The 288,358-nt window shown below is 44.3% G+C and overlaps 2 protein-coding genes across 2 annotated transcripts; both read right to left on the bottom strand.

The window, feature by feature from the left end:
- Nucleotides 1–81,703: 81,703 nt before the first annotated feature.
- Nucleotides 81,704–85,062, bottom strand: fgf19 (fibroblast growth factor 19). The gene is made up of 3 exons (XM_056279170.1): nucleotides 84,717–85,062; nucleotides 84,390–84,493; nucleotides 81,704–82,745 (listed from the first exon to the last, which is right to left on the bottom strand). Exons 1-3 carry the CDS (start codon nucleotides 84,928–84,930, stop codon nucleotides 82,419–82,421), a joined length of 645 nt encoding a protein of 214 aa, XP_056135145.1. The 5' UTR covers nucleotides 84,931–85,062; the 3' UTR covers nucleotides 81,704–82,418.
- Nucleotides 85,063–100,620: 15,558 nt separating this feature from the next.
- Nucleotides 100,621–279,325, bottom strand: fgf4 (fibroblast growth factor 4). Its single transcript, XM_056279120.1, has 3 exons — nucleotides 279,025–279,325; nucleotides 275,302–275,405; nucleotides 100,621–100,797 (listed from the first exon to the last, which is right to left on the bottom strand). Exons 1-3 carry the CDS (start codon nucleotides 279,323–279,325, stop codon nucleotides 100,621–100,623), a joined length of 582 nt encoding a protein of 193 aa, XP_056135095.1.
- Between the last annotated feature and the right edge of the window lie 9,033 nt (nucleotides 279,326–288,358).

The following is a 288,358-nucleotide window of genomic DNA, read 5'->3' as shown; positions in this document are numbered from 1 at the left end:
CACCAAATACTGGAACCCCCGTCCTTGGCACCGGACGTCCAGCAGCCGGCGGACCTTCCACTGGGGGTGCCCATCCACGATCTCAGGGGGAGGCGGAGCCGGGGCCGGAGGCATCAGAGGACTGTGGGAGACAGGCTTAACCCGAGACACATGAAACACGGGATGGGTCTTCGAGGAAGCCGGAAGCTTCAGACGCAACGCCGCGGGGCTGAGAACCTTCCTGATCTCAAACGGCCCGACAAACCGGGGGTTCAGCTTCTTCGCGGTGGACTGAAGCGGGATATCCTTCGAGGACAGCCACACCCTTTGGCCTGGTTGGTACGTAGGCGCTGGGGACCGGCGTCGGTTGGCTCCCCGACTGGCGCGCTCAGCTACCCGGAGCAGAGCAGCTCTGGTCACCTCCCAGACGCGAAGACACCGGTTCAGATGGGCCTGCACGGAGGGAACCGCCACGTCCGACTCCTGCGCAGCAAAGAGAGGCGGCTGGTAGCCCAGGGACACCTCAAAAGGTGAGAGGCCGGTGGCAGAGCTGACCAGGGAGTTGATGGCATACTCGACCCAGGGGAGGAACCGGCTCCAGGAGCTGGGCTTCTTGGCGGCAGCGCAGCGGAGGGCAGACTCCACGCTCTGGTTCTGTCACGTATCAGGAAAGAACCCAAAAGCAGACGGGACAACCAGGTAAGGGAAGAATCAAGTCTTTATTGAAGTGACCGATCTCGGGGGTAGAGCTGGAGTTGGCTCAGTGGCAGGTAGGCAGGCAGGCAGAAGTCCATGAATGGCGACGTTCCAGTGAAGACTGGTCCATAGTGGAGGCCTTTTAAGGGTGAGGGCGATTGCTTGATGGCCAGCTGGCGTGCCGGGGTGAAGGGGGGGCCAGCAGGTGTCAGCTGGTGTAGCAGGTGTCAGCTGGAGTGGCAGGTGTCAGCTGGTGTAGCAGGTGTCAGCTGGTGTAGCAGGTGTCAGCTGGAGTAGCAGGTGTCAGCTGGTGTAGCAGGTGTCAAGGGCGATCGCTTTGATGTCAAGGGCGAGAGGCTGTGACAGTACCCCCCCTCCGAGGGGCGCCACCGGGCGACCTACCAGGCCCGTCAGGGTGCGTCCTGTGGAAGTCCCGGATGAGGTTCGCGTCCAGGACAAGGCGACGAGGGACCCAACACCTCTCCTCCGGGCCATAGCCCTCCCAGTCCACGAGATACTGCAGGCCGCGACCGCGGCGACGAGAGTCCAGGAGACGACGAACGGTGTAAGGTGGGGGCGGGGGACCGGAGGAACTAGAGGGCTTGTAGAGACAGGTTTGAGGCAGGACACATGGAAGGAAGGGTGAACCCGGAGAGTGCGGGGCAGCTTCAGACGGACCACAGAGGGGTTAATGACTTTGACAATGGGAAAGGGACCAATATACCTGGGGGACAGTTTTTTAGCGTCCGATTTCAAGGGTAGATCCTTGGTAGAGAGCCATACCTGGTCACCGGGGGAGTAGTCCGGAGCAGGGGTGCGATGACGATCCGCCAAGCGCTGGTAACGGCCGGAGGCCCTGAGCAGCTCGCCGCCAGGTCCGACGGCACCGACGGACATGGGCCTGGACAGACGGAACCGGAATGTCTACCTCTTGAGAAGGAAAAAGGGGAGGCTGATAGCCGTGAAGGCATTGAAAAGGGGACAACCCAGTAGCAGACGATGGCAAGGTGTTATGGGCATATTCTACCCAGGGAAGTTGTGAGGACCAACAGGATGGGTTGGCAGACACCAGACAGCGGAGAACAGTCGCCAATGTCTGGTTGGCCCTCTTGGCCTGGCCGTTGGTCTGAGGAGGGAACCCCGATGACAGGCTGATGGTGGCACCGATGGCAGAGCAGAAAGCCTTCCAGACAGCAGAAGTGAACTGGGGGCCACAGTCAGACACTATATCAAGGGGAAGACCGTGGACCCGGAAAACCTCCCTGACCAGCAGATCCGCAGTCTCTCGATCCCAAGGCAGTTTAGACAAGGCCAAAAAATGAACAAATTTACTGAAGCGATCAACAACAGTCAGTACAACGGTGTTACCGTCGGAGGCGGGCAGACCAGAGACGAAATCCAAGGACAGATGCGACCAGGGATGGTGTGGAACAGGCAGGGGGCGCAGCAGACCGGCACTGGCCCGAGTGGAGGGCTTATTCTGGGCACAAACAGGACAGGCAGAAACAAAAGACCCAGTATTCTCCGTCATGGAAGGCCACCAGAACCGCTTACGGAGGAAGGCTAGGGTATGGATTACTCCAGGATGGCAGGTAAGTTTGGAAGAGTGAGCCCACTGCAACACACTAGATTTAACAGCTCTGGAACAAACAAGCGCCCAGGGGGACCGTTACCTGGGTCAGGCTGAGTCTGTTGTGCTGCCATGACCTCCCTTTCAATGTTCCAGGTGACAGCCGCAGCCGCAACCACATAGGTAGAGGGAACGATGGTGTCAGGTTGGCGCTTGGGCTCAGACTCCTCCCCATGCACACGAGACAGAGCATCGGGCTTGGCATTCCTGGAGCCAGGTCTGTACGTCAAAGAAAAATTAAAACGACCAAAAAAGAGCGCCCACCTGGCTTGGCGCGCGGTGAGCTGCTTTGCTGACTGGATGTATTCCAGGTTCTTATGGTCAGTCCACACTATAAAAGGAAGCTCAGACCGCTCCAGAAAATGTCGCCATTCCTCCAGTGCCAATTTCACCGCCAGGAGCTCACGATTCCCACATCATAGGTCCTTTCAGCTGGGGAGAGAATGCGAGACAGGAAGGCACATGGGTGTGTCTTGCCATCCTCACTGGAGCGCTGAGAAAGGACCACCCCCACCCCAATCTCAGAGGCGTCCACTTCTACAACGAACTGTTTGGTTGGGTCTGGCTGGATGAGGATAGGAGCTGCAGTGAAGCAGTGCTTGAGGGCTTGGAAAGCTGCCTCTGCTACAGGGGTCCACAGCAACTGTCTGGAGGTGGAGGTAAGAGCGGTTAGTGGGGCCGCAACGCGGCTGTAATTGCGGATGAACCGTCTGTAGAAGTTGGCAAAACCGAGGAACCTCTGAAGCTGCTTACAGCTGGTCGGGCTTGGCCACTCAAGAACCGCTCTGACCTTGGCGGGGTCCATTCGCACCTGCCCATCGGCCACGATGTAGCCCAGGAAGGTGATTGAAGGGGCATGGAATTCACACTTCTCTGCTTTTACGAAAAGGCGGTTCTCCAGTAGCCATTGAAGGACTTGGCGGACGTGCATGACATGCTGTGACAGGTCTCTGGAAAAAATCAGGATATCATCCAGGTAAACAAAAACGAAACGATCCAACATGTCACGTAGGACGTCATTGACCAGACTCTGGAAGACAGCTGGGGCATTAGTGAGACCAAACGGCATCACCAGATATTCAAAATGCCCCAGGGGGGTGTTGAAGGCAGTCTTCCATTCATCTCCGTCTCGAACCCGGACCAGGTGGTAAGCATTGCGGAGGTCTAGTTTAGTGAACACTGTGGCTCCCTGGAGAGAATCAAAAGCAGAAGTCATGAGGGGCAGAGGGTACTTATTCTTGACCGTGATGTTATTGAGGCCTCTATAGTCAATACACGGCCGGAGGGTTTTGTCCTTCTTGGCCACAAAGAAGAACCCTGCACCAGGGGGGGGGCGATGACGGGCGAATAAGACCAGCTGCCAAGGAGTCCTTGATGTACCTCTCCATGGACTCCCGCTCAGGCTTGGAGAGGCTATATAGACGACTGCTGGGTTGGGAGCGCCTGGCAGCAGGTCGATAGCGCAATCATAGGGGCGATGAGGAGGCAGGGAGAGAGCTTGCTGCTTGTTGAACACGGCTTGGAGGTCATGGTACTCTGGAGGCACCAGTGACAGGTCAGAGGTCTCCGAGCTTGACACCTGACTGGGGACAGACTGAGGCAGAGCAGACTGGAGGCATATGGCATGACAGACGGGACTCCAACTTGAAATTCTGGCCGATGACCAATCAATATGGGGACTATGCTTAACCAGCCAGGGATGACCAAGTATAATGGGAACAAATGGAGAATTAATAACGAAAAAACTTAGCTCCTCTTGATGGTTTCCCGACAATAGGAGGCGCACAGGCTTGGTCTTAGAGGTTATCCGGGCCAGGAGACGTCCATCCAGGGCATTAGCTTCAAGAGGCTGGTCCAGACTCACAGTGGCAAGACCTAACTGCTTCACAACACTTGCATCCAAAAAGCTTTCATCAGCTCCAGAGTCAATTAAGGCCAAAAGTTTAGTGGACTGACCTTTAAAACTGATGGTAGCTTGCAACTGGGTACGTGGACGAGGAGACAGAGGGCAGACAGTTGGGCTCACGAGGACCCTCCCCCTCCCTCGTGAGCCTGCTAGTTTTGACGGACGGTGAGGGCAGGAGGCGAGAAAGTGACCAGGCTGACCACAATACAAGCAGCTGTTCTCGGTGATGCGGCGTTGACGCTCCTCTGGGTTGAGCCGGAAGCGGCCGAGTTGCATCGGCTCCGAAGCTGGGGAGGAGTCACGCCTCGGGCTTTCTCGGAGGACGTCAGCCTCAGTCGAGCGAGCTCGGCCCCCAGCGTTTGGAGGTGTCGCCCGTGGAAAGTTGTTGTGACCAGGAAAGCGGCGCATCCTCTCTCTCCTCCGCTCCCGGAGACGGTTGTCCACACGAATGGCCAGGGTAACCAATTCCTCTAACCCTCCAGGCTTGGGGTAGGAAACCAATTCGTCCTTTATGGATTCGCTTAAACCGTTGGAAAACCCGACCTGGAGGGACTCGTTGTTCCATCCGCTCTCCGCTGATAGCGTACGGAACTCAACTGAGTAGTCAGCGACACTGCGGGAACCCTGGTGGAGAAAGATCAGTCCTTTTGAAGCGTCCTTTCCCCGTACGGGATGATCAAAAACCTGGCGAAAAGCAGTGGTGAACTCAGCGTAGGATGAGGAAGTGGAGGCCCGCATCTCCCACACTGCTGTAGCCCAATCCAGAGCGCTTCCCCGGAGAAGACCCATGATGTAAGCGACTTTGGCTCCATCCGTGGAATATGACTGGGGCTGCTGGTTAAACACAATCTCACACTGCATCAAAAAAGGGCGACAATGTCAAAAATCTCCATCATACTTATCGGGCGGGGCAACCCATGGTTCCTTATCCGAAGTTGATGGCGCTGAGGGTGGCGGAGCTGGAGGGGCGGGTCCCGGGCTAGTGGAGGCTCTAAGTTGTGTCTGGATTCCGGAGATCTTTGAGCCGAGCTCACGGAGGGCGTCAGCCATCTCCTGTAGCACCTGGCTGTGCTGGCCGAGGACCGATTCCTGGTTGGCTACAGCCTGGCAGACCGTGGCCAGGTCTGTGGTGGAATGGTCTGCTGGGTCCATAGTGGCTGGAACGTACTTTCACGTATCAGGAAAGAACCCAAAAGCAGACGGGACAACCAGGTAAGGGAAGAATCAAATCTTTATTGAAGTGACCGATCTCGAGGGTAGAGCAGGAGTTGGCTCAGTGGCAGGTGGGCAGGCAGGCAGAAGTCCATGAATGGCGACGTTCCAGCGAAGACTGGTCCATAGTGGAGGCCTTTTAAGGGTGAGAGCGATTGCTTGATGGCCAGCTGGCGTGCCGGGGTGAAGGGGGGGGCCAGCAGGTGTCAGCTGGTGTAGCAGGTGTCAGCTGGTGTGGCAGGTGTCAGCTGGTGTAGCAGGTATCAGCTGGTGTAGCAGGTGTCAGCTGGAGTAGCAGGTGTCAGCTGGTGTAGCAGGTGTCAAGGGCGATCGCTTTGATGTCAAGGGCGAGAGGCTGTGACAGGTTCATCCTCTCTGTCTGTCCATTAGTCTGTGGGTGATAGCCAGAGGAGAGACTAACAGAGGCACCCAACCCCTTACAAAAGGCCCGCCATACCTGGGAGACGAACTGGGGCCCTAGGTCCGAGACGACGTCCAGAGGAAGGCTGTGGAGATGGAACACGTGGCTCGTCAGGAGGTCCGCCGTCTCAGAAGCTGATGGGGGTCTGGGGAGGGCCACCAGGTGCACTCCCTTACTGAAGCGGTCCACCACCGTCAGGATCACAGTGTTACCCTGGGAGGGAGGCAGTCCGGAGACAAAATCCAACGCCACATGGGACCAGGGCCGGCTTGGAGTTGGGAGGGGCTGCAGCAGACCCGCGGGTGCCTGGTGAGAGGCCTTGCTGCGAGCACAGACGGAGCAGGCACTTACGAAGTCCCTGACGTCGTTCCTCATGGTGGGCCACCAGAAACGCTGAGCCAGAAAGGTGAAGGTGCGGTGGACACCCGGGTGGCAAGCAAACTGACTGGCATGGCCCCACTGGAGAACCCGGGGCCGGACTGCGTCCGGGATGAAAAGGCGGCATGGAAGGACGTGGCTCGGGGCGGGATGGGAGCGCAACGCCTGCCTGACCACGGTCTCGATGCCCCAGGTAACCACGCCAACCACCCTGGCCTCAGGAAGGATGGGAGACGACTCCTCTGTAGCTGGCTCCCTCCTCGGGTGTTGTCGGGACAGGGAGTCAGCTTGAAGTCAAACCGACTGAGGAAGCTGGCCCACCGTGCCTGCCGACCATTGAGGCGCTTGGTTGCCCGGATGAACGTCAAGTTCTTATGATCCGTCCAGATGGTGAACGGCTGTTCCGCCCCCTCCAGCCAATGGCGCCGCTCCTCCAGAGCAGCCACCACTGCCAGCAGCTCCCGGTTCCCGACATCGTAGTTCTCCTCGGCGGGGAGGAACCGGCGAGAGAAGAAGGTGCATGGGTGGACCTTCTGGTCAGACGCTGACCGCTGGGAGAGGACAGCCCCCAACCCGGTGTCCAAAGCGTCCACCTCTACGATGAACTGCCTCTTGGGGGTCGGGGGGGAGCAGGACCGGGGCGCTGGTGAACCTCTCCTTGAGGGACTGGAACGCAGAGCGGGCAGCCGGGGACCAGATGAACGGCTGGGAGGGGGATGTCAGCCTGGTGAGAGGTTCTGCCACGTGGCTGTAGTTCCGGATGAACCTCCGATAGAAGTTCGCAAACCCGAGGAAGCTCTGTAATTCCTTCCCTGATGTGGGATCGGGCCAGTCCACCACAGCCTGGATCTTGCGGGGGTCGACCCGGGTCTGTCCCCTCTCAACGACGAAGCCCAGGTAGTCAACGGAAGGGGAATGGAACCGGCACTTCTCTGCCTTGACGAAGAGCCGGTTCCGGAGGAGACGTTCGAGTACCCGGCGGACATGATGGACATGTTCCTCGAGGGTCTTGGAGAAGATGAGGATGTCATCGAGGTAGACCACCACAAACTCGTCGAGCATGTCACGGAGAATGTCATTCATGAGAGCCTGGAATACCGCCGGGGTGTTGGTGAGGCCGAACGGCATGACCAGGTACTCATAATGACCCCGGGGCGTCTTAAAGGCTGTCTTCCACTCGTCCCCCTTCCGGATCTGGACCAGATGATAGGCACACCTTAGGTCCAGCTTAGTGAAGACTGTAGCCTGGGTGAGGGGCTCAAGGGTGGAACTCATGAGAGGAAGGGGGTACTTGTTTTTGACGGTTATCTCATTGAGTTGGCGATAGTCAATGCAGGGTCGGAGGCCCCCGTCCTTCTTCTTCACGAAAAAGAATCCAGCTGCCACCTGGGAGGACGAGGGCCGAATGAGCCCCGCTGCCAAGGACTCAGAGATGTACACGTCCATCGCAGCCTTCTCGGGGATGGTCAGACTGTACAGACGACTGCTGGGAAGGGGTGCCCCAGAGTGGAGGTCGATAGCACAGTCATAAGGCCGATGAGGAGGAAGAGATTGGGCTCGGGTCTTGCTGAAAACCTCACCTAACTCATGGTACTCAGGGGGGATGGAGGACAGGTCGGGAGGCGAGGTACTAGGGGCACGTCGGGGGGATGGGGCGGGAGCAGCCTGGAAACATTGGGCATGACAGGAGGAGCTCCACTCCATGATGGTACCGGAGGCCCAGGCGATGTGTGGCTCATGCTGCATGAACCAGGGGCACCCTGGGATCACAGGGACTAACGGGGACTGGGTGATGTAGAACCAAAGTCTCTCCACATGGTTACCTGCTATGGTGAGAGAGACAGGGTGGGTGCGTTGGGTGAAGCTGGCCAGGCAGTGCTCGTCCAGCGCGAAGGCCTCCATGGGCTTCTCCAGCGTCTCTAGCGGGATGTTAGCCTGGGCAGCAAACTCTGAGTCCAGGAAACACTCATCAGTCCCCGAGTCGAGGAGTGCACCCACCGTGAGCCACTGGTCAGCCCAGGCCAGGGAAACGCTAACTAGATGGTTCTGTGGGGCAGGACGGCAGGAACAGGAAAGTCGGCTCACTAGGATCTCCCGGGGCCCCAGTGAGCCTAGTCTTTTGGCCGAGTGGGGCAGCCGCTGATCAGATGTCCCTTCTGGCCACAGTAGAGGCATTGACCCGCCTTGAACCGGGCCTCCCGTTCGGCCGGACTAAGGCGCGTGCGCCCCAGCTGCATAGGTTCCTCCCCCGTCGTGGTCTGGGGCGCGGGGGGAGAAACAGCCACAGGGAAAGTGGGGCGAACAGGAGTAGAGATCCTGTTAGGAGTGCTGGACGACTGGGGAATGGACGGGGATCCACGCAGGGCTCGCTCGCGCCTCCTCTCCCGGAGGCATCCGTCGATGCGGATGGCGAGCTTGATCAGGTCCTCGAGGGAGGTGGGCTCCTTCCGGGTGGTTAGCTGGTCCTTGACAGCCTCGCTGAGACCTCTCCGGAAGGTGACCCGAAGTGACCGGTCGTTCCAGCCGCTCTCAGCTGCGGCCAGCCTGAACTCCACCAAGTAGTCTGTGACACTGCCACTGCCCTGCTGGATACTGCTCAGCCGAGCACCAGGGTCCTGGCCACCGACTGAATGGTGGAAAACCTTCCATAGTTCCACCTCAAAGGCCTCGTAGGTGAGGCAGAAACTGGCCTTCATGGACCAGGAAGCAGTGGCCCACTGAGCTGCTCGGCCTATGAGCAGGTTGGTCACGTAAGCGACCCGGGCGGCATCAGAGGTGAACATGCTGGGTTTGTGCAGGAAGACCAGCTCACACTGCATGATGAACGTGGCACAGGTCTCAAAGTCGCCATCAAACGGTCGTGGGCTGGAGAGGCAGGGCTCCCGGGGAACTGGGTTGAGCCCCACAGGGTTAACCGGGGCCGCGGGCCGAGGGCTGGCTGTAGTCGAGTCCCGAGTCCCACCATCCAGCCCGGCGGCTGGATGGTGAGAAATGCCGTGATGGTTTGCAACTGCTGCAGGATCTCTGCTTGTTGGCTCGCCAACGCCGCCTGCTGCCTCGTTAGGTTACCCACACAGGCCTGGAGGGGCGGGACCCGAGTCTGAAGATCTCTCACCACGGCGGAGGCCGCCTCTAGCTGCTGGGTGTGGGAGTTAGTCAGTTGGATCTGTCCGATGAGAGCCGCTCGAAGCGGACTGGCCGGTACGCTCTCTGTGTCGGCTGGGGTCGTCAGGGTCAGTTCGTACTGTTGGGGTTTGTGGAAGACCCCAAGCGCAAGACACCAGACAGAGATGGGGTTAGCCCAAAACTGGCGTACTTTATTCCTTACGCGTACAAATAGTCAAACATCGGAAGGCAATGACCGACAAGGAAAAACGGAAAGTCCAAGGGGAAAAAACTCGCGGGTAATCCAAACGGGAACACGGCAGGATACTTCCACGGGGAAACTTTGCAAGGGAAAAACATGAACCAAGAGCTGGGGTGAGTTTGGAGAGAAAAGGACCGTGAGGGAAGAGTAGCCGCTACTGCGAGGAGGTTACAACACGAACTGACAACGGGCGCGTGGGAGGCCACCAAACTTAAGCCCAGCCCTGATGGCTAAGCCCGGCCCTGACGAGCCGATTGGCTGCCGGTGCGGGGTGGGCGGGCCACGGCGCGGGGTGGGCGAGCCGTAACAATTAGCTCACGGTTTGTTATCTATTGGCTCTGTTAGGAAACGTTATTAGAGTGTGCACTTGGAACCGTCAATCAGGGCACAGCACAGTTAACACGTACGTTACAGTCTAGCATCAACTAGCTTACGTACGTTAGCTACAGTGTAGCATCAACTGTAACGTTACAGTGTACACACTCCCATCTGCAATAAACTGACGTTACGTCAGCTCGGATAGAATAATTCTTGCTATAAAATCCGAGCCGTCGTTAGCTAGCTAGCTAACGTTAGCTTATTGCTAGCTAACGTTACCCTAGCAGTGCATTTTCCTATGGCTAGTGAACATTATGTCGTTGTTGTATAGCTAATGTTAGCTAGCTAATAATACACAACAAGGCTACTTACTGCGTTGTTGGCGACAAAAATTGAAGCCGAAGGGCCTGGAGGAGACTGGAGACCGGAAAGGGTTGGTTCGGCCGAACTAACCAGTGCCAGTGGCCTGTCTGAAAAACCAAACTGTCGCCTCTGCCAGTTTGAAAAAGTGCAAAGTGCAGTTGTAAAGTGCTTGCTGCACAGGCGGGTGGTACTGCTAGCAACGATGCCCTCTCCAACTCCATGGCCCCTAATAAATTTGCCCACTTGAGCCTTCTTTCTCCTTCCTTCAGGAGTTGGTATACGGTGTCAGACCCCGAAAGCTGGCATGATCCAAGGATGCCAGCTTTCTATGCGCAGGCATAGCATTCACAAGACTTTCAACTGGCTACTTTCAACTAAGCTTACGATACTTTCAACTATTACTTTCAACTGCCTCGGAGTGACAGCTACCGTTACGAGCTTTATATAGGGGACAGACGGGTGAGGTGAGATTAAGGTTACTATAGTAACCTTAGGTGGGATACGCAAAGGTGTTCTAAATCAACGCAAAGGAAGACGTCGACGTCACCAAGGAAGCCGGCCAAAAAATCAAGAAAGGAAAACGGGAAAAATACCCCAAAACGGTCTAACTCCGCAAACCAGTTCTATACATGGTTCAGCACATTTTAACTTGTCAACAGCAATACATCTCCCAGATTTATAAAGTATTTTGAAGCAAATCTGTTACCCTGTAGTGGTTATGGGGCTACATAATTCCCCTTATTGAGCTAGTAGGAACGTTAGTTTACAGCTGCTGTTTCCTCGGTTCGGGTTTACAGTGACACACTTCCGCTGCGCGGGTTTTTTGGTTGTTGTTGTAATGGTGGAAGGAATAAATGGTGCACGTTGTGTAGCCGAAAGAGAACGTTGTCACGACTCCTGCTTGAGCTCCTCTACACTGGTGACCCCGACGTTTGTCTCTTGGTAGTTATCAGAGACAATCTTTCGAACGAACATGGTTGACGAAATCAACGCGGTTTCTCTCAAATTGCCAGAGTTCTGGGAGTCATCGGCAACGACATGGTTCGCCCAGGCGGAAGCGCAGTTTGCTATCCGCAAAATAACGGATGATGCTACTAAATACTACTACGTGGTATCGGCGCTCGGATGTTCGACTGCAACTAGAGTGGTGAGTCTCCTTACAAATCCTCCGGCGGCAGACAAATACAAGGGGCTCAAAGACCACCTCTTGAAGAGTTTTGAACTTTCCGACGCTGAGAGGGCCCACCGTCTCTTTTCTCTGCAAGGCTTGGGTGACAGCAAGCCACCCGAGCTCATGGACAAAATGCTGAATCTGCTGGGACCGGCGCACACACCTGATTTCCTCTTTGTACAGCTATTTCTGCGACAACTGCCTGCTCAGGTGCGGGACGCTTTGGCTAACACCAGCATTACCGATTGCCGCAAGCTAGCTGAAGAAGCTGACAAGTTCTTCCTGGCCAGCCGACAGCAGCACTGCGCGTCCGCGCTGACCCCTGCCCACCCCCACACGCCACCACCTGGTGACTCCATGGTGGTCGCCGCGGCAACCCCCGGTCGGCGACAGGAGCCCGGCCTGTGCTTTTACCATGCAAAGTTCGGGGCCACGGCGAAAAAGTGCACCTCCCCGTGCAATTTCAGCTCGTCGGGAAACGCCAAGGCCAGCGCTCACTAGTGGCCATGGGCGTTGGCGTGGAGGACAACAGGCTACTTTTCCTGCGAGACTCCATCTCGGGGCGGCGTTTCCTATGCGACATTGGGGCGCAGAGGAGTGTCGTACCTGCATCGAGTGTGGACGCCCTGTTGGGCGCTCACGGCCCTCCCATGGAAGCTGCTAACGGCAGCTCTATCCGTACGTACGGCACGAGGCACATTGACATGTGTTTTAATGGACAGCGGTTCAGCTGGGATTTTGTCACTGCCGACGTGGCATTTCCCCTCCTCGGTGCAGATTTCCTTTGTGCTCATGGTCTGCTGGTGGACGTCAGGAATCGACGCCTGATTGACGCCGTCACCTTCGCTTCACACGCGTGTGCACTCAGCGATACAGGCTCCGTCAGGCTGTCCAGCATGTTCTCCAATGAGGACGTGTTTCTCCATCTTCTCTACGAGTTCCCTGACCTCACTCAGCCCACATTCTCGTTATCTACGACCAAACATGGGGTTGAGCACCACATCGTCACCACCGGCCCGCCGGTGCACGCCCGAGCTCGGCGCCTCGACCCGACCAAGCTCTCTGTCGCCAAGGCGGAGTTTGAGAACATGGAGCGCCTCGGCATCATCCGTCGCTCCAGCAGCCCGTGGGCTTCACCCCTCCACGTAGTGCCTAAGCCTGGCGGTGGGTGGCGTCCATGTGGTGACTACCGTCGGCTCAATGACGCAACAACACCGGACCGCTACCCGGTCCCTCACATCCATGATTTCTCCGCCCACCTGGCTGGGAAAGTGATCTTTTCCAAGGTGGACCTCGTCCGTGGATACCACCAGGTGCCCGTCCATCCCGCTGATGTCCCCAAAACGGCTGTGACAACTCCGTTCGGACTGTTTGAGTTCCTGCGTATGCCGTTTGGGCTTAAGAACGCCGCGCAGTCCTTCCAACGCCTCATGGACTCAGTGTTGCGGGACCTGCCTTTCCTCTCTGTGTACCTGGATGACATCCTGGTCGCTAGCACCTCCGTGTCCGAGCACTTGTCCCACCTCAGAGCCCTTTTCGAGAGACTCAGCCTGCACGGGTTGATAGTTAACCCGGCCAAATGCCAGTTTGGTCTGGGCACCATCGACTTCCTGGGCCACTGGGTCACCAAGGACGGGGCGGCCCCCCTTCCATCTAAGGTGGAGGCCGTCGCAGACTTTCCACGCCCACACACGGCCCAGTCCCTCTGGGAGTTCATTGGCATGGTGTCCTTCTATCACCGGTTTATCCCCCGGGCTGCCGATCTCCTCCGCCCCCTATATGAGGTTCTGAAGGGCACAGCCCCCAAACACGCTGTGGACTGGTCTGCAGAGAGGGACACGGCTTTTAAGGATGTGAAGGCCGCCCTGGCTGACGCGGCGATGCTGGCACACCCTGTGTCTGGAGCGCCCATTGCCATCACGACGGATGCTTCGGACTACGCTGTTGGCGCGGTTTACGAGCAGTGGGTGAGCGGCGCGTGGCAGCCGCTTGCCTTCTTCAGCCGGCAGTTGAACCTGAGAGAGCGCAAATACAGCACCTTTGATCGTGAGCTGCTTGGCCTTTTCCTCGCTGTTAGGCACTTTCGTTTCCTACTGGAGGGCCGTCAGTTCACGGCTTTCGTCGATCACAAACCGCTGGTGTTCGCGATGGCCAAGGTAGCAGAGCCGTGGTCAGCCCGCCAGCAGCGACAGTTGGCCTACATCTCAGAGTTTACCACCAACGTGAGGCATGTCACTGGGAAGTCCAACCCGGTCGCTGACTGTCTCTCCCGGACCATCGCTGGTGCCGCCCATTTGGGACTCGACTACAGCCAGATGGCGGCTGACCAGGCCGCCGACCCAGGAGTGCAGGCATGCAGGACCGCCGACACAGGGCTGCAGTTGGAGGATGTGGCTTTCGACGACGCCGGCGCCACGCTCCTGTGCGACGTCTCTACGGGTCAGCCCCGACCACTCGTTCCGACTGCTTGGAGGCGACGGGTCTTCGACGCAGTCCATGTAGTCCATGGGCCAGACGATATTTCGGTACACTCAAGGTGGCAAAACTTACTTATAATTTTTGAAAGGATCCATGTCTGTAGATGATATTTTGGTATGATAACCATTCCTGAGTGGCAGCTGTATCACAGTTATCAGCTCATGAAGTTAACCACCCGCTAAACTAAATTGCATTTTAGACGCTGGTGCATATCCTGGTTTAGCCTCATGGTCAGGACATTTTTCAATGTTCTATAATATTGTCTTTGGTATCATTTTAAAGGGGACCTTCTTAGCTTTCATTCAAGCCCTGTTGTGGATATTTCTCACAAATATAGAGGTCACTTGAGCTCTTCAACCCGTCAATAACACACATCTTTCTGCAATTTTCGCCTAAACTATATACTTTCTTTTAGCCCTGTGGCATCTAGGAATATCAGGGACACAAAACACAAAAACTGGAATACTCACAGGACTGTAAAGATTCAGGAAATGTATAATATATCCATACTATTTCATTGTGTGAGGTGATTGTGAGCCTTAAATGAGAACTAGACCAAAGCCAGTTAGGTCACAAACTGGTCTCTATACATTTGTTTAAATACACAATCAAAATACATGATAAAAAGGAATACCATAGTGAGGTAATGAACTATTCTAATATTTTAAACAACATTGACATTTACATATACTTAGTCAATGATACATGTAATCCCATATCATTAGTGGGTATATGTAATGGTAATGGGTAGGGTAATGGGTATATGTGAATATGGTTACATTATTGTTATCAAGCTCTGGGTAACCAAGTCCAGAATCAACATCCTGTGCATCAATAGACTACTACCACAGTAATACCATCAGAATCATCACACTGTCATTCATCAAACTGCTCGTTTCTCTCATCATCTGACTCCCCAAGTTCAAAGTCCAGTTCTGGACCATCCTGCTGTTTTTGGTTACTGCAGGTCTGTAACCTGCACATGTCTGTGCATGGAAGTCCATTTGACAGGCACATGCAGCTTGGCATTTTGCATGAATGCACACACTTGCATGTTAGCATTTCCAAGACCACATCTGGTGCAGGTGGGGAGCGCATCCAGTAAATGGCCAGCTTGCCTTCATCGTCTGTCCATCCATACTCAGTAGGGCTTGGCACCACAGGGTTAGCCTGCAGACAGCACTTCCATATTGCTGCCTGATAGTTGGCTCGTTGAACATGCATAAAGAGACAGTCTCTACATGGTGGCAGCTGGCTGGACTCAACCTCTCCCCTTTTGGTGCAGAAGAGCTGGTAACGCAGTTTGTTCACCTCAGCAGTGCTGCTATTAGCAACATACATCCGACAGGTGAACTGCTCAATTTTCTGGAACAGCTCATCACTCACATTCCATGTCTGTCCCAGTTGACTAAAAGTCTCTTGGCAGGAAGTGTGCTTTCTCACTATCTTCAGGGCATTCAGCTTCCCTCGACCAGCGAATGCACTGACAGTGTCGCAGCCTGTGAAGGCATGTAAGCCAATTAGGCTGTCACAGATGCTGTCTCCAAGTGAACTTGCCAGTTTGGTGATGTCGACAAACCGTGTGCGGTTCTGAGTCCCACACTTCTGGTAGATGGGACAGGTGATGTCCTTCTGGAAGCCAAGACAAAGCACCATGACATCAGTGTCCTCAGCTGTGATGATAACTGACTTTGAGCCCGCATTTGCTGCATGCAATGCATGCAGGAGCAGACGGGTGTCAGCTTCTTCATGTGTGGAGTGCAGTTCTGCTGCTTCCTCACACCCATCTTCTGTCAACTTGTAGCAGGTTTCCTCACAGGTCATGTACAACACCTTGCCATGCAGCATAGCTCTGTATCGTGGGAGTTTCCACTCTTCCACCAGAAACTTGATGAGACTGGTCTTGTTGGAGGAACTGCACAGAAATTTTCTCCACTGCTGGATATGGTGTCCCGCTGCAAGATTCTTGTACTGGAGAGTGATGTCTCCACCCCGGTTCAGTCGTTCAGCATCTTTGATCGAAGTCTGGTGATCGACATCAAAAACAACATCAATCCTCCCACTCTGTGCTCCCTCATGGAGGACCTGGGTCAAGGCTGACTCTGCCACCTGTGCAAAGGTTTTGTTGTTGCCATTCATTTTTTGGACCAGGCTCATCCCATCAATGATGGAAGTAGATGGGATTGGGATGTCTTCTGCAGGAGATACGTTCTTTTCAAGCTCTCTGGCAATGGTAGTGGGCCCAATGGGTAGGCAAGGACATCCTTCAGATTCACCTTCCTGCTTTCAGCCACCAGGATCATGTGACTGAAAAGGTTTCTATCTGCCTTCAGAACCACATCCTGTGCTTTCTTTCCATGAGCTTGTTTTGTGCTGACATTGGAGAATGTTTTCAGACTTTGCTTGGTCATCTTGTCGTGGAATTTCACAGGTGGTGGGTCTGCATCTAACCTTGTTTGCTGGAATGCTTGGTAGGCCTCTTCTCCTTTCTCAAGAGCTCTCAAGAGATCTATGGTCACATCAGGTGGAGCCATGTTGCCAGTGGAGAGGCTAACCAAATCAATCTCATCAGGGGACATAGGATTGAGCTAGTTATTCTCCATAAGGTCCATGAGAGACTGGACATCTGCTTCATCTCTCTTGATCCTTGGACTCTGTAGATCTGGATGAGACCATTTGCACCTGCCTTGACCTGTCAGGTCTCTCAGCTGTCTGAGGTTCATGCTTCTATACTCAGCTGTGAGATAATATTTGGTCACAGCTCCTGGCTTCAAGCTGAATCCCTTTGTCCCTCCAGCTGTTTGGGTGTCTTTGTTCACCGTTTCTTCTATAGCTTGGTCAACAGGGATTCGGCCAAAGGGATTGGTGGCGCCCAGTTGGACTGAGAAGCCTCCTTCCATGAATTCTGTGTACACATCTGGGTGTGTGATGGGCAGCTCAGACATCTGGGCGTAGTAGTAGGGGAGGTAGCGTGCATAATTCATCCTGTCATAAGCAAAGCACCATGGGATCATTGCTCGAATGCTAGCCAAGTGTAGCATCCAGTCTCCCTCTCTGGATGCTCGGATGAGCCCCAACAAGATTTCAACCATGTCCAAATAGGACATCCAGAAGTTCGAGAGGCTGCCGTTTCCACCTCTAAGGAACTCACGGTAGACTTCAAATAGATCCATGATGCGTGTACAAGAGCTGTTCTCGAGGACCTCCTTCAAAGCATGTTGTGAGACTTCTTTCCCAAGGCTGTCAATGGTCTTCAGTGTCTCATTCAGGTGAACCATGTCATTCCTGTGAGTTTCTTCCAACCAGGACAGGAAACCATTCAAGGTCAGTCGCATGAGAGCCTCATACAGGAGCTTGTGTAGTCGCACTGCCCTGTTGTACTTGCGGCCATCCATAACACCAGCAATTGAGCCTTCTGCAATCATGCCAGACTCAATGCAGAGGTCTTTGAGTCCAGCATCTTGGAAACGCTTTCCTATTATTGCCAGCAGTGTGCAGATGGTGTGGAATACCCCAAGCCTAACGATGATATCATGGAACTTGTCATGGTGTTTCCATGTGATCTCGACAGCCTTCGCATACAGGGCTTGGTCAAAGACACAGACAATCTTCCTCAGGCCTAAGCACTGCATGATGCTCAGTGACTGGTTAAGCACCTCGTTGACAGTAGACATTTGTGTCGCTGGAGCATTGATGGTAGGCAGATAGCCTATATTGTCGGGGATGACCGTCATCTCTCCTCAAGTCAGGATGTTGAAGCCTGTCCAGCTGCTGACTGACTGTTCTTCTTGTTGTGACATGCGTGCTAGGACCCAAAGAAGGTTTTTCTCTCTGGCAAGCTTAGTATTGGCTACAGTATCGGCATCTGACTTTTTGCTTTGTGGTGGCCCTACCCGTTGTCCAGCATTGTAAGTTGGTAACATTGGTGGGGGTCCATCAATGCTTCTCTTCTTTGTTTTGGGAACAGTGGGCATGGGTTGGACAGGAAGTGGGTTGACTGGCTTTGCTTGCACAGCAATCCCATTGACTCTGTGAGATGTTCCCTCACCACTGACAATTTCTTCAAGACGGTCGATATTGTCCCAGGCTAAAGTTGTGAATATGCCAGGATGGATGTTAGCTGGAAGGGCAATGCCACTCCCTGATGATGAGAGTTTCTGGAGACACAGGGCAGTGTTGATCTCTTCCATCTGTGAATAGGACACACTGTGACCAAGTCGGTTGAGGATGTTTAGCAACTCTACATTTCCTGTCAACGATTTGACACTGAATGGCAGAACAATGTGCTTGGAAGGCTTGGTATTTCCACATGTCACTGCATATACTATGTCATGGCCAAATGACTGCAGAAGGCACTGCACTCTCTGGGATGCATGATCAGGATCATTTGAGCCTGTGAGTAGAGAGTACAGGAAGATAATGAGCAACTCTGGAATGGTAGGACATTCTGCTTCTGGTTTGACTTCAGGCGGCCAGGTTTGAGGAACATCTTGACTTTTAATGTCTGCTCTCAATTTGATGGCTGCTTTGGCTATAACATCTTGTGCACTGACACTTTTCAGGGTCTGCAGCTCCCTTTTGAGAGACTGATTTTCTTTGGCAAGTTCCCTCATGGACAAGTTATCGGGATAGAGGAGGAATTTTCCTTTCTCATCAGGGAATATCAGCAAGGCTCCAGCAAACTCACTCTCCAGGTTTCGCCTTATGTGCTTCTTGGTTGATTCCTTGACTTGGGCAATGCCTTGGGAGTTCATTGAAGCTACCAGTCTAGAAGAGAGATCAGTCATTGTCATCACTTGAGGATTGCCAAAAAGCTCCATCCTGATGAAGAGGAACAGCTCATTGTATGCCTTATTCACAGCAGCTTCATACTGGGCTGCAGCATCATCATCTTCATTGCTGGCAACCTCTCCTTTGGAAACCTCTTCTTTGGTGTAAAGTCTATAGCATGACCTGTGGTAGTGCCCTTCAGCTGCTACAAGGTCTCTACTCACAATGGCAAGGATTCTGCTGTCCCTTTTCTTTGTGGCTGCACTCCTGATCTTTGCATCAGCTCGCAGTTCTCGACACTGCACCAGTACTTCTCTCGTATTCTGTCTCTTGGAATATTTGCTGTTTTTCTGACAAAATATGCACTCTGCATCATAAGTCCTAGATGTACTTGGAGCATGTCGAGCTACTCTCTTAGATTGTTTCTCTTCAGCAGAGACACAACTTTTCTTTTCTTTTGCAAGGAGGCCATCAAGAATTTGCTTCATAGTGAAGATACTGCGACACTTTCTGCGGTAGTAGATTGCTGGACTCTGTCCCTCAGGAATGTCTTTTGCCAGTTTCAAAACTGGTGCATGATTTCGTATCTGAGCTGCCCTGAGCAGAGTTCTCCATGAGTCGACACTTTGTAGTGAAACCAGCTTATCTGTATCATCAGAACAGTGGATAATGCACTCCACCCGTGGGCGCTTTGGTATTGGGTGAAAACTTGCTTGTTCACCAGTGGCCATATTCAGTCAGTTTTCACCTGCCACATACAAACAAATACATGTAACTTAGGTGTATGAACACTACTAAAACAAAGTTTACTTTGCTTCACCAGCGTCATATTACCATTATTTATCTTACATAGCCACAAATAGATACATTACCTAGTTGCTATGCAACAGCTGTATTTTGTCCACATGAGGCCGCTAAAATCAACACAAGATGAAAGTTCCTCGTAGCCACTTTAACTAATCATATTAACATATACATTAAAAGAACATGCTAACATTATGGGAAATTAGCTTACAATCTTCTCCAGAGTGAGACTAGAAGATAGCTACCAGTTTCCTCTATATGTGTTTAGTAGAAAGCTATCTGGCTGCACGTTAGCCTAGCTTCGCACAATGAATGGAAGTACACAGTACTGGTTATCCTTGGTTGTTGGCCAACTAAGAACTGTCCCAGAGTTTAAGCTAGGCTAATCAGTACCAGGGGTGTTGAGATGCTATATTTGTAAAAATCTGCGCAAATACACAATCGTGAGAGGCACAGAAACAGGTTTCCTGAAAGAAAAATGAAATAGCTGCTCATTTGGAAAGGTTATCATGTATTATTTTACTTCTGTTAGTGTACCAAATAAAATGGCACCAGTGAAGTTGTGTCACCTTGGGTGATATCGATATCTGGTCTGACCCATGGACTAACTGGCTTTGGTCTAGTTAGTTTCTTAGTAATAATGCCCTTCTAATTTAAGGTTCACAATCACCTCACACAATGAAATAGTATGGGTATATTATACATTTCCTGAATCTTTACAGTCCTGTGAGTATTCCAGTTTTTGTGTTTTGTGTCCCTGATATTCCTAGATGCCACAGGGCTAAAAGAAAGTATATAGTTTAGGCGAACATTGCAGAAAGATGTGTGTTATTGACGGGTTGAAGAGCTCAAGTGACCTCTATATTTGTGAGAAATATCCACAACAGGGCTTGAATGAAAGCTAAGAAGGTCCCCTTTAAAATGATACCAAAGACAATATTATAGAACATTGAAAAATGTCCTGACCATGAGGCTAAACCAGGATATGCACCAGCGTCTAAAATGCAATTTACTTTAGGGGGTGGTTAACTTCATGGGCTGATAACTGTGATACAGCTGCCACTCAGGAATGGTTATCATACCAAAATATCATCTACAGACATGGATCCTTTCAAAAATTATATGTAAGTTTTGCCACCTTGAGTGTACCGAAATAGGAAATTTTGGGCTCTGGCCCATGGACTAATGGGCTGTCTCACCCTGGCAGAAAGCCTTCACAGAGGTTGGTGGCAGCAAAGTTTGTCTGGCATGGACTCAAAATGGATGTGAGGGACTGGGCTGACACCTGTGTGGAGTGCCAACGCTCCAAAGTGCTCTGGCACGTCAAAGCGCCCCTGATACCTTTCACGGAACCTGAGAAGAGGTTCGACCACGTGAGTGTGGACCTGGTAGGCCCCCTACCCCCCTCCCGTGGTTTCACATACCTGCTCACCATGGTCGACAGGACAACGCGATGGCCAGAGGCCGTCCCGCTATCGTCCACGACAGCGCCTGAGGTTGCCCGAGCGTTCATCGGAACCTGGGTCGCCCGCTTTGGCACCCCATCTGACCTCTCCTCGGACAGAGGGCCGCAATTCACGTCAGCGCTCTGGGAGGAGATCGCCGCGGGTTTAGGGGTGAGGCTCCATCGCACCACAGCATATCACCCTCAGGCGAATGGATTGGTCGAGAGGTTCCATCGCTCGATGAAGGCCGCATTGCGGGCTACCCTCGAGGACGACCGCTGGGTCGACAAACTGCCTTGGGTCATGCTTGGGCTCAGGACGGCCCCCAAGGAGGACCTCCAGTCCTCATCCGCCGAACTGGTCTATGGACAGCCACTTCGGGTCCCGGGGGATTTCCTTCTCACCGCCACAGCTCCCTGGTCCGCCAGCTGCCAACGGACTGCGCTGCAGGAGGAAGCCAGGGCTTTTGCACCGGTCCCCACTTCTCAACATGGCGGCTCTCAGTCCTATGTCCCCACAGAGCTGCGGTCGGCGGAGTATGTTTTCATCTGTCACGACGGTCCCCTGCAGCCACCCTACGACGGCCCATTTCGGGTACGGAACACTGGAGATAAGTACTTTGTGGTGGAGGTTTGCAGCAGGCTGGAGCGGGTTTCTGTGGACCGCCTCAAGCCTGCTCACCTGGACTTAGACCGCTCTGTTGGTCTTGCAGGGCCGCCCCCTGCTTCCCCAGCCCCTCCCTTTCCCCGGTCCAGCTGTGAGGACTCTGCTGCTTTGCCTGCGGTTAACCAGCCCCCAGCTCCTGTTCAGCGGAGCCGTTGGGGCAGAGAGATCCGCCCCCCTCGCCACACTGACTTTTCGTATTAAGGCGAATCCTGGGGGGACGTGTGTAGTGGTTATGGGGGTACATAATTCCCCTTATTGAGCTAGTAGGAACGTTAGTTTACAGCTGCTGTTTCCTCGGTTCGGGTTTGCAGTGACACACTTCCGCTGCGCGGGTTTTTTGGTTGTTGTTGTAATGGTGGAAGGAATAAATCGTGCACGTTGTGTAGCCGAAAGAGAAAGTTGTCACGACTCCTGCTTGAGCTCCTCTACAACCCTGCTTTTTAAGTGTACATAATGCAAGAGTGCCATGGCAGAAAGGGGACAGCGCAGAATAAAGCGAGGCCTGTGCATTTTCGGATATAGCCATGGGGGCGGCAGAGGTGTGTGTGTGTGTGTGTGTGTGTGTGTGTATGTGTGTGTGTACATACATACAGGGTGTTGTGATGCGTCTAGTGCAGCAGTGTGTAGTTGGAGGGAAGGTGCATGTGTTCTTCCAACCCGCTTGTGTCCCTCCTGCCCTTAGCTTGCTGCCGCTGGCTAGCCTCTGTGGCGAATAGGGAAGCATGCTAGCGTGTAAGCCTTCCCTTGCCAGTACATAGCCTCTCCTTCACCAAGACTCCTGCCAGGCCTCCCCGTGGCCACACGTGGTAACTGGGGTCTTGCGGCCCCCGGCTAACTTGGCAGGGGATCTCGGAGCAGCAGTGGGCCCCAGAGATATGGTGTGCAGGCCCACCCTGGTGGACACGCCCTGGCACCTATCAACCACTGCCCCGCTGCCTTGTGGGTGAGTCTGGAAGACATAAGGCTAAGGGAGCTTACCCCAACAGAAAAGCAAGCTGTGGCGGTACGCTTCGAGGCGGTTTCCGAAAAACTGGATTTCCGGCAACCCCCTGCAGTTGTGTGGAGGTGCCGGTCGTCTAGGGATCCCCCTTGCCATCGGAACCATCTCCTCTACAATCAAGTCATGTGGCGTTGGGAGAAGCGCACCCCCCATGCCACTTTAAAAACCATCTCTGCGGCGCAGGTATCTTCTGCTATCTGAGTCCTCAAAGGACCCACAAATAGAAGAAGATGGTCATCATCGGGCACCATGGACAACCAGCAAGCAAGCAAGTGTGTGTGTGTGGGTGTGTGTGTGTGTGTGTGTGTGTGTGTGTGCGTGTGTTCAGATGTCCAGAGTCTATGTGTCCAACAGTCTTATGGCTAGTGGGATCAAGCCTGTTTGTTTCGGTCCGGATGCTCCGGTACCGTCGGCCAGACTGTACCAGGGTGAAGAGTTTGTGGCTGTGGTCCCAAACTATCCACTGGGCTTTCTTCCTGCACCTCTGGGTTTAGAGGTTGTTGGCAGCTGCTGTTGAAATTGGGGAATATTCGTACAAATGCTGATTGATACTGCAAAAGTAGTTTTGTTGTGTTTTCAATATATTATATTACAGATTATATCACCATAAAATTAGCATTTACTAAAGTTTAAAAAGTTTTGGGTGTCGTTGCTGTCTGAGTGGCATACAAGCATGCTCTCCATTTAAGTCAGGTCTCCAAAAAAAGCGGACCTGGAGAAGTGCAAAGGAATGGCCATTTAAGTCGGAATCTCAGGTAAGACCGCTCGGGTTCGAGTTTTCTGTGACGACACACCTGACGTCACGGCAACATGGCTGTGCACACAGTTAAGGGCAAATAAAGTTCCATCTGAATATGTTTTTATTTGAGAAAAAACCCCATCTCGCTTGGGTTGAAACTACTCTGTAGTTTTTATGTTATGGCTTTGTAGCAGCTATTCCTATCCGTTTATAGTGTGACGTGTTTGATGACTTAACGCTTACACTGTTATGGTGCAGTAGGTAGTGTAGCTCCTGTGCAGATGCTTGTAGAGTTTACGAGCTTGCCAACTAACACGCGTTTTCTCCAGGCGTCAGTTTCCGCGCACAAAGGCAGCAGAGTGCGTGTAGAAGTGAGAACTTCCAACTGGAACTTCCGACTTCACATGGAAGGCAGCATTTGTTTGGGAGCAGAGCAACACCGCCTTTGGCGTCGCGTTCGGTGTGAATAGCCGAGATGGCCTGCCAGGTATTATTTAGGAAACAAAAGACCTTGGGTCCCCAGACCAGCGCCCACGCGCCGCACTGACCCATCCAGGAACCAGGATTCAGTTGTACGTACTGTGACGTATTCTCCGTCATCCCGTCATGTCTGCGAGGGCGCAAGACTAGAAAAGCCGGCTCCCGGGTAGCGTAGCGGTGTATTCACAGATCGAATCCATACCCCGGGCTTTCTCGGGCGACCCTGGCCGTGTCTGCGGGTGAGAAACCGGGTGTGGTTAAGAGTGGGGTAATTGGCCAAGAACAATTGGGGAGGGAAAAAAAAGGGGGGTTAAAAAAAAGACTACAAAAGCCGCTGATAGACAGACATGGTCTGTTTCACTCGTCGCTGTGGAAACGTTCTCTTAGTGTCTGCTCATCTGTCCCTGCACATAAGAAGATATATATATATAGATCCCATATATAGACTTTTGTGAGTGAACAAAATGGTATCCATACATGTATTTACAACATATAGGCTACACACATTCAAATACAGAAATGTTTGTAAAAAGGACCGGAGTATTTGGGTCATACACACACTTAGGAACCTTTGTTATGTCTGGACTGTACGGGGGACAACTAATAAAAGTGGGAATTGACCGGAAGTGGATGCAGCACGCCTCGTGATTGGTTGACGCTAGACCCAAAGGGGTGTAGGCACGGAAGTAGCCGTTATATAACGACTACATATGACGTCACAGTTATGTTGGTAGCTAGCGTTGTGTTAGCTTTATAGTGATTTAGCTGTGTGTTTTTTTACAATCCACGTTGACGGAGTTGGTTAGTAAAGGTGCGTCTGAGGAGCGAGGCCGCAGGCTCAGGACCCCCCCCCCCCTGAAGGGGGGTCCTGGACGAGCGAACGCGCGCGAGGGCCGAAAGGCCCAAGCTGCGTCTAACGTCAATCTACTGTTTCCCGCTGTTCCCAAACTAAACTAGCGAACTAACGTTAATTTAATTCGCCCCAACTATTGCTCCGTCTTGTCGGTCTGGCAGTCAGTGCGCCTCGAGGTTCGAGGTTCCACTTCACAGCTAATCACGTCTACTTCCGTGCACACACCCCGTTGGATCTAGCGTCAACCCCACTGATATAAAAAAAAGCGAATGGATCGAGCAACTCGCGATATGAAGTGAAGTCGGCATGGGCGACTTGGCGGCCAGCTTAGGTAGACCAAGAAGCCATCAAGTTGCATTAGAACTGCCTGCTAAAATGTTGAGTTGCGGCGCCTCCCAGCGCTCTAACCGCACAGCTGGGCCTGGTGAAAAGTGGGCAGGCCTGGGACCGTCAAGCCCACCAATAACGCCGTGCCTGGCACAGGGTCGAAAAAAAGTGGCAATTCAGATAATATAACATTTCACAAGTGAGTACCCTTTTTTACTGGACTCTTGCATTTAAGATGTCATAGCAACTGCTGTTTTAAGATGCCTTGATTTATCCAAATGTTTTTCCCGAGCTGGCTCCTCAGACGAGTGCGTGACAGAAGGACACAGAGCGTGCCGCTCGCGAGGGAGAGAGCGGTGCGTGCTGGCCTCATCCGGCCGCTGCCCGCCATCGCTGCAACACGCTAGCTCGCTACCTAAGACAATGACAGTATGCTAGGCTACTTTACCATCACCTATATGTGCAAGCAAGACTATTAAACTTCCCAAATGAGTCTGTTGTTTGTAAACACCAGTCTCATATTCTCATGTTCTGCATCAGGATCTCACGCTTACATCTAGAAGTTGTGTCAGCTGCTTCCGCAGCTTCTTGCCAGCTAGCTCTGCAGTGCATCCTTTGCCAAGATGATGCAGTCGTATCTTGCAATAATTACAAGATTACTGTTATAAGATTAAAAACATGATTATCCCTGACAGCAGTGCCGAACATGTGAGGAGCCAGCTCGGGAGTTTTTTTTGACAAATCAAGGCATCTTAAATCAGCAGTTGCTATGGCATCTTGAATGCAAGAGTCAAATAAGAAGGGGTACTTACTTGTGAAATGTTATATTATCTGAATTGCCACTTTTTTTTCGACCCTGTGCGGTTAGAGCGCTGGTATGCGCCGTAACTCGGCATCTTAGCTGGCAACTCTAACGCAGTTTGATCGTTTTTTGCTCTACCTAAGATGGCGCCGATCAAGTTCAATTGGCCTTCATAAATTGGTGGCACGGAATTATGGGTTGCGCGATCCAGTCTTTTTTTTCGAGATCAGTGGTCAACCCTCGTGATTATTAGGCGACATACAGGTCACAGTTTTACCTATATAAACAACGAGGTATGGCGTCAGAAGTGAACAGAAGTGTAACTTAATACTCACCTTATGCGAGTGTGCAGTTTACTCCGAGTCAGCTGAAAGAGCAAATCACTCCGAGTGTTTTTTAACAAACTTTATTTACACAATTTAATTTACAAATGTTCACAATTTCAACAAGGTAATGCATGCTCGAGGTATTGATCAATCATAATATATAACACAATAATACATAAAAGGATAAATAAAATAAACGTAGACATAAACAAAATTAAATTAAAATGAATTACAAATGAAATCAAATTCATTACATAGGGCTCTATTTTTCACAGCTTTAGAGTTTGTGCGGCTTTTTACTGTGTTCGGGTAGGATTTTGAGTAAGATGTGAAACAGTAAGGTTGAGTTTCTGTTTTGAAAATTTGCTCATAGAGAAACAAGATTAATGACATATATTTTCTTGACAGGCATTTCATCAGCAAATACACCAAATAAAATGAATTCAATTTTGAGTTTGAGCTGAATATCTAATGTTCTGTTTATTAAGGTCATACCAAAAAAATCGTCCAAACTACTACTTTCGGCTGCTCCCGTTAGGGGGCGCCACAGCGGATCATCCGTTCCCATCTCTTCCTGTCCTCTGCATCTTCCTCTGTCACACCAGCCACCTGCATGTCCTCCCTCACCACATCCATAAACCTCCTCTTTGGCCTTCCTCTTCTCCTCTTCCCTGGCAGCTCCATATTCAGCATCCTTCTCTCAATATACCCAGCATCTCTCCTCCACACGTCCACACCATCTCAACCTTGTCTCTCTTGATTTGTCTCTAAACCGTCCAACCTGAGCTGTCCCTCTAATATACTCGTTCCTAATCCTGTCCTTCTTCACCACTACCAGTGAAAATCTTATCTTCATCTCTGCCACCTCCAGCTCCACCTCCTGTCTTTTCATCAGTGCCACTGTCTCCACACCATACAACATAGCTGGTCTCACTACCATCTTGTAAACCTTCCCTGTAACTCTTGCTGGCACCCTTCTGTCACAAATCACTCCTGACACTCTTCTCCACCCACTCCACCCTGCCTGCACTCTCTTCTTCACCTCTCTACTGCACTCCCCGTTACTTTGGACAGTTAACCCCAAGTATTTAAACTCATATGCCTTCATCACCTCCACTCCTTGCATCCTCATCATTCCACTGTCCTCCCTCTCTCAAGGGAGAAAAGGATGAGTTATCGTTTCATCTGTGTGGTGACAGAATGAACAACGAGCAACAACATTTAGTCTACATTTTACAATAACAGAAAGACACCTCTCGCACCTTATTTGAAACAAAAAAGTTATTGGGCAATAACCATGTTTTCCCCCCAGTCTATATCACTATATAAATGATTCCAAACAAAAACAGAAGCAGGTTTACTAATTATGCCCCTGTGGATTATTTCCCTTGTATATGTATTATTAGTTTATCCACTCAAAAAAGGATCTGAATTCCTTTTGTATTGTCATGGATGTATGATCTTGGTCATCAGGGCTCCCCATCTCCCATCCCCTGATTGTTGTTTCAGTTCACCTGCGCCCATGTGCCTGAGTGAACCTGATTGCCCGGCTTCACACACCTGTTCCCTTCTCCCATTGGCTGTGCGGTTCCTGCGCACCTGTGCCCAATCTTCTTCCCCTTTCTCCAATTGGCTGTCTGGTTCTTGCCCAATCCTTGCGCACCTGTGCCCAATTTCCCTTCCCTTTTTCCGACTAGCAGTATAGTTTCTGCCCTGTCCTGCGCACCTGCGCCCAATGTCCCGGACCCCCCCCCCCGCGTGGTATATATGTATATGCCCCATGGTTTCTCGGGCCCCTTGCCCAATCATCTCACACACTCTCAGAGACACTCACAGAGACTCTTTGGTCGCCGGACGCACCACGTCATGTTGTGAGCTTTCCCCTCTGTCTGTACCTGCCGTGAGTTCCTGTAATGTAAGTTAATTTGCCTTATTAAAGCTTTGTTCAAGCACAGCCTGTCCTAGCTGTCTGCATTTGGGTCCTCTCCCTGCTCTCACCGTGACAGTACGATCCGAATGTACAATCCCACTGTGGACCCAGTGGAATGTTCGATGTACCGGATACAACATAGGTCAAGGCTGGTGTTTGGGGTGAATAGCCTCCGCCTGGGGGTTATCCGGCTTGCTAGCCAGCAACCTGTCTCCCAGCCTGCTGGCTCTGGCCCCGCTAGCCGCCAGCCGGTCTACCACCCAGTACACCGCCAGTCAATGGGTGGTGCCGAGCCGGCTCCAGCCCTAAACCCATTCTGGGGAACCCGCCTGGCCAGGGGATGTCCCTGTAGTCACCACCGGCCCCATGTCCCCCCTGTCCGTTTACCAGCCGCCAGCCATACCGGCCAACGCCTTCAACCTGTTCCTGTTCGGCCAGCCACCTCAGCCAACCTGTCAGCCTAAGTTGCCCAGTGCCTCTGAGTCTCGGCTGCCCAGCGCCCCCGAGTCTCAGCTGCCCAGAGCCCCCGAGTCTCAGCCACCCAGCACCTTCCTGTTCAAGAATGGTCAGTCTGTTTTCAGCCACCCAGGCCGACATGCGGTCTGTTCCTGAGCCGTCGGCCACCCCGGCCGGCGTGCGGTGTGTTACTGAGCTGTCAGCCACCCTGGCCAACATACGATCTGTTAGCGAGCCATCGGCCATCTTTGCCGACGTGCGGTCTGTTCCTGAGCAATCAGCCACCCCGGTTGACGTGCGGTCTGTTCCCCGAGTGGTCCGGCCGCCTCCAAAGCCTGCTCTCCAAGTGGCTGCCGCCTCTGAAGTCTGGTCTCCGAGCGGTCGTGCCACCACCTCTGAAGTCTTGTCCTCGACCGGCCGTGCCGCCGCCTCTGAAGTTTGGTCCCCGATTGGCCGTGCCGCCGCCTCCGAAGTCTGGTCCCGAAGCGGCTGTCACGCCGCCTCCGAAGTCTGGTCCCCGAGCGGCCGTCACAGCGCCTCCGAAGGCTGTTCCCTGAGTGGCCGTCAACGCCGCCTCTGAAGTGTGTTGCCTGAGCGGCCGTCACGCCACCTCTAATGTGTGTTCCCCACATGACCGTCATGCCGCCTCTGAAGTGTGTTCCCCACGCGGCCGTCATGCCGCTTTCGAAGTGTGTTCCCTGCACGGCTGTCACGCCGCCTCCGAAGTGTGTTCCCCGCGCAGCCATCACGCCGCCTCCGAAGTGTTTTCCCTGAGTGGCCGTCACGCCACTTCTAAAGTGTTTTCCGAGCGGCCGTGACACTGCCTTTGAAGTCTGTTCCCCGAGCAGCCGTCACACCACCTCTGAAGTCTGTTCCCTGAGCTGCCGTCACGCCGCCTCTGAAGAATGTTCCCCCTTGGCCGTTACACCACCTTGGTCCTGCCTGCGTCGCTGGCCTCCAGAGCAGTGGTCCTGCCTGCATTGCCGGCCTCCAGAGCAGTGGTCCTGTCTGTGTAACCGGCATCCAGAGCAGCGGCCCTGTCTGCGTTGCCAGCCTCCGGCTCACCCATCTGCCCGTCCGCCGAAGCTGCTCTGCCATTTGGTCCTGCATCCTGGTCGTTCTCCAGAGCTGCCCTGCCCTTTGGTCCTGCACCCTGGTCGTCCTCCAGAGATACTCTGCCCTTCGGTCTGCATCCTGGTCGTCCTCCAGATTGGTTCCATCCACTAGTCCAGCCCTCAAGCCATCTGCCAGAGATTCCTGGCCCCCTTCATCCGTCTGTCCTGCTTGTGGTCCATTTGTTTGGGATGTGTGGAATCTGTCCCTGGGGGGGGGGGGGGGTCCTGTCATGGGTGTATGATCTGGGTCATCGGGGCTTGCCCATACCCAGATTGGTGTTTCAGTTCACCTGCGCCCTTGTGCCTGAGTGACCCTGATTGCCCGGCTTCAAGCACCTGTTCCCTTCTCCCATTGGCTGTGTGATTCCTGCGCACCTGCGCCCAATCTCCCTCCCCTTTCTCCGATTGGCTGTTCGGTTCCTGCCCTGTTCTGTGCACCTGTGCCCAATATCCCTCCTGTTGAGGTGTTTTTCTTCAGCGGATTATACTTTGCGTACTTACAAATAAACAGACTTGTTTTCAACAACGATGGTGAATTTATATTCTTTTTTCACAATGCATTTGCACTCACATTAGATGTGACCACCGCGCTTTTTTTGTTTTGTTGACGTCATGCACACACTGTACAAGTGCACACGCCAGACTGCGTGATTACATCACCGCTGAACCTACGGTGGCTCATAAGGTACAAACAGTACAATATACAAAACACCTGTAAGGGAAATTCGCACCACAGATAACACAGTTTTTATACATGTTAACACCCCCACTCGAATTTGGCTTACTGGGGTTCACCTGGAAATAAACAACAAAAATAAGGTCCCTTCTTTACCTTAATAATGTAAACAAAAACACCGTGCTCTGTGCACTAACCGCACTCTAAGTGCCAAATATGTCCTGACTAAACTTTCTCAGTTTCAGCTTGGTTGTACTTTAAGATATCCGAAAACAAGTCTTACAGTTTTCCAATGTTCTTCAGTAGGTTCTGCGATATGTCTAGATAGGCTACTGACAACATAGCTCAGGTCAGACCTGGTGCAAGTGGATAAGTAAAGCAAACTACCCACTGCTTCTCTGTATTCTTTTGGATTTTGCATCTTTTCAGAATTTTCTGAAAATTCAGGTTTTGGTTCGCGAGGAGTTTCTCTGACTCTACACTCCTGCATTCCAAACCTCTGCAAAATTTTGTTGGCATACCTCGTTAGAGACATTTGGACTTGCCCTTCTGTCTGGGTGAACTCTATGCCTAAGAAACGCTTTAATTTCCCCAGATCCTTCATTTCAAACCTCTCTGCGAGCATTTTCTTTACATTTTGCAATATGGCCTCATTGCTTGCTGCTATAATGAGGTCATCAACCCAGATCAATAAGATCACTTTTTCATTTTCGCACACTTTTGAATACACACAGTGATCTGCGGGATTTTGTTTGAAACGATTGTCACGTAGACAAGCATGTAATAGCGCATTCCAGTTTCTACCAGATTGCTTAAGACCATAACGTGACTTGTTAAGTTTGCATACAAGTGTTTCACCTGAGGTCGACTTTTTCACAAACCCTTCCGGCTGCTCTATATACAATTCACAATCAATCGGTGCGTGTAAATACACTACCCAGTTGCACGGACTTTCAATCGTGATACCATCACGATTATGACCTGATTTACGTGATGTGGTCATGAAGGTTAGGGTTAGGGTTAGGGTTCTATCAGATCGTGACCACATCACGTAAATCAGGTCATAATCGTGATGGTATCACGATAGATTAATTAATGTGATGCCATCACGAAAGTCCGTGCGACTGCGTTGAAATACACTGTTTTTACATCCATTTGGTGCAAAATTAAACTTTCTTGTGCAGCCTTCTGCATAATGACCCTTACACTGGCCATATCAGCATTTGGTAAGAATGTTTCATCATAATCAGTCCCTTGTTTTTGACTGTAGCCTTTAGCTACGTACCTCGCTTTGTATTTTTCAGAACCATCAATGTCCCATTTCAAAGCATAAACCCATTTTCCCCCCACTGCCCTTTTACCTGGGGGCAATGCTGTGAGGCTGTACGTTTCATTTGCCTCAAGTGATTTAATGTCCTCCCTCATTGCGTTTTTCCATTGTTTGGATTTTGTGGACGCAATGGCATCCTGGTAGGACTGAGGGGTATCGCATACCGCTCTGTAACAAGAGTCAATGCAAATGTTCAAACTTTCCTCAGAGTCCTCCATTTCGAATTCCTGGAAATGAGCAGGTTTCCTCCTGTCTCTAGGTGGGTACCTTTTGTTAACAGTTTCATCAACAGTCTTTTCAGGTAACGATTCAGTACCACCACAATTCATATCAGTTACATTTTCATTTACAACATTTTCATCATTGACATCGCGGTCACCAGTTGTAACCTTTGGTACCCCTACTGGTACCATCACACTGTAGTCAACTCCTGTGTGTGACTCTGATGTCTGAGTTCCCTTCTCTCTATCTGCTTTGTTTGAGAACTTAACTAGCCTGTGTCTTTGGACCTTTTCCGTTTCAGGGTAATAGACCAGGTAGGCTGGACTATTTTTGTTGTAGCCGATGAAGATTCCCTGTTCACATCGGGACTCAAATTTTCCCTTTTCCTGTTTATATGGAAAACACACAGATCCAAACTTTTGTAACTTTGATACATTTGGTACTTTTCCTGTGAACATTTCATATGGCGTTTTCTTAGTTCTCCTATTGGAACACCTGTTTCCCATGTATGCTGTCGTCTGCATAGCATAATTCCATAAGCAATTCGGCAAACCACTTACAATAAGTAGGTATCTGCTCATATCACCTAGGGTTCTCCACCCTCGCTCCGCTGTGCCATTCTGGTGAGGGGAGTACAGTGCAGATGTTTTGTGCCTGATCTTATTTTTGGTCATTAACCCTCTGAATCCCTTACTGGTAAATTCAGTACCATTGTCTGACCGAATACATCTAATTTCACTGTAAGGTGCTATATCAGCCAGAAACCGTTCTGTAGCTTGTACAGTGTCACATTTTGACTTCAGAAAGTACACCATCATTGTACCAGAATAATCATCAGTAAAAGATTGGGCATATTTAAATCCTGCAATGCTTGGTGTTTGCATTGGGCCTGTTAGGTCAGTATGAACCAATTCTAATAGCTTTTTAGCTCTAGTTGTCAGGTTCCCAATTTCTTGTCTGCACAAATTTTCCTTTTATGCACACTTCACACAACTGTTTTGGCCCTGCAGTACCACCCTTTATCTCCATACCTTTTACCACACTTTGCCATTTTTGCACATCGTCATGATTACAATGACCCAATATCTCATGCCATGTTTGTACATCATAACGTGCTTTACAATGGTCTGCATTTTCATCAAAGGTAGGTAAGTAGTACAGGTTGCCATTTTCATATATGTTGAAAGTGTTACCGTTTTTGGTGACCATGTAGCTGTCCCCCTTTCTGAATGTGATCGTCGCTCCTCCATTTGTAGCCCTGGCGACAGAAAAGATGTCTGAGGGGTAAGACGGCATGTACAGAGGGGTAAGACGGCATGTACAGAGCGTCTCACAGCTGCGCTCTGTGTTGTTTCCCCTCGCTGCCTCGTAGGTAGATCAACGCCGTTCCTCTGCGTTGGGCCATCCCGCTGCATGTTGTTCTATCAGCTAACTCGACCGAATGGCTGCCCGGCTTGAATAAGCTGTCGAAGCTGATGAACTTCTTTATGTCGTTAATAATGTGCGACGTTGCGCCGCCGTCCACCATGATGCCTTTCATCTTCACCTTGCTCGGGGGCTTCCGTTGTGGGAGGTCGTTTCTCTCCTCTTTGCGATGCTTTGCTTTAAAGACGTGGTCCTGGTCGTCGACCTCCTCATCCTCGTCGAAGACTTTTCTGGCATCGTTTCGTCCTTTTCTTCTGCACATGGACTCGGCGTGGTTGTCCCTCTTGCAGTAATTGCACCACATTTTTGCTTTGCAGCCCTTCGCTTTGTGTCCTTTTCTTCCGCACCTGTAACATGTGACGCTCTTTGTTTCTTCCCTTCTGTTATTCCCTGGACTTTTGGTAGAAGGCCGCGGCCTTGTCGTGTCGCCGTCTTCATCACGTTGTCCGTGCTGTCAGCTGCGCTCCTTCTTTCAGCCTCTTCGTAGTTTCTCAGCCTTCTCTTGAAATCTGTGAAGGTTACGCCGTCTTCATTCTGCGTGACATGAACTACAAGCGGCTTGAGAAAGTCAGGGAGCCCCTCTAGGATCATGGCTATGCACAGTCCCTCACTCATGGCTTCTCCCGCGTCCCTTAAAGCTGAAATAGCGCCCTCTGCCCTTATAAGGTCATCGGTGACCGTTTCGTTGTCACCCGTGCGGAGTCTCGACAGCGCAGCATACAAGCTAATTATCCGAGGCTTGCTTCTACCCGAATAATGTTCTTTTAATATTTTTAAGGCTGTTCTGCCATCATCTGGCGCGTCGTGACGGATCAGGGAAAGGCTTTTATCATCGATGCATCTCACTAGTTCAGCACAGCAGTCCTCCTTCCTTTTTAAGTCTTCAGCTAACTTAACTGCGTCTCCCTCTGCGCCAGACTCATGCAAGATAGTGTCTTTTAATTTTAACGAATGCAAATGACTAAGGAATCTTAGTTCCCAAATGTCATACTTATCTTCCTTTCCATCGAAGATGAGTTGCGATGACATGCTTTGAGATGCTCTGTTAGCCATCTTGCTAGCGTGTCGTCTCCACCGTTATTCACCGCCGGTAGCCCGCTTGCTGCATGCTCTTATTGGCTGAAAATTTCCCTGCTAAACTAGGTGCCGTACTGTATGGCTGTTAGCTGAACTTTCCCCGCTAATATAGCCACCGTGCTATTTTGCTAACCCGTTTACTTTTTCGGAAATAACGTTAGTCTTTTAGCACCGTCCATTCATTTAAGCTACGCGGTAAACTTCTTCCGAATTTTGTCTGCTTACTTGAAATCCCTGGGCCCGTAACCTGTTGAGGTGTTTTTCTTCAGCGGATTATACTTTGCGTACTTACAAATAAACAGACTTGTTTTCAACAACGATGGTGAATTTATATTCTTTCTTCACAAGGCATTTGCATTCACTTTTATACAGAGCTCACATTAGATGTGACCACCGCGCTTTTCTTTTTTTGATGTCATGCACACACTGTACAAGTGCACACGCCAGACTGCGTGATTACATCACCGCTGAACCTACGGTGGCTCATAAGATACAAACAGTACAATATACAAAACACCCGTAGGGGAAATTCGCACCACAGATAACACAGTTTTTATACATGTTAACACCTTCCTTTTCTCAGATTGGCGGTACTGTTCCTTCCCTGTCCTGCGCACCTGCGCCCAATTTCCCGAACCCCCCGCCAGGTATATATACGCCCCGTGGTTTCTTGGTCTTCTTGTCGGATCATCTCACACACTCGGAGACACACAGAGACTGTTGGTCGCCAGACGCGTCACGTCATGTTTTGAGCTTTCCCTTCTGTCTGTACCTGCCGTGTGTTTCTGTAATGTAAGTTCGTTTGCCTTATTAAAGTTTTGTTTAGGCCCAGCCTGTCCTAGCTGTCTGCATTTGGGTCCTCTCCCTCCTCTATATAATTCTGGTGGAATAATTTGAACGATAATATCTCTAGTTGAAGAGGACAACAGAGATTTAATATCTGATGGAATAGCATCAAAGACAATAGCAAATTTTCTAGGAAGTACAGGAATGTTATATTCTGATAAGAATTAATTTTAAGTAAGCATGGCCTTCCTTGTTAAAAAATTGACTGACAATTAGTATGCCATTATCAACCCATTTCTTAAAAAAAAGTGCTTGAAGCATACATCCTGGTTACTCCAAATGTTATGTTTCAGTCCCAGAACCCAAAATTCACAACTCAGGCAGGCAGGGAGCAAGTTAAAGCCCAGTGGGCGATTTAACGAATGATACTTGTCCTCGTCCCTGAGCCCCAGAAAGGTCACAGAGGAGGCGTGAAAACAACACTTCTCTGCCTTAACAAAAAGCTTGTTCTTAAGTAGGCGTTGGAGAACAAGGCGGACGTGTTCAATGTGCTCTTTTAGAGTGCGTGAAAAAAAAATCAGGATGTCGTCCAGGTAAATGACCACAAAGACGCCAAGCATATCACGAAGGACGTCGTTCATTAGAGCCTGGAATACAGATGAAGCGTTACTGAGACCAAAAAGCATTACTAGGTACTCATAATGTCCCCAGGGAGTCTTGAACGCCGTCGTCCACTCATCTCTCTCCCGGATCCGGAAAAGGTGGTAGGCGCTCCAGAGGTCCAATTTACTGAAGACAGTAGCATCAGCAAGGGGCTCAAAAGTAGAACTCTTGAGAGGAAAGGGTATTTGTTCTTGATAGTGATATCGTTAAGCTGGCGGTAGTCAATGCAGGACCTGATATCACCCTCCTTCTTCACGAAGAAGAACCCCGCTGCCACCAAGGAAGAGGGTCGAATAAGCCCTGCTGCCAGAGTCGCTGATGTAAGCCTCCATGGCTGCCTTCTCCGGGAGAGAGAGAGATTGTAGAAGCGGCTGGCCGGGAGAGGAGCCCCAGGAAGAAGTTCAATAACAGTCATAAGGGCGGTAAGGAGGCAGAGACTGGGTGCATTCCTTACTGAACACCTCTCCGAGGTCGTGATACATGGAGGGTACTGAGGAGAGGTCGGGTGGCGAAGGACTGGGGATACTCCTCTGTAAAGGGTTCTTAGCCGCCCGGAGACAGCGGGCGTGACATGAGGTACTCCATCACAAGATGCTTCCCAAAGCCTAGGAGACGTGGGGGTCGTAACACTCCAGCCAGGGCCGACCCAGGACGAGGGGGAGGATGGAGAGTGGATCACCAGGAGTTTGATCTGCTCCACGTGGTTTCCTGAGAGATTTAGTGTAAAGGGAACTGTCTCATGGGTGATGTGGGCTAGTCGGTGCCCATCCAAAGTGAGAGCTTTAAACTGCGGAGTCCAGAGACATGATGGGAAGGGCAGCTTGAAAGGCAAAGTCCTGCTTGATAAAAATCTCGTCAGCGCCCGAATCAATGACAGCGTTGACCAAGAGAGTCAGGCAATCCCAGGCGAGGGAGGAGCTGGGATGGGAGGTGTTTGGGGAATGGTCAGATGGCTCACCAGGACTCCCCTGTTGCCTGGCGTGCCTACTTTTTTTGGGAGTTGGGGAAAGGTGTGTTTACGATGACCCTCCTCGCCGCAGTAGAGGCACAGTCTCCTCTGTAACCAGTGTTCTCGTACTGCAGGAGAGAATCGTGTCCGTCCCACCTGCATGGGCTCCTCCGCCGTGACAGTCTAAGAAGCAGGGGACTGAAAGACTCGACGGGAGGCTTGAGAGCTCTGCTCGGATGAAGTGTACGAACTCTGGGGAAGAGAACAAGAAGGGGAACTCAACGAACCCCGGGAGGGGCGAGCGGTGGAACTGGAGGTGTGTTGACTCCTCTCACGCCTCCGCTCCTGAATACGTTCGTTGATCCTAATAGCCTGTGTGATTAGTTCGTCAAGTGAGGTGGGTTCATCCCTGGTGGCCGACTCATCCTTAAGGGACTCATTCAGCCCCCTATGGAGTGAGCTGCGCAACGCCTTGTCGTTCCATCTGCTCTCAGTAGCTACTGCCTCGCTGGATGGTATTCAGTCATGTATCAGGGTCCATGCCATGAGCTGGATGATTGAAGATCTTCCTCAACTCCGAGACAAAGGCGTCAGTTGGAACAGTGGGTCGCCTGCATGGCCCAGGAAGCCGTTGCCCATTCTGCTGCTCTGCCAGTGAGGAGATTGGAAATGTAGGGTGCGTTAGCTGCGTCTATGGTGAATTGGCTGGGTTGGTGGGTGAAGATGAAGGAGCACTGCATCCGGAAGGAACGGCATTCCTCAAAATCTCAATTGAATGGTTTAGGACTGACCAGTGTCGGTTCCCGGGGAACTAGGACTGCGGGAGTTGGGACAACCCTTTGTGCAGCTGGAGCTGGAACCGCCGGAGCAGAGACGGAGAGGCTGCGCCCAGTGAGAAGACAAAGTTGATCAAGGATTATCTTCTGCTGATTGGCCAGGGCTTGCTGACGGTCGACCAGTGCCTGCACTAATCCTGGGAGGGATTGGACGGTTTGGATCTGGTCATGGGAGGCCTGCATGGCAACCGAGATATCCTGGAGCTGGCGGGTGTGTCCGGCAGTGATCTGGGCTTGTTGGACCACGGATGCGCACAGTGGGTTAGGTGGTGGAGAGCCAGAAGACCCAGTTGAAGATAGTTCTCCTGAGTTGGCTGGGTTCGACATGTCGAGTTCGTACTGTTATGTTTCAGTCCCAAAACCCAAATGCACAACTCAGGAGGCAGGGAGCAAGTTGAAGCCCAGTGGGCGATTTAATGAATGAGAGTGAGTAGCGGAGATGAATGGACATGAGCAGCGAGTAGTGGCTTGCTTGAGCTGACTTCCGGAATCCCAACACAGTCCGGAGGGAGGGAACGCGCAGAGCGCGCCCTAGGAGAGGGCTGAGGTAGAGGCGGGGAAACGGGGTGGGCAGTAGAGACCGCCACAACAAATGTAATATTTGTGAGGGAAAATTTATGTTTGTATACCAAGGACAATTGGAGAGTTTTGCAGAGTTTTAACTGCAATATCAACTTAAGATTTATCCTGTAGAAATAGAGCTGTATCATCTGCTAGCTGACTCAGAGAGATTATCCTTCTTGCTATCGAGATTCCTTTTAAAATACTCTTTTTAATGTAACAGGCTAAAATTTGCATGGGAAGTAAAGATAAATGTGCAGCAATCGGACAGCCCCGAAGGATCCCCCGTTCTAGTCTAAATCTTTTTGTAGTTCCATGAGGTAACTAAATAGAACTATTCCCAAAAGCATATAGAGTGCGTACAGATTTTTTAAAATGTTCTCCAAATCCAAATAAAGAACTTCGAACATAAATTGATGCTCTATAGAGTCAAAGGCGTTGTGGAAATCCAGAAAGAGGATGAAACTATTGTCTAGTACTAAATCTGAATAGTGTAAGATATCAAGGACGAGTCTTCTATTATCAATTATATATCTACCAGGCATAGCCATTTTGTGATTCATCAATAATGTAATTTAGGACTTTCTTTAACTTATGGCTAGACACAATGCAATAATTTTATAATCATTGTTTAGCAATGAGATGAGATGCCAATTACCCAATATTAAGACATCTTTCTGGCGCTTTGGTATTAGAGTAATAAACATTGGCCTAGTGAAGGAGGAAGTTCTTCATTGTGTATACTCTTGATAGAAACATTAAATAGAAAGGCGCAACACTGCAGAAAACATTTTATAAAATTCAAAAGTCAGCCCATCTACTCCAGGGGAATTGTTCAATTTAAGTTTCTTGGTAGCGTCCTTAATTCCCTCAAAAGTGATTGGGACATCACATGTTGTTTTGTTAACATCTCCAATTGACTTAACCTCACCTTAAAAATTGAAGAAATCTTCCCTTTCAGCTGGTGATAAGTTATTTTTATATTGGCTTCTATAATAATTTTGGCGGCACGGTGGTGCAGGGGTTAGCGCAATCGCCTCAAAGCAAGAAGGTCCTGGATTCAAGCCCCGGGGTAGTCCAACCTTGGGGGTCATCCCTGGTCGTCCTCTGTGTGGAATTTGCATGTTCTCCCCTGTCTGCGTGGGTTTCCTCCGGGGGCTCCCGTTTCCTCCCACAGTCCAAAGACCAGCCCAGGCGTTATGGGCGGGCTTCAGGGGGCCGGGCCCGCCCCGCCCCCGCCCTCAGTCAGTAGTGCCCGCCCTGGATGGACGAGCCTGTCCCCAATCCCACTTTCCACCAACCACTAGTCTTATGTTGTTTGTACAACTATTTTTTTATCCATAGGCTACTATAATTGAAAGTCATCGTTTTGAATATACATAACTCATGAATAAAAATAAAAATGTGTTTGGTCTGAATTTTATAAAAATAATTTTAAATGGATTTGATTAGTTTGTCAGAAATGATCCGGTTTAAACCGAAATTATCTGGTTGTGCTAAAAGTCAGACATCAAATGGGCGATAAGACTTTGGTCGACAAATCTTAGCTGTTAAGGTCATTTGTAAACATCTAGTGCGAATAAAATGGATATACGGCGTTTCTCTAATCAACAACCACCAAGGTTAGTAGAAGAGGGTGGCAACGTAGGCGAAAGCCCAGGGTGTATTTCGGAAGAGGTTGACCACACTGCCGAGGCTAACATTAGCCCCCTCAGCAATGCTAGCCAATACCATAATGCCAGGCAAGGGGCTTCACAGGTGGTCGAACCAGGGGATCTCGGCGTTGAGAAACCCAATCAAGTGGTCTTGAAGAACTTTCCTGCACGTCTTTTCTCGGGCAAAAAAAGATCGTTCAACGACGCGTGGTATGGAAGCAGAGACTGGCTGGAATACTGTGTTCAGGCAGACGATGCATTCTGCTACCCATGCAGAACATTTCGAGCACCCTCCTCTACTGTCCATGTTCAAAATGCGTGGATTTTGCGACTGGAAGCATGCAGTGGACACTGGGAAAGGACTCAATAAATATTCAGCGTTAAAATAACACCAGCTTTGTGACGCTATGTGGAGGGACAAGGAGAGATGGATTCGGACCGGTACAGAAATGACAACTTTAGTTAATGCAGAACAGTTGCAACGCAACTACTTGTCATCTATAGTCGATGTCGTCGAGTTCCTTGCCGTAAATCAGCTACCTTTTAGAGGTGACCGTGACGCTTCTGACAGTATGTCTGAAGATGGCTATGGCTTATTCTTGTCTTTATTTGAATATACCCTAAGGAAAGATCCTGTGTTGGCCAGGCATGGTATTGTATTGGAATTCAAGCAATTCAAAGTCTGTAAATTTGGTTTAGAAGTAGCAAGCTGATTTTGTTTTATTTTAACTGTTTCGAAATTCGTATGGCAATTAGCCTACAGTCTCACAGGAGAGCACCCTGGGCTTGGTAAGATTACATCACACTATTCCAAAGTCTGCAATGCATGTTTATCATTGTTTTTTAAGCAATATTATGACTAGACCCCTATGGCCATATCTTCAGTAAGAACTGCATTGAGGAGGCTGGACCACATGTGCGCTGTCCCCTGAGCAAGCCAACCCCTGCAGGAGGTGAGGACCTGGGCTCTGCTCCCACTAAGATCACCGGCCAAACCCCAAACCAGTCCCCTGGCCTCCAGCACACCAGTACACACATCAGTGCACTCCCATCAGTACATACATATCATTATAGAGTCTTATATACCCTATAATGATAACGTGATGAGCGCGGACTCGAACATCAGCCCGAGGTCTGGAGTGGTTGTACTTAAGAAATTTGACCTGTACGTCTTAGAAACATGCTAGGGACTCTATAAATACGGCTTGCAGGGTAGAGGGGAGTAGGAGGGGCCATAGATTAAAAACAACGACCGTTGGGTCTTTTTAACTGTTTCTGAATTAAGAGGTCACGTGACAATAACAACCATGGAGAAGGGGCACCCCCGACCCCTAAGCCCCAGAGCCCCGTTCCCCTAGAGCACATCCAGCTTAAAACTAAATACAGTCAATAACAGCTTGACGTTCTGGAAAAAGAGTACATAATGGCATTGAATCAGTTCATTACCTCAGCATTTGCAAAACAAACATTGGTGAAAATGCACTTGGATGGTTGTTTTTGTTGGGTCTAGTTCTTTCAGAAACCTTTTTTTTTAAAATGAGACAGACGGTCATCGTTTGTGTTCTCTATGGCCAAATGTATAGACAAAAAATATTACCGTGTACTCCTTGATCAGCACATCTGGGTCTTCACCGATGTAAATGATGAGAGACTTGAGGATCACCTCTCGTCTCGTGTGAATGTCCACATCCTGCGTGAATGGAGGACAGACGACAAAGTAGATATTGTTAAGATTCTCCCCTCTATGCACTGAAGCTCTTTTAGAGTCACCACTGTAGCCTTCCTTACTGATGTTGTAGCAGAATAGGGCTACCCCAAGAGAAATATAGCAAGAATAAAAACTGTAGCTGGGGTGGGTGCGGGTAGGAAGGGGTGGGGGATTCACTAATCAGGTCAGTGCAGGAAAAATCAACAATGCTGTACCTGGTCCAAGAGCTTCATTGTTTCGATCATCTTTCTTCCTGTGGCACCTCCCTTCTCTTTGAAGCTGGTGAGCAGGTTTTCGGAGTGCCTGTCCAGCTGTGACAGGAAGCGTGACTGCAGGGGAACTGTTGTGATCCTGAGGAACTCGGCATTGATCTGAGGGAAGACCAGACAAGACAGGACAGTGCAAAGACAGGACAGTCTAATTAGGCATGTGCTTGACAAAACAAAAATGCAGGGAATATAGCCAATATATTTGTCTAAATTTGTCCCGTGTCACCCTCCTTGTCCCCTCTTACCCCCCGTCTCCTGGCTTTTGGAATTGAGCAGTGTAAGATCATGTGATTCATGTGAATTATTATTAATAATCAACTTTCCACAGGGCATAAGGCAAGTAGGCTACTAAAATGTGTGTGGACTCCTCTACAGGCAAGTATGATATGCATGTATGAAGGGAATTGGGGTTATGCATTTTTCAAACCTCATCAAGATGGAACATGGCAGGCCACCTTTCCAGGTACTCTTCAGCCCGTGGCTTTTTGTCCACTACTTCCTGCCTCCTGTATGCGAACGTCCGGTCCATTTTCTGCCTTATAATCAGGTCGTTGTTTCGCTTCTTCACCTCCGTCTGGAGAAGCTGTCATTCCTTCTCGAGGCTTTCTGGTGTCTCACCAGCTGGAATCGATGGGTAGAAGTTGGCTTCAGCCTTCCTCAGCTTTTTAACCTTCTTGGCTGGGTAGGCATCATCCTTTGATTTGGCCTTCAGTGAATTAACAGACAATTCTGGGCACTCATGGGTCTTCAGCATGGTGCGGTAGTTGCCCATCTTGACTTTTAAGCTGCCTTCCACCCTGCACAGTCACTGTAGGACCCAGGTTCTTTCAGACAGGGATGTGCTTTCACCAATGCCTCTGCCACTGCACTAAATTGAAGATCATCTGCGTAAGCTTTAAACTTGTAGATTTCTTCTGATAGTTTAGCCAGTGTGTCTGATTTCATCCTTGAACTGACAGGCAACATCTTTTGGTTCGCAATGTACTCCATATTCCCCTTCTCCAGCTGAACTTCTGTGTCATAAGAGAAACATGGAATGGTGAATTCTTTAGGCCAGAGTTGAGTTCTCGCAGACACAGGCTGTGATGCTGCTGGCCTTGAGGATGAAGATCCAGACCCTGAGGTTATCAGGGATTCTTGAGCATCATCACTGACGTCTGACGTAAAGATGCAGTCCTCCACAAGTACAGGAAGGTGAGAGGCAGGCGGTGCGAGGATGGGGGTCACTGTATATCTGGTCTCCAATGAAATCATATTGATTATGCTAAGATCTGCAATGTCTGAGGTTGAGGTCAAATTCACGAACTCATTAAATGCAACGTCTTTGTACTGTAAACGGAACCTTCCTTGTATTTGACAAGCAGCCTTCACCTCCTCAATGAGCTCGTCGACGGACTCCGGTATACAGCGTAATCTTCAATTTGTTGTCATTAGAGATGGCGACGAGGAGTCTCACAGAGCTTCCCACAGCCATAGTTGGTCATCTGAAAATGAACACAGGAAGAATCGGAATCAAAATACGATCTCCAATGTAGTTTGAAAAAAAAGTAATACTAGGAATCTGTTCACACAATGGTAAATAGACTGCACTTATAGCGCTTTTCTGCACCCAATGATACCCAAAGTGCTTTACAATAGTCTCATTCACACACCAATGGCGGCAACTGCCATGTAAAGCGCTAGCCACGGCCCACTGGGAGCAATGTGGGGTTAAGAGTCTTGCTCAAGGACACTTTTGACATGGATAGTCGCGATTCGAACCACTGACCCTTCGGTCTATGTTCGACCCGCAAGACCAACTGAGCTACAGCTGTCCCTGTGTGTTATGTGCAGAGACAAGACAGAAAAGTGCAAAGACAGGACAGTAAGCATAATAAGTGCAAATATTGCAGGAGGACAAAGCCAGAGGGTGGAGAGTCTGAAGGGGACACAGTCATGCAGCGTGCAATGTCAGAAGAAAATATTAGTGGTTTACACAGGTGTCACAAAGCATGCCAATAATCTGACCACCCCAAAAATTAAAGTCTGACCTTATGAGTGGATGAATCTTTTCAGTGTGACTACGCGCATCCCCCTGAAGAGGTAGTCATGAAGAGGATATGGGTCGGACAAGTCATGTGGCACCAGAAGTTTCACTTCTTTGACGGGAGACTGTTTCAGCTCAAATCCTCTGTAGTGTTCCAAGTACCATGCACTCAACCTCTTGACAACAAAAGTCAAATTGTCCATCACCACAAACATTTGGATTACTTCCCAAAACTCAGGAAGTCCGGCGAGGAAGTGTAACAACCATTCCCTTTCTATAGTGGAAACCATTGTATGCAACACTTTTGGCCACACAGACATATTCAATGTCTGATTGCTTTTCCTTCAAAATTCTGGCAACATCATCATTCAGAAGATCAATGGGAAGCTTGGTAACATCAGTTACTTCCAAAAGAGGTTTTGAAGCATTGCATGTCGTGTGCAGGTCGTGTGCCTCATGAAATTGGTGCCGCACAGCCAAGGAAAGCAAAGCATTTTTAAAGCAACCAGTACGCCGTATAACCCTCTTGAAAAAACTATGATTTGCTTCGCAGCGCATCGTCCATAATGCAACCAGTGGCCCGAATTCACGGATCAGTGCCGGATAATGCTCCAGGAAGTGGTGCTTGGGCAAAAGCTTGACATCTGGAAAAACCTCTTTGAATCATGTTCTGTGCTCTGAAATTTTGAAGTCGAGGTAAGCAATAGAATCTTCAGTGTGAACTGGTGCGACAACAAGGTCCACAATATCCTTCAAGTCAGTCAGGATGTGCCAGGCCGGTTCATCAGTTGGAATTAGTGTGTCTAATAAGGAATGGTAAAAATCTTAAAAGACTCCAATTTTCATGTGCATTTCCCCCAACAGTCTTCTTAGATGCATAAGTGAGAGGTACAGAATGGGGGCGGTTTCCAATGTCATTCGACTTGAACGGGAAGTTGACTATGGCCTTGTTTAAATACGCCAAAGAAAAGTACTTTTTCTGTGAGATGAGCACAGTGAGGCAGTATGCAATCTCTACCGGAACAATCCCCTCAAACAAATCATGCACTACATCAAGTGGGAAGCAAGTGGTTACATGGAAAAAAGACAGTTTTTTCTGATAGGACACACCCCCTTTTTACACCATAGTAGTTTGGCAATGCACCCTCTTTCAGAACATCTAGATGCCCTCCATGTATCTCCTCAGTCCTCTGACAGAACACTCCTGATCTTACTACAGCTGTCTGAAATCCTTCACTATCAGCTGTACAAGATCTGCACACATAGGCCCCAGAGAAATTTTCCACAAAACCTGCAACACTGTGAGCCCCAAGATTGTCAGCAACAATACATTGCACAGTGCCTTTCAATGTCTTTCCCAACTTGTTTAAATAAACACCCTCACGTTCCAATGTCTGTAAATCACTAATCAAAGGCTCTAAAACAGTCTCAAAACCATAACACTTAACATCATCACTTTTGATTAAAGCAGCTAAATGTATGGATGACAAAGAAGAATGACAACCAGGAGGCAGATTACAATATCCAATATACTCCACAGACTTTGTGTGTTTTCCTTGAAGTACATAGGGGATTACAGATTTCAAAGTCATCCAAGTACAATATCAAAGAAACTGCACATTCCTTAGACAAAAGGGCATTTTTTTTAAGCTTGAGCCCATCCCAAAAGGATCTGTACTGATTTGTGTCATTTTCACTCCTTTGATATAACGATTTCGAGTTGACTGTCTTATGTAGTGGTTGTCTGATTGTTTAAAACTTGTTGCAAAGACTTCAGTATAGGAATGTATTGAAATGATTTACCATTCCTTGAGTCAAGCACATATTCTACAGGTTCTACAACACCAAAATGGGTTTTAAACTATGTCTGTCGCTTCCAAGCAGTGCTTAAGCAGCCATTGTGTCCAATTGAATCTTGAATGGGATTGGAAGTACAGAGCAAATTGGCTATCTCTTGCACAATGTCTTGGTCTACTTGGCAATTAGCATTCTGTAGCAACTGAGTAATAGTCCTCTGAGTATAAAGTACAGAAATACCTCCAAGTAAATGCTCATTAGCTCATTAATAGCTGAACTTGACACTAGAAAAACGTGTTCCAACCGAAGTAAGACCAAAGCTAGTTTAAGTTCAATTTCTTTGGACAAGTCTATTGGTGGCACAGATGAGCATGTAAAACTGGGTTACTGATCAAACGTTCAATCCTCATTCAGTCCATCAGAAGGAGAGCTTTCAATCAAATCAGACTGGCTGGAAGATGGTCTTGCAACTATTTCCGGTTTGTAGTCATCCATATTACAGGAGTTGTGATTTCTTGACCTGTGAGATCTGAATGTTCCATAAATGTTTGTTTGGAAAGAGCAGCCTTGAAAAAAACATGTGACAGTCTCGTTATTTCTAAGATGTTGCCCAATGTGTTGAAAAAAATTCCTTTTCAGTTGAACGTTGATTGTGAGGGCATATATGGCACTTAAAAGTATTCAAGTCATCATTTTGTGATGACTGAAGAGAAGTGTGGTATCGTGATAAATGGCTTATTAGAGCGTTCCAGGTCTTGCATGAACAAGGACAGTTCAAATATGTGCATGGGTAAGGGTGCTTCTGGTAATAATGTCTATGTGCAAGTTTATAATGTTGCAGAAGTTCAGATCTTCGAGTACATGTGGTGTTACAGTCTTTGCACTTCCACATTCATCTGTGGGAAACAAATAAAGCTGTAGTCTGAACATGTATGTATATTGTTGATATAACATACCGTGTGTGGGACACAAAGATGCTTACCTTTAATTTGAGGAACACCAATACCAAGATAGGCGACCACCTTACACACCTGCGAAGAAACTATAGAATTAAGCATCTTTTTACAAAAAGCAATGTGATTGGTCAAGTAGAAATTTAAAATGTAATCAAATCAGCATAACGGCACACTGTGTTGCCTCATCACTGCAAAAGTATAGTGGTTGGGGGTAGGAGGGGTGGTTGTGGAGATGGTTGGGGGATAGGAGGGGTGGAGGTGGTGGTTGGGGTGGTAGTAGTGGTGGTTTGGGGTAGGAGGGACGGGTGGGGGGGTAGAGGGGTGGGTGGGGGTGTGTCTACTGGTGTGTGTGCTGGAGGTGTATCTGTGTGTATACTGGTGTGTGTGCACTGGTTTACTGGAGGCCAGGGGACTGGTTTGGGGTTTGGCCGGTGATCTTAGTGGGAGCAGAGCCCAGGTCCTCACCTCCTGCAGGGGCTGGCTTGCACAGCGGACAGCGCATGTTGTGGTCCAGGCTCCTCAGTGTGGTTCTCACTGAAGATATGGCCACACGTAGTGACTGCTCATAGAACAACCTAGAACAGCACAACGGTCAGAGCATAGCGAAACAACAACAGGGTGGTCGGGGGGTAGTAGGGGACATTTTAGGGTGGTTGCGGGGGGTAAAGGAGTGGGTGAGGGTAGTTGAGGGGGTAGTAGGGGTGGGTCTACTGGTGTGCTGGAGGTGCATCTGTGTGTATACTGATGTGTATGTACTAATGTGAGTGCACTGGTGTGTGTACTGGTGTGCTGGAGGCCAGGGGACTGGTTTGGGGTTTGGACGGTGATCTTAGTGGGAGCAGAGCCCAGATCCTCACCTCCTGCAGGGGCTGGCTTGCACAGGGGACAGCACATGTTGTGGTCCAGGCTCCTCAATGTGGTTCTCACTGAAGATATGGCCACACGTAGTGACTGCTCATAGAACAACCTAGAACAGCACAACGGTCAGAGCATAGCACAACAACGGGGTGGTTGGGGGGTAGTAGGGGGTAGTTTAGGGGGGGTTAGGGGGGTAAAGCGGTGGGTTGGGGTAGTTGAGGGTAGGAGGGGTGGTTGGGGGGTGTGGTAGGGGTGGGTGGGTGGGAGTAAGAGGGGGTTGTTGGAGTAGAGGCCATGGTGGAGTCACAATACTTACAATAACCATAATAAAAACATTCACATATTTACAAAACAGCATTTAAATTACAGCATTAAATTACATTGATAGTTGTTGAAGGAAGTGTTGAAAGTGACAGGCATCAACACCATTGGACTACATTTTGTTATGGCTCGCCCACCCCGCGCCGTGGCCCGCCCACCCCGCGCCGGCAGCCAATCAGCTCGTCAGGGCCGGGCTTAGCCGTCAGGGCTGGGCTTAAGTTTGGTGGTCCTCCAGCGCCCGTTGTCAGTTCGTGCCATAATCTCCTCGTAGTCCATGGGCCAGACGATATTTCGGTACACTCAAGGTGGCAAAACTTACTTATAATTTTTGAAAGGATCCATGTCTGTAGATGATATTTTGGTATGATAACCATTCCTGAGTGGCAGCTGTATCACAGTTATCAGCTCATGAAGTTAACCACCCGCTAAACTAAATTGCATTTTAGACGCTGGTGCATATCCTGGTTTAGCCTCATGGTCAGGACATTTTTCAATGTTCTATAATATTGTCTTTGGTATCATTTTAAAGGGGACCTTCTTAGCTTTCATTCAAGCCCTGTTGTGGATATTTTTCACAAATATAGAGGTCACTTGAGCTCTTCAACCCGTCAATAACACACATCTTTCTGCAATGTTCGCCTAAACTATATACTTTCTTTTAGCCCTGTGGCATCTAGGAATATCAGGGACACAAAACACAAAAACTGGAATACTCACAGGACTGTAAAGATTCAGGAAATGTATAATATACCCATACTATTTCATTGTGTGAGGTGATTGTGAGCCTTAAATGAGAACTAGACCAAAGCCAGTTAGGTCACAAACTGGTCTCTATACATTTGTTTAAATACACAATCAAAATACATGATAAAAAGGAATACCATAGTGAGGTAATGAACTATTTTAATATTTTAAACAACATTGACATTTACACATACTTAGTCAATGATACATGTAATCCCATATCATTAGTGGGTATATGTAATGGTAATGGGTAGGGTAATTGGTATATGTGAATATGGTTACATTATTGTTATCAAGCTCTGGGTAACCAAGTCCAGAATCAACATCCTGTGCATCAATAGACTACTACCACAGTAATACCATCAGAATCATCACACTGTCATTCATCAAACTGCTCGTTTCTCTCATCATCTGACTCCCCAAGTTCAAAGTCCAGTTCTGGACCATCCTGCTGTTTTTGGTTACTGCAGGTCTGTAACCTGCACATGTCTGTGCATGGAAGTCCATTTGACAGGCACATGCAGCTTGGCATTTTGCATGAATGCACACACTTGCATGTTAGCATTTCCAAGACCACATCTGGTGCAGGTGGGGAGCGCATCCAGTAAATGGCCAGCTTGCCTTCATCGTCTGTCCATCCATACTCAGTAGGGCTTGGCACCACAGGGTTAGCCTGCAGACAGCACTTCCATATTGCTGCCTGATAATTGGCTCGTTGAACATGCATAAAGAGACAGTCTCTACATGGTGGCAGCTGGCTGGACTCAACCTCTCCCCTTTTGGTGCAGAAGAGCTGGTAACGCAGTTTGTTCACCTCAGCAGTGCTGCTATTAGCAACATACATCCGACAGGTGAACTGCTCAATTTTCTGGAACAGCTCATCACTCACATTCCATGTCTGTCCCAGTTGACTAAAAGTCTCTTGGCAGGAAGTGTGCTTTCTCACTATCTTCAGGGCATTCAGCTTCCCTCGACCAGCGAATGCACTGACAGTGTCGCAGCCTGTGAAGGCATGTAAGCCAATTAGGCTGTCACAGATGCTGTCTCCAAGTGAACTTGCCAGTTTGGTGATGTCGACAAACCGTGTGCGGTTCTGAGTCCCACACTTCTGGTAGATGGGACAGGTGATGTCCTTCTGGAAGCCAAGACAAAGCACCATGACATCAGTGTCCTCAGCTGTGATGATAATTGACTTTGAGCCCGCATTTGCTGCATGCAATGCATGCAGGAGCAGACGGGTGTCAGCTTCTTCATGTGTGGAGTGCAGTTCTGCTGCTTCCTCACACCCATCTTCTGTCAACTTGTAGCAGGTTTCCTCACAGGTCATGTACAACACCTTGCCATGCAGCATAGCTCTGTATCGTGGGAGTTTCCACTCTTCCACCAGAAACTTGATGAGACTGGTCTTGTTGGAGGAACTGCACAGAAATTTTCTCCACTGCTGGACGTGGTGTCCCCCTGCAAGATTCTTGTACTGGAGAGTGATGTCTCCACCCCGGTTCAGTCGTTCAGCATCTTTGATCGAAGTCTGGTGATAGACATCAAAAACAACATCAATCCTCCCACTCTGTGCTCCCTCATGGAGGACCTGGGTCAAGGCTGACTCTGCCACCTGTGCAAAGGTTTTGTTGTTGCCATTCATTTTTTGGACCAGGCTCATCCCATCAATGATGGAAGTAGATGGGATTGGGATGTCTTCTGCAGGAGATACATTCTTTTCAAGCTCTCTGGCAAGTGCAGCCTTGTTTGTTTTTCGTAAGGACCCATCAGCATTTGCCAGTGCCCATGGTAGTGGGCCCAATGGGTAGGCAAGGACATCCTTCAGATTCACCTTCCTGCTTTCAGCCACCAGGATCATGTGACTGAAAAGGTTTCTATCTGCCTTCAGAACCACATCCTGTGCTTTCTTTCCATGAGCTTGTTTTGTGCTGACATTGGAGAATGTTTTCAGACTTTGCTTGGTCATCTTGTCGTGGAATTTCACAGGTGGTGGGTCTGCATCTAACCTTGTTTGCTGGAATGCTTGGTAGGCCTCTTCTCCTTTCTCAAGAGCTCTCAAGAGATCTATGGTCACATCAGGTGGAGCCATGTTGCCAGTGGAGAGGCTAACCAAATCAATCTCATCAGGGGACATAGGATTGAGCTAGTTATTCTCCATAAGGTCCATGAGAGACTGGACATCTGCTTCATCTCTCTTGATCCTTGGACTCTGTAGATCTGGATGAGACCATTTGCACCTGCCTTGACCTGTCAGGTCTCTCAGCTGTCTGAGGTTCATGCTTCTATACTCAGCTGTGAGATAATATTTGGTCACAGCTCCTGGCTTCAAGCTGAATCCCTTTGTCCCTCCAGCTGTTTGGGTGTCTTTGTTCACCGTTTCTTCTATAGCTTGGTCAACAGGGATTCGGCCAAAGGGTTTGGTGGCGCCCAGTTGGACTGAGAAGCCTCCTTCCATGAATTCTGTGTACACATCTGGGTGTGTGATGGGCAGCTCAGACATCTGGGCGTAGTAGTAGGGGAGGTAGCGTGCATAATTCATCCTGTCATAAGCAAAGCACCATGGGATCATTGCTCGAATGCTAGCCAAGTGTAGCATCCAGTCTCCCTCTCTGGATGCTCGGATGAGCCCCAACAAGATTTCAACCATGTCCAAATAGGACATCCAGAAGTTCGAGAGGCTGCCGTTTCCACCTCTAAGGAACTCACGGTAGACTTCAAATAGATCCATGATGCGTGTACAAGAGCTGTTCTCGAGGACCTCCTTCAAAGCATGTTGTGAGACTTCTTTCCCAAGGCTGTCAATGGTCTTCAGTGTCTCATTCAGGTGAACCATGTCATTCCTGTGAGTTTCTTCCAACCAGGACAGGAAACCATTCAAGGTCAGTCGCATGAGAGCCTCATACAGGAGCTTGTGTAGTCGCACTGCCCTGTTGTACTTGCGGCCATCCATAACACCAGCAATTGAGCCTTCTGCAATCATGCCAGACTCAATGCAGAGGTCTTTGAGTCTAGCATCTTGGAAACGCTTTCCTATTATTGCCAGCAGTGTGCAGATGGTGTGGAATACCCCAAGCCTAACGATGATATCATGGAACTTGTCATGGTGTTTCCATGTGATCTCGACAGCCTTCGCATACAGGGCTTGGTCAAAGACACAGACAATCTTCCTCAGGCCTAAGCACTGCATGATGCTCAGTGACTGGTTAAGCACCTCGTTGACAGTAGACATTTGTGTCGCTGGAGCATTGATGGTAGGCAGATAGCCTATATTGTCGGGGATGACCGTCATCTCTCCTCGAGTCAGGATGTTGAAGCCTGTCCAGCTGCTGACTGACTGTTCTTCTTGTTGTGACATGCGTGCTAGGACCCAAAGAAGGTTTTTCTCTCTGGCAAGCTTAGTATTGGCTGCAGTATCGGCATCTGACTTTTTGCTTTGTGGTGGCCCTACCCGTTGTCCAGCATTGTAAGTTGGTAACATTGGTGGGGGTCCATCAATGCTTCTCTTCTTTGTTTTGGGAACAGTGGGCATGGGTTGGACAGGAAGTGGGTTGACTGGCTTTGCTTGCACAGCAATCCCATTGACTCTGTGAGATGTTCCCTCACCACTGACAATTTCTTCAAGACGGTCGATATTGTCCCAGGCTAAAGTTGTGAATATGCCAGGATGGATGTTAGCTAGAAGGGCAATGCCACTCCCTGATGATGAGAGTTTCTGGAGACACAGGGCAGTGTTGATCTCTTCCATCTGTGAATAGGACACACTGTGACCAAGTCGGTTGAGGATGTTTAGCAACTCTACATTTCCTGTCAACGATTTGACACTGAATGGCAGAACAATGTGCTTGGAAGGCTTGGTATTTCCACATGTCACTGCATATTCTATGTCATGGCCAAATGACTGCAGAAGGCACTGCACTCTCTGGGATGCATGATCAGGATCATTTGAGCCTGTGAGTAGAGAGTACAGGAAGATAATGAGCGACTCTGGAATGGTAGGACATTCTGCTTCTGGTTTGACTTCAGGCGGCCAGGTTTGAGGAACATCTTGACTTTTAATGTCTGCTCTCAATTTGATGGCTGCTTTGGCTATAACATCTTGTGCACTGACACTTTTCAGGGTCTGCAGCTCCCTTTTGAGAGACTGATTTTCTTTGGCAAGTTCCCTCATGGACAAGTTATCGGGATAGAGGAGGAATTTTCCTTTCTCATCAGGGAATATCTGCAAGGCTCCAGCAAACTCACAATACAAACTCACATAAGGTTTCGCCTTATGTGCTTCTTGGTTGATTCCTTGACTTGGGCAATGCCTTGGGAGTTCATTGAAGCTACCAGTCTAGAAGAGAGATCAGTCATTGTCATCACTTGAGGATTGCCAAAAAGCTCCATCCTGATGAAGAGGAACAGCTCATTGTATGCCTTATTCACAGCAGCTTCATACTGGGCTGCAGCATCATCATCTTCATTGCTGGCAACCTCTCCTTTGGAAACCTCTTCTTTGGTGTAAAGTCTATAGCATGACCTGTGGTAGTGCCCTTCAGCTGCTACAAGGTCTCTACTCACAATGGCAAGGATTCTGCTGTCCCTTTTCTTTGTGGCTGCACTCCTGATCTTTGCATCAGCTCGCAGTTCTCGACACTGCACCAGTACTTCTCTCGTATTCTGTCTCTTGGAATATTTGCTGTTTTTCTGACAAAATATGCACTCTGCATCATAAGTCCTAGATGTACTTGGAGCATGTCGAGCTACTCTCTTAGATTGTTTCTCTTCAGCAGAGACACAACTTTTCTTTTCTTTTGCAAGGAGGCCATCAAGAATTTGCTTCATAGTGAAGATACTGCGACACTTTCTGTGGTAGTAGATTGCTGGAATCTGTCCCTCAGGAATGTCTTTTGCCAGTTTCAAAACTGGTGCATGATTTCGTATCTGAGCTGCCCTGAGCAGAGTTCTCCATGAGTCGACACTTTGTAGTGAAACCAGCTTATCTGTATCATCAGAACAGTGGATAATGCACTCCACCCGTGGGCGCTTTGGTATTGGGTGAAAACTTGCTTGTTCACCAGTGGCCATATTCAGTCAGTTTTCACCTGCCACATACAAACAAATACATGTAACTTAGGTGTATGAACACTACTAAAACAAAGTTTACTTTGCTTCACCAGCGTCATATTACCATTATTTATCTTACATAGCCACAAATAGATACATTACCTAGTTGCTATGCAACAGCTGTATTTTGTCCACATGAGGCCGCTAAAATCAACACAAGATGAAAGTTCCTCGTAGCCACTTTAACTAATCATATTAACATATACATTAAAAGAACATGCTAACATTATGGGAAATTAGCTTACCATCTTCTCCAGAGTGAGACAAGAAGATAGATACCAGTTTCCTCTATATGTGTTTAGTAGAAAGCTATCTGGCTGCACGTTAGCCTAGCTTAGCACAATGAATGGAAGTACACAGTACTGGTTATCCTTGGTTGTTGGCCAACTAAGAACTGTTCCAGAGTTTAAGCTAGGCTAATCAGTACCAGGGGTGTTGAAATGCTATATTTGTAAAAATCTGGGCAAATACACAATCGTGAGAGGCACAGAAACAGGTTTCCTGAAAGAAAAATGAAATAGCTGCTCATTTGGAAAGGTTATCATGTATTATTTTACTTCTGTTAGTGTACCAAATAAAATGACACCAGTGAAGTTGTGTCACCTTGGGTGATATCGATAACTGGTCTGACCCATGGACTAACTGGCTTTGGTCTAGTTAGTTTCTTAGTAATAATGCCCTTCTAATTTAAGGTTCACAATCACCTCACACAATGAAATAGTATGGGTATATTATACATTTCCTGAATCTTTACAGTCCTGTGAGTATTCCAGTTTTTGTGTTTTGTGTCCCTGATATTCCTAGATGCCACAGGGCTAAAAGAAAGTATATAGTTTAGGCGAACATTGCAGAAAGATGTGTGTTATTGACGGGTTGAAGAGCTCAAGTGACCTCTATATTTGTGAGAAATATCCACAACAGGGCTTGAATGAAAGCTAAGAAGGTCCCCTTTAAAATGATACCAAAGACAATATTATAGAACATTGAAAAATGTCCTGACCATGAGGCTAACCCAGGATATGCACCAGCGTCTAAAATGCAATTTACTTTAGGGGGTGGTTAACTTCATGAGCTGATAACTGTGATACAGCTGCCACTCAGGAATGGTTATCATACCAAAATATCATCTACAGACATGGATCCTTTCAAAAATTATAAGTAATTTTTGCCACCTTGAGTGTACCGAAATAGGAAATTTTGGGCTCTGGCCCATGGACTATCGCAGTAGTGGCTACTCTTCCCTTACGGTGTTTTTCTCTCCGAGCTCACCCCAGCCCTTGGTTTATGGTTTCCCTTGCAAAGTTTCCCCGTGGAAGTATCCTGCCGTGTTCCCGTTTGGATTACCCGCGAGTTTTTTCCCCGTGGACTTCCCATTTTCTTGTCCCTTATTGCCTTCCTGTGTTTGACTGTTGTATGCGCAACGAATAAAGTACGCCAGTTTCGACTAACCCCATCTCTGTCTGGTGTCGTGTGCTTGGGGTCTTCCACAAACCCTAACAGATTTCGCACCCATGAATATAAGTGGGAGTGTGTAATGCATTTAAGACACAATCTGATGAAGCATTGAGCATCGAAAACGTTTGTTCAATAAAGAGTCTTCAAGTTTACAATGTTAGTCTGTCTGGCCCATGGGTGTACTAAGACCTAGATAAGACCACTACATTCACTGATGGTAAATGTAAAATGTAAATGTCCTGTTTATTTAGACGGGACAGCGTGTATTAATGAACAGAGCACACATGATGAACTGTAAATTCATCTAGACATTTAGAATGTATTCAAATCAGCATAACAGCACACCTACTATGTTGCCTCATCACTAACATTTTATACTCCACCGTTGATGTTACTTATTAAAAGTGAGGGGCTTACCAGCTCTACATCCCAAGTGGCGTCTGAAATTACAGTGTGGGGGACAGAAAAATGTGCTTACCGGTCGGTTGAGCAAATCCTCTGGTTTTGGGTGAGGAGGAATGAATCACGTTCAAACACTGGGAGAAAGGGAGGACAAAGGAGGTCATTTGTAAAAAACGCGTTTCCCATTGGAAGTAACAACCCCCTTCAGCCCGCCATTTAGCAAACACCGTTCACACGTGTCGCAGCGGGCATTCATGCAGCATAAGCCTCGGTTTTTAGCTAAGAGCCGTTCACAATGTGCTGCACCGGGCCTACCTACACATGTAGCCTGAGCCTCCAATGTTGCTAGTGCTAGCTAACGTTAGCTAGTACAAGAAATGAATCTCTTGTGCAGCTTAGCTACGGTGCTTAATAGTGACGAGCATAATCGTTCAATAAACATTAGGCTCACATGCATCGAAACTGACGATATCATATGATTCCAAGCAGACAATTCAACAAGCCAGCTAGCTAGATAGCATTCGCCTTGGCGCGGGACTGACAAGCTAGCATAAGCTAACGTGAGCTAGTGAAAATTCGCACACATTAAAATGACATCTGGATGTAACGTTACATGTATATAGACATCTCCGATATCGTTATGCAAGCAGGTGAGCGGCTAACGTTACACCGGACTTAAGCAAGCGAGACTGTGTTGCTAGCTAGAATTAGCAGGCCCCGTGTATAGCAGCTAGCAGCAGGTCTGTCTTCTAACGTCAGGCGTAGCCAATCACTCGGTTGGTTGTCGGAGTGATAACGTGGCAATGTTCGCTAACTAACGTTAGCTAGCTTATGCTAGCTAATCGTTTCCTAGCCAGGCTAGCAAGCTAAGAACGTATAAACTGTCATGCGATAACGTTAAAATTAGTGTAAACTACTAATAAGACACGTTAATCCCTAGCTAACGAGTCTGACCCTTTAGCCGAGCGGTTAGTGATGTCGCCTTGTGCTGCAGTACATCCCGTATCGAATCCCGCACCGGGCAAGACAATAACCGGTTACATTAGCTTTAATCAGCCCCTTAAAAATCACACCCGAGTGTGCCAAATGTTACAAAAACATGTAGATATTCAATGTTTACTGGGTTTTTTCGCGCTTCAGCTCACTTCTTAGCGGGGAAGGAGTGTGACAGCCTCTCTCAGTCGCACAGTACCCACAACATCTGGCACCTCCGGGCCCGACCACCGGGTAATACAGCTCAGCAGCTGGAGAAACTGCTGACAATCAGGGTCAGTGTTGCTTGAGGAGATAAGCTTCCAGTGCATGTCATCCCCCTTCATTTTCTGAATGATAGGTCTGAGAACATTGCTCCCTACATTAAACTCATCCTTTTGGTTCGGAACAACGAATGATGGAACAGTGAATTAAAACAATCAACAGCAATCTCCAACTCATAAATGCACTTTGGTCTAGTCATACCACCACCACAACCAACAAGGACAACAATGGGTGGTGCTGGCTGGGGACAGGGTAGAGCCCCAGAATCTCTAAGCTCACTCTCTGCAGCTTCACTGAGGGTACATGACATACTGCCCGAATCTAACATACCTTTCAACACAACTTTGTCATCAATCTTAACAGGAGCATAAAATCAACTCACTACTCTGCTCTACTCTCTGCGAGCCTGTCAGTATGACTTTCTCATCTCCAGATAATGCACTACAAGTCTGTACATAAAGTGAATGCAAGGCTTCTTCTTTACTGAGAGTTAAATCACTATTGCCCCTGCTACCCCTCTCATCACACGGGCGCTCTAGTTTAAATCTGCAGCGGGAGACTGTGCTGGTGTAACTGGGGGCTGGGGGCCCGTGGGGCATACATTCATAAAGTGCCCAGGCTGATGACAGTGGAGACAAAGTCTGTGAAACCTGCAGTGTGAATAGGTTGTGTGACTACTGTCACCACACACTGAGTATGGGGAACTGGACTGAGCATGAGTGCGTTCTGGCATGTTGGAATAGCCTCCTGACCGGTGGGGTTGGATCTGGGACTGGTGAGAGTAGTTCTGGGACTGGGTGGGAGCCTGGCCCGAGGTAGCTAGCGTTGCCGTACACAGAGACAGGCCCTTGTCAAACAGGGCGGTAACCTGCTGAACGTTCACATCAGTAACAGGCACAGTGGGCATAGGAGGAGACTGAGCGGCAGACGAAACCGGTGGAGGGGTTACCACGACAGGCTGGTGCTGTGTGCCACAGTGAGGGGCGGGCACCATCCATTCATGTGTGCAGACTGAGATGTTTGTGTGTTGGGGATGGGCAGCTGTGCTCTTCAGACTCCTCACATGACCATCCAACCTCTCCTGGACTTCAGCTGCTGTCCACTGCTCCACAGGCTTGAACTGGAAATACACTGCCAGTCTGGGGTCAGGGCAATGAGCGATAAACATCATGACTACCTCAGCACTCGGATCCTCAACACTCTTGTCTCGCCTGCAGAGGCTCTCATCAGCAACATCGATGGCTTTGTTCAGTCGGATCCAATAATCCTTTGCACTCTCTGACACGCGCGGCACAGTCCCATAAAAGTCCTTCATAGGCATGCTGGAGTATGTGAGCTCGCTGAAATTGCGTTTGAGGATGTCAAATATTGTGGTAGGAAGCTCAGCTGGACTGACTCCAGGACGACTACGGAGTGACACTTTCACCACATCTCTAGCTTTACCACTCAGCCTGCTCATTATCAGGTCAGACCTCTCAGCATCTGAGCCACAGGCCATCCTGCTCATGTAGCTCCTCATCATATCTTCCCACTCATGAATGGAAAATGTCTCAGACTTGTCACCTTTAAAAAGGAGAGGGGGCTTGGACTCTGACTGGAATGAGACTTTAAGCTGTGTGGGATCGATAGTTACATTCTGGTTGTGTAGAGGCTGGGACTGAGACTAGGGGCTGCTGGCCAGTGCATGGCATGGAAGCTAGCAGCGATATTGTCACTAATCTGCTTAGCTAAATCAGTAATAACACTGCCCAGTGTTTCAGTAGTAACAACAACCTGGGGGGAAGTCTGCTGAGACAGGTGGGGGGCGTGTACGACAGGTGTTGAACTGGCAGAGGGACCCGACACACTAAACAGTGACTCATCATTCCCCTGATCAAGGCTGCCCACAACAGGACACACCGACCTAGACCTAGCTCTCCCATACCCAACCGGCAATACTAACTGCCCTCTACCCGCACTAGTGGACTGTCCCCTTCCCATACCATGAATGAACTGTCCCCTTCCCACACCATCAGTAACATCACGCCCATCAGAGAAAGAGCTAACGGGTGTATTGAAAATATCTCTGCTAGCATGTCTCAATTAGGCTATAACAGTGCATAACCAAACACAATGAAACAAAAGCAAACAAATTCACAGCATCAAAACATCTAGCCTATGGCTTCAAATACCCTAACAAGATCACAGGAAATAGTTTACCTAAAACAAAACCAATTCTCTTTCACCCATAAATAAACATACACAGCTCTAGCCAGCACCATTTGCGGGGGAAAAAAATCCTCCAAACACGACCCCCCCTCCCCCGCACACAGTCGTCACCATTCAACATGGAGCTTAGCTAGCTAGCTGGCTAACATCTGTAGCACTGTTAGCATAGCAGGCTAACCCTGATACCATGAATGGGGCGGGGCGGGCTGAGAGAAGACGGCGGCTGCAGCAGGTGGCGACGCTTTCTCATCGGCGACGACGGGTCGGACGGGTCATACGGCACCAAGTGTGACCGGTGTACTGTTTCATTGCGTTGTGTAGGAAAGACAGGACAACTTCTCTCATGCATGGGATCCGTATTCTGTCGCATATAAACAAAACAGGACAGGTTTCAGAAAACGTCAGATCAGCTCCTGCTGTCACCTACGCAAGAATCGGGACCCACATTAGACATAAGACACATTAGGAATGGATGATATACAGACAAAAATGAACACACACTTCTTTCTACATGTCCAAAGCGGGAAAGAGGCAGAAGTCAGGGGGAACATACGCTTTATAGCTACTAACAGGAAATGGTGTCACAACGGGGAGGGGCTACTATAAGCGTTTCCTGATGATATAATAAAATAAAATAACAATGTCGGCAATGATAATAATAATAATAATAATAATAATCATGTGGTGATACTTTGTGTAATTATATAACATTTTTTGGTTATGACGTTTTTAACCATGTTACACTAGGGACTCTATAAATATGGCTTTATGTGTTATTCGGTGAACCTATCCTTTAAGGTTGGGGGTTGGGTTAGGGGTGGGGTTAAGGTCAGGGGTGGGGTTAGGAGCTGCCCCTGCTTATAATGCCGCTGATCCAAATCGAATGCACCTTAAACCCCAACTTAATACGGGCCATGTCTGAAGCCCAGCTTTAGGTTCATCGCTGAGATGGTGCACAAAATCCTGTCATATCTCGACCCCCCTATGATGCTACAGGCAGGGGATATGGATCTGTTAACAGGAATGCGACTTGTAAATTCAGCATGAAAACCTGCGCTCTGAGACAGAATTTGTGCCACTCTTCCAGCGATGCAGGGATGCAACAGAGCCCGTAAGAGACGACGCACACTAAACACATCCTTTGCTATCCTTGAGGAAGGAATTATACACGAAGATCCCAACAACGAAACTGCTGCGCAGGATATATTTCAGTTGTATTGATGCAGTTTGTGGGGAAATGAAGGAGCATTGTGGGGAACGCAACTGTATGCTGATTGATGCGCTCAAATCTTTGGACCCGGAGGATTGGATGTGTCCAAAGCTTTACTGGACCTTGCTAATACACCCATTGTTGATTCAGAATATGCAGTGGCTCGCCAATTCCTAAGTGTGCAAATGAGGACTCATCTCCACCTGACGGGGGTAAATAGACAATGAAAAAAGTTCTAAAACACTTCCAGAAACCTCTCGAAGCAATGCCAAGCGTGATGGCGGCGCTAAAAGACGCCTTGACTTTTGGTACAAGCACGGCGCTCTGTGAGAACTCTTTTTCCACACTGAAGAACATTCTTACAGACCATCGTCTCAGCATGCTTCATCGACCAAAGGCCAATTTAATAAGTTGGCATTTGAAAAGGACCTAATCAAAAAATTCAGGGAGGAGTGGAAGGAAAGCTTTTTGAGAAGACTTCATTCTGCAGCACAGCGTCGCCTACCGCTCTACTAATGGTGAGTAGGCTTGTATTTTATGCAGGCTAGGCCTTGTGTAGGCATTGTGAAAAAATGTAAGAGACACTTAGAATAAAACGTGCCAAAAACTTCCAAAATGCAATAACAAGGTAAACTTATAGGCTGTAATGACGATTAAATGGTTTAAATATATGAGGCCTATAAAACTCGTGCTTAAGGCTGCTTCTAGGATGCTTTCATGTGGCTCAAGGGGCAAACCTGCGTTAACGCAATTTTTCCTAATTTTTTTATGCTGTGGTTCTGCGCAGTGGTTGTTGTCCATAGGCTCCATTTAGGATTTATCTGATTCAAGAACAAATCAAATCTTAATATGTGGTCATTTGAAAGATAATTAATGTTATGTAATGATTGATTTCATTTGTGCCCCCCTGTAAAAATGTAATGCCCGTCCATGAATTTGTGTCTGGCGCCGGGTCTGTCAAAGACATGTAAGTCGGATGAATCGTTCGTTCATTCATTCATTCGTTCATTCACTCATTCATTCACTCATTCATCTTCAGCCGCTTCTCCGGGGTGGGGTCGCGGTGGCAGCAAGCTAAGTAGGGCACACTGTCACAGCCCTTCGCCCTTGACATCAAAGCGATCGCCCTTGAGACCTGCTACACCAGCTGACACTTGCTACACCAGCAGACACCTGCTACGCCAGCTGACACCTGCTAGACCAGCTGACACCTGCTGACCCCCCCTTCACCCATGCAATCGCCCTCACCCTTAAAAGGCCTCCACTATGGACCAGTCTTCGCTGGAACGTCGCCATTCACTGCACTGCTCAGGGCCTCCGGCCGTTACCAGCGCTTGGCGGATCGTCATCTCACCCCTGCTGCGGACTACTCCCCCGGTGACCAGGTATGGCTCTCTACCAAGGATCTACCCTTGAAATCGGACGCTAAAAAACTGTCCCCCAGGTATATTGGTCCCTTTCCCATTGTCAAAGTCATTAACCCCTCTGTGGTCCGTCTGAAGCTGCTCCGCACTCTCCGGGTTCACCCTTCCTTCAATGTGTCCTGCCTCAAACCTGTCTCTACCAGCCCTCTAGTTCCTCCGGACCCCCCGCCCCCACCTCCTCGTATGATCAACGATCATCCGGCTTACACCGTTCGTCGTCTCCTGGACTCTCGTCGCCGCGGTCGCGGCCTGCAGTATCTCGTGGACTGGGAGGGATGTGGCCCGGAGGAGAGGTGTTGGGTCCCTCGTCGCCTTGTCCTGGACGCGAACCTCATCCGGGACTTCCACAGGACGCACCCTGACGGGCCTGGTAGGTCGCCCAGTGGCGCCCCTCGGAGGGGGGGGTACTGTCACAGCCTCTCGCCCTTGACAACAAAGCGATCACCCTTGACACCTGCTACACCAGCTGACACCTGCTACGCCAGCTGACACCTGCTACACCAGCTGACACTTGCTACACCAGCTTACACCTGCTACGCCAGCTGACACCTGCTACGCCAGCTGACACCTGCTACACCAGCTGACACCTGCTGACCCCCCCTTCACCCCGGCAATCGCCCTCACCCTTAAAAGGCCTCCACTATGGACCAGTCTTCGCTGGAACCTCGCCATTCATGGACTTCTGCCTGCCTGCCTACCTGCCACAGAGCCACCTCCTGCTCTACCCCCGAGATCGGTCACTTCAATAAAGACTGGATTCTTCCCTTACCTGGTTGTCCCGTCTGCTTTTGGGTTCCTTCCCGATATGTGACACACTCCAGACGTCCCTCTCCCCAGCAACGCCCTCCAGCTCCTCCTGGGGGATCCCAAGGGGTTCCCAGGCCAGATTGGACATGTAGTCCCTCCAGCGAGTTCTGGGTCTTCCCCGGGGTCTCTTCCCAGTTGGACGTGCCCGGTAAACCTCCAAAGGAAGGCGCCCAGGAGGCATCTGGTTCTGGCATCCTGATCAGATGCCAGAACCGCCTCAACTGGCTCGCTTCGACGTGAAGGAGCAGCGGCTCTCCGAGCTCCCTCCAGATGTCCGAGCTCCTCACCCTATCTCTAAGGCTGAGCCCAGCCCAGACCGGAACGGCCGATTTCCTCAGGTGAATCGGCCGTATTAAATTGTCCCTAGGTGTGTGTGTGTGTGTGTGTGTGTGTGTGTGTGTGTGTGTGTGTGTGTGTGTGTGTGTGTGTGTGTGTGTGTGTGTGTGTGTGTGTGTGTGTGTGTGCCCTGTGATGGCCTGACGGCCTGTCCATGGTGTCTCCCTGCCTGCTGCCCAATGACTGCTGGGGTAGGCTCCAGCATCCCCTCACTTAGTTCTTAAAGTTTCAAACAACTCCTTGTTTTCCGTAGCACTGTTACAGCCATAAACATCACCCATAAAAATGGTTATTGTAGGGAAAAAACATAAGAACGTAGTGTCCATATGGCTCAGCTAGGGTGAGGGTGATCTTACCACTGAATTTGTGCTTAAGAATTCGTGTTCCTCCCGAGTGCTGATTTCCAAGTGACATCCACAAGTCCTCCTTCATTGCGATTTTCAAAAGTCATAATCTTCAACGACAGAATGAGTTTCCTGGGTCACACAAAGGTCAGCATCATTTTTTTTTGCATAAAGAAATAATGCATTTCCTTTAGTAATGTCTCTCAAACCTCGAGCATTAACTGAAAATAACTTTATAACGGAAATTATTAAACGAAACAAATGTCGCTGTAACCTGGAAGCTGGTTATGTGCAGAAAGCAGAAGTTATCGTCCTAAACCTTATGCGAGCATCTGATCAGTCAGTGTATCTCCTTGTTATCCACAAAGCCTCTGCCTCCGACAAAGAAGGCATATTCTTCTCCTGACGGGCTTGCTGGATTACTGGCCACAATCGCTTCCTTTTTTCGCGATCCTCCGGAGTGAGATCCTCCTTGAAGCGAGGATGCCTTTGCTTCAGGTACTCAGAGTGTTTGGGCATCTTCCAGACCATTTGGCGAAAACGCATCATAGAAAATATCGCGGGTTCGTGCTTTGGCTGGGTGTTTTCTGCCCTGCCTGTGACTCGAATCAATTACTTCCGGAAACTTCTCTTTATAGTCTGGAGCTACGTTTTGGCATATGTCGATCACCTTCATTCTCACCCTTCTTCTTCAGGGAGACCGCGTAGGCGCAGGTCCCACTTCCTTTTATAGCGGGCTAATTCCAAAACTTTGTTTTCCAAGGACTGGACTTGATTCTTCAGCCTTGCTGGCTCTATCCACCGTGTGTTGTATTGCACCTCTTATATCTTGCATGTCGGCAGAGAGAAAGTGGATTGGCGATTTGAGTTCCTCAATAGCTTTTCAAATCGAAGAGTCTTGCTCCGATAGCTAGCTTGAGCACAGCCACGACGTTGTCTGCTGTTTTTTGTTCAATTCTCCTTTTTTTTTTTTGAGAGAGAGAGGCGATTTTTTTTAGGAGTAGCGGATGAGCGACCTTCATTTTTGCGTTTAGCTGAAGAAGTGTGAGACAGTACCTCAAATCAGCAGAATAAGTCTCTGATGCTATTTTTCTGTAGAAGTTGGAAGAAAGTTCCAAAAAAGCGTATACCACTCTTCCGCCATCTTGGCGGGGAAGAGTGGTAGTCCGAGTGTAGCTCATAGCATAGCTAGCCAGCCAACATCATCACTGTAGAAAAACGAGTCAGTTTCAAGTTCTCCCGCCCGAGAAATTCTCGTTCAAGTCAGAAGACTGGCCGAAATGAATTAAACGATTTGAAAGGTTTCGGAATGCGTCAAACGAAAGCAGACGAGGACCAAGTAAACACATTGATTTATACAATGGCAGAAGTGGAAGACATACTGGTTTCACCGTATCAATCAATCATCAATGCACTCAAGAAGCGAGCGAGTACCAAACTGTGATAGACAAACTGGAGGCTCACATCATAGCATGCATAAATGTGATCTATGAGAGGGCAAACTTCAGTCAGTGGCAGCAGGAAATGGGCGGGTCTGTGGATTACTTCATAACTGTCTGCACTGCGGTTGAAATGGTGAGAGACAGACCCGTGGTGGGTCTTAAATAAGAAATTATCTGAAACGGACCCTGAAATGCTAGGGAGAGTGACCAGAGCTCAACAGATCAAGCACGTCTAAAGGAAGAAGAAAGCCACTTTATTCTGTCATTGTTACAACAAATTGTATTCTTACAATGAAATTTGTTCTCTGCATTTAACCCATCCAATAGTAACGGAGTAGTGGGCAGCTGCAGCGTCCGGGGACCAATTATTAGAGCGTGAGTGTCTGTAATAGAACCCAATTTCCCCTCGAGGATGAATAAAGCATTCTGATTCTGATTCAACTCCAGTTCTTCTTTCCATTGCCTTGGTCAGGGGCACAGGAATACACTGCCTTGCAAAAGTATTCAACCCACTTGACAGTCATCACTAATTTCCGGATTATAAAAGATTTGTGATCCCATAAGCTCTAACAGCATGTTCCCAAAGCCAAAATAAATTATGGTTCCCCGACTTTTTATCATTAAAAAGTAAAATATAGTGCTTGCATAAGTATTCAATCCCTTGTGCTCTGAAAGCTCGAAGTTTACACAAATGACAAATTATTCCTAAAACAAAGTCAGGTAAACAAATTTGGACATAATTAGTGTGCACCTATAAGACATTAAATTAATGGTCTCGTTTATGGGTATAAAAAGCGCTCTGTAAAGTTCATTAACCAGGCGTGAACTCCATCAGGAAATGAAGACAAATGAGCATAATAAGTAAGAGACGACGTGATTAAAATGTAGAAGGCGGGAAAGGGACACAAAACAACATCCGAGTGTTTGGGTGTCCCATGGAAAACTGTTGGATCCATTGTCAGAAAGTGGAAGCTGTATCACACCACGCAGACACTTTGTAGGACAGGCCGTCCCTCAAAGTTAAGTGTCTGAGCAAGACGTGGGCTGGTAAGGAAAGCCACACATGAGCCTGCAATCACTTTGAAGGAGCGTAAAACTGGAATAAATGTGCTGGAGTCAACCATATCACGGGCTCGCCATAAATCTGGCCTTGTATGGGAGGGTGGCAAGAAAGAAGCTGTTGCTCAAAACTATGCAGATAAAAGAACACTTGGAGTTTGCTACTAAGCACGAGAGAGACCCAGTTAGGATGTGGGTAAAGGTTTTGTGGTCAGATGCAATGAAATGTGAGCATTTTGGCCAAAACTGAAAGCGTTATGTGTGGTGCAAACCCAGGCCCGTAGCCAGAAACATATTTTTTGGGGGGGTCGGGCAACACTGCCGAAAGCTACCGGTAAATAAAATTCCCACACTGTATACTATAGCCTAATACCCAACCGTACGGTAAATGTCAACGTATTAATGGCCCATAGATAATCATCAATGCATTAATAAATAAAAGTGGGTCTTACCTTATAAAAGCAGGTCCAATCGTCTTTTTTGTCTGCAAAAGATGTCCAGTACCTCTTCCGGCGTCACCACAATGTCTCTGTGCTCCGAGAGCAATGTCAGTCCATTAAGCCCTCTTTCCGTCATTGTACTGCGCATTTTGTCCTTGATCCTTCCCAGACGGGAAAAACTTCTCTCGACATGGGCACTGGTGACAGGAAGCGTGGTCAAAACGCGGAGAAGCTTGAAGATGCTTGGAAACAACTCACTGTTACAGGCATTTAATGCCTCAATGGCATTTTGTGGAACATAAGTTGCATCTTTCCATTTATCCCGCCAGGTGTCAATTTCTGACTTTACAGCTTCCAGATGCGGTGACACTTCATCAGGATACAGGTTGGAGAGCGCTTGAGCTGAGCTGTCGTTCAGCATGCTGACCTTAGATGGCAGTAAGGAGCAGAGGTTGGAGATCACATTTCTGTGTTTGCTGAAGCGTTCCTTCATCTGTGATGAATAAAAGTCAAGCATGACTATGAAAAGCTTTTGCCGGTAGTGATTTTCACAGGCCTTCGCTGGATCCTCATTGCAGTCCGCGCCTCTTCGTGGTCGAAATTCAACCCCATACTTGGCTGCTTGGGAAGAGGTCTTTTGGAAAATCTGCCTGAACTCCATCTCGGAGTTAGCCCTCATCTCATCTACCTGCTTAATAACAGCATCAGCAGCTGAAACGCAACTCACCAAGTCACAATTTTCCTTCTGAAGGAAGGTGGACAGGTGGTAGGTTTTTGCAAGCATCTTCTCACTCACATTCATGGACAGCATGAATTCTGCATTGTCAATTGAATTAAAGAGCTGAGTGGCTTTGACAGATGTGTCTCCTGTGAAGGTTTCACTGATTTTCTGCAGGCTGGATCGCACAGGGTCTAAAAGCTCGTTGAATGTAAATATTGCGTCGTGGCGTTCGACCCATCTCGTTTCACACAACTTCGTCAGTCGCGTTTTCTTGCAGTCGGGTAAAAGACGCTCCGTCTCGTGCCGCAGACTGCATGCAGACCGCAAAGCCGAATCATGGAAAAAAGTGCAGATTTCCGAGACAATTCTAAAGCAATTTCGCACCATTTGTACAGTGCAGCACTTGTTTAGGACCAAATTCAAACTGTGGCTGGCACAGTGCACATAAACTGCTTGCTTATGCTTGTCTTTGATTTTAGCTTGGGCACCATTTAAACGGCCACTCGTGGCAGATGCGCCGTCGTATCCCTGGCCACGTAAAAACTGTAAATCAACTCCTGCATTTGTCAACTGACTTTCGATTGAATTGGCGATTGCCTCCCCGGTTAACTTCTCGATATCAACAAAGGACAAAAACTCCTCTCTGATGCTATTGTAGCGAATTAGGGGGACAACGCAACCACGGGAACTGCCGCGGCCGGGAAACGAACCTATATCGCCCGCACCGCAAGAGACAGCGCTAACCGCTAGACTAAAGAGTCAGACTCGCCAACCAGCGGCCAGCGTGTGTTCTTATCCATGCACGTTACACTATATTGGCTGTCATGCTGGTTCACGTATCTGACACAGACAGAAAGCTGCTCCCGCCCTGAAACATCTTTCGTTTCATCTGCCAACACAGCGAAACACTGCACGGAGTTTACTTTCTGCACCAGTTTGTTTGTTATCACATCTCCAATTATGCTGATTATTTCATTTTGTACGTCAGGACTGCAGTAGCTAGCGTTTGCTGCACAATTACTCCAGTGTTGTAACAGTACTGTGTCGCCAGATGTAGCCCTAAACCTGAGTAAAGCCCTGAAATTTCCGTCATTGTGAGTTGGCTCATTCAATGTCACTGGTCCTGAATCAATATCACCTCTCAGGGCGAGTTCTTGGCGGCCGCAAAAAATCAACGTTGCAATGATGCGTTTGAGTTCTTCTCTGTTTTCTTGGACTCGCTTTTTTCTCTCAGAATCGAGCCTCAGTGAAATTGCATCCATTTTATTGTTGAGAACCATTTGGAAATTGTCCGCTTTCAAACTTGCATCCTTGCGATATGCCTTTTGTGCGTGGTCTTTGAACGTCTCTAAAGCATGTTTCCAGTCTGAGAAGTGGACATTAATTAGCTTGCCAGCTTTTCTGTGCCCTCCCTTGCCCACATGCTCGACTGCAAACGCAACACAGTGCTTACAAAAACAACCGTCGGACCTTGTTGAGTATACTAGCTAGCCAGCTAAACTGGTCAATCCCATGACGCTGGAAAGGTAGTTTACCTCCTAGTTTTGTAGGGAATGTTTGTCCGATATTGGCCGTCCAGTCCAGTGAGTGTATTTCTCTTCTCTGTTCGTCTGATATTTTCCCACCAATATAATCCACAAAGTCGTGTGAAAACGTTTCCGAGGTAGAGGACGGCGGGCGGGTCTTCTGCTAACTCTGGCTCCGTTTCCGAGGAGGAGGGCAGTGGGTCTGCTAACACTTGCTCCGGGAAATCGGTAACGTTAGTGACCAGATCATCTGTAATGTTCTTGTTTTTCTTTTTTGAGTCGGGACACGTTGAAACAAAAAAATCACTGATTTTACGAATATTAACTTGACTGCTCTTGCCTGATTTACAGGTAGCTTTCGGCAACTCCGTTGCTTTTGAAAAGCAAACTATAGATCGACCATTTAGCTAGCATAACCAGTGGCAGGTTGCTTAGCTGACTCGTCAGACCCCTGAGCCAATCAAAAGCCTGTGATTTTATTTGTTTTACGAAACAGACCAATAAGATACATCATGTTTGGAAACGAATTAACTGACAGGTTTAACGCCTGTCAGTCACGATAGATGCAGTGTATGAGTAGGCTACTGTGGCGGTGACAAATAATCAAAACGATAACTAAATAATTATTGGTGCCATTTCAGACGGGCCGTGGGGTTTCGGGGGGGGGGTTCAGACACGAAAACCACCTACCTGGCTACGTGCCTGTGCAAACCTAACACTGCTCATGCCCTAAAAAACACCCTACCTACAGTGGAGCATGGTGGTGGCAGCATAATGCTATGGGGCTGCTTTTCATCTGCAGGCACTGGGAACCTTGTTCACATTGAGGGAAGAATGGATGGAGCTAAATACAAGGAAATATTGTAAGAAAACCTGTTGCAGTCTGCCATAAAACTGAAGCTTGGGAGAAGTGTGGAATTTGCATGTGTGGTGAGTTTTCTCCGGGTGCTCCCGTTTCCTCCACCATCGAAAAAAACATGCAGGTTGGGATTAATACTCCTGTCTGTGCCCCTGACCGAGGCATGGCAAGACGAACTGGAGTTGGTCCCCGGGCGCTGCACAGTGGCTGCCCACTGCTCCTAGCTACACAGCTAGGATGGGTTAAATGCAGAGAAATAATTTTCCCACGGGAATTAAGAAAGTATATCAAATCAAATCAAAATCAATATCAAGGTTCACCTTTCAGCGGGACAATTATCCTAAGCGAAGCGAAACATAACTTATTTTTGCTTTGGGAACATGCTTTTAGAGCTTATGGGTTCACAAAAACTATTGTACAGGAACAGATGTGTGAGTCTATTTTATAATCCTGAAATTAGTAATGACTGCCAAGGGGGTGCCGAGAATGCGCACAAAGCTCTCACTTTGGATATACAAGGACCGAATGGCTGTAGCAACTGCCCCGGTATCCCATACTCCCGCAGTACCCCCCACACAGAGTGCCCTGGGGTACACGGTCGTAAGCCTTCTCCAAGTCCACAAAACACATGTAGACTGGCTGGTCAAACTCCCACGCCCCCCTCAGCACTTCCACAAGGGTAAAGAGTTGGTCCGTTGTTCCACGGTCAGGACGGAATCCGCGTTGTTCCTCCTGGATCTGAGGTTCGACAATCGGTCAGAGCCTCCTTTCGAGCACCCTAGAGTAGACTTTCCCATGGAGGCTGAGCAATGTGATGCCCCGATAATTGGATCACACCCTCCGGTCCCCCTTTTTTGATTATGGGAACCACCACCCCAGTCTGCCATTCCACAGATATTGTCCCTGACCTCTACGTGACACTGCAGAGGCATGTCAACCAAGACAGCCCAACAATGTCCAGAGCCTTCAGCATATCAGGGCGAATCTCATCCACACTCGGCGCCTTGCCACCGAGGAGCTTTTTAACTACCTCAGAGACCTCTTCCAGGGAAATGGGTGGGTCTTCCCCTGAGTCTTCAGACTGTACCTCCTCCACTGAGGACGTGTAAGCCGTGTTCAGGAGCTCCTCAAAGTGTTCTTTCCACCGCTAGACAACATCCCCAGTAGGGTCAAAAGTTTCCCTCTCTGGCTGAACAAAGCCTGAGTCAAGCCCTGGTTCCCCTTCCTGAGTCGCCGGATGGTTTGCCAGAATTTCCTTGAGGCCAACAGAAAGTCCCCCTCTATAGCCTCACTGAACTCCTTCCACACCCGAGTTTTTTGGCTCCTGCCTGCCGCAGGCTTTGAACATGGCCCACTCAGACTCTATGTCCCCAGTCTCCCTTGGGATACATGAGAACTTCTTTCGGAAATGGGAGTTGAGGACCTGACGGACAGGGGCCTCCGCCAGACGTTTGCTGTTCACCCTCACTACACGTTTGGGTTTTGCCAGGTCTGTCCGGCAGCCTTCCCCGCCATCTGATCCAACTCACCACTAGGCGGTGATCAGTTGACAGCTCTGCTCCTCTTTTCACCCGAGTGTCCAACACATATGGCCGCAGATCTGATGATATGACCACAAAGTCTATCATCGTTCGCTTAAGGTGTTTTAGTACCAAGTACACTTATGAACTACCTTATGTTCATACATGGTGTTTGTTATTGCCAATCCATGACTCGCACAGAAGTCCAATAACAAGACATCGATCGGGGAGGCCGTTCCTCCCAATCACGCCCCCCAGGTTTCTCCATCGTTGCCCACGTGAGCGTTGAAGTCGCCCAGCAAAACTATAGAGTCCTGAGGCAGAGCCCTATCCAGGACACCACCCAGAGACTCCAATAAAGCCGGATACTCCAAACTGCTATTCGGTCCATAAGCACACACAACAGTCATAGCCTTCCCCCTACCGACCCTTTAGAGGTGACCCTCTCATTCCCCGGGGAGAATTCCAACACGACGGCGCTCAGCCAGGGACTTGTGAGTATCCCCACACCCGCGATGCGCCTGTCAACTTGTCCAACTCCGGGAAAGTAATGAGGCCAGCCCCTCTCCATGAGTTTGGTACCAGAGCCCGTGCTGTGCGTGGAGGTGAGCCCAACTATATCTAGTTGGTACCGCTCCACCTCCTGCACCAGCTCAGGCTCCTTCCCTGCCAGAGAGGTGACATTACACGTCCCAAGGACCAATCTGCGATGCCAGAAGCCAGCACGCCCCGGTCCTCGCCTTTGCCTGCCGCCCGGCCGGCATTGCACCCTACCCCAATGCTCATCCCCGCGTGTGGTGGGTCCACGGGGTGGTGGCTCCATGTTGTTTTTTTCGGGCTGGGCCCGACCGGGCCTCATGGGCCAAGGCCCGGCCAACAGACACTCGCCGGCTAGCTCCCCTCCCAGGTCTGGCTCCAGGAGGAGGCCCCGGTTTCCCTTTTCCAGGCGGGTTCCTTAAACCTCAGAATTTCATCTCTGCTCTTCGCAGATGATGTGGTTTTGTTGGCTTCATCAGAACGCGACCTACGGCACGCACCGGGGCGGTTTGCAGCTGAGTGTGAAATGGCTGGGATGAGAGTCAGCACCTCCAAGTCTGAGGCCATGGTTCTCTACCGGAAAATGGTGGATTGCTCCCTCCTGGTTGGGGATGAGTTGTTGCCTCACGTGAAGGAGTTCAAGTATCTCGGGGTCTTGTTCACGAGTGAGGGTAGGATGGAGCGGGAGATTGACAGGCGGATTGCTGCAGCATCAGCAGTAATGCGGACGTTGTACCGTTGTGGTTAAGAAGGTCAATCTTCATTCCAACCCTCACCTATGGTCATGAGCTTTGGGTAGTGACCGAAAGGGTAAGATCGCAGATAAAAGCGGCTGAAATGAGTTTCCTCCGTAGGGTGTCTGAGCGGAGCCTTAGAGATAGGGTGAGGCGCTTGCACATCCGGAGAGAGCTTGGAGTAGAGCCGCTGCTCCTTCGCGTCGAAACGAGCCAGTTGAGGTGGTTCGGGCATCTGGTTAGGATGACTCCTGGGCGCCTTCCTTTGGAGGTTTACCGGGCATGGCCAATTGGGAGGAGACCCCGGGGTAGACCCAGAACTTGCTGGAGGGACTACATGTCCAATCTGGCCTGGGAACGCCTTGGGATCCCCCAGCAGGAGCTGAAGGGCGTTGCTGGGAAGAGGGACGTCTGGAGTGCCCTACCTAGCTTGCTGCCACCGCGACCCCACCCCGGAGAAGCGGCTAATGATGAATGAATGAATGAATGAATGAATGAATGAATGAATGTCAAGGGGATTGAATACTTTTGTTTTGCAAGGCACTGTATTAACCCTAACGTATTCAAAATAAAAACAACAAGAAATGCTTAAAAACAGTTTCCCCCTTTTTCTCCCCAATTGTATCTGTCCAATTATCCCACTCTTTCGAGCCGTCCTGGTCATTGCTCCACCCCCTCTGCTGATCCGGTGAGGGTTGAAGACCACCACATGTCTCCTTCGATACATATGGCCAGCCGCTTCTTTTCACCTGACAGTGCGGAGTTTCGCCAAAGGGGTGTAGCATTAGGGAGGAACATGCTATTTTCCCCATTTCCCCCTTCCCCCTCAACAGGCGCCCCGACCGACCAGAGGAGGCGCTAGTGCTGCGACCCCACATCTGGCTTCCCACCCGCAGACACGGTCAATTGTGTCTGTAGGGATGCCCGACCAAGCCTGAGGTAACGCGGGGATACGAACCGCTGATCCCCGTGTTGGTAAGCAACGGAATAGACCGCCACGCCACCCGGACGCCCTTAAATATAATTTTAAAGAGGACATTACAAACACACAACTTGACAGAGTGCATGCCCAGCAGTGAGGCAGTGCTAGACTCAAACAAACCAAGCCACTATTTTCAAAATCACAGACATCTAAGAAAACAGCCCAGACAAAGCCTTTCAAGCAGATACAGTGTAATAGGTGTGGTGACATTAGGGGTCCCAGCCTACAGCAGTGCCCCACTAGGGAAGCAGTGTGTAACCACTGTAACCACTATATCAAAGAGTGCAGAGCTAAAACTGTTAATGAGGTGAACATAGCCACACTATCAGAAGATACTAAGGATGAGGCTGCATTCCTTTGCTCACTGAATGTCAGTGCAGAGGAAAGTCCATGGATGACAGAAATAAAAATGGACAACTACAGCATAGTTTTCCATAGACGGGAAGGTGTGCTCCAGTCATTGGGGCATCACATTGCTCAGCCTCCCTGAGAAACTCTAGGTTCAGACTGATTGTCGAACCTCGGATGCAGGAGGAACAATGCGGATTCTGTCCTGGCCGTGGAACAACGGACCAACTCTTTTTCCTTGCGGAAGAGCTGAGAGAGGCATGAGGGTTTGACCAGCCAATCTACATGTGTTTTGTGGACTTGGAAAAGGCTTACGACCGTGTACCCCGGGGCACTCTGTGGGGGGTACCGCGGGAGTATGGGGTATAGCGGCAGTTGCTACAAGTTATCAGGTCCTTGTATAACCAAAGTGAGGGCTGTGCCCGCATTCTCAGCACAAAGTCAAGTACGTTTTCGGTGGATGTCGGACTCCGCCAAGGTGGACCCTTGTCTCCGATTCTGTTTGTGATGTTCATGGACAGGATCTCAAGGCGCAGCCAATGTGAGGAGTGTGTCCGTTTGGGGAACCTCAGAATTGCATCTCTGCTCTTCACAGTTGATGTGGTTTTGTTGTCTTCATCAGAACGCGACCTCCAGCGCACTGGGGTGGTTTGTAGCTGAGTGTGAAATGGCCGGGATGAGAGTCAGCACCTCCAAGTCTGAGGCCATGGTTCTCTACCGGAAAATGTTGAATTGCTCCCTCTGGGTTGAGATGAGTTGTTGCCTCAACTGAAGGAGTTCAAGTTTCTCGGGTTCTTGTTTGCAAGTGAGAGTAGGATGGAGATTACTGGAAACTAAAATAAAAAAATAACTGACAAATATTGGAGACAGGCAATTTTAACTAACACTTTTGGAAAATGTTGGAAATTGATGAATTGGGACAATAAAAACTTAGCTTTATCAGTTGGGAAAAGGATTGCCAAAGCAAATCCCAAATAATTAGTAAAATAGTTAGACTTATCAGAGAAAGTAAGCTTATTTGGAGAAGAACTGAGAATTGTCATCTTTACAACTCGATTTGGACAACATTTATGAGGATAAGGACAGATGTTTCTGTGTCAGGTCTAGGAGGAAATGACTAAAACAAGGTGAGAAATGCACCAAATACTTCTTTAATTTAGAAAAAAAGGAACCATGATGGCATCATATGAGGCCGCATGGTCTCAGGAGTTATGCTAGCATATGGTGCGACTCCAAGGTTTGATATTTGTCGTGCGATAACACAAGGATGTCTAATTAGCCCGTTTTTATTCATTCTTGTCACACAAATTATGGCCGTACATATCAAAAGGGGTCAGTTCCAAGGTATTATGACCTTAAATAGAGAATTTAAATTATCCCAACTGGCTGATGACACGACAATATTTCTATCTAATAGACATGAGGTGACCAAAGCAGTTAGATGTACTGAGGCATTTTCTGCTGTGTCAGGTTTGAAAATGAACTTGAGCAAATCTGTTCTATTACCACTCAAGCAATATGACCTATCAGAAGTGACTGGTATCCCTATGAAGAATACGGTTACTTACCTGAGTGTTGTCTGCCATAAGAATGCAACACTTCGCAGTGACTAAACTTCAGCCCTATAGTTGTACAAATAACGAAAACATTTAATATGTGGTTGATGAGAGATCCGTCACTGAATTGTGGGGTTTTGTTGTCTAAAGCTGAGGGAATATCCAGATCCGTTTATGTGTCCTTATCACTAGAAGTGCCTACTGGAATATACAAAAAAAGAAAAAAGGATAACTTTTTATTTAATTTTATTTGGAGGAACAAATGTCATTACATAAGAAAATATATCTTGTGCAACACAAAAAGAAATAGTGGTCTGGAGCTACTAAATTTTGAGACGTTAAAAATACTTTTAAAGTGAAATGGTTGACGAATTTGATGAAAGAAAAGGACAACATTTGCAACACCTTCCCTAAATATGGCCTTACTTTAATGGATTGACTTACATTTCTTCTTAAATGTGATTATAAAATTGACAAGTAACCAGTTAAGTTATCAAATGTTCATAAAGAATCTCTGCTGGCCTGGGAACTAATTCACAAACACAGTTTGTCACCAACTAATTACTACATCTGGAATAACAATAATATTCAATATCAAAATAGATCACTCTACTGTAACAAATGTGTTGACAATGGTCTTGCATCGGTTAAACGACTTGTTAATGCGGGTAGACAGTTAGGAACGTGCCGTGAGTTCTCTGTAGATTCAGCCTACCAGGTCCACCAAGAGAGCATGCAGCAGTCTTTGGTGCTGTGCCAAGGGGTGTGCTGCAGCTTCTTCGAGTTCAGTCAGCCAGAGCTCAATGATTGGTCCATTCAGTAGCGGTGTATTTCTTGGAGAGGTTGATATTACTAAGAATGGAGGCTCGAATAAATACACCAGGAGTCACATGCAAGCTGGAGCTCTACCCCAGGAAGATTCTGTCGGACCTCCCTTTATGGAAAATTTAATTGACAGTTGGGGACAAATTTTGTCTTAATAATAACGTTAAGGAGGTCCCCTTTAAAATTATGCATCGTCAGCAAAGAAGAGATTAGATAAATTTAAAATTAACATTGAATATTCTTGTATTTTTGTGAACTAGAAGAAGAAACAGTCCGTCCTTTATTTCTTTCTCGCTGCATGCGAGGCAGAATGTGCTGAGTGGAAGTTCAGCTTTGTATGAGAAGGAAAACTGGACAACAGTCCACTTTTAGGATAAAGACATGTTTATTGGTCTTGAAGATAATGAGATGGGAAAATATATTGTTTTCTTTCCACAGTTAATGTTGTCACCGGGAAAACTCCGCATTGACCAGAAGAGACGGACCGACTCCAAACCACATTCTGGACATGTTCATCAAGACCTGCACCAGCAAGGCACGACGCTAAGAGGACTTAAACACAAGAAGGCGATGACAACTAACTCTGTTTTGGATACATGTCTTATCGACTGACAACACTTTATTTTGAAGAAGAGAGTATTATTTTTTTCTTTTTCTTTTTGAATTCTTCTGCTTTCGTTTTGTGTATGCACCCCTGGCGTGTCTGTTTATAATGTAATGTGCACGTGTTTTGTACAGTAAAAAGACACATAAAACACCAAGCGGACTCATCGGAAGTCTGCACAAAGTCCGCCTGAGGCTCCTTGTGGTCCGGATGAATTTCTGGATTTGGACAGCCCTCAGCACTCGCAGACTTCCTGGGAACGCGCACGCAAAGGTTGCGAGCCTGCAAGTGCGGTGCAGTCTGGGCGGTTGGACTGAGCCTGATGTTTCCCGGTCCAGCAGTGTGTTGTGCTGTTCCGGTCGGAGCAGCGGTTGGGCTGAGCCCGATGTTTCCCGGTCCAGCACTGTGTTGTGCTGTTCCGGTCGGAGCAGCGGTTGGGCTGAGCCTGATGTTTTCCGGTCCAGCACTGTGTTGTGCTGTTCCGGTCGGAGCAGCGGTTGGGCTGAGCCCGATGTTTCCCGGTCCAGCACTGTGTTGTGCTGTTCCGGTCGGAGCAGCGGTTGGGCTGAGCCTGATGTTTTCCGGTCCAGCACTGTGTTGTGCTGTTCCGGTCGGAGCAGCGGTTGGGCTGAGCCTGATGTTTTCTGGTCCAGCACTGTGTTGTGCTGTTCCGGTCGGAGCAGCGGTTGGGCTGAGCCCGATGTTTCCCGGTCCAGCAGTGTGTTGTGCTGTTCCGGTCGGAGCAGCGCTGTCTCTGACGGACGGATTTGTGGATTTGGACCACACGGTACGATTTTGAATTCACTTTCCCTCCATATGGACAGTTTTCTGATAGTATATGTTTGTTTGTCTGTCTTTAGAGTATTTGGCATAGAATTTGCTAAATCAAATGAAATTATTGTGTGTGTCACCGGAATAAAAAGTATATTTGATGCACCGTATATTCGCTTCTCTTTCAATGAAAGTAATTACCATTATATTATTATTATTATCATTATATTATTATTATCATTATAATTATAATAATAATAATAATTATTATCATTGTTATCATTATATTATTATATTATTATTAATGAACATTATATTATTATTATATCATTATTATCATTATATGTTATTATTAACTATCATTCCGTTATTATTAATATCATTATATTATTATATTATTATATTATTATCATTATTATATAATTATTATCATTATATTATTATATTTTAAATATTATTATTATACGTTATTATTAATTATCATTCATTATTATTATATCATTATTATCATTATATTATTATGTTTTTGTAATTATTATTATTATATGTTATTATTAATGATCATTCTATTATTATAATATCATTATTATCATTATATTGTTAATTATCATTCCATTACTATTATATCATTATTGTCATTATATTATTATGTTATTATCATTATTATCATTATATTATTATATTATTATCATTATATTATTATGTTATTATTATTATATGTTATTATTAATGATCATTCCATTATTATTATATCATTATATCATTATATTATTATGTTATTATCATTATTATTATTATTATATGTTATTACTAATGATCATTCCATTATTATCATTGTATTATTATATTATATGTTATCATTAATGATCATTATATTATTTTTTGTGAGGGGGCGAGATTTCATTGTTTTATTGTGTGACGCACTTTCTTTTACCTTTGTTTGTATGAAACAGCTATACAAATAAAGTCTGATTGATTGCTTAATTATCCTTCACCTGAAAGTCATCTATGTCAACAGCAGGGGGAGCCATTTGTCAACTAGACGATTTTTAGGCCCTGTTTGTGTTCAACTTTCGGTTTTGAGAGTTCAAGTTCATTAAAGTTTGCACAATAACGTTCTGAATAATGGTCGTCAAAAGCAAAGACGGATGTGGAACTGTCGAACTTGTGCTGACCTATAAAATATTTGGAGATGTTCTGTGGCAGAGAGCTGGTCTGTACGCGCCAGGAGGAACAGCGCACTGTCCCGAGGCTATATGATGACGCTGCTGCTTGCATGGTGCTTGTTCGGGGTCTTATTTAACAGTAGCTGCAGGGATGTTTAGGGTTATTGAAATAGTATTAATGTAATCAATAACACGGTCCCAGTGATATTCTCTCTATCTACACAATTCACGTTTTTGTAAGTTATTGCATAAGAGTATTTGCAAAGCTGAGTTTGAATATTTGTGATAAATATTGCGTGGAGTTTAAACCAGTCAGAGGAATAACACTGTAGAAATAATGTGTGCAAATACAAAAGGGAAAGCATGGCTTAGCCACGGACACACGATGCTTTTGCACGGGTATTGTCTTGGTACCGTTGTCACAGAGGGGGGCCGGGCCAGTGCTTCTGCCATCAAGGAGCAGTTAATCTGTTCTCTCTACCTTACATTCTCTATACAACTCGGAATGGGATTGTAGTGTGTGGTGAGCCATACCTGAGTGGCTCAGTAGGTGGCACTGTAAACACATCAGACTCACTATCTAAATGTTAACTGCCACACCAGGAGTGACTGCTTTAAACACATTGCTTCTTAGTTTTTCTGACAAGCACACTTCAGCCCAATGCCTGCTCGAACCTCTCTCTCTCTCTCTCTCTCTCTCTCTCTCTCTCTCTCTCTCTCTCTCTCTCTCTCTCTCTCTCTCTCTCTCTCTCTCTCTCTCTGTCTCTCTCTCTGTCTCTCTCTATCTGTCTCTATCTATCTATCTATCTATCTATCTATCTATCTATCTATCTATCTATCTATCTATCTATCTATCTATCTATCTATCTATCTATCTATCTATCTATCTCTGTCTCTGTCTCTGTCTCTGTCTCTCTCTCTCTCTCTCTCTCTCTCTCTCTCTCTCTCTCTCTCTCTCTCTCTCTCTCTCTCTCTCTCTATCTATCTATCTCTATCTCTGTCTGTCTCTCTCTCTCTCTCTCTCTCTCTCTCTCTCTCTCTCTCTCTCTCTCTCTCTCTCTCTCTCTCTCTCTCTCTCTCTCTCTATCTATCTATTTCTCTCTCTCTCTCTCTCTCTCTCTCTCTCTCTCTCTCTCTCTCTCTCTCTCTCTCTCTCTCTCTCTCTCTCTCTCTCTCTCTCTCGCTCTCTCTCTATCTATTTCTCTCTCTCTCTCTCTTTCGCTCTGTCTCTCTCTGTCTCTCTATTCAATTCAATTCAATTCAATATGTGCTTTATTGGCATGACATACATTTGTGTACATATTGCCAAAGCATGTAAAACAACAACAACACAATACAACAATGATTATAATAATGACTGCAAAAACAACAACGATTATAAAAATAACAGCAACAACAACAATGATTATGATATTAAACAACAGTAGCAATAGGTGCCGTCACCCACTGTCTCTCAGGTTGTGGCAAGATAATATGAATCTTGCTGCAATGCTCGCCGCTGGCCCCCCTCCCAGGACCACCCGCAGCTTACCTGCGCCCTCCATTTCCTGGTACTCTGGAGTCACATGTTCCAGTTCCTGGACAAAAGCCCGGCGCTGTTTTTCAAATCTGTCACATTTAAGGAGGAAGTGCACCTCTGTCTCCACCTCATCTGTCATGCACTGACCACATGGTCGTTGCTCTTTTGGCAACCACGTCTTTTTGTGTCTCTCCTTTTCAATGGCGAGACTGTGGTCACTGAGCCTGTATTTGGTGAGGATCTGTCGCTGCTTCCTGTCTCTGACAGTTAAGAGGTGTTCTTCCAGATCATAGTTTATATTTAGGGCCCGATAGACTTCTAGTTTGTTTTGAGTTTTGATTTCAGCGTTCCAATGTTTCAGATAATTGTTCTTGCTTTGTTTTATAGTCTGAGTTATCATAATCTTTGTTTGGGATGCAGTGCTGGCCTGAGGTTGGTTGGTCTTAGTATTTGTTGCAGGGTTAGTGAGTCTCAGAGCCAGCTGCTTCAGGGGACTCTTTTCGGGGATCAGTTCTTGGTTTTCAGAGCTTTAGAGTGCAATGTATTTGTTGGGCTTGTATTTAAGTGCATCCAGAAATTTAGAGATCTTTTTTGTACATTTATTAATAATGGAAACCGGCCTAATTCTGCCCTACATGCGTTGTTTGGTGTTTTCCTTTGTGTTTTCAGAATCATTCTACAGAATTCAGCATGTAGGGTTTCTGCTGGATGCTTGTCCCATCTAGTGTAGCTGGAAAGACTGAGTGGACCCCATACCTCACTTCCATATAGTGCAATGGGCAGAATTACACTATCAAACAGTTTGCACCAGATGGAGATTGGTATATCAATGTTAAAGAATGTATTTTTATTGCATATAGAGCTCTGCGAGCTTTTTGTTTTAGGTTATTCACTGCCCTACTGAAACTCCCCGATGCTGTAATGATTAGACCAAGGTAAGTATACTGCATCGTATGCTCTAAGGTGATGCTGCCTAGAGTCAACTGGTATCTATTTTCCTGACATCTGGGCTTCTTCTGGAAGATCATTACTTTTGTCTTTTTTGGATTTATTGCCAGGGCCCAGTGCTGGCAATAGTCCTTAAGCAGGTCTAGTAGTTGTTGCAGCCCAGCTGCGGTTGGTGACAATAAAACTACATCATCTGCATAAAGCAAAAATTTCACTTCCATGTCATACAGGGGGAGACCTGGGGTTGCACACTGTTCCAGCTGCACCGCCAGTTCATTAATATATATATTAAACAGTGTCGGGCTAAGTCCACAGCCCTGTCTCACCCCTCTATTCTGAGTGAAGAACTCAGTGTGTTTGTCTCCAATCTTAACTGCACATTTGTTGTCCGAATACATTGACTTTATTATGTCATACACTTTACCCCCTACACCACTTTGTAAAAGTTTATAGTATAGTCCTTCATGCCAAATAGAGTCGAAAGCTTTTTGATGTCAATAAAACAAGCAAATATTTTTCCATTTTTGGTTTGATTCACATTTTCATTTATGAGGGTGTGTAGGGTGTAAATATGGTCCGTAGTCCGGTGATTTGGGAGGAAGCCAATTTGACCTTTGCTCAGGACATTGTGTTCGTTAAGGAGGGTTAGAATTCGATTGTTCAAAATGGTATTAAACACCTTCCCCAGACTACTGCTCACACAAATGCCTCTGAAATTATTAGGATCCAATTTGTCTCCATTTTTATGAATAGGAGTTATAAGCCCTTTGCTCCAGATGTCAGGAAAAAATCCCGAACTTAGAACAATGTTGAACAATTTGAGTACTGCCCTCTCTCTCTCTTTCTATCTCTCTCTCTCTCTCTCTCTCTCTCTCTCTCTCTCTCTCTCTCTCTCTCTCTCTCTCTCACTCTCTCTCTCTCTCTCTCTCTCTCTCTCTCTCTCTATCTATCTATCTATCTATCTATCTATCTATCTATCTATCTATCTATCTATCTATCTCACTCTCTCTCTCTCTCTCTCTCTCTCTCTCTCTCTCTCTCTCTCTATCTATCAATCTATCTATCTATATATCTATCTATCTATCTATCTATCACATACAGGGCTTTGCCTTGATGTTTTTCGTCATTGCTGCCTCACAGACATCATTCCAGTGTGGAGGTTACTGGAAGAACAGGTAAAACAACACAGCTCATTTCTTGACAACTTCAACAGCCGCCATTTAAGTAAAAGATGAAGACGTGATGCAGTGATTACAGCACACATGATCCTACTGCCCATTTTAATCACATCTTTGAAACGTTAGCTGAGCTCACCAAAAGACACTCAAGCCTCAAGTTCAGTTTCAGTCCATATGTTGAATGTTACAAAAAAGTTGAAGAGGCATTTAAATAGCTAAATAAATACTGACACTATAAGCGTATGTTGGGTTTCCCCCTGCAGCCTGCATGTCGGGAGTGGTGTAGCATGGTCCTTCTGCCTCATCTGCTGGGAGACGTTTGGAATTTGTGGCCAACACGCTCCTTTACAAGTCTTGCGCTTCCTTCATTCTCGGGGGAATGGTAGCAGGCTCCCGTGTGCCAGGGTTCCCCGTCCCCTCTTCGGCACTCTGCTCTTATTCTGTTGAACCACATTTGGTTGGACAACGATGACTTTGTGCACATTTCCCAGGTCATCGTCAGGCTGGCAGTACAACCTTTGGTTTCTTAATCCCAAAGTGCAAGTCTGATCCTGCTGCTGCTGCAGAACACGGAGCAGCAGGCTATAAACTGTGTCTCTAATCATGAGCACCTCGTCTCCCTGTGAGGGAACCGCAGCTGGGCTCATCTCTTGTTGAAGCTGGGGCTGTGGATGACCTGAGCAGCTCTTCCGAAAGAGTCCATAGAGTCCACAGAGTCTCGCGCCCGTGTCTGCTTCATGCTCTGCTCTGGATACTCCATGACCTGTAGAGAGTCTGCCAGTTGTAGATCCAGGGTACTGGTCCTGGGGAGGAACTGCGAGAGCGCTGGGAGTCCCCGGCCTCGGTTTTGGAGCTTCTGCCTGTGGTGTCCTAGGCTCAGCAGCGTGCCGTATTTTTCAGAGACATAAATGTTGTAACCATCAGCCAGGATCTTCTCTCGGAAGGTGCAGTTCTCTCGGGTGTAGGTGTTCTACATAGGCACAGGACGTTTCATTTAAACATTTGGTGTTTGGTGCATAAGCAGGAGTTAATCAGGGGTTAAGCAGGAGTTAAGCATGAGTTAAGCAGGGGTTAATCAGGGGTTAAGCAGGAGTTAAGCATGAGTTAAGCAGGAGTTAAGCAGGGGTTAATCAGGGGTTAAGCAAGAGTTTATCAGGAGTTAAGTAGGAGTTAAGCAGGAGTTAAGCAGGGGTTAAGCAGGGGTTAAGCAGGAGTTAAGCAGGAGTTAAGCAGGAGTTAAGCAGGGGTTAAGCAGGAGTTAAGCAGGAGTTAAGCAGGGGTTAAGCAGGAGTTAAGTAGGAGTTAAGCAGGGGTTAAGCAGGAGTTAAGCAGGAGTTAAGCAGGAGTGCAGCAGTAAAATAAGATAGAACCACCTCTCGCACACAACAGGAGTGACATAGCAACCGAAAACAGGAAAAGGGAATAATTACTGTATAAGAAGGTTAAAAACAAAGATGGCAGCTGCTGAGGTCACAATAAGGGTAAAAGAGGGTTGGCGCAAGCTTAGTGTTAGTAGGGTATGTTTGGGTGGGGGTGGGGGGTACAAACAGGCCCCCTTTTATCAAAAAGTGTGTGTAACAGTGTTGTAAGTTCTCGGCGAGATGTTTACCTTGGCTGCAGAGCCAGCCAGAGGCCAAGGTTGTTATTGCTGCTGCAGCGGCTGCTAATGCTGCTGCGGCTGCGGCTGCGGCGGCTGCTGCTGCTGCTGCTGCTGTATCTTTTCATTTAGTTTTTTTTCCTTCTTTGCAAACACATCCTAGCCTGCACCGCACTGGACAAAGGTTGGTGAAGCAACTGACTGAGCGGATGAGGGAATGACCGGCATGCAGCGTGGTGTGGATGTGGAGGGTGATTCAGTAAACATGAAAACACGGCACGTTAGGACAGCGACCTGTGAGTGGGTCTGAGCGGATGAGCCGTTCCCCCTCTCATTCTGACAGGCCGTTTACACGCGGCGCACTGGAACCTGGTCTTCATTCTTAGCTTTATTCCAAAGCACAATTAAAAGTGTACCATGTGGATTGCTGGTTTTTCCAGCCTCCTGCAGCCTCCTGTGATCTGCAGCCCCTGCTGCTTTATTCCAGCTGCCGCTTTTCGGAACTGGCGGGGTAGTACCTGGACTGCCAAACCGCCATGTGGAATACAAGTCGTCGTTTGCAGTCCTCATTAATTAAGTCGAAGTAGATTAACGTCACGGCCCGGGGAATGGTCTTACGATCTTTAGATGAGTAAACATGCTCCGTCAGATTACTCATTAATTCTGGCGGAAACTGAGATGTCAGCCACTGTACCTTTTGTGAAAAATGCGGGGTTTCCTTTGCATGGTGGACTTTAAACGATTCTGAGTCAGAATACCTCATCGCTCGCGCCACGTGGGTGTTTAAATGGATAAAACGTGTATTAATATCTGGCCTCCAGTGCCAGTAAAGCCCAGTAGGGCGCTGAGCTGTCAGTACGGGCCACATGGCAGCTGTGAATACTTCAGCCATCTAGGATGTTTTAGTGTTTAAACCGCCCCACTAATTCAACTAACTGCACGGCGTTTTGCTTGTTTGCTGTACAGATGTGAAGTGTTTACAGATGTGTTGTCCTCACAGATGTGACGCGTGCTTACCGATGAGTACAGCCTCCCACTGCGCTGTATGCAGAGGAACTGTGAAGCTGCGACACCTCTGATGACGACGCAGCCTGGATCTACTGGCCGGATCTCCAGCAGACCTGCAGAAGCATGGAGCAGTGTAAATGCGCTTCTCCTGCTGGACATCCCTCACTAAGCAACCTGTTTACAGACCTGTACGGTACAGTCTCACAAAGGCTCTTGTGCCTTACGACATGGAGGGTCTCACTGACCTGCTGCTGCACGGTGTCTTTTCACCGGACCAACTATGGCCCTTCATGAGAAACTAATCTGGATCTAGTGAACGTCTCCGGCGGTACTTACTGTAGAGGGTCTGCTCAGCTGAGCCGTGCACCTTGCCATCCCCGCTGATCACCAGGTGCAGGCCATGCCCCGCAGCGTACAGATGCCTGAAGCGGACCACCTGGCCCCAGCCGTTCGTCAGATACGGTCCTTCGTCCGGTAGCGGCAGGCACGCCGTTTCGAGAGCAAACACGAAGTAGATAACGGACATGGCGAGAGACACTACGCATGCCATGGTGTGACAGATGATTTGCGTGCGCTGGCGTTATTCTGAGCAGCCTGTCCCGCTCCTGCGCTGGCCACTCTGTGCAGCAGGAGCCTTCACAGCCCTTTTAAACGCCTCTCTTATCAGCTGGAGCGATAGTCGTCTTCCTAAAGCTGGTTCTGAGAACCGCGCCACAACACACCCCTGTTTGATACCCAACAAAATCACAGCTTTTCATTGGTCCTTCTGCCGTGCGGACTCCAGTACGCTTCAAAAAACAGGCGGTGGTTCAGTTTGCGCTGCGCAGCTCAAAACGCGGGGCGCAGCTCGGACAGCACAGAGCACATAGATCCTTCCCTGAGTCAGCTTACTTTAAGGACGTCGTATTATATATAGTAGACTATATTTTGTATAGTAGACTATATTTTGTATATTAGACTATATTTTGCATATTAGACTATATGCTGAATTACAGCAGCAACGTATTGTTGTTGTCGTTCTCGTTGATGATGACATTACATAATTGGCTACTGGTTTTGGCAGTAACCCGTCTTGGTTAAGACACACGTCTGTGTATGAACGTCCATGTCTTATTCGTAATGTTGGCTTGCTTTGTATGTGGAAGTGTTGACTTGGTCCGCATCAGATCGCACGTTGTGTTTGAGGAGAGGGTAAAGTCTACACATCGTGAGATCCGGTCAGACACCTGGCTGAGCAGGCTGCAGGTTGCAGCCTGACACCGGGCTGCAGGGCATGCATCACAAATAACACGCCGTCTTCCGCTCTTATCAGATGAGGGCCAAGCGTTTCCGGTGCTCCGTGGGCGTTTTGTCAATTGCTTAACTTCCGCGCACTGTTCCATTTACATACTCGTTAATCAGTTATGGAGAACAAACATCACCATTCATGACAACGCAACCCAAGGCTCACACTGTGGGACGCGGTTGTCCTGCCGGGGCCTGCATGGGACCGGTTCATCTCTCGGTACATTTTGGGTTCTGCCGTTCATCACTTAGATGGACGGTTTGAAAAGATGTACTGATTCAAATTTAACTTCCGATTCTGACGCAGGACGGCGCTCCAAACGCTACAGACAGACAGCAGGGAACGTCTATATACATATGGTGACCGTGTTGGAGCGCTTCCCTCGCTCTTTCACAAGATTGTCGCTAGATGGCGCTCTTAAAGAGCTTGTTCAGCGAACGTGAACCCGTTTTAGCATTTTGCAAAAGGAAAAAAAAGGAAAAGGGAAAGCTCAGGATGCGACACATCGCGGGTTAAGGCGTGAGAGACATGTTTATGTCGTCTGTCCCAGTACAGGGCTTTGGATGCGGACTTGCGGCCATAGAAAGGCATGGAAGCAGGACGCTTTTCCTGGCTCTTCTACTGATTTTGTTTACCGCACATACCCATACTATATGAAATCATGACATTAACCTTCAGAGGAACATTTATGTCGTGTGCCACTAATTAATAACCCCTGACTTTTAGTCCCACAGTAAGTAAACCAAGTTGCCAGGTAATAGAAACAAACCTAATTTGAACATCAGCAACCCCAGACCAGCAGCCAGTATCGAACTGTTTCCAGTGCTTCATCACGTCGACTCTTTCCGTCCCGCTGCGTCATGAGTCATGGATTGGGCAAAACATCCGATAAATAGCATGAGCGGCTTTTGCTGGCATCACTTTCCAGGGGAAGAGAAACCACACATCTTCCGGGGAGCTGTTGTGGCTCGGTCACACAGGCGTGGACCATGTAGGCTTAGGCCTGATCGCAGTTTCTGGGGTTCGAGTTCAGCTACAGGACCACTGCGTCACGTTTCACCCGATCTCGTCTGCGTTTGTTGTCTCTCTCTCTACTTTCCTAAGCTAAAGGCTAAGCTTGCATCTATAACACCCTATAAGCGTCTATAACGCCCTATAAGTGTAGCTATAAGTCATTGTAAGATTCATTATAACCATGTACACGCCCTCACAACACCTCATAACCACCTTTACGATACATTATGTCAATTTAAAACGGATGTATGCATTATAAATACGTCATCATTAGCCTGTTTATCTGTCAAATGTCATAATGCATCATAGCCAACTTGTTTTGCCGAAGTTTTACAGAGATGCACAATGAGACTTCAGTGCTATTTCACAGTCTTCAGCCATAGCCGTTAGTCATTGTAATACACATTATAGGAAAATATGAGCGTTATAGATGCAATAGATGCTTATAGGGCGTTATAGATGCTTATAGGGCGTTATAGACGCTTATAGGGCGTTATAGATGCAAGCTTCATAGAAAGTGTTATCAAGCCATCTTACACCAGAGAAAACGCTGCTGCAGGGACCCTTCATTGGGCTGGATCTTAATGTTGGTTGCTTTAAATAAGGACTAACAGCTGCTGTTAAGTTTTGTCTGTCTGAACCAGATGAAGAAAAAAATCTCCTTCTTTTAATTACAATTGCCAACCCGCCTCTCGCCCACCGATAATGTCTCGGGGGCGGGGAGAGGAGGACAGAATCAGTCGGAGGAGCAACTTGCTCCACCGGTTCTAGATCTGTATTGTCTAAGTGGTTTTTTGGATGAAACATTTGGTAAGTCTAGATCAGCTAGGACAGTGTGTTTGATGTGGCAGGTTACCAAGGTAACAGCCGCGACGGTGCTGGATTTGAGGCATGCGGGGACTGTGCGTAAAGATAGACAGAGGTTGAAAATGTGTGCGAATACCTCTGCAAGGTGGTCAGCACAGGCCTGGCGTACACACTCTTGTACACCATCAGGCCCCGATGCTTTCGTGTGTTGATGCTGCGGAGGGTCTGCCGCACGTCTGGAGTGTGTAGAACAAGGGTCTGTGGGTCTTCCAACAGTTTGAAACCAACGTGGAGGTTGGTCATTTTCTTTGTCAAACCGAGCAAAGAAGTTGTTAAGTTCCACCGCTAGGTTGGCAGTGTTGTTGGCTAGTGTGTGCTGTGTGTTATTTACCCTTTTGTAAGCTGTGATGGCCTGGATGCCTTGCCACATCCTCCGTGGGCTGCAGTTACTGTGGAAGCCCTCCTCTATCGCAGTTTGTAGTTGTGTTTTCAGATCTGATATCTCTCTTCTCTTAAGGTTCCCTCTGGTGACAGCATAGGCTGAGGTGTCTCTGGATTTAAAAGCCATGTCTCTTGCCCTGAGCAGCCATTTGACTTTGCTGTTCATTCAAGGTTTCTCACTGGGGTACACTCGGATCCTTTTGCTAACAGTGGCATTGTCCACGCAGCAGTTAATATATGACAGTACAGATGAAGTGTACACCTCCAGGTCTGTCTGATGGGCAAATATACTCTATTCTCTGTGGTCAGAACAGTCCTAGAGTTGAGAGATGGCTCCCTCAGGCCAAACTTTAACTGCCCTGCTAGTTGGCTTAGCGCTGATAGCAATGACTTTGTGTGCTGGTATAAGAAACAAAGAGAGGTGGTCTGAATGTCCAAGGGGGGGGGGGGTATCAGTCAATCAAGTTGCATTTTATACAGCGCTTCTCTAGCTGCAACAGCCACTCAAAGCGCTTTATTAATTCACAAATGCTACCATGTGCACTCTCTCACCTCTACGAGGCTCTTCAGACCGTACTGCTTTTGTACAACTCCAGACTCATCCGTCTGCTCTGGCTCTGCCGCTTGTTCTATATCCAGAAGCGGCGCTGGGGGGGGGGGGGGCATAGCAACCCGTAGCACCTCCAAGACATTCTGTAACTTCTTCACTCATTTCATTTTATTCAGTGAAAGTGTGAAGAAGTTACAAAATACATTAATAACTTCATTCTCCAAACCCCTTATCCTGATGAGGGTCGCGGGGTACTGGAGCCTATCCCAGTGCTCATTGCGCGGAAGGCGGGGAAACACCCTGACAGGTCGCCAGTCCATCGTAGACATTAATAAATTGATTTATAACATAAATTAATTGTAAATGGAATTAATTGTTCTCTGGTCATTAGCAGTCGTCTATTAATAGGACCAGTCTGATCCTATTGTAGCCAATTCGGGGGGGGGGGGCAGTCTGGGAGACCGTCGCCACAACCGGGACGCGAACCCGTGTTTCCCACCCCGCAAGAAACAACGTTAACCAGTCGACTAAAGGGGCCGACGCGTTAGTCAAGGACTAACGTGTCTACTTATCCATGCACGTTACACTACCCCCCCTCCTTCGCCTCAGCATATCAGCTCCTTCACGCCTCTGGGCGCACACGCTTCCGATGGCCTTACGGTCTCACCATCCCACTTCTGACACGACTGTGACGTGTTCATATAACGGACTCCTCCGCCAACCTGTCAGAGTCAAGCAGCAAGGTTTTAATGGCCGTAAGACAAGCCAGTGATAACAGACACAGGTTAGTATTGGTCTCAGCTTATCTTCTTTGCTTGGCCACCGAAGCGACCCTATCTATTTGCCTACTCTTTACCCTCATGGTGTGAAGCAGCATGTTGTCTAATACTACTTCTCTCATAATGTCCCCATTACCTTCCACCACATCCCCGCTATCTGGAACACATATGACCGTTTTTAACATGTTCCATATCCCACAACATAACCAAAACATTAACACTCTTCAGTTGCATCGTGGGTAATATGCAAATGAACCTCCTGACTTCCAGCGGGAACACTCCAGTAGAATTCGCCACACTATTAATAGATGACCGATACATTACACTGGTCTACAAAAATATATTTTTTTTCTTCCATCGACTTTGGAAACTGTTTTCGGCTAATTTTGGGCTGCTGAATCCAAATTTGAGCTCAGATTTGCTCTATCACATCACGTTTTTGTGCTATCTGTATGCTCCTTGTTCAAGATTTCACAAAAGTTGACCATCTAGTCTGGCAATCTTGGTGGGAATAAAAATGACCCCTATTCATTTCCTAAGTAATTCCATGCTAGGCTGAGGGTTTATTTGTCATATCTTTGAAATAAATGTATTTTATCATGTAATATCACACGTATTCTATAAATATATTGCTGATCTGATCCGAGATTTGAATTTGCCAAAACAATCTGCTGAGTTGTTGGCTTCCAGGCTGCAAGAGAAAAACCTTCTCAAACCTGGCACAAGCGTCTCATTTTATCGCAACAGAGAGGCACAACTGAGGAAGTATTTCCACTCTGATGGTCAACTTGTATACTGCAATGATGTTGAAGGGCTTCTTCTCACTATGGGATTGCCTGCATACCGTTCAAGTGAGTGGAGACTCTTTATTGACAGTTCGAAAAGAAGTTTGAATTGTGTTTTACTTCACAATGGGAACATCCATGGATCCATCCCTATAGGACACTCAGTGACCTCGAAGGAGGAGTATGCAAACATCAAGGTTGTACTTGAACAATTGAAGTACCACGATCATGAATGGTTGATTTGTGTGGATTTGAAAATGGTGAACTTCCTTTTGGCGCAACAAGGAGGTTACACCAAATACCCTTGTTTCCTATGCTACTGGGACAGTAGGGCTAAGGAGGAGCACTGGGTGAGAAAGGAATGGCCATCAAGGAATAGTTGGATACCTGTTGACAAGAACATCATTAATGAACCACTGGTTGATCGGAAAAATATCATCCTTCCACCACTGCACATCAAACTCGGTCTGATGAAGCAGTTTGTTAAAGCTCTTGATGAGACTGGAGACTGCTTTGGCTACATATGTTCAACCTTTCCGAGTCTTAGCGACGAGAAGAAAAAAGCAAGGATATTCGACGGACCTCAGATCAGAACATTACTCAAGGACCCACACTTCGTTATGACGATGACCGCTGTCGAAGCTCGAGCATGGAGTGCATTCACTAATGTGGTGCAGACTTTTCTTGGGAACAAGAAAGATGACAACTACCGAGAGATTGTGGAGGAGCTGCTCCTTAGTCTGCGAGCGCTGGGGTGCAGAATGAGCATCAAGGTGCACTACTTGCACAGTCACCTGAGCAAGTTTCCAGATAACCATGGAGATGTAAGCGAGGAACAGGGTGAACGTTTCCATCAAGACATTAAAGTGACGGAAGAATGTTATGAAGGTCGTTGGGACTCAAATATGATGGCAGATTACTGCTGGAGTTTGATGAGGGATGTCCCAGATGCTGTATATAAGAGATTGTCCACAAAGAGGAAGTGTACCATGTTGTAATATGATTACACCTGTGCCTTTGGATACTTACGCTTTCAAGTACCGGTGCTTATATTCGCAATTTTTTTTTGCATTTCTTACCGCATTTTGAATGTCGTGAAAAGTCACAAAACTGCTTTGAGCTTGAGTAATGCCTTGTATTTAAGTGATGTACACCATGTTAAAGGGAACTTTTTCCGTCTATATATTAGCTTCGTGAAATTTGTAAACTTTTCATACATTCAAAATATTGAGAAAATTTGTAAAAATATGTGCAAGCCAAAATGGATTAAATGTTAATGTGTGATTTAATATTGTAATTGAAGTAGGTACCTGTCATTGTAATCATTTTTGCATCTATCGATCTTCTAATGCAACAGTGTTTTTTAACTTCGAGTGTAAAATTGCTGTTTTCTCAAAAATAATGATTTTTCATAGTTCAAAAACCTGATGTGATAGGCAAAAACGAATGCCAGATTTGGATTCAGCACCAAAAAGTTAGCTAGAATCCGTTGAAAACCCCATGCAAGAAAAATTGTGTTGACCAGTGTTATGTACCGTTCGCGAGCACCCCACACATTTTAGTGATCGCGCTTAAAATAGCAGTTTGTGGTTGGCTAATGGCTGGTTGGTCTTGCTTAATGATCGAAGGCGCATTCTCAATGTAGAAGTCGAGAACTGCTGTGACCAATATCGTCCGAAATGGATCGTTTCTTGGTCAAAGCAGACTATCCTAGCGTACAATAACAGGTACTTACACCCGCATATCTGGTGTACTGCTGGATACTTGCAATACTCTAGTCGTTGAAGTGGAAAAAGCTATGATTATTTTCATTTTCAACTAGCAATGAATTATGTCTATAACGTGTTGGTAAAATAACAAGCCCGAGACCGTCCAGACCCGTGGCGCACCTGATGAGAGTTGCAGGCGCGTCCCACTGGTCATTCATGCGTGAGTGGGTGACCACAGTCTGTGACGCATAGCCCATGGCGGCTGCACACGGCATCGTGGGAAAAAGAGGTCATGATAGATACAGGTTTGAGATCCTCTGTCTACTAGCCACAGCTGCACGCAAACGCCCTTTGCATTCTGAGATGCATGACTGTGATCCTCTTAAACAATAACTGGTAAAGGTAAAGGTAATACTGGTAAAAGGTAAAGGTAATAACTGGTATAAGGTAATACTGGTAAAGGTAAAGGTAATAACTGGTAAAGGTAAAGGTAATACTGGTAACTGTAAAGGTAAACTGACCTCATGGTAAATGAATGTTAATCTGTGTGAAGAATGAACGGAATTATTGTACTGCACCGTCTCAGTTTGAGGACACCAGTGATATGTACAGGCCTCACAGGACAGTTGATCGTAATGTTGAGTTAAATGCTCAGAGTCAAATAAAGCTAACTGAGTAGTATTTTTAGCAACTTGAGGACTTTCTTATTTGTGTCAGTCTAGCTGTTGGGTTAAGCTAATTTTGTTTTATAAAAATCCTAGGACATGTAGCTTTTCTCTAAAGGGTACCGATGGGAACTATAGATTCGGCTGTGGCAACCCCTGGGAAACAGGGAACAAGCTGGTAGAAGAAGATCTTGTTTTTATTATCTCTCATTTCAGGTCTTTTTAAACCTTCATGTAAAGCACTCTTAATCCTCTTTGTGTATGAAATGGGACACTTCACAAAAAGGGATCCAACATCAAGTTTTCTCGTGTTTGAGAGCACGTCGACGCAACATTTCTGACAATAAAATGTTAGTTAATAATGTAAAATAATGACATGTTGCAGCAAGGAATTCAAGTTAGCAAGCAATCTATTAAATGCTTGGTAAGCTAAACAGGACCCAAAATACACGGTGTTATATTACATATTATACTGTAGATTTTCTGTTACTCTTTTATTTTGCTATTAATATCCACTCCTTTTCCCCATCTGAATGATAACATAGACATGGGAGGACCATACAGGAAAGTCTTTTCTTGTGTAACGGACACAGACTTTTACATTCTCTTTTTTGGGTGCTGCAGTGGGGGCCCTCAGCCCACATGTAGGAGAGCCCTCCTGCCCCCACAGCTAGACGTTTCCTCTAGCTCAGCCCAGGGTCATCTACCAGAGACCCCGCCTTGGAATCACATCTTCCTTACCTTCTCTTTTATTTATTTATTTATTTTTGATTTCGTTTCATTGTTCTTGCTTAGGCAGTAGATTTTTGTTCTTGCTCAGGCAGTAGGTCTTGGTTCTTGCTCAGGCAGTAGATCTTGGTTCTTGCTCAGGCAGTAGATCTTTGGTTCTTGCTCAGGCAGTACATCTTGGTTCTTCTTCAGGCAGTAGATCTTTGTTCTTGTTGAGGCAGCAGATCTTTGTTCTTGCTCAGGCAGTAGATCTTTGTTCTTGTTCAGGCAGTAGAACTTTGTTTTTGCTCAGGCAGTAGATCTTTGTTCTTGCTCCAGCAGTAGATCTTGGTTCTTGTTCAGGCAGCAGATCTTTGTTCTTGTTGAGGCAGTAGATCTTTGTTCTTGTTCAGGCAGTAGAACTTTGTTTTTGCTCAGGCAGTAGATCTTTGTTTTTGCTCAGGCAGTAGATCTTTGTTCTTGTTCAGGCAGTAGAACTTTGTTCTTGTTCAGGCAGTAGAACTTTGTTTTTGCTCAGGCAGTAGATCTTTGTTCTTGTTCAGGCAGTAGAACTTTGTTCTTGTTCAGGCAGTAGATCTTTGTTCTTGTTCAGGCAGTAGATCTTTGTTCTTGTTCAGGCAGTAGAACACTGTTTTTGCTCAGGCAGTAGATCTTGGTTCTTGCTCAGGCAGTAGATCTTTGTTTTTGCTCAGGCAGTAGATCTTGGTTCTTGCTCAGGCGGTAGATTAAGTTCTATTTTTCTAACTTCAGTGATACACTGACAGATAAATATACATGGCCAGTGACAAAGTAAAATTCATCTCTTTTAATGTCAATGGGCTGCTGAATCCAATCAAACACATTAAGTGAAGAAAGAACAAGTCCATGTAGTATATTTACCGGAAACTCATTTAAATGATATCCAAATGGTATCCAGCATGGAAAACTAAAGAGAATGGGCCTCACTAACTTGTTTTTTTTCTCCTTCACATAAATCAGCAAATAGGAGAGGAGTTCTATTCTCATTTCAAGCAAGCTCAATTTTGAAAAGTATTCCAAATGAGAGATAAGGAGGGCAGGTTTATTCTAGTAAGGGGGACTACAGAGGGGAATCCAGTTACTCTATTGAATATATATGCACCCCCAGGAAGTGATATTAGTTTCTTCCAGAAAATCACTAATATTATGATAACGGAAACAGAAGGTCTTCTGATGTGTGGAGAAATTTAAATTTACAATTACAACCAAAGTTAGACTCTTCCAGTAGAAACACAGATGAAACACAGTCCCACATAAGAAAGTTAACACAGGACGTGGGTTTAACTGATATATGGAGAGACTTGTTCCTTAACAGAAGGATTATACCCACTATTCTGCCCCCCACTCTGTCTATATTTACTACCCCCCCCATCCCACTCTGTATATACAAGAATAGACTATTTCATAACATCTGGAAGACATAAAGACAAAATGAACACCTGTGGAATCGGGACAATAGATTTCAGTGACCATGCAGCTATACATTTATCTGTTGAGTTTCACCTGTGACCAAAGAGTACTACAGAGTACTACATGCAAACTAAATTCAAGTCTGCTCAATGATCCCCATTTGAAAGACCAAATTAAAAAGAAAGTAGTCTTTATTCAGAATTCAATGATAATGGAGAGGTCTCACCTCCCATCTCATGGGATACTCTGAAGAGGGAACATCACAGCGATATTTTCTAATAAGAAAAAAACAAGAAACAAAACGTTACAGGAATTGTCTGTGAATGTTCTCATTCATCCAGGTCATGGTTATCCAAAGGAGTTGAACCAATTCCAACTGGACTTGGTACATATCCGTGAAGACGTTTCGCCTCTCATCCAAGAGGCTTCCTCAGTTCGTGCCTTTCTGACTAGACCAAGCTAGTCTGACTGGCTGGTGATGAGACTCAGAATTCATCCTCTTGGAGTCGTTATCAGAGCTATAGATGTCCATGGCTCTTTGTGTCCCGATGTTTACCAAGGCCCGTCGCTAACAGAGCCATAGATATGAGCGGCTCTTTTGTGTACCGATGTTTGGCCGCGCCCGTCGCCATCTGAGCTATTGATTTGTATTTGTTTAGCAGCGACGGTCGTTGGGGGTGTTCGTTTCCACTTCATTATTCAGTGGTCATGAGAGTCGTTGGAGCCGTTAGTGACCGACTGTTGTTCTTGGAGGCACGGGCGGGCGCGGCTGGACATCGGAGAACAGGAGAGCCACTCGTATCAATAGCTCCGATAACGACGGACGTTGGTAAACATCGGGACACAAAGAGCCACGGACATCTACAGCTCTGACAACGACTCCAAGAGGATAAATTCTGAGTCTCAACAGCAGCCAGTCAGACTGGCTTCGCTTAGTCAGAAAGGCACGAACTGAGGAAGCCTCTTGGATGAGAGGCGAAACGTCTTCACGGATATATACCAAGTCCAGTTGCACTTGATTTAACTCCTTTGGATAGGTTACAGGAATTACAAAACAAGCTGAAGGAACTAGAAAAAAAACAGAATTTGAGTTTGGCGCAGGTGGACTTTTAATGGTCTCTCGGGGAGCTAAAATGTTTCTGCGGTGACTGACATCATCTGTGAAAAAGTATGCTTTTGAGGAATGGAGGAAAGCATCCTTATATTTTATTGATTAGATTTGTTTCTATTGTGTCATAAGTGGGTTTATCACTGACCCAAAACACCCAGAAGTCCCGAGTCTGACTCAAAACACCCAGAAGTCCAGAGTCTGACTCAAAACACCCAGAAGTCCTGAGTCTGACTCAAAACACCCAGAAGTTCTGAGTCTGACCCAAAACACCCAGAAGTTCTGAGTCTGACTCAAAGCACCCAGAAGTTCTGAGTCTGACTCAAAGCACCCAGAAGTCCTGAGTATGACCCAAAACACCCAGAAGTTCTGAGTCTGACTCAAAGCACCCAGAAGTCCTGAGTCTGACTCAAAACACCCAGAAGTTCTGAGTCTGACCCAAAACACCCAGAAGTTCTGAGTCTGACTCAAAGCACCCAGAAGTCCTGAGTCTGACTCAAAGCACCCAGAAGTCCCGAGTCTGACTCAAGACACCCAGAAGTCCCGAGTCTGGCTCAAAACACCCAGAAGTCCTGAGTCTGACCCAAAACACCCAGAAGTCCCGAGTCTGACTCAAAGCACCCAGAAGTCCCGAGTCTGACTCAAAACACCCAGAAGTCCTGAGTCTGACTCAAAACACCCAGAAGTTCTGAGTCTGACTCAAAGCACCCAGAAGTCCTGAGTCTGACTCAAAACACCCAGAAGTCCTGAGTCTGACTTAACACATGAACAAATACGTTTAGACGACATGCTGACAAAACGGATAACACACACATGGGCATTATGTTTTATTATTAGTTCTCTCAGGTTCGACTTGGCGTCATGTGCACAGCACATATAGTGTGGTATTTAGCAGGCTCTGTGTAAAACTACAGGACAAATGCCAAATATAGAAATACAAAATGCACATATCAAGACCACAGGACTGATCATCATCGTGTATCATAACATCTTCATAAAAAAAAAACAAAAAAAACTTTCCTGGATGTTTAATAACCAGCAGAGCAGTTTTCTAAAAAAATGAATAATAATAATTTTACATACAATTAGTAACAAACTTGTATTAAGAAACATCTACCAATAAATCTGAGCTAGAGACAGGCAGATCAATCCCTTAAGACATAGAAGATGACAGTGACTGTGCCATACTGATGTTTTTCTATGCAGAACTTTATTTGAACTCTACCACAGAACAAGCAGACAGGTCAGCGGTGCAGAGGCCTGCTGGGCCTGGACAAGGGCCTGCTGGGCCTGGAACTGGGCCTGGGACTGGACTTGGACCTGGACCTGGACCTGGACCTGGACCTGGACCTGGACCTGGGCCTGGACCTGTGCCTGGGCCTGGGCCTGGGCCTGGGCCTAGGCCCGGGCCTGGCTCAGGGAACCAGGTCACATCTCTGAGGCTTCTCCTTACGTCTGTAAACATCATGCTTGCCATGCCAGGCAGTGACACTGCAGCATGTGTAGCCCAGCTGTGATGGAGCAGAACTATTAGGCCAAATCATCTGATGAGACTGAGACCTGCAGCTCCACTGGACCACATCAGTGGTGCATGAACCACTTAACAAACATGGCAACTGCAACGTCACGATTCCTTTTTTTTTTTGCCAAATGTAGAGACATGCTGTCACAGTCATGTTGATAAGTTAGGTGAAAGTTACCACAACACACAGGCTGGGATATTGGACCTGCATTGCTGTTAGTCTGGACTTTTACACCAGTCTGAAGGAGTTTGCTCCACGTTACTATGTTGAGAGTTTCGGTTATATTTGTTTAGGTCATCTGTAACTTAATAGTCAATATGTCAACGGCTAAACCAGTAGAACTAAAACTTTCTTTCAGCTGCTTTCACAAGAAAGGGTGGTGATGCAACTGCATATAACTGTATAAGGAATTCTGAGAGTAAAATTAAATTAAAACCATTTTGGCCACCTAGAAATGATTGAACTAGAAAAAAAAGCATTTCAGGGAAATCATTAAAAAAAAAGATACATATGTGTATGAGCTTTATGCATTGAATGGTTGGCTGACATGGTGGGGTAGGTGAGACCCTCTCCACTGATCCCACTGCAAGTTCAGGAAAAACAGCTCCTGCTCTTAAGACAAGTATTTCCCCTAAGCTCTGCTGTCTGTCCTCCACCCAACAGGAATACCAGCACCTTCAGTTACTAGGAGGTTATATTTACAAAATATATAGAGAAAAATATAGGGTTACTCGCTCTAGCATATAGCACAGTTCAACAGCTGTCTGTAAATATTTCTCCTATGATTACCCTTTCTAAAAGTAAATCGCAGGGTAAATATAGCCGGAACGTGACAAGGCGCAACTAGGACAACATCGACGCGGGGCTGCAGTCGACTGCAAGGAAAGACAGAGGGGGACGATGCAGACAAATAGAGAGACTTGCGGGGGGGGGGGGTACAGTTAAAAACTGAAGTACATACGGAGAAAGGGGGGATTAATAGCTTAATTACTGCATGCAGCAATTGTGATTAGTTGCCTTTAGAAAACTGTTGAGAGAAGCCACCCGAGCATGCGCACAGAGGGTTTGGTGTGCAGACAGTGAAGGACACGATACTGAGTCAGGCCGCGTTCACATGGGCAGTAATCACCGAGCTGTTAAGTGTATTCAGTCCCTATAGGGTTTTTTTAACTTTCAGTTCTGCGCTGGTTGTCCTGTATAGAACATTAACACTAAACCTGTTGTTACTGACTAAGATCAGGACACATTTACTTGAGTTCAGTTCCAGCTAGACAACCTGAAATAGCTCATGAAGTCTCAACAAAAGCCCTCTCCAACAAAGAAGAGTTGTGTCCCGGACTCACGGCTACGTTTCCTCCACTCCATATGAGCAGGCTGACCTTGCTCTAACATCACACTCTGCTTATATAATGTCGAGAAGAGACTGCTCTATTGGCACTCTTATGGATCTGAATGAGATTGATGGCAGAAAAGTTCAGAGTTCAGCCCTCTAGCAGGGCTAAAAACAGTTCAGAGGAGGTTGCCCCTCAAAAGACCTGTGTGTGTGTGTGTGTGTGTGTGTGTGTGTGTGTGTGTGTGTGTGTGTGTGTGTGTGTGTGTGTGTGTGTGAGTGAGTGTGTGTATACATACATTAACATATTCTGTCTCTTGGACCCTGCTCAGTATGACCAGTAGTAAATACTCAGTATGACCAGTAGTAATTATTCAGTATGACCAGTAGTAATTACTCAGTATGACCAGTAGTAATTGCTCAGTATGACCAGTAGTAATTACTCAGTATGACCAGTAGTAATTACTCAGTATGACCAGTAGTAATTACTCAGTATGACCAGTAGTAATTACTCAGTGTGACCAGTAGTAATTACTCAGTATGACCAGTGGTAATTGCTCAGTATGACCAGTAGTAATTACTCAGTATGACCAGTGGTAATTAGTCAGTATGACCAGTGGTAATTACTCAGTATGACCAGTAGTAATTACTCAGTATGACCAGTGGTAATTGCTCAGTATGACCAGTGGTAATTAGTCAGTATGACCAGTGGTAATTACTCAGTATGACCAGTGGTAATTACTCAGTATGACCAGTGGTAATTACTCAGTATTACCAGTAGTAATTACTCAGTATGACCAGTGGTAATTACTCAGTATGGCCAGTAGTAATTACTCAGTATGACCAGTGGTAATTTCTCAGTATGACCAGTGGTAATTACTCAGTATGACCAGTGGTAATTACTCAGTATGACCAGTGGTAATTAGTCAGTATGACCAGTAGTAATTACTCAGTGTGACCAGTAGTAATTACTCAGTGTGACCAGTAGTAATTACTCAGTATGACCAGTGGTAATTACTCAGTGTGACCAGTAGTAATTACTCAGTGTGACCAGTAGTAATTACTCAGTATGACCAGTGGTAATTACTCAGTGTGACCAGTAGTAATTACTCAGTATGACCAGTGGTAATTACTCAGTATGACCAGTAGTAATTGCTCAGTATGACCAGTGGTAATTACTCAGTATGACCAGTGGTAATTACTCAGTATGACCAGTGGTAATTACTCAGTATGACCAGTAGTAATTACTCAGTATGACCAGTGGTAATTACTCAGTGTGACCAGTAGTAATTACTCAGTATGGCCAGTAGTAATTGCTCAGTATGACCAGTAGTAAGTGCTCAGTATGACAAGTGGTAATTACTCAGTGTGACCAGTGGTAATTACTCAGTATGACCAGTGGTAATTACTCAGTATGACCAGTAGTAATTACTCAGTATGGCCAGTAGTAATTGCTCAGTATGACCAGTAGTAAGTGCTCAGTATGACAAGTGGTAATTACTCAGTGTGACCAGTAGTAATTGCTCAGTAGTAATTGGAAAGCACTTCAGTGAGGCTCCAGCCTCACACTGAGCTGAGTATGGGCCATCAGTGCCTCGTCTGATGACAATGTCCTGGTGGCTGATTTGATTTTTAACTTCAGACTCCAAATGTCTTTTCTGTCAAAAATGTAACAAAACCAAAACAAAACAAAACAAACTAAATGGTGAACATATCCAGTGCACGCTCGCTTCAGTGGTTTTTATCATTGTAAAGAAACTTTCATCCAAAACCGAGATTTCAGTCGTCTTGACTCTCAGGAGCAGGAGGCACCTGCTAAATTAGGTGAAAACATAAATAAATTTGCTCGTCTCTGAAGACCCCAAACCTGGATGACAACCTTTTCTGTCCCTCACAGAAAACAAGAAGTGGGGTAAACCATAACTAAAAAGTAGTATATACACAACTATGTAGCATAAAGTACGGCACACTTGGGATGTCTTACATAAAGCTCCGGGTGAAAGTGCATCATAGCTGGGAGTCCATCTCTCCTTCCTCTCACCCCTGCCTGCTGCTCCTTATGGAGGTGAAGTCTATTATGAGGCTGCTCAGATTCTTGGCAAGAAATGCGTCACAGTCATGGCGGGTGACACTCGGTTTCCTCTTTTTGTTTTGCCGTTCTTACTCAGGCCGATGAACATCCTTGGGTAGGCCACGGACTCGTAGGCATTGTAGTTATTGGCAAGGAGCTTCTCCTGGAACTTACAGTCGCTGTTGTAGTGTAACTGAAAGAGAGGGATATTGGAGGAAAATGGGTATTATTTGAAATGTTGATTGTTTGGTGTGTATGAGACAAAACACAGTTGCTAGGCTTTTTTTAAGCTGAATTCGGTATTGTATGCCTTGATGATTATCAAACAATTGCTCTATTTTCAGTAGCCTAATGACTGCAGGCTCATTGTTGCTGCTCTGCTTGGTAGAACAAGTCAGGAGAACAAGTCAGTAGAACTGGACAGTAGAACAAGTCAGTAGAACTGGACAGTAGAACTGGACAGTAGTCTTCAAACGTCTGCTATGTTCTGACAGGTGGCAGCTGGACTGACTCATAATGGACTGACACAAATAACAATGGGAATTACACACATGATACGTTGTGGTACACATCTAATACTTCTGTTCAGCAAAACGTTGATTTGTAGTCTGTCTGTCTGTCTGTCTGTCTGTCTGTCTGTCTGTCTGTCTGTCTGTCTGTCTGTCTGTCTGTCTGTCTGTGGGTCCGTCTGTCTGTCTGTCTGTCTGTGGGTCCGTCTGTCTGTCTGTCTGTCTGTGGGTCTGTCTGTCTGTCTGTCTGTCTGTCTGTCTGTCTGTCTGTCTGTCTGTCTGTGGGTCTGTGGGTCTGTGTGCCTGTCTGTCTGTGTGTATCTCTGTTTGTCTGTGGTTCTGTCATTGTGCTTGTCAGTCTGTGGGTCTGTGGGTCTGTGTGTCTGTCAGTCTGTGTGTATCTCTGTTTGTCTGTGGTTCTGTCATTGTGCTTGTCTGTCTGTGGGTCTGTGGGTCTGTGTGTGTCTGTCAGTCTGTGTGTATCTCTGTTTGTCTGTGGTTCTGTCATTGTGCTTGTCAGTTTGTGGGTCTGTGGGTCTGTCTGTCTGTCTGTTTGTGTGTATCTCTGTTTGTCTGTGGTTCTGTCATTGTGCTTGTCAGTCTGTGGGTCTGTGTGTCTGTGTGTCTGTCTGTTTGTGTGTAACTCTGTTTGTCTGTGGTTCTGTCATTGTGCTTGTCTGTCTGTGGGTCTGTGGGTCTGTGGGTCTGTGGGTCTGTCTGTTTGTGTGTAACTCTGTTTGTCTGTGGTTCTGTCATTGTGCCTGTCAGTCTGCGGGTCTGTGGGTCTGTGTGTCTGTCAGTCTGTGTGTATCTCTGTTTGTCTGTGGTTCTGTCATTGTGCTTGTCAGTCTGTGGGTCTGTGGGTCTGTGGGTCTGTGGGTCTGTCTGTCTGTCTGTTTGTGTGTATCTCTGTTTGTCTGTGGTTCTGTCATTGTGCTTGTCTGTCTGTGGGTCTGTGGGTCTGTGTGTGTCTGTCTGTTTGTGTGTATCTCTGTTTGTCTGTGGTTCTGTCATTGTGCTTGTCTGTCTGTGGGTCTGTGGGTCTGTGGGTCTGTCTGTTTGTGTGTATCTCTGTTTGTCTGTGGTTCTGTCATTGTGCTTGTCTGTCTGTGGGTCTGTGGGTCTGTCTGTCTGTCTGTTTGTGTGTATCTCTGTTTGTCTGTGGTTCTGTCATTGTGCTTGTCAGTCTGTGGGTCTGTGGGTCTGTGTGTGTCTGTCTGTTTGTGTGTATCTCTGTTTGTCTGTGGTTCTGTCATTGTGCTTGTCAGTCTGTGGGTCTGTGGGTCTGTCTGTCTGTCTGTTTGTGTGTATCTCTGTTTGTCTGTGGTTCTGTCATTGTGCTTGTCAGTCTGTGGGTCTGTGGGTCTGTGTGTCTGTCAGTCTGTGTGTATCTCTGTTTGTCTGTGGTTCTGTCATTGTGCTTGTCTGTCTGTGGGTCTGTGGGTCTGTGTGTGTCTGTCAGTCTGTGTGTATCTCTGTTTGTCTGTGGTTCTGTCATTGTGCTTGTCAGTTTGTGGGTCTGTGGGTCTGTCTGTCTGTCTGTTTGTGTGTATCTCTGTTTGTCTGTGGTTCTGTCATTGTGCTTGTCAGTCTGTGGGTCTGTGTGTCTGTGTGTCTGTCTGTTTGTGTGTAACTCTGTTTGTCTGTGGTTCTGTCATTGTGCTTGTCTGTCTGTGGGTCTGTGGGTCTGTGGGTCTGTGGGTCTGTGGGTCTGTGTGTCTGTCTGTTTGTGTGTAACTCTATTTGTCTGTGGTTCTGTCATTGTGCCTGTCAGTCTGTGGGTCTGTGGGTCTGTGTGTCTGTCTGTTTGTGTGTATCTCTGTTTGTCTGTGGTTCTGTCATTGTGCTTGTCTGTCTGTGGGTCTGTGGGTCTGTGTGTGTCTGTCAGTCTGTGTGTATCTCTGTTTGTCTGTGGTTCTGTCATTGTGCTTGTCTGTCTGTGGGTCTGTGGGTCTGTGGGTCTGTGTGTGTCTGTCAGTCTGTGTGTATCTCTGTTTGTCTGTGGTTCTGTCATTGTGCTTGTCTGTCTGTGGGTCTGTGGGTCTGTGGGTCTGTGTGTCTGTCTGTTTGTGTGTATCTCTGTTTGTCTGTGGTTCTGTCATTGTGCTTGTCTGTCTGTGGGTCTGTGGGTCTGTGTGTCTGTCTGTTTGTGTGTATCTCTGTTTGTCTGTGGTTCTGTCATTGTGCTTGTCTGTCTGTGGGTCTGTGGGTCTGTGTGTGTCTGTCAGTCTGTGTGTATCTCTGTTTGTCTGTGGTTCTGTCATTGTGCTTGTCAGTCTGCGGGTCTGTGGGTCTGTGTGTGTCTGTCTGTTTGTGTGTATCTCTGTTTGTCTGTGGTTCTGTCATTGTGCTTGTCAGTCTGTGGGTCTGTGGGTCTGTCTGTCTGTCTGTTTGTGTGTATCTTTGTTTGTCTGTGGGTCTGTCATTGTGCTTGTCTGTCTGTGGGTCTGTGGGTCTGTGTGTGTCTGTCAGTCTGTGTGTATCTCTGTTTGTCTGTGGGTCTGTCATTGTGCTTGTCTGTCTGTGGGTCTGTGGGTCTGTGTGTGTCTGTCAGTCTGTGTGTATCTCTGTTTGTCTGTGGTTCTGTCATTGTGCTTGTCAGTCTGTGGGTCTGTGGGTCTGTGTGTGTCTGTCAGTCTGTGTGTATCTCTGTTTGTCTGTGGTTCTGTCATTGTGCTTGTCTGTCTGTGGGTCTGTGGGTCTGTGGGTCTGTGTGTCTGTCTGTTTGTGTGTATCTCTGTTTGTCTGTGGTTCTGTCATTGTGCTTGTCTGTCTGTGGGTCTGTGGGTCTGTGTGTGTCTGTCAGTCTGTGTGTATCTCTGTTTGTCTGTGGTTCTGTCATTGTGCTTGTCTGTCTGTGGGTCTGTGGGTCTGTGTGTGTCTGTCAGTCTGTGTGTATCTCTGTTTGTCTGTGGTTCTGTCATTGTGCTTGTCAGTCTGCGGGTCTGTGGGTCTGTGTGTGTCTGTCTGTTTGTGTGTATCTCTGTTTGTCTGTGGTTCTGTCATTGTGCTTGTCTGTCTGTGGGTCTGTGTGTGTCTGTCAGTCTGTCTGTTTGTGTGTATCTCTGTTTGTCTGTGGTTCTGTCATTGTGCTTGTCTGTCTGTGGGTCTGTGTGTGTCTGTCTGTTTGTCTGTTTGTGTCTGTCTGTTTGTGTGTATCTCTGTTTGTCTGTGGTTCTGTCATTGTGCTTGTCTGTCTGTGGGTCTGTGGGTCTGTCTGTCTGTCTGTTTGTGTGTATCTCTGTTTGTCTGTGGTTCTGTCATTGTGCTTGTCTGTCTGTGGGTCTGTGGGTCTGTGTGTGTCTGTCAGTCTGTGTGTATCTCTGTGTGTCTGTGGTTCTGTCATTGTACCTGTCAGTCTGTGGGTCTGTGGGTCTGTGTGTGTCTGTCAGTCTGTGTGTATCTCTATTTGTCTGTGGTTCTGTCATTGTGCTTGTCTGTCTGTGGGTCTGTGGGTCTGTGTGTGTCTGTGTGTGTCTGTCAGTCTGTGTGTCTGTCTGTGGGTCTGTGGGTCTGTGGGTCTGTGGGTCTGTGTGTCTGTCTGTTTGTGTGTATCTCTGTTTGTCTGTGGTTCTGTGGGTCTGTGTGTCTGTCAGTCTGTGTGTATCTCTGTTTGTCTGTGGTTCTGTCATTGTGCTTGTCAGTCTGCGGGTCTGTGGGTCTGTGTGTGTCTGTCTGTTTGTGTGTATCTCTGTTTGTCTGTGGTTCTGTCATTGTGCTTGTCAGTCTGCGGGTCTGTGGGTCTGTGTGTGTCTGTCTGTTTGTGTGTATCTCTGTTTGTCTGTGGTTCTGTCATTGTGCTTGTCTGTCTGTGGGTCTGTGGGTCTGTCTGTCTGTCTGTTTGTGTGTATCTCTGTTTGTCTGTGGGTCTGTCATTGTGCTTGTCTGTCTGTGGGTCTGTGGGTCTGTGTGTGTCTGTCAGTCTGTGTGTATCTCTGTGTGTCTGTGGTTCTGTCATTGTACCTGTCAGTCTGCGGGTCTGTGGGTCTGTGGGTCTGTGGGTCTGTGTGTCTGTCTGTTTGTGTGTATCTCTGTTTGTCTGTGGTTCTGTGGGTCTGTGTGTCTGTCAGTCTGTGTGTATCTCTGTTTGTCTGTGGTTCTGTCATTGTGCTTGTCAGTCTGCGGGTCTGTGGGTCTGTGTGTGTCTGTCTGTTTGTGTGTATCTCTGTTTGTCTGTGGTTCTGTCATTGTGCTTGTCTGTCTGTGGGTCTGTGGGTCTGTCTGTCTGTCTGTTTGTGTGTATCTCTGTTTGTCTGTGGGTCTGTCATTGTGCTTGTCTGTCTGTGGGTCTGTGGGTCTGTGTGTGTCTGTCAGTCTGTGTGTATCTCTGTGTGTCTGTGGTTCTGTCATTGTACCTGTCAGTCTGTGGGTCTGTGGGTCTGTGTGTCTGTCAGTCTGTGTGTATCTCTGTTTGTCTGTGGTTCTGTCATTGTGCTTGTCAGTTTGTGGGTCTGTGGGTCTGTCTGTCTGTCTGTTTGTGTGTATCTCTGTTTGTCTGTGGTTCTGTCATTGTGCTTGTCAGTCTGTGGGTCTGTGTGTCTGTGTGTCTGTCTGTTTGTGTGTAACTCTGTTTGTCTGTGGTTCTGTCATTGTGCTTGTCTGTCTGTGGGTCTGTGGGTCTGTGGGTCTGTGGGTCTGTCTGTCTGTCTGTTTGTGTGTATCTCTGTTTGTCTGTGGTTCTGTCATTGTGCTTGTCTGTCTGTGGGTCTGTGGGTCTGTGTGTGTCTGTCTGTTTGTGTGTATCTCTGTTTGTCTGTGGTTCTGTCATTGTGCTTGTCTGTCTGTGGGTCTGTGGGTCTGTGTGTGTCTGTCTGTTTGTGTGTATCTCTGTTTGTCTGTGGTTCTGTCATTGTGCTTGTCTGTCTGTGGGTCTGTGGGTCTGTGTGTGTCTGTCTGTTTGTGTGTAACTCTGTTTGTCTGTGGTTCTGTCATTGTGCTTGTCAGTCTGTGGGTCTGTGGGTCTGTGGGTCTGTGGGTCTGTCTGTCTGTCTGTTTGTGTGTATCTCTGTTTGTCTGTGGTTCTGTCATTGTGCTTGTCTGTCTGTGGGTCTGTGGGTCTGTGTGTGTCTGTCTGTTTGTGTGTATCTCTGTTTGTCTGTGGTTCTGTCATTGTGCTTGTCTGTCTGTGGGTCTGTGGGTCTGTCTGTCTGTCTGTTTGTGTGTATCTCTGTTTGTCTGTGGTTCTGTCATTGTGCTTGTCAGTCTGTGGGTCTGTGGGTCTGTGTGTGTCTGTCTGTTTGTGTGTATCTCTGTTTGTCTGTGGTTCTGTCATTGTGCTTGTCAGTCTGTGGGTCTGTGGGTCTGTCTGTCTGTCTGTTTGTGTGTATCTCTGTTTGTCTGTGGTTCTGTCATTGTGCTTGTCTGTCTGTGGGTCTGTGGGTCTGTGTGTCTGTCTGTTTGTGTGTATCTCTGTTTGTCTGTGGTTCTGTCATTGTGCTTGTCAGTCTGTGGGTCTGTGGGTCTGTGTGTCTGTCAGTCTGTGTGTATCTCTGTTTGTCTGTGGTTCTGTCATTGTGCTTGTCAGTCTGTGGGTCTGTGGGTCTGTGTGTCTGTCAGTCTGTGTGTATCTCTGTTTGTCTGTGGTTCTGTCATTGTGCTTGTCTGTCTGTGGGTCTGTGGGTCTGTGTGTGTCTGTCAGTCTGTGTGTATCTCTGTTTGTCTGTGGTTCTGTCATTGTGCTTGTCAGTCTGTGGGTCTGTGGGTCTGTGTGTCTGTCAGTCTGTGTGTATCTCTGTTTGTCTGTGGTTCTGTCATTGTGCTTGTCTGTCTGTGGGTCTGTGGGTCTGTGTGTGTCTGTCAGTTTGTGTGTATCTCTGTTTGTCTGTGGTTCTGTCATTGTGCTTGTCAGTCTGTGGGTCTGTGGGTCTGTGTGTCTGTCAGTCTGTGTGTATCTCTGTTTGTCTGTGGTTCTGTCATTGTGCTTGTCTGTCTGTGGGTCTGTGGGTCTGTGTGTGTCTGTCAGTCTGTGTGTATCTCTGTTTGTCTGTGGTTCTGTCATTGTGCTTGTCAGTTTGTGGGTCTGTGGGTCTGTCTGTCTGTCTGTTTGTGTGTATCTCTGTTTGTCTGTGGTTCTGTCATTGTGCTTGTCAGTCTGTGGGTCTGTGTGTCTGTGTGTCTGTCTGTTTGTGTGTAACTCTGTTTGTCTGTGGTTCTGTCATTGTGCTTGTCTGTCTGTGGGTCTGTGGGTCTGTGGGTCTGTGGGTCTGTGGGTCTGTGTGTCTGTCTGTTTGTGTGTAACTCTATTTGTCTGTGGTTCTGTCATTGTGCCTGTCAGTCTGTGGGTCTGTGGGTCTGTGTGTCTGTCTGTTTGTGTGTATCTCTGTTTGTCTGTGGTTCTGTCATTGTGCTTGTCAGTCTGTGGGTCTGTGGGTCTGTGGGTCTGTGTGTCTGTCTGTTTGTGTGTATCTCTGTTTGTCTGTGGTTCTGTGGGTCTGTGTGTCTGTCAGTCTGTGTGTATCTCTGTTTGTCTGTGGTTCTGTCATTGTGCTTGTCAGTCTGCGGGTCTGTGGGTCTGTGTGTGTCTGTCTGTTTGTGTGTATCTCTGTTTGTCTGTGGTTCTGTCATTGTGCTTGTCTGTCTGTGGGTCTGTGGGTCTGTCTGTCTGTCTGTTTGTGTGTATCTCTGTTTGTCTGTGGGTCTGTCATTGTGCTTGTCTGTCTGTGGGTCTGTGGGTCTGTGTGTGTCTGTCAGTCTGTGTGTATCTCTGTGTGTCTGTGGTTCTGTCATTGTACCTGTCAGTCTGTGGGTCTGTGGGTCTGTGTGTGTCTGTCAGTCTGTGTGTATCTCTGTTTGTCTGTGGTTCTGTCATTGTGCTTGTCTGTCTGTGGGTCTGTGGGTCTGTCTGTCTGTCTGTTTGTGTGTATCTCTGTTTGTCTGTGGTTCTGTCATTGTGCTTGTCTGTCTGTGGGTCTGTGGGTCTGTGTGTGTCTGTCAGTCTGTGTGTATCTCTGTTTGTCTGTGGTTCTGTCATTGTGCTTGTCTGTCTGTGGGTCTGTGGGTCTGTGTGTGTCTGTCTGTTTGTGTGTATCTCTGTTTGTCTGTGGTTCTGTCATTGTGCTTGTCAGTCTGCGGGTCTGTGGGTCTGTGTGTGTCTGTCTGTTTGTGTGTATCTCTGTTTGTCTGTGGTTCTGTCATTGTGCTTGTCAGTCTGTGGGTCTGTGGGTCTGTCTGTCTGTCTGTTTGTGTGTATCTCTGTTTGTCTGTGGGTCTGTCATTGTGCTTGTCTGTCTGTGGGTCTGTGGGTCTGTGTGTGTCTGTCAGTCTGTGTGTATCTCTGTGTGTCTGTGGTTCTGTCATTGTGCCTGTCAGTCTGTGGGTCTGTGGGTCTGTGTGTGTCTGTCAGTCTGTGTGTATCTCTGTTTGTCTGTGGTTCTGTCATTGTGCTTGTCAGTCTGTGGGTCTGTGGGTCTGTGTGTCTGTCTGTTTGTGTGTATCTCTGTTTGTCTGTGGTTCTGTCATTGTGCTTGTCAGTCTGTGGGTCTGTGGGTCTGTGTGTCTGTCTGTTTGTGTGTATCTCTGTTTGTCTGTGGTTCTGTCATTGTGCTTGTCTGTCTGTGGGTCTGTGGGTCTGTGTGTGTCTGTCAGTCTGTGTGTATCTCTGTTTGTCTGTGGTTCTGTCATTGTGCTTGTCTGTCTGTGGGTCTGTGGGTCTGTGGGTCTGTGTGTGTCTGTCAGTCTGTGTGTATCTCTGTTTGTCTGTGGTTCTGTCATTGTGCTTGTCTTTCTGTGGGTCTGTGGGTCTGTGGGTCTGTGTGTCTGTCTGTTTGTGTGTATCTCTGTTTGTCTGTGGTTCTGTGGGTCTGTGTGTCTGTCAGTCTGTGTGTATCTCTGTTTGTCTGTGGTTCTGTCATTGTGCTTGTCTGTCTGTGGGTCTGTGGGTCTGTGTGTGTCTGTCAGTCTGTGTGTATCTCTGTTTGTCTGTGGTTCTGTCATTGTGCTTGTCTGTCTGTGGGTCTGTGGGTCTGTGTGTGTCTGTCAGTCTGTGTGTATCTCTGTTTGTCTGTGGTTCTGTCATTGTGCTTGTCAGTCTGCGGGTCTGTGGGTCTGTGTGTGTCTGTCTGTTTGTGTGTATCTCTGTTTGTCTGTGGTTCTGTCATTGTGCTTGTCTGTCTGTGGGTCTGTGGGTCTGTCTGTCTGTCTGTTTGTGTGTATCTCTGTTTGTCTGTGGTTCTGTCATTGTGCTTGTCTGTCTGTGGGTCTGTGGGTCTGTCTGTCTGTCAGTCTGTGTGTATCTCTGTTTGTCTGTGGTTCTGTCATTGTGCTTGTCTGTCTGTGGGTCTGTGGGTCTGTGTGTGTCTGTCAGTCTGTGTGTATCTCTGTTTGTCTGTGGTTCTGTCATTGTGCTTGTCTGTCTGTGGGTCTGTGGGTCTGTCTGTCTGTCTGTTTGTGTGTATCTCTGTTTGTCTGTGGTTCTGTCATTGTGCTTGTCTGTCTGTGGGTCTGTGGGTCTGTCTGTCTGTCTGTTTGTGTGTATCTCTGTTTGTCTGTGGTTCTGTCATTGTGCTTGTCTGTCTGTGGGTCTGTGGGTCTGTGTGTGTCTGTCTGTTTGTTTTTATCTCTGTTTGTCTGTGGGTCTGTCATTGTGCTTGTCTGTCTGTGGGTCTGTGGGTCTGTCTGTCTGTCTGTTTGTGTGTATCTCTGTTTGTCTGTGGTTCTGTCATTGTGCTTGTCTGTCTGTGGGTCTGTGGGTCTGTGTGTGTCTGTCAGTCTGTGTGTATCTCTGTTTGTCTGTGGTTCTGTCATTGTGCTTGTCTGTCTGCGGGTCTGTGGGTCTGTGGTGTCTGTCTGTTTGTTTTTATCTCTGTTTGTCTGTGGGTCTGTCATTGTGCTTGTCTGTCTGTGGGTCTGTGGGTCTGTCTGTCTGTCTGTTTGTGTGTATCTCTGTTTGTCTGTGGTTCTGTCATTGTGCTTGTCTGTCTGTGGGTCTGTGGGTCTGTCTGTTTGTTTTTATCTCTGTTTGTCTGTGGTTCTGTCATTGTGCTTGTCTGTCTGTGGGTCTGTGGGTCTGTCTGTCTGTCTGTTTGTGTGTATCTCTGTTTGTCTGTGGTTCTGTCATTGTGCTTGTCTGTCTGTGGGTCTGTGGGTCTGTGTGTGTCTGTCAGTCTGTGTGTATCTCTGTTTGTCTGTGGTTCTGTCATTGTGCTTGTCTGTCTGTGGGTCTGTGGGTCTGTCTGTTTGTTTTTATCTCTGTTTGTCTGTGGTTCTGTGTGTGTCTGTCAGTCTGTGTGTATCTCTGTTTGTCTGTGGTTCTGTCATTGTGCTTGTCAGTCTGTGGGTCTGTGGGTCTGTGTGTGTCTGTCTGTTTGTTTTTATCTCTGTTTGTCTGTGGTTCTGTCATTGTGCTTGTCTGTCTGTGGGTCTGTGGGTCTGTGTGTCTGTCTGTTTGTGTGTATCTCTGTTTGTCTGTGGGTCTGTGGGTCTGTGTGTGTCTGTCTGTTTGTGTGTATCTCTGTGTGTCTGTGGTTCTGTCATTGTGCTTGTCAGTCTGTGGGTCTGTGGGTCTGTGTGTCTGTCTGTCTGTGTGTATCTCTGTTTGTCTGTGGTTCTGTCATTGTGCTTGTCTGTCTGTGGGTCTGTGGGTCTGTGTGTCTGTCTGTTTGTGTGTATCTCTGTTTGTCTGTGGTTCTGTCATTGTGCTTGTCTGTCTGTGGGTCTGTGGGTCTGTGTGTGTCTGTCAGTCTGTGTGTATCTCTGTTTGTCTGTGGTTCTGTCATTGTGCTTGTCAGTCTGCGGGTCTGTGGGTCTGTGTGTGTCTGTCTGTTTGTGTGTATCTGTGTTTGTCTGTGGTTCTGTCATTGTGCTTGTCAGTCTGTGGGTCTGTGGGTCTGTCTGTCTGTCTGTTTGTGTGTATCTCTGTTTGTCTGTGGGTCTGTCATTGTGCTTGTCTGTCTGTGGGTCTGTGGGTCTGTGTGTGTCTGTCAGTCTGTGTGTATCTCTGTGTGTCTGTGGTTCTGTCATTGTGCTTGTCAGTCTGTGGGTCTGTGGGTCTGTGTGTCTGTCTGTTTGTGTGTATCTCTGTTTGTCTGTGGTTCTGTCATTGTGCTTGTCAGTCTGTGGGTCTGTGGGTCTGTGTGTGTGTGTGTGTGTGTGTGTGTGTGTGTGTGTGTGTGTTTTTCTGTCTGTCTGTCTGTCTGTCTGCCTGTCTGTGTCTGTGTGTTTGTCTGTTTGTCTGTGTGTCTCTCTTTGTGTGTGTTTGAGTGTGTGTGTCTGTGGGTCTGTGGTTCTGTCATTGTGTGTGTATTTCTGTTTGTCTGTGGTTCTGTCTTTGTGCCTGTCTGTCTGTGGGTCCGTCTGTGTGTGTGTGTGTGTGTGTGTGTGTGTGTGTGTGTGTGTGTGTGTGTGTGTGTGTGTGTGTGTGTGTGCGTCTGTCTGTAGCTATGTCTGCCTGTCTGTCTGTGGGTCTGTGTGTGGGCCTATGTGTCTGTCTGCCTGTGGGTCTGTTTGTTTGTCTGTGTGTGTGTGTGTGTGTGTGTGTGTGTGTGTGTGTGTGTGTGTGTGTGTGTGTGTGTGTGCCTGTTTGTCTGTGGGTCTGTGTGTTTTTCTGTGGGTCTGTGTGTCTCTCTGTCTGTGGGTCTGTGTGTTTGTCTGTGGGTCTATGTGTCTTCCTGTCTGTGGGTCTGTGTGTTTGTCTGTGTTTGTGTGTCTGTCTGTTGGTCTGTGTGTCTTTCTGTCTGTGGGTCTGTGTGTTTGTCTGTGGGTCTGTGTGTCTTTCTGTCTGTATGTGTGTGTGTGTGTCTTTCTGTCTGTGGGTCTGTGTGTCTGTGTGTGTTTGTCTGTGTGTGTGTGGGTCTGTGTGTCTGTGTGTGTGTGGGTCTGTGTGTCTTTCTGTCTGTGTGTCTGTGGGTCTGTGTGTCTGTGTGTGTGGGTCTGTGTGTGTGTGTGTGTTTGTCTGTGGGTCTGTGTGTCTGTCTGTCTGTGGGTCTGTGTGTTTCTGTCTGTCGGTCTGTGTGTTTGTCTGTGGGTTTGTGTGTCTTTCTGTCTGTGTGTGTGTGTGTCTTTCTGTCTTTTGGTCTGTGTGTCTTTCTGTCTGTGTGTGTGTGTGTCTTTCTGTCTTTTGGTCTGTGTGTCTTTCTGTCTGTGGGTCTGTGTGTCTTTCTGTCTGTGGGTCTGTGTGTCTTTCTGTCTTTTGGTCTGTGTGTCTTTCTGTCTTTTGGTCTGTGTGTCTTTCTGTCTGTCGGTCTGTGTGTCTGTGTGCCTGTCAGTCTGTGTGTATCTCTGTTTGTCTGTGGTTCTGTCATTGTGCTTGTCTGTCTGTGGGTCTGTGGGTCTGTGTGTCTGTCTGTTTGTGTGTATCTCTGTTTGTCTGTGGTTCTGTCATTGTGCTTGTCTGTCTGTGGGTCTGTGGGTCTGTGTGTCTGTCTGTTTGTGTGTATCTCTGTTTGTCTGTGGTTCTGTCATTGTGCTTGTCTGTCTGTGGGTCTGTGGGTCTGTGGGTCTGTCTGTTTGTGTGTATCTCTGTTTGTCTGTGGTTCTGTCATTGTGCTTGTCAGTCTGTGGGTCTGTGGGTCTGTCTGTCTGTCTGTTTGTGTGTATCTCTGTGTGTCTGTGGTTCTGTCATTGTGCCTGTCAGTCTGCGGGTCTGTGGGTCTGTGTGTCTGTCTGTTTGTGTGTATCTCTGTTTGTCTGTGGTTCTGTCATTGTGCTTGTCAGTCTGTGGGTCTGTGGGTCTGTGTGTGTCTGTCAGTCTGTGTGTATCTCTGTTTGTCTGTGGTTCTGTCATTGTGCTTGTCTGTCTGTGGGTCTGTGGGTCTGTGTGTCTGTCTGTTTGTGTGTATCTCTGTTTGTCTGTGGTTCTGTCATTGTGCTTGTCTGTCTGTGGGTCTGTGGGTCTGTGTGTCTGTCTGTTTGTGTGTATCTCTGTTTGTCTGTGGTTCTGTCATTGTGCTTGTCTGTCTGTGGGTCTGTGGGTCTGTGGGTCTGTCTGTTTGTGTGTATCTCTGTTTGTCTGTGGTTCTGTCATTGTGCTTGTCAGTCTGTGGGTCTGTGGGTCTGTGTGTCTGTCTGTTTGTGTGTATCTCTGTTTGTCTGTGGTTCTGTCATTGTGCTTGTCTGTCTGTGGGTCTGTGGGTCTGTGGGTCTGTCTGTTTGTGTGTATCTCTGTGTGTCTGTGGTTCTGTCATTGTGCCTGTCAGTCTGCGGGTCTGTGGGTCTGTGTGTCTGTCTGTTTGTGTGTATCTCTGTTTGTCTGTGGTTCTGTCATTGTGCTTGTCAGTCTGTGGGTCTGTGGGTCTGTGTGTGTCTGTCTGTTTGTGTGTATCTCTGTTTGTCTGTGGTTCTGTCATTGTGCTTGTCTGTCTGTGGGTCTGTGGGTCTGTGTGTGTCTGTCAGTCTGTGTGTATCTCTGTTTGTCTGTGGTTCTGTCATTGTGCTTGTCTGTCTGTGGGTCTGTGGGTCTGTGGGTCTGTGGGTCTGTCTGTCTGTCTGTTTGTGTGTATCTCTGTGTGTCTGTGGTTCTGTCATTGTGCCTGTCAGTCTGCGGGTCTGTGGGTCTGTGTGTCTGTCTGTTTGTGTGTATCTCTGTTTGTCTGTGGTTCTGTCATTGTGCTTGTCAGTCTGTGGGTCTGTGGGTCTGTGTGTGTCTGTCTGTTTGTGTGTATCTCTGTTTGTCTGTGGTTCTGTCATTGTGCTTGTCTGTCTGTGGGTCTGTGGGTCTGTGTGTGTCTGTCAGTCTGTGTGTATCTCTGTTTGTCTGTGGTTCTGTCATTGTGCTTGTCTGTCTGTGGGTCTGTGGGTCTGTCTGTCTGTCTGTTTGTGTGTATCTCTGTTTGTCTGTGGTTCTGTCATTGTGCTTGTCAGTCTGTGGGTCTGTGGGTCTGTGTGTCTGTCTGTTTGTGTGTATCTCTGTTTGTCTGTGGGTCTGTCATTGTGCTTGTCTGTCTGTGGGTCTGCGGGTCTGTGTGTCTGTCTGTTTGTGTGTATCTCTGTTTGTCTGTGGGTCTGTCAGTCTGTGTCTCTCTGTGTGTCTGTCTGTGTCTCTCTGTGTGTCTGTCTGTTTGTCTGTCTGTGTGTCTTTCTGTCTGTGGGTCTGTGTGTGTGTGTGTGTGTGTGTGTGTGTGTGTGTGTGTGTGTGTGTGTGTGTGTGTGTGTGTCTGTGTGTGTGTGTGTGTGTGTGTGTGTGTGTGTGTGTGTGTGTGTGTGTGTTTTTCTGTCTGTCTGTCTGTCTGTCTGCCTGTCTGTGTCTGTGTGTTTGTCTGTTTGTCTGTGTGTCTCTCTTTGTGTGTGTTTGAGTGTGTGTGTCTGTGGGTCTGTGGTTCTGTCATTGTGTGTGTATTTCTGTTTGTCTGTGGTTCTGTCTTTGTGCCTGTCTGTCTGTGGGTCCGTCTGTGTGTGTGTGTGTGTGTGTGTGTGTGTGTGTGTGTGTGTGTGTGTGTGTGTGTGTGTGTGTGTGTGTGTGTGTGTGTGTGTGCGTCTGTCTGTAGCTATGTCTGCCTGTCTGTCTGTGGGTCTCTGTGTGGGCCTATGTGTCTGTCTGCCTGTGGGTCTGTTTGTTTGTCTGTGTGTGTGTGTGTGTGTGTGTGTGTGTGTGTGTGTGTGTGTGTGTGCCTGTTTGTCTGTGGGTCTGTGTGTTTTTCTGTGGGTCTGTGTGTCTCTCTGTCTGTGGGTCTGTGTGTTTGTCTGTGGGTCTATGTGTCTTCCTGTCTGTGGGTCTGTGTGTTTGTCTGTGTTTGTGTGTCTGTCTGTTGGTCTGTGTGTCTTTCTGTCTGTGGGTCTGTGTGTTTGTCTGTGGGTCTGTGTGTCTTTCTGTCTGTATGTGTGTGTGTGTGTGTCTTTCTGTCTGTGGGTCTGTGTGTCTGTGGGTCTGTTTGTCTGTGTGTGTGTGGGTCTGTGTGTCTGTGTGTGTGTGGGTCTGTGTGTCTTTCTGTCTGTGTGTCTGTGGGTCTGTGTGTCTGTGTGTGTGGGTCTGTGTGTGTGTGTGTGTTTGTCTGTGGGTCTGTGTGTCTGTCTGTCTGTGGGTCTGTGTGTTTCTGTCTGTGGGTCTGTGTGTTTGTCTGTGGGTTTGTGTGTCTTTCTGTCTGTGTGTGTGTGTGTCTTTCTGTCTTTTGGTCTGTGTTTCTTTCTGTCTGTGGGTGTGTGTGTCTTTCTGTCTGTGGGTCTGTGTGTCTTTCTGTCTGTGGGTATGTGTGTGTCTTTCTGTCTGTGGGTCTGTGTGTCTTTCTGTCTGTGGGTCTGTGTGTCTTTCTGTCTGTGGGTGTGTGTGTCTTTCTGTCTGTGGGTGTGTGTGTCTTTCTGTCTGTGGGTCTGTGTGTCTTTCTGTCTGTGGGTCTGTGTGTCTTTCTGTCTTTTGGTCTGTGTGTCTTTCTGTCTGTGGGTCTGTGTGTCTGTCTGTGGGTCTGTGTGTTTTTCTGTCTGTGGGTCTGTGTGTCTTTCTGTCTGTGGGTCTGTGTGTCTTTCTGTCTGTGGGTCTGTGTGTCTTTCTGTCTTTTGTTCTGTGTGTCTTTCTGTCTGTGGGTCTGTGTGTCTTTCTGTCTGTGGGTCTGTGTGTCTTTCTGTCTTTTGGTCTGTGTGTCTTTCTGTCTGTGGGTCTGTGTGTCTTTCTGTCTTTTGGTCTGTGTGTCTTTCTGTCTTTTGGTCTGTGTGTCTTTCTGTCTGTGGGTCTGTGTGTCTTTCTGTCTGTGGGTCTGTGTGTCTTTCTGTCTTTTGGTCTGTGGGTCTGTGTGTCTTTCTGTCTGTGGGTCTGTGTGTCTTTCTGTCTTTTGGTCTGTGGGTCTGTGTGTCTTTCTGTCTGTGGGTCTGTGTGTCTTTCTGTCTTTTGGTCTGTGTGTCTTTCTGTCTTTTGGTCTGTGTGTCTTTCTGTCTGTGGGTCTGTGTGTCTTTCTGTCTGTGGGTCTGTGTGTCTTTCTGTCTTTTGGTCTGTGGGTCTGTGTGTCTTTCTGTCTGTGGGTCTGTGTGTCTTTCTGTCTGTGGGTCTGTGTGTCTTTCTGTCTTTTGGTCTGTGGGTCTGTGTGTCTTTCTGTCTGTGGGTCTGTGTGTCTTTCTGTCTTTTGGTCTGTGTGTCTGTGTGTCTTTCTGTCTGTGGGTCTGTGTGTCTTTCTGTCTTTTGGTCTGTGTGTCTTTCTGTCTGTGGGTCTGTGTGTCTTTCTGTCTGTGGGTCTGTGTGTCTCTCTGTCTTTTGGTCTGTGTGTCTTTCTGTCTGTGGGTCTGTGTGTCTTTCTGTCTGTGGGTCTGTGTGTCTTTCTGTCTGTGGGTCTGTGTGTCTTTCTGTCTGTGGGTCTGTGTGTCTTTCTGTCTGTTGGTCCGTGTGTCTTTCTGTCTGTGTGTGTGTGTGTGTGTGTGTGTGTGTGTGTGTGTGTGTGTGTGTGTGTGTGTGTGTGTGTGTGTGTGTGTGTGTGTGTGTGTGTGTGTGTGTGTCTGTCTGTCTGTCTGTCTGTCTGTGGGTCTGTGTGTCTTTCTGTCTTTTAGTCTGTGTGTCTTTCTGTCTGTGGGTCTGTGTGTCTTTCTGTGTGTGTGTGTGTGTGTGTGTGTCTTTCTGTCTGTGGGTCTGTGTGTTTTTCTGTCTTTGGGTCTGTGTGTTTGTCTGTGGGTCTGTGTGTCTTTCTGTCTGTGCGTCTGTGTGTCTGTGTGTGGGTCTGTGTGATTGTCTGTGGGTCTGTGTGTTTGCCTGTGGGTCTGTGTGTCTGTCTGTCTGTGGGTCTGTGTGTCTTTCTGTCTGTGGGTCTGTGTGTCTGTGTGTGGGTCTGTGTGATTGTCTCTGGGTCTGTGTGTTTGTCTGTGGGTCTGTGTGTGTCGTTCTGTCTGTGGGTCTGTGTGTCTGTGTGTGTGTGGGTCTGTGTGGTTGTGTGTGTGTGTGCGTGTCTTTCTGTCTGTGGGTCTGTGTGTTTGTCTGTGGGTCTGTGTGTCTGTCTGTCTGTGGGTCTGTGTGTCTTTCTGTCTGTGGGTCTGTGTGTTTGTCTGTGTTTGTGTGTCTGTCTGTGGGTCTGTGTGTCTTTCTGTCTGTGTGTGTGTGCGTCTTTCTGTCTTTTGGTCTGTGTGTTTGTCTGTGGGTCTGTGTGTTTGTCTGTGGGTCTGTTTGTCTTTCTGTCTGTGTGTGTGTGTGTGTGTGTGTGTGTCTTTCTGTCTGTGGGTCTGTGTGTCTGTCTGTGTGTCTGTGTGTTTGTCTGTGTGTCTGTGTGTCTTTCTGTCTGTGTGTGTTTATGTCTTTCTGTCTTTTGGTCTGTGTGTCTTTCTGTCTGTGGGTCTGTGTGTTTGTCTGTGGGTCTGTGTGTCTTTCTGTCTGTGTGTGTATGTGTGTGTGTGTCTTTCTGTCTGTGGGTCTGTGTGTCTGTCTGTGTGTGGGTCTGTGTGTCTGTCTGTCTGTGGGTCTGTGTGTCTTTCTGTCTTTTGGTCTGTGTGTCTTTCTGTCTGTGGGTCTGTGTGTCTTTCTGTCTGTGGGTCTGTGTGTGTGTCTGTCTGTGGGTCTGTGTGTCTTTCTCTCTGTGGGTCTGTGTGTCTTTCTGTCTGTGGGTCTGTGTGTCTTTCTGTCTGTGGGTCTGTGTGTCTTTCTGTCTGTGGGTCTGTGTGACTTTCTGTCTGTGGGTCTGTGTGACTTTCTGTCTGTGGGTCTGTGTGACTTTCTGTCTGTGGGTCTGTGTGACTTTCTGTCTTTTCGTCTGTGTGTCTTTCTGTCTGTGGGTCTGTGTGTCTTTCTGTGGGTCTGTGTGTCTTTCTGTCTGTGGGTCTGTGTGTCTTTCTGTCTTTTGGTCTGTGGGTCTGTGTGTCTTTCTGTCTGTGGGTCTGTGTGTCTTTCTGTCTGTGGGTCTGTGTGACTTTCTGTCTTTTCGTCTGTGTGTCTTTCTGTCTGTGGGTCTGTGTGTCTTTCTGTGGGTCTGTGTGTCTTTCTGTCTGTGGGTCTGTGTGTCTTTCTGTCTTTTGGTCTGTGGGTCTGTGTGTCTTTCTGTCTGTGGGTCTGTGTGTCTTTCTGTCTTTTGGTCTGTGTGTCTTTCTGTCTTTTGGTCTGTGTGTCTTTCTGTCTGTGGGTCTGTGTGTCTTTCTGTCTGTGGGTCTGTGTGTCTTTCTGTCTTTTGGTCTGTGGGTCTGTGTGTCTTTCTGTCTGTGGGTCTGTGTGTCTTTCTGTCTGTGGGTCTGTGTGTCTTTCTGTCTTTTGGTCTGTGGGTCTGTGTGTCTTTCTGTCTGTGGGTCTGTGTGTCTTTCTGTCTTTTGGTCTGTGTGTCTGTGTGTCTTTCTGTCTGTGGGTCTGTGTGTCTTTCTGTCTTTTGGTCTGTGTGTCTTTCTGTCTGTGGGTCTGTGTGTCTTTCTGTCTGTGGGTCTGTGTGTCTCTCTGTCTTTTGGTCTGTGTGTCTTTCTGTCTGTGGGTCTGTGTGTCTTTCTGTCTGTGGGTCTGTGTGTCTTTCTGTCTGTGGGTCTGTGTGTCTTTCTGTCTGTGGGTCTGTGTGTCTTTCTGTCTGTTGGTCCGTGTGTCTTTCTGTCTGTGTGTGTGTGTGTGTGTGTGTGTGTGTGTGTGTGTGTGTGTGTGTGTGTGTGTGTGTGTGTGTGTGTGTGTCTGTCTGTCTGTCTGTCTGTCTGTCTGTGGGTCTGTGTGTCTTTCTGTCTTTTAGTCTGTGTGTCTTTCTGTCTGTGGGTCTGTGTGTCTTTCTGTGTGTGTGTGTGTGTGTGTGTGTCTTTCTGTCTGTGGGTCTGTGTGTTTTTCTGTCTTTGGGTCTGTGTGTTTGTCTGTGGGTCTGTGTGTCTTTCTGTCTGTGCGTCTGTGTGTCTGTGTGTGGGTCTGTGTGATTGTCTGTGGGTCTGTGTGTTTGCCTGTGGGTCTGTGTGTCTGTCTGTCTGTGGGTCTGTGTGTCTTTCTGTCTGTGGGTCTGTGTGTCTGTGTGTGGGTCTGTGTGATTGTCTCTGGGTCTGTGTGTTTGTCTGTGGGTCTGTGTGTGTCGTTCTGTCTGTGGGTCTGTGTGTCTGTGTGTGTGTGGGTCTGTGTGGTTGTGTGTGTGTGTGCGTGTCTTTCTGTCTGTGGGTCTGTGTGTTTGTCTGTGGGTCTGTGTGTCTGTCTGTCTGTGGGTCTGTGTGTCTTTCTGTCTGTGGGTCTGTGTGTTTGTCTGTGTTTGTGTGTCTGTCTGTGGGTCTGTGTGTCTTTCTGTCTGTGTGTGTGTGCGTCTTTCTGTCTTTTGGTCTGTGTGTTTGTCTGTGGGTCTGTGTGTTTGTCTGTGGGTCTGTTTGTCTTTCTGTCTGTGTGTGTGTGTGTGTGTGTGTGTGTCTTTCTGTCTGTGGGTCTGTGTGTCTGTCTGTGTGTCTGTGTGTTTGTCTGTGTGTCTGTGTGTCTTTCTGTCTGTGTGTGTTTATGTCTTTCTGTCTTTTGGTCTGTGTGTCTTTCTGTCTGTGGGTCTGTGTGTTTGTCTGTGGGTCTGTGTGTCTTTCTGTCTGTGTGTGTATGTGTGTGTGTGTCTTTCTGTCTGTGGGTCTGTGTGTCTGTCTGTGTGTGGGTCTGTGTGTCTGTCTGTCTGTGGGTCTGTGTGTCTTTCTGTCTTTTGGTCTGTGTGTCTTTCTGTCTGTGGGTCTGTGTGTCTTTCTGTCTGTGGGTCTGTGTGTGTGTCTGTCTGTGGGTCTGTGTGTCTTTCTCTCTGTGGGTCTGTGTGTCTTTCTGTCTGTGGGTCTGTGTGTCTTTCTGTCTGTGGGTCTGTGTGTCTTTCTGTCTGTGGGTCTGTGTGACTTTCTGTCTGTGGGTCTGTGTGACTTTCTGTCTGTGGGTCTGTGTGACTTTCTGTCTGTGGGTCTGTGTGACTTTCTGTCTTTTCGTCTGTGTGTCTTTCTGTCTGTGGGTCTGTGTGTCTTTCTGTGGGTCTGTGTGTCTTTCTGTCTTTTCGTCTGTGTGTTTGTCTGTGGGTCTGTGTGTCTGTCTGTCTGTTGCTCTGTGAGTCTGTGTGTCTGTGTATGTGTGAGTCTGTGTGTGTGTGTGTGTGTGTATGTGTCTTTTTGTCTGTGTGTCTGTCTGTCTGTGGGTCTGTGTGTTTTTCTGTGGGTCTGTGTGTCTTTCTGTCTATGGGTCTATGTGTTTGTCTGTGTTTGTGTGTCTGTCTGCGGGTCTGTGTGTCTTTCTGTCTGTGGGTCTGTGTGTCTTTCTGTCTGTGTGTGTGTGTGTCTTTCTGTCTTTTGGTCTGTGTGTCTTTTTGTCTTGTGGGTCTGTGTGTGTGTGTGTGTGTGTGTGTGTGTGTGTGTGTGTGTGTGTGTGTGTGTGTGTGTGTGTGTGTGTGTGTGTGTCTTTCTGTCTGTGGGTCTGTGTGTGTGTGTGTGTCTTTCTGTCTGTGGGTCTTTGTGTGTGTGTCTTTCTGTCTGTGGGTCTGTGTGTTTGTCTGTGGGTCTGTGTGTCTGTGTGTCTGTGTGTCTGTGTGTCTTTCTGTCTGTGGGTCTGTGTGTCTGTGTGTGTGTGGGTCTGTGTGTTTGTCTGTGTGTCTGTGTGTCTTTCTGTCGATGTGTGTGTGTGTCTTTCTGTCTTTTGGTCTGTGTGTTTGTCTGTGGGTCTGTGTATCTTTCTGTGTGTGTGTGTGTCTGTGTGTATGTGTCTTTCTGTCTGTGGGTCTTTGTGTGTGTGTCTTTCTGTCTGTGGGTCTGTGTGTTTGCCTGTGGGTCTGTGTGTCTTTCTGTCTGTGTGTGTGTGTGTCTTTCTGTCTTTTGGTCTGTGTGTTTGCCTGTGGGTCTGTGTGTTTGCCTGTGGGTCTGTGTGTCTGTGGGTCTGTGTGTCTTTCTGTCTGTGGGTCTGTGTGTCTTTCTGTCTGTGGGTCTGTGTGTCTTTCTGTCTGTGGGTCTGTGTGTCTTTCTGTCTGTGGGTCTGTGTGTCTTTCTGTCTGTGTGTCTGTGTGTCTTTCTGTCTGTGGGTCTGTGTGTCTTTCCGTCTGTGGGTCTTTGTGTGTGGGTCTGTCTGTGGGTCTGTGTGTCTTTCTCTCTGTGGGTCTGTGTGTCTTTCTGTCTGTGGGTCTGTGTGTGTGTCTGTCTGTGGGTCTGTGTGTGTGTCTGTCTGTGGGTCTGTGTGTCTTTCTGTCTGTGGGTATGTGTGTCTTTCTGTCTTTTGGTCTGTGTGTCTGTGTGTCTGTCTGTGGGTCTGTGTGTCTTTCTGTCTTTTGTTCTGTGTGTCTTTCTGTCTTTTGTTCTGTGTGTCTTTCTGTCTTTTGTTCTGTGTGTCTTTCTGTCTTTTGTTCTGTGTGTCTTTCTGTCTGTGGGTCTGTGTGTCTGTCTGTCTGTGGGTCTGTGTGTCTGTCTGTCTGTGGGTCTGTGTGTCTTTCTGTCTGTGGGTCTGTGTGTCTGTCTGTCTGTGGGTCTGTGTGTCTTTCTGTCTGTGGGTCTGTGTGCCTGTCAGTCTGTGTGTATCTCTGTTTGTCTGTGGTTCTGTCATTGTGCTTGTCTGTCTGTGGGTCTGTGGGTCTGTGTGTCTTTCTGTCTGTGGGTCTGTGTGTCTTTCTGTCTGTGGGTCTGTGTGTCTGTGTGTCTTTCTGTCTGTGGGTCTGTGTGTCTGTCTGTGGGTCTGTGTGTCTTTCTGTCTGTGGGTCTGTGTGTCTTTCTGTCTGTGGGTCTGTGTGTCTTTCTGTCTGTGGGTCTGTGTGTCTTTCTGTCTGTGGGTCTGTGTGTCTTTCTGTCTGTGGGTCTGTGTGTCTGTGTGTCTTTCTGTCTGTGGGTCTGTGTGTCTGTCTGTGGGTCTGTGTGTCTTTCTGTCTGTGGGTCTGTGTGTCTTTCTGTCTGTGGGTCTGTGTGTCTTTCTGTCTGTGGGTCTGTGTGTCTGTGTGTCTTTCTGTCTGTGGGTCTGTGTGTCTGTCTGTGGGTCTGTGTGTCTTTCTGTCTGTGGGTCTGTGTGTCTTTCTGTCTGTGGGTCTGTGTGTCTTTCTGTCTGTGGGTCTGTGTGTCTTTCTGTCTGTGGGTCTGTGTGTCTTTCTGTCTGTGGGTCTGTGGGTCTGTGTGCCTGTCAGTCTGTGTGTATCTCTGTTTGTCTGTGGTTCTGTCATTGTGCTTGTCTTTCTGTGGGTCTGTGGGTCTGTGTGTCTGTCTGTTTGTGTGTATCTCTGTTTGTCTGTGGTTCTGTCATTGTGCTTGTCAGTCTGTGGGTCTGTGGGTCTGTGTGTCTGTCAGTCTGTGTGTATCTCTGTTTGTCTGTGGTTCTGTCATTGTGCTTGTCTTTCTGTGGGTCTGTGGGTCTGTGGGTCTGTGTGTCTGTCTGTTTGTGTGTATCTCTGTTTGTCTGTGGTTCTGTCATTGTGCTTGTCTGTCTGTGGGTCTGTGGGTCTGTGTGTCTGTCTGTTTGTGTGTATCTCTGTTTGTCTGTGGTTCTGTCATTGTGCTTGTCTGTCTGTGGGTCTGTGGGTCTGTGGGTCTGTCTGTTTGTGTGTATCTCTGTTTGTCTGTGGTTCTGTCATTGTGCTTGTCAGTCTGTGGGTCTGTGGGTCTGTCTGTCTGTCTGTTTGTGTGTATCTCTGTGTGTCTGTGGTTCTGTCATTGTGCCTGTCAGTCTGCGGGTCTGTGGGTCTGTCTGTCTGTCTGTTTGTGTGTATCTCTGTTTGTCTGTGGTTCTGTCATTGTGCTTGTCAGTCTGTGGGTCTGTGGGTCTGTGTGTGTCTGTCTGTTTGTGTGTATCTCTGTTTGTCTGTGGTTCTGTCATTGTGCTTGTCTGTCTGTGGGTCTGTGGGTCTGTGTGTGTCTGTCAGTCTGTGTGTATCTCTGTTTGTCTGTGGTTCTGTCATTGTGCTTGTCTGTCTGTGGGTCTGTGGGTCTGTGGGTCTGTGGGTCTGTCTGTCTGTCTGTTTGTGTGTATCTCTGTTTGTCTGTGGTTCTGTCATTGTGCTTGTCAGTCTGTGGGTCTGTGGGTCTGTGTGTGTCTGTCTGTTTGTGTGTATCTCTGTTTGTCTGTGGTTCTGTCATTGTGCTTGTCAGTCTGTGGGTCTGTGGGTCTGTGTGTGTCTGTCTGTTTGTGTGTATCTCTGTTTGTCTGTGGTTCTGTCATTGTGCTTGTCTGTCTGCGGGTCTGTGGGTCTGTGTGTGTCTGTCAGTCTGTGTGTATCTCTGTTTGTCTGTGGTTCTGTCATTGTGCTTGTCTGTCTGTGGGTCTGTGGGTCTGTGGGTCTGTGTGTGCCTGTCAGTCTGTGTGTATCTCTGTTTGTCTGTGGTTCTGTCATTGTGCTTGTCAGTCTGTGGGTCTGTGGGTCTGTCTGTCTGTCTGTTTGTGTGTATCTCTGTGTGTCTGTGGTTCTGTCATTGTGCCTGTCAGTCTGCGGGTCTGTGGGTCTGTGTGTCTGTCTGTTTGTGTGTATCTCTGTTTGTCTGTGGTTCTGTCATTGTGCTTGTCAGTCTGTGGGTCTGTGGGTCTGTGTGTCTGTCTGTTTGTGTGTATCTCTGTTTGTCTGTGGGTCTGTCATTGTGCTTGTCTGTCTGTGGGTCTGCGGGTCTGTGTGTCTGTCTGTTTGTGTGTATCTCTGTTTGTCTGTGGGTCTGTCAGTCTGTGTCTCTCTGTGTGTCTGTCTGTGTCTCTCTGTGTGTCCGTCTGTTTGTCTGTCTGTGTGTCTTTCTGTCTGTGGGTCTGTGTGTGTGTGTGTGTGTGTGTGTGTGTGTGTGTGTCTGTGTCTGTGTGTGTGTGTGTGTGTGTGTGTGTGTGTGTGTGTTTTTCTGTCTGTCTGTCTGTCTGTCTGCCTGTCTGTGTCTGTGTGTTTGTCTGTTTGTCTGTGTGTCTCTCTTTGTGTGTGTTTGAGTGTGTGTGTCTGTGGGTCTGTGGTTCTGTCATTGTGTGTGTATTTCTGTTTGTCTGTGGTTCTGTCTTTGTGCCTGTCTGTCTGTGGGTCCGTCTGTGTGTGTGTGTGTGTGTGTGTGTGTGTGTGTGTGTGTGTGTGTGTGTGTGTGTGTGTGTGTGTGTGTGTGCGTCTGTCTGTAGCTATGTCTGCCTGTCTGTCTGTGGGTCTCTGTGTGGGCCTATGTGTCTGTCTGCCTGTGGGTCTGTTTGTTTGTCTGTGTGTGTGTGTGTGTGTGTGTGTGTGTGTGTGTGTGTGTGTGTGTGTGTGTGTGTGTGTGCCTGTTTGTCTGTGGGTCTGTGTGTTTTTCTGTGGGTCTGTGTGTCTCTCTGTCTGTGGGTCTGTGTGTTTGTCTGTGGGTCTATGTGTCTTCCTGTCTGTGGGTCTGTGTGTTTGTCTGTGTTTGTGTGTCTGTCTGTTGGTCTGTGTGTCTTTCTGTCTGTGGGTCTGTGTGTTTGTCTGTGGGTCTGTGTGTCTTTCTGTCTGTATGTGTGTGTGTGTGTGTCTTTCTGTCTGTGGGTCTGTGTGTCTGTGTGTGTTTGTCTGTGTGTGTGTGGGTCTGTGTGTCTGTGTGTGTGTGGGTCTGTGTGTCTTTCTGTCTGTGTGTCTGTGGGTCTGTGTGTCTGTGTGTGTGGGTCTGTGTGTGTGTGTGTGTTTGTCTGTGGGTCTGTGTGTCTGTCTGTCTGTGGGTCTGTGTGTTTCTGTCTGTGGGTCTGTGTGTTTGTCTGTGGGTTTGTGTGTCTTTCTGTCTGTGTGTGTGTGTGTGTCTTTCTGTCTTTTGGTCTGTGTTTCTTTCTGTCTGTGGGTGTGTGTGTCTTTCTGTCTGTGGGTCTGTGTGTCTTTCTGTCTGTGTGTGTGTGTGTCTTTCTGTCTTTTGGTCTGTGTTTCTTTCTGTCTGTGGGTGTGTGTGTCTTTCTGTCTGTGGGTGTGTGTGTCTTTCTGTCTGTGGGTGTGTGTGTCTTTCTGTCTGTGGGTCTGTGTGTCTTTCTGTCTGTGGGTCTGTGTGTCTTTCTGTCTTTTGGTCTGTGTGTCTTTCTGTCTGTGGGTCTGTGTGTCTTTCTGTCTGTGGGTCTGTGTGTTTTTCTGTCTGTGGGTCTGTGTGTCTTTCTGTCTGTGGGTCTGTGTGTCTTTCTGTCTGTGGGTCTGTGTGTCTTTCTGTCTGTGGGTCTGTGTGTCTTTCTGTCTGTGGGTCTGTGTGTCTTTCTGTCTGTGGGTCTGTGTGTCTTTCTGTCTGTGGGTCTGTGTGTCTTTCTGTCTGTGGGTCTGTGTGTCTTTCTGTCTGTGGGTCTGTGTGTCTTTCTGTCTGTGGGTCTGTGTGTCTTTCTGTCTGTGGGTCTGTGTGTCTTTCTGTCTGTGGGTCTGTGTGTCTTTCTGTCTGTGGGTCTGTGTGTCTTTCTGTCTTTTGGTCTGTGTGTCTTTCTGTCTGTGGGTCTGTGTGTCTTTCTGTCTTTTGGTCTGTGTGTCTTTCTGTCTTTTGGTCTGTGTGTCTTTCTGTCTGTGGGTCTGTGTGTCTTTCTGTCTGTTGGTCTGTGTGTCTTTCTGTCTGTGGGTCTGTGTGTCTTTCTGTCTGTGGGTCTGTGTGTCTTTCTGTCTGTGGGTCTGTGTGTCTTTCTGTCTGTTGGTCCGTGTGTCTTTCTGTCTTTTGGTCTGTGGGTCTGTGTGTCTTTCTGTCTGTGGGTCTGTGTGTCTTTCTGTCTTTTGGTCTGTGGGTCTTTCTGTTTTTTGGTCTGTGGGTCTGTGTGTCTTTCTGTCTGTGGGTCTGTGTGTCTTTCTGTCTTTTGGTCTGTGTGTCTTTCTGTCTGTGGGTCTGTGTGTCTTTCTGTCTGTGGGTCTGTGTGTCTTTCTGTCTGTTGGTCCGTGTGTCTTTCTGTCTGTTGGTCCGTGTGTCTTTCTGTCTTTTGGTCTGTGGGTCTGTGTGTCTTTCTGTCTGTTGGTCCGTGTGTCTTTCTGTCTTTTGGTCTGTGGGTCTGTGTGTCTTTCTGTCTGTTGGTCCGTGTGTCTTTCTGTCTTTTGGTCTGTGGGTCTGTGTGTCTTTCTGTCTGTGGGTCTGTGTGTCTTTCTGTCTTTTGGTCTGTGTGTCTTTCTGTCTGTGGGTCTGTGTGTCTTTCTGTCTGTGGGTCTGTGTGTCTTTCTGTCTGTTGGTCCGTGTGTCTTTCTGTCTGTGTGTGTGTGTGTGTGTGTGTGTGTGTGTGTGTGTGTGTGTGTGTGTGTGTCTGTGTGTATGTGTCTTTCTGTCTTTTGGTCTGTGTGTCTCTCTGTCTTTTGGTCTGTGTGTCTTTCTGTCTGTGGGTCTGTGTGTCTTTCTGTCTGTGGGTCTGTGTGTCTTTCTGTCTGTGGGTCTGTGTGTCTTTCTGTCTGTGGGTCTGTGTGTCTTTCTGTCTGTGGGTCTGTGTGTCTTTCTGTCTGTGGGTCTGTGTGTCTTTCTGTCTGTGGGTCTGTGTGTCTTTCTGTCTGTTGGTCTGTGTGTCTTTCTGTCTGTGGGTCTGTGTGTCTTTCTGTCTGTGGGTCTGTGTGTCTTTCTGTCTGTGGGTCTGTGTGTCTTTCTGTCTGTTGGTCCGTGTGTCTTTCTGTCTGTGTGTGTGTGTGTGTGTGTGTGTGTGTGTGTGTGTGTGTGTGTGTGTGTGTGTGTGTGTGTCTGTCTGTCTGTCTGTCTGTCTGTCTGTCTGTCTGTCTGTGGGTCTGTGTGTGTGTGTGTGTGTGTGTGTGTGTGTGTGTGTGTGTGTGTGTGTGTGTCTTTCTGTCTGTGGGTCTGTGTGTTTTTCTGTCTTTGGGTCTGTGTGTTTGTCTGTGGGTCTGTGTGTCTTTCTGTCTGTGCGTCTGTGTGTCTGTGTGTGGGTCTGTGTGATTGTCTGTGGGTCTGTGTGTTTGCCTGTGGGTCTGTGTGTGTCGTTCTGTCTGTGGGTCTGTGTGTCTTTCTGTCTGTGGGTCTGTGTGTCTGTGTGTGGGTCTGTGTGATTGTCTGTGGGTCTGTGTGTTTGTCTGTGGGTCTGTGTGTGTCGTTCTGTCTGTGGGTCTGTGTGTCTGTGTGTGTGTGGGTCTGTGTGGTTGTGTGTGTGTGTGCGTGTCTTTCTGTCTGTGGGTCTGTGTGTTTGTCTGTGGGTCTGTGTGTCTGTCTGTCTGTGGGTCTGTGTGTCTTTCTGTCTGTGGGTCTGTGTGTTTGTCTGTGTTTGTGTGTCTGTCTGTGGGTCTGTGTGTCTTTCTGTCTGTGTGTGTGTGCGTCTTTCTGTCTTTTGGTCTGTGTGTTTGTCTGTGGGTCTGTGTGTTTGTCTGTGGGTCTGTTTGTCTTTCTGTCTGTGTGTGTGTGTGTGTGTGTGTGTCTTTCTGTCTGTGGGTCTGTGTGTCTGTCTGTGTGTTTGTCTGTGTGTCTGTGTGTCTTTCTGTCTGTGTGTGTTTATGTCTTTCTGTCTTTTGGTCTGTGTGTCTTTCTGTCTGTGGGTCTGTGTGTTTGTCTGTGGGTCTGTGTGTCTTTCTGTCTGTGTGTGTATGTGTGTGTGTGTCTTTCTGTCTGTGGGTCTGTGTGTCTGTCTGTGTGTGGGTCTGTGTGTCTGTCTGTCTGTGGGTCTGTGTGTCTTTCTGTCTTTTGGTCTGTGTGTCTTTCTGTCTGTGGGTCTGTGTGTCTTTCTGTCTGTGGGTCTGTGTGTGTGTCTGTCTGTGGGTCTGTGTGTCTTTCTCTCTGTGGGTCTGTGTGTCTTTCTGTCTGTGGGTCTGTGTGTCTTTCTGTCTGTGGGTCTGTGTGTCTTTCTGTCTGTGGGTCTGTGTGACTTTCTGTCTTTTCGTCTGTGTGTCTTTCTGTCTGTGGGTCTGTGTGTCTTTCTGTCTGTGGGTCTGTGTGTCTTTCTGTCTGTGGGTCTGTGTGTCTTTCTGTCTGTGGGTCTGTGTGTCTTTCTGTCTGTGGGTCTGTGTGTCTTTCTGTCTGTGGGTCTGTGTGTCTTTCTGTCTGTGGGTCTGTGTGTCTTTCTGTCTGTGGGTCTGTGTGTCTTTCTGTCTGTGGGTCTGTGTGTCTTTCTGTCTGTGGGTCTGTGTGTCTTTCTGTCTGTGGGTCTGTGTGTCTTTCTGTCTGTGGGTCTGTGTGACTTTCTGTCTGTGGGTCTGTGTGACTTTCTGTTTTTTCGTCTGTGTGTCTTTCTGTCTGTGGGTCTGTGTGTCTTTCTGTGGGTCTGTGTGTCTTTCTGTCTTTTCGTCTGTGTGTTTGTCTGTGGGTCTGTGTGTCTGTCTGTCTGTTGCTCTGTGAGTCTGTGTGTCTGTGTATGTGTGAGTCTGTGTGTGTGTGTGTGTGTGTATGTGTCTTTTTGTCTGTGTGTCTGTCTGTCTGTGGGTCTGTGTGTTTTTCTGTGGGTCTGTGTGTCTTTCTGTCTATGGGTCTATGTGTTTGTCTGTGTTTGTGTGTCTGTCTGCGGGTCTGTGTGTCTTTCTGTCTGTGGGTCTGTGTGTCTTTCTGTCTGTGTGTGTGTGTGTCTTTCTATCTTTTGGTCTGTGTGTCTTTTTGTCTTGTGGGTCTGTGTGTTTGTCTGTGGGTCTGTGTGTGTGTGTGTGTGTGTGTGTGTGTGTGTGTGTGTGTGTGTGTGTCTTTCTGTCTGTGGGTCTGTGTGTGTGTGTGTGTCTTTCTGTCTGTGGGTCTTTGTGTGTGTGTCTTTCTGTCTGTGGGTCTGTGTGTTTGTCTATGGGTCTGTGTGTCTGTGTGTCTGTGTGTCTGTGTGTCTTTCTGTCTGTGGGTCTGTGTGTCTGTGTGTGTGTGGGTCTGTGTGTTTGTCTGTGTGTCTGTGTGTCTTTCTGTCGATGTGTGTGTGTGTCTTTCTGTCTTTTGGTCTGTGTGTTTGTCTGTGGGTCTGTGTATCTTTCTGTGTGTGTGTGTGTCTGTGTGTATGTGTCTTTCTGTCTGTGGGTCTTTGTGTGTGTGTCTTTCTGTCTGTGGGTCTGTGTGTTTGCCTGTGGGTCTGTGTGTCTTTCTGTCTGTGTGTGTCTTTCTGTCTTTTGGTCTGTGTGTCTTTCTCTCTGTGGGTCTGTGTGTCTGTCTGTCTGTGGGTCTGTGTGTGTGTCTGTCTGTGGGTCTGTGTGTCTTTCTGTCTGTGGGTCTGTGTGTCTTTCTGTCTGTGGGTCTGTGTGTCTTTCTGTCTGTGGGTCTGTGTGTCTTTCCGTCTGTGGGTCTTTGTGTGTGGGTCTGTCTGTGGGTCTGTGTGTCTTTCTCTCTGTGGGTCTGTGTGTCTTTCTGTCTGTGGGTCTGTGTGTGTGTCTGTCTGTGGGTCTGTGTGAGTGTCTGTCTGTGGGTCTGTGTGTCTTTCTGTCTGTGGGTCTGTGTGTCTTTCTGTCTGTGGGTATGTGTGTCTTTCTGTCTTTTGGTCTGTGTGTTTGTCTGTGGGTCTGTGTGTCTTTCTGTCTGTGGGTCTGTGGGTCTGTGTGTCTGTGTATGTGTGAGTCTGTGTGTGTGTGTGTGTGTGTGTGTATGTGTCTTTTTGTCTGTGTGTCTGTGTGTCTGTCTGTCTGTGGGTCTGTGTGTTTTTCTGTGGGTCTGTGTGTCTTTCTGTCTGTGGGTCTGTGTGTCTTTCTGTCTGTGTGTGTGTGTGTCTTTCTGTCTTTTGGTCTGTGTGTCTTTTTGTCTTGTGGGTCTGTTTGTTTGTCTGTGGGTCTGTGTGTGTGTGTGTGTGTGTGTGTGTGTGTGTGTGTGTGTGTGTGTGTGTGTGTGTGTGTGTGTGTGTGTGTGTGTGTGTGTGTATGTGTCTTTCTGTCTGTGGGTCTGTGTGTCTGTGTGTGTGTGTGTGTCTTTCTGTCTGTGGGTCTGTGTGTTTGTCTGTGGGTCTGTGTGTCTGTGTGTCTGTGTGTGTGTGGGTCTGTGTGTTTGTCTGTGTGTCTGTGTGTCTTTCTGTCGATGTGTGTGTGTGTCTTTCTGTCTTTTGGTCTGTGTGTTTGTCTGTGGGTCTGTGTATCTTTCTGTGTGTGTGTGTGTCTGTGTGTATGTGTCTTTCTGTCTGTGGGTCTTTGTGTCTTTCTGTCTTTTGGTCTGTGTGTCTTTCTGTCTGTGGGTCTGTGTGTTTGCCTGTGGGTCTGTGTGTCTTTCTGTCTGTGTGTGTGTTTGTCTTTATGTCTGTGTGTGTGTGTGTCTTTCTGTCTTTTGGTCTGTGTGTCTTTCTCTCTGTGGGTCTGTGTGTCTTTCTGTCTTTTGGTCTGTGTGTCTTTCTCTCTGTGGGTCTGTGTGTCTTTCTGTCTTTTGGTCTGTGTGTCTGTCTGTCTGTGGGTCTGTGTGTCTTTCTGTCTTTTGGTCTGTGTGTCTGTCTGTCTGTGGGTCTGTGTGTCTTTCTGTCTTTTGGTCTGTGTGTCTTTCTGTCTGTGTGTGTGTGTGTGTGTGTGTGTGTGTGTGTGTGTGTGTGTGTGTGTGTGTGTGTGTGTGTCTGTCTGTGGGTCTGTGTGTCTTTCTGTGTTTTAGTCTGTGTGTTTTTCTGTCTGTGGGTCTGTGTGTCTTTCTGTCTGTGTGTGTGTGTGTCTGTCTGTCTGTGGGTCTGTGTGTCTTTCTGTCTGTGCGTCTGTGTGTCTGTGTGTGGGTCTGTGTGTTTGTCTGTGGGTCTGTGTGTGTCGTTCTGTCTGTGGGTCTGTGTGTCTTTCTGTCTGTGGGTCTGTGTGTCTGTGTGTGTGTGGGTCTGTGTGGTTGTGTGTGTGTGTGTGTGTCTTTCTGTCTGTGGGTCTGTGTGTTTGTCTGTGGGTCTGTGTGTCTGTCTGTCTGTGGGTCTGTGTGTCTTTCTGTCTGTGGGTCTGTGTGTTTGTCTGTGTTTGTGTGTCTGTCTGTGGGTCTGTGTGTCTTTCTGTCTGTGTGTGTCTTTCTGTCTGTGGGTCTGTGTGTCTTTCTGTCTTTTGGTCTGTGTGTCTTTCTGTCTGTGGGTCTGTGTGTCTTTCTGTCTGTGGGTCTGTGTGTCTTTCTGTCTGTGGGTCTGTGTGTCTTTCTGTCTGTGGGTCTGTGTGTCTTTCTGTCTGTGGGTCCGTGTGTCTTTCTGTGTGTGTGTGTGTGTGTGTGTGTGTGTGTGTGTGTGTGTGTGTGTGTGTGTGTGTGTGTGTGTGTGTGTGTGTCTGTCTGTGGGTCTGTGTGTCTTTCTGTCTTTTGGTCTGTGTGTCTTTCTGTCTGTGGGTCTGTGTGTCTTTCTGTCTTTTGGTCTGTGGGTCTGTGTGTCTTTCTGTCTGTGGGTCTGTGTGTCTTTCTGTCTGTGGGTCTGTGTGTCTCTCTGTCTTTTGGTCTGTGTGTCTTTCTGTCTTTTGGTCTGTGTGTCTTTCTGTCTGTGGGTCTGTGTGTCTTTCTGTCTGTGGGTCTGTGTGTCTCTCTGTCTTTTGGTCTGTGTGTCTTTCTGTCTGTGGGTCTGTGTGTCTTTCTGTCTGTGGGTCTGTGTGTCTTTCTGTCTGTGGGTCTGTGTGTCTTTCTGTCTGTGGGTCTGTGTGTCTTTCTGTCTGTGGGTCTGTGTGTCTTTCTGTCTGTGGGTCTGTGTGTGTGTCTGTCTGTGGGTCTGTGTGTGTGTCTGTCTGTGGGTCTGTGTGTCTTTCTGTCTGTGGGTATGTGTGTCTTTCTGTCTTTTGGTCTGTGTGTCTGTGTGTCTGTCTGTGGGTCTGTGTGTCTTTCTGTCTTTTGTTCTGTGTGTCTTTCTGTCTTTTGTTCTGTGTGTCTTTCTGTCTTTTGTTCTGTGTGTCTTTCTGTCTTTTGTTCTGTGTGTCTTTCTGTCTGTGGGTCTGTGTGTCTGTCTGTCTGTGGGTCTGTGTGTCTGTCTGTCTGTGGGTCTGTGTGTCTTTCTGTCTGTGGGTCTGTGTGTCTGTCTGTCTGTGGGTCTGTGTGTCTTTCTGTCTGTGGGTCTGTGTGCCTGTCAGTCTGTGTGTATCTCTGTTTGTCTGTGGTTCTGTCATTGTGCTTGTCTGTCTGTGGGTCTGTGGGTCTGTGTGTCTTTCTGTCTGTGGGTCTGTGTGTCTTTCTGTCTGTGGGTCTGTGTGTCTGTGTGTCTTTCTGTCTGTGGGTCTGTGTGTCTGTCTGTGGGTCTGTGTGTCTTTCTGTCTGTGGGTCTGTGTGTCTTTCTGTCTGTGGGTCTGTGTGTCTTTCTGTCTGTGGGTCTGTGTGTCTTTCTGTCTGTGGGTCTGTGTGTCTTTCTGTCTGTGGGTCTGTGTGTCTGTGTGTCTTTCTGTCTGTGGGTCTGTGTGTCTGTCTGTGGGTCTGTGTGTCTTTCTGTCTGTGGGTCTGTGTGTCTTTCTGTCTGTGGGTCTGTGTGTCTTTCTGTCTGTGGGTCTGTGTGTCTGTGTGTCTTTCTGTCTGTGGGTCTGTGTGTCTGTCTGTGGGTCTGTGTGTCTTTCTGTCTGTGGGTCTGTGTGTCTTTCTGTCTGTGGGTCTGTGTGTCTTTCTGTCTGTGGGTCTGTGTGTCTTTCTGTCTGTGGGTCTGTGTGTCTTTCTGTCTGTGGGTCTGTGTGTCTGTGTGCCTGTCAGTCTGTGTGTATCTCTGTTTGTCTGTGGTTCTGTCATTGTGCTTGTCTTTCTGTGGGTCTGTGGGTCTGTGTGTCTGTCTGTTTGTGTGTATCTCTGTTTGTCTGTGGTTCTGTCATTGTGCTTGTCAGTCTGTGGGTCTGTGGGTCTGTGTGTCTGTCAGTCTGTGTGTATCTCTGTTTGTCTGTGGTTCTGTCATTGTGCTTGTCTTTCTGTGGGTCTGTGGGTCTGTGGGTCTGTGTGTCTGTCTGTTTGTGTGTATCTCTGTTTGTCTGTGGTTCTGTCATTGTGCTTGTCTGTCTGTGGGTCTGTGGGTCTGTGTGTCTGTCTGTTTGTGTGTATCTCTGTTTGTCTGTGGTTCTGTCATTGTGCTTGTCTGTCTGTGGGTCTGTGGGTCTGTGGGTCTGTCTGTTTGTGTGTATCTCTGTTTGTCTGTGGTTCTGTCATTGTGCTTGTCAGTCTGTGGGTCTGTGGGTCTGTCTGTCTGTCTGTTTGTGTGTATCTCTGTGTGTCTGTGGTTCTGTCATTGTGCCTGTCAGTCTGCGGGTCTGTGGGTCTGTCTGTCTGTCTGTTTGTGTGTATCTCTGTTTGTCTGTGGTTCTGTCATTGTGCTTGTCAGTCTGTGGGTCTGTGGGTCTGTGTGTGTCTGTCTGTTTGTGTGTATCTCTGTTTGTCTGTGGTTCTGTCATTGTGCTTGTCTGTCTGTGGGTCTGTGGGTCTGTGTGTGTCTGTCAGTCTGTGTGTATCTCTGTTTGTCTGTGGTTCTGTCATTGTGCTTGTCTGTCTGTGGGTCTGTGGGTCTGTGGGTCTGTGGGTCTGTCTGTCTGTCTGTTTGTGTGTATCTCTGTTTGTCTGTGGTTCTGTCATTGTGCTTGTCAGTCTGTGGGTCTGTGGGTCTGTGTGTGTCTGTCTGTTTGTGTGTATCTCTGTTTGTCTGTGGTTCTGTCATTGTGCTTGTCAGTCTGTGGGTCTGTGGGTCTGTGTGTGTCTGTCTGTTTGTGTGTATCTCTGTTTGTCTGTGGTTCTGTCATTGTGCTTGTCTGTCTGCGGGTCTGTGGGTCTGTGTGTGTCTGTCAGTCTGTGTGTATCTCTGTTTGTCTGTGGTTCTGTCATTGTGCTTGTCTGTCTGTGGGTCTGTGGGTCTGTGGGTCTGTGTGTGCCTGTCAGTCTGTGTGTATCTCTGTTTGTCTGTGGTTCTGTCATTGTGCTTGTCAGTCTGTGGGTCTGTGGGTCTGTCTGTCTGTCTGTTTGTGTGTATCTCTGTGTGTCTGTGGTTCTGTCATTGTGCCTGTCAGTCTGCGGGTCTGTGGGTCTGTGTGTCTGTCTGTTTGTGTGTATCTCTGTTTGTCTGTGGTTCTGTCATTGTGCTTGTCAGTCTGTGGGTCTGTGGGTCTGTGTGTCTGTCTGTTTGTGTGTATCTCTGTTTGTCTGTGGGTCTGTCATTGTGCTTGTCTGTCTGTGGGTCTGCGGGTCTGTGTGTCTGTCTGTTTGTGTGTATCTCTGTTTGTCTGTGGGTCTGTCAGTCTGTGTCTCTCTGTGTGTCTGTCTGTGTCTCTCTGTGTGTCTGTCTGTTTGTCTGTCTGTGTGTCTTTCTGTCTGTGGGTCTGTGTGTGTGTGTGTGTGTGTGTGTGTGTGTGTGTCTGTGTCTGTGTGTGTGTGTGTGTGTGTGTGTGTGTGTGTGTTTTTCTGTCTGTCTGTCTGTCTGTCTGCCTGTCTGTGTCTGTGTGTTTGTCTGTTTGTCTGTGTGTCTCTCTTTGTGTGTGTTTGAGTGTGTGTGTCTGTGGGTCTGTGGTTCTGTCATTGTGTGTGTATTTCTGTTTGTCTGTGGTTCTGTCTTTGTGCCTGTCTGTCTGTGGGTCCGTCTGTGTGTGTGTGTGTGTGTGTGTGTGTGTGTGTGTGTGTGTGTGTGTGTGTGTGTGTGTGCGTCTGTCTGTAGCTATGTCTGCCTGTCTGTCTGTGGGTCTCTGTGTGGGCCTATGTGTCTGTCTGCCTGTGGGTCTGTTTGTTTGTCTGTGTGTGTGTGTGTGTGTGTGTGTGTGTGTGTGTGTGTGTGTGTGTGTGTGTGTGTGTGTGCCTGTTTGTCTGTGGGTCTGTGTGTTTTTCTGTGGGTCTGTGTGTCTCTCTGTCTGTGGGTCTGTGTGTTTGTCTGTGGGTCTATGTGTCTTCCTGTCTGTGGGTCTGTGTGTTTGTCTGTGTTTGTGTGTCTGTCTGTTGGTCTGTGTGTCTTTCTGTCTGTGGGTCTGTGTGTTTGTCTGTGGGTCTGTGTGTCTTTCTGTCTGTATGTGTGTGTGTGTGTGTCTTTCTGTCTGTGGGTCTGTGTGTCTGTGTGTGTTTGTCTGTGTGTGTGTGGGTCTGTGTGTCTGTGTGTGTGTGGGTCTGTGTGTCTTTCTGTCTGTGTGTCTGTGGGTCTGTGTGTCTGTGTGTGTGGGTCTGTGTGTGTGTGTGTGTTTGTCTGTGGGTCTGTGTGTCTGTCTGTCTGTGGGTCTGTGTGTTTCTGTCTGTGGGTCTGTGTGTTTGTCTGTGGGTTTGTGTGTCTTTCTGTCTGTGTGTGTGTGTGTGTCTTTCTGTCTTTTGGTCTGTGTTTCTTTCTGTCTGTGGGTGTGTGTGTCTTTCTGTCTGTGGGTCTGTGTGTCTTTCTGTCTGTGTGTGTGTGTGTCTTTCTGTCTTTTGGTCTGTGTTTCTTTCTGTCTGTGGGTGTGTGTGTCTTTCTGTCTGTGGGTGTGTGTGTCTTTCTGTCTGTGGGTGTGTGTGTCTTTCTGTCTGTGGGTCTGTGTGTCTTTCTGTCTGTGGGTCTGTGTGTCTTTCTGTCTTTTGGTCTGTGTGTCTTTCTGTCTGTGGGTCTGTGTGTCTTTCTGTCTGTGGGTCTGTGTGTTTTTCTGTCTGTGGGTCTGTGTGTCTTTCTGTCTGTGGGTCTGTGTGTCTTTCTGTCTGTGGGTCTGTGTGTCTTTCTGTCTGTGGGTCTGTGTGTCTTTCTGTCTGTGGGTCTGTGTGTCTTTCTGTCTGTGGGTCTGTGTGTCTTTCTGTCTGTGGGTCTGTGTGTCTTTCTGTCTGTGGGTCTGTGTGTCTTTCTGTCTGTGGGTCTGTGTGTCTTTCTGTCTGTGGGTCTGTGTGTCTTTCTGTCTGTGGGTCTGTGTGTCTTTCTGTCTGTGGGTCTGTGTGTCTTTCTGTCTGTGGGTCTGTGTGTCTTTCTGTCTTTTGGTCTGTGTGTCTTTCTGTCTGTGGGTCTGTGTGTCTTTCTGTCTTTTGGTCTGTGTGTCTTTCTGTCTTTTGGTCTGTGTGTCTTTCTGTCTGTGGGTCTGTGTGTCTTTCTGTCTGTTGGTCTGTGTGTCTTTCTGTCTGTGGGTCTGTGTGTCTTTCTGTCTGTGGGTCTGTGTGTCTTTCTGTCTGTGGGTCTGTGTGTCTTTCTGTCTGTTGGTCCGTGTGTCTTTCTGTCTTTTGGTCTGTGGGTCTGTGTGTCTTTCTGTCTGTGGGTCTGTGTGTCTTTCTGTCTTTTGGTCTGTGGGTCTTTCTGTTTTTTGGTCTGTGGGTCTGTGTGTCTTTCTGTCTGTGGGTCTGTGTGTCTTTCTGTCTTTTGGTCTGTGTGTCTTTCTGTCTGTGGGTCTGTGTGTCTTTCTGTCTGTGGGTCTGTGTGTCTTTCTGTCTGTTGGTCCGTGTGTCTTTCTGTCTGTTGGTCCGTGTGTCTTTCTGTCTTTTGGTCTGTGGGTCTGTGTGTCTTTCTGTCTGTTGGTCCGTGTGTCTTTCTGTCTTTTGGTCTGTGGGTCTGTGTGTCTTTCTGTCTGTTGGTCCGTGTGTCTTTCTGTCTTTTGGTCTGTGGGTCTGTGTGTCTTTCTGTCTGTGGGTCTGTGTGTCTTTCTGTCTTTTGGTCTGTGTGTCTTTCTGTCTGTGGGTCTGTGTGTCTTTCTGTCTGTGGGTCTGTGTGTCTTTCTGTCTGTTGGTCCGTGTGTCTTTCTGTCTGTGTGTGTGTGTGTGTGTGTGTGTGTGTGTGTGTGTGTGTGTGTCTGTGTGTATGTGTCTTTCTGTCTTTTGGTCTGTGTGTCTCTCTGTCTTTTGGTCTGTGTGTCTTTCTGTCTGTGGGTCTGTGTGTCTTTCTGTCTGTGGGTCTGTGTGTCTTTCTGTCTGTGGGTCTGTGTGTCTTTCTGTCTGTGGGTCTGTGTGTCTTTCTGTCTGTGGGTCTGTGTGTCTTTCTGTCTGTGGGTCTGTGTGTCTTTCTGTCTGTTGGTCTGTGTGTCTTTCTGTCTGTGGGTCTGTGTGTCTTTCTGTCTGTTGGTCCGTGTGTCTTTCTGTCTGTGTGTGTGTGTGTGTGTGTGTGTGTGTGTGTGTGTGTGTGTGTGTGTGTGTGTGTGTGTGTGTGTGTGTCTGTCTGTCTGTCTGTCTGTCTGTCTGTCTGTCTGTCTGTGGGTCTGTGTGTGTGTGTGTGTGTGTGTGTGTGTGTGTGTGTGTGTGTGTGTGTGTCTTTCTGTCTGTGGGTCTGTGTGTTTTTCTGTCTTTGGGTCTGTGTGTTTGTCTGTGGGTCTGTGTGTCTTTCTGTCTGTGCGTCTGTGTGTCTGTGTGTGGGTCTGTGTGATTGTCTGTGGGTCTGTGTGTTTGCCTGTGGGTCTGTGTGTGTCGTTCTGTCTGTGGGTCTGTGTGTCTTTCTGTCTGTGGGTCTGTGTGTCTGTGTGTGGGTCTGTGTGATTGTCTGTGGGTCTGTGTGTTTGTCTGTGGGTCTGTGTGTGTCGTTCTGTCTGTGGGTCTGTGTGTCTGTGTGTGTGTGGGTCTGTGTGGTTGTGTGTGTGTGTGCGTGTCTTTCTGTCTGTGGGTCTGTGTGTTTGTCTGTGGGTCTGTGTGTCTGTCTGTCTGTGGGTCTGTGTGTCTTTCTGTCTGTGGGTCTGTGTGTTTGTCTGTGTTTGTGTGTCTGTCTGTGGGTCTGTGTGTCTTTCTGTCTGTGTGTGTGTGCGTCTTTCTGTCTTTTGGTCTGTGTGTTTGTCTGTGGGTCTGTGTGTTTGTCTGTGGGTCTGTTTGTCTTTCTGTCTGTGTGTGTGTGTGTGTGTGTGTGTCTTTCTGTCTGTGGGTCTGTGTGTCTGTCTGTGTGTTTGTCTGTGTGTCTGTGTGTCTTTCTGTCTGTGTGTGTTTATGTCTTTCTGTCTTTTGGTCTGTGTGTCTTTCTGTCTGTGGGTCTGTGTGTTTGTCTGTGGGTCTGTGTGTCTTTCTGTCTGTGTGTGTATGTGTGTGTGTGTCTTTCTGTCTGTGGGTCTGTGTGTCTGTCTGTGTGTGGGTCTGTGTGTCTGTCTGTCTGTGGGTCTGTGTGTCTTTCTGTCTTTTGGTCTGTGTGTCTTTCTGTCTGTGGGTCTGTGTGTCTTTCTGTCTGTGGGTCTGTGTGTGTGTCTGTCTGTGGGTCTGTGTGTCTTTCTCTCTGTGGGTCTGTGTGTCTTTCTGTCTGTGGGTCTGTGTGTCTTTCTGTCTGTGGGTCTGTGTGTCTTTCTGTCTGTGGGTCTGTGTGACTTTCTGTCTTTTCGTCTGTGTGTCTTTCTGTCTGTGGGTCTGTGTGTCTTTCTGTCTGTGGGTCTGTGTGTCTTTCTGTCTGTGGGTCTGTGTGTCTTTCTGTCTGTGGGTCTGTGTGTCTTTCTGTCTGTGGGTCTGTGTGTCTTTCTGTCTGTGGGTCTGTGTGTCTTTCTGTCTGTGGGTCTGTGTGTCTTTCTGTCTGTGGGTCTGTGTGTCTTTCTGTCTGTGGGTCTGTGTGTCTTTCTGTCTGTGGGTCTGTGTGTCTTTCTGTCTGTGGGTCTGTGTGTCTTTCTGTCTGTGGGTCTGTGTGACTTTCTGTCTGTGGGTCTGTGTGACTTTCTGTTTTTTCGTCTGTGTGTCTTTCTGTCTGTGGGTCTGTGTGTCTTTCTGTGGGTCTGTGTGTCTTTCTGTCTTTTCGTCTGTGTGTTTGTCTGTGGGTCTGTGTGTCTGTCTGTCTGTTGCTCTGTGAGTCTGTGTGTCTGTGTATGTGTGAGTCTGTGTGTGTGTGTGTGTGTGTATGTGTCTTTTTGTCTGTGTGTCTGTCTGTCTGTGGGTCTGTGTGTTTTTCTGTGGGTCTGTGTGTCTTTCTGTCTATGGGTCTATGTGTTTGTCTGTGTTTGTGTGTCTGTCTGCGGGTCTGTGTGTCTTTCTGTCTGTGGGTCTGTGTGTCTTTCTGTCTGTGTGTGTGTGTGTCTTTCTGTCTTTTGGTCTGTGTGTCTTTTTGTCTTGTGGGTCTGTGTGTTTGTCTGTGGGTCTGTGTGTGTGTGTGTGTGTGTGTGTGTGTGTGTGTGTGTGTGTGTGTGTGTGTGTGTCTTTCTGTCTGTGGGTCTGTGTGTGTGTGTGTGTCTTTCTGTCTGTGGGTCTTTGTGTGTGTGTCTTTCTGTCTGTGGGTCTGTGTGTTTGTCTATGGGTCTGTGTGTCTGTGTGTCTGTGTGTCTGTGTGTCTTTCTGTCTGTGGGTCTGTGTGTCTGTGTGTGTGTGGGTCTGTGTGTTTGTCTGTGTGTCTGTGTGTCTTTCTGTCGATGTGTGTGTGTGTCTTTCTGTCTTTTGGTCTGTGTGTTTGTCTGTGGGTCTGTGTATCTTTCTGTGTGTGTGTGTGTCTGTGTGTATGTGTCTTTCTGTCTGTGGGTCTTTGTGTGTGTGTCTTTCTGTCTGTGGGTCTGTGTGTTTGCCTGTGGGTCTGTGTGTCTTTCTGTCTGTGTGTGTCTTTCTGTCTTTTGGTCTGTGTGTCTTTCTCTCTGTGGGTCTGTGTGTCTGTCTGTCTGTGGGTCTGTGTGTGTGTCTGTCTGTGGGTCTGTGTGTCTTTCTGTCTGTGGGTCTGTGTGTCTTTCTGTCTGTGGGTCTGTGTGTCTTTCTGTCTGTGGGTCTGTGTGTCTTTCCGTCTGTGGGTCTTTGTGTGTGGGTCTGTCTGTGGGTCTGTGTGTCTTTCTCTCTGTGGGTCTGTGTGTCTTTCTGTCTGTGGGTCTGTGTGTGTGTCTGTCTGTGGGTCTGTGTGAGTGTCTGTCTGTGGGTCTGTGTGTCTTTCTGTCTGTGGGTCTGTGTGTCTTTCTGTCTGTGGGTATGTGTGTCTTTCTGTCTTTTGGTCTGTGTGTTTGTCTGTGGGTCTGTGTGTCTTTCTGTCTGTGGGTCTGTGGGTCTGTGTGTCTGTGTATGTGTGAGTCTGTGTGTGTGTGTGTGTGTGTGTGTATGTGTCTTTTTGTCTGTGTGTCTGTGTGTCTGTCTGTCTGTGGGTCTGTGTGTTTTTCTGTGGGTCTGTGTGTCTTTCTGTCTGTGGGTCTGTGTGTCTTTCTGTCTGTGTGTGTGTGTGTCTTTCTGTCTTTTGGTCTGTGTGTCTTTTTGTCTTGTGGGTCTGTTTGTTTGTCTGTGGGTCTGTGTGTGTGTGTGTGTGTGTGTGTGTGTGTGTGTGTGTGTGTGTGTGTGTGTGTGTGTGTGTGTGTGTGTGTATGTGTCTTTCTGTCTGTGGGTCTGTGTGTCTGTGTGTGTGTGTGTGTCTTTCTGTCTGTGGGTCTGTGTGTTTGTCTGTGGGTCTGTGTGTCTGTGTGTCTGTGTGTGTGTGGGTCTGTGTGTTTGTCTGTGTGTCTGTGTGTCTTTCTGTCGATGTGTGTGTGTGTCTTTCTGTCTTTTGGTCTGTGTGTTTGTCTGTGGGTCTGTGTATCTTTCTGTGTGTGTGTGTGTCTGTGTGTATGTGTCTTTCTGTCTGTGGGTCTTTGTGTCTTTCTGTCTTTTGGTCTGTGTGTCTTTCTGTCTGTGGGTCTGTGTGTTTGCCTGTGGGTCTGTGTGTCTTTCTGTCTGTGTGTGTGTTTGTCTTTATGTCTGTGTGTGTGTGTGTCTTTCTGTCTTTTGGTCTGTGTGTCTTTCTCTCTGTGGGTCTGTGTGTCTTTCTGTCTTTTGGTCTGTGTGTCTTTCTCTCTGTGGGTCTGTGTGTCTTTCTCTCTGTGGTTCTGTGTGTCTTTCTGTCTGTGGGTCTGTGTGTCTTTCTGTCTTTTGGTCTGTGTGTCTGTCTGTCTGTGGGTCTGTGTGTCTTTCTGTCTTTTGGTCTGTGTGTCTGTCTGTCTGTGGGTCTGTGTGTCTTTCTGTCTTTTGGTCTGTGTGTCTTTCTGTCTGTGTGTGTGTGTGTGTGTGTGTGTGTGTGTGTGTGTGTGTGTGTGTGTGTGTGTGTGTGTGTGTGTGTGTGTGTGTCTGTCTGTGGGTCTGTGTGTCTTTCTGTGTTTTAGTCTGTGTGTTTTTCTGTCTGTGGGTCTGTGTGTCTTTCTGTCTGTGTGTGTGTGTGTCTGTCTGTCTGTGGGTCTGTGTGTCTTTCTGTCTGTGCGTCTGTGTGTCTGTGTGTGGGTCTGTGTGTTTGTCTGTGGGTCTGTGTGTGTCGTTCTGTCTGTGGGTCTGTGTGTCTTTCTGTCTGTGGGTCTGTGTGTCTGTGTGTGTGTGGGTCTGTGTGGTTGTGTGTGTGTGTGTGTGTCTTTCTGTCTGTGGGTCTGTGTGTTTGTCTGTGGGTCTGTGTGTCTGTCTGTCTGTGGGTCTGTGTGTCTTTCTGTCTGTGGGTCTGTGTGTTTGTCTGTGTTTGTGTGTCTGTCTGTGGGTCTGTGTGTCTTTCTGTCTGTGTGTGTCTTTCTGTCTGTGGGTCTGTGTGTCTTTCTGTCTTTTGGTCTGTGTGTCTTTCTGTCTGTGGGTCTGTGTGTCTTTCTGTCTGTGGGTCTGTGTGTCTTTCTGTCTGTGGGTCTGTGTGTCTTTCTGTCTGTGGGTCTGTGTGTCTTTCTGTCTGTGGGTCCGTGTGTCTTTCTGTGTGTGTGTGTGTGTGTGTGTGTGTGTGTGTGTGTGTGTGTGTGTGTGTGTGTGTGTGTGTGTGTGTGTGTGTGTGTCTGTCTGTGGGTCTGTGTGTCTTTCTGTCTTTTGGTCTGTGTGTCTTTCTGTCTGTGGGTCTGTGTGTCTTTCTGTCTTTTGGTCTGTGGGTCTGTGTGTCTTTCTGTCTGTGGGTCTGTGTGTCTTTCTGTCTGTGGGTCTGTGTGTCTCTCTGTCTTTTGGTCTGTGTGTCTTTCTGTCTTTTGGTCTGTGTGTCTTTCTGTCTGTGGGTCTGTGTGTCTTTCTGTCTGTGGGTCTGTGTGTCTCTCTGTCTTTTGGTCTGTGTGTCTTTCTGTCTGTGGGTCTGTGTGTCTTTCTGTCTGTGGGTCTGTGTGTCTTTCTGTCTGTGGGTCTGTGTGTCTTTCTGTCTGTGGGTCTGTGTGTCTTTCTGTCTGTGGGTCTGTGTGTCTTTCTGTCTGTGGGTCTGTGTGTCTTTCTGTCTGTGTGTGTGTGTGTGTGTGTGTGTGTGTGTGTGTGTGTGTGTGTGTGTGTGTGTCTGTCTGTCTGTCTGTCTGTCTGTCTGTCTGTGGGTCTGTGTGTCTTTCTGTCTTTTAGTCTGTGTGTCTTTCTGTCTGTGGGTCTGTGTGTCTTTCTGTGTGTGTGTGTGTGTGTGTGTGTGTCTTTCTGTCTGTGGGTCTGTGTGTTTTTCTGTCTTTGGGTCTGTGTGTCTTTCTGTCTGTGCGTCTGTGTGTCTGTGTGTGGGTCTTTGTGATTGTCTGTGGGTCTGTGTGTTTGTCTGTGGGTCTGTGTGTCTGTCTGTCTGTGGGTCTGTGTGTCTGTGTGTGGGTCTGTGTGTTTGTCTGTGGGTCTGTGTGTTTGTCTGTGGGTCTGTGTGTTTTTCTGTCTTTGGGTCTGTGTGTCTTTCTGTCTGTGCGTCTGTGTGTCTGTGTGTGGGTCTTTGTGATTGTCTGTGGGTCTGTGTGTTTGCCTGTGGGTCTGTGTGTCTGTCTGTCTGTGGGTCTGTGTGTCTTTCTGTCTGTGGGTCTGTGTGTCTGTGTGTGGGTCTGTGTGATTGTCTGTGGGTCTGTGTGTTTGTCTGTGGGTCTGTGTGTGTCGTTCTGTCTGTGGGTCTGTGTGTCTGTGTGTGTGTGGGTCTGTGTGGTTGTGTGTGTGTGTGCGTGTCTTTCTGTCTGTGGGTCTGTGTGTTTGTCTGTGGGTCTGTGTGTCTGTCTGTCTGTGGGTCTGTGTGTCTTTCTGTCTGTGGGTCTGTGTGTTTGTCTGTGTTTGTGTGTCTGTCTGTGGGTCTGTGTGTCTTTCTGTCTGTGTGTGTGTGCGTCTTTCTGTCTTTTGGTCTGTGTGTTTGTCTGTGGGTCTGTGTGTTTGTCTGTGGGTCTGTGTGTTTGTCTGTGGGTCTGTGTGCCTGTCTGTCTGTGGGTCTGTGTGTCTTTCTGTCTGTGCGTCTGTGTGTCTGTGTGTGGGTCTTTGTGATTGTCTGTGGGTCTGTGTGTTTGCCTGTGGGTCTGTGTGTCTGTCTGTCTGTGGGTCTGTGTGTCTTTCTGTCTGTGGGTCTGTGTGTCTGTGTGTGGGTCTGTGTGATTGTCTGTGGGTCTGTGTGTTTGTCTGTGGGTCTGTGTGTGTCGTTCTGTCTGTGGGTCTGTGTGTCTGTGTGTGTGTGGGTCTGTGTGGTTGTGTGTGTGTGTGCGTGTCTTTCTGTCTGTGGGTCTGTGTGTTTGTCTGTGGGTCTGTGTGTCTGTCTGTCTGTGGGTCTGTGTGTCTTTCTGTCTGTGGGTCTGTGTGTTTGTCTGTGTTTGTGTGTCTGTCTGTGGGTCTGTGTGTCTTTCTGTCTGTGTGTGTGTGCGTCTTTCTGTCTTTTGGTCTGTGTGTTTGTCTGTGGGTCTGTGTGTTTGTCTGTGGGTCTGTTTGTCTTTCTGTCTGTGTGTGTGTGTGTGTGTGTGTGTCTTTCTGTCTGTGGGTCTGTTTGTCTTTCTGTCTGTGTGTGTGTGTGTGTGTGTGTGTCTTTCTGTCTGTGGGTCTGTGTGTCTCTCTGTGTGTCTGTGTGTTTGTCTGTGTGTCTGTGTGTCTTTCTGTCTGTGTGTGTTTATGTCTTTCTGTCTTTTGGTCTGTGTGTCTTTCTGTCTGTGGGTCTGTGTGTTTGTCTGTGGGTCTGTGTGTCTTTCTGTCTGTGTGTGTTGTGTGTGTGTGTGTGTGTGTCTTTCTGTCTGTGGGTCTGTGTGTCTGTCTGTGTGTGGGTCTGTGTGTCTGTCTGTCTGTGGGTCTGTGTGTCTTTCTGTCTTTTGGTCTGTGTGTCTTTCTGTCTGTGGGTCTGTGTGTCTTTCTGTCTTTGGGTCTGTGTGTGTGTCTGTCTGTGGGTCTGTGTGTCTTTCTCTCTGTGGGTCTGTGTGTCTTTCTGTCTGTGGGTCTGTGTGTCTTTCTGTCTGTGGGTCTGTGTGTCTTTCTGTCTGTGGGTCTGTGTGTCTTTCTGTCTGTGGGTCTGTGTGACTTTCTGTCTGTGGGTCTGTGTGTCTTTCTGTCTGTGGGTCTGTGTGACTTTCTGTCTGTGGGTCTGTGTGTCTTTCTGTCTGTGGGTCTGTGTGTCTTTCTGTCTGTGGGTCTGTGTGTCTTTCTGTCTGTGGGTCTGTGTGTCTTTCTGTCTGTGGGTCTGTGTGTCTTTCTGTCTGTGGGTCTGTGTGTCTTTCTGTCTGTGGGTCTGTGTGTCTTTCTGTCTGTGGGTCTGTGTGTCTTTCTGTCTGTGGGTCTGTGTGACTTTCTGTCTGTGGGTCTGTGTGTCTTTCTGTCTGTGGGTCTGTGTGACTTTCTGTCTGTGGGTCTGTGTGTCTTTCTGTCTGTGGGTCTGTGTGTCTTTCTGTCTGTGGGTCTGTGTGTCTTTCTGTCTGTGGGTCTGTGTGTCTTTCTGTCTGTGGGTCTGTGTGTCTTTCTGTCTGTGGGTCTGTGTGACTTTCTGTCTGTGGGTCTGTGTGTCTGTCTGTGGGTCTGTGTGACTTTCTGTCTTTTCGTCTGTGTGTTTGTCTGTGGGTCTGTGTGTCTGTCTGTGGGTCTGTGTGACTTTCTGTCTTTTCGTCTGTGTGTCTGTCTGTCTGTGGCTCTGTGAGTCTGTGTGTCTGTGTATGTGTGAGTCTGTGTGTGTGTGTGTGTGTGTATGTGTCTTTTTGTCTGTGTGTCTGTGTGTCTGTCTGTCTGTGGGTCTGTGTGTTTTTCTGTGGGTCTGTGTGTCTTTCTGTCTATGGGTCTATGTGTTTGTCTGTGTTTGTGTGTCTGTCTGCGGGTCTGTGTGTCTTTCTGTCTGTGGGTCTGTGTGTCTTTCTGTCTGTGTGTGTGTGTGTCTTTCTGTCTTTTGGTCTGTGTGTCTTTTTGTCTTGTGGGTCTGTGTGTTTGTCTGTGGGTCTGTGTGTGTGTGTGTGTGTGTGTGTGTGTGTGTGTGTGTGTGTGTGTGTGTGTGTGTGTGTGTGTGTGTGTCTTTCTGTCTGTGGGTCTGTGTGTGTGTGTGTGTCTTTCTGTCTGTGGGTCTTTGTGTGTGTATCTTTCTGTCTGTGGGTCTGTGTGTTTGTCTGTGGGTCTGTGTGTCTGTGTGTCTGTGTGTCTGTGTGTCTTTCTGTCTGTGGGTCTGTGTGTCTGTGTGTGTGTGGGTCTGTGTGTTTGTCTGTGTGTCTGTGTGTCTTTCTGTCTGTGGGTCTGTGTGTTTGTCTGTGTGTCTGTGTGTCTGTGTGTCTGTGTGTCTGTGTGTGTGTGGGTCTGTGTGTCTTTCTGTCTGTGTGTCTGTGTGTCTTTCTGTCTGTGGGTCTGTGTGTCTGTGTGTGTGTGGGTCTGTGTGTTTGTCTGTGTGTCTGTGTGTCTTTCTGTCGATGTGTGTGTGTGTCTTTCTGTCTTTTGGTCTGTGTGTTTGTCTGTGGGTCTGTGTATCTTTCTGTGTGTGTGTGTGTCTGTGTGTGTGTGTCTTTCTGTCTTTTGGTCTTTGTGTCTTTCTGTCTGTGGGTCTGTGTGTCTTTCTGTCTGTGGGTCTGTGTGTCTTTCTGTGTGTGTGTGTGTCTGTGTGTGTGTGTCTTTCTGTCTTTTGGTCTGTGTGTTTGTCTGTGGGTCTGTGTATCTTTCTGTGTGTGTGTGTGTCTGTGTGTGTGTGTCTTTCTGTCTTTTGGTCTGTGTGTCTTTCTGTCTGTGGGTCTGTGTGTTTGTCTGTGGGTCTGTGTGTCTTTCTGTCTTTTGGTCTGTGTGTCTTTCTGTTTGTGTGTCTGTGTGTCTTTCTGTCTTTTGGTCTGTGTGTCTTTCTGTTTGTGTGTCTGTGTGTCTTTCTGTCTTTTGGTCTGTGTGTCTTTCTGTTTGTGGGTCTGTGTGTCTTTCTGTCTTTTGGTCTGTGTGTCTTTCTGTCTGTGGGTCTGTGTGTCTTTCTGTCTTTTGGTCTGTGTGTCTTTCTGTTTGTGGGTCTGTGTGTCTTTCTGTCTTTTGGTCTGTGTGTCTTTCTGTCTTTTGGTCTGTGTGTCTTTCTGTCTGTGGGTCTGTGTTTCTTTCTGTCTTTTGATCTGTGTGTCTTTCTGTCTGTGTGTGTGTCTGTGTGTGTGTGTCTTTCTGTCTTTTGGTCTGTGTGTCTTTCTGTCTGTGGGTCTGTGTGTCTTTCTGTCTTTTGGTCTGTGTGTTTGTCTGTGGGTCTGTGTGTCTTTCTGTCTTTTGGTCTGTGTGTCTTTCTGTCTTTTGGTCTGTGTGTCTTTCTGTCTTTTGGTCTGTGTGTCTTTCTGTTTGTGGGTCTGTGTGTCTTTCTGTCTTTTGGTCTGTGTGTCTTTCTGTCTGTGGGTCTGTGTGTCTTTCTGTCTGTGGGTCTGTGTTTCTTTCTGTCTTTTGATCTGTGTGTCTTTCTGTCTGTGTGTGTGTCTGTGTTTTGGTCTGTGTGTCTGTCTGTGGGTCTGTGTGTCTGTCTGTCTGTGGGTCTGTGTGTCTTTCTGTCTGTGGGTCTGTGTGTCTTTCTGTCTGTGGGTCTGTGTGTTTTTCTGTCTGTGGGTCTGTGTTTCTTTCTGTCTTTTGATCTGTGTGTCTTTCTGTCTGTGTGTGTGTCTGTGTTTTGGTCTGTGTGTCTGTCTGTGGGTCTGTGTGTCTGTCTGTCTGTGGGTCTGTGTGTCTGTCTGTCTGTGGGTCTGTGTGTCTTTCTGTCTGTGGGTCTGTGTGTCTTTCTGTCTGTGGGTCTGTGTGTCTGTCTGTCTGTGGGTCTGTGTGTCTGTCTGTCTGTGGGTCTGTGTGTCTGTCTGTCTGTGGGTCTGTGTGTCTTTCTGTCTGTGGGTCTGTGTGTCTGTCTGTCTGTGGGTCTGTGTGTCTTTCTGTCTGTGGGTCTGTGTGTCTGTCTGTCTGTGGGTCTGTGTGTCTTTCTGTCTGTGGGTCTGTGTGTCTGTCTGTCTGTGGGTCTGTGTGTCTTTCTGTCTGTGGGTCTGTGTGTCTGTCTGTCTTTTGGTCTGTGTGTCTTTCTGTCTGTGGGTCTGTGTGTCTTTCTGTCTGTGGGTCTGTGTGTCTTTCTGTCTGTGGGTCTGTGTGTCTGTCTGTCTTTTGGTCTGTGTGTCTTTCTGTCTGTGGGTCTGTGTGTCTTTCTGTCTGTGGGTCTGTGTGTCTTTCTGTCTGTGGGTCTGTGTGTTTGTCTGTCTGTCGGTCTGTGTGTCTGTCTGTCTGTGTGTGTGTGTGTCTTTCTGTCTGTGGGTCTGTGTGTCTGTCTGTCTGTGGGTCTGTGTGTTTGTCTGTCTGTCGGTCTGTGTGTGTTTCTGTCTTTTGGTCTGTGTGTGTTTCTGTCTTTTGGTCTGTGTGTCTTTCTGTCTGTGGGTCTGTGTGTCTTTCTGTCTGTGGGTCTGTGTGTCTGTCTGTCTGTGGGTCTGTGTGTCTGTCTGTCTGTGGGTCTGTGTGTCTTTCTGTCTGTGGGTCTGTGTGTCTGTCTGTCTGTGGGTCTGTGTGTCTTTCTGTCTGTGGGTCTGTGTGTCTGTCTGTCTGTGGGTCTGTGTGTCTTTCTGTCTGTGGGTCTGTGTGTCTGTCTGTCTGTGGGTCTGTGTGTCTTTCTGTCTGTGGGTCTGTGTGTCTGTCTGTCTGTGGGTCTGTGTGTCTGTCTGTCTTTTGGTCTGTGTGTCTTTCTGTCTGTGGGTCTGTGTGTCTTTCTGTCTGTGGGTCTGTGTGTCTTTCTGTCTGTGGGTCTGTGTGTTTGTCTGTCTGTCGGTCTGTGTGTCTGTCTGTCTGTGTGTGTGTGTGTCTTTCTGTCTGTGGGTCTGTGTGTCTGTCTGTCTGTGGGTCTGTGTGTTTGTCTGTCTGTCGGTCTGTGTGTGTTTCTGTCTTTTGGTCTGTGTGTGTTTCTGTCTTTTGGTCTGTGTGTCTTTCTGTCTGTGGGTCTGTGTGTCTTTCTGTCTGTGTGTGTGTGTGTGTGTGTGTGTGTGTGTGTGTGTGTGTCTGTCTGTCTGTGGGTCTGTGTGTCTTTCTGTCTGTGGGTCTGTGTGTCTTTCTGTCTGTGGGTCTGTGTGTCTTTCTGTCTGTGGGTCTGTGTGTCTTTCTGTCTGTGGGTCTGTGTGTCTGTGGGTCTGTGTGTTTGTCTGTGGGTCTGTGTGTGTCGTTCTGTCTGTGGGTCTGTGTGTCTTTCTGTCTGTGCGTCTGTGTGTCTGTGTGTGGGTCTGTGTGATTGTCTGTGGGTCTGTGTGTTTGTCTGTGGGTCTGTGTGTGTCGTTCTGTCTGTGGGTCTGTGTGTCTTTCTGTCTGTGGGTCTGTGTGTCTGTGTGTGTGTTGGTCTGTGTGGTTGTGTGTGTGTGTGTGTGTCTTTCTGTCTGTGGGTCTGTGTGTTTGTCTGTGGGTCTCTGTGTCTGTGGGTCTGTGTGTCTTTCTGTCTGTGGATCTGTGTGTTTGTCTGTGTTTGTGTGTCTGTCTGTGGGTCTGTGTGTCTTTCTGTCTGTGTGTGTGTGTCTTTCTGTCTTTTGGTCTGTGTGTTTGTCTGTGGGTCTGTGTGTTTGTCTGTGGGTCTGTTTGTCTTTCTGTCTGTGTGTGTGTGTGTGTGTGTCTGTGGGTCTATGTGTCTGTCTGTGTGTCTGTGTGTTTGTCTGTGTGTCTGTGTGTCTTTCTGTCTGTGTGTGTTTATGTCTTTCTGTCTTTTGGTCTGTGTGTCTTTCTGTCTGTGGGTCTGTGTGTTTGTCTGTGGGTCTGTGTGTCTTTCTGTCTGTGTGTGTATGTGTGTGTGTGTCTTTCTGTCTGTGGGTCTGTGTGTCTGTCTGTCTGTGGGTCTGTGTGTCTTTCTGTCTGTGGGTCTGTGTGTGTGTCTGTCTGTGGGTCTGTGTGTCTTTCTGTCTTTTGGTCTGTGTGTCTTTCTGTCTGTGGGTCTGTGTGTCTTTCTGTCAGTGGGTCTGTGTGTGTGTCTGTCTGTGGGTCTGTGTGTGTGTCTGTCTGTGGGTCTGTGTGTCTTTCTGTCTGTGGGTCTGTGTGTCTTTCTGTCTGTGGGTCTGTGTGTTTTTCTGTGGGTCTGTGTGTCTTTCTGTCTGTGGGTCTGTGTGTCTTTCTGTCTGTGTGTGTGTGTGTCTTTCTGTCTTTTGGTCTGTGTGTCTTTTTGTCTTGTGGGTCTGTTTGTTTGTCTGTGGGTCTGTGTGTGTGTGTGTGTGTGTGTGTGTGTGTGTGTGTCTTTCTGTCTGTGGGTCTGTGTGTCTGTGTGTGTGTGTGTGTCTTTCTGTCTGTGGGTCTGTGTGTTTGTCTGTGGGTCTGTGTGTCTGTGTGTCTGTGTGTCTGTGTGTCTTTCTGTCTGTGGGTCTGTGTGTCTGTGTGTGTGTGGGTCTGTGTGTTTGTCTGTGTGTCTGTGTGTCTTTCTGTCGATGTGTGTGTGTGTCTTTCTGTCTTTTGGTCTGTGTGTTTGTCTGTGGGTCTGTGTGTTTGTCTGTGGGTCTGTGTATCTTTCTGTGTGTGTGTGTGTGTCTGTGTGTATGTGTCTTTCTGTCTGTGGGTCTTTGTGTCTTTGTGTCTTTTGGTCTGTGTGTCTTTCTGTCTGTGGGTCTGTGTGTTTGCCTGTGGGTCTGTGTGTCTTTCTGTCTGTGTGTGTGTTTGTCTTTATGTCTGTGTGTGTGTGTGTCTTTCTCTCTGTGGGTCTGTGTGTCTTTCTGTCTTTTGGTCTGTGTGTCTTTCTGTCTGTGGGTCTGTGTGTCTTTCTGTCTGTGGGTCTGTGTGTCTGTCTGTCTGTGGGTCTGTGTGTCTTTCTGTCTGTGGGTCTGTGTGTCTGTCTGTCTGTGGGTCTGTGTGTCTTTCTGTCTGTGGGTCTGTGTGTCTTTCTGTCTGTGGGTCTGTGTGTCTTTCTGTCTGTGGGTCTGTGTGTCTGTCTGTCTTTTGGTCTGTGTGTCTTTCTGTCTGTGGGTCTGTGTGTCTTTCTGTCTGTGGGTCTGTGTGTCTTTCTGTCTGTGGGTCTGTGTGTTTGTCTGTCTGTCGGTCTGTGTGTCTGTCTGTCTGTGTGTGTGTGTGTCTTTCTGTCTGTGGGTCTGTGTGTCTGTCTGTCTGTGGGTCTGTGTGTTTGTCTGTCTGTCGGTCTGTGTGTGTTTCTGTCTTTTGGTCTGTGTGTGTTTCTGTCTTTTGGTCTGTGTGTCTTTCTGTCTGTGGGTCTGTGTGTCTTTCTGTCTGTGTGTGTGTGTGTGTGTGTGTGTGTGTGTGTGTGTGTCTGTCTGTCTGTGGGTCTGTGTGTCTTTCTGTCTGTGGGTCTGTGTGTCTTTCTGTCTGTGGGTCTGTGTGTCTTTCTGTCTGTGCGTCTGTGTGTCTGTGTGTGGGTCTGTGTGATTGTCTGTGGGTCTGTGTGTGTCGTTCTGTCTGTGGGTCTGTGTGTCTTTCTGTCTGTGCGTCTGTGTGTCTGTGTGTGGGTCTGTGTGATTGTCTGTGGGTCTGTGTGTTTGTCTGTGGGTCTGTGTGTGTCGTTCTGTCTGTGGGTCTGTGTGTCTTTCTGTCTGTGGGTCTGTGTGTCTGTGTGTCTGTGTGTGTGTTGGTCTGTGTGGTTGTGTGTGTGTGTGTGTGTCTTTCTGTCTGTGGGTCTGTGTGTTTGTCTGTGGGTCTCTGTGTCTGTGGGTCTGTGTGTCTTTCTGTCTGTGGATCTGTGTGTTTGTCTGTGTTTGTGTGTCTGTCTGTGGGTCTGTGTGTCTTTCTGTCTGTGTGTGTGTGTCTTTCTGTCTTTTGGTCTGTGTGTTTGTCTGTGGGTCTGTGTGTTTGTCTGTGGGTCTGTTTGTCTTTCTGTCTGTGTGTGTGTGTGTGTGTGTGTGTGTGTCTGTGGGTCTATGTGTCTGTCTGTGTGTCTGTGTGTTTGTCTGTGTGTCTGTGTGTCTTTCTGTCTGTGTGTGTTTATGTCTTTCTGTCTTTTGGTCTGTGTGTCTTTCTGTCTGTGGGTCTGTGTGTTTGTCTGTGGGTCTGTGTGTCTTTCTGTCTGTGTGTGTATGTGTGTGTGTGTCTTTCTGTCTGTGGGTCTGTGTGTCTGTCTGTCTGTGGGTCTGTGTGTCTTTCTGTCTGTGGGTCTGTGTGTGTGTCTGTCTGTGGGTCTGTGTGTCTTTCTGTCTTTTGGTCTGTGTGTCTTTCTGTCTGTGGGTCTGTGTGTCTTTCTGTCAGTGGGTCTGTGTGTGTGTCTGTCTGTGGGTCTGTGTGTGTGTCTGTCTGTGGGTCTGTGTGTCTTTCTGTCTGTGGGTCTGTGTGTCTTTCTGTCTGTGGGTCTGTGTGTTTTTCTGTGGGTCTGTGTGTCTTTCTGTCTGTGGGTCTGTGTGTCTTTCTGTCTGTGTGTGTGTGTGTCTTTCTGTCTTTTGGTCTGTGTGTCTTTTTGTCTTGTGGGTCTGTTTGTTTGTCTGTGGGTCTGTGTGTGTGTGTGTGTGTGTGTGTGTGTGTGTGTGTGTGTGTGTGTCTTTCTGTCTGTGGGTCTGTGTGTCTGTGTGTGTGTGTGTGTCTTTCTGTCTGTGGGTCTGTGTGTTTGTCTGTGGGTCTGTGTGTCTGTGTGTCTGTGTGTCTGTGTGTCTTTCTGTCTGTGGGTCTGTGTGTCTGTGTGTGTGTGGGTCTGTGTGTTTGTCTGTGTGTCTGTGTGTCTTTCTGTCGATGTGTGTGTGTGTCTTTCTGTCTTTTGGTCTGTGTGTTTGTCTGTGGGTCTGTGTGTTTGTCTGTGGGTCTGTGTATCTTTCTGTGTGTGTGTGTGTGTCTGTGTGTATGTGTCTTTCTGTCTGTGGGTCTTTGTGTCTTTGTGTCTTTTGGTCTGTGTGTCTTTCTGTCTGTGGGTCTGTGTGTTTGCCTGTGGGTCTGTGTGTCTTTCTGTCTGTGTGTGTGTTTGTCTTTATGTCTGTGTGTGTGTGTGTCTTTCTCTCTGTGGGTCTGTGTGTCTTTCTGTCTTTTGGTCTGTGTGTCTTTCTGTCTGTGGGTCTGTGTCTCTTTCCGTCTGTGGGTCTTTGTGTTTGTCTGTGGGTCTGTGTCTCTTTCCGTCTGTGGGTCTTTGTGTTTGTCTGTGGGTCTGTGTGTCTTTCTGTGTGTGTGTGTGTGTGTGTCTCTGTCTGTGGGTCTGTGTGTCTTTCTGTCTTTTGGTCTGTGTGTCTTTCTGTCTGTGGGTCTGTGTGTTTGTCTGTGGGTCTGTGTGTCTTTCTGTCTGTGGGTCTGTGTTTCTTTCTGTCTTTTGATCTGTGTGTCTTTCTGTCTGTGTGTGTGTCTGTGTTTTGGTCTGTGTGTCTGTCTGTGGGTCTGTGTGTCTGTCTGTCTGTGGGTCTGTGTGTCTGTCTGTCTGTGGGTCTGTGTGTCTTTCTGTCTGTGGGTCTGTGTGTCTTTCTGTCTGTGGGTCTGTGTGTCTTTCTGTCTGTGGGTCTGTGTGTCTTTCTGTCTGTGGGTCTGTGTGTCTTTCTGTCTGTGGGTCTGTGTGTCTGTCTGTCTGTGGGTCTGTGTGTCTGTCTGTCTTTTGGTCTGTGTGTCTTTCTGTCTGTGGGTCTGTGTGTCTTTCTGTCTGTGGGTCTGTGTGTCTTTCTGTCTGTGGGTCTGTGTGTCTGTCTGTCTTTTGGTCTGTGTGTCTTTCTGTCTGTGTGTGTGTGTGTCTTTCTGTCTGTGGGTCTGTGTGTCTTTCTGTCTGTGGGTCTGTGTGTCTGTGTGTGTGTGGGTCTGTGTGGTTGTGTGTGTGTGTGTGTGTCTTTCTGTCTGTGGGTCTGTGTGTTTGTCTGTGGGTCTCTGTGTCTGTGGGTCTGTGTGTCTTTCTGTCTGTGGATCTGTGTGTTTGTCTGTGTTTGTGTGTCTGTCTGTGGGTCTGTGTGTCTTTCTGTCTGTGTGTGTGTGTCTTTCTGTCTTTTGGTCTGTGTGTTTGTCTGTGGGTCTGTGTGTTTGTCTGTGGGTCTGTTTGTCTTTCTGTCTGTGTGTGTGTGTGTGTGTGTGTGTCTGTGGGTCTATGTGTCTGTCTGTGTGTCTGTGTGTTTGTCTGTGTGTCTGTGTGTCTTTCTGTCTGTGTGTGTTTATGTCTTTCTGTCTTTTGGTCTGTGTGTCTTTCTGTCTGTGGGTCTGTGTGTTTGTCTGTGGGTCTGTGTGTCTTTCTGTCTGTGTGTGTATGTGTGTGTGTGTCTTTCTGTCTGTGGGTCTGTGTGTCTGTCTGTCTGTGGGTCTGTGTGTCTTTCTGTCTTTTAGTCTGTGTGTCTTTCTGTCTGTGGGTCTGTGTGTCTTTCTGTCTGTGGGTCTGTGTGTGTGTCTGTCTGTGGGTCTGTGTGTCTTTCTCTCTGTGGGTCTGTGTGTCTTTCTGTCTGTGGGTCTGTGTGTGTGTCTGTCTGTGGGTCTGTGTGTGTGTCTGTCTGTGGGTCTGTGTGTCTTTCTGTCTGTGGGTCTGTGTGTCTTTCTGTCTGTGGGTCTGTGTGTCTTTCTGTCTGTGTGTGTGTGTGTCTTTCTGTCTTTTGGTCTGTGTGTCTTTTTGTCTTGTGGGTCTGTTTGTTTGTCTGTGGGTCTGTGTGTGTGTGTGTGTGTGTGTGTGTGTGTGTGTGTGTGTGTGTGTGTGTGTGTGTGTCTTTCTGTCTGTGGGTCTGTGTGTCTGTGTGTGTGTGTGTGTGTCTTTCTGTCTGTGGGTCTGTGTGTTTGTCTGTGGGTCTGTGTGTCTGTGTGTCTGTGTGTCTGTGTGTCTTTCTGTCTGTGGGTCTGTGTGTCTGTGTGTATGTGGGTCTGTGTGTTTGTCTGTGTGTCTGTGTGTCTTTCTGTCGATGTGTGTGTGTGTCTTTCTGTCTTTTGGTCTGTGTGTTTGTCTGTGGGTCTGTGTGTTTGTCTGTGGGTCTGTGTATCTTTCTGTGTGTGTGTGTGTCTGTGTGTATGTGTCTTTCTGTCTGTGGGTCTTTGTGTCTTTCTGTCTTTTGGTCTGTGTGTCTTTCTGTCTGTGGGTCTGTGTGTTTGCCTGTGGGTCTGTGTGTCTTTCTGTCTGTGTGTGTGTTTGTCTTTATGTCTGTGTGTGTGTGTGTCTTTCTCTCTGTGGGTCTGTGTGTCTTTCTGTCTTTTGGTCTGTGTGTCTTTCTGTCTGTGGGTCTGTGTCTCTTTCCGTCTGTGGGTCTTTGTGTTTGTCTGTGGGTCTGTGTCTCTTTCCGTCTGTGGGTCTTTGTGTTTGTCTGTGGGTCTGTGTGTCTTTCTGTGTGTGTGTGTGTGTGTGTCTCTGTCTGTGGGTCTGTGTGTCTTTCTGTCTTTTGGTCTGTGTGTCTTTCTGTCTGTGGGTCTGTGTGTTTGTCTGTGGGTCTGTGTGTTTGTCTGTCTGTTGGTCTGTGTGTCTTTCTGTCTGTGGGTCTGTGTGTTTGTCTGTGGGTCTGTGTGTCTTTCTGTCTGTGTGTGTGTTTGTCTTTATGTCTGTGTGTGTGTGTGTCTTTCTCTCTGTGGGTCTGTGTGTCTTTCTGTCTTTTGGTCTGTGTGTCTTTCTGTCTGTGGGTCTGTGTGTTTGTCTGTGGGTCTGTGTGTCTGTGGGTCTGTGTGTCTTTCTGTCTGTGGGTATGTGTGTCTTTCTGTCTGTGGGTCTGTGTGTTTGTCTGTGGGTCTGTGTGTTTGTCTGTGGGTCTGTGTGTTTGTCTGTGGGTCTGTGTGTTTGTCTGTGGGTCTGTTTGTCTTTCTGTCTGTGTGTGTGTGTGTGTGTGTGTGTCTTTCTGTCTGTGGGTCTGTGTGTCTGTCTGTGTGTCTGTGTGTTTGTCTGTGTGTCTGTGTGTCTTTCTGTCTGTGTGTGTTTATGTCTTTCTGTCTTTTGGTCTGTGTGTCTTTCTGTCTGTGGGTCTGTGTGTTTGTCTGTGGGTCTGTGTGTCTTTCTGTCTGTGTGTGTGTGTGTGTGTGTGTGTGTGTGTCTTTCTGTCTGTGGGTCTGTGTGTCTGTCTGTCTGTGGGTCTGTGTGTCTTTCTGTCTTTTGGTCTGTGTGTCTTTCTGTCTGTGGGTCTGTGTGTCTTTCTGTCTGTGTGTCTGTGTGTCTTTCTGTCTGTGGGTCTGTGTGTCTTTCTGTCTGTGGGTCTGTGTGTCTTTCTGTCTGTGGGTCTGTGTGTCTTTCTGTCTGTGGGTCTGTGTGTCTTTCCGTCTGTGGGTCTTTGTGTGTGGGTCTGTCTGTGGGTCTGTGTGTCTTTCTCTCTGTGGGTCTGTGTGTCTTTCTGTCTGTGGGTCTGTGTGTGTGTCTGTCTGTGGGTCTGTGTGTGTGTCTGTCTGTGGGTCTGTGTGTCTTTCTGTCTTTTGGTCTGTGTGTCTTTCTGTCTTTTGTTCTGTGTGTCTTTCTGTCTGTGGGTCTGTGTGTTTGTCTGTGGGTCTGTGTGTCTTTCTGTCTGTGGGTCTGTGTGTTTGTCTGTGGGTCTGTGTGTGTGTCTGTCTGTGGGTCTGTGTGTCTTTCTGTCTGTGGGTCTGTGTGTCTTTCTGTCTGTGGGTCTGTGTGTCTTTCTGTCTGTGGGTCTGTGTGTCTTTCTGTTTGTGGGTCTGAGTGTCTTTCTGTCTGTGTGTGTGTGTGTCTTTCTGTCGTTTGGTCTGTGTGTCTTTTTGTCTTGTGGGTCTGTTTGTTTGTCTGTGGGTCTGTGTGTGTGTGTGTGTGTATGTGTGTGTGTGTGTGTGTGTGTGTGTGTGTGTGTGTGTGTGTGTGTGTGTGTGTGTATGTGTCTTTCTGTCTGTGGGTCTGTGTGTCTGTGTGTGTGTGTGTGTCTTTCTGTCTGTGGGTCTGTGTGTTTGTCTGTGGGTCTGTGTGTCTGTGTGTCTGTGTGTCTGTGTGTCTTTCTGTCTGTGGGTCTGTGTGTCTGTGTGTGTGTGGGTCTGTGTGTTTGTCTGTGTGTCTGTGTGTCTTTCTGTCGATGTGTGTGTGTGTCTTTCTGTCTTTTGGTCTGTGTGTTTGTCTGTGGGTCTGTGTATCTTTCTGTGTGTGTGTGTGTCTGTGTGTATGTGTCTTTCTGTCTGTGGGTCTTTGTGTCTTTCTGTCTTTTGGTCTGTGTGTCTTTCTGTCTGTGGGTCTGTGTGTTTGCCTGTGGGTCTGTGTGTCTTTCTGTCTGTGTGTGTGTTTGTCTTTATGTCTGTGTGTGTGTGTGTCTTTCTGTCTTTTGGTCTGTGTGTCTTTCTCTCTGTGGGTCTGTGTGTCTTTCTGTCTTTTGGTCTGTGTGTCTTTCTCTCTGTGGGTCTGTGTGTCTTTCTCTCTGTGGGTCTGTGTGTCTTTCTGTCTTTTGGTCTGTGTGTCTGTCTGTCTGTGGGTCTGTGTGTCTTTCTCTCTGTGGTTCTGTGTGTCTTTCTGTCTTTTGGTCTGTGTGTCTTTCTGTCTTTTGGTCTGTGTGTCTGTCTGTCTGTGGGTCTGTGTGTCTTTCTCTCTGTGGTTCTGTGTGTCTTTCTGTCTTTTGGTCTGTGTGTCTTTCTGTCTTTTGGTCTGTGTGTCTGTCTGTCTGTGGGTCTGTGTGTCTTTCTGTCTTTTGGTCTGTGTGTCTTTCTGTCTGTGGGTCTGTGTGTCTTTCTGTCTTTTGGTCTGTGTGTCTGTCTGTCTGTGGGTCTGTGTGTTTGCCTGTGGGTCTGTGTGTCTTTCTGTCTGTGTGTGTGTTTGTCTTTATGTCTGTGTGTGTGTGTGTCTTTCTCTCTGTGGGTCTTTGTGTCTTTCTGTCTTTTGGTCTGTGTGTCTTTCTGTCTGTGGGTCTGTGTGTTTGCCTGTGGGTCTGTGTGTCTTTCTGTCTGTGTGTGTGTTTGTCTTTATGTCTGTGTGTGTGTGTGTCTTTCTCTCTGTGGGTCTGTGTGTCTTTCTGTCTTTTGGTCTGTGTGTCTTTCTGTCTGTGGGTCTGTGTGTCTTTCTGTCTTTTGGTCTGTGTGTCTGTCTGTCTGTGGGTCTGTGTGTCTTTCTGTCTTTGGGTCTGTGTGTCTGTCTGTCTTTGGGTCTGTGTGTCTGTCTGTCTTTGGGTCTGTGTGTCTGTCTGTCTTTGGGTCTGTGTGTCTTTCTGTCTGTGGGTCTGTGTGTCTTTCTGTCTGTGGGTCTGTGTGTCTTTCTGTCTTTTGGTCTGTGTGTCTGTCTGTCTGTGGGTCTGTGTGTCTTTCTGTCTTTTGGTCTGTGTGTCTGTCTGTCTGTGGGTCTGTGTGTCTTTCTGTCTTTGGGTCTGTGTGTCTGTCTGTCTTTGGGTCTGTGTGTCTTTCTGTCTTTTGGTCTGTGTGTCTTTCTGTCTTTTGGTCTGTGTGTCTTTCTGTCTTTGGGTCTGTGTGTCTTTCTGTCTGTGGGTCTGTGTGTCTTTCTGTCTTTTGGTCTGTGTGTCTTTCTCTCTGTGGGTCTGTGTGTCTTTCTGTCTTTTGGTCTGTGTGTCTTTCTCTCTGTGGGTCTGTGTGTCTTTCTCTCTGTGGTTCTGTGTGTCTTTCTGTCTTTTGGTCTGTGTGTCTGTCTGTCTGTGGGTCTGTGTGTCTTTCTCTCTGTGGTTCTGTGTGTCTTTCTGTCTTTTGGTCTGTGTGTCTTTCTGTCTTTTGGTCTGTGTGTCTGTCTGTCTGTGGGTCTGTGTGTCTTTCTCTCTGTGGTTCTGTGTGTCTTTCTGTCTTTTGGTCTGTGTGTCTTTCTGTCTTTTGGTCTGTGTGTCTGTCTGTCTGTGGGTCTGTGTGTCTTTCTGTCTTTTGGTCTGTGTGTCTTTCTGTCTGTGGGTCTGTGTGTCTTTCTGTCTTTTGGTCTGTGTGTCTGTCTGTCTGTGGGTCTGTGTGTTTGCCTGTGGGTCTGTGTGTCTTTCTGTCTGTGTGTGTGTTTGTCTTTATGTCTGTGTGTGTGTGTGTCTTTCTCTCTGTGGGTCTTTGTGTCTTTCTGTCTTTTGGTCTGTGTGTCTTTCTGTCTGTGGGTCTGTGTGTTTGCCTGTGGGTCTGTGTGTCTTTCTGTCTGTGTGTGTGTTTGTCTTTATGTCTGTGTGTGTGTGTGTCTTTCTCTCTGTGGGTCTGTGTGTCTTTCTGTCTTTTGGTCTGTGTGTCTTTCTGTCTGTGGGTCTGTGTGTCTTTCTGTCTTTTGGTCTGTGTGTCTGTCTGTCTGTGGGTCTGTGTGTCTTTCTGTCTTTGGGTCTGTGTGTCTGTCTGTCTTTGGGTCTGTGTGTCTGTCTGTCTTTGGGTCTGTGTGTCTGTCTGTCTTTGGGTCTGTGTGTCTTTCTGTCTGTGGGTCTGTGTGTCTTTCTGTCTGTGGGTCTGTGTGTCTTTCTGTCTTTTGGTCTGTGTGTCTGTCTGTCTGTGGGTCTGTGTGTCTTTCTGTCTTTTGGTCTGTGTGTCTGTCTGTCTGTGGGTCTGTGTGTCTTTCTGTCTTTGGGTCTGTGTGTCTGTCTGTCTTTGGGTCTGTGTGTCTTTCTGTCTTTTGGTCTGTGTGTCTTTCTGTCTTTTGGTCTGTGTGTCTTTCTGTCTTTGGGTCTGTGTGTCTTTCTGTCTGTGGGTCTGTGTGTCTTTCTGTCTTTTGGTCTGTGTGTCTGTCTGTCTGTGGGTCTGTGTGTCTTTCTGTCTTTGGGTCTGTGTGTCTGTCTGTCTGTGGGTCTGTGTGTCTTTCTGTCTTTGGGTCTGTGTGTCTGTCTGTCTTTGGGTCTGTGTGTCTGTCTGTCTTTGGGTCTGTGTGTCTGTCTGTCTGTGGGTCTGTGTGTCTTTCTGTCTTTTGGTCTGTGTGTCTTTCTGTCTTTTGGTCTGTGTGTCTTTCTGTCTGTGGGTCTGTGTGTTTGTCTGTCTGTGGGTCTGTGTGTCTTTCTGTCTTTGGGTCTGTGTGTCTGTGGGTCTGTGTGTCTGTCTGTCTTTTGGTCTGTGTGTCTGTCTGTCTGTGGGTCTGTGTGTCTTTCTGTCTTTGGGTCTTTGTGTTTGTCTGTGGGTCTGTGTGTTTGTCTGTGGGTCTGTGTATCTTTCTGTGTGTGTGTGTGTGTCTGTGTGTATGTGTCTTTCTGTCTGTGGGTCTTTGTGTCTTTGTGTCTTTTGGTCTGTGTGTCTTTCTGTCTGTGGGTCTGTGTGTTTGCCTGTGGGTCTGTGTGTCTTTCTGTCTGTGTGTGTGTTTGTCTTTATGTCTGTGTGTGTGTGTGTCTTTCTCTCTGTGGGTCTGTGTGTCTTTCTGTCTTTTGGTCTGTGTGTCTTTCTGTCTGTGGGTCTGTGTCTCTTTCCGTCTGTGGGTCTTTGTGTTTGTCTGTGGGTCTGTGTCTCTTTCCGTCTGTGGGTCTTTGTGTTTGTCTGTGGGTCTGTGTGTCTTTCTGTGTGTGTGTGTGTGTGTGTCTCTGTCTGTGGGTCTGTGTGTCTTTCTGTCTTTTGGTCTGTGTGTCTTTCTGTCTGTGGGTCTGTGTGTTTGTCTGTGGGTCTGTGTGTCTTTCTGTCTGTGGGTCTGTGTGTCTTTCTGTCTGTGGGTCTGTGTTTCTTTCTGTCTTTTGATCTGTGTGTCTTTCTGTCTGTGTGTGTGTCTGTGTTTTGGTCTGTGTGTCTGTCTGTGGGTCTGTGTGTCTGTCTGTCTGTGGGTCTGTGTGTCTGTCTGTCTGTGGGTCTGTGTGTCTTTCTGTCTGTGGGTCTGTGTGTCTTTCTGTCTGTGGGTCTGTGTGTCTTTCTGTCTGTGGGTCTGTGTGTCTTTCTGTCTGTGGGTCTGTGTGTCTTTCTGTCTGTGGGTCTGTGTGTCTTTCTGTCTGTGGGTCTGTGTGTCTTTCTGTCTGTGGGTCTGTGTGTCTGTCTGTCTGTGGGTCTGTGTGTCTGTCTGTCTTTTGGTCTGTGTGTCTTTCTGTCTGTGGGTCTGTGTGTCTTTCTGTCTGTGGGTCTGTGTGTCTTTCTGTGTGTGGGTCTGTGTGTCTTTCTGTCTGTGGGTCTGTGTGTCTGTCTGTCTTTTGGTCTGTGTGTCTTTCTGTCTGTGTGTGTGTGTGTCTTTCTGTCTGTGGGTCTGTGTGTCTTTCTGTCTGTGGGTCTGTGTGTCTGTGTGTGTGTGGGTCTGTGTGGTTGTGTGTGTGTGTGTGTGTCTTTCTGTCTGTGGGTCTGTGTGTTTGTCTGTGGGTCTCTGTGTCTGTGGGTCTGTGTGTCTTTCTGTCTGTGGATCTGTGTGTTTGTCTGTGTTTGTGTGTCTGTCTGTGGGTCTGTGTGTCTTTCTGTCTGTGTGTGTGTGTCTTTCTGTCTTTTGGTCTGTGTGTTTGTCTGTGGGTCTGTGTGTTTGTCTGTGGGTCTGTTTGTCTTTCTGTCTGTGTGTGTGTGTGTGTGTGTGTGTGTCTGTGGGTCTATGTGTCTGTCTGTGTGTCTGTGTGTTTGTCTGTGTGTCTGTGTGTCTTTCTGTCTGTGTGTGTTTATGTCTTTCTGTCTTTTGGTCTGTGTGTCTTTCTGTCTGTGGGTCTGTGTGTTTGTCTGTGGGTCTGTGTGTCTTTCTGTCTGTGTGTGTATGTGTGTGTGTGTCTTTCTGTCTGTGGGTCTGTGTGTCTGTCTGTCTGTGGGTCTGTGTGTCTGTCTGTCTGTGGGTCTGTGTGTCTTTCTGTCTTTTAGTCTGTGTGTCTTTCTGTCTGTGGGTCTGTGTGTCTTTCTGTCTGTGGGTCTGTGTGTGTGTCTGTCTGTGGGTCTGTGTGTCTTTCTCTCTGTGGGTCTGTGTGTCTTTCTGTCTGTGGGTCTGTGTGTGTGTCTGTCTGTGGGTCTGTGTGTGTGTCTGTCTGTGGGTCTGTGTGTCTTTCTGTCTGTGGGTCTGTGTGTCTTTCTGTCTGTGGGTCTGTGTGTCTTTCTGTCTGTGTGTGTGTGTGTCTTTCTGTCTTTTGGTCTGTGTGTCTTTTTGTCTTGTGGGTCTGTTTGTTTGTCTGTGGGTCTGTGTGTGTGTGTGTGTGTGTGTGTGTGTGTGTGTGTGTGTGTGTGTGTGTGTGTGTGTGTGTGTGTGTGTCTTTCTGTCTGTGGGTCTGTGTGTCTGTGTGTGTGTGTGTGTGTCTTTCTGTCTGTGGGTCTGTGTGTTTGTCTGTGGGTCTGTGTGTCTTTCTGTCTGTGTGTCTGTGTGTCTTTCTGTCTGTGGGTCTGTGTGTCTGTGTGTGTGTGGGTCTGTGTGTTTGTCTGTGTGTCTGTGTGTCTTTCTGTCGATGTGTGTGTGTGTCTTTCTGTCTTTTGGTCTGTGTGTTTGTCTGTGGGTCTGTGTGTTTGTCTGTGGGTCTGTGTATCTTTCTGTGTGTGTGTGTGTCTGTGTGTATGTGTCTTTCTGTCTGTGGGTCTTTGTGTCTTTCTGTCTTTTGGTCTGTGTGTCTTTCTGTCTGTGGGTCTGTGTGTTTGCCTGTGGGTCTGTGTGTCTTTATGTCTGTGTGTGTGTGTGTCTTTCTCTCTGTGGGTCTGTGTGTCTTTCTGTCTTTTGGTCTGTGTGTCTTTCTGTCTGTGGGTCTGTGTGTTTGTCTGTGGGTCTGTGTGTTTGTCTGTCTGTTGGTCTGTGTGTCTTTCTGTCTGTGGGTCTGTGTGTTTGTCTGTGGGTCTGTGTGTCTTTCTGTCTGTGTGTGTGTTTGTCTTTATGTCTGTGTGTGTGTGTGTCTTTCTCTCTGTGGGTCTGTGTGTCTTTCTGTCTTTTGGTCTGTGTGTCTTTCTGTCTGTGGGTCTGTGTGTTTGTCTGTGGGTCTGTGTGTCTGTGGGTCTGTGTGTCTTTCTGTCTGTGGGTATGTGTGTCTTTCTGTCTGTGGGTCTGTGTGTTTGTCTGTGGGTCTGTGTGTCTGTGGGTCTGTGTGTCTTTCTGTCTGTGGGTATGTGTGTCTTTCTGTCTGTGGGTCTGTGTGTTTGTCTGTGGGTCTGTGTGTTTGTCTGTGGGTCTGTTTGTCTTTCTGTCTGTGTGTGTGTGTGTGTGTGTGTGTCTTTCTGTCTGTGGGTCTGTGTGTCTGTCTGTGTGTCTGTGTGTTTGTCTGTGTGTCTGTGTGTCTTTCTGTCTGTGTGTGTTTATGTCTTTCTGTCTTTTGGTCTGTGTGTCTTTCTGTCTGTGGGTCTGTGTGTTTGTCTGTGGGTCTGTGTGTCTTTCTGTCTGTGTGTGTGTGTGTGTGTGTGTGTGTCTTTCTGTCTGTGGGTCTGTGTGTCTGTCTGTCTGTGGGTCTGTGTGTCTTTCTGTCTTTTGGTCTGTGTGTCTTTCTGTCTGTGGGTCTGTGTGTCTTTCTGTCTGTGTGTCTGTGTGTCTTTCTGTCTGTGGGTCTGTGTGTCTGTCTGTGGGTCTGTGTGTCTTTCTGTCTGTGGGTCTGTGTGTCTTTCTGTCTGTGGGTCTGTGTGTCTTTCTGTCTGTGGGTCTGTGTGTCTTTCCGTCTGTGGGTCTTTGTGTGTGGGTCTGTCTGTGGGTCTGTGTGTCTTTCTCTCTGTGGGTCTGTGTGTCTTTCTGTCTGTGGGTCTGTGTGTGTGTCTGTCTGTGGGTCTGTGTGTGTGTCTGTCTGTGGGTCTGTGTGTCTTTCTGTCTTTTGGTCTGTGTGTCTTTCTGTCTTTTGTTCTGTGTGTCTTTCTGTCTGTGGGTCTGTGTGTTTGTCTGTGGGTCTGTGTGTCTTTCTGTCTGTGGGTCTGTGTGTTTGTCTGTGGGTCTGTGTGTGTGTCTGTCTGTGGGTCTGTGTGTCTTTCTGTCTGTGGGTCTGTGTGTCTTTCTGTCTGTGGGTCTGTGTGTCTTTCTGTCTGTGGGTCTGTGTGTCTTTCTGTTTGTGGGTCTGAGTGTCTTTCTGTCTGTGTGTGTGTGTGTCTTTCTGTCTTTTGGTCTGTGTGTCTTTTTGTCTTGTGGGTCTGTTTGTTTGTCTGTGGGTCTGTGTGTGTGTGTGTGTGTATGTGTGTGTGTGTGTGTGTGTGTGTGTGTGTGTGTGTGTGTGTATGTGTCTTTCTGTCTGTGGGTCTGTGTGTCTGTGTGTGTGTGTGTGTCTTTCTGTCTGTGGGTCTGTGTGTTTGTCTGTGGGTCTGTGTGTCTGTGTGTCTGTGTGTCTGTGTGTCTGTGTGTCTGTGTGTCTTTCTGTCTGTGGGTCTGTGTGTCTGTGTGTGTGTGGGTCTGTGTGTTTGTCTGTGTGTCTGTGTGTCTTTCTGTCGATGTGTGTGTGTGTCTTTCTGTCTTTTGGTCTGTGTGTTTGTCTGTGGGTCTGTGTATCTTTCTGTGTGTGTGTGTGTCTGTGTGTATGTGTCTTTCTGTCTGTGGGTCTTTGTGTCTTTCTGTCTTTTGGTCTGTGTGTCTTTCTGTCTGTGGGTCTGTGTGTTTGCCTGTGGGTCTGTGTGTCTTTCTGTCTGTGTGTGTGTTTGTCTTTATGTCTGTGTGTGTGTGTGTCTTTCTCTCTGTGGGTCTGTGTGTCTTTCTGTCTTTTGGTCTGTGTGTCTTTCTGTCTGTGGGTCTGTGTGTCTTTCTGTCTTTTGGTCTGTGTGTCTGTCTGTCTGTGGGTCTGTGTGTCTTTCTGTCTTTGGGTCTGTGTGTCTGTCTGTCTTTGGGTCTGTGTGTCTGTCTGTCTTTGGGTCTGTGTGTCTGTCTGTCTTTGGGTCTGTGTGTCTTTCTGTCTGTGGGTCTGTGTGTCTTTCTGTCTGTGGGTCTGTGTGTCTTTCTGTCTTTTGGTCTGTGTGTCTGTCTGTCTGTGGGTCTGTGTGTCTTTCTGTCTTTTGGTCTGTGTGTCTGTCTGTCTGTGGGTCTGTGTGTCTTTCTGTCTTTGGGTCTGTGTGTCTGTCTGTCTTTGGGTCTGTGTGTCTGTCTGTCTTTGGGTCTGTGTGTCTTTCTGTCTTTTGGTCTGTGTGTCTTTCTGTCTTTTGTTCTGTGTGTCTTTCTGTCTGTGGGTCTGTGTGTCTTTCTGTCTTTTGGTCTGTGTGTCTGTCTGTCTGTGGGTCTGTGTGTCTTTCTGTCTTTGGGTCTGTGTGTCTGTCTGTCTGTGGGTCTGTGTGTCTTTCTGTCTTTGGGTCTGTGTGTCTGTCTGTCTTTGGGTCTGTGTGTCTGTCTGTCTTTGGGTCTGTGTGTCTGTCTGTCTGTGGGTCTGTGTGTCTTTCTGTCTTTTGGTCTGTGTGTCTTTCTGTCTTTTGGTCTGTGTGTCTTTCTGTCTGTGGGTCTGTGTGTTTGTCTGTCTGTGGGTCTGTGTGTCTTTCTGTCTTTGGGTCTGTGTGTCTGTGGGTCTGTGTGTCTGTCTGTCTTTTGGTCTGTGTGTCTGTCTGTCTGTGGGTCTGTGTGTCTTTCTGTCTTTGGGTCTGTGTGTTTGTCTGTCTGTGGGTCTGTGTGTCTTTCTGTCTTTTGGTCTGTGTGTTTGTCTGTCTGTGGGTCTGTGTGTCTGTCTGTCTTTTGGTCTGTGTGTTTGTCTGTCTGTGGGTCTGTGTGTCTTTCTGTCTTTTGGTCTGTGTGTCTTTCTGTCTGTGTGTGTGTGTGTCTTTCTGTCTTTTGGTCTGTGTGTCTTTCTGTCTGTGGGTCTGTGTGTTTGTCTGTCTGTGGGTCTGTGTGTCTTTCTGTCTTTGGGTCTGTGTGTCTGTGGGTCTGTGTGTCTGTGTGTCTGTCTGTCTTTTGGTCTGTGTGTCTGTCTGTCTGTGGGTCTGTGTGTCTGTCTGTCTGTGGGTCTGTGTGTCTTTCTGTCTTTGGGTCTGTGTGTCTGTGGGTCTGTGTGTCTGTGTGTCTGTCTGTCTTTGGGTCTGTGTGTCTGTCTGTCTTTTGGTCTGTGTGTCTGTCTGTCTGTGGGTCTGTGTGTCTTTCTCTCTGTGGGTCTGTGTGTCTTTCTGTCTTTTGGTCTGTGTGTCTTTCTGTCTGTGGGTCTGTGTGTTTGTCTGTGGGTCTGTGTGTCTGTGGGTCTGTGTGTCTTTCTGTCTGTGGGTCTGTGTGTCTTTCTGTCTGTGGGTCTGTGTGTCTTTCTGTCTTTTGGTCTGTGTGTTTGTCTGTGGGTCTGTGTGTTTGTCTGTGGGTCTGTTTGTCTTTCTGTCTGTGTGTGTGTGTGTGTGTGTCTTTCTGTCTGTGGGTCTGTGTGTTTGTCTGTGTGTCTGTGTGTCTTTCTGTCTGTGGGTCTGTGTGTCTGTCTGTCTGTGGGTCTGTGTGTCTTTCTCTCTGTGGGTCTGTGTGTCTTTCTGTCTGTGGGTCTGTGTGTTTGTCTGTGGGTCTGTGTGTCTGTGGGTCTGTGTGTCTTTCTGTCTGTGGGTCTGTGTGTCTTTCTGTCTGTGGGTATGTGTGTCTTTCTGTCTTTTGGTCTGTGTGTTTGTCTGTGGGTCTGTGTGTTTGTCTGTGGGTCTGTTTGTCTTTCTGTCTGTGTGTGTGTGTGTGTGTGTCTTTCTGTCTGTGGGTCTGTGTGTTTGTCTGTGTGTCTGTGTGTCTTTCTGTCTGTGTGTGTTTATGTCTTTCTGTCTTTTGGTCTGTGTGTCTTTCTGTCTGTGGGTCTGTGTGTTTGTCTGTGGGTCTGTGTGTCTTTCTGTGTGTGTGTGTGTGTGTGTGTGTGTGTGTGTGTGTGTGTGTGTGTGTGTGTGTGTGTGTGTGTGTCTTTCTGTCTGTGGGTCTGTGTGTCTGTCTGTCTGTGGGTCTGTGTGTCTGTCTGTCTGTGGGTCTGTGTGTCTTTCTGTCTTTTGGTCTGTGTGTCTTTCTGTCTGTGGGTCTGTGTGTCTTTCTGTCTGTGGGTCTGTGTGTCTTTCTGTCTGTGGGTCTGTGTGTCTTTCCGTCTGTGGGTCTTTGTGTGTGGGTCTGTCTGTGGGTCTGTGTGTCTTTCTCTCTGTGGGTCTGTGTGTCTTTCTGTCTGTGGGTCTGTGTGTGTGTCTGTCTGTGGGTCTGTGTGTGTGTCTGTCTGTGGGTCTGTGTGTCTTTCTGTCTTTTGGTCTGTGTGTCTTTCTGTCTTTTGTTCTGTGTGTCTTTCTGTCTGTGGGTCTGTGTGTTTGTCTGTGGGTCTGTGTGTCTTTCTGTCTGTGGGTCTGTGTGTTTGTCTGTGGGTCTGTGTGTGTGTCTGTCTGTGGGTCTGTGTGTCTTTCTGTCTGTGGGTCTGTGTGTCTTTCTGTCTGTGGGTTTGTGTGTCTTTCTGTCTGTGGGTCTGTGTGTCTTTCTGTTTGTGGGTCTGAGTGTCTTTCTGTCTGTGTGTGTGTGTGTCTTTCTGTCTTTTGGTCTGTGTGTCTTTTTGTCTTGTGGGTCTGTTTGTTTGTCTGTGGGTCTGTGTGTGTGTGTGTGTGTATGTGTGTGTGTGTGTGTGTGTGTGTGTGTGTGTGTGTGTGTGTGTGTGTGTATGTGTCTTTCTGTCTGTGGGTCTGTGTGTCTGTGTGTGTGTGTGTGTCTTTCTGTCTGTGGGTCTGTGTGTTTGTCTGTGGGTCTGTGTGTCTGTGTGTCTGTGTGTCTGTGTGTCTTTCTGTCTGTGGGTCTGTGTGTCTGTGTGTGTGTGGGTCTGTGTGTTTGTCTGTGTGTCTGTGTGTCTTTCTGTCGATGTGTGTGTGTGTCTTTCTGTCTTTTGGTCTGTGTGTTTGTCTGTGGGTCTGTGTATCTTTCTGTGTGTGTGTGTGTCTGTGTGTATGTGTCTTTCTGTCTGTGGGTCTTTGTGTCTTTCTGTCTTTTGGTCTGTGTGTCTTTCTGTCTGTGGGTCTGTGTGTTTGCCTGTGGGTCTGTGTGTCTTTCTGTCTGTGTGTGTGTTTGTCTTTATGTCTGTGTGTGTGTGTGTCTTTCTCTCTGTGGTCTGTGTGTCTTTCTGTCTTTTGGTCTGTGTGTCTTTCTGTCTGTGGGTCTGTGTGTCTTTCTGTCTTTTGGTCTGTGTGTCTGTCTGTCTGTGGGTCTGTGTGTCTTTCTGTCTTTTGGTCTGTGTGTCTGTCTGTCTGTGGGTCTGTGTGTCTTTCTGTCTTTTGGTCTGTGTGTCTGTCTGTCTTTGGGTCTGTGTGTCTGTCTGTCTTTGGGTCTGTGTGTCTGTCTGTCTTTGGGTCTGTGTGTCTGTCTGTCTTTTGGTCTGTGTGTCTGTCTGTCTGTGGGTCTGTGTGTCTTTCTGTCTTTGGGTCTGTGTGTCTGTCTGTCTTTGGGTCTGTGTGTCTGTCTGTCTTTGGGTCTGTGTGTCTGTCTGTCTTTGGGTCTGTGTGTCTGTCTGTCTTTTGGTCTGTGTGTCTTTCTGTCTGTGGGTCTGTGTGTCTGTCTGTCTGTGGGTCTGTGTGTCTTTCTGTCTTTTGGTCTGTGTGTCTTTCTGTCTTTTGGTCTGTGTGTCTTTCTGTCTGTGGGTCTGTGTGTTTGTCTGTCTGTGGGTCTGTGTGTCTTTCTGTCTGTGGGTCTGTGTGTCTGTCTGTCTGTGGGTCTGTGTGTCTTTCTGTCTTTTGGTCTGTGTGTCTTTCTGTCTTTTGGTCTGTGTGTCTTTCTGTCTGTGGGTCTGTGTGTTTGTCTGTCTGTGGGTCTGTGTGTCTTTCTGTCTTTGGGTCTGTGTGTCTGTGGGTCTGTGTGTCTGTCTGTCTTTGGGTCTGTGTGTCTGTCTGTCTTTTGGTCTGTGTGTCTGTCTGTCTGTGGGTCTGTGTGTCTTTCTGTCTTTGGGTCTGTGTGTCTGTCTGTCTGTGGGTCTGTGTGTCTTTCTGTCTTTTGGTCTGTGTGTCTGTCTGTCTGTGGGTCTGTGTGTCTTTCTGTCTTTTGGTCTGTGTGTCTGTCTGTCTGTGGGTCTGTGTGTCTTTCTGTCTTTTCGTCTGTGTGTCTTTCTGTCTGTGGGTCTGTGTGTTTGTCTGTGGGTCTGTGTCTCTTTCCGTCTGTAGGTCTTTGTGTTTGTCTGTGGGTCTGTGTGTCTTTCTGTGTGTGTGTGTGTGTGTGTCTCTGTCTGTGGGTCTGTGTGTCTTTCTGTCTTTTAGTCTGTGTGTCTTTCTGTCTTTTGGTCTGTGTGTCTTTCTGTCTGTGGGTCTGTGTGTCTTTCTGTCTGTGGGTCTGTGTGTCTTTTTGTCTTTTGGTCTGTGTGTCTTTCTGTCTGTGGGTCTGTGTGTTTGTCTGTGTGTCTCTGTGTTTGTCTGTGGGTCTGTGTGCCTTTCTGTATGTGGGTCTGTGTGTCTGTCTGTCTGTGGGTCTGTGTGTCTGTCTGTCTGTGGGTCTGTGTGTCTGTCTGTTTGTCTGTGTGTCTGTGTGTCTGTGGGTCTGTGTGTCTGTCTGTGTGTCTGTGTCTGCCTGACTGTCTGCATGTCTATCTGTGTCTGTGTGTTTGTGTGTGTGTCTGTCTGATTGCGTGTCTGTGGTCTTTGTTTGTGTCTGTCTGTTTGTCTGTGTTTGTGTGTCTGTCTGTGGGTCTGTGTGACACACACTCACACACTGACACATACACACACACACACACACACACATAAACACACACTGACACATACACACACACAAACACACACACACACATAAACACACACAGACACACACACACACACACACACACACACACAAAGTTTGTGTTCTGAATATGGTTAGCATGGGGAAGGGGTCATAATTGCCCAAGTGGTGAAACAACATGGAGAACAGGTAAGAGAAATAAACTGATGAAACCACATGGAGAACAGGTAAGAGAAATAAACTGATGAAACCACATGGAGAACAATTAAGAGTAATAAACTGATGAAACCACATGGAGAACAATTAAGAGTAATAAACTGATGAAACCACATGGAGAACAGGTAAGAGAAATAAACTGATGAAACCACATGGAGAACAATTAAGAGTAATAAACTGATGAAACCACATGGAGAACAATTAAGAGTAATAAACTGATGAAACCACATGGAGAACAGGTAAGAGTGGTAAAGTGATGAAACCACATGGAGAACAGGTAAGAGTGGTAAAGTGATGAAACCACATGGAGAACAGGGAAGAGTAATAAACTGATGAAACCACATGGACAACAGGTAAGAGTATTAAACTGATGAAACCACATGGAGAAGAGGTAAGAGTAGTAAACTGATGAAACCACATGGAAAACAAGTAAGAGTAGTAAACTGATGAAACCACATGGAGAACAGGTAAGAGTAATAAACTGATGAAACCACATGGAAAACAGGTAAGAGTAATAAACTGATGAAACCACATGGAAAACAGGTAAGAGTAATAAACTGATGAAACCACATGGGAAAAATGGAAGAGTAGAAAACTGATGAAACCACATGGAGAACAGGTAAGAGTGGTAAAGTGATGAAACCACATGGAGAACAGGGAAGAGTAATAAACTGATGAAACCACATGGAAAACAGGTAAGAGTAATAAACTGATGAAACCACATGGAGAACAGGTAAGAGTAGTAAACTGATGAAACCAAATGGAGAACAGGTAAGTGTAGTAAACTGATGAATAACACATGGAGAGCAGGTGAGAGTAATAAACTGATGAAACCACATGGAGAACAAGTAATAGTAGTAACTGATGAAACCACATGGAGAACAGGTAAGAGTGGTAACTGAGGAAACCACATGGAGTACAGGTAAGAGTAGTAACTGATGAAACCACATGCAGAAGTGGAAAGAGTAGTAACTGATGAAACCACATGGATAACAGGTAAGAGTAGTAAACTGATGAAACCACATGGAGAACAGGTAAGAGTAGTAAACTGATGAAACCACATGGAGAACAGGTAAGAGTAGTAAACTGATGAAACCACATGGAGAACAGGTAAGAGTAATAAACTGATGAAACCACATGGAAAACAAGTAAGAGCAGTAACTGATGAAACCACATGGAGAGCGGGTAAGAGTAGTAAACTGATAAAACCATATAGAGAACAGGTAAGAGTATTAACCTCATGAAACCACGTGGAGAACAGGTAAGAGTGGTAAAGTGATGAAACCACATGGAGAACAGGGAAGAGTAATAAACTGATGAAACCACATGGACAACAGGTAAGAGTATTAAACTGATGAAACCACATGGAGAAGAGGTAAGAGTAGTAAACTGATGAAACCACATGGAGAACGGGTAAGAGTGGTAAAGTGATGAAACCACATAGAGAACAGGTAAGAGTAGTAAACTGATGAAAACACATGGAGAAAATGGATTAGTAGTGAACTGATAAAACCACAAGGAGAACAGTTAAGAGTAATAAACTGATGAAACCACATGGACAACAGGTAAGAGAAATAAACTGATGAAACCACATGGACAACAGGTAAGAGTAATAAACTGATGAAACCACATGGAGAACAAGTAAGAGTAGTAACTGATGAAACCACATGGAGAACAGGTAAGAGTAGTAAACTGATGAAAACACATGGAGAACAGGTAAGAGTAGTAAACTGATGAAACCGCACGGAGAACAGGTAAGAGTAGTAAAGGGATGAAACCACATGGAGAAAAGGTAAGAATAATAAACTGATGAAACCACATGCAGAACAGGTAAGAGTAGTAACTGATGAAACCACATGGACAACAGGTAAGAGAAATAAACTGATGAAACCACATGGAGAAGAGGTAAGAGTAGTAAACTGATGACATCACATGGAGAACAGGTAAGAGTAATAAACTGATGAAACCACATGGAGAACAGGTAAGAGTAGTAACTGATGACATCACATGGAGAACAGGTAAGAGTAATAAACTGATGAAACCACATGGAGAACAGGTAAGAGTAGTAACTGATGAAACCACATGGAGAACAGGTAAGAGTAGTAAACTGATGAAACCACATGGAGAAGAGGTAAAAGTAGTCAACTGATGAAACCACATGGAGAACAGGTAAGATTAATAAAATGATGAAACCACATGGTGAACAGGTTAGATTAGTAAACTGATGAAACCACAAGGACAAAAGGGAAGAGTAGTAAACTGATGAAACCACATGAAAAACATGTAAGAGCAGTAAACTGATGAAACCACATTGAGAACAGGTAAGAGCAGTAAACTCATGAAACCACGTGGAAAAGAGGTAAGAGTAGTAAACTCATGAAACCACATGGAGAAGAGGTAAGAGTAGTAACTGATGAAACCACATGGAGAACAGGTAAGAGAAGTAAACGATGAAACCACATGGAGAACAGGTAAGAGTAGTAACTGATGAAACCACATGGAGAACAGGTAAGAGTAGTAAACTGATGATACCATATGGAGAACAGATAAGAGTAGTAAACTGATTATATCACATGTAGAACAGGTAAGAGTAGTAACTGATGAAACCACATGGAGAACAGGTAAGAGTGGTAAAGTGATGAAACCACAAGGAGAACAGGTAAGAGTAGTAACTGATGAAACCAAATGGAGAACAGGTAAGTAAAGTGAACTGATGAAACCACAAGGAGAAAAGGTAAGGGTACTCAACTGCTGAAACCGCAAGGAGAACAGGTAAGAGTAATAAAATGATGAAACCACATGGAGAACAGGTAAGAGTATTAAACTGATGAAACCACATGGAGAAAATGGATTAGTAGTGAACTGATGAAACCACAAGGAGAACAGTTAAGAGTAATAAACTGATGAAACCACATGGAGAACGTAAGAGTAGTAAACTGATGAATAACACATGGAGAGCAGGTAAGAGTAATAAACTGATGAAACCACATGGAGAACAAGTAAGAGTAGTAACTGATGAAACCACAAGGAGAACAGGTAAGAGTAGTAAACTGATGAAACCGCACGGAGAACAGGTAAGAGTAGTAAAGGGATGAAACCACATGGAGAAAAGGTAAGAGTATTAAACTGATGAAACCACATGGAGAAAATGGATTAGTAGTGAACTGATGAAACCACAAGGAGAACAGTTAAGAGTAATAAACTGATGAAACCACATGGACAACAGGTAAGAGTATTAAACTGATGAAACCACATGGAGAAGAGGTAAGAGTACAAACTGATGAAACCACGTGGATAACAGGTAAGAGCATTAAACTGATGAAACCACATGGAGAACAGGTAAGAGTAGTAAACTGATGAAACCACATGGAGAACAGGTAAGAGTAGTAAACTGATGAAACCACATGGAGAACAGGTAAGAGTAATAAACTGATGAAACCACATGGAAAACAAGTAAGAGTAGTAACTGATAAAACCACATGGAGAGCGGGTAAGAGTAGTAAACTGATAAAACCATATAGAGAACAGGTAAGAGTATTAAACTCATGAAACCACGTGGAGAACAGGTAAGAGTAGTAAACTGAAGAAACCACATGGAGAACAGGTAAGAGTGGTAAAGTGATGAAACCACATGGAGAACAGGGAAGAGTAATAAACTGATGAAACCACATGGACAACAGGTAAGAGTATTAAACTGATGAAACCACATGGAGAAGAGGTAAGAGTAGTAAACTGATGAAACCACATGGAGAACAAGTAAGAGTAGTAAACTGATGAAACCACATGGAGAACAGGTAAGAGTAATAAACTGATGAAACCACATGGAAAACAGGTAAGAGTAATAAACTGATGAAACCACATGGGAAAAATGGAAGAGTAGTAAACTGATGAAACCACATGGAGAACAGGTAAGAGTGGTAAAGTGATGAAACGACATAGAGAACAGGTAAGAGTATTAAACTGATGAAACCACATGGAGAAAATGGATTAGTAGTGAACTGATGAAACCACAAGGAGAACAGTTAAGAGTAATAAACTGATGAAACCACATGGACAACAGGTAAGAGAAATAAACTGATGAAACCACATGGAGAACAGGTAAGAGTAATAAACTGATGAAACCACATGGAGAACAAGTAAGAGTAGTATCTGATGAAACCACATGGAAAACAGGTAAGAGTGGTAAAGTGATGAAACCACATGGAGAACAGTTACGAGTAATAAAATGATGAAACGACATGGAGAACAAGTAAGAGTAGTAACTGATGAAACCACATGGAGAACAGGTAAGAGTGGTAAAGTGATGAAACCACATGGAGAACAGGTAAGGGTAGTAAGTGATGAAACCACATGGAGAAGAGGTAAGAGTAGTAACTGATGAAACCACATGGAGATGAGGTAAGAGTAGTAACTGATGAAACCACATGGAGTACAGGTAAGAGTAGTAACTGATGAAACCACATGGAGATGAGGTAAGAGTAGTAACTGATGAAACCACATGGATAACAGGTAAGAGTATTTTACTCATGAAATCACATGGAGTACAGGTAAGAGTAGTAACTGATGAAACCACATGGATAACAGGTAAGAGTATTTTACTCATGAAATCACATGGAGAAGAGGTAAGAGTAATAAACTGATAGAACCACATGGAGAACAGGTAAGATTAATAAACTGATGAAACCACAAGGACAAAAGGGAAGAGTAGTAACCGATGAAACCATATGGAGAACAAGTAAGAGTACCAACGGATGAAACCAAATGGAGAGCAGGTAAGAGTAGTAAACTGATGAAACAACATGGACAACAGTTAAGAGAAATAAACTGATGAAATCACATGGAGAACAGGTAAGAGTAATAAACTAATAAAACCACATGGAGAGCAAGTAAGTGTAGTAACTGATGAAACCACATGGAGAACAGGTAAGAGAAATAAACTGATGAAACTATATAGAGAACAGGTAAGAGTATTAAACTCATGAAACCACGTGGAGAACAGGTAAGAGTAATAAACTGATGAAACCACATGGAGAAAGTGGAAGAGTAGTAAACTGATGAAACCACATGGAGAACAGGTAAAAGCAGTAAACCTCTGAAACCACAAGGAGAAAAGGGAAGAGTAATAAACAGATGAAACCACATTGAAAACAGGTAAGAGTAATAAACTGATGAAACCACATGGAGAACAGGTAAGAGTAGTAAACTGATGAAACCAAATGGAGAACAGGTAAGTGTAGTGAACTGACGAAACCACAAGGAGAACAGATAAGAGTACTCAACTGATGAAACCGCAAGGAGAACAGGTAAGAGTAATAAACTGATGAAAACACATGGACAACAGGTAATAGTAGTAAACTGATGAAACCACATGGAGAACAGGTAATGATCATAAACTGATGAAACCACATGGAAAACAGGTAAGAGTAGTAACTGATGAAACCACATGGAGAACAGGTAAGAGAAGTAAACGATGAAACCACATGGAGAACAGTTAAGTGTAGTAACTGATGAAACCACATGGAGAACAGGTAACAGTAGTAACTGATGAAACCACACGGAGAACAGGTAAGAGTAGTAAACTGATGAAACCACATGGACAACAGGTAACAGTAGTAACAGATGAAACCACATGGAGAACATGTAAGAGCAGAAACGGATGAAACCAAATGGAGAGCAGGTAAGAGTAATAAACTGATGAAACCACATGGAGAACAAGTAAGATTGGCAACGGATGAAACCACATGGAGAGCAGGTAAGAGTAGTAAAATGATAAAACCATATAGAGTACAGGTAAGAGTATTAAACTCGTGAAACCACGTGGAGAACAGGTAAGAGTAATAAACTGATGAAACCACATAGAGAAAATGGAAGAGTAGTAAACTGATGAAACCACATGGAGAACAGGTAAAAGCTGTAAACTGATGAAACCACAAGGAGAAAATGGTAGAGTAATAAACTGATGAAACCACATGGAAAACAGGTAAGAGTAATAAACTGATGAAACCACATGGAGAACAGGTAAGAGTAGTAAACTGTTGAAACCAAATGGAGAACAGGTAAGTGTAGTGAACTGATGAAACCACAAGGAGAACAGGTAAAAGTACTCAACTGATGAAACCGCAAGAAGAACAGGTAAGGATCATAAACAGATGAAACCACATGGAGAACAAGTAAGAGTAGTAACTGATGAAACCACATGGAGAACAGGTAAGAGTAGTAAACTGATGAAACCACATGGAGAACAGGTAACAGTAGTAACTGTTGAAACCACATGGAGAACAGGTAAGATTAATAAAATGATGAAACCACATGGTGAACAGGTTAGATTAGTAAACTGATGAAACCACAAGGAAAAAAAGGGAAGAGTAGTAAACTGATGAAACCACATGAAAAACATGTAAGAGCAGTAAACTGATGAAACCACGTTGAGAACAGGTAAGAGCAGTAATCTCATGAAACCACGTGGAAAAGAGGTAAGAGTAGTAAACTCATGAAACCACATGGAGAAGAGGTAAGAGTAGTAACTGATGAAACCACATGGAGAACAGGTAAGAGAAGTAAACGATGAAACCACATGGAGAACAGGTAAGAGTAGTAACTGATGAAACCACATGGAGAACAGGTAAGAGTAGTAAACTGATGATACCATATGGAGAACAGATAAGAGTAGTAAACTGATTATATCACATGTAGAACAGGTAAGAGTAGTAACTGATGAAACCACATGGAGAACAGGTAAGAGTGGTAAAGTGATGAAACCACAAGGAGAACACGTAAGAGTAGTAACTGATGAAACCAAATGGAGAACAGGTAAGTAAAGTGAACTGATGAAACCACAAGGAGAAAAGGTAAGGGTACTCAACTGCTGAAACCGCAAGGAGAACAGGTAAGAGTAATAAAATGATGAAACCACATGGAGAACAGGTAAGAGTATTAAACTGATGAAACCACATGGAGAAAATGGATTAGTAGTGAACTGATGAAACCACAAGGAGAACAGTTAAGAGTAATAAACTGATGAAACCACATGGAGAACGTAAGAGTAGTAAACTGATGAATAACACATGGAGAGCAGGTAAGAGTAATAAACTGATGAAACCACATGGAGAACAAGTAAGAGTATTAAACTGATGAAACCACATGGAGAAGAGGTAAGAGTACAAACTGATGAAACCACGTGGATAACAGGTAAGAGCATTAAACTGATGAAACCACATGGAGAACAGGTAAGAGTAGTAAACTGATGAAACCACATGGAGAACAGGTAAGAGTAGTAAACTGATGAAACCACATGGAGAACAGGTAAGAGTAATAAACTGATGAAACCACATGGAAAACAAGTAAGAGTAGTAACTGATAAAACCACATGGAGAGCGGGTAAGAGTAGTAAACTGATAAAACCATATAGAGAACAGGTAAGAGTATTAAACTCATGAAACCACGTGGAGAACAGGTAAGAGTAGTAAACTGAAGAAACCACATGGAGAACAGGTAAGAGTGGTAAAGTGATGAAACCACATGGAGAACAGGGAAGAGTAATAAACTGATGAAACCACATGGACAACAGGTAAGAGTATTAAACTGATGAAACCACATGGAGAAGAGGTAAGAGTATTAAACTGATGAAACCACATGGAGAACAAGTAAGAGTAGTAAACTGATGAAACCACATGGAGAACAGGTAAGAGTAATAAACTGATGAAACCACATGGAAAACAGGTAAGAGTAATAAACTGATGAAACCACATGGGAAAAATGGAAGAGTAGTAAACTGATGAAACCACATGGAGAACAGGTAAGAGTGGTAAAGTGATGAAACCACATAGAGAACAGGTAAGAGTATTAAACTGATGAAACCACATGGAGAAAATGGATTAGTAGTGAACTGATGAAACCACAAGGAGAACAGTTAAGAGTAATAAACTGATGAAACCACATGGACAACAGGTAAGAGAAATAAACTGATGAAACCACATGGAGAACAGGTAAGAGTAATAAACTGATGAAACCACATGGAGAACAAGTAAGAGTAGTATCTGATGAAACCACATGGAAAACAGGTAAGAGTGGTAAAGTGATGAAACCACATGGAGAACAGTTACGAGTAATAAAATGATGAAACGACATGGAGAACAAGTAAGAGTAGTAACTGATGAAACCACATGGAGAACAGGTAAGAGTGGTAAAGTGATGAAACCACATGGAGAACAGGTAAGGGTAGTAAGTGATGAAACCACATGGAGAAGAGGTAAGAGTAGTAACTGATGAAACCACATGGAGATGAGGTAAGAGTAGTAACTGATGAAACCACATGGAGTACAGGTAAGAGTAGTAACTGATGAAACCACATGGAGATGAGGTAAGAGTAGTAACTGATGAAACCACATGGATAACAGGTAAGAGTATTTTACTCATGAAATCACATGGAGAAGAGGTAAGAGTAATAAACTGATAGAACCACATGGAGAACAGGTAAGATTAATAAACTGATGAAACCACAAGGACAAAAGGGAAGAGTAGTAACCGATGAAACCATATGGAGAACAAGTAAGAGTACCAACGGATGAAACCAAATGGAGAGCAGGTAAGAGTAGTAAACTGATGAAACAACATGGACAACAGTTAAGAGAAATAAACTGATGAAATCACATGGAGAACAGGTAAGAGTAATAAACTAATAAAACCACATGGAGAGCAAGTAAGTGTAGTAACTGATGAAACCACATGGAGAACAGGTAAGAGAAATAAACTGATGAAACTATATAGAGAACAGGTAAGAGTATTAAACTCATGAAACCACGTGGAGAACAGGTAAGAGTAATAAACTGATGAAACCACATGGAGAAAGTGGAAGAGTAGTAAACTGATGAAACCACATGGAGAACAGGTAAAAGCAGTAAACCTCTGAAACCACAAGGACAAAAGGGAAGAGTACTAACTGATGAACCCAAATGGAGAACAGGTAAGAGTAGTAAACTGATGAAACCACATGGAGAACAGGTAACAGTAGTAACTGTTGAAACCACATGGAGAACAGGTAAGAGTATTAAACTGATAAAACCACATGGAGAAGAGGTAAGAGTAATAAACTGATGAAACCACATGGAGAAAATGGAACAGTAGTGAACTGATGAAACCACATGGAGAACAGGTAAGAGTAATAACTGATGAAACAACATGGAGAACAGGTAACAGTAGTAACTGATAAAACCACATGGAGAACAGGTAAGAGTAGTAAACTGATGAAACCACATGGAGAACAGGTAACAGTAGTAACTATTGAAACCACATGGAGAACAGGTAAGAGTATTAAACTGATAAAACCACATGGAGAAGAGGTAAGAGTAGTAAACTGATGAAACCACATGGAGAACAGGTAAGAGTAGTAAACTGATGAAACCACATGGAGAAGAGGTAAGAGTAGTAAACTGATGAAACCACATGGAGAACAGGTAAGAGTAGTAAACTGATGAAACCACATGGAGAACAGGTACGAGTAGTAAACTGATGAAACCAAATGGAGAACAGGTAAGAGTAATAAACTGATGAAACCACATGGAAAACAAGTAAGAGTAGTAACTGATGAAACCACATGGAGAGCAGGTAAGAGTAGTAAACTGATAAAACCATATAGAGAACAGGTAAGAGTATTAAACTCATGAAACCACGTGGAGAACAGGTAAGAGTAATAAACTGATGAAACCAAAAGGAAAAAATGGAAGAGTAGTAAACTGATGAAACCACATGGAGAACAGGTAAGAGTGGTAAAGTGATGAAACCACATGGAGAACAGGGAAGAGTAATAAACTGATGAAACCACATGGAAAACAGGTAATAGTATTAAACTGATGATACCACATGGAGAAGAGGTAAGAGTAGTAAACTGATGAAACCACATGGAGAACAGGTAAGAGTAGTAAACTGATGAAACCACATGGAGAACAGGTAAGAGTAGTAAACTGAAGAAACCACATGGAAAACAAGTAAGAGTAGTAACTGATGAAACCACATGGAGAGCAGGTAAGAGTAGTAAACTGATAAAACCATATAGAGAACAGGTAAGAGTATTAAACTCATGAAACCACATGGAGAAAATGGATTAGTAGTGAACTGATGAAACCACAAGGAGAACAGGTAAGAGTAATAAACTGATGAAACCACATAGACAACAGGTAAGAGTATTAAACTGATGAAACCACATGGAGAAGAGGTAAGAGTAGTAAACTGAAGAAACCACATGGAGAACAGGTAAGAGAAATAAACTGATGAAACCACATGGAGAACAGGTAAGAGTAGTAAACTGATGAATAACACATGGAGAGCAGGTAAGAGTAATAAACTGATGAAACCACATGGAGAACAAGTAAGAGTAGTATCTGATGAAACCACATGGAGAACAGGTAAGAGTGGTAAAGTGATGAAACCACATGGAGAACAGTTACGAGTAATAAAATGATGAAACGACATGGAGAACAAGTAAGAGTAGTAACTGATGAAACCACATGGAGAACAGGTAAGAGTGGTAAAGTGATGACACCACATGGAGAACAGGTAAGGGTAGTAAGTGATGAAACCACATGGAGAAGAGGTAAGAGTAGTAACTGATGAAACCACATGGAGATGAGGTAAGAGTAGTAACTGATGAAACCACATGGAGTACAGGTAAGAGTAGTAACTGTTGAAACCACATGCAGAAGTGGTAAGAGTAGGAACCGATGAAACCACATGGATAACAGGTAAGAGTAATAAACTAATAAAACCACATGGAGAGCAAGTAAGTGAAGTAACTGATGAAACCACATGGAGAACAGGTAAGAGAAATAAACTGATGAAACTATATAGAGAACAGGTAAGAGTATTAAACTCATGAAACCACGTGGAGAACAGGTAAGAGTAATAAACTGATGAAACCACATGGAGAAAGTGGAAGAGTAGTAAACTGATGAAACCACATGGAGAACAGGTAAAAGCAGTAAACCTCTGAAACCACAAGGAGAAAAGGGAAGAGTAATAAACAGATGAAACCACATGGAAAACAGGTAAGAGTAATAAACTGATGAAACCACATGGAGAACAGGTAAGAGTAGTAAACTGATGAAACCAAATGGAGAACAGGTAAGTGTAGTGAACTGATGAAACCACAAGGAGAACAGGTAAGAGTACTCAACTGATGAAACCACAAGGAAAACAGGTAAGAGTAATAAACTGATGAAAACACATGGACAACAGGTAATAGTAGTAAACTGATGAAACCACATGGAGAACAGGTAAGGATCATAAACTGATGAAACCACATGGAAAACAGGTAAGAGTAGTAACTGATGAAACCACATGGAGAACAGATAAGAGAAGTAAACGATGAAACCACATGGAGAACAGTTAAGTGTAGTAACTGATGAAACCACACGGAGAACAGGTAAGAGTAGTAAACTGATGAAACCACATGGACAACAGGTAACAGTAGTAACAGATGAAACCACATGGAGAACATGTAAGAGTAGCAACGGATGAAACCAAATGGAGAGCAGGTAAGAGTAATAAACTGATGAAACCACATGGAGAACAAGTAAGATTGGCAACGGATAAAACCACATGGAGAGCAGGTAAGAGTAGTAAACTGATAAAACCATATAGAGTACAGGTAAGAGTATTAAACTCGTGAAACCACGTGGAGAACAGGTAAGAGTAATAAACTGATGAAACCACATAGAGAAAATGGAACAGTAGTAAACTGATGAAACCACATGGAGAACAGGTAAAAGCTGTAAACTGATGAAACCACAAGGAGAAAATGGTAGAGTAATAAACTGATGAAACCACATGGAGAACAGGTAAGAGTAGTAAACTGTTGAAACCAAATGGAGAACAGGTAAGTGTAGTGAACTGATGAGACCACAAGGAGAACTGGTAAAAGTACTCAACTGATGAAACCGCAAGGAGAACAGGTAAGGATCATAAACAGAAGAAAACCACATGGAGAACAGGTAAGAGTAGTAACTGATGAAACCACATGGAGAACAGGTAAGAGTAGTAAACTGATGAAACCACATGGAGAACAGGTAACAGTAGTAACTGTTGAAACCACATGGAGAACAGGTAAGAGTAATAAACAGATGAAACCACATGGAGAAAATGGAACAGTAGTGAACTGATGAAACCAAATGGAGAACAGGTAAGAGTATTAAACTGATGAAACCACATGGAGAAGAGGTAAGAGTAGTAAACTGATGAAACCACATGGAGAACAGGTAAGAGTAGTAACTGATGAAACCACATGGAGAACAGGTAACAGTAGTAACTGATGAAACCACATGGAGAACAGGTAAGAGTAACAACTGATGAAACCACATGGAAAACAAGTAAGAGTAGTAACTGATGAAACCACATGGAGAGCAGGTAAGAGTAGTAAACTGATAAAACCAAATAGAGAACAGGTAAGAGTATTAGACTCATGAAACCACGTGGAGAAAATGGATTAGTAGTGAACTGATGAAACCACGTGGAGAACAGGTAAGAGTAATAAACTGATGAAACCAAAAGGAAAAAATGGAAGAGTAGTAAACTGTTGAAACCACATGGAGAACAGGTAAGAGTGGTAAAGTGATGAAACCACATGGAGAACAGGGAAGAGTAATAAACTGATGAAACCACATGGACAACAGGTAATAGTATTAAACTGATGATACCACATGGAGAAGAGGTAAGAGTAGTAAACTGATGAAACCACATGGAGAACAGGTAAGAGTAGTAAACTGATGAAACCACATGGAGAACAGGTAAGAGTAGTAAACTGATGAAACCACATGGAAATCAAGTAAGAGTAGTAACTGATGAAACCACATGGAGAGCAGGTAACAGTAGTAAACTGATAAAACCATATAGAGAACAGGTAAGAGTATTAAACTCATGAAACCACGTGGAGAAAATGGATTAGTAGTGAACTGATGAAACCACAAGGAGAACAGTTAAGAGTAATAAACTGATGAAACCACATAGACAACAGGTAAGAGTATTAAACTGATGAAACCACATGGAGAACAGGTAAGAGTAGTAAACTGATGAATAACACATGGAGAGCAGGTAAGAGTAATAAACTGATGAAACCACATGGAGAACAAGTAAGAGTAGTATCTGATGAAACCACATGGAGAACAGGTAAGAGTGGTAAAATGATGAAACCACATGGAGAACAGGTAAGGGTAGTGAGTGATGAAACCACATGGAGAAGAGGTAAGAGTAGTAACTGATGAAACCACATGGAGATGAGGTAAGAGTAGTAACTGATGAAACCACATGGAGTACAGGTAAGAGTACTAACTGATGAAACCACATGCAGAAGTGGTAAGAGTAGTAACTGATGAAACCACATGGATAACAGGTAAGAGTATTTAACTCATGAAATCACATGGAGAAGAGGTAAGAGTAATAAACTGATGAAACCACATGGAGAACAGGTAAGAGTAATAAACTGATGAAACCACATGGAGAACAGGTAAGAGTAATAAACTGATGAAACCAAATGGAGAACAGGTAAGTGTAGTGCACTGATGAAACCACAAGGAGAACACATAAGAGTACTCAACTGATGAAACCGCAAGGAGAACAGGTAAGAGTTATAAACTGATGAAACCACATGGAGAGCAAGTAAGAGTAGTAACTGATGAAACCACATGGAGAACAGGTAAGAGAAGTAAACGATGAAATCACATGGAGAACAGTTAAGTGTAGTAACTGATGAAACCACATGGAGAACAGGTAGGAGTAGTAACTGATGAAACCACATGGAGAACAGGTAAGAGAAGTAAACGATGAAATCACATGGAGAACAGTTAAGTGTAGTAACTGATGAAACCACACGGAGAACAGGTAAGAGTAGTAAACTGATGAAACCACATGGAGACCAGGTAACAGTAGTAACAGATGAAACCACATGGAGAATATGTAAGAGTAGCAACGGATGAAACCAAATGGAGAGCAGGTAAGAGTAATAAACTGATGAAACCACATGGAGAACAAGTAAGATTGGCAACGGATGAAACCACATGGAGAGCAGGTAAGAGTAGTAAACTGATAAAACCATATAGAGTACAGGTAAGAGTATTAAACTCGTGAAACCACGTGGAGAACAGGTAAGAGTAATAAACTGATGAAACCACATAGAGAAAATGGAAGAGTAGTAAACTGATGAAACCACATGGAGAACAGGTAAAAGCTGTAAACTGATGAAACCACAAGGAGAAAATGGTAGAGTAATAAACTGATGAAACCACATGGAAAACAGGTAAGAGTAATAAACTGATGAAACCACATGGAGAACAGGTAAGAGTAGTAAACTGTTGAAACCAAATGGAGAACAGGTAAGTGTAGTGAACTGATGAAACCACAAGGAGAACAGGTAAAAGTACTCAACTGATGAAACCGCAAGGAGAACAGGTAAGGATCATAAACAGATGAAACCACATGGAGAACAGGTAAGAGTAGTAACTGATGAAACCACATGGAGAACAGGTAAGAGTAGTAAACTGATGAAACCACATGGAGAAAATGGAACAGTAGTGAACTGATGAAACCAAATGGAGAACAGGTAAGAGTATTAAACTGATGAAACCACATGGAGAAGAGGTAAGAGTAGTAAACTGATGAAACCACATGGAGAACAGGTAAGAGTAGTAACTGATGAGACCACATGGAGAACAGGTAACAGTAGTAACTGATGAAACCACATGGAGAACAGGTAAGAGTAATAACTGATGAAACAACATGGAGAACAGGTAACAGTAGTAACTGATAAAACCACATGGAGAACAGGTAAGAGTAGTAAACTGATGAAACCACATGGAGAACAGGTAACAGTAGTAACTGTTGAAACCACATGGAGAACAGGTAAGAGTATTAAACTGATAAAACCACATGGAGAAGAGGTAAGAGTAGTAAACTGATGAAACCACATGGAGAACAGGTAAGAGTGGTAAAGTGATGAAACCACATGGAGAACAGGGAAGAGTAATAAACTGATGAAACCACATGGAAAACAGGTAATAGTATTAAACTGATGATACCACATGGAGAAGAGGTAAGAGTAGTAAACTGATGAAACCACATGGAGAACAGGTAAGAGTAGTAAACTGATGAAACCACATGGAGAACAGGTAAGAGTAGTAAACTGATGAAACCAAATGGAAAACAGGTAAGAGTAGTAACTGATGAGACCACATGGAGAACAGGTAACAGTAGTAACTGATGAAACCACATGGAGAACAGGTAAGAGTAATAACTGATGAAACAACATGGAGAACAGGTAACAGTAGTAACTGATAAAACCACATGGAGAACAGGTAAGAGTAGTAAACTGATGAAACCACATGGAGAACAGGTAACAGTAGTAACTGTTGAAACCACATGGAGAACAGGTAAGAGTAATAAACTGATAAAACCACATGGAGAAGAGGTAAGAGTAGTAAACTGATGAAACCACATGGAGAACAGGTAAGAGTGGTAAAGTGATGAAACCACATGGAGAACAGGGAAGAGTAATAAACTGATGAAACCACATGGAAAACAGGTAATAGTATTAAACTGATGATACCACATGGAGAAGAGGTAAGAGTAGTAACTGATGAAACCACATGGAGAGCAGGTAAGAGTAGTAAACTGATAAAACCATATAGAGTAAGAGTATTAAACTCATGAAACCACGTGGAGAAAATGGATTAGTAGTGAACTGATGAAACCACAAGGAGAACAGGTAAGAGTAATAAACTGATGAAACCACATAGACAACAGGTAAGAGTATTAAACTGATGAAACCACATGGAGAAGAGGTAAGAGTAGTAAACTGATGAAACCACATGGAGAACAGGTAAGAGAAATAAACTGATGAAACCACATGGAGAACAGGTAAGAGTAGTAAACTGATGAATAACACATGGAGAGCAGGTAAGAGAAATAAACTGATGAAACCACATGGAGAACAAGTAAGAGTTGTATCTGATGAAACCACATGGAGAACAGGTAAGAGTGGTAAAGTGATGAAACCACATGGAGAACAGTTACGAGTTATAAAATGATGAAACGACATGGAGAACAAGTGAGAGTAGTAACTGATGAAACCACATGGAGAACAGGTAAGAGTGGTAAAGTGATGAAACCACATGGAGAACAGGTAAGGGTAGAAAGTGATGAAACCACATGGAGAAGAGGTAAGAGTAGTAACTGATGAAACCACATGGAGATGAGGTAAGAGTAGTAACTGATGAAACCACATGGAGTACAGGTAAGAGTAGTAACTGTTGAAACCACATGCAGAAGTGGTAAGAGTAGGAACTGATGAAACCACATGGATAACAGGTAAGAGTAATAAACTAATAAAACCACATGGAGAGCAAGTAAGTGAAGTAACTGATGAAACCACATGGAGAACAGGTAAGAGAAATAAACTGATGAAACTATATAGAGAACAGGTAAGAGTATTAAACTCTTGAAACCACGTGGAGAACAGGTAAGAGTAATGAACTGATGAAACCACATGGAGAAAGTGGAAGAGTAGTAAACTGATGAAACCACATGGAGAACAGGTAAAAGCAGTAAACCTCTGAAACCACAAGGAGAAAAGGGAAGAGTAATAAACAGATGAAACCACATGGAAAACAGGTAAGAGTAATAAACTGATGAAACCACATGGAGAACAGGTAAGAGTAGTAAACTGATGAAACCAAATGGAGAACAGGTAAGTGTAGTGAACTGATGAAACCACAAGGAGAACAGGTAAGAGTACTCAACTGATGAAACCACATGGAGAAGAGGTAAGAGTAATAACTGATGAAACAACATGGAGAACAGGTAATAGTAGTAACTGATAAAACCACATGGAGAACAGGTAAGAGTAGTAAACTGATGAAACCACATGGAGAACAGGTAACAGTAGTAACTGTTGAAACCACATGGGGAACAGGTAAGAGTATTAAACTGATAAAACCACATGGAGAAGAGGTAAGAGTAATAAACTGATGAAACCACATGGAGAAAATGGAACAGTAGTGAACTGATGAATCCACATGGACAACAGGTAAGAGTATTAAACTGATGAAACCACATGGAGAAGAGGTAAGAGTAGTAAACTGATGAAACCACATGGAGAACAGGTAAGAGTAGTAAACTGATGAAACCAAACGGAGAAGAGGTAAGAGTAGTAAACTGATAAAACCATATAGAGAACAGGTAAGAGTATTAAACTCATGAAACCACGTGGAGAACAGGTAAGAGTAATAAACTGATGAAACCAAAAGGAAAAAATGGAAGAGTAGTAAACTGATGAAACCACATGGAGAACAGGTAAGAGTAGTAAACTGATGAAACCACATGGAGAACAGGTAAGAGTAGTAAACTGATGAAACCACATGGAAAACAAGTAAGAGTAGTAACTGATGAAACCACATGGAGAGCAGGTAAGAGTAGTAAACTGATAAAACCATATAGAGAACAGGTAAGAGTATTAAACTCATGAAACCACATGAAGAAAATGGATTAGTAGTGAACTGATGAAACCACAAGGAGAACAGGTAAGAGTAATAAACTGATGAAACCACATAGACAACAGGTAAGAGTATTAAACTGATGAAACCACATGGAGAAGAGGTAAGAGTAGTAAACTGATGAAACCACATGGAGAACAGGTAAGAGAAATAAACTGATGAAACCACATGGAGAACAGGTAAGAGTAGTAAACTGATGAATAACACATGGAGAGCAGGTAAGAGTAATAAACTGATGAAACCACATGGAGAACAAGTAAGAGTAGTATCTGATGAAACCACATGGAGAACAGGTAAGAGTGGTAAAGTGATGAAACCACATGGAGAACAGTTAGGAGTAATAAAATGATGAAACGACATGGAGAACAAGTAAGAGTAGTAACTGATGAAACCACATGGAGAACAGGTAAGAGTGGTAAAGTGATGAAACCACATGGAGAACAGGTAAGGGTAGTAAGTGATGAAACCACATGGAGAAGAGGTAAGAGTAGTAACTGATGAAACCACATGAAGATGAGGTAAGAGTAGTAACTGATGAAACCACATGGAGTACAGGTAAGAGTAGTAACTGTTGAAACCACATGCAGAAGTGGTAAGAGTAGGAACTGATGAAACCACATGGATAACAGGTAAGAGTAATAAACTAATAAAACCACATGGAGAGCAAGTAAGTGAAGTAACTGATGAAACCACATGGAGAACAGGTAAGAGAAATAAACTGATGAAACTATATAGAGAACAGGTAAGAGTATTAAACTCATGAAACCACGTGGAGAACAGGTAAGAGTAATAAACTGATGAAACCACATGGAGAAAGTGGAAGAGTAGTAAACTGATAAAACCACATGGAGAACAGGTAAAAGCAGTAAACCTCTGAAACCACAAGGAGAAAAGGGAAGAGTAATAAACAGATGAAACCACATGGAAAACAGGTAAGAGTAATAAACTGATGAAACCACATGGAGAACAGGTAAGAGTAGTAAACTGATGAAACCAAATGGAGAACAGGTAAGTGTAGTGAACTGATGAAACCACAAGGAGAACAGGTAAGAGTACTCAACTGATGAAACCGCAAGGAAAACAGGTAAGAGTAATAAACTGATGAAAACACATGGACAACAGGTAATAGTAGTAAACTGATGAAACCACATGGAGAACAGGTAAGGATCATAAACTGATGAAACCACATGGAAAACAGGTAAGAGTAGTAACTGATGAAACCACATGGAGAACAGGTAAGAGAAGTAAACGATGAAACCACATGGAGAACAGTTAAGTGTAGTAACTGATGAAACCACACGGAGAACAGGTAAGAGTAGTAAACTGATGAAACCACATGGACAACAGGTAACAGTAGTAACAGATGAAACCACATGGAGAACATGTAAGAGTAGCAACGGATGAAACCAAATGGAGAGCAGGTAAGAGTAATAAACTGATGAAACCACATGGAGAACAAGTAAGATTGGCAACGGATGAAACCACATGGAGAGCAGGTAAGAGTAGTAAACTGATAAAACCATATAGAGTACAGGTAAGAGTATTAAACTCGTGAAACCACGTGGAGAACAGGTAAGAGTAATAAACTGATGAAACCACATAGAGAAAATGGAAGAGTAGTAAACTGATGAAACCACATGGAGAACAGGTAAAAGCTGTAAACTGATGAAACCACAAGGAGAAAATGGTAGAGTAATAAACTGATGAAACCACATGGAAAACAGGTAAGAGTAATAAACTGATGAAACCACATGGAGAACAGGTAAGAGTAGTAAACTGTTGAAACCAAATGGAGAACAGGTAAGTGTAGTGAACTGATGAAACCACAAGGAGAACAGGTAAGAGTACTCAACTGATGAAACCACATGGAGAACAGGTAAGAGTAATAACTGATGAAACAACATGGAGAACAGGTAATAGTAGTAACTGATAAAACCACATGGAGAACAGGTAAGAGTAGTAAACTGATGAAACCACATGGAGAACAGGTAACAGTAGTAACTGTTGAAACCACATGGGGAACAGGTAAGAGTATTAAACTGATAAAACCACATGGAGAAGAGGTAAGAGTAATAAACTGATGAAACCACATGGAGAAAATGGAACAGTAGTGAACTGATGAATCCACATGGACAACAGGTAAGAGTATTAAACTGATGAAACCACATGGAGAAGAGGTAAGAGTAGTAAACTGATGAAACCACATGGAGAACAGGTAAGAGTAGTAAACTGATGAAACCAAATGGAGAAGAGGTAAGAGTAGTAAACTGATAAAACCATATAGAGAACAGGTAAGAGTATTAAACTCATGAAACCACGTGGAGAACAGGTAAGAGTAATAAACTGATGAAACCAAAAGGAAAAAATGGAAGAGTAGTAAACTGATGAAACCACATGGAGAACAGGTAAGAGTGGTAAAGTGATGAAACCACATGGAGAACAGGGAAGAGTAATAAACTGATGAAACCACATGGAAAACAGGTAACAGTATTAAACTGATGATACCACATGGAGAAGAGGTAAGAGTAGTAAACTGATGAAACCACATGGAGAACAGGTAAGAGTAGTAAACTGATGAAACCACATGGAGAACAGGTAAGAGTAGTAAACTGATGAAACCACATGGAAAACAAGTAAGAGTAGTAACTGATGAAACCACATGGAGAGCAGGTAAGAGTAGTAAACTGATAAAACCATATAGAGAACAGGTAAGAGTATTAAACTCATGAAACCACGTGAAGAAAATGGATTAGTAGTGAACTGATGAAACCACAAGGAGAACAGGTAAGAGTAATAAACTGATGAAACCACATAGACAACAGGTAAGAGTATTAAACTGATGAAACCACATGGAGAAGAGGTAAGAGTAGTAAACTGATGAAACCACATGGAGAACAGGTAAGAGAAATAAACTGATGAAACCACATGGAGAAAGGGTAAGAGTAGTAAACTGATGAATAACACATGGAGAGCAGGTAAGAGTAATAAACTGATGAAACCACATGGAGAACAAGTAAGAGTAGTATCTGATGAAACCACATGGAGAACAGGTAAGAGTGGTAAAGTGATGAAACCACATGGAGAACAGTTAGGAGTAATAAAATGATCAAACGACATGGAGAACAAGTAAGAGTAGTAACTGATGAAACCACATGGAGAACAGGTAAGAGTGGTAAAGTGATGAAACCACATGGAGAACAGGTAAGGGTAGTAAGTGATGAAACCACATGGAGAAGAGGTAAGAGTAGTAACTGATGAAACCACATGGAGATGAGGTAAGAGTAGTAACTGATGAAACCACATGGAGTACAGGTAAGAGTAGTAACTGTTGAAACCACATGCAGAAGTGGTAAGAGTAGGAACTGATGAAACCACATGGATAACAGGTAAGAGTAATAAACTAATAAAACCACATGGAGAGCAAGTAAGTGAAGTAACTGATGAAACCACATGGAGAACAGGTAAGAGAAATAAACTGATGAAACTATATAGAGAACAGGTAAGAGTATTAAACTCATGAAACCACGTGGAGAACAGGTAAGAGTAATAAACTGATGAAACCACATGGAGAAAGTGGAAGAGTAGTAAACTGATAAAACCACATGGAGAACAGGTAAAAGCAGTAAACCTCTGAAACCACAAGGAGAAAAGGGAAGAGTAATAAACAGATGAAACCACATGGAAAACAGGTAAGAGTAATAAACTGATGAAACCACATGGAGAACAGGTAAGAGTAGTAAACTGATGAAACCAAATGGAGAACAGGTAAGTGTAGTGAACTGATGAAACCACAAGGAGAACAGGTAAGAGTACTCAACTGATGAAACCACAAGGAGAACAGGTAAGAGTACTCAACTGATGAAACCGCAAGGAAAACAGGTAAGAGTAATAAACTGATGAAAACACATGGACAACAGGTAATAGTAGTAAACTGATGAAACCACATGGAGAACATGTAAGAGTAGCAACGGATGAAACCACATGGAGAACAGGTAAGAGAAGTAACTGATGAAACCACATGGAGAACAGGTAAGAGAAGTAAACGATGAAACCACATGGAGAACAGTTAAGTGTAGTAACTGAAGAAACCACACGGAGAACAGGTAAGAGTAGTAAACTGATGAAACCACATGGAGAACAGGTAACAGTAGTAACAGATGAAACCACATGGAGAACATGTAAGAGTAGCAACGGATGAAACCAAATGGAGAGCAGGTAAGAGTAATAAACTGATGAAACCACATGGAGAACAAGTAAGATTGGCAACGGATGAAACCACATGGAGAGCAGGTAAGAGTAGTAAACTGATAAAACCATATAGAGTACAGGTAAGAGTATTAAAATCGTGAAACCACGTGGAGAACAGGTAAGAGTAATAAACTGATGAAACCACATAGAGAAAATGGAAGAGTAGTAAACTGATGAAACCACATGGAGAACAGGTAAAAGCTGTAAACTGATGAAACCACAAGGAGAAAATGGTAGAGTAATAAACTGATGAAACCACATGGAAAACAGGTAAGAGTAATAAACTGATGAAACCACATGGAGAACAGGTAAGAGTAGTAAACTGTTGAAACCAAATGGAGAACAGGTAAGTGTAGTGAACTGATGAGACCACAAGGAGAACTGGTAAAAGTACTCAACTGATGAAACCGCAAGGAGAACAGGTAAGGATCATAAACAGATGAAACCACATGGAGAACAGGTAAGAGTAGTAACTGATGAAACCACATGGAGAACAGGTAAGAGTAGTAAACTGAAGAAACCACATGGAGAACAGGTAACAGTAGTAAACTGAAGAAACCACATGGAGAACAGGTAACAGTAGTGAACTGATGAAACCAAATGGAGAACAGGTAAGAGTATTAAACTGATGAAACCACATGGAGAAGAGGTAAGAGTAGTAAACTGATGAAACCAAATGGAGAACAGGTAAGAGTAGTAACTGATGAATCCACATGGAGAACAGGTAACAGTAGTAACTGATGAAACCACATGGAGAACAGGTAAGAGTAATAACTGATGAAACAACATGGAGAACAGGTAACAGTAGTAACTGATAAAACCACATGGAGAACAGGTAAGAGTAGTAAACTGATGAAACCACATGGAGAAGAGGTAAGAGTAATAAACTGATGAAACCACATGGAGAAAATGGAACAGTAGTGAACTGATGAATCCACATGGACAACAGGTAAGAGTATTAAACTGATGAAACCACATGGAGAAGAGGTATGAGTAGTAAACTGATGAAACCACATGGAGAACAGGTAAGAGTAGTAAACTGATGAAACCACATGGAGAACAGGTACGAGTAGTAAACTGATGAAACCAGAATGGAGAACAGGTAAGAGTAATAAACTGATGAAACCACATGGAAAACAAGTAAGAGTAGTAACTGATGAAACCACATGGAGAGCAGGTAAGAGTAGTAAACTGATGAAACCACATGGAGAAGAGGTAAGAGTAGTAAACTGATAAAACCATATAGAGAACAGGTAAGAGTATTAAACTCATGAAACCACGTGGAGAACAGGTAAGAGTAATAAACTGATGAAACCAAAAGGAAAAAATGGAAGAGTAGTAAACTGATGAAACCACATGGAGAACAGGTAAGAGTGGTAAAGTGATGAAACCACATGGAGAACAGGGAAGAGTAATAAACTGATGAAACCACATGGAAAACAGGTAATAGTATTAAACTGATGATACCACATGGAGAAGAGGTAAGAGTAGTAAACTGATGAAACCACATGGAGAACAGGTAAGAGTAGTAAACTGATGAAACCACATGGAGAACAGGTAAGAGTAGTAAACTGATGAAACCACATGGAAAACAAGTAAGAGTAGTAACTGATGAAACCACATGGAGAGCAGGTAAGAGTAGTAAACTGATAAAACCATATAGAGAACAGGTAAGAGTATTAAACTCATGAAACCACGTGGAGAAAATGGATTAGTAGTGAACTGATGAAACCACAAGGAGAACAGGTAAGAGTAATAAACTGATGAAACCACATAGACAACAGGTAAGAGTATTAAACTGATGAAACCACATGGAGAAGAGATAAGAGTAGTAAACTGATGAAACCACATGGAGAACAGGTAAGAGAAATAAACTGATGAAACCACATGGAGAACAGGTAAGAGTAGTAAACTGATGAATAACACATGGAGAGCAGGTAAGAGTAATAAACTGATGAAACCACATGGAGAACAAGTAAGAGTAGTATCTGATGAAACCACATGGAGAACAGGTAAGAGTGGTAAAGTGATGAAACCACATGGAGAACAGTTACGAGTAATAAAATGATGAAACGACATGGAGAACAAGTAAGAGTAGTAACTGATGAAACCACATGGAGAACAGGTAAGAGTGGTAAAGTGATGAAACCACATGGAGAACAGGTAAGGGTAGTAAGTGATGAAACCACATGGAGAAGAGGTAAGAGTAGTAACTGATGAAACCACATGGAGATGAGGTAAGAGTAGTAACTGATGAAACCACATGGAGTACAGGTAAGTGTAGTAACTGTTGAAACCACATGCAGAAGTGGTAAGAGTAGGAACTGATGAAACCACATGGATAACAGGTAAGAGTAATAAACTAATAAAACCACATGGAGAGCAAGTAAGTGAAGTAACTGATGAAACCACATGGAGAACAGGTAAGAGAAATAAACTGATGAAACTATATAGAGAACAGGTAAGAGTATTAAACTCATGAAACCACGTGGAAAACAGGTAAGAGTAATAAACTGATGAAACCACATGGAGAAAGTGGAAGAGTAGTAAACTGATAAAACCACATGGAGAACAGGTAAAAGCAGTAAACCTCTGAAACCACAAGGAGAAAAGGGAAGAGTAATAAACAGATGAAACCACATGGAAAACAGGTAAGAGTAATAAACTGATGAAAACACATGGACAACAGGTAATAGTAGTAAACTGATGAAACCACATGGAGAACAGGTAAGGATCATAAACTGATGAAACCACATGGAAAACAGGTAAGAGTAGTAACTGATTAAACCACATGGAGAACAGGTAAGAGAAGTAAACGATGAAACCACATGGAGAACAGTTAAGTGTAGTAACTGATGAAACCACACGGAGAACAGGTAAGAGTAGTAAACTGATGAAACCACATGGACAACAGGTAACAGTAGTAACAGATGAAACCACATGGAAAACATGTAAGAGTAGCAACGGATGAAACCAAATGGAGAGCAGGTAAGAGTAATAAACTGATGAAACCACATGGAGAACAAGTAAGAGTAGCAACGGATGAAACCACATGGAGAGCAGGTAAGAGTAGTAAACTGATAAAACCATATAGAGAACAGGTAAGAGTATTAAACTCGTGAAACCACGTGGAGAACAGGTAAGAGTAATAAACTGATGAAACCACATAGAGAAAATGGAAGAGTAGTAAACTGATGAAACCACATGGAGAACAGGTAAAAGCTGTAAACTGATGAAACCACAAGGAGAAAATGGTAGAGTAATAAACTGATGAAACCACATGGAAAACAGGTAAGAGTAATAAACTGATGAAACCACATGGAGAACAGGTAAGAGTAGTAAACTGTTGAAACCAAATGGAGAACAGGTAAGTGTAGTGAACTGATGAGACCACAAGGAGAACTGGTAAAAGTACTCAACTGATGAAACCGCAAGGAGAACAGGTAAGGATCATAAACAGATGAAACCACATGGAGAACAGTTAAGAGTAGTAACTGATGAAACCACATGGAGAACAGGTAAGAGTAGTAAACTGAAGAAACCACATGGAGAACAGGTAACAGTAGTAACTGTTGAAACCACATGGAGAACAGGTAAGAGTAATAAACAGATAAAACCACATGGAGAAAATGGAACAGTAGTGAACTGATGAAACCAAATGGAGAACAGGTAAGAGTATTAAACTGATGAAACCACATGGAGAAGAGGTAAGAGTAGTAAACTGATGAAACCACATGGAGTACAGGTAAGAGTAGTAACTGTTGAAACCACATGCAGAAGTGGTAAGAGTAGGAACTGATGAAACCACATGGATAACAGGTAAGAGTAATAAACTAATAAAACCACATGGAGAGCAAGTAAGTGAAGTAACTGATGAAACCACATGGAGAACAGGTAAGAGAAATAAACTGATAAAACTATATAGAGAACAGGTAAGAGTATTAAACTCATGAAACCACGTGGAAAACAGGTAAGAGTAATAAACTGATGAAACCACATGGAGAAAGTGGAAGAGTAGTAAACTGATAAAACCACATGGAGAACAGGTAAAAGCAGTAAACCTCTGAAACCACAAGGAGAAAAGGGAAGAGTAATAAACAGATGAAACCACATGGAAAACAGGTAAGAGTAATAAACTGATGAAACCACATGGAGAACAGGTAAGAGTAGTAAACTGATGAAACCAAATGGAGAACAGGTAAGTGTAGTGAACTGATGAAACCACAAGGAGAACAGGTAAGAGTACTCAACTGATGAAACCGCAAGGAAAACAGGTAAGAGTAATAAACTGATGAAAACACATGGACAACAGGTAATAGTAGTAAACTGATGAAACCACATGGAGAACAGGTAAGGATCATAAACTGATGAAACCACATGGAAAACAGGTAAGAGTAGTAACTGATGAAACCACATGGAGAACAGGTAAGAGAAGTAAACGATGAAACCACATGGAGAACAGTTAAGTGTAGTAACTGATGAAACCACACGGAGAACAGGTAAGAGTAGTAAACTGATGAAACCACATGGACAACAGGTAACAGTAGTAACAGATGAAACCACATGGAAAACATGTAAGAGTAGCAACGGATGAAACCAAATGGAGAGCAGGTAAGAGTAATAAACTGATGAAACCACATGGAGAACAAGTAAGAGTAGCAACGGATGAAACCACATGGAGAGCAGGTAAGAGTAGTAAACTGATAAAACCATATAGAGAACAGGTAAGAGTATTAAACTCGTGAAACCACGTGGAGAACAGGTAAGAGTAATAAACTGATGAAACCACATAGAGAAAATGGAAGAGTAGTAAACTGATGAAACCACATGGAGAACAGGTAAAAGCTGTAAACTGATGAAACCACAAGGAGAAAATGGTAGAGTAATAAACTGATGAAACCACATGGAAAACAGGTAAGAGTAATAAACTGATGAAACCACATGGAGAACAGGTAAGAGTAGTAAACTGTTGAAACCAAATGGAGAACAGGTAAGTGTAGTGAACTGATGAGACCACAAGGAGAACTGGTAAAAGTACTCAACTGATGAAACCGCAAGGAGAAAAGGTAAGGATCATAAACAGATGAAACCACATGGAGAACAGTTAAGAGTAGTAACTGATGAAACCACATGGAGAACAGGTAAGAGTAGTAAACTGAAGAAACCACATGGAGAAAATGGAACAGTAGTGAACTGATGAAACCAAATGGAGAACAGGTAAGAGTATTAAACTGATGAAACCACATGGAGAAAATGGAACAGTAGTGAACTGATGAAACCAAATGGAGAACAGGTAAGAGTATTAAACTGATGAAACCACATGGAGAAGAGGTAAGAGTAGTAAACTGATGAAACCACATGGAGAACAGGTAAGAGTAGTAACTGATGAAACCACATGGAGAACAGGTAACAGTAGTAACTGTTGAAACCACATGGAGAACAGGTAAGAGTAATAAACAGATGAAACCACATGGAGAAAATGGAACAGTAGTGAACTGATGAAACCAAATGGAGAACAGGTAAGAGTATTAAACTGATGAAACCACATGGAGAAGAGGTAAGAGTAGTAAACTGATGAAACCACATGGAGAACAGGTAAGAGTAGTAACTGATGAAACCACATGGAGAACAGGTAACAGTAGTAACTGATGAAACCACATGGAGAACAGGTAAGAGTAATAACTGATGAAACAACATGGAGAACAGGTAACAGTAGTAACTGATAAAACCACATGGAGAACAGGTAAGAGTAGTAAACTGATGAAACCACATGGAGAAGAGGTAAGAGTAATAAACTGATGAAACCACATGGAGAAAATGGAACAGTAGTGAACTGATGAATCCACATGGACAACAGGTAAGAGTATTAAACTGATGAAACCACATTGAGAAGAGGTATGAGTAGTAAACTGATGAAACCACATGGAGAACAGGTAAGAGTAGTAAACTGATGAAACCACATGGAGAACAGGTACGAGTAGTAAACTGATGAAACCAGAATGGAGAACAGGTAAGAGTAATAAACTGATGAAACCACATGGAAAACAAGTAAGAGTAGTAACTGATGAAACCACATGGAGAGCAGGTAAGAGTAGTAAACTGATAAAACCATATAGAGAACAGGTAAGAGTATTAGACTCATGAAACCACGTGGAGAACAGGTAAGAGTAATAAACTGATGAAACCAAAAGGAAAAAATGGAAGAGTAGTAAACTGTTGAAACCACATGGAGAACAGGTAAGAGTGGTAAAGTGATGAAACCACATGGAGAACAGGGAAGAGTAATAAACTGATGAAACCACATGCACAACAGTTAATAGTATTAAACTGATGATACCAGATGGAGAAGAGGTAAGAGTAGTAAACTGATGAAACCACATGGAGAACAGGTAAGAGTAGTAAACTGATGAAACCACATGGAGAACAGGTAAGAGTAGTAAACTGATGAAAACACGTGGAGAACAGGTAAGAGTAATAAACTGATGAAACCAAAAGGAAAAAATGGAAGAGTAGTAAACTGATGAAACCACATGGAGAACAGGTAAGAGTGGTAAAGTGATGAAACCACATGGAGAACAGGGAAGAGTAATAAACTGATGAAACCACATGGACAACAGGTAATAGTATTAAACTGATGATACCACATGGAGAAGAGGTAAGAGTAGTAAACTGATGAAACCACATGGAGAACAGGTAAGAGTAGTAAACTGATGAAACCACATGGAGAACAGGTAAGATGAATAAACTGATGAAACCACAAGGACAAAAGGGAAGAGTAGTAACCGATGAAACCATATGGAGAACAAGTAAGAGTACCAACGGATGAAACCAAATGGAGAGCAGGTAAGAGTAGTAAACTGATGAAACAACATGGACAACAGGTAAGAGAAATAAACTGATGAAATCACATGGAGAACAGGTAAGAGTAATAAACTAATAAAACCACATGGAGAGCAAGTAAGTGTAGTAACTGATGAAACCACATGGAGAACAGGTAAGAGAAATAAACTGATGAAACTATATAGAGAACAGGTAAGAGTATTAAACTCATGAAACCACGTGGAGAACAGGTAAGAGTAATAAACTGATGAAACCACATGGAGAAAGTGGAAGAGTAGTAAACTGATGAAACCACATGGAGAACAGGTAAAAGCAGTAAACCTCTGAAACCACAAGGAGAAAAGGGAAGAGTAATAAACAGATGAAACCACATGGAAAACAGGTAAGAGTAATAAACTGATGAAACCACATGGAGAACAGGTAAGAGTAGTAAACTGATGAAACCAAATGGAGAACAGGTAAGTGTAGTGAACTGATGAAACCACAAGGAGAACAGATAAGAGTACTCAACTGATGAAACCGCAAGGAGAACAGGTAAGAGTAATAAACTGATGAAAACACATGGACAACAGGTAATAGTAGTAAACTGATGAAACCACATGGAGAACAGGTAAGGATCATAAACTGATGAAACCACATGGAGAACAGGTAAGAGTAGTAACTGATGAAACCACATGGAGAACAGGTAAGAGAAGTAAACGATGAAACCACATGGAGAACAGTTAAGTGTAGTAACTGATGAAACCACACGGAGAACAGGTAAGAGTAGTAAACTGATGAAACCACATGGAGAACAGGTAACAGTAGTAACAGATGAAACCACATGGAGAACATGTAAGAGTAGCAACGGATGAAACCAAATGGAGAGCAGGTAAGAGTAATAAACTGATGAAACCACATGGAGAACAAGTAAGATTGGCAACGGATGAAACCACATGGAGAGCAGGTAAGAGTAGTAAACTGATAAAACCATATAGAGTACAGGTAAGAGTATTAAACTCGTGAAACCACGTGGAGAACAGGTACGAGTAGTAAACTGATGAAACCACAAGGAGAAAATGGTAGAGTAATAAACTGATGAAACCACATAGAAAACAGGTAAGAGTAATAAACTGATGAAACCACATGGAGAACAGGTAAGTGTAGTGAACTGATGAAACCACATGGAGAACAGGTAAAAGTACTCAACTGATGAAACCGCAAGGAGAACAGCTAAGGATCATAAACAGATGAAACCACATGGAGAACAGGTAAGAGTAGTAACTGATGAACCCAAATGGAGAACAGGTAAGAGTAGTAAACTGATGAAACCACATGGAGAACAGGTAACAGTAGTAACTGTTGAAACCACATGGAGAACAGGTAAGAGTATTAAACTGATAAAACCACATGGAGAAGAGGTAAGAGTAATAAACTGATGAAACCACATGGAGAAAATGGAACAGTAGTGAACTGATGAAACCACATGGAGAACAGCTAAGAGTAATAACTGATGAAACAACATGGAGAACAGGTAACAGTAGTAACTGATAAAACCACATGGAGAACAGGTAAGAGTAGTAAACTGATGAAACCACATGGAGAACAGGTAACAGTAGTAACTATTGAAACCACATGGAGAACAGGTAAGAGTATTAAAATGATAAAACCACATGGAGAAGAGGTAAGAGTAATAAACTGATGAAACCACATGGAGAAAATGGAACAGTAGTGAACTGATGAATCCACATGGACAACAGGTAAGAGTATTAAACTGATGAAACCACATGGAGAAGAGGTAAGAGTAGTAAACTGATGAAACCACATGGAGAACAGGAAAGAGTAGTAAACTGATGAAACCACATGGAGAAGAGGTAAGAGTAGTAAACTGATGAAACCACATGGAGAACAGGTAAGAGTAGTAAACTGATGAAACCACATGGAGAACAGGTACGAGTAGTAAACTGATGAAACCACATGGAGAACAGGTAAGAGTAATAAACTGATGAAACCACATGGAAAACAAGTAAGAGTAGTAACTGATGAAACCACATGGAGAGCAGGTAAGAGTAGTAAACTGATAAAACCATATAGAGAACAGGTATGAGTATTAAACTCATGAAACTACGTGGAGAACAGGTAAGAGTAATAAACTGATGAAACCAAAAGAAAAAATGGAAGAGTAGTAAACTGATGAAACCACATGGAGAACAGGTAAGAGTGGTAAAGTGATGATACCACAGGGAGAAGAGGTAAGAGTAGTAAACTGATGAAACCACATGGAGAACAGGTAAGAGTAGTAAACTGATGAAACCACATGGAGAACAGGTAAGAGTAGTAAACTGATGAAACCACATGGAAAACAAGTAAGAGTAGTAACTGATGAAACCACATGGAGAGCAGGTAAGAGTAGTAAACTGATAAAACCATATAGAGAACAGGTAAGAGTATTAAACTCATGAAACCACGTGGAGAAAATGGATTAGTAGTGAACTGATGAAACCACAAGGAGAACAGGTAAGAGTAATAAACTGATGAAACCACATAGACAACAGGTAAGAGTATTAAACTGATGAAACCACATGGAGAAGAGGTAAGAGTAGTAAACTGATGAAACCACATGGAGAACAGGTAAGAGAAATAAACTGATGAAACCACATGGAGAACAGGTAAGAGTAGTAAACTGATGAATAACACATGGAGAGCAGGTAAGAGTAATAAACTGATGAAACCACATGGAGAACAAGTAAGAGTAGTATCTGATGAAACCACATGGAGAACAGGTAAGAGTGGTAAAGTGATGAAACCACATGGAGAACAGTTACGAGTAATAAAATGATGAAACGACATGGAGAACAAGTAAGAGTAGTAACTGATGAAACCACATGGAGAACAGGTAAGAGTGGTAAAGTGATGAAACCACATGGAGAACATGTAAGGGTAGTAAGTGATGAAACCACATGGAGAAGAGGTAAGAGTAGTAACTGATGAAACCACATGGAGATGAGGTAAGAGTAGTAACTGATGAAACCACATGGAGTACAGGTAAGAGTAGTTGCTGTTGAAACCACATGCAGAAGTGGTAAGAGTAGGAACTGATGAAACCACATGGATAACAGGTAAGAGTAATAAACTAATAAAACCACATGGAGAGCAAGTAAGTGAAGTAACTGATGAAACCACATGGAGAACAGGTAAGAGAAATAAACTGATGAAACTATATAGAGAACAGGTAAGAGTATTAAACTCATGAAACCACATGGAGAAAGTGGAAGAGTAGTAAACTGATGAAACCACATGGAGAACAGGTAAAAGCAGTAAACCTCTGAAACCACAAGGAGAAAAGGGAAGAGTAATAAACAGATGAAACCACATGGAAAACAGGTAAGAGTAATAAACTGATGAAACCACATGGAGAACAGGTAAGAGTAGTAAACTGATGAAACCACATGGACAACAGGTAACAGTAGTAACAGATGAAACCACATGGAGAACATGTAAGAGTAGCAACGGATGAAACCAAATGGAGAGCAGGTAAGAGTAATAAACTGATGAAACCACATGGAGAACAAGTAAGATTGGCAACGGATGAAACCACATGGAGAGCAGGTAAGAGTAGTAAACTGATAAAACCATATAGAGTACAAGTAAGAGTATTAAACTCGTGAAACCACGTGGAGAACAGGTAAGAGTAATAAACTGATGAAACCACATAGAGAAAATGGAAGAGTAGTAAACTGATGAAACCACATGGAGAACAGGTAAAAGCTGTAAACTGATGAAACCACAAGGAGAAAATGGTAGAGTAATAAACTGATGAAACCACATGGAAAACAGGTAAGAGTAATAAACTGATGAAACCACATGGAGAACAGGTAAGTGTAGTGAACTGATGAAACCACATGGAGAACAGGTAAAAGTACTCAACTGATGAAACCGCAAGGAGAACAGCTAAGGATCATAAACAGATGAAACCACATGGAGAACAGGTAAGAGTAGTAACTGATGAACCCAAATGGAGAACAGGTAAGAGTAGTAAACTGATGAAACCACATGGAGAACAGGTAACAGTAGTAACTGTTGAAACCACATGGAGAACAGGTAAGAGTATTAAACTGATAAAACCACATGGAGAAGAGGTAAGAGTAATAAACTGATGAAACCACATGGAGAAAATGGAACAGTAGTGAACTGATGAAACCACATGGAGAACAGGTAAGAGTAATAACTGATGAAACAACATGGAGAACAGGTAACAGTAGTAACTGATAAAACCACATGGAGAACAGGTAAGAGTAGTAAACTGATGAAACCACATGGAGAACAGGTAACAGTAGTAACTATTGAAACCACATGGAGAACAGGTAAGAGTATTAAACTGATAAAACCACATGGAGAAGAGGTAAGAGTAATAAACTGATGAAACCACATGGAGAAAATGGAAAAGTAGTGAACTGATGAATCCACATGGACAACAGGTAAGAGTATTAAACTGATGAAACCACATGGAGAAGAGGTAAGAGTAGTAAACTGATGAAACCACATAGAGAACAGGAAAGAGTAGTAAACTGATGAAACCACATGGAGAAGAGGTAAGAGTAGTAAACTGATGAAACCACATGGAGAACAGGTAAGAGTAGTAAACTGATGAAACCACATGGAGAACAGGTACGAGTAGTAAACTGATGAAACCACATGGAGAACAGGTAAGAGTAATAAACTGATGAAACCACATGGAAAACAAGTAAGAGTAGTAACTGATGAAACCACATGGAGAGCAGGTAAGAGTAGTAAACTGATAAAACCATATAGAGAACAGGTATGAGTATTAAACTCATGAAACCACGTGGAGAACAGGTAAGAGTAATAAACTGATGAAACCAAAAGAAAAAATGGAAGAGTAGTAAACTGATGAAACCACATGGAGAACAGGTAAGAGTGGTAAAGTGATGATACCACAGGGAGAAGAGGTAAGAGTAGTAAACTGATGAAACCACATGGAGAACAGGTAAGAGTAGTAAACTGATGAAACCACATGGAAAACAGGTAAGAGTAGTAAACTGATGAAACCACATGGAAAACAAGTAAGAGTAGTAACTGATGAAACCACATGGAGAGCAGGTAAGAGTAGTAAACTGATAAAACCATATAGAGAACAGGTAAGAGTATTAAACTCATGAAACCACGTGGAGAAAATGGATTAGTAGTGAACTGATGAAACCACAAGGAGAACAGGTAAGAGTAATAAACTGATGAAACCACATAGACAACAGGTAAGAGTATTAAACTGATGAAACCACATGGAGAAGAGGTAAGAGTAGTAAACTGATGAAACCACATGGAGAACAGGTAAGAGAAATAAACTGATGAAACCACATGGAGAACAGGTAAGAGTAGTAAACTGATGAATAACACATGGAGAGCAGGTAAGAGTAATAAACTGATGAAACCACATGGAGAACAAGTAAGAGTAGTATCTGATGAAACCACATGGAGAACAGGTAAGAGTGGTAAAGTGATGAAACCACATGGAGAACAGTTACGAGTAATAAAATGATGAAACGACATGGAGAACAAGTAAGAGTAGTAACTGATGAAACCACATGGAGATCAGGTAAGAGTGGTAAAGTGATGAAACCACATGGAGAACAGGTAAGGGTAGTAAGTGATGAAACCACATGGAGAAGAGGTAAGAGTAGTAACTGATGAAACCACATGGAGTACAGGTAAGAGTAGTAACTGTTGAAACCACATGCAGAAGTGGTAAGAGTAGGAACTGATGAAACCACATGGATAACAGGTAAGAGTAATAAACTAATAAAACCACATGGAGAGCAAGTAAGTGAAGTAACTGATGAAACCACATGGAGAACAGGTAAGAGAAATAAACTGATGAAACTATATAGAGAACAGGTAAGAGTATTAAACTCATGAAACCACGTGGAGAACAGGTAAGAGTAATAAACTGATGAAACCACATGGAGAAAGTGGAAGAGTAGTAAACTGATGAAACCACATGGAGAACAGGTAAAAGCAGTAAACCTCTGAAACCACAAGGAGAAAAGGGAAGAGTAATAAACAGATGAAACCACATGGAAAACAGGTAAGAGTAATAAACTGATGAAACCACATGGAGAACAGGTAAGAGTAGTAAACTGATGAAACCACATGGACAACAGGTAACAGTAGTAACAGATGAAACCACATGGAGAACATGTAAGAGTAGCAACGGATGAAACCAAATGGAGAGCAGGTAAGAGTAATAAACTGATGAAACCACATGGAGAACAAGTAAAATTGGCAACGGATGAAACCACATGGAGAGCAGGTAAGAGTAGTAAACTGATAAAACCATATAGAGTACAGGTAAGAGTATTAAACTCGTGAAACCAAGTGGAGAACAGGTAAGAGTAATAAACTGATGAAACCACATAGAGAAAATGGAAGAGTAGTAAACTGATGAAACCACATGGAGAACAGGTAAAAGCTGTAAACTGATGAAACCACAAGGAGAAAATGGTAGAGTAATAAACTGATGAAACCACATGGAAAACAGGTAAGAGTAATAAACTGATGAAACCACATGGAGAACAGGTAAGTGTAGTGAACTGATGAAACCACAAGGAGAACAGGTAAAAGTACTCAACTGATGAAACCGCAAGGAGAACAGCTAAGGATCATAAACAGATGAAACCACATGGAGAACAGGTAAGAGTAGTAACTGATGAACCCAAATGGAGAACAGGTAAGAGTAGTAAACTGATGAAACCACATGGAGAACAGGTAACAGTAGTAACTGTTGAAACCACATGGAGAACAGGTAAGAGTATTAAACTGATAAAACCACATGGAGAAGAGGTAAGAGTAATAAACTGATGAAACCACATGGAGAAAATGGAACAGTAGTGAACTGATGAAACCACATGGAGAACAGGTAAGAGTAATAACTGATGAAACAACATGGAGAACAGGTAACAGTAGTAACTGATAAAACCACATGGAGAACAGGTAAGAGTAGTAAACTGATGAAACCACATGGAGAACAGGTAACAGTAGTAACTATTGAAACCACATGGAAAACAGGTAAGAGTATTAAACTGATGAAACCACATGGAGAACAGGTAAGAGTAATAAACTGATGAAACCACATGGAGAAAATGGAACAGTAGTGAACTGATGAATCCACATGGACAACAGGTAAGAGTATTAAACTGATGAAACCACATGGAGAAGAGGTAAGAGTAGTAAACTGATGAAACCACATGGAGAACAGGAAAGAGTAGTAAACTGATGAAACCACATGGAGAAGAGGTAAGAGTAGTAAACTGATGAAACCACATGGAGAACAGGTAAGAGTAGTAAACTGATGAAACCACATGGAGAACAGGTACGAGTAGTAAACTGATGAAACCACATGGAGAACAGGTAAGAGTAATAAACTGATGAAACCACATGGAAAACAAGTAAGAGTAGTAACTGATGAAACCACATGGAGAGCAGGTAAGAGTAGTAAACTGATAAAACCATATAGAGAACAGGTATGAGTATTAAACTCATGAAACCACGTGGAGAACAGGTAAGAGTAATAAACTGATGAAACCAAAAGAAAAAATGGAAGAGTAGTAAACTGATGAAACCACATGGAGAACAGGTAAGAGTGGTAAAGTGATGAAACCACATGGAGAAAAGGGAAGAGTAATAAACTGATGAAACCACATGGAAAACAGGTAATAGTATTAAACTGATGATACCACAGGGAGAAGAGGTAAGAGTAGTAAACTGATGAAACCACATGGAGAACAGGTAAGAGTAGTAAACTGATGAAACCACATGGAGAACAGGTAAGAGTAGTAAACTGATGAAACCACATGGAAAACAAGTAAGAGTAGTAACTGATGAAACCACATGGAGAGCAGGTAAGAGTAGTAAACTGATAAAACCATATAGAGAACAGGTAAGAGTATTAAACTCATGAAACCACGTGGAGAAAATGGATTAGTAGTGAACTGATGAAACCACAAGGAGAACAGGTAAGAGTAATAAACTGATGAAACCACATAGACAACAGGTAAGAGTATTAAACTGATGAAACCACATGGAGAAGAGGTAAGAGTAGTAAACTGATGAAACCAAATGGAGAACAGGTAAGAGAAATAAACTGATGAAACCACATCGAGAACAGGTAAGAGTAGTAAACTGATGAATAACACATGGAGAGCAGGTAAGAGTAATAAACTGATGAAACCACATGGAGAACAAGTAAGAGTAGTATCTGATGAAACCACATGGAGAACAGGTAAGAGTGGTAAAGTGATGAAACCACATGGAGAACAGGTAAGGGTAGTAAGTGATGAAACCACATGGAGAAGAGGTAAGAGTAGTAACTGATGAAACCACATGGAGATGAGGTAAGAGTAGTAACTGATGAAACCACATGGAGTACAGGTAAGAGTAGTAACTGTTGAAACCACATGCAGAAGTGGTAAGAGTAGGAACTGATGAAACCACATGGATAACAGGTAAAAGTAATAAACTAATAAAACCACATGGACAGCAAGTAAGTGAAGTAACTGATGAAACCACATGGAGAACAGGTAAGAGAAATAAACTGATGAAACTATATAGAGAACAGGTAAGAGTATTAAACTCATGAAACCACGTGGAGAACAGGTAAGAGTAATAAACTGATGAAACCACATGGAGAAAGTGGAAGAGTAGTAAACTGATGAAACCACATGGAGAACAGGTAAAAGCAGTAAACCTCTGAAACCACAAGGAGAAAAGGGAAGAGTAATAAACTGATGAAACCACATGGAAAACAGGTAAGAGTAATAAACTGATGAAACCACATGGAGAACAGGTAAGAGTAGTAAACTGATGAAACCAAATGGAGAACAGGTAAGTGTAGTGAACTGATGAAACCACAAGGAGAACAGGTAAGAGTACTCAACTGATGAAACCGCAAGGAAAACAGGTAAGAGTAATAAACTGATGAAAACACATGGAAAACAGGTAATAGTAGTAAACTGATGAAACCAAATGGAGAACAGGTAAGAGTAGTAAACTGATGAAACCACATGGAGAACAGGTAACAGTAGTAACTGTTGAAACCACATGGAGAACAGGTAAGAGTATTAAACTGATAAAACCACATGGAGAAGAGGTAAGAGTAATAAACTGATGAAACCACATGGAGAAAATGGAACAGTAGTGAACTAATGAAACCACATGGAGAACAAGTAAGAGTAATAACTGATGAAACAACATGGAGAACAGGTAACAGTAGTAACTGATAAAACCACATGGAGAACAGGTAAGAGTAGTAAACTGATGAAACCACATGGAGAACAGGTAACAGTAGTAACTGTTGAAACCACATGGGGAACAGGTAAGAGTATTAAACGGATAAAACCACATGGAGAAGAGGTAAGAGTAATAAACTGATGAAACCACATGGAGAAAATGGAACAGTAGTGAACTGATGAATCCACATGGACAACAGGTAAGAGTATTAAACTGATGAAACCACATGGAGAAGAGGTAAGAGTAGTAAACTGATGAAACCACATGGAGAACAGGTAAGAGTAGTAAACTGATGAAACCACATGGAGAAGAGGTAAGAGTAGTAAACTGATGAAACCACATGGAGAACAGGTAAGAGTAGTAAACTGATGAAACCACATGGAGAACAGGTACGAGTAGTAAACTGATGAAACCACATGGAGAACAGGTAAGAGTAATAAACTGATGAAACCACATGGAAAACAAGTAAGAGTAGTAACTGATGAAACCACATGGAGAGCAGGTAAGAGTAGTAAACTGATAAAACCATATAGAGAACAGGTAAGAGTATTAAACTCATGAAACCACGTGGAGAACAGGTAAGAGTAATAAACTGATGAAACCAAAAGGAAAAAATGGAAGAGTAGTAAACTGATGAAACCACATGGAGAACAGGTAAGAGTGGTAAAGTGATGAAACCACATGGAGAACAGGGAAGAGTAATAAACTGATGAAACCACATGGAAAACAGGTAATAGTATTAAACTGATGATACCACATGGAGAAGAGGTAAGAGTAGTAAACTGATGAAACCACATGGAGAACAGGTAAGAGTAGTAAACTGATGAAACCACATGGAGAACAGGTAAGAGTAGTAAACTGATGAAACCACATGGAAAACAAGTAAGAGTAGTAACTGATGAAACCACATGGAGAGCAGGTAAGAGTAGTAAACTGATAAAACCATATAGAGAACAGGTAAGAGTATTAAACTCATGAAACCACGTGGAGAAAATGGATTAGTAGTGAACTGATGAAACCACAAGGAGAACAGGTAAGAGTAATAAACTGATGAAACCACATAGACAACAGGTAAGAGTATTAAACTGATGAAACCACATGGAGAAGAGGTAAGAGTAGTAAACTGATGAAACCACATGGAGAACAGGTAAGAGAAATAAACTGATGAAACCACATGGAGAACAGGTAAGAGTAGTAAACTGATGAATAACACATGGAGAGCAGGTAAGAGTAATAAACTGATGAAACCACATGGAGAACAAGTAAGAGTAGTATCTGATGAAACCACATGGAGAACAGGTAAGAGTGGTAAAGTGATGAAACCACATGGAGAACAGTTACGAGTAATAAAATGATGAAACGACATGGAGAACAAGTAAGAGTAGTAACTGATGAAACCACATGGAGAACAGGTAAGAGTGGTAAAGTGATGAAACCACATGGAGAACAGGTAAGGGTAGTAAGTGATGAAACCACATGGAGAAGAGGTAAGAGTAGTAACTGATGAAACCACATGGAGATGAGGTAAGAGTAGTAACTGATGAAACCACATGGAGTACAGGTAAGAGTAGTAACTGTTGAAACCACATGCAGAAGTGGTAAGAGTAGGAACCGATGAAACCACATGGATAACAGGTAAGAGTAATAAACTAATAAAACCACATGGAGAGCAAGTAAGTGAAGTAACTGATGAAACCACATGGAGAACAGGTAAGAGAAATAAACTGATGAAACTATATAGAGAACAGGTAAGAGTATTAAACTCATGAAACCACGTGGAGAACAGGTAAGAGTAATAAACTGATGAAACCACATGGAGAAAGTGGAAGAGTAGTAAACTGATGAAACCACATGGAGAACAGGTAAAAGCAGTAAACCTCTGAAACCACAAGGAGAAAAGGGAAGAGTAATAAACAGATGAAACCACATGGAAAACAGGTAAGAGTAATAAACTGATGAAACCACATGGAGAACAGGTAAGAGTAGTAAACTGATGAAACCAAATGGAGAACAGGTAAGTGTAGTGAACTGATGAAACCACAAGGAGAACAGGTAAGAGTAATAAACTGATGAAACCACATGGAAAACAGGTAAGAGTAATAAACTGATGAAACCACAAGGAGAACAGGTAAGAGTAATAAACTGATGAAAACACATGGACAACAGGTAATAGTAGTAAACTGATGAAACCACATGGAGAACAGGTAAGGATCATAAACTGATGAAACCACATGGAAAACAGGTAAGAGTAGTAACTGATGAAACCACATGGAGAACAGATAAGAGAAGTAAACGATGAAACCACATGGAGAACAGTTAAGTGTAGTAACTGATGAAACCACACGGAGAACAGGTAAGAGTAGTAAACTGATGAAACCACATGGACAACAGGTAACAGTAGTAACAGATGAAACCACATGGAGAACATGTAAGAGTAGCAACGGAAGAAACCAAATGGAGAGCAGGTAAGAGTAATAAACTGATGAAACCACATGGAGAACAAGTAAGATTGGCAACGGATGAAACCACATGGAGAGCAGGTAAGAGTAGTAAACTGATAAAACCATATAGAGTACAGGTAAGAGTATTAAACTCGTGAAACCACGTGGAGAACAGGTAAGAGTAATAAACTGATGAAACCACATAGAGAAAATGGAACAGTAGTAAACTGATGAAACCACATGGAGAACAGGTAAAAGCTGTAAACTGATGAAACCACAAGGAGAAAATGGTAGAGTAATAAACTGATGAAACCACATGGAGAACAGGTAAGAGTAGTAAACTGTTGAAACCAAATGGAGAACAGGTAAGTGTAGTGAACTGATGAGACCACAAGGAGAACTGGTAAAAGTACTCAACTGATGAAACCGCAAGGAGAACAGGTAAGGATCATAAACAGATGAAACCACATGGAGAACAGGTAAGAGTAGTAACTGATGAAACCACATGGAGAACAGGTAAGAGTAGTAAACTGATGAAACCACATGGAGAACAGGTAACAGTAGTAACTGTTGAAACCACATGGAGAACAGGTAAGAGTAATAAACAGATGAAACCACATGGAGAAAATGGAACAGTAGTAACTGTTGAAACCACATGGAGAACAGGTAAGAGTAATAAACAGATGAAACCACATGGAGAACAGGTAACAGTAGTAACTGTTGAAACCACATGGAGAAGAGGTAAGAGTAGTAAACTGATGAAACCACATGGAGAACAGGTAAGAGTAGTAACTGATGAAACCACATGGAGAACAGGTAACAGTAGTAACTGATGAAACCACATGGAGAACAGGTAAGAGTAATAACTGATGAAACCACATGGAAAACAAGTAAGAGTAGTAACTGATGAAACCACATGGAGAGCAGGTAAGAGTAGTAAACTGATAAAACCATATAGAGAACAGGTAAGAGTATTAGACTCATGAAACCACGTGGAGAACAGGTAAGAGTAATAAACTGATGAAACCAAAAGGAAAAAATGGAAGAGTAGTAAACTGTTGAAACCACATGGAGAACAGGTAAGAGTGGTAAAGTGATGAAACCACATGGAGAACAGGGAAGAGTAATAAACTGATGAAACCACATGGACAACAGGTAATAGTATTAAACTGATGATACCACATGGAGAAGAGGTAAGAGTAGTAAACTGATGAAACCACATGGAGAACAGGTAAGAGTAGTAAACTGATGAAACCACATGGAGAACAGGTAAGAGTAGTAAACTGAAGAAACCACATGGAAATCAAGTAAGAGTAGTAACTGATGAAACCACATGGAGAGCAGGTAACAGTAGTAAACTGATAAAACCATATAGAGAACAGGTAAGAGTATTAAACTCATGAAACCACGTGGAGAAAATGAATTAGTAGTGAACTGATGAAACCACAAGGAGAACAGTTAAGAGTAATAAACTGATGAAACCACATAGACAACAGGTAAGAGTATTAAACTGATGAAACCACATGAGGAACAGGTAAGAGTAGTAAACTGATGAATAACACATGGAGAGCAGGTAAGAGTAATAAACTGATGAAACCACATGGAGAACAAGTAAGAGTAGTATCTGATGAAACCACATGGAGAACAGGTAAGAGTGGTAAAATGATGAAAGCACATGGAGAACAGTTACGAGTAATAAAATGATGAAACGACATGGAGAACAAGTAAGAGAAGTAACTGATGAAACCACATGGAGAACAGGTAAGAGTGGTAAAGTGATGAAACCACATGGAGAACAGGTAAGGGTAAAGAGTGATGAAACCACATGGAGAAGAGGTAAGAGTAGTAACTGATGAAACCACATGGAGATGAGGTAAGAGTAGTAACTGATGAAACCACATGGAGTACAGGTAAGAGTACTAACTGATGAAACCACATGCAGAAGTGGTAAGAGTAGTAACTGATGAAACCACATGGATAACAAGTAAGAGTATTTAACTCATGAAATCACATGGAGAAGAGGTAAGAGTAATAAACTGATGAAACCACATGGGGAACAGGTAAGAGTAATAAACTGATGAAACCACATGGAGAACAGGTAAGAGTAGTAAACTGATGAAACCAAATGGAGAACAGGTAAGTGTAGTGCACTGATGAAACCACAAGGAGAACACATAAGAGTACTCAACTGATGAAACCGCAAGGAGAACAGGTAAGAGTAATAAACTGATGAAAACACATGGACAACAGGTAATAGTAGTAAACTGATGAAACCACATGGAGAACAGGTAAGGATCATAAACTGATGAAACCACATGGAGAGCAAGTAAGAGTAGTAACTGATGAAACCACATGGAGAACAGGTAAGAGAAGTAAACGATGAAATCACATGGAGAACAGTTAAGTGTAGTAACTGATGAAACCACACGGAGAACAGGTAAGAGTAGTAAACTGATGAAACCACACGGAGACCAGGTAACAGTAGTAACAGATGAAACCACATGGAGAACATGTAAGAGTAGCAACGGATGAAACCAAATGGAGAGCAGGTAAGAGTAATAAACTGATGAAACCACATGGAGAACAAGTAAGATTGGCAACGGATGAAACCACATGGAGAGCAGGTAAGAGTAGTAAACTGATAAAACCATATAGAGTACAGGTAAGAGTATTAAACTCGTGAAACCACGTGGAGAACAGGTAAGAGTAATAAACTGATGAAACCACATAGAGAAAATGGAGGAGTAGTAAACTGATGAAACCACATGGAGAACAGGTAAAAGCTGTAAACTGATGAAACCACAAGGAGAAAATGGTAGAGTAATAAACTGATGAAACCACATGGAAAACAGGTAAGAGTAATAAACTGATGAAACCACATGGAGAACAGGTAAGAGTAGTAAACTGTTGAAACCAAATGGAGAACAGGTAAGTGTAGTGAACTGATGAAACCACAAGGAGAACAGGTAAAAGTACTCAACTGATGAAACCGCAAGGAGAACAGGTAAGGATCATAAACAGATGAAACCACATGGAGAACAGGTAAGAGTAGTAACTGATGAAACCACATGGAGAACAGGTAAGAGTAGTAAACTGATGAAACCACATGGAGAACAGGTAACAGTAGTCACTGTTGAAACCACATGGAGAACAGGTAAGAGTATTAAACTGATAAAACCACATGGAGAAGAGGTAAGAGTAATAAACTGATGAAACTACATGGAGAAAATGGAACAGTAGTGAACTGATGAAACCAAATGGAGAACAGGTAAGAGTATTAAACTGATGAAACCACATGGAGAACAGGTAAGAGTAGTAACTGATGAGACCACATGGAGAACAGGTAACAGTAGTAACTGATGAAACCACATGGAGAACAGGTAAGAGTAATAACTGATGAAACAACATGGAGAACAGGTAACAGTAGTAACTGATAAAACCACATGGAGAACAGGTAAGAGTAGTAAACTGATGAAACCACATGGAGAACAGGTAACAGTAGTAACTGTTGAAACCACAAGGAGAACAGGTAAGAGTATTAAACTGATAAAACCACATGGAGAAGAGGTAAGAGTAGTAAACTGATGAAACCACATGGAGAACAGGTAAGAGTGGTAAAGTGATGAAACCACATGGAGAACAGGGAAGAGTAATAAACTGATGAAACCACATGGAAAACAGGTAATAGTATTAAACTGATGATACCACATGTAGAAGAGGTAAGAGTAGTAAACTGATGAAACCACATGGAGAACAGGTAAGAGTAGTAAACTGATGAAACCACATGGAGAACAGGTAAGAGTAGTAAACTGATGAAACCACATGGAAAACAAGTAAGAGTAGTAACTGATGAAACCACATGGAGAGCAGGTAAGAGTAGTAAACTGATGAAACCACATGGAGAACAGGTAAGAGTACTCAACTGATGAAACCGCAAGGAGAACAGGTAAGAGTAATAAACTGATGAAAACACATGGACAACAGGTAATAGTAGTAAACTGATGAAACCAAATGGAGAACAGGTAAGGATCATAAACTGATGAAACCACATGGAGAGCAAGTAAGAGTAGTAACTGATGAAACCACATGGAGAACAGGTAAGAGAAGTAAACGATGAAATCACATGGAGAACAGTTAAGTGTAGTAACTGATGAAACCACACGGAGAACAGGTAAGAGTAGTAAACTGATGAAACCACATGGAGACCAGGTAACAGTAGTAACAGATGAAACCACATGGAGAACATGTAAGAGTAGCAACGGATGAAACCAAATGGAGAGCAGGTAAGAGTAATAAACTGATGAAACCACATGGAGAACAAGTAAGATTGGCAACGGATGAAACCACATGGAGAGCAGGTAAGAGTAGTAAACTGATAAAACCATATAGAGTACAGGTAAGAGTATTAAACTCGTGAAACCACATGGAGAACAGGTAAGAGTAATAAACTGATGAAACCACATAGAGAAAATGGAGGAGTAGTAAACTGATGAAACCACATGGAGAACAGGTAAAAGCTGTAAACTGATGAAACCACAAGGAGAAAATGGTAGAGTAATAAACTGATGAAACCACATGGAAAACAGGTAAGAGTAATAAACTGATGAAACCACATGGAGAACAGGTAAGAGTAGTAAACTGTTGAAACCAAATGGAGAACAGGTAAGTGTAGTGAACTGATGAAACCACAAGGAGAACAGGTAAAAGTACTCAACTGATGAAACCGCAAGGAGAACAGGTAAGGATCATAAACAGATGAAACCACATGGAGAACAGGTAAGAGTAGTAACTGATGAAACCACATGGAGAACAGGTAAGAGTATTAAACTGATGAAACCACATGGAGAACAGGTAACAGTAGTCACTGTTGAAACCACATGGAGAACAGGTAAGAGTATTAAACTGATAAAACCACATGGAGAAGAGGTAAGAGTAATAAACTGATGAAACTACATGGAGAAAATGGAACAGTAGTGAACTGATGAAACCAAATGGAGAACAGGTAAGAGTATTAAACTGATGAAACCACATGGAGAACAGGTAAGAGTAGTAACTGATGAGACCACATGGAGAACAGGTAACAGTAGTAACTGATGAAACCACATGGAGAACAGGTAAGAGTAATAACTGATGAAACAACATGGAGAACAGGTAACAGTAGTAACTGATAAAACCACATGGAGAACAGGTAAGAGTAGTAAACTGATGAAACCACATGGAGAACAGGTAACAGTAGTAACTGTTGAAACCACAAGGAGAACAGGTAAGAGTATTAAACTGATAAAACCACATGGAGAAGAGGTAAGAGTAGTAAACTGATGAAACCACATGGAGAACAGGTAAGAGTGGTAAAGTGATGAAACCACATGGAGAACAGGGAAGAGTAATAAACTGATGAAACCACATGGAAAACAGGTAATAGTATTAAACTGATGATACCACATGGAGAAGAGGTAAGAGTAGTAAACTGATGAAACCACATGGAGAACAGGTAAGAGTAGTAAACTGATGAAACCACATGGAGAACAGGTAAGAGTAGTAAACTGATGAAACCACATGGAAAACAAGTAAGAGTAGTAACTGATGAAACCACATGGAGAGCAGGTAAGAGTAGTAAACTGATAAAACCATATAGAGTAAGAGTATTAAACTCATGAAACCACGTGGAGAAAATGGATTAGTAGTGAACTGATGAAACCACAAGGAGAACAGGTAAGAGTAATAAACTGATGAAACCACATAGACAACAGGTAAGAGTATTAAACTGATGAAACCACATGGAGAAGAGGTAAGAGTAGTAAACTGATGAAACCACATGGAGAACAGGTAAGAGAAATAAACTGATGAAACCACATGGAGAACAGGTAAGAGTAGTAAACTGATGAATAACACATGGAGAGCAGGTAAGAGTAATAAACTGATGAAACCACATGGAGAACAAGTAAGAGTTGTATCTGATGAAACCACATGGAGAACAGGTAAGAGTGGTAAAGTGATGAAACCACATGGAGAACAGTTACGAGTTATAAAATGATGAAACGACATGGAGAACAAGTAAGAGTAGTAACTGATGAAACCACATGGAGAACAGGTAAGAGTGGTAAAGTGATGAAACCACATGGAGAACAGGTAAGGGTAGAAAGTGATGAAACCACATGGAGAAGAGGTAAGAGTAGTAACTGATGAAACCACATGGAGATGAGGTAAGAGTAGTAACTGATGAAACCACATGGAGTACAGGTAAGAGTAGTAACTGTTGAAACCACATGCAGAAGTGGTAAGAGTAGGAACTGATGAAACCACATGGATAACAGGTAAGAGTAATAAACTAATAAAACCACATGGAGAGCAAGTAAGTGAAGTAACTGATGAAACCACATGGAGAACAGGTAAGAGAAATAAACTGATGAAACTATATCGAGAACAGGTAAGAGTATTAAACTCATGAAACCACGTGGAGAACAGGTAAGAGTAATAAACTGATGAAACCACATGGAGAAAGTGGAAGAGTAGTAAACTGATGAAACCACATGGAGAACAGGTAAAAGCAGTAAACCTCTGAAACCACAAGGAGAAAAGGGAAGAGTAATAAACAGATGAAACCACATGGAAAACAGGTAAGAGTAATAAACTGATGAAACCACATGGAGAACAGGTAAGAGTAGTAAACTGATGAAACCAAATGGAGAACAGGTAAGTGTAGTGAACTGATGAAACCACAAGGAGAACAGGTAAGAGTACTCAACTGATGAAACCGCAAGGAAAACAGGTAAGAGTAATAAACTGATGAAAACACATGGACAACAGGTAATAGTAGTAAACTGATGAAACCAAATGGAGAACAGGTAAGAGTAGTAAACTGATGAAACCACATGGAGAACAGGTAAGAGAAGTAAACTGATGAAACCACATGGAGAACAGGTAAGAGAAGTAAACTGATGAAACCACATGGAGAACAGGTAACAGTAGTAACTGTTGAAACCACATGGAGAACAGGTAAGAGTATTAAACTGATAAAACCACATGGAGAAGAGGTAAGAGTAATAAACTGATGAAACCACATGGAGAAAATGGAACAGTAGTGAACTGATGAAACCACATGGAGAACAGGTAAGAGTAATAACTGATGAAACAACATGGAGAACAGGTAACAGTAGTAACTGATAAAACCACATGGAGAACAGGTAAGAGTAGTAAACTGATGAAACCACATGGAGAACAGGTAACAGTAGTAACTGTTGAAACCACATGGGGAACAGGTAGGAGTATTAAACTGATAAAACCACATGGAGAAGAGGTAAGAGTAATAAACTGATGAAACCACATGGAGAAAATGGAACAGTAGTGAACTGATGAATCCACATGGACAACAGGTAAGAGTATTAAACTGATGAAACCACATGGAGAAGAGGTAAGAGAAGTAAACTGATGAAACCAAATGGAGAAGAGGTAAGAGTAGTAAACTGATGAAACCATATAGAGAACAGGTAAGAGTATTAAACTCATGAAACCACGTGGAGAACAGGTAAGAGTAATAAACTGATGAAACCAAAAGGAAAAAATGGAAGAGTAGTAAACTGATGAAACCACATTGAGAACAGGTAAGAGTGGTAAAGTGATGAAACCACATGGAGAAGAGGTAAGAGTAGTAAACTGATGAAACCACATGGAGAACAGGTAAGAGTAGTAAACTGATGAAACCACATGGAGAACAGGTAAGAGTAGTAAACTGATGAAACCACATAGAAAACAAGTAAGAGTAGTAACTGATGAAACCACATGGAGAGCAGGTAAGAGTAGTAAACTGATAAAACCATATAGAGAACAGGTAAGAGTATTAAACTCATGAAACCACGTGGAGAAAATGGATTAGTAGTGAACTGATGAAACCACAAGGAGAACAGGTAAGAGTAATAAACTGATGAAACCACATAGACAACAGGTAAGAGTATTAAACTGATGAAACCACATGGAGAAGAGGTAAGAGTAGTAAACTGATGAAACCACATGGAGAACAGGTAAGAGAAATAAACTGATGAAACCACATGGAGAACAGGTAAGAGTAGTAAACTGATGAATAACACATGGAGAGCAGGTAAGAGTAATAAACTGATGAAACCACATGGAGAACAAGTAAGAGTAGTATCTGATGAAACCACATGGAGAACAGGTAAGAGTGGTAAAGTGATGAAACCACATGGAGAACAGTTAGGAGTAATAAAATGATGAAACGACATGGAGAACAAGTAAGAGTAGTAACTGATGAAACCACATGGAGAACAGGTAAGAGTGGTAAAGTGATGAAACCACATGGAGAACAGGTAAGGGTAGTAAGTGATGAAACCACATGGAGAAGAGGTAAGAGTAGTAACTGATGAAACCACATGGAGATGAGGTAAGAGTAGTAACTGATGAAACCACATGGAGTACAGGTAAGAGTAGGAACTGTTGAAACCACATGCAGAAGTGGTAAGAGTATGAACTGATGAAACCACATGGATAACAGGTAAGAGTAATAAACTAATAAAACCACATGGAGAGCAAGTAAGTGAAGTAACTGATGAAACCACATGGAGAACAGGTAAGAGAAATAAACTGATGAAACTATATAGAGAACAGGTAAGAGTATTAAACTCATGAAACCACGTGGAGAACAGGTAAGAGTAATAAACTGATGAAACCACATGGAGAAAGTGGAAGAGTAGTAAACTGATGAAACCACATGGAGAACAGGTAAAAGCAGTAAACCTCTGAAACCACAAGGAGAAAAGGGAAGAGTAATAAACAGATGAAACCACATGGAAAACAGGTAAGAGTAATAAACTGATGAAACCACATGGAGAACAGGTAAGAGTAGTAAACTGATGAAACCACATGGACAACAGGTAACAGTAGTAACAGATGAAACCACATGGAGAACATGTAAGAGTAGCAACGGATGAAACCAAATGGAGAGCAGGTAAGAGTAATAAACTGATGAAAACACATGGACAACAGGTAATAGTAGTAAACTGATGAAACCACATGGAGAACAGGTAAGGATCATAAACTGATGAAACCACATGGAAAACAGGTAAGAGTAGTAACTGATGAAACCACATGGAGAACAGGTAAGAGAAGTAAACGATGAAACCACATGGAGAACAGTTAAGTGTAGTAACTGATGAAACCACAAGGAGAACAGGTAAGAGTAGTAAACTGATGAAACCACATGGACAACAGGTAACAGTAGTAACAGATGAAACCACATGGAGAACATGTAAGAGTAGCAACGGATGAAACCAAATGGAGAGCAGGTAAGAGTAATAAACTGATGAAACCACATGGAGAACAAGTAAGATTGGCAACGGATGAAACCACATGGAGAGCAGGTAAGAGTAGTAAACTGATAAAACCATATAGAGTACAGGTAAGAGTATTAAACTCGTGAAACCACGTGGAGAACAGGTAAGAGTAATAAACTGATGAAACCACATAGAGAAAATGGAAGAGTAGTAAACTGATGAAACCACATGGAGAACAGGTAAAAGCTGTAAACTGATGAAACCACAAGGAGAAAATGGTAGAGTAATAAACTGATGAAACCACATGGAAAACAGGTAAGAGTAATAAACTGATGAAACCACATGGAGAACAGGTAAGAGTAGTAAACTGTTGAAACCAAATGGAGAACAGGTAAGTGTAGTGAACTGATGAGACCACAAGGAGAACTGGTAAAAGTACTCAACTGATGAAACCGCAAGGAGAACAGGTAAGGATCATAAACAGATGAAACCACATGGAGAACAGGTAAGAGTAGTAACTGATGAAACCACATGGAGAACAGGTAAGAGTAGTAAACTGAAGAAACCACATGGAGAACAGGTAACAGTAGTAACTGTTGAAACCACATGGAGAACAGGTAAGAGTAATAAACAGATGAAACCACATGGAGAAAATGGAACAGTAGTGAACTGATGAAACCAAATGGAGAACAGGTAAGAGTATTAAACTGATGAAACCACATGGAGAAGAGGTAAGAGTAGTAAACTGATGAAACCAAATGGAGAACAGGTAAGAGTAGTAACTGATGAAACCACATGGAGAACAGGTAACAGTAGTAACTGATGAAACCACATGGAGAACAGGTAAGAGTAATAACTGATGAAACAACATGGAGAACAGGTAACAGTAGTAACTGATAAAACCACATGGAGAACAGGTAAGAGTAGTAAACTGATGAAACCACATGGAGAAGAGGTAAGAGTAATAAACTGATGAAACCACATGGAGAAAATGGAACAGTAGTGAACTGATGAATCCACATGGACAACAGGTAAGAGTATTAAACTGATGAAACCACATGGAGAAGAGGTATGAGTAGTAAACTGATGAAACCACAAGGAGAACAGGTAAGAGTAGTAAACTGATGAAACCACATGGAGAACAGGTACGAGTAGTAAACTGATGAAACCAGAATGGAGAACAGGTAAGAGTAATAAACTGATGAAACCACATGGAAAACAAGTAAGAGTAGTAACTGATGAAACCACATGGAGAGCAGGTAAGAGTAGTAAACTGATGAAACCACATGGAGAAGAGGTAAGAGTAGTAAACTGATAAAACCATATAGAGAACAGTTAAGAGTATTAAACTCATGAAACCACGTGGAGAACAGGTAAGAGTAATAAACTGATGAAACCAAAAGGAAAAAATGGAAGAGTAGTAAACTGATGAAACCACATGGAGAACAGGTAAGAGTAGCAACGGATGAAACCAAATGGAGAGCAGGTAAGAGTAATAAACTGATGAAACCACATGGAGAACAAGTAAGAGTAGCAACGGATGAAACCACATGGAGAGCAGGTAAGAGTAGTAAACTGATAAAACCATATAGAGAACAGGTAAGAGTATTAAACTCGTGAAACCACGTGGAGAACAGGTAAGAGTAATAAACTGATGAAACCACATAGAGAAAATGGAAGAGTAGTAAACTGATGAAACCACATGGAGAACAGGTAAAAGCTGTAAACTGATGAAACCACAAGGAGAAAATGGTAGAGTAATAAACTGATGAAACCACATGGAAAACAGGTAAGAGTAATAAACTGATGAAACCACATGGAGAACAGGTAAGAGTAGTAAACTGTTGAAACCAAATGGAGAACAGGTAAGTGTAGTGAACTGATGAGACCACAAGGAGAACTGGTAAAAGTACTCAACTGATGAAACCGCAAGGAGAACAGGTAAGGATCATAAACAGATGAAACCACATGGAGAACAGTTAAGAGTAGTAACTGATGAAACCACATGGAGAACAGGTAAGAGTAGTAAACTGAAGAAACCACATGGAGAACAGGTAACAGTAGTAACTGTTGAAACCACATGGAGAACAGGTAAGAGTAATAAACAGATGAAACCACATGGAGAAGAGGTAAGAGTAATAAACTGATGAAACCACATGGAGAAGAGGTAAGAGTAGTAAACTGATGAAACCACATGGAGAACAGGTAAGAGTAGTAACTGATGAAACCACATGGAGAACAGGTAAGAGTACTAACTGATGAAACCACATGCAGAAGTGGTAAGAGTAGTAACTGATGAAACCACATGGATAACAGGTAAGAGTATTTAACTCATGAATTCACATGGAGAAGAGGTAAGAGTAATAAACTGATGAAACCACATGGAGAACAGGTAAGAGTAATAAACTGATGAAACCACATGGAGAACAGGTAAGAGTAGTAAACTGATGAAACCAAATGGAGAACAGGTAAGTGTAGTGAACTGATGAAACCACAAGGAGAACACATAAGAGTACTCAACTGATGAAACCGCAAGGAGAACAGGTAAGAGTAATAAACTGATGAAAACACATGGACAACAGGTAAGGATCATAAACTGATGAAACCACATGGAGAGCAAGTAAGAGTAGTAACTGATGAAACCACATGGAGAACAGGTAAGAGAAGTAAACGATGAAATCACATGGAGAACAGTTAAGTGTAGTAACTGATGAAACCACATGGAGAACAGGTAAGAGTAGTAACTGATGAAACCACATGGAGAACAGGTAAGAGAAGTAAACGATGAAATCACATGGAGAACAGTTAAGTGTAGTAACTGATGAAACCACACGGAGAACAGGTAAGAGTAGTAAACTGATGAAACCACATGGAGACCAGGTAACAGTAGTGACAGATGAAACCACATGGACAACATGTAAGAGTAGCAACGGATGAAACCAAATGGAGAGCAGGTAAGAGTAATAAACTGATAAAACCACATGGAGAACAAGTAAGATTGGCAACGGATGAAACCACATGGAGAGCAGGTAAGAGTAGTAAACTGATAAAACCACAAGGAGAACACATAAGAGTACTCAACTGATGAAACCGCAAGGAGAACAGGTAAGAGTAATAAACTGATGAAAACACATGGACAACAGGTAAGAGTATTAAACTCGTGAAACCACGTGGAGAACAGGTAAGAGTAATAAACTGATGAAACCACATAGAGAAAATGGAAGAGTAGTAAACTGATGAAACCACATGGAGAACAGGTAAAAGCTGTAAACTGATGAAACCACAAGGAGAAAATGGTAGAGTAATAAACTGATGAAACCACATGGAAAACAGGTAAGAGTAATAAACTGATGAAACCACATGGAGAACAGGTAAGAGTAGTAAACTGTTGAAACCAAATGGAGAACAGGTAAGTGTAGTGAACTGATGAAACCACAAGGAGAACAGGTAAAAGTACTCAACTGATGAAACCGCAAGGAGAACAGGTAAGGATCATAAACAGATGAAACCACATGGAGAACAGGTAAGAGCAGTAACTGATGAAACCACATGGAGAACAGGTAAGAGTAGTAAACTGATGAAACCACATGGAGAACAGGTAACAGTAGTAACTGTTGAAACCATATGGAGAACAGGTAAGAGTAATAACTGATGAAACAACATCGAGAACAGGTAACAGTAGTAACTGATAAAACCACATGGAGAACAGGTAAGAGTAGTAAACTGATGAAACCACATGGAGAAGAGGTAAGAGTAGTAAACTGATGAAACCAAATGGAGAACAGGTAAGAGTAGTAACTGATGAAACCACATGGAGAACAGGTAACAGTAGTAACTGATGAAACCACATGGAGAACAGGTAAGAGTAATAACTGATGAAACAACATGGAGAACAGGTAACAGTAGTAACTGATAAAACCACATGGAGAACAGGTAAGAGTAGTAAACTGATGAAACCACATGGAGAAGAGGTAAGAGTAATAAACTGATGAAACCACATGGAGAAAATGGAACAGTAGTGAACTGATGAATCCACATGGACAACAGGTAAGAGTATTAAACTGATGAAACCACATGGAGAAGAGGTATGAGTAGTAAACTGATGAAACCACATGGAGAACAGGTAAGAGTAGTAAACTGATGAAACCACATGGAGAACAGGTACGAGTAGTAAACTGATGAAACCAGAATGGAGAACAGGTAAGAGTAATAAACTGATGAAACCACGTGGAAAACAAGTAAGAGTAGTAACTGATGAAACCACATGGAGAGCAGGTAAGAGTAGTAAACTGATGAAACCACATGGAGAAGAGGTAAGAGTAGTAAACTGATAAAACCATATAGAGAACAGGTAAGAGTATTAAACTCATGAAACCACGTGGAGAACAGGTAAGAGTAATAAACTGATGAAACCAAAAGGAAAAAATGGAAGAGTAGTAAACTGATGAAACCACATGGAGAACAGGTAAGAGTGGTAAAGTGATGAAACCACATGGAGAACAGGGAAGAGTAATAAACTGATGAAACCACATGGAAAACAGGTAATAGTATTAAACTGATGATACCACATGGAGAAGAGGTAAGAGTAGTAAACTGATGAAACCACATGGAGAACAGGTAAGAGTAGTAAACTGATGAAACCACATGGAGAACAGGTAAGAGTAGTAAACTGATGAAACCACATGGAAAACAAGTAAGAGTAGTAACTGATGAAACCACATGGAGAGCAGGTAAGAGTAGTAAACTGATAAAACCATATAGAGAACAGGTAAGAGTATTAAACTCATGAAACCACGTGGAGAAAATGGATTAGTAGTGAACTGATGAAACCACAAGGAGAACAGGTAATAGTATTAAACTGATGATACCACATGGAGAAGAGGTAAGAGTAGTAAACTGATGAAACCACATGGAGAACAGGTAAGAGTAGTAAACTGATGAAACCACATGGAGAACAGGTAAGAGTAGTAAACTGATGAAACCACATGGAAAACAAGTAAGAGTAGTAACTGATGAAACCACATGGAGAGCAGGTAAGAGTAGTAAACTGATAAAACCATATAGAGAACAGGTAAGAGTATTAAACTCATGAAACCACGTGGAGAAAATGGATTAGTAGTGAACTGATGAAACCACAAGGAGAACAAGTAAGAGTAATAAACTGATGAAACCACATAGACAACAGGTAAGAGTATTAAACTGATGAAACCACATGGAGAAGAGGTAAGAGTAGTAAACTGATGAAACCACATGGACAACAGGTAAGAGAAATAAACTGATGAAACCACATGGAGAACAGGTAAGAGTAGTAAACTGATGAATAACACATGGAGAGCAGGTAAGAGTAATAAACTGATGAAACCACATGGAGAACAAGTAAGAGTAGTATCTGATGAAACCACATGGAGAACAGGTAAGAGTGGTAAAGTGATGAAACCACATGGAGAACAGGTAAGGGTAGTAAGTGATGAAACCACATGGAGAAGAGGTAAGAGTAGTAACTGATGAAACCACATGGAGATGAGGTAAGAGTAGTAACTGATGAAACCACATGGAGTACAGGTAAGAGTAGTAACTGTTGAAACCACATGCAGAAGTGGTAAGAGTAGGAACTGATGAAACCACATGGATAACAGGTAAGAGTAATAAACTAATAAAACCACATGGAGAGCAAGTAAGTGAAGTAACTGATGAAACCACATGGAGAACAGGTAAGAGAAATAAACTGATGAAACTATATAGAGAACAGGTAAGAGTATTAAACTCATGAAACCACGTGGAAAACAGGTAAGAGTAATAAACTGATGAAACCACATGGAGAAAGTGGAAGAGTAGTAAACTGATAAAACCACATGGAGAACAGGTAAAAGCAGTAAACCTCTGAAACCACAAGGAGAAAAGGGAAGAGTAATAAACAGATGAAACCACATGGAAAACAGGTAAGAGTAATAAACTGATGAAACCACATGGAGAACAGGTAAGAGTAGTAAACTGATGAAACCAAATGGAGAACAGGTAAGTGTAGTGAACTGATGAAACCACAAGGAGAACAGGTAAGAGTACTCAACTGATGAAACCGGAGGAAAACAGGTAAGAGTAATAAACTGATGAAAACACATGGACAACAGGTAATAGTAGTAAACTGATGAAACCACATGGAGAACAGGTAAGGATCATAAACTGATGAAACCACATGGAAAACAGGTAAGAGTAGTAACTGATGAAACCACATGGAGAGCAGGTAAGAGAAGTAAACGATGAAACCACATGGAGAACAGTTAAGTGTAGTAACTGATGAAACCACACGGAGAACAGGTAAGAGTAGTAAACTGATGAAACCACATGGACAACAGGTAAAAGTAGTAACAGATGAAACCACATGGAAAACATGTAAGAGTAGCAACGGATGAAACCAAATGGAGAGCAGGTAAGAGTAATAAACTGATGAAACCACATGGAGAACAAGTAAGAGTAGCAACGGATGAAACCACATGGAGAGCAGGTAAGAGTAGTAAACTGATAAAACCATATAGAGAACAGGTAAGAGTATTAAACTCGTGAAACCACGTGGAGAACAGGTAAGAGTAATAAACTGATGAAACCACATAGAGAAAATGGAAGAGTAGTAAACTGATGAAACCACATGGAGAACAGGTAAAAGCTGTAAACTGATGAAACCACAAGGAGAAAATGGTAGAGTAATAAACTGATGAAACCACATGGAAAACAGGTAAGAGTAATAAACTGATGAAACCACATGGAGAACAGGTAAGAGTAGTAAACTGTTGAAACCAAATGGAGAACAGGTAAGTGTAGTGAACTGATGAGACCACGAGGAGAACTGGTAAAAGTACTCAACTGATGAAACCGCAAGGAGAACAGGTAAGGATCATAAACAGATGAAACCACATGGAGAACAGTTAAGAGTAGTAACTGATGAAACCACATGGAGAACAGGTAAGAGTAGTAAACTGAAGAAACCACATGGAGAACAGGTAACAGTAGTAACTGTTGAAACCACATGGAGAACAGGTAAGAGTAATAAACAGATGAAACCACATGGAGAAGAGGTAAGAGTAATAAACTGATGAAACCACATGGAGAAGAGGTAAGAGTAGTAAACTGATGAAACCACATGGAGAAGAGGTAAGAGTAGTAACTGATGAAACCACATGGAGAACAGGTAAGAGTACTAACTGATGAAACCACATGCAGAAGTGGTAAGAGTAGTAACTGATGAAACCACATGGATAACAGGTAAGAGTATTTAACTCATGAAATCACATGGAGAAGAGGTAAGAGTAATAAACTGATGAAACCACATGGAGAACAGGTAAGAGTAATAAACTGATGAAACCACATGGAGAACAGGTAAGAGTAGTAAACTGATGAAACCAAATGGAGAACAGGTAAGTGTAGTGAACTGATGAAACCACAAGGAGAACACATAAGAGTACTCAACTGATGAAACCGCAAGGAGAACAGGTAAGAGTAATAAACTGATGAAAACACATGGACAACAGGTAATAGTAGTAAACTGATGAAACCACATGGAGAACAGGTAAGGATCATAAACTGATGAAACCACATGGAGAGCAAGTAAGAGTAGTAACTGATGAAACCACATGGAGAACAGGTAAGAGAAGTAAACGATGAAATCACATGGAGAACAGTTAAGTGTAGTAACTGATGAAACCACATGGAGAACAGGTAAGAGTAGTAACTGATGAAACCACATGGAGAACAGGTAAGAGAAGTAAACGATGAAATCACATGGAGAACAGTTAAGTGTAGTAACTGATGAAACCACACGGAGAACAGGTAAGAGTAGTAAACTGATGAAACCACATGGAGACCAGGTAACAGTAGTAACAGATGAAACCACATGGAGAACATGTAAGAGTAGCAACGGATGAAACCAAATGGAGAGCAGGTAAGAGTAATAAACTGATAAAACCACATGGAGAACAAGTAAGATTGGCAACGGATGAAACCACATGGAGAGCAGGTAAGAGTAGTAAACTGATAAAACCACAAGGAGAACACATAAGAGTACTCAACTGATGAAACCGCAAGGAGAACAGGTAAGAGTAATAAACTGATGAAAACACATGGACAACAGGTAAGAGTATTAAACTCGTGAAACCACGTGGAGAACAGGTAAGAGTAATAAACTGATGAAACCACATAGAGAAAATGGAAGAGTAGTAAACTGATGAAACCACATGGAGAACAGGTAAAAGCTGTAAACTGATGAAACCACAAGGAGAAAATGGTAGAGTAATAAACTGATGAAACCACATGGAAAACAGGTAAGAGTAATAAACTGATGAAACCACATGGAGAACAGGTAAGAGTAGTAAACTGTTGAAACCAAATGGAGAACAGGTAAGTGTAGTGAACTGATGAAACCACAAGGAGAACAGGTAAAAGTACTCAACTGATGAAACCGCAAGGAGAACAGGTAAGGATCATAAACAGATGAAACCACATGGAGAACAGGTAAGAGTAGTAACTGATGAAACCACATGGAGAACAGGTAAGAGTAGTAAACTGATGAAACCACATGGAGAACAGGTAACAGTAGTAACTGTTGAAACCACATGGAGAACAGGTAAGAGTATTAAACTGATAAAACCACATGGAGAAGAGGTAAGAGTAATAAACTGATGAAACTACATGGAGAAAATGGAACAGTAGTGAACTGATGAAACCAAATGGAGAACAGGTAAGAGTATTAAACTGATGAAACCACATGGAGAAGAGGTAAGAGTAGTAAACTGATGAAACCACATGGAGAACAGGTAAGAGTAGTAACTGATGAGACCACATGGAGAACAGGTAACAGTAGTAACTGATGAAACCACATGGAGAACAGGTAAGAGTAATAACTGATGAAACAACATGGAGTACAGGTAACAGTAGTAACTGATAAAACCACATGGAGAACAGGTAAGAGTAGTAAACTGATGAAACCACATGGAGAACAGGTAACAGTAGTAACTGTTGAAACCACATGGAGAACAGGTAAGAGTATTAAACTGATAAAACCACATGGAGAAGAGGTAAGAGTAATAAACTGATGAAACCACATGGAGAAAATGGAACAGTAGTGAACTGATGAATCCACATGGACAACAGGTAAGAGTATTAAACTGATGAAACCACATGGAGAAGAGGTAAGAGTAGTAAACTGATGAAACCACATGGAGAACAGCTAAGAGTAGTAAACTGATGAAACCACATGGAGAACAGGTACGAGTAGTAAACTGATGAAACCACATTGAGAACAGGTAAGAGTATTAAACTCATGAAACCACGTGGAGAACAGGTAAGAGTAATAAACTGATGAAACCACATGGAGAACAAGTAAGAGTAGTATCTGATGAAACCACATGGAGAACAGGTAAGAGTGGTAAAATGATGAAAGCACATGGAGAACAGTTACGAGTAATTAAATGATGAAACGACATGGAGAACAAGTAAGAGAAGTAACTGATGAAACCATATGGAGAACAGGTAAGAGTGGTAAAGTGATGAAACCACATGGAGAACAAGTAAGGGTAGTGAGTGATGAAACCACATGGAGAAGAGGTAAGAGTAGTAACTGATGAAACCACATGGATATGAGGTAAGAGTAGTAACTGATGAAACCACATGGAGTACAGGTAAGAGTACTAACTGATGAAACCACATGCAGAAGTGGTAAGAGTAGTAACTGATGAAACCACATGGATAACAGGTAAGAGTATTTAACTCATGAAATCACATGGAGAAGAGGTAAGAGTAATAAACTGATGAAACCACATGGAGAACAGGTAAGAGTAATAAACTGATGAAACCACATGGAGAACAGGTAAGAGTAGTAAACTGATGAAAACAAATGGAGAACAGGTAAGTGTAGTGAACTGATGAAACCACAAGGAGAACACATAAGAGTACTCAACTGATGAAACCGCAAGGAGAACAGGTAAGAGTAATAAACTGATGAAAACACATGGACAACAGGTAATAGTAGTAAACTGATGAAACCACATGGAGAACAGGGAAGGATCATAAACTGATGAAACCACATGGAGAGCAAGTAAGAGTAGTAACTGATGAAACCACATGGAGAACAGGTAAGAGAAGTAAACGATGAAATCACATGGAGAACAGTTAAGTGTAGTAACTGATGAAACCACACGGAGAACAGGTAAGAGTAGTAAACTGATGAAACCACATGGAGACCAGGTAACAGTAGTAACAGATGAAACCACATGGAGAACATGTAAGAGTAGCAACGGATGAAACCAAATGGAGAGCAGGTAAGAGTAATAAACTGATAAAACCACATGGAGAACAAGTAAGATTGGCAACGGATGAAACCACATGGAGAGCAGGTAAGAGTAGTAAACTGATAAAACCACAAGGAGAACACATAAGAGTACTCAACTGATGAAACCGCAAGGAGAACAGGTAAGAGTAATAAACTGATGAAAACACATGGACAACAGGTAAGAGTATTAAACTCGTGAAACCACGTGGAGAACAGGTAAGAGTAATAAACTGATGAAACCACATAGAGAAAATGGAAGAGTAGTAAACTGATGAAACCACATGGAGAACAGGTAAAAGCTGTAAACTGATGAAACCACAAGGAGAAAATGGTAGAGTAATAAACTGATGAAACCACATGGAAAACAGGTAAGAGTAATAAACTGATGAAACCACATGGAGAACAGGTAAGAGTAGTAAACTGTTGAAACCAAATGGAGAACAGGTAAGTGTAGTGAACTGATGAAACCACAAGGAGAACAGGTAAAAGTACTCAACTGATGAAACCGCAAGGAGAACAGGTAAGGATCATAAACAGATGAAACCACATGGAGAACAGGTAAGAGTAGTAACTGATGAAACCACATGGAGAACAGGTAAGAGCATTAAACTGATAAAACCACATGGAGAAGAGGTAAGAGTAATAAACTGATGAAACCACATGGAGAACAGGTAAGAGTAGTAAACTGATGAAACCACATGGAGAAGAGGTAAGAGTAATAAACTGATGAAACCACATGGAGAACAGGTAACAGTAGTAACTGATAAAACCACATGGAGAACAGGTAAGAGTAGTAAACTGATGAAACCACATGGAGAACAGGTAACAGTAGTAACTGTTGAAACCACATGGAGAACAGGTAAGAGTATTAAACTGATAAAACCACATGGAGAAGAGGTAAGAGTAATAAACTGATGAAACCACATGGAGAAAATGGAACAGTAGTGATCTGATGAATCCACATGGACAACAGGTAAGAGTATTAAACTGATGAAACCACATGGAGAAGAGGTAAGAGTAGTAAACTGATGAAACCACATGGAGAACAGCTAAGAGTAGTAAACTGATGAAACCACATGGAGAACAGGTACGAGTAGTAAACTGATGAAACCACATTGAGAACAGGTAAGAGTATTAAACTCATGAAACCACGTGGAGAACAGGTAAGAGTAATAAACTGATGAAACCAAAAGGAAAAAATGGAAGAGTAGTAAACTGATGAAACCACATGGAGAACAGGTAAGAGTGGTAAAGTGATGAAACCACATGGAGAACAGGGAAGAGTAATAAACTGATGAAACCACATGGAGAACAGGTAAGAGTAATAAACTGATGAAACCACATAGAGAAAATGGAAGAGTAGTAAACTGATGAAACCACATGGAGAACAGGTAAAAGCTGTAAACTGATGAAACCACAAGGAGAAAATGGTAGAGTAATAAACTGATGAAACCACATGGAAAACAGGTAAGAGTAATAAACAGATGAAACCACATGGAGAAGAGGTAAGAGTAATAAACTGATGAAACCACATGGAGAAGAGGTAAGAGTAGTAAACTGATGAAACCACATGGAGAAGAGGTAAGAGTAGTAACTGATGAAACCACATGGAGAACAGGTAAGAGTACTAACTGATGAAACCACATGCAGAAGTGGTAAGAGTAGTAACTGATGAAACCACATGGATAACAGGTAAGAGTATTTAACTCATGAAATCACATGGAGAAGAGGTAAGAGTAATAAACTGATGAAACCACATGGAGAACAGGTAAGAGTAATAAACTGATGAAACCACATGGAGAACAGGTAAGAGTAGTAAACTGATGAAACCAAATGGAGAACAGGTAAGTGTAGTGAACTGATGAAACCACAAGGAGAACACATAAGAGTACTCAACTGATGAAACCGCAAGGAGAACAGGTAAGAGTAATAAACTGATGAAAACACATGGACAACAGGTAATAGTAGTAAACTGATGAAACCACATGGAGAACAGGTAAGGATCATAAACTGATGAAACCACATGGAGAGCAAGTAAGAGTAGTAACTGATGAAACCACATGGAGAACAGGTAAGAGAAGTAAACGATGAAATCACATGGAGAACAGTTAAGTGTAGTAACTGATGAAACCACATGGAGAACAGGTAAGAGTAGTAACTGATGAAACCACATGGAAAACAGGTAAGAGAAGTAAACGATGAAATCACATGGAGAACAGTTAAGTGTAGTAACTGATGAAACCACACGGAGAACAGGTAAGAGTAGTAAACTGATGAAACCACATGGAGACCAGGTAACAGTAGTAACAGATGAAACCACATGGAGAACATGTAAGAGTAGCAACGGATGAAACCAAATGGAGAGCAGGTAAGAGTAATAAACTGATAAAACCACATGGAGAACAAGTAAGATTGGCAACGGATGAAACCACATGGAGAGCAGGTAAGAGTAGTAAACTGATAAAACCACAAGGAGAACACATAAGAGTACTCAACTGATGAAACCGCAAGGAGAACAGGTAAGAGTAATAAACTGATGAAAACACATGGACAACAGGTAAGAGTATTAAACTCGTGAAACCACGTGGAGAACAGGTAAGAGTAATAAACTGATGAAACCACATAGAGAAAATGGAAGAGTAGTAAACTGATGAAACCACATGGAGAACAGGTAAAAGCTGTAAACTGATGAAACCACAAGGAGAAAATGGTAGAGTAATAAACTGATGAAACCACATGGAAAACAGGTAAGAGTAATAAACTGATGAAACCACATGGAGAACAGGTAAGAGTAGTAAACTGTTGAAACCAAATGGAGAACAGGTAAGTGTAGTGAACTGATGAAACCACAAGGAGAACAGGTAAAAGTACTCAACTGATGAAACCGCAAGGAGAACAGGTAAGGATCATAAACAGATGAAACCACATGGAGAACAGGTAAGAGTAGTAACTGATGAAACCACATGGAGAACAGGTAAGAGTAGTAAACTGATGAAACCACATGGAGAACAGGTAACAGTAGTAACTGTTGAAACCACATGGAGAACAGGTAAGAGTATTAAACTGATAAAACCACATGGAGAAGAGGTAAGAGTAATAAACTGATGAAACTACATGGAGAAAATGGAACAGTAGTGAACTGATGAAACCAAATGGAGAACAGGTAAGAGTATTAAACTGATGAAACCACATGGAGAAGAGGTAAGAGTAGTAAACTGATGAAACCACATGGAGAACAGGTAAGAGTAGTAACTGATGAGACCACATGGAGAACAGGTAACAGTAGTAACTGATGAAACCACATGGAGAACAGGTAAGAGTAATAACTGATGAAACAACATGGAGTACAGGTAACAGTAGTAACTGATAAAACCACATGGAGAACAGGTAAGAGTAGTAAACTGATGAAACCACATGGAGAACAGGTAACAGTAGTAACTGTTGAAACCACATGGAGAACAGGTAAGAGTATTAAACTGATAAAACCACATGGAGAAGAGGTAAGAGTAATAAACTGATGAAACTACATGGAGAAAATGGAACAGTAGTGAACTGATGAAACCAAATGGAGAACAGGTAAGAGTATTAAACTGATGAAACCACATGGAGAAGAGGTAAGAGTAGTAAACTGATGAGACCACATGGAGAACAGGTAACAGTAGTAACTGATGAAACCACATGGAGAACAGGTAAGAGTAATAACTGATGAAACAACATGGAGTACAGGTAACAGTAGTAACTGATGAAACCACATGGAGAACAGGTAAGAGTAGTAAACTGATGAAACCACATGGAGAACAGGTAACAGTAGTAACTGTTGAAACCACATGGAGAACAGGTAAGAGTATTAAACTGATAAAACCACATGGAGAAGAGGTAAGAGTAATAAACTGATGAAACTACATGGAGAAAATGGAACAGTAGTGAACTGATGAAACCAAATGGAGAACAGGTAAGAGTATTAAACTGATGAAACCACATGGAGAAGAGGTAAGAGTAGTAAACTGATGAAACCACATGGAGAACAGGTAAGAGTAGTAACTGATGAGACCACATGGAGAACAGGTAACAGTAGTAACTGATGAAACCACATGGAGAACAGGTAAGAGTAATAACTGATGAAACAACATGGAGTACAGGTAACAGTAGTAACTGATAAAACCACATGGAGAACAGGTAAGAGTAGTAAACTGATGAAACCACATGGAGAACAGGTAACAGTAGTAACTGTTGAAACCACATGGAGAACAGGTAAGAGTATTAAACTGATAAAACCACATGGAGAAGAGGTAAGAGTAATAAACTGATGAAACCACATGGAGAAAATGGAACAGTAGTGAACTGATGAATCCACATGGACAACAGGTAAGAGTATTAAACTGATGAAACCACATGGAGAAGAGGTAAGAGTAGTAAACTGATGAAACCACATGGAGAACAGCTAAGAGTAGTAAACTGATGAAACCACATGGAGAACAGGTACGAGTAGTAAACTGATGAAACCATATAGAGTACAGGTAAGAGTATTAAACTCGTGAAACCACGTGGAGAACAGGTAAGAGTAATAAACTGATGAAACCACATAGAGAAAATGGAGGAGTAGTAAACTGATGAAACCACATGGAGAACAGGTAAAAGCTGTAAACTGATGAAACCACAAGGAGAAAATGGTAGAGTAATAAACTGATGAAACCACATGGAAAACAGGTAAGAGTAATAAACTGATGAAACCACATGGAGAACAGGTAAGAGTAGTAAACTGTTGAAACCAAATGGAGAACAGGTAAGTGTAGTGAACTGATGAAACCACAAGGAGAACAGGTAAAAGTACTCAACTGATGAAACCGCAAGGAGAACAGGTAAGGATCATAAACAGATGAAACCACATGGAGAACAGGTAAGAGTAGTAACTGATGAAACCACATGGAGAACAGGTAAGAGTAGTAAACTGATGAAACCACATGGAGAACAGGTAACAGTAGTCACTGTTGAAACCACATGGAGAACAGGTAAGAGTATTAAACTGATAAAACCACATGGAGAAGAGGTAAGAGTAATAAACTGATGAAACTACATGGAGAAAATGGAACAGTAGTGAACTGATGAAACCAAATGGAGAACAGGTAAGAGTATTAAACTGATGAAACCACATGGAGAACAGGTAAGAGTAGTAACTGATGAGACCACATGGAGAACAGGTAACAGTAGTAACTGATGAAACCACATGGAGAACAGGTAAGAGTAATAACTGATGAAACAACATGGAGAACAGGTAACAGTAGTAACTGATAAAACCACATGGAGAACAGGTAAGAGTAGTAAACTGATGAAACCACATGGAGAACAGGTAACAGTAGTAACTGTTGAAACCACAAGGAGAACAGGTAAGAGTATTAAACTGATAAAACCACATGGAGAAGAGGTAAGAGTAGTAAACTGATGAAACCACATGGAGAACAGGTAAGAGTGGTAAAGTGATGAAACCACATGGAGAACAGGGAAGAGTAATAAACTGATGAAACCACATGGAAAACAGGTAATAGTATTAAACTGATGATACCACATGGAGAAGAGGTAAGAGTAGTAAACTGATGAAACCACATGGAGAACAGGTAAGAGTAGTAAACTGATGAAACCACATGGAGAACAGGTAAGAGTAGTAAACTGATGAAACCACATGGAAAACAAGTAAGAGTAGTAACTGATGAAACCACATGGAGAGCAGGTAAGAGTAGTAAACTGATGAAACCACATGGAGAACAGGTAAGAGTACTCAACTGATGAAACCGCAAGGAGAACAGGTAAGAGTAATAAACTGATGAAAACACATGGACAACAGGTAATAGTAGTAAACTGATGAAACCAAATGGAGAACAGGTAAGGATCATAAACTGATGAAACCACATGGAGAGCAAGTAAGAGTAGTAACTGATGAAACCACATGGAGAACAGGTAAGAGAAGTAAACGATGAAATCACATGGAGAACAGTTAAGTGTAGTAACTGATGAAACCACACGGAGAACAGGTAAGAGTAGTAAACTGATGAAACCACATGGAGACCAGGTAACAGTAGTAACAGATGAAACCACATGGAGAACATGTAAGAGTAGCAACGGATGAAACCAAATGGAGAGCAGGTAAGAGTAATAAACTGATGAAACCACATGGAGAACAAGTAAGATTGGCAACGGATGAAACCACATGGAGAGCAGGTAAGAGTAGTAAACTGATAAAACCATATAGAGTACAGGTAAGAGTATTAAACTCGTGAAACCACATGGAGAACAGGTAAGAGTAATAAACTGATGAAACCACATAGAGAAAATGGAGGAGTAGTAAACTGATGAAACCACATGGAGAACAGGTAAAAGCTGTAAACTGATGAAACCACAAGGAGAAAATGGTAGAGTAATAAACTGATGAAACCACATGGAAAACAGGTAAGAGTAATAAACTGATGAAACCACATGGAGAACAGGTAAGAGTAGTAAACTGTTGAAACCAAATGGAGAACAGGTAAGTGTAGTGAACTGATGAAACCACAAGGAGAACAGGTAAAAGTACTCAACTGATGAAACCGCAAGGAGAACAGGTAAGGATCATAAACAGATGAAACCACATGGAGAACAGGTAAGAGTAGTAACTGATGAAACCACATGGAGAACAGGTAAGAGTATTAAACTGATGAAACCACATGGAGAACAGGTAACAGTAGTCACTGTTGAAACCACATGGAGAACAGGTAAGAGTATTAAACTGATAAAACCACATGGAGAAGAGGTAAGAGTAATAAACTGATGAAACTACATGGAGAAAATGGAACAGTAGTGAACTGATGAAACCAAATGGAGAACAGGTAAGAGTATTAAACTGATGAAACCACATGGAGAACAGGTAAGAGTAGTAACTGATGAGACCACATGGAGAACAGGTAACAGTAGTAACTGATGAAACCACATGGAGAACAGGTAAGAGTAATAACTGATGAAACAACATGGAGAACAGGTAACAGTAGTAACTGATAAAACCACATGGAGAACAGGTAAGAGTAGTAAACTGATGAAACCACATGGAGAACAGGTAACAGTAGTAACTGTTGAAACCACAAGGAGAACAGGTAAGAGTATTAAACTGATAAAACCACATGGAGAAGAGGTAAGAGTAGTAAACTGATGAAACCACATGGAGAACAGGTAAGAGTGGTAAAGTGATGAAACCACATGGAGAACAGGGAAGAGTAATAAACTGATGAAACCACATGGAAAACAGGTAATAGTATTAAACTGATGATACCACATGGAGAAGAGGTAAGAGTAGTAAACTGATGAAACCACATGGAGAACAGGTAAGAGTAGTAAACTGATGAAACCACATGGAGAACAGGTAAGAGTAGTAAACTGATGAAACCACATGGAAAACAAGTAAGAGTAGTAACTGATGAAACCACATGGAGAGCAGGTAAGAGTAGTAAACTGATAAAACCATATAGAGTAAGAGTATTAAACTCATGAAACCACGTGGAGAAAATGGATTAGTAGTGAACTGATGAAACCACAAGGAGAACAGGTAAGAGTAATAAACTGATGAAACCACATAGACAACAGGTAAGAGTATTAAACTGATGAAACCACATGGAGAAGAGGTAAGAGTAGTAAACTGATGAAACCACATGGAGAACAGGTAAGAGAAATAAACTGATGAAACCACATGGAGAACAGGTAAGAGTAGTAAACTGATGAATAACACATGGAGAGCAGGTAAGAGTAATAAACTGATGAAACCACATGGAGAACAAGTAAGAGTTGTATCTGATGAAACCACATGGAGAACAGGTAAGAGTGGTAAAGTGATGAAACCACATGGAGAACAGTTACGAGTTATAAAATGATGAAACGACATGGAGAACAAGTAAGAGTAGTAACTGATGAAACCACATGGAGAACAGGTAAGAGTGGTAAAGTGATGAAACCACATGGAGAACAGGTAAGGGTAGAAAGTGATGAAACCACATGGAGAAGAGGTAAGAGTAGTAACTGATGAAACCACATGGAGATGAGGTAAGAGTAGTAACTGATGAAACCACATGGAGTACAGGTAAGAGTAGTAACTGTTGAAACCACATGCAGAAGTGGTAAGAGTAGGAACTGATGAAACCACATGGATAACAGGTAAGAGTAATAAACTAATAAAACCACATGGAGAGCAAGTAAGTGAAGTAACTGATGAAACCACATGGAGAACAGGTAAGAGAAATAAACTGATGAAACTATATCGAGAACAGGTAAGAGTATTAAACTCATGAAACCACGTGGAGAACAGGTAAGAGTAATAAACTGATGAAACCACATGGAGAAAGTGGAAGAGTAGTAAACTGATGAAACCACATGGAGAACAGGTAAAAGCAGTAAACCTCTGAAACCACAAGGAGAAAAGGGAAGAGTAATAAACAGATGAAACCACATGGAAAACAGGTAAGAGTAATAAACTGATGAAACCACATGGAGAACAGGTAAGAGTAGTAAACTGATGAAACCAAATGGAGAACAGGTAAGTGTAGTGAACTGATGAAACCACAAGGAGAACAGGTAAGAGTACTCAACTGATGAAACCGCAAGGAAAACAGGTAAGAGTAATAAACTGATGAAAACACATGGACAACAGGTAATAGTAGTAAACTGATGAAACCAAATGGAGAACAGGTAAGAGTAGTAAACTGATGAAACCACATGGAGAACAGGTAAGAGAAGTAAACTGATGAAACCACATGGAGAACAGGTAAGAGAAGTAAACTGATGAAACCACATGGAGAACAGGTAACAGTAGTAACTGTTGAAACCACATGGAGAACAGGTAAGAGTATTAAACTGATAAAACCACATGGAGAAGAGGTAAGAGTAATAAACTGATGAAACCACATGGAGAAAATGGAACAGTAGTGAACTGATGAAACCACATGGAGAACAGGTAAGAGTAATAACTGATGAAACAACATGGAGAACAGGTAACAGTAGTAACTGATAAAACCACATGGAGAACAGGTAAGAGTAGTAAACTGATGAAACCACATGGAGAACAGGTAACAGTAGTAACTGTTGAAACCACATGGGGAACAGGTAGGAGTATTAAACTGATAAAACCACATGGAGAAGAGGTAAGAGTAATAAACTGATGAAACCACATGGAGAAAATGGAACAGTAGTGAACTGATGAATCCACATGGACAACAGGTAAGAGTATTAAACTGATGAAACCACATGGAGAAGAGGTAAGAGAAGTAAACTGATGAAACCAAATGGAGAAGAGGTAAGAGTAGTAAACTGATGAAACCATATAGAGAACAGGTAAGAGTATTAAACTCATGAAACCACGTGGAGAACAGGTAAGAGTAATAAACTGATGAAACCAAAAGGAAAAAATGGAAGAGTAGTAAACTGATGAAACCACATTGAGAACAGGTAAGAGTGGTAAAGTGATGAAACCACATGGAGAAGAGGTAAGAGTAGTAAACTGATGAAACCACATGGAGAACAGGTAAGAGTAGTAAACTGATGAAACCACATGGAGAACAGGTAAGAGTAGTAAACTGATGAAACCACATAGAAAACAAGTAAGAGTAGTAACTGATGAAACCACATGGAGAGCAGGTAAGAGTAGTAAACTGATAAAACCATATAGAGAACAGGTAAGAGTATTAAACTCATGAAACCACGTGGAGAAAATGGATTAGTAGTGAACTGATGAAACCACAAGGAGAACAGGTAAGAGTAATAAACTGATGAAACCACATAGACAACAGGTAAGAGTATTAAACTGATGAAACCACATGGAGAAGAGGTAAGAGTAGTAAACTGATGAAACCACATGGAGAACAGGTAAGAGAAATAAACTGATGAAACCACATGGAGAACAGGTAAGAGTAGTAAACTGATGAATAACACATGGAGAGCAGGTAAGAGTAATAAACTGATGAAACCACATGGAGAACAAGTAAGAGTAGTATCTGATGAAACCACATGGAGAACAGGTAAGAGTGGTAAAGTGATGAAACCACATGGAGAACAGTTAGGAGTAATAAAATGATGAAACGACATGGAGAACAAGTAAGAGTAGTAACTGATGAAACCACATGGAGAACAGGTAAGAGTGGTAAAGTGATGAAACCACATGGAGAACAGGTAAGGGTAGTAAGTGATGAAACCACATGGAGAAGAGGTAAGAGTAGTAACTGATGAAACCACATGGAGATGAGGTAAGAGTAGTAACTGATGAAACCACATGGAGTACAGGTAAGAGTAGGAACTGTTGAAACCACATGCAGAAGTGGTAAGAGTATGAACTGATGAAACCACATGGATAACAGGTAAGAGTAATAAACTAATAAAACCACATGGAGAGCAAGTAAGTGAAGTAACTGATGAAACCACATGGAGAACAGGTAAGAGAAATAAACTGATGAAACTATATAGAGAACAGGTAAGAGTATTAAACTCATGAAACCACGTGGAGAACAGGTAAGAGTAATAAACTGATGAAACCACATGGAGAAAGTGGAAGAGTAGTAAACTGATGAAACCACATGGAGAACAGGTAAAAGCAGTAAACCTCTGAAACCACAAGGAGAAAAGGGAAGAGTAATAAACAGATGAAACCACATGGAAAACAGGTAAGAGTAATAAACTGATGAAACCACATGGAGAACAGGTAAGAGTAGTAAACTGATGAAACCACATGGACAACAGGTAACAGTAGTAACAGATGAAACCACATGGAGAACATGTAAGAGTAGCAACGGATGAAACCAAATGGAGAGCAGGTAAGAGTAATAAACTGATGAAAACACATGGACAACAGGTAATAGTAGTAAACTGATGAAACCACATGGAGAACAGGTAAGGATCATAAACTGATGAAACCACATGGAAAACAGGTAAGAGTAGTAACTGATGAAACCACATGGAGAACAGGTAAGAGAAGTAAACGATGAAACCACATGGAGAACAGTTAAGTGTAGTAACTGATGAAACCACAAGGAGAACAGGTAAGAGTAGTAAACTGATGAAACCACATGGACAACAGGTAACAGTAGTAACAGATGAAACCACATGGAGAACATGTAAGAGTAGCAACGGATGAAACCAAATGGAGAGCAGGTAAGAGTAATAAACTGATGAAACCACATGGAGAACAAGTAAGATTGGCAACGGATGAAACCACATGGAGAGCAGGTAAGAGTAGTAAACTGATAAAACCATATAGAGTACAGGTAAGAGTATTAAACTCGTGAAACCACGTGGAGAACAGGTAAGAGTAATAAACTGATGAAACCACATAGAGAAAATGGAAGAGTAGTAAACTGATGAAACCACATGGAGAACAGGTAAAAGCTGTAAACTGATGAAACCACAAGGAGAAAATGGTAGAGTAATAAACTGATGAAACCACATGGAAAACAGGTAAGAGTAATAAACTGATGAAACCACATGGAGAACAGGTAAGAGTAGTAAACTGTTGAAACCAAATGGAGAACAGGTAAGTGTAGTGAACTGATGAGACCACAAGGAGAACTGGTAAAAGTACTCAACTGATGAAACCGCAAGGAGAACAGGTAAGGATCATAAACAGATGAAACCACATGGAGAACAGGTAAGAGTAGTAACTGATGAAACCACATGGAGAACAGGTAAGAGTAGTAAACTGAAGAAACCACATGGAGAACAGGTAACAGTAGTAACTGTTGAAACCACATGGAGAACAGGTAAGAGTAATAAACAGATGAAACCACATGGAGAAAATGGAACAGTAGTGAACTGATGAAACCAAATGGAGAACAGGTAAGAGTATTAAACTGATGAAACCACATGGAGAAGAGGTAAGAGTAGTAAACTGATGAAACCAAATGGAGAACAGGTAAGAGTAGTAACTGATGAAACCACATGGAGAACAGGTAACAGTAGTAACTGATGAAACCACATGGAGAACAGGTAAGAGTAATAACTGATGAAACAACATGGAGAACAGGTAACAGTAGTAACTGATAAAACCACATGGAGAACAGGTAAGAGTAGTAAACTGATGAAACCACATGGAGAAGAGGTAAGAGTAATAAACTGATGAAACCACATGGAGAAAATGGAACAGTAGTGAACTGATGAATCCACATGGACAACAGGTAAGAGTATTAAACTGATGAAACCACATGGAGAAGAGGTATGAGTAGTAAACTGATGAAACCACAAGGAGAACAGGTAAGAGTAGTAAACTGATGAAACCACATGGAGAACAGGTACGAGTAGTAAACTGATGAAACCAGAATGGAGAACAGGTAAGAGTAATAAACTGATGAAACCACATGGAAAACAAGTAAGAGTAGTAACTGATGAAACCACATGGAGAGCAGGTAAGAGTAGTAAACTGATGAAACCACATGGAGAAGAGGTAAGAGTAGTAAACTGATAAAACCATATAGAGAACAGTTAAGAGTATTAAACTCATGAAACCACGTGGAGAACAGGTAAGAGTAATAAACTGATGAAACCAAAAGGAAAAAATGGAAGAGTAGTAAACTGATGAAACCACATGGAGAACAGGTAAGAGTAGCAACGGATGAAACCAAATGGAGAGCAGGTAAGAGTAATAAACTGATGAAACCACATGGAGAACAAGTAAGAGTAGCAACGGATGAAACCACATGGAGAGCAGGTAAGAGTAGTAAACTGATAAAACCATATAGAGAACAGGTAAGAGTATTAAACTCGTGAAACCACGTGGAGAACAGGTAAGAGTAATAAACTGATGAAACCACATAGAGAAAATGGAAGAGTAGTAAACTGATGAAACCACATGGAGAACAGGTAAAAGCTGTAAACTGATGAAACCACAAGGAGAAAATGGTAGAGTAATAAACTGATGAAACCACATGGAAAACAGGTAAGAGTAATAAACTGATGAAACCACATGGAGAACAGGTAAGAGTAGTAAACTGTTGAAACCAAATGGAGAACAGGTAAGTGTAGTGAACTGATGAGACCACAAGGAGAACTGGTAAAAGTACTCAACTGATGAAACCGCAAGGAGAACAGGTAAGGATCATAAACAGATGAAACCACATGGAGAACAGTTAAGAGTAGTAACTGATGAAACCACATGGAGAACAGGTAAGAGTAGTAAACTGAAGAAACCACATGGAGAACAGGTAACAGTAGTAACTGTTGAAACCACATGGAGAACAGGTAAGAGTAATAAACAGATGAAACCACATGGAGAAGAGGTAAGAGTAATAAACTGATGAAACCACATGGAGAAGAGGTAAGAGTAGTAAACTGATGAAACCACATGGAGAACAGGTAAGAGTAGTAACTGATGAAACCACATGGAGAACAGGTAAGAGTACTAACTGATGAAACCACATGCAGAAGTGGTAAGAGTAGTAACTGATGAAACCACATGGATAACAGGTAAGAGTATTTAACTCATGAATTCACATGGAGAAGAGGTAAGAGTAATAAACTGATGAAACCACATGGAGAACAGGTAAGAGTAATAAACTGATGAAACCACATGGAGAACAGGTAAGAGTAGTAAACTGATGAAACCAAATGGAGAACAGGTAAGTGTAGTGAACTGATGAAACCACAAGGAGAACACATAAGAGTACTCAACTGATGAAACCGCAAGGAGAACAGGTAAGAGTAATAAACTGATGAAAACACATGGACAACAGGTAAGGATCATAAACTGATGAAACCACATGGAGAGCAAGTAAGAGTAGTAACTGATGAAACCACATGGAGAACAGGTAAGAGAAGTAAACGATGAAATCACATGGAGAACAGTTAAGTGTAGTAACTGATGAAACCACATGGAGAACAGGTAAGAGTAGTAACTGATGAAACCACATGGAGAACAGGTAAGAGAAGTAAACGATGAAATCACATGGAGAACAGTTAAGTGTAGTAACTGATGAAACCACACGGAGAACAGGTAAGAGTAGTAAACTGATGAAACCACATGGAGACCAGGTAACAGTAGTGACAGATGAAACCACATGGACAACATGTAAGAGTAGCAACGGATGAAACCAAATGGAGAGCAGGTAAGAGTAATAAACTGATAAAACCACATGGAGAACAAGTAAGATTGGCAACGGATGAAACCACATGGAGAGCAGGTAAGAGTAGTAAACTGATAAAACCACAAGGAGAACACATAAGAGTACTCAACTGATGAAACCGCAAGGAGAACAGGTAAGAGTAATAAACTGATGAAAACACATGGACAACAGGTAAGAGTATTAAACTCGTGAAACCACGTGGAGAACAGGTAAGAGTAATAAACTGATGAAACCACATAGAGAAAATGGAAGAGTAGTAAACTGATGAAACCACATGGAGAACAGGTAAAAGCTGTAAACTGATGAAACCACAAGGAGAAAATGGTAGAGTAATAAACTGATGAAACCACATGGAAAACAGGTAAGAGTAATAAACTGATGAAACCACATGGAGAACAGGTAAGAGTAGTAAACTGTTGAAACCAAATGGAGAACAGGTAAGTGTAGTGAACTGATGAAACCACAAGGAGAACAGGTAAAAGTACTCAACTGATGAAACCGCAAGGAGAACAGGTAAGGATCATAAACAGATGAAACCACATGGAGAACAGGTAAGAGCAGTAACTGATGAAACCACATGGAGAACAGGTAAGAGTAGTAAACTGATGAAACCACATGGAGAACAGGTAACAGTAGTAACTGTTGAAACCATATGGAGAACAGGTAAGAGTAATAACTGATGAAACAACATCGAGAACAGGTAACAGTAGTAACTGATAAAACCACATGGAGAACAGGTAAGAGTAGTAAACTGATGAAACCACATGGAGAAGAGGTAAGAGTAGTAAACTGATGAAACCAAATGGAGAACAGGTAAGAGTAGTAACTGATGAAACCACATGGAGAACAGGTAACAGTAGTAACTGATGAAACCACATGGAGAACAGGTAAGAGTAATAACTGATGAAACAACATGGAGAACAGGTAACAGTAGTAACTGATAAAACCACATGGAGAACAGGTAAGAGTAGTAAACTGATGAAACCACATGGAGAAGAGGTAAGAGTAATAAACTGATGAAACCACATGGAGAAAATGGAACAGTAGTGAACTGATGAATCCACATGGACAACAGGTAAGAGTATTAAACTGATGAAACCACATGGAGAAGAGGTATGAGTAGTAAACTGATGAAACCACATGGAGAACAGGTAAGAGTAGTAAACTGATGAAACCACATGGAGAACAGGTACGAGTAGTAAACTGATGAAACCAGAATGGAGAACAGGTAAGAGTAATAAACTGATGAAACCACGTGGAAAACAAGTAAGAGTAGTAACTGATGAAACCACATGGAGAGCAGGTAAGAGTAGTAAACTGATGAAACCACATGGAGAAGAGGTAAGAGTAGTAAACTGATAAAACCATATAGAGAACAGGTAAGAGTATTAAACTCATGAAACCACGTGGAGAACAGGTAAGAGTAATAAACTGATGAAACCAAAAGGAAAAAATGGAAGAGTAGTAAACTGATGAAACCACATGGAGAACAGGTAAGAGTGGTAAAGTGATGAAACCACATGGAGAACAGGGAAGAGTAATAAACTGATGAAACCACATGGAAAACAGGTAATAGTATTAAACTGATGATACCACATGGAGAAGAGGTAAGAGTAGTAAACTGATGAAACCACATGGAGAACAGGTAAGAGTAGTAAACTGATGAAACCACATGGAGAACAGGTAAGAGTAGTAAACTGATGAAACCACATGGAAAACAAGTAAGAGTAGTAACTGATGAAACCACATGGAGAGCAGGTAAGAGTAGTAAACTGATAAAACCATATAGAGAACAGGTAAGAGTATTAAACTCATGAAACCACGTGGAGAAAATGGATTAGTAGTGAACTGATGAAACCACAAGGAGAACAGGTAATAGTATTAAACTGATGATACCACATGGAGAAGAGGTAAGAGTAGTAAACTGATGAAACCACATGGAGAACAGGTAAGAGTAGTAAACTGATGAAACCACATGGAGAACAGGTAAGAGTAGTAAACTGATGAAACCACATGGAAAACAAGTAAGAGTAGTAACTGATGAAACCACATGGAGAGCAGGTAAGAGTAGTAAACTGATAAAACCATATAGAGAACAGGTAAGAGTATTAAACTCATGAAACCACGTGGAGAAAATGGATTAGTAGTGAACTGATGAAACCACAAGGAGAACAAGTAAGAGTAATAAACTGATGAAACCACATAGACAACAGGTAAGAGTATTAAACTGATGAAACCACATGGAGAAGAGGTAAGAGTAGTAAACTGATGAAACCACATGGACAACAGGTAAGAGAAATAAACTGATGAAACCACATGGAGAACAGGTAAGAGTAGTAAACTGATGAATAACACATGGAGAGCAGGTAAGAGTAATAAACTGATGAAACCACATGGAGAACAAGTAAGAGTAGTATCTGATGAAACCACATGGAGAACAGGTAAGAGTGGTAAAGTGATGAAACCACATGGAGAACAGGTAAGGGTAGTAAGTGATGAAACCACATGGAGAAGAGGTAAGAGTAGTAACTGATGAAACCACATGGAGATGAGGTAAGAGTAGTAACTGATGAAACCACATGGAGTACAGGTAAGAGTAGTAACTGTTGAAACCACATGCAGAAGTGGTAAGAGTAGGAACTGATGAAACCACATGGATAACAGGTAAGAGTAATAAACTAATAAAACCACATGGAGAGCAAGTAAGTGAAGTAACTGATGAAACCACATGGAGAACAGGTAAGAGAAATAAACTGATGAAACTATATAGAGAACAGGTAAGAGTATTAAACTCATGAAACCACGTGGAAAACAGGTAAGAGTAATAAACTGATGAAACCACATGGAGAAAGTGGAAGAGTAGTAAACTGATAAAACCACATGGAGAACAGGTAAAAGCAGTAAACCTCTGAAACCACAAGGAGAAAAGGGAAGAGTAATAAACAGATGAAACCACATGGAAAACAGGTAAGAGTAATAAACTGATGAAACCACATGGAGAACAGGTAAGAGTAGTAAACTGATGAAACCAAATGGAGAACAGGTAAGTGTAGTGAACTGATGAAACCACAAGGAGAACAGGTAAGAGTACTCAACTGATGAAACCGGAGGAAAACAGGTAAGAGTAATAAACTGATGAAAACACATGGACAACAGGTAATAGTAGTAAACTGATGAAACCACATGGAGAACAGGTAAGGATCATAAACTGATGAAACCACATGGAAAACAGGTAAGAGTAGTAACTGATGAAACCACATGGAGAGCAGGTAAGAGAAGTAAACGATGAAACCACATGGAGAACAGTTAAGTGTAGTAACTGATGAAACCACACGGAGAACAGGTAAGAGTAGTAAACTGATGAAACCACATGGACAACAGGTAAAAGTAGTAACAGATGAAACCACATGGAAAACATGTAAGAGTAGCAACGGATGAAACCAAATGGAGAGCAGGTAAGAGTAATAAACTGATGAAACCACATGGAGAACAAGTAAGAGTAGCAACGGATGAAACCACATGGAGAGCAGGTAAGAGTAGTAAACTGATAAAACCATATAGAGAACAGGTAAGAGTATTAAACTCGTGAAACCACGTGGAGAACAGGTAAGAGTAATAAACTGATGAAACCACATAGAGAAAATGGAAGAGTAGTAAACTGATGAAACCACATGGAGAACAGGTAAAAGCTGTAAACTGATGAAACCACAAGGAGAAAATGGTAGAGTAATAAACTGATGAAACCACATGGAAAACAGGTAAGAGTAATAAACTGATGAAACCACATGGAGAACAGGTAAGAGTAGTAAACTGTTGAAACCAAATGGAGAACAGGTAAGTGTAGTGAACTGATGAGACCACGAGGAGAACTGGTAAAAGTACTCAACTGATGAAACCGCAAGGAGAACAGGTAAGGATCATAAACAGATGAAACCACATGGAGAACAGTTAAGAGTAGTAACTGATGAAACCACATGGAGAACAGGTAAGAGTAGTAAACTGAAGAAACCACATGGAGAACAGGTAACAGTAGTAACTGTTGAAACCACATGGAGAACAGGTAAGAGTAATAAACAGATGAAACCACATGGAGAAGAGGTAAGAGTAATAAACTGATGAAACCACATGGAGAAGAGGTAAGAGTAGTAAACTGATGAAACCACATGGAGAAGAGGTAAGAGTAGTAACTGATGAAACCACATGGAGAACAGGTAAGAGTACTAACTGATGAAACCACATGCAGAAGTGGTAAGAGTAGTAACTGATGAAACCACATGGATAACAGGTAAGAGTATTTAACTCATGAAATCACATGGAGAAGAGGTAAGAGTAATAAACTGATGAAACCACATGGAGAACAGGTAAGAGTAATAAACTGATGAAACCACATGGAGAACAGGTAAGAGTAGTAAACTGATGAAACCAAATGGAGAACAGGTAAGTGTAGTGAACTGATGAAACCACAAGGAGAACACATAAGAGTACTCAACTGATGAAACCGCAAGGAGAACAGGTAAGAGTAATAAACTGATGAAAACACATGGACAACAGGTAATAGTAGTAAACTGATGAAACCACATGGAGAACAGGTAAGGATCATAAACTGATGAAACCACATGGAGAGCAAGTAAGAGTAGTAACTGATGAAACCACATGGAGAACAGGTAAGAGAAGTAAACGATGAAATCACATGGAGAACAGTTAAGTGTAGTAACTGATGAAACCACATGGAGAACAGGTAAGAGTAGTAACTGATGAAACCACATGGAGAACAGGTAAGAGAAGTAAACGATGAAATCACATGGAGAACAGTTAAGTGTAGTAACTGATGAAACCACACGGAGAACAGGTAAGAGTAGTAAACTGATGAAACCACATGGAGACCAGGTAACAGTAGTAACAGATGAAACCACATGGAGAACATGTAAGAGTAGCAACGGATGAAACCAAATGGAGAGCAGGTAAGAGTAATAAACTGATAAAACCACATGGAGAACAAGTAAGATTGGCAACGGATGAAACCACATGGAGAGCAGGTAAGAGTAGTAAACTGATAAAACCACAAGGAGAACACATAAGAGTACTCAACTGATGAAACCGCAAGGAGAACAGGTAAGAGTAATAAACTGATGAAAACACATGGACAACAGGTAAGAGTATTAAACTCGTGAAACCACGTGGAGAACAGGTAAGAGTAATAAACTGATGAAACCACATAGAGAAAATGGAAGAGTAGTAAACTGATGAAACCACATGGAGAACAGGTAAAAGCTGTAAACTGATGAAACCACAAGGAGAAAATGGTAGAGTAATAAACTGATGAAACCACATGGAAAACAGGTAAGAGTAATAAACTGATGAAACCACATGGAGAACAGGTAAGAGTAGTAAACTGTTGAAACCAAATGGAGAACAGGTAAGTGTAGTGAACTGATGAAACCACAAGGAGAACAGGTAAAAGTACTCAACTGATGAAACCGCAAGGAGAACAGGTAAGGATCATAAACAGATGAAACCACATGGAGAACAGGTAAGAGTAGTAACTGATGAAACCACATGGAGAACAGGTAAGAGTAGTAAACTGATGAAACCACATGGAGAACAGGTAACAGTAGTAACTGTTGAAACCACATGGAGAACAGGTAAGAGTATTAAACTGATAAAACCACATGGAGAAGAGGTAAGAGTAATAAACTGATGAAACTACATGGAGAAAATGGAACAGTAGTGAACTGATGAAACCAAATGGAGAACAGGTAAGAGTATTAAACTGATGAAACCACATGGAGAAGAGGTAAGAGTAGTAAACTGATGAAACCACATGGAGAACAGGTAAGAGTAGTAACTGATGAGACCACATGGAGAACAGGTAACAGTAGTAACTGATGAAACCACATGGAGAACAGGTAAGAGTAATAACTGATGAAACAACATGGAGTACAGGTAACAGTAGTAACTGATAAAACCACATGGAGAACAGGTAAGAGTAGTAAACTGATGAAACCACATGGAGAACAGGTAACAGTAGTAACTGTTGAAACCACATGGAGAACAGGTAAGAGTATTAAACTGATAAAACCACATGGAGAAGAGGTAAGAGTAATAAACTGATGAAACCACATGGAGAAAATGGAACAGTAGTGAACTGATGAATCCACATGGACAACAGGTAAGAGTATTAAACTGATGAAACCACATGGAGAAGAGGTAAGAGTAGTAAACTGATGAAACCACATGGAGAACAGCTAAGAGTAGTAAACTGATGAAACCACATGGAGAACAGGTACGAGTAGTAAACTGATGAAACCACATTGAGAACAGGTAAGAGTATTAAACTCATGAAACCACGTGGAGAACAGGTAAGAGTAATAAACTGATGAAACCACATGGAGAACAAGTAAGAGTAGTATCTGATGAAACCACATGGAGAACAGGTAAGAGTGGTAAAATGATGAAAGCACATGGAGAACAGTTACGAGTAATTAAATGATGAAACGACATGGAGAACAAGTAAGAGAAGTAACTGATGAAACCATATGGAGAACAGGTAAGAGTGGTAAAGTGATGAAACCACATGGAGAACAAGTAAGGGTAGTGAGTGATGAAACCACATGGAGAAGAGGTAAGAGTAGTAACTGATGAAACCACATGGATATGAGGTAAGAGTAGTAACTGATGAAACCACATGGAGTACAGGTAAGAGTACTAACTGATGAAACCACATGCAGAAGTGGTAAGAGTAGTAACTGATGAAACCACATGGATAACAGGTAAGAGTATTTAACTCATGAAATCACATGGAGAAGAGGTAAGAGTAATAAACTGATGAAACCACATGGAGAACAGGTAAGAGTAATAAACTGATGAAACCACATGGAGAACAGGTAAGAGTAGTAAACTGATGAAAACAAATGGAGAACAGGTAAGTGTAGTGAACTGATGAAACCACAAGGAGAACACATAAGAGTACTCAACTGATGAAACCGCAAGGAGAACAGGTAAGAGTAATAAACTGATGAAAACACATGGACAACAGGTAATAGTAGTAAACTGATGAAACCACATGGAGAACAGGGAAGGATCATAAACTGATGAAACCACATGGAGAGCAAGTAAGAGTAGTAACTGATGAAACCACATGGAGAACAGGTAAGAGAAGTAAACGATGAAATCACATGGAGAACAGTTAAGTGTAGTAACTGATGAAACCACACGGAGAACAGGTAAGAGTAGTAAACTGATGAAACCACATGGAGACCAGGTAACAGTAGTAACAGATGAAACCACATGGAGAACATGTAAGAGTAGCAACGGATGAAACCAAATGGAGAGCAGGTAAGAGTAATAAACTGATAAAACCACATGGAGAACAAGTAAGATTGGCAACGGATGAAACCACATGGAGAGCAGGTAAGAGTAGTAAACTGATAAAACCACAAGGAGAACACATAAGAGTACTCAACTGATGAAACCGCAAGGAGAACAGGTAAGAGTAATAAACTGATGAAAACACATGGACAACAGGTAAGAGTATTAAACTCGTGAAACCACGTGGAGAACAGGTAAGAGTAATAAACTGATGAAACCACATAGAGAAAATGGAAGAGTAGTAAACTGATGAAACCACATGGAGAACAGGTAAAAGCTGTAAACTGATGAAACCACAAGGAGAAAATGGTAGAGTAATAAACTGATGAAACCACATGGAAAACAGGTAAGAGTAATAAACTGATGAAACCACATGGAGAACAGGTAAGAGTAGTAAACTGTTGAAACCAAATGGAGAACAGGTAAGTGTAGTGAACTGATGAAACCACAAGGAGAACAGGTAAAAGTACTCAACTGATGAAACCGCAAGGAGAACAGGTAAGGATCATAAACAGATGAAACCACATGGAGAACAGGTAAGAGTAGTAACTGATGAAACCACATGGAGAACAGGTAAGAGCATTAAACTGATAAAACCACATGGAGAAGAGGTAAGAGTAATAAACTGATGAAACCACATGGAGAACAGGTAAGAGTAGTAAACTGATGAAACCACATGGAGAAGAGGTAAGAGTAATAAACTGATGAAACCACATGGAGAACAGGTAACAGTAGTAACTGATAAAACCACATGGAGAACAGGTAAGAGTAGTAAACTGATGAAACCACATGGAGAACAGGTAACAGTAGTAACTGTTGAAACCACATGGAGAACAGGTAAGAGTATTAAACTGATAAAACCACATGGAGAAGAGGTAAGAGTAATAAACTGATGAAACCACATGGAGAAAATGGAACAGTAGTGATCTGATGAATCCACATGGACAACAGGTAAGAGTATTAAACTGATGAAACCACATGGAGAAGAGGTAAGAGTAGTAAACTGATGAAACCACATGGAGAACAGCTAAGAGTAGTAAACTGATGAAACCACATGGAGAACAGGTACGAGTAGTAAACTGATGAAACCACATTGAGAACAGGTAAGAGTATTAAACTCATGAAACCACGTGGAGAACAGGTAAGAGTAATAAACTGATGAAACCAAAAGGAAAAAATGGAAGAGTAGTAAACTGATGAAACCACATGGAGAACAGGTAAGAGTGGTAAAGTGATGAAACCACATGGAGAACAGGGAAGAGTAATAAACTGATGAAACCACATGGAGAACAGGTAAGAGTAATAAACTGATGAAACCACATAGAGAAAATGGAAGAGTAGTAAACTGATGAAACCACATGGAGAACAGGTAAAAGCTGTAAACTGATGAAACCACAAGGAGAAAATGGTAGAGTAATAAACTGATGAAACCACATGGAAAACAGGTAAGAGTAATAAACAGATGAAACCACATGGAGAAGAGGTAAGAGTAATAAACTGATGAAACCACATGGAGAAGAGGTAAGAGTAGTAAACTGATGAAACCACATGGAGAAGAGGTAAGAGTAGTAACTGATGAAACCACATGGAGAACAGGTAAGAGTACTAACTGATGAAACCACATGCAGAAGTGGTAAGAGTAGTAACTGATGAAACCACATGGATAACAGGTAAGAGTATTTAACTCATGAAATCACATGGAGAAGAGGTAAGAGTAATAAACTGATGAAACCACATGGAGAACAGGTAAGAGTAATAAACTGATGAAACCACATGGAGAACAGGTAAGAGTAGTAAACTGATGAAACCAAATGGAGAACAGGTAAGTGTAGTGAACTGATGAAACCACAAGGAGAACACATAAGAGTACTCAACTGATGAAACCGCAAGGAGAACAGGTAAGAGTAATAAACTGATGAAAACACATGGACAACAGGTAATAGTAGTAAACTGATGAAACCACATGGAGAACAGGTAAGGATCATAAACTGATGAAACCACATGGAGAGCAAGTAAGAGTAGTAACTGATGAAACCACATGGAGAACAGGTAAGAGAAGTAAACGATGAAATCACATGGAGAACAGTTAAGTGTAGTAACTGATGAAACCACATGGAGAACAGGTAAGAGTAGTAACTGATGAAACCACATGGAAAACAGGTAAGAGAAGTAAACGATGAAATCACATGGAGAACAGTTAAGTGTAGTAACTGATGAAACCACACGGAGAACAGGTAAGAGTAGTAAACTGATGAAACCACATGGAGACCAGGTAACAGTAGTAACAGATGAAACCACATGGAGAACATGTAAGAGTAGCAACGGATGAAACCAAATGGAGAGCAGGTAAGAGTAATAAACTGATAAAACCACATGGAGAACAAGTAAGATTGGCAACGGATGAAACCACATGGAGAGCAGGTAAGAGTAGTAAACTGATAAAACCACAAGGAGAACACATAAGAGTACTCAACTGATGAAACCGCAAGGAGAACAGGTAAGAGTAATAAACTGATGAAAACACATGGACAACAGGTAAGAGTATTAAACTCGTGAAACCACGTGGAGAACAGGTAAGAGTAATAAACTGATGAAACCACATAGAGAAAATGGAAGAGTAGTAAACTGATGAAACCACATGGAGAACAGGTAAAAGCTGTAAACTGATGAAACCACAAGGAGAAAATGGTAGAGTAATAAACTGATGAAACCACATGGAAAACAGGTAAGAGTAATAAACTGATGAAACCACATGGAGAACAGGTAAGAGTAGTAAACTGTTGAAACCAAATGGAGAACAGGTAAGTGTAGTGAACTGATGAAACCACAAGGAGAACAGGTAAAAGTACTCAACTGATGAAACCGCAAGGAGAACAGGTAAGGATCATAAACAGATGAAACCACATGGAGAACAGGTAAGAGTAGTAACTGATGAAACCACATGGAGAACAGGTAAGAGTAGTAAACTGATGAAACCACATGGAGAACAGGTAACAGTAGTAACTGTTGAAACCACATGGAGAACAGGTAAGAGTATTAAACTGATAAAACCACATGGAGAAGAGGTAAGAGTAATAAACTGATGAAACTACATGGAGAAAATGGAACAGTAGTGAACTGATGAAACCAAATGGAGAACAGGTAAGAGTATTAAACTGATGAAACCACATGGAGAAGAGGTAAGAGTAGTAAACTGATGAAACCACATGGAGAACAGGTAAGAGTAGTAACTGATGAGACCACATGGAGAACAGGTAACAGTAGTAACTGATGAAACCACATGGAGAACAGGTAAGAGTAATAACTGATGAAACAACATGGAGTACAGGTAACAGTAGTAACTGATAAAACCACATGGAGAACAGGTAAGAGTAGTAAACTGATGAAACCACATGGAGAACAGGTAACAGTAGTAACTGTTGAAACCACATGGAGAACAGGTAAGAGTATTAAACTGATAAAACCACATGGAGAAGAGGTAAGAGTAATAAACTGATGAAACTACATGGAGAAAATGGAACAGTAGTGAACTGATGAAACCAAATGGAGAACAGGTAAGAGTATTAAACTGATGAAACCACATGGAGAAGAGGTAAGAGTAGTAAACTGATGAGACCACATGGAGAACAGGTAACAGTAGTAACTGATGAAACCACATGGAGAACAGGTAAGAGTAATAACTGATGAAACAACATGGAGTACAGGTAACAGTAGTAACTGATGAAACCACATGGAGAACAGGTAAGAGTAGTAAACTGATGAAACCACATGGAGAACAGGTAACAGTAGTAACTGTTGAAACCACATGGAGAACAGGTAAGAGTATTAAACTGATAAAACCACATGGAGAAGAGGTAAGAGTAATAAACTGATGAAACTACATGGAGAAAATGGAACAGTAGTGAACTGATGAAACCAAATGGAGAACAGGTAAGAGTATTAAACTGATGAAACCACATGGAGAAGAGGTAAGAGTAGTAAACTGATGAAACCACATGGAGAACAGGTAAGAGTAGTAACTGATGAGACCACATGGAGAACAGGTAACAGTAGTAACTGATGAAACCACATGGAGAACAGGTAAGAGTAATAACTGATGAAACAACATGGAGTACAGGTAACAGTAGTAACTGATAAAACCACATGGAGAACAGGTAAGAGTAGTAAACTGATGAAACCACATGGAGAACAGGTAACAGTAGTAACTGTTGAAACCACATGGAGAACAGGTAAGAGTATTAAACTGATAAAACCACATGGAGAAGAGGTAAGAGTAATAAACTGATGAAACCACATGGAGAAAATGGAACAGTAGTGAACTGATGAATCCACATGGACAACAGGTAAGAGTATTAAACTGATGAAACCACATGGAGAAGAGGTAAGAGTAGTAAACTGATGAAACCACATGGAGAACAGCTAAGAGTAGTAAACTGATGAAACCACATGGAGAACAGGTACGAGTAGTAAACTGATGAAACCACATTGAGAACAGGTAAGAGTATTAAACTCATGAAACCACGTGGAGAACAGGTAAGAGTAATAAACTGATGAAACCACATGGAGAACAAGTAAGAGTAGTATCTGATGAAACCACATGGAGAACAGGTAAGAGTGGTAAAATGATGAAAGCACATGGAGAACAGTTACGAGTAATTAAATGATGAAACGACATGGAGAACAAGTAAGAGAAGTAACTGATGAAACCACATGGAGAACAGGTAAGAGTGGTAAAGTGATGAAACCACATGGAGAACAAGTAAGGGTAGTGAGTGATGAAACCACATGGAGAAGAGGTAAGAGTAGTAACTGATGAAACCACATGGATATGAGGTAAGAGTAGTAACTGATGAAACCACATGGAGTACAGGTAAGAGTACTAACTGATGAAACCACATGCAGAAGTGGTAAGAGTAGTAACTGATGAAACCACATGGATAACAGGTAAGAGTATTTAACTCATGAAATCACATGGAGAAGAGGTAAGAGTAATAAACTGATGAAACCACATGGAGAACAGGTAAGAGTAATAAACTGATGAAACCACATGGAGAACAGGTAAGAGTAGTAAACTGATGAAAACAAATGGAGAACAGGTAAGTGTAGTGAACTGATGAAACCACAAGGAGAACACATAAGAGTACTCAACTGATGAAACCGCAAGGAGAACAGGTAAGAGTAATAAACTGATGAAAACACATGGACAACAGGTAATAGTAGTAAACTGATGAAACCACATGGAGAACAGGGAAGGATCATAAACTGATGAAACCACATGGAGAGCAAGTAAGAGTAGTAACTGATGAAACCACATGGAGAACAGGTAAGAGAAGTAAACGATGAAATCACATGGAGAACAGTTAAGTGTAGTAACTGATGAAACCACACGGAGAACAGGTAAGAGTAGTAAACTGATGAAACCTCATGGAGACCAGGTAACAGTAGTAACAGATGAAACCACATGGAGAACATGTAAGAGTAGCAACGGATGAAACCAAATGGAGAGCAGGTAAGAGTAATAAACTGATAAAACCACATGGAGAACAAGTAAGATTGGCAACGGATGAAACCACATGGAGAGCAGGTAAGAGTAGTAAACTGATAAAACCACAAGGAGAACACATAAGAGTACTCAACTGATGAAACCGCAAGGAGAACAGGTAAGAGTAATAAACTGATGAAAACACATGGACAACAGGTAAGAGTATTAAACTCGTGAAACCACGTGGAGAACAGGTAAGAGTAATAAACTGATGAAACCACATAGAGAAAATGGAAGAGTAGTAAACTGATGAAACCATATGGAGAACAGGTAAAAGCTGTAAACTGATGAAACCACAAGGAGAAAATGGTAGAGTAATAAACTGATGAAACCACATGGAAAACAGGTAAGAGTAATAAACTGATGAAACCACATGGAGAACAGGTAAGAGTAGTAAACTGTTGAAACCAAATGGAGAACAGGTAAGTGTAGTGAACTGATGAAACCACAAGGAGAACAGGTAAAAGTACTCAACTGATGAAACCGCAAGGAGAACAGGTAAGGATCATAAACAGATGAAACCACATGGAGAACAGGTAAGAGTAGTAACTGATGAAACCACATGGAGAACAGGTAAGAGCATTAAACTGATAAAACCACATGGAGAAGAGGTAAGAGTAATAAACTGATGAAACCACATGGAGAACAGGTAAGAGTAGTAAACTGATGAAACCACATGGAGAAGAGGTAAGAGTAATAAACTGATGAAACCACATGGAGAACAGGTAACAGTAGTAACTGATAAAACCACATGGAGAACAGGTAAGAGTAGTAAACTGATGAAACCACATGGAGAACAGGTAACAGTAGTAACTGTTGAAACCACATGGAGAACAGGTAAGAGTATTAAACTGATAAAACCACATGGTGAAGAGGTAAGAGTAATAAACTGATGAAACCACATGGAGAAAATGGAACAGTAGTGATCTGATGAATCCACATGGACAACAGGTAAGAGTATTAAACTGATGAAACCACATGGAGAAGAGGTAAGAGTAGTAAACTGATGAAACCACATGGAGAACAGCTAAGAGTAGTAAACTGATGAAACCACATGGAGAACAGGTACGAGTAGTAAACTGATGAAACCACATTGAGAACAGGTAAGAGTATTAAACTCATGAAACCACGTGGAGAACAGGTAAGAGTAATAAACTGATGAAACCAAAAGGAAAAAATGGAAGAGTAGTAAACTGATGAAACCACATGGAGAACAGGTAAGAGTGGTAAAGTGATGAAACCACATGGAGAACAGGGAAGAGTAATAAACTGATGAAACCACATGGAGAACAGGTAAGAGTAATAAACTGATGAAACCACATAGAGAAAATGGAAGAGTAGTAAACTGATGAAACCACATGGAGAACAGGTAAAAGCTGTAAACTGATGAAACCACAAGGAGAAAATGGTAGAGTAATAAACTGATGAAACCACATGGAAAACAGGTAAGAGTAATAAACAGATGAAACCACATGGAGAAGAGGTAAGAGTAATAAACTGATGAAACCACATGGAGAAGAGGTAAGAGTAGTAAACTGATGAAACCACATGGAGAAGAGGTAAGAGTAGTAACTGATGAAACCACATGGAGAACAGGTAAGAGTACTAACTGATGAAACCACATGCAGAAGTGGTAAGAGTAGTAACTGATGAAACCACATGGATAACAGGTAAGAGTATTTAACTCATGAAATCACATGGAGAAGAGGTAAGAGTAATAAACTGATGAAACCACATGGAGAACAGGTAAGAGTAATAAACTGATGAAACCACATGGAGAACAGGTAAGAGTAGTAAACTGATGAAACCAAATGGAGAACAGGTAAGTGTAGTGAACTGATGAAACCACAAGGAGAACACATAAGAGTACTCAACTGATGAAACCGCAAGGAGAACAGGTAAGAGTAATAAACTGATGAAAACACATGGACAACAGGTAATAGTAGTAAACTGATGAAACCACATGGAGAACAGGTAAGGATCATAAACTGATGAAACCACATGGAGAGCAAGTAAGAGTAGTAACTGATGAAACCACATGGAGAACAGGTAAGAGAAGTAAACGATGAAATCACATGGAGAACAGTTAAGTGTAGTAACTGATGAAACCACATGGAGAACAGGTAAGAGTAGTAACTGATGAAACCACATGGAAAACAGGTAAGAGAAGTAAACGATGAAATCACATGGAGAACAGTTAAGTGTAGTAACTGATGAAACCACACGGAGAACAGGTAAGAGTAGTAAACTGATGAAACCACATGGAGACCAGGTAACAGTAGTAACAGATGAAACCACATGGAGAACATGTAAGAGTAGCAACGGATGAAACCAAATGGAGAGCAGGTAAGAGTAATAAACTGATAAAACCACATGGAGAACAAGTAAGATTGGCAACGGATGAAACCACATGGAGAGCAGGTAAGAGTAGTAAACTGATAAAACCACAAGGAGAACACATAAGAGTACTCAACTGATGAAACCGCAAGGAGAACAGGTAAGAGTAATAAACTGATGAAAACACATGGACAACAGGTAAGAGTATTAAACTCGTGAAACCACGTGGAGAACAGGTAAGAGTAATAAACTGATGAAACCACATAGAGAAAATGGAAGAGTAGTAAACTGATGAAACCACATGGAGAACAGGTAAAAGCTGTAAACTGATGAAACCACAAGGAGAAAATGGTAGAGTAATAAACTGATGAAACCACATGGAAAACAGGTAAGAGTAATAAACTGATGAAACCACATGGAGAACAGGTAAGAGTAGTAAACTGTTGAAACCAAATGGAGAACAGGTAAGTGTAGTGAACTGATGAAACCACAAGGAGAACAGGTAAAAGTACTCAACTGATGAAACCGCAAGGAGAACAGGTAAGGATCATAAACAGATGAAACCACATGGAGAACAGGTAAGAGTAGTAACTGATGAAACCACATGGAGAACAGGTAAGAGTAGTAAACTGATGAAACCACATGGAGAACAGGTAACAGTAGTAACTGTTGAAACCACATGGAGAACAGGTAAGAGTATTAAACTGATAAAACCACATGGAGAAGAGGTAAGAGTAATAAACTGATGAAACTACATGGAGAAAATGGAACAGTAGTGAACTGATGAAACCAAATGGAGAACAGGTAAGAGTATTAAACTGATGAAACCACATGGAGAAGAGGTAAGAGTAGTAAACTGATGAAACCACATGGAGAACAGGTAAGAGTAGTAACTGATGAGACCACATGGAGAACAGGTAACAGTAGTAACTGATGAAACCACATGGAGAACAGGTAAGAGTAATAACTGATGAAACAACATGGAGTACAGGTAACAGTAGTAACTGATAAAACCACATGGAGAACAGGTAAGAGTAGTAAACTGATGAAACCACATGGAGAACAGGTAACAGTAGTAACTGTTGAAACCACATGGAGAACAGGTAAGAGTATTAAACTGATAAAACCACATGGAGAAGAGGTAAGAGTAATAAACTGATGAAACTACATGGAGAAAATGGAACAGTAGTGAACTGATGAAACCAAATGGAGAACAGGTAAGAGTATTAAACTGATGAAACCACATGGAGAAGAGGTAAGAGTAGTAAACTGATGAGACCACATGGAGAACAGGTAACAGTAGTAACTGATGAAACCACATGGAGAACAGGTAAGAGTAATAACTGATGAAACAACATGGAGTACAGGTAACAGTAGTAACTGATGAAACCACATGGAGAACAGGTAAGAGTAGTAAACTGATGAAACCACATGGAGAACAGGTAACAGTAGTAACTGTTGAAACCACATGGAGAACAGGTAAGAGTATTAAACTGATAAAACCACATGGAGAAGAGGTAAGAGTAATAAACTGATGAAACTACATGGAGAAAATGGAACAGTAGTGAACTGATGAAACCAAATGGAGAACAGGTAAGAGTATTAAACTGATGAAACCACATGGAGAAGAGGTAAGAGTAGTAAACTGATGAAACCACATGGAGAACAGGTAAGAGTAGTAACTGATGAGACCACATGGAGAACAGGTAACAGTAGTAACTGATGAAACCACATGGAGAACAGGTAAGAGTAATAACTGATGAAACAACATGGAGTACAGGTAACAGTAGTAACTGATAAAACCACATGGAGAACAGGTAAGAGTAGTAAACTGATGAAACCACATGGAGAACAGGTAACAGTAGTAACTGTTGAAACCACATGGAGAACAGGTAAGAGTATTAAACTGATAAAACCACATGGAGAAGAGGTAAGAGTAATAAACTGATGAAACCACATGGAGAAAATGGAACAGTAGTGAACTGATGAATCCACATGGACAACAGGTAAGAGTATTAAACTGATGAAACCACATGGAGAAGAGGTAAGAGTAGTAAACTGATGAAACCACATGGAGAACAGCTAAGAGTAGTAAACTGATGAAACCACATGGAGAACAGGTACGAGTAGTAAACTGATGAAACCACATTGAGAACAGGTAAGAGTATTAAACTCATGAAACCACGTGGAGAACAGGTAAGAGTAATAAACTGATGAAACCACATGGAGAACAAGTAAGAGTAGTATCTGATGAAACCACATGGAGAACAGGTAAGAGTGGTAAAATGATGAAAGCACATGGAGAACAGTTACGAGTAATTAAATGATGAAACGACATGGAGAACAAGTAAGAGAAGTAACTGATGAAACCACATGGAGAACAGGTAAGAGTGGTAAAGTGATGAAACCACATGGAGAACAAGTAAGGGTAGTGAGTGATGAAACCACATGGAGAAGAGGTAAGAGTAGTAACTGATGAAACCACATGGATATGAGGTAAGAGTAGTAACTGATGAAACCACATGGAGTACAGGTAAGAGTACTAACTGATGAAACCACATGCAGAAGTGGTAAGAGTAGTAACTGATGAAACCACATGGATAACAGGTAAGAGTATTTAACTCATGAAATCACATGGAGAAGAGGTAAGAGTAATAAACTGATGAAACCACATGGAGAACAGGTAAGAGTAATAAACTGATGAAACCACATGGAGAACAGGTAAGAGTAGTAAACTGATGAAAACAAATGGAGAACAGGTAAGTGTAGTGAACTGATGAAACCACAAGGAGAACACATAAGAGTACTCAACTGATGAAACCGCAAGGAGAACAGGTAAGAGTAATAAACTGATGAAAACACATGGACAACAGGTAATAGTAGTAAACTGATGAAACCACATGGAGAACAGGGAAGGATCATAAACTGATGAAACCACATGGAGAGCAAGTAAGAGTAGTAACTGATGAAACCACATGGAGAACAGGTAAGAGAAGTAAACGATGAAATCACATGGAGAACAGTTAAGTGTAGTAACTGATGAAACCACACGGAGAACAGGTAAGAGTAGTAAACTGATGAAACCACATGGAGACCAGGTAACAGTAGTAACAGATGAAACCACATGGAGAACATGTAAGAGTAGCAACGGATGAAACCAAATGGAGAGCAGGTAAGAGTAATAAACTGATAAAACCACATGGAGAACAAGTAAGATTGGCAACGGATGAAACCACATGGAGAGCAGGTAAGAGTAGTAAACTGATAAAACCACAAGGAGAACACATAAGAGTACTCAACTGATGAAACCGCAAGGAGAACAGGTAAGAGTAATAAACTGATGAAAACACATGGACAACAGGTAAGAGTATTAAACTCGTGAAACCACGTGGAGAACAGGTAAGAGTAATAAACTGATGAAACCACATAGAGAAAATGGAAGAGTAGTAAACTGATGAAACCACATGGAGAACAGGTAAAAGCTGTAAACTGATGAAACCACAAGGAGAAAATGGTAGAGCAATAAACTGATGAAACCACATGGAAAACAGGTAAGAGTAATAAACTGATGAAACCACATGGAGAACAGGTAAGAGTAGTAAACTGTTGAAACCAAATGGAGAACAGGTAAGTGTAGTGAACTGATGAAACCACAAGGAGAACAGGTAAAAGTACTCAACTGATGAAACCGCAAGGAGAACAGGTAAGGATCATAAACAGATGAAACCACATGGAGAACAGGTAAGAGTAGTAACTGATGAAACCACATGGAGAACAGGTAAGAGCATTAAACTGATAAAACCACATGGAGAAGAGGTAAGAGTAATAAACTGATGAAACCACATGGAGAACAGGTAAGAGTAGTAAACTGATGAAACCACATGGAGAAGAGGTAAGAGTAATAAACTGATGAAACCACATGGAGAACAGGTAACAGTAGTAACTGATAAAACCACATGGAGAACAGGTAAGAGTAGTAAACTGATGAAACCACATGGAGAACAGGTAACAGTAGTAACTGTTGAAACCACATGGAGAACAGGTAAGAGTATTAAACTGATAAAACCACATGGAGAAGAGGTAAGAGTAATAAACTGATGAAACCACATGGAGAAAATGGAACAGTAGTGATCTGATGAATCCACATGGACAACAGGTAAGAGTATTAAACTGATGAAACCACATGGAGAAGAGGTAAGAGTAGTAAACTGATGAAACCACATGGAGAACAGCTAAGAGTAGTAAACTGATGAAACCACATGGAGAACAGGTACGAGTAGTAAACTGATGAAACCACATTGAGAACAGGTAAGAGTATTAAACTCATGAAACCACGTGGAGAACAGGTAAGAGTAATAAACTGATGAAACCAAAAGGAAAAAATGGAAGAGTAGTAAACTGATGAAACCACATGGAGAACAGGTAAGAGTGGTAAAGTGATGAAACCACATGGAGAACAGGGAAGAGTAATAAACTGATGAAACCACATGGAGAACAGGTAAGAGTAATAAACTGATGAAACCACATAGAGAAAATGGAAGAGTAGTAAACTGATGAAACCACATGGAGAACAGGTAAAAGCTGTAAACTGATGAAACCACAAGGAGAAAATGGTAGAGTAATAAACTGATGAAACCACATGGAAAACAGGTAAGAGTAATAAACAGATGAAACCACATGGAGAAGAGGTAAGAGTAATAAACTGATGAAACCACATGGAGAAGAGGTAAGAGTAGTAAACTGATGAAACCACATGGAGAAGAGGTAAGAGTAGTAACTGATGAAACCACATGGAGAACAGGTAAGAGTACTAACTGATGAAACCACATGCAGAAGTTGTAAGAGTAGTAACTGATGAAACTACATGGAGAAAATGGAACAGTAGTGAACTGATGAAACCAAATGGAGAACAGGTAAGAGTATTAAACTGATGAAACCACATGGAGAAGAGGTAAGAGTAGTAAACTGATGAAACCACATGGAGAACAGGTAAGAGTAGTAACTGATGAGACCACATGGAGAACAGGTAACAGTAGTAACTGATGAAACCACATGGAGAACAGGTAAGAGTAATAACTGATGAAACAACATGGAGAACAGGTAACAGTAGTAACTGATAAAACCACATGGAGAACAGGTAAGAGTAGTAAACTGATGAAACCACATGGAGAACAGGTAACAGTAGTAACTGTTGAAACCACATGGAGAACAGGTAAGAGTATTAAACTGATAAAACCACATGGAGAAGAGGTAAGAGTAATAAACTGATGAAACCACGTGGAGAAAATGGAACAGTAGTGAACTGATGAATCCACATGGACAACAGGTAAGAGTATTAAACTGATGAAACCACATGGAGAAGAGGTAAGAGTAGTAAACTGATGAAACCACATGGAGAACAGCTAAGAGTAGTAAACTGATGAAACCACATGGAGAACAGGTACGAGTAGTAAACTGATGAAACCACATTGAGAACAGGTAAGAGTATTAAACTCATGAAACCACGTGGAGAACAGGTAAGAGTAATAAACTGATGAAACCAAAAGGAAAAAATGGAAGAGTAGTAAACTGATGAAACCACATGGAGAACAGGTAAGAGTGGTAAAGTGATGAAACCACATGGAGAACAGGGAAGAGTAATAAACTGATGAAACCACATGGACAACAGGTAATAGTATTAAACTGATGATACCACATGGAGAAGAGGTAAGAGTAGTAAACTGATGAAACCACATGGAGAACAGGTAAGAGTAGTAAACTGATGAAACCACATGGAGAACAGGTAAGAGTAGTAAACTGATGAAACCACATGGAAAACAAGTAAGAGTAGTAACTGATGAAACCACATGGAGAGCAGGTAAGAGTAGTAAACTGATAAAACCATATAGAGAACAGGTAAGAGTATTAAACTCATGAAACCACGTGGAGAAAATGGATTAGTAGTGAACTGATGAAACCACAAGGAGAACAGGTAAGAGTAATAAACTGATGAAACCACATAGACAACAGGTAAGAGTATTAAACTGATGAAACCACATGGAGAAGAGGTAAGAGTAGTAACCTGATGAAACCACATGGAGAACAGGTAAGAGAAATAAACTGATGAAACCACATGGAGAACAGGTAAGAGTAGTAAACTGATGAATAACACATGGAGAGCAGGTAAGGGTAGTAAGTGATGAAACCACATGGAGAAGAGGTAAGAGTAGTAACTGATGAAACCACATGGAGATGAGTTAAGAGTGGTAAAGTGATGAAACCACATGGAGAACAGGTAAGGGTAGTAAGTGATGAAACCACATGGAGAAGAGGTAAGAGTAGTAACTGATGAAACCACATGGAGATGAGGTAAGAGTAGTAACTGATGAAACCACATGGAGTACAGGTAAGAGTAGTAACTGATGAAACCACATGGATAACAGGTAAGAGTAATAAACTAATGAAACCACATGGAGAGCAAGTATGTGAAGTAACTGATGAAACCACATGGAGAACAGGTAAGAGAAATAAACTGATGAAACTATATAGAGAACAGGTAAGAGTATTAAACTCATGAAACCACGTGGAGAACAGGTAAGAGTAATAAACTGATGAAACCACATGGAGAACAGGTAAGAGTGGTAAAGTGATGAAACCACATGGAAAACAGGGAAGAGTAATAAACTGATGAAACCACATGGACAACAGGTAATAGTATTAAACTGATGATACCACATGGAGAAGAGGTAAGAGTAGTAAACTGATGAAACCACATGGAGAACAGGTAAGAGTAGTAAACTGATGAAACCACATGGAGAACAGGTAAGAGTAGTAAACTGACGAAACCACATGGAAAACAAGTAAGAGTAGTAACTGATGAAACCACATGGAGAGCAGGTAAGAGTAGTAAACTGATGAAACCACATGGACAACAGGTAAGAGTATTAAACTGATGAAACCACATGGAGAAGAGGTAAGAGTAGTAAACTGATGAAACCACATGGAGAACAGGTAAGAGAAATAAACTGATGAAACCACATGGAGAACAGGTAAGAGTAGTAAACTGATGAATAACACATGGAGAGCAGGTAAGAGTATTAAACTGATGAAACCACATGGAGAAGAGGTAAGAGTAGTAAACTGATGAAACCACATGGAGAACAGGTAAGAGAAATAAACTGATGAAACCACATGGAGAACAGTTACGAGTAATAAAATGATGAAACGATATGGAGAACAAGTAAGAGTAGTAACTGATGAAACCACAAGGAGAACAGGTAAGAGTAGTAAACTGATGAATAACACATGGAACACAGGTAAGAGTAGTGAACTGATGAAACCTCAAGGAGAACAGGTAAGAGTACTCAACTGATGAAATCACAAGGAGAACAGGTAAGAGTAGTAAACTGATGAATAACACATGGACAACAGGTAAGAGTAATGAACCGATGAAACCACATGGAGAACAGGTAAGAGTGGTAAAGTGATGAAACCACATGGAGAACAGGTAAGGGTAGTAAGTGATGAAACCACATGGAGAAGAGGTAAGAGTAGTAACTGATGAAACCACATGGAGATGAGGTAAGAGTAGTAACTGATGAAACCACATGGAGTACAGGTAAGAGTAGTAACTGATGAAACCACATGGAGAACAGGTAAGAGTAATAAACTGATGAAACCACATGGAGAACAGGTAAGAGTGGTAAAGTGATGAAACCACATGGAAAACAGGGAAGAGTAATAAACTGATGAAACCACATGGACAACAGGTAATAGTATTAAACTGATGATACCACATGGAGAAGAGGTAAGAGTAGTAAACTGATGAAACCACATGGAGAACAGGTAAGAGTAGTAAACTGATGAAACCACATGGAGAACAGGTAAGAGTAGTAAACTGACGAAACCACATGGAAAACAAGTAAGAGTAGTAACTGATGAAACCACATGGAGAGCAGGTAAGAGTAGTAAACTGATGAAACCACATGGACAACAGGTAAGAGTATTAAACTGATGAAACCACATGGAGAAGAGGTAAGAGTAGTAAACTGATGAAACCACATGGAGAACAGGTAAGAGAAATAAACTGATGAAACCACATGGAGAACAGGTAAGAGTAGTAAACTGATGAATAACACATGGAGAGCAGGTAAGAGTATTAAACTGATGAAACCACATGGAGAAGAGGTAAGAGTAGTAAACTGATGAAACCACATGGAGAACAGGTAAGAGAAATAAACTGATGAAACCACATGGAGAACAGTTACGAGTAATAAAATGATGAAACGATATGGAGAACAAGTAAGAGTAGTAACTGATGAAACCACAAGGAGAACAGGTAAGAGTAGTAAACTGATGAATAACACATGGAACACAGGTAAGAGTAGTGAACTGATGAAACCTCAAGGAGAACAGGTAAGAGTACTCAACTGATGAAATCACAAGGAGAACAGGTAAGAGTAGTAAACTGATGAATAACACATGGACAACAGGTAAGAGTAATGAACCGATGAAACCACATGGAGAACAGGTAAGAGTGGTAAAGTGATGAAACCACATGGAGAACAGGTAAGGGTAGTAAGTGATGAAACCACATGGAGAAGAGGTAAGAGTAGTAACTGATGAAACCACATGGAGATGAGGTAAGAGTAGTAACTGATGAAACCACATGGAGTACAGGTAAGAGTAGTAACTGATGAAACCACATGCAGAAGTGGTAAGAGTAGGAACTGATGAAACCACATGGATAACAGGTAAGAGTAATAAACTAATAAAACCACATGGAGAGCAAGTAAGTGAAGTAACTGATGAAACCACATGGAGAACAGGTAAGAGAAATAAACTGATGAAACTATATAGAGAACAGGTAAGAGTATTAAACTCATGAAACCACGTGGAGAACAGGTAAGAGTAATAAACTGATGAAACCACATGGAGAAAGTGGAAGAGTAGTAAACAGATGAAACCACATGGACAACAGGTAAAAGCAGTAAACCTCTGAAACCACAAGGAGAAAAGGGAAGAGTAATAAACAGCTGAAACCACATGGAAAACAGGTAAGAGTAATAAACTGATGAAACCACATGGAGAACAGGTAAGAGTAGTAAACAGATGAAACCAAATGGAGAACAGGTAAGTGTAGTGAACTGATGAAACCAAAAGGAGAACAGGTAAGAGTACTCAACTGATGAAACCGCAAGGAGAACAGGTAAGAGTAATAAACTGATGAAAACACATGGACAACAGGTAATAGTAGTAAACTGATGAAACCACATGGAGAACAGGTAAGGATCATAAACTGATGAAACCACATGGAGAACAGGTAAGAGTAGTAACTGATGAAACCACATGGAGAACAGGTAAGAGAAGTAAACGATGAAACCACATGGAGAACAATTAAGTGTAGTAACTGATGAAACCACACGGAGAACAGGTAAGAGTAGTAAACTGATGAAACCACATGGACAACAGGTAATAGTAGTAAACTGATGAAACCACACGGAGAACAGGTAAGAGTAGTAAACTGATGAAACCACATGGAGAACAGGTAACAGTAGTAACAGATGAAACCACATGGAGAACATGTAAGAGTAGCAACGGATGAAACCAAATGGAGAGCAGGTAAGATTAGTAAACTGATAAAACCATATAGAGTACAGATAAGAGTATTAAACTCGTGAAACCACGTGGAGAACAGGTAAGAGTAAAAAACTGATGAAACCACATAGAGAAAATGGAAGAGTAGTAAACTGATGAAACCACATGGAGAACAGGTAAAAGCTGTAAACTGATGAAACCACAAGGAGAAAATGGTAGAGTAATAAACTGATGAAACCACATGGAAAACAGGTAAGAGTAATAAACTGATGAAACCACATGGAGAACAGGTAAGAGTAGTAAACTGATGAAACCAAATGGAGAACAGGTAAGTGTAGTGAACTGATGAAACCGCAAGGAGAACAGGTAAGGATCATAAACAGATGAAACCACATGGAGAACAGGTAAGAGTAGTAACTGATGAAACCACATGGAGAACAGGTAAGAGTAGTAAACTAATGAAACCACATGGAGAACAGGTAAGAGTATTAAACTGATAAAACCACATGGAGAAGAGGTAAGAGTAATAAACTGATGAAACCACATGGAGAAAATGGAACAGTAGTGAACTGATGAAACCATATAGAGTACAGGTAAGAGTATTAAACTCGTGAAACCACGTGGAGAACAGGTAAGAGTAAAAAACTGATGAAACCACATAGAGAAAATGGAAGAGTAGTAAACTGATGAAACCACATGGAGTACAGGTAAGAGTAGTAACTGATGAAACCACATGGATAACAGGTAAGAGTAATAAACTAATGAAACCACATGGAGAGCAAGTATGTGAAGTAACTGATGAAACCACATGGAGAACATGTAAGAGAAATAAACTGATGAAACAACATAGAGAACAGGTAAGAGTATTAAACTCATGAAACCACCTGGAGAACAGGTAAGAGTAATAAACTGATGAAACCACATGGAGAACAGGTAAGAGTGGTAAAGTGATGAAACCACATGGAGAACAGGGAAGAGTAATAAACTGATGAAACCACATGGACAACAGGTAATAGTATTAAACTGATGATACCACATGGAGAAGAGGTAAGAGTAGTAAACTGATGAAACCACATGGAGAACAGGTAAGAGTAGTAAACTGACGAAACCACATGGAAAACAAGTAAGAGTAGTAACTGATGAAACCACATGGAGAGCAGGTAAGAGTAGTAAACTGATGAAACCACATGGACAACAGGTAAGAGTATTAAACTGATGAAACCACATGGAGAAGAGGTAAGAGTAGTAAACTGATGAAACCACATGGAGAACAGGTAAGAGAAATAAACTGATGAAACCACATGGAGAACAGGTAAGAGTAGTAAACTGATGAATAACACATGGAGAGCAGGTAAGAGTATTAAACTGATGAAACCACATGGAGAAGAGGTAAGAGTAGTAAACTGATGAAACCACATGGAGAACAGGTAAGAGAAATAAACTGATGAAACCACATGGAGAACAGTTACGAGTAATAAAATGATGAAACGATATGGAGAACAAGTAAGAGTAGTAACTGATGAAACCACAAGGAGAACAGGTAAGAGTAGTAAACTGATGAATAACACATGGACAACAGGTAAGAGTAGTGAACTGATGAAACCTCAAGGAGAACAGGTAAGAGTACTCAACTGATGAAATCACAAGGAGAACAGGTAAGAGTAGTAAACTGATGAATAACACATGGACAACAGGTAAGAGTAATGAACTGATGAAACCACATGGAGAACAGGTAAGAGTGGTAAAGTGATGAAACCACATGGAGAACAGGTAAGGTTAGTAAGTGATGAAACCACATGGAGAAGAGGTAAGAGTAGTAACTGATGAAACCACATGGAGATGAGGTAAGAGTAGTAACTGATGAAACCACATGGAGTACAGGTAAGAGTAGTATCTGATGAAACCACATGCAGAAGTGGTAAGAGTAGGAACTGATGAAACCACATGAATAACAGGTAAGAGTAATAAACTAATAAAACCACATGGAGAGCAAGTAGGTGAAGTAACTGATGAAACCACATGGAGAACAGGTAAGAGAAATAAACTGATGAAACTATATAGAGAACAGGTAAGAGTATTAAACTCATGAAACCACGTGGAGAACAGGTAAGAGTAATAAACTGATGAAACCACATGGAGAGAGTGGAAGAGTAGTAAACTGATGAAACCACATGGAGAACAGGTAAAAGCAGTAAACCTCTGAAACCACAAGGAGAAAAGGGAAGAGTAATAAACAGATGAAACCACATGGAAAACAGGTAAGAGTAATAAACTGATGAAACCACATGGAGAACAGGTAAGAGTAGTAAACTGATGAAACCAAATGGAGAACAGGTAAGTGTAGTGAACTGATGAAACCACAAGGAGAACAGGTAAGAGTACTCAACTGATGAAACCGCAAGGAGAACAGGTAAGAGTAATAAACTGATGAAAACACATGGACAACAGGTAATAGTAGTAAACTGATGAAACCACATGGAGAACAGGTAAGGATCATAAACTGATGAAACCACATGGAGAACAGGTAAGAGTAGTAACTGATGAAACCACATGGAGAACAGGTAAGAGAAGTAAACGATGAAACCACATGGAGAACAATTAAGTGTAGTAACTGATGAAACCACACGGAGAACAGGTAAGAGTAGTAAACTGATGAAACCACATGGAGAACAGGTAACAGTAGTAACAGATGAAACCACATGGAGAACATGTAACAGTAGTAACTGATGAAACCACATGGAGATGAGGTAAGAGTAGTAACTGATGAAACCACATGGAGTACAGGTAAGAGTAGTAACTGATGAAACCACATGCAGAAGTGGTAAGAGTAGGAACTGATGAAACCACATGGATAACAGGTAAGAGTAATAAACTAATAAAACCACATGGAGAGCAAGTAAGTGAAGTAACTGATGAAACCACATGGAGAACAGGTACGAGAAATAAACTGATGAAACTATATAGAGAACAGGTAAGAGTATTAAACTCATGAAACCACGTGGAGAACAGGTAAGAGTAATAAACTGATGAAACCACATGGAGAAAGTGGAAGAGTAGTAAACAGATGAAACCACATGGAGAACAGGTAAAAGCAGTAAACCTCTGAAACCACAAGGAGAAAAGGGAAGAGTAATAAACAGATGAAACCACATGGAAAACAGGTAAGAGTAATAAACTGATGAAACCACATGGAGAACAGGTAAGAGTAGTAAACTGATGAAACCAAATGGAGAACAGGTAAGTGTAGTGAACTGATGAAACCACAAGGAGAACAGGTAAGAGTACTCAACTGATGAAACCGCAAGGAGAACAGGTAAGAGTAATAAACTGATGAAAACACATGGACAACAGGTAATAGTAGTAAACTGATGAAACCACACGGAGAACAGGTAAGAGTAGTAAACTGATGAAACCACATGGAGAACAGGTAACAGTAGTAACAGATGAAACCACATGGAGAACATGTAAGAGTAGCAACGGATGAAACCAAATGGAGAGCAGGTAAGAGTAATGAACTGATGAAACCACATGGAGAACAAGTAAGATTGGCAACGGATGAAACCACATGGAGAGCAGGTAAGATTAGTAAACTGATAAAACCATATAGAGTACAGGTAAGAGTATTAAACTCGTGAAACCACGTGGAGAACAGGTAAGAGTAAAAAACTGATGAAACCACATAGAGAAAATGGAAGAGTAGTAAACTGATGAAACCACATGGAGAACAGGTAAAAGCTGTAAACTGATGAAACCACAAGGAGAAAATGGTAGAGTAATAAACTGATGAAACCACATGGAAAACAGGTAAGAGTAATAAACTGATGAAACCACATGGAGAACAGGTAAGAGTAGTAAACTGATGAAACCAAATGGAGAACAGGTAAGTGTAGTGAACTGATGAAACCGCAAGGAGAACAGGTAAGGATCATAAACAGATGAAACCACATGGAGAACAGGTAAGAGTAGTAACTGATGAAACCACATGGAGAACAGGTAAGAGTAGTAAACTAATGAAACCACATGGAGAACAGGTAAGAGTATTAAACTGATAAAACCACATGGAGAAGAGGTAAGAGTAGTAAACTGATGAAACCACATGGAGAAAATGGAACAGTAGTGAACTGATGAAACCAAATGGAGAACAGGTAAGAGTATTAAACTGATGAAACCACATGGAGAAGAGGTAAGAGTAGTAAACTGATGAAACCACATGGAGAACCGGTAAGAGTAGTAACTGATGAAACCACATGGAGAACAGGTAACAGTAGTAACTGATAAAACCACATGGAGAACAGGTAAGAGTAGTAAACTGATGAAACCACATGGAGAACAGGTAACAGTAGTAACTGTTGAAACCACATGGAGAACAGGTAAGAGTATTAAACTGATAAAACCACATGGAGAAGAGGTAAGAGTAATAAACTGATGAAACCACATGGAGAAAATGGAACAGTAGTGAACTGATGAATCCACATGGACAACAGGTAAGAGTATTAAACTGATGAAACCACATGGAGAAGAGGTAAGAGTAGTAAACTGATGAAACCACATGGAGAACAGGTAAGAGTAGTAAACTGATGAAACCACATGGAGAACAGGTAAGAGTAGTAAACTGATGAAACCACATGGAGAACAGGTAAGAGTAATAAACTGATGAAACCACATGGAAAACAAGTAAGAGTAGTAAACTGATGAAACCACATGGAGAACAGGTAAGAGTGGTAAAGTGATGAAACCACATGGAGAACAGGTAAGAGTGGTCAACTGATGAAACCACACGGAGAACAGGTAAGAGTGGTAAAGTGATGAAACCACATGGAGAACAGGGAAGAGTAATAAACTGATGAAACCACATGGACAACAGGTAATAGTATTAAACTGATGATACCACATGGAGAAGAGGTAAGAGTAGTAAACTGATGAAACCACATGGAGAACAGGTAAGAGTAGTAAACTGATGAAACCACATGGAGAACAGGTAAGAGTAGTAAACTGACTAAACCACATGGAAAACAAGTAAGAGTAGTAACTGATGAAACCACATGGAGAGCAGGTAAGAGTAGTAAACTGATGAAACCACATGGACAACAGGTAAGAGTATTAAACTGATGAAACCACATGGAGAAGAGGTAAGAGTAGTAAACTGATGAAACCACATGGAGAACAGGTAAGAGAAATAAACTGATGAAACCACATGGAGAACAGGTAAGAGTAGTAAACTGATGAATAACACATGGAGAACAAGTAAGAGTAGTAACTGATGAAACCACATGGAGAAGAGGTAAGAGCGGTAAAGTGATGAAACCACATGGAGAACAGTTACGAGTAATAAAATGATGAAACGACATGGAGAACAAGTAAGAGTAGTAACTGATGAAACCACAAGGAGAACAGGTAAGAGTAGTAAACTGATGAATAACACATGGACAACAGGTAAGAGTAATGAACTGATGAAACCACATGGAGAACAGGTAAGAGCAATAAACTGATAAAACCACATGGAGAACAGGTAAGTGTAATAAACTGATGAAACCACATGGAGAACAGGTAAGAGAAATAAACTGATGAAACCACATGTAGAACAGGTAAGTGTAATAAACTGATAAAACCACATGGAGAACAGGTAAGAGTAGTAACTGATGAAACCACATGGAGAAGAGGTAAGAGTAGTAACTGATAAAACCACATGGAGAAGAGGTAAGAGCAGTAAACTGATGAAACCACATGGAGAACAGGTATGAGTAGTAACTGATGAAACCACATGGAGAACATGTAAGAGTATTAAACTGATGAAACCACATGGAGAAGTGGTATGCGTGGTAAACTGATGAAACCACATGGAGAACAGGTAACAGTAGTGAACTGATGAAACCACATGGAGAACAGGTATGAGTAGTAACTGATGAAACCACATGGAGAACAGGTAACAGTAGTGAACTGATGAAACCACATGGAGAACAGGTAACAGTAGTAAACTGATGAAACCACATGGAAAACAGGTAAGAGTATTAAACTGATGAAACCACATGGAGAAGAGGTAAGAGTAGTAAACTGATGAAACCACATTGAGAACAGGTAAGAGAAATAAACTGATGAAACCACATGGAGAACAGGTAAGAGTAGTAAACTGATGAATAACACATGGAGAGCAGGTAAGAGTAATAATCTGATGAAACCAAATGGAGAACAAGTAAGAGTAGTAACTGATGAAACCACATGGAGAACAGGTAAGAGCGGTAAAGTGATGAAACCACATGGAGAACAAGTAAGAGTAGTAACTGATGAAACCACAAGGAGAACAGGTAAGAGTAGTAAACTGATGAATAACACATGGACAACAGGTAAGAGTAATGAACTGATGAAACCACATGGAGAACAGGTAAGAGCAATAAACTGATAAAACCACATGGAGAACAGGTAAGTGTAATAAACTGATGAAACCACATGGAGAACAGGTAAGAGAAATAAACTGATGAAACCACATGTAGAACAGGTAAGTGTAATAAACTGATAAAACCACATGGAGAACAGGTAAGAGTAGTAACTGATGAAACCACATGGAGAAGAGGTAAGAGTAGTAACTGATAAAACCACATGGAGAAGAGGTAAGAGCAGTAAACTGATGAAACCACATGGAGAACAGGTATGAGTAGTAACTGATGAAACCACATGGAGAACAGGTAAGAGTATTAAACTGATGAAACCACATGGAGAAGTGGTATGCGTGGTAAACTGATGAAACCACATGGAGAACAGGTAACAGTAGTGAACTGATGAAACCACATGGAGAACAGGTATGAGTAGTAACTGATGAAACCACATGGAGAACAGGTAACAGTAGTGAACTGATGAAACCACATGGAGAACAGGTAACAGTAGTAAACTGATGAAACCACATGGAAAACAGGTAAGAGTATTAAACTGATGAAACCACATGGAGAAGAGGTAAGAGTAGTAAACTGATGAAACCACATTGAGAACAGGTAAGAGAAATAAACTGATGAAACCACATGGAGAACAGGTAAGAGTAGTAAACTGATGAATAACACATGGAGAGCAGGTAAGAGTAATAATCTGATGAAACCAAATGGAGAACAAGTAAGAGTAGTAACTGATGAAACCACATGGAGAACAGGTAAGAGCGGTAAAGTGATGAAACCACATGGAGAACAGTTACGAGTAATAAAATGATGAAACGACATGGAGAACAAGTAAGAGTAGTAACTGATGAAACCACAAGGAGAACAGGTAAGAGTAGTAAACTGATGAATAACACATGGACAACAGGTAAGAGTAGTGAACTGATGAAATCTCAAGGAGAACAGGTAAGAGTACTCAACTGATGAAATCACAAGGAGAACAGGTAAGAGTAGTAAACTGATGAATAACACATGGACAACAGGTAAGAGTAATGAACTGATGAAACCACATGGAGAACAGGTGAGAGCAATAAACTGATAAAACCACATGGAGAACAGGTAAGTGTAATAAACTGATGAAACCACATGGTGAACAGGTAAGAGAAATAAACTGATGAAACCACATGGAGAACAGGTAAGTGTAATAAACTGATAAAACCACATGGAGAACAGGTAAGAGTAATAAACTGATGAAACCACATGGTGAACAGGTAAGATTAATAAAATGATGAAACCACATGGAGAACTGGTAAGAGTAGTAACTGATGAAACCACATGGAGAAGAGGTAAGAGTAGTAACTGATGAAACCACATGGAGAAGAGGTAAGAGTAGTAACTGATGAAACCATATGGAGAAGAGGTAAGAGCAGTAAACTGATGAAACCACATGGAGAACAGGTATGAGTAGTAACTGATGAAACCACATGGAGAACAGGTAAGAGTATTAAACTGATGAAACCACATGGAGAAGTGGTAAGCGTGGTAAATTGATGAAACCACATGGAGAACAGGTAACAGTAGTGAACTGATGAAACCACATGGAGAACAGGTAACAGTAGTAAACTGATGAAACCACATGGAAAACAGGTAACAGTAGTAAACTGATGAAACCACATGGACAACAGGTAAGAGAAATAAACTGATGAAACCACATGGAGAACAGGCAAGCGTGATAAACTGATGAAACCACATGGAGAACAGGCAAGAGTAGTAAACTGATGAATAACACATGGACAACAGGTAAGAGAAATAAACTGATGAAACCACATGGAGAAGTGGTAAGCGTGGTAAATTGATGAAACCACATGGAGAACAGGTAACAGTAGTGAACTGATGAAACCACATGGAGAACAGGTATGAGTAGTAACTGATGAAACCACATGGAGAACAGGTAACAGTAGTGAACTGATGAAACCACATGGAGAACAGGTAGCAGTAGTAAACTGATGAAACCACATGGAAAACAGGTAACAGTAGTAAACTGATGAAACCACATGGACAACAGGTAAGAGAAATAAACTGATGAAACCACATGGACAACAGGTAAGAGAAATAAACTGATGAAACCACATGGAGAACAGGCAAGCGTGATAAACTGATGAAACCACATGGAGAACAGGCAAGAGTAGTAAACTGATGAATAACACATGGACAACAGGTAAGAGAAATAAACTGATGAAACCACATGGAGAGCAGGTAAGAGTAGTAAACTAATGACACCACATGGACAACAGGTAAGAGTAATAAACAGAGGAAGCAAGAGTAAAATAAAATGTTTGCGTACACTCACAGACCCGTGCAGCTTCCCTCGGCGGTTCATGGCCACGAATAGTCCACTGCGGACGCCAAAGAGACTTACCACGCCTCTCTCCACCGGAGAGATTTCGAGAAGACCTGCAAGGATGATAAACAACCAATAAACAAATAATTTTGACTGTTAAATATCGCCTGGTTTGACGTCAAGAAAGTGCCGCACATGTGCATCTTCCTGATTTATTTACCTCATGCTTAAAACGGATTAATAAGCGTTCAAAGATCATTAAGTGCACCAGACTTCATAATCAAAGCGAGTTATGATCACGTAGGGAGCTCATTTGACTTTACCAGGTATCCAGTGTTTGTTTTGCCATTTGTTCCACCCAAAGGTAATATAGGTTGTGTGTATGTTTAATTCCATATATCATTCTAAAACATGTTTTGATGGCTTGTAGGCTATTTTGCAGAGATTCTATGTCCCAGACTTTTATATCTGAACACAAGTTTACAGTCCCAAAGATGCCAAGCAGGAACGCACTCTCAATGGTGAGCATCTTTTGTCACTTTGCATGGCAAATTACATTTGACAAATCGGGGGAATAAACGTCTACTCCGTATGCCTGCAAATGTCTGAAGCTCACATTAGGCCTTCATCCATCCATCCATCCATCCATCCATCCATCCATCCATCCATCCATCCATCCATCCTTCCATTATGCTCGGATAATTTTCTGTAACGACCACGGATAAATAGACTCGCCAGCCCTTGGCTAACGGGTCGGCCCCTTTACTTGACTGGATAACAAAGTCGCCCGTGGTGCGGGAGACCCGGGTTCGCGTCCCGGCTGCAGCGGTTCCCGCCCCCCCCCCCTCACCCCCCCCCCCCCGAATTCGCTTTGTTGGTGTCAGAAGTGGGATGGTGAGACCGTGAGGCCATCGGGCGTGCGTGCGCCCAGAAGCGTGAGGGAGCTGGTACGCTGAGGTGCGGGGACGCGCTTCCTGAAGAAGGGGGGAAGAGGTGTAGCGAATTCGGGGGGCAGCCGGGACTCGAATCCGAGCGGCTGCGCTAACCAGGCAATTAAATGGTCCGACCCGTTAGCCAGGGGCTAGCGGGTCTAGTCATCCGTGGCCGTTACATTACGTTGCATTCACATGTAATCCGGGAGACGATAAACGGCAGGTGGCAAAACGGAACGGGAAAAAACCACAAACTGTGTGATGGAATGACAGGACGGTAAAAAGAGGGGGAAAAACACTTACACACACATGGGTTGCTATGGTGATGTACTGTTTTCAGGAAAAAAATAGATTAAATTGTGAACACGTGTTTTGTGTTTTTTTTTATTTAATCATAGAGTCAGTCATGAACCTATAAATTTAATCTGCAATCCTCTCTGTTTTGAGATGTGCTACGTAACATCCGGTTGTAAATGCCGTCGCGGAGGACGGCAAAAACTTGTATTTCAACTTCGGACGGCAGTGGCTTCTACCGTTGCCGTCATAATTTGCCAGTTTCATATGATTTTACCGTCCTGCTCTCATTTACAATAATGACTTCCGGTTTGCCTTCCGCCGTTTACCGGACTCCATGTGAAGGTACAGATTTAACGTGTCTTCATGGATGAGTCTGACTGCGTCCTGACTTTTGGGGGGTAGCACACCGCTGGTCTTGATCACCGCGATCTCTGGTCACTGAGACACAGTTGCCGTCATCACAGCGGAAAGCAACCGCTCCTCAGTCCCACACTAGATTATCCAGATGTTAAGAGCCCACACTAGATTATCCGGATGCTATGAGCCCACACTAGATCATCCAGATGTTAAGAGCCCACACTAGATCATCCAGATGTTAAGAGCCCACACTAGATCATCCAGATGTTAAGAGCCCACACTAGATCATCCAGATGTTAAGAGCCCACACTAGATCATCGAGATGCTATGAGCCCACACTAGATCATCCAGATGCTATGATCCCACACTAGATTATCCAGATGTTAAGAGCCCACACAAGATCATCCAGATGCCATGAGTCCACACTAGATCATCCAGATGCTCTGAGCCCACACTAGATTATCCAGATGCTATGATCCCACAATAGTTTATCCAGATGTTAAGAGCCCACACTAGATCATCCAGATGCTATGAGCCCACACTAGATTATCCAGATGTTAAGAGCCCACACTAGATCATCCAGATGCTATGAGCCCACACTAGATTATCCAGATGATATGATCCCACACTAGATTATCCAGATGTTAAGAGCCCACACAAACTCATCCAGATGCTATGAGCCCACACTAGATCATCCAGATGCTATGAGCCCACACTAGATTATCCAGATGCTATGAGCCCACACTAGATCATCCAGATGCTATGAGCCCACAATAGATTATCCAGATGTTAAGAACCCACACTAGATCATCCAGATGTTAAGAGCCCACACTAGATCATCCAGATGCTATGAGCCCACACTAGATTATCCAGATGTTAAGAGCCCACACTAGATCATACAGATGCTATGAGCCCACACTAGATTATCCGGATGCTATGAGCCCACACTAGATCATCCAGATGCTATGATCCCACAATAGTTTATCCAGATGTTAAAAGCCCACAATAGATCATCCAGATGCTATGATCCCACAATAGTTTATCCAGATGTTAAGAGCCCACACTAGATCATCCAGATGCTATGAGCCCACACTAGATTATCCAGATGTTAAGAGCCCACACTAGATCATCCAGATGCTCTGAGCCCACACTAGATTATCCAGATGTTAAGAGCCCACACTAGATTATCCGGATGTTAAGAGCCCACACTAGATCATCCAGATGCTATGAGCCCACACTAGATTATCCAGATGTTAAGAGCCCACACTATATCATCCAGATGCTATGAGCCCACACTAGATCATCCAGATGCTATGAGCCCACACTAGATCATTCAGCTGTTAAGAGCCCACATTAGATTATCCAGATGTTAAGAGCCCACACTATATCATCCAGATGCTATGATCCCACACTAGATTATCCAGATGTTAAGAGCCCACACTAGATCATCCAGATGCTATGAGCCCACACTAGATCATTCAGCTGTTAAGAGCCCACACTAGATCACCCAGCTGTTAAGAGCCCACACTAGATCATCCAGCTGTTAAGAGCCCACACTAGCTCATCCAGCTGGTAAGAGCCCACACTAGATCATCCAGATGCTATGAGCCCACACTAGATCATCCAGATGCTATGAGCCCACACTAGATCATTCAGCTGTTAAGAGCCCACATTAGCTCATCCAGCTGTTAAGAGCCCACACTAGATCTTCCAGCTGTTAAAAGGTTCTCCATGCGCGTCTGCAGTGTGACGGCAAAAGAAATGCTTGATTATGGAAAGGCAACGGAGGCTGGGCCTACTGCAAACAGTTCAGCGTGACATTTAAATAGTTTCATCGATGCAGATTTACACGAATCAGCCTACATGCATGGTTTGGCTGGGCGCTGGGGGAACAGCCTGCAGTTTATGTAGGTAGTACTTTTTTGCTTGTACATTATACGTCTACCTTCAACTTCATTAATAACAGTAGGTATTTATGATTTTTGGCCTATATGTTATCTCCAAAAGCCAGCTATCCCATGTTAAGTACAAACTATTTAGGGTGGGTTATGAGCCCAGGCTGCACTAGTTGCGTCAAAAGGATAAATGAATCTGTAGCGTCTTTACTTTAACGGAGAGAAAATGATCATTACTTGCTTCAACTTACTAAAACCATCTTCGGTGTGTATTCCTGTAATTTTGCCGTCCGGTAAAACCTGAATATGAAAGCCAATGCCCACATTGCAGTAGAGGCGCCGCAGCCTTTTAATGCCCGTAAGATAGTCGCTGTCCCGATAGGTCTCGCGCTTCTCCCCCGGGATGCGGGACAGCGACCGGGAATAGAGGGTCTCCAAGCGGCGCTCTGCCGTCTCGTTCACCCTGCTGGTGAAGGGGAAGGTGGCACATCGCACCAAGGTGGTCGTAAGACCCAAGACCAAGATAGTCGGTAGGGCCGAGTGAGTGCCCATCATATGCCACACACTGCACTACGGTTTGTGTTGAGAGACTTGCGGGCTCTAAAAATATCCCCAGGGGCCGACCTTTGCGCTGGACTCCGTAAAAAAGAAACTTAGTAAGAGAAATTACCAGTTTAAATAGGCGCTCATTCCAAGGGACGCGCGATTGGCTCACTGTTAGAACGACATGCAAGATCTTGATAGATGACGCGCGTCCCGTCCGGCAAGAACAGGGTGGGCGCTCGGAGGAGGTCCAGAGCAACGTGTTTGGAGTGCGATGATAAGTTCCCAAGAATTGACCGTCTCGACTAGTGCGTTTCAGCCATGCCGCTTTTCCCTCACCTACTATATTTATATCTGAAGTGACATTACATCACACACAAACCCACTGCATCACGGGACAGCCCCAAATACACGAAACACCAAGACGGACTAACAAACACCGGAGGCCAACGGAGACAAGTGGCTATGACAAATGTCAAACATGGCCAAATTAAACTGCGTGATCAAGGCGGCCGACTCACTGAAATTAATTAATGGCTCATCTATTTTGGGACGTATAATCTTCTGGGAGTTGTAGAAACGCCAGGCCGAAGAGGTGAGCAGCGCTGTAAAACGCCTGCTTTATTTAGCCCCGTCACTATCAGCAGAGTATCAGAATTTATGTATGAGAGGATGTAAAATAGGAAGTGGCTAAGTTAACAGACTGTGATGTGGAGACAGCTCTATAAGTGAACAATAACAGGAAAAAACAATGTTCCAATTTCACAATTGAAAAAAACGACTAAATTAAGACATGTGGAGAACAAAAAAAAAGAAAAAAGAAGAGAGAACAATGGTACAGTTAAATACAACGTTGGCATGATAAGTAGGTTTAATTGTGTGGTATGATTGTCTGGTCTAGACTTCCCGATAAGCGCAGTGGACTGTGGGCAGCGTGCTGCTCAGCAGGTGACAGACTGCGTCACAAAATCCCGAGGCTCCTTCACTTGGAGCCCGGGTCCATGCTACCAAGAGAATGCCTCCATGTTCAAATGCAGGAACTGGGCTTACGACAACTACTAGCGTGACGTGGAAGTTTAGCATCGCGGCCGTAGTTCCGGGTCCGTGTTTCTGGGTCATGCACTTTATTTGTTGAAACGGCTCGCACGTTAAAATACTGCCTCACGGAAGTTGATTCTCATAGCTGGCGTAACGCGACAAGCGGAGCGCCGGTCTTGCGCCGAGTCCCGCTGCCCGCCGGGAACTGCGCGCGCATCGCGGGGGCGCGCACAGCTACAGGGAAACCCACCACACATTGCCCTGATTTTTAAGGCAAAGCGGTTGAAAAACGATACGATCTTTTTCAGGTCCATTAATGATGATACACCACCTGAACGTTATGGGTTTTGGGTGTTATTTGACCCGGTAGTAGCAGTAGCAGCGGTAGCGTTTCCAGGTTTTGGGTGTTATTTGACCCGGTAGTAGTAGCAGTAGCAGCGGTAGCGTTTCCAGGTTTTGGGTGTTATTTGACCCGGTAGTAGTAGCAGTAGCAGCGGTAGCGTTTTCAGGTTTTGGGTGTTATTTGACCCGGTAGAAGCAGAAGCAGCGGTAGCGTTTCCAGGTTTTGGGTGTTATTTGACCCGGTAGTAGTACCAGCAGCAGTGGTAGCGTTTCAAGGTTTTGGGTGTTATTCGACCCGGTAGTAGTAGCAGTAGCAGCGGAAGCGTTTCAACGTTTTGGGTGTTATTTGACCCGGTAGTGGCAGTAGCAGCGGTAGCGTTTCCAGGTTTTGGGTGCTATTTGACCCGGTAGTAGTAGCAGCAGCAGCGGTAGCGTTTCAAGGTTTTGGGTGTTATTTGACCCGGTAGTAGTAGCAGTAGCAGCGGTAGCGTTTCCAGGTTTTGGGTGTTATTTGACCCGGTAGTAGTAGCTGTAGCAGCGGTAGCGTTTCCAGGTTTTGGTGTTATTTGACCCGGTAGTAGTAGCAGTAGCAGCGGTAGCGTTTCCAGGTTTTGGGTGTTATTTGACCTGGTAGTAGTAGCAGTAGCAGTGGTAGCGTTTCAAGGTTTTGGGTGTTATTTGACCCGGTAATAGTACCAGCAGCAGTGGTAGCGTTTCCAGGTTTTGGGTGTTATTCGACCCGGTAGTAGTAGCAGTAGCAGCGGAAGCGTTTCAAGGTTTTGGGTGTTATTTGACCCGGTAGTAGTAGCAGTAGCAGCGGAAGCGTTTCCAGGTTTTGGTGTTATTTGACCCGGTAGTAGCAGTAGCAGCGGAAGCGTTTCAAGGTTTTGGGTGTTATTTGACCCGGTAGTAGCAGTAGCAGCGGTAGCGTTTCCAGGTTTTGGGTGTTATTCGACCCGGTAGTAGTAGCAGTAGCAGCGGAAGCGTTTCAAGGTTTTGGGTGTTATTTGACCCGGTAGTAGCAGTAGCAGCGGTAGCGTTTCCAGGTTTTGGGTGTTATTCGACCCGGTAGTAGTAGCAGTAGCAGCGGAAGCGTTTCAAGGTTTTGGGTGTTATTTGACCCGGTAGTAGCAGTAGCAGCGGTAGCGTTTCCAGGTTTTGGGTGTTATTCGACCCGGTAGTAGTAGCAGTAGCAGCGGAAGCGTTTCAAGGTTTTGGGTGTTATTCGACCCGGTAGTAGCAGTAGCAGCGGTAGCGTTTCCAGGTTTTGGGTGTTATTCGACCCGGTAGTAGTAGCAGTAGCAGCGGAAGCGTTTCAAGGTTTTGGGTGTTATTCGACCCGGTAGTAGCAGTAGCAGCGGTAGCGTTTCCAGGTTTTGGGTGTTATTCGACCCGGTAGTGGTACCAGCAGCAGTGGTAGCGTTTCCAGGTTTTGGGTGTTATTCGACCCGGTAGTAGTAGCAGTAGCAGCGGAAGCGTTTCAAGGTTTTGGGTGTTATTTGACCCGGTAGTAGTAGCAGTAGCAGCGGAAGCGTTTCAAGGTTTTGGGTGTTATTTGACCCGGTAGTAGCAGTAGCAGCGGTAGCGTTTCCAGGTTTTGGGTGTTATTTGACCCGGTAGTAGTAGCAGTAGCAGCAGTAGCGTTTCCAGGTTTTGGGTGTTATTTGACCCGGTAGTAGTACCAGCAGCAGTGGTAGCGTTTCCAGGTTTTGGGTGTTATTTGACCCGGTAGTAGTAGCAGTAGCAGCGGAAGCGTTTCAAGGTTTTGGGTGTTATTTGACCCGGTAGTAGCAGTAGCAGCGGTAGCGTTTCCAGGTTTTGGGTGTTATTCGACCCGGTAGTAGTAGCAGTAGCAGTGGTAGCGTTTCAAGGTTTTGGTGTTATTTGACCCGGTAGTAGCAGTAGCAGCGGTAGCGTTTCCAGGTTTTGGGTGTTATTCGACCCGGTAGTAGTAGCAGTAGCAGCGGAAGCGTTTCAAGGTTTTGGGTGTTATTTGACCCGGTAGTAGCAGTAGCAGCGGTAGCGTTTCCAGGTTTTGGGTGTTATTCGACCCGGTAGTAGTAGCAGTAGCAGCGGAAGCGTTTCAAGGTTTTGGGTGTTATTTGACCCGGTAGTAGCAGTAGCAGCGGAAGCGTTTCAAGGTTTTGGGTGTTATTTGACCCGGTAGTAGCAGTAGCAGCGGTAGCGTTTCCAGGTTTTGGGTGTTATTTGACCCGGTAGTAGTAGCAGTAGCAGCAGTAGCGTTTCCAGGTTTTGGGTGTTATTTGACCCGGTAGTAGTACCAGCAGCAGTGGTAGCGTTTCAAGGTTTTGGGTGCTATTTGACCCGGTAGTTGTAGCTGTATTAGCGGTAGCGTTTCCAGGTTTTGGGTGTTATTCGACCCGGTATTATTAGCAGTAGCAGCGCAAGCGTTTCCAGGTTTTGGTGTTATTTGACCTGGTAGTAGTAGCAGTAGCAGCGGTAGCGTGTGGAGTTTGCATGTTCTCCCCGTGTCTGCGGTGGGTTTTCTCCGGGTGCTCCGGTTTCCCCCACTATCAAAAAGGCATGCATGTTAGGGTTGATGCCCCTAAGCAAGGCATGGCAAGACCAATTGGAGTTGGTCCCCTGGTGCTGCACAGCGGCTGCCCACTGCTCTTAGCTACACAGTAAGGATGGTGTGGGAGTGCAGGAACGAGGAGACGGAGAGATCGAGTCGAGTCAATTCCGTTTACTCGCCACACAAAACAACACCGATACAGCACAATCTCTCCTGGCAACCAGCTAACCAACCGCTAGTTGCTGCAAACATGGCTCCACCCCGGAAACTCTAAGCAGTGCCTACGTCTGCCCTAAAGGAGCAGCAGCCCCTGCTGAATCTACCCTCAATTGTGTATCACCACAATGGGTTAAATGCAGAACGTAATTTCCCTACAGGGATCATTAAAGTATCTCAAATCAAAATCATATCAAATATTTACGCTTAGTCAGTCCTCAGTGTACAAACACATGCGCTCTTTCTGTACAACTGGCACCGGGAATGCAGTCATGTTCAAGTTCAACTTTATTGCCTTAACACCAGGGACACAACGTCATCCACCCCCCCCTCCAAAAAATATATATATATTGTAGAGGAGCTCAAGCAGGAGTCGTGACAACTTTCTCTTTCGGCTACACAACGTGCACCATTTATTCCTTCCACCATTACAACAACAAAAAATCCGCGCAGCGGAAGTGTGTCACTGTAAACCCGAACCGAGGAAACAGCAGCTGTAAACTAACGTTCCTACTAGCTCAATAAGGGGAATTATGTACCCCCATAACCACTACACACGTTCCCCCAGAATTCGCCTTAATACGAAAAGTCAGTGTGGCGAGGGGGGCGGATCTCTCTGCCCCAACGGCTCCGCTGAACAGGAGCTGGGGGTTGGTTAACCGCAGGCAAAGCAGTAGAGTCCTCACAGCTGGACCGGGGAAAGGGAGGGGCTGGGGAAGCAGGGGGCGGCTCGCCGGGAGAGGGGGGCAGAGCCGGGGGGCGCCCCCGCCGTGGGGGCAGGGCAAGACCAACAGGGCGGTCTAAGTCCAGGTGAGCAGGCTTGAGGTGGTCCACAGAAACCCGCTCCAGCCTGCTGCCAACCTCCACCACAAAGTGCTTGTAATATTTGCTAGTAATATTTGATTTGCTAATGTCCCTTACGGCTTTCCGTAGCGCCACAACAAAGTCACGTGATGTACGTAACAACGTCAGTGGGAATCCGGTCGGTGAATAAACACCCAGCACGAGAGAAGTCGTCCTTGCTTTATTAATGTTATAAGTTAACATAGCCAGAGGGCACAGATCATTACATGGTGTCAGAGTAGCGGAGTTTAAATACCCAATATGGATTCGTACGGCGTTCCAGCTCCACGGATGGACTGGGAATCGGCGAACTTACCTGAAGCATGGAGACGATTTCGACAAACAACGGAGCTAATGTTCACGGGCCCCCTGCGCGGGAAGAATGAAGAGGAGAAATGCAGCTACCTCCTGCTCTGGATAGGGGAAAAAGGGCGCGATGTGCACAACACTTGGACACTCAGCGGAGAACAAGCCAAGAAGCTAGAAACGTACTACGATAAGTACACTGAGTACATCACCCCCAAAGCAAACCCGATTTATGCCAGATATAAATTTCATGAAAAGATGCAGGGAGAGAGTGAATCCTTCGAACGATTTGTAACTGAGCTAAAGCTCCTAGTCAAAGACTGTGGCTACCCAAATGCCGACGAGATGGTCAGGGACCGCATCGTGTTTGCCACCAACTCACCCAGAGTGAGAGAAAAGCTACTTAGCCAGGGAGCTGAGCTAACGCTAGAAAAGGCCATAGATGTAGCCCGCTCACACGAGCTAGCAAAGCAACAGCTAACGTTTATGGGCCAGGGCAGCACACATGAAACGGTGCACGCAATAGGCAGAAAGACTTACAAACCGAACGCACCCAAAGCAGCTAACGCTAACTTCAGACAAAGGGACGTTAGCACCGCCGCCAGGGCGTGTAGCTATTGTGGAGGGCTACACGGCGCTAAAGCCACTTGCCCAGCTAAGGGTAAACAATGCATTAAATGCAAGAAGCTCAATCATTTTGCTAAAGTATGCAAGTCTAGCTCCCAGGGACAGACAAAGTACTACCGCGGCACAGTACATGCCGTCGGAGAGAACCCAGAAGAGTGCACCACTGACAGAGAACAGGAAGAACTGTACTTCGACAACATTACAGTGGAGAGCACCGCTGTGGGAGAACAGACAGAGCTGTACATAGACTGCATCTCAATAGAGAACAACGGAAAAAGCAACGAGCAGGCTTACGTAGAGGTTGGAATTGGCACACCTCCACAGAAGGTAAAGTTTAAACTAGACACTGGGGCACAGGCCAATACTATTCCCACCAACCTGTTCCAGGCGCTGTTCAAAAATGTGACACTGAAACCAGCAATACACAGACTCACTGAATATGGAGGAGGCGCGCTGAGCGTGAAAGGCACATGCAAACTCAAATGTAAGTACAGAGACAATGCAATGATGCTGGACTTTTACGTCATTGACACAAACGCCCCACCAGTCATGGCAATGAAAACATGCCGTGACCTAAACCTGGTAAAAATAGTGATGGCTGTGAGCGAGGAAAACAATGTCACATCACAGAGCATAATGGATGAGTATGCAGATGTTTTCCAGGGAATAGGAGAGTTCCCAGGCGAGTGCACCTTCCGCGTCACACCAGATGCAACGCCGGTCGTCTGCCCGCCACGCAGAATCCCCATCGCCCTACGCAGCAAACTGAGGGACGAGCTTGACAGCATGGAGAAAGGCGGCATAATCTGTAAGGTAACAGAACCCACAGAATGGGTGAACGCACTCGTCATTGTTGAGAAGCCAAAGACAGGCAAACTTAGAGTGTGTTTAGACCCCAGAGCTCTTAACAAAGTGATACAACGACCTCACTACCCCCTCCCCACGCTGGAGGACGCCACCACAAAGCTTGCTGGAGCTGAGTACTTTAGCGTGTTAGACGCGCGGTCAGGCTATTGGGCCATCAAACTGAGCACTGAATCCTCAATGTTGACGACATTTAACACAGTGTTTGGCAGGTATCGTTTCCTCAGACTGCCATTCGGAATCGTGTCCGCTCAAGACGAGTTCCAGAGACGCGTGGATGAAACATATGAAGGATTGGACGGTGTGACGGCCATAGTGGACGATATACTAGTGTTCGGCAAGACTAAAGAGGAACATGACCAGCGTCTCAGAGCGATGCTGAAGCGCACAAGGGAGCGAGGGGTGAGGCTCAACCCCGACAAGTGTCACATATGCGTGTCCGAGGTAAGCTACTTCGGCCACACGCTCTCACACGAAGGCATCAAACCAGACCCACACAAGGTGAAGGCGGTCAAGGACATGCAACCCCCACAGAACAAAGCAGAGCTGGAGACAGTCCTCGGCATGATCAACTACCTCGCCAGATTTGCTCCACACCTCTCACAGATAAACTCACCCCTCAGACAGCTTCTGAAACAGGACAGTGAGTTTGTGTGGGATGCAGTCCACGACAAGGCGTTCCAAGAGATGAAGAATCTCATTACACAGCACCCAGGTCCAGTACTCTCATATTTCGACCCGCAGAAAGAGCTGCGACTCCAAGTGGATGCATCCAAAAGTGGCCTTGGGGCTGTCATGCTCCAAGATGGCAAACCAATTGCCTATGCGTCCAAGTCACTCAACAGCACTGAAGAAAACTACGCACAGATAGAGAAGGAGCTCTACGCTGTTGTCTTCGGTTGCAAGAGGTTCCACGAGTACATGTATGGACGAAAAGTGATTGTGGAGTCAGACCACAAGCCTCTGGAGGCAATACTAAAAAAGCCACTGGCAGCAGCACCACCCCGGCTGCAACGGATGATCCTGGCGCTCCAAAAATACGACATCCAAATCATCCACCGCCCCGGTAAGGACATACCGGTGGCCGACACACTGTCACGCAAGTCAATAGAACACCACGACAGTGACCTACAGGAAGGGATGGAGGCCCAAGTGCACACAGTCCTCAGCAACATCCCTGTGAGCGACACAAGACTCACAGAAATCAAGCAGGAAACAGCGCAAGATCCACAGCTCACCGCACTCAGACGAGCCACACTCACTGGCTGGCCAGACACAAAGAAAAAGTGCCCGCCCAGCATCCAGGAATACTGGAACCACAGAGCAGAAATCTCAGAAATGGACGGTATCCTGTTCAAAGGTGAGAGAATCATTGTCCCCCAAAAGCTTCGCAAGGACATGATACAGCGCATCCATGCCAGCCACCTTGGCGTGGAAAAAAGCAAATGCCGAGCAAGAGACTTACTGTTCTGGCCTGGCATGGGGAAACAGATCGAGGATGCGGTAGCAGACTGCAGCATATGCCAAGAACGGCGCAGCGCAAATGCAAAGGAACCAATGATGTCACACGCCATACCCGAGCGGCCGTGGCAAGTGATAGGCACAGACCTATTCACATGGAACTCACAGGACTTCATAGTCACTGTGGACTACTACTCCAGATTCTTCGAGCTAGAAAGACTTTACAGCTGCACCTCATCTGCCGTCATCATGAAGCTGAAAGCAGCAATGGCTCAACACGGAATCCCCGAGACTATCATCAGCGACAACGGTCCGTGCTACAGCTCTGGTGAGTTCCGCAACTTCTCACAGACATGGGGTTTCTCACACACCACCACAAGCCCCCACTACCCACAGAGCAACGGCCTCTCCGAGAAGACTGTCCAGACGGCCAAACGCATCCTGGACAAAGCCAAAGCTGAGAACAAAGACCCCTACATGAGCTTGCTGGAGTATCGCAACACACCGGTGGACAACCTGAAATCACCGGCACAGCTACTGATGAGTCGGAGGCTGCGGTCCATTCTCCCATCAACAGCAAAACACCTGCAGCCACAGATCGCCAGTCAGGAGGATGTTCACAAAAGGAGAGAGGTATGTCAACAGCGCCAGCAGGCATACTACAACCGAACAGCCAAACCTCTGCCCCACCTGCCCGCAGGCACACCAATCCGCTTCCGGCAGGAGGATGGATCCTGGAGACCTGCAACTGTGGAAAGACCAGCGAACACAGACAGGAGCTACCACATCCAAACCAAAGAAGGTCAGAT

This window comes from Lampris incognitus, chromosome 4 (genome assembly GCF_029633865.1).
Source record: "Lampris incognitus isolate fLamInc1 chromosome 4, fLamInc1.hap2, whole genome shotgun sequence".
NCBI lineage: Eukaryota > Metazoa > Chordata > Actinopteri > Lampriformes > Lampridae > Lampris > Lampris incognitus.
This window is presented reverse-complemented; position numbering and strand designations above follow the sequence as displayed.

Bases quoted from the DNA above. Each gene is read 5' to 3' on its own strand.
- fgf19 (XM_056279170.1), bottom strand. From the start codon at position 84,930: ATGGCATGCGTAGTGTCTCTCGCCATGTCCGTTATCTACTTCGTGTTT. The intron at 84,494-84,716 runs GTAAGTACCGCC...ATGCTTCTGCAG, and splicing joins AGCTGAGCAGACCCTCTACA to GTCTGCTGGAGATCCGGCCA. The intron at 82,746-84,389 runs GTAAGCACGCGT...GTGCCTATGTAG, and splicing joins GTGGGAGGCTGTACTCATCG to AACACCTACACCCGAGAGAA.
- fgf4 (XM_056279120.1), bottom strand. From the start codon at position 279,325: ATGGGCACTCACTCGGCCCTACCGACTATCTTGGTCTTGGGTCTTACG. The intron at 275,406-279,024 runs GTAAGTTGAAGC...TCATCCTTGCAG, and splicing joins ACACACCGAAGATGGTTTTA to GTCTTCTCGAAATCTCTCCG. The intron at 100,798-275,301 runs GTGAGTGTACGC...CCTCTCTTTCAG, and splicing joins GAGGGAAGCTGCACGGGTCT to TTACACTACAACAGCGACTG.